Here is a 288,358-nt window from a genome sequence, read left to right as displayed (position 1 = left end):
GGCATCCAATCCAATCTAAACAAATCCAGTCCAATCCAATCCAAGTAAAGGCATCCAATCCAATCCAATCCAATCCAATCCAATGAACGGCATCCAATCCAATCTAATCCGATCCAATCCAATCCAAGTAACGGCATCCAATCCAATCCAATGCAATCCAATCAAATCCAATCCAAGTAACTGCATCCAATCCAATCCAATCCAATCCAAGTCACGGCATCCAATCCAAACGAATCCAATCCAAGTAGCGGCATCCAATCCAATCCAATCCACTCCAATCCAAGAAACGGCATCCAATCTAATGCAATCCAAGTAACGGCATCCAATCCAATCCAATCCAAGAAACCGCATCCAAACCAATCCAATACAATCCATTCCAATCGAAATAACTGCATCCAATCCAATCCAATCCAATCCAATCCAAGTAAAGGCATCCAATCCAATCCAATCCAAGTAACTGCATCCAATCCAATCCAATTCAATCAATTCCGATCCAATCAAATCCAATCCAATCCAAGTAACGGCATCCAATCCAATCCAATCGAATCCAATCCAATCCAAGTACCGGCATCCAATCACATCCAATCCAAACCAATCAAAGTAACGGCATCCAATCCAATCCAATTCAATCCAATCCAACCCAAGTAACGGCATCCAATCGAATCCAATGCAATCCAATCCAAGTAACGGCATCCAACCCAATCCAATCCAATTCAATCCAAGTTACGGCGTCCAATCCAATCCAATCCAATCCAATCCAATCCAATCCAATCCAATCCAAGTGACGGCATCCAATCCAATCCAATCCAAGTAACGGCATCCAATCCAATCCAATCAAATCCAATCCAATCCAAGTAACCAATCCAATCCAATCCAATCCAATCCAAGTAACGGCATCCAATCCAATCCAATCCAATCCAATCCAATCGAAGTAACGGCATCCAATCTAATCCAAGTAACGGCATCCAATCCAATCCAATCCAATTCCAGTAACTGCATCCAATCAAATCCAATCCAATCCAATCCAATCCAAGAAACGGCATTCAATCCAATCAAAACAAATCCATTCCAATCCATTTCAAGTAACGGCATCCAATCCAATCCAATCCAATCCAATAAACGGCATCCACTCCAATCTAATGCGATCCAATCCAATCCAAGTAACGGCATCCAATCCAATCCAATGCAATCCAATCAAATCCAATCCAAGTAACTGCATCCAATCCAATCCAATCCAATCCACTCCAATCGTAGAAACGGCATCCTATCTAATCCAATCCAAGTAACGGCATCCTATCCAATCCAATCCAAATCAAGTAACCGCCTCCAAACCAATCCAATTCAATCAAAGTAACGGCATCCAATCCAATCCAATCCTATCCAATCCAAGTAACGGCATCCAATCTAATCCAATCGAATCCAATCCAATTCAAGTAACTGCATCCAATCCAATCCAATCCAAGTAACGGCATCAAATCCAATCCAATCAAATCCAGTCCAATCCAATCCAAGTAAAGGCATCCATTCCACTCCAATCCAATCCCATCCAAGTAACGGCATCCAATCCAATCCAATCCAATCCAATCCAATCCGATCCAATGCAATCCAAGTAACGGCATCCAATACAATGCAATCCAATCCAATTCCAATCCATTCCAATCCAATTACCGGCATCCAATCCAATCCAATCGAATCCAAATAACGGCATCCAATCCAAGTAACGGCATCCAATCCAATCCAATCCAAGTGACCGCATCCAATCCAATCCAATCCAATCCAATCCAAGTAACGGCATTCAATCCAATCCAATGCAATCCAATCCAATCCAAGTAACGGCATCCAATGCAAATAAAAGGAAACCAATCCAATCCAATCCAATCCAAGTAACTGCATCCAATCCAATCCAATCCAATCCAAGTAACGGCATCCAATACAATCCAATACAATCCAATCCAAGCAACGGCATCCAATCCAATCCAATCGCATCCAATCCAATCCAACCCAAGTAACGGCATCCAATCCAATCCAATCCAAGTAACGGCATCCAATCCAATCCAATCCAATCCAATCCAATTCAAGTAACTGCATCCAATCCAATCCAATCCAATCCAATCCAAGAAACGGCATCCAATCCAATCCAATCCAGTCCAATTCAATCAAAGTAACGGCAACCAATCCATTCCAAACAAATCCAGTCCAATCCAATCCACGTAGCGGCATCCAATCCAATCCAATCCAATCCAATCGAATCCAATCCAAGTAGCGGCATCCAATCCAATCCAATCCAATCCACACCAATCCACGAAACGGCATCCAATCTAATGCAATCGAAGTAACGGCATCCAATCCAATCCAATCCAAGAAACCGCATCCAATCCAATCCAATCCAATCGAAATAACTGCATCCAATCCAATCCAATCCGATCCAATCCAAGTAACGGCATCCAATCCAATCCAATCCAATCCAAGTAATCGCATCCAATCCAATCCAATTCAATCAAATCCGATCCAATCCAATCCAATCCAATCCACGTAACGGCATCCAATCCAATCCAATCGAATCCAATCCAATCCAAGTACCGGCATCCAATCCCATCCAATCCAAACCAATCAAAGTAACGGCATCCAATCCAATCCAATTCAATCCAATCCAATCCAAGTAACGGCATCCAATCGAATCCAATGCAATCCAATCCAAGTAACGGCATCGAACGCAATCCAATCCAAGCCAATCCAAGTAACGGCGTCCAATCCAATCCAATCCAATCCAATCCAAGTAACGGCATCCAGTCCAATCCAATCCAATCCTATCCAAGTAACCAATCCAATCCAATCCAATCCAATCTATCCAAGTAACTGATTCAATCCAATCCAATCCAATCCAGTCCAATCCAATCCAATCCAAGTAACCGCATCCAATCCAATCCAATCCAATGCTAGTAACGGCATCCAATCCAATCTAATCCAATCCAAGTAACATCATCCAATCCAATCCAATGCAATCCATTCCAATCCAATCCAATCAAATCCAGTCCAATCCAATCCAAGTAAAGGCATCCATTCCAATCCAATCCAATCCCATCCAAGTAACGGCATCCAATCCAATCCAATCCAATCCAATCCGATCCAATGCAATCTAAGTAACGGCATCCAATACAATGCAATCCAATCCAATTCCAATCCATTCCAATCCAATTACCGGCATCCAATCCAATCCAATTCAATCAAATCCGATCCAATCCAATCCAATCCAATCCAATCCACGTAACGGCATCCAATCCAATCCAATCGAATCCAATCCAATCCAAGTACCGGCATCCAATCCCATCCAATCCAAACCAATCAAAGTAACGGCATCCAATCCAATCCAATTCAATCCAATCCAATCCAAGTAACGGCATCCAATCGAATCCAATGCAATCCAATCCAAGTAACGGCATCGAACGCAATCCAATCCAAGCCAATCCAAGTAACGGCGTCCAATCCAATCCAATCCAATCCAGGTAACGGCATCCAATCCAATCCAATCCAATCCTATCTAAGTAACGGCATCCAATCCAATCCAATCAAATCCAATCCAATCCAAGTAACCAATCCAATCCAATCCAATCCAATCTATCCAAGTAACTGATTCAATCCAATCCAATCCAATCCAGTCCAATCCAATCCAATCCAAGTAACCGCATCCAATCCAATCCAATCCAATGCTAGTAACGGCATCGAATCCAATCTAATCCAATCCAAGTAACATCATCCAATCCAATCCAATGCAATCCATTCCAATCCAATCCAATCAAATCCAGTCCAATCCAATCCAAGTAAAGGCATCCATTCCAATCCAATCCAATCCCATCCATGTAACGGCATCCAATCCAATCCAATCCAATCCAATCCGATCCAATGCAATCTAAGTAACGGCATCCAATACAATGCAATCCAATCCAATTCCAATCCATTCCAATCCAATTACCGGCATCCAATCCAATCCAATCGAATCCAAATAACGGCATCCAATCCAAACCAATCCAAGTAACGGCATCCAATCCAACCCAATCCAAGTGACCGCATCCAATCCAATCCAATGCAATCCAATCCAAGTAACGGCATCCAATCCAATTAAATGCAAACCAATCCAATCCAATCCAATCCAAGTAACAGCATCCAATCCAATCCAATCCAAGTAACGGCATCCAATACAATCCAATACAATCCAATCCAAGTAACGGCATCCAATCCAATCCAATCGCATCCAATACAATCCAACCCAAGTAACGGCATCCAATGCAATCCAATCCAAGTAACGGCATCCAATCCAATCCAATCCAATCCAATTCAAGTAACTGCATCCAATCCAATCCAATCCAATTCAATCCAATCCAAGTAACGGCATCCAATCCAATCCAATCCAATCCAATGCAATCCAATCCAAGTAACGGCATCCATTCCAATCCAATCCAGTCCAATTCAATCAAAGTAACGGCATCCAATCCATTCCAAACAAATTCAGTCCAATCCAATCCAAGTAACGGCATCCAATCCAATCCAATCCAATTAACGGCATCCAATCCAATCTAATCCGATCCAATCCAATCCAAGTAACGGCATCCAATCCAATCCAATGCAATCCAATCCAATCGAATCCAAGTAGCGGCATGCAATCCAATCCAATCCAATCCACTCCAATCGAAGAAACGGCATCCAATCTAATGCAATCCAAGTAACGGCATCCAATCCAATCCAATCCAATCCAAGAAACCGCATCCAATTCAATCCAATCCAATCCAATCGAAATAACTGCATCCAATCCAATCCAATCCAAGTAACGGCATCCAATGCAATCCAATCCAAGTAACCGCACCCAATCCAATCCAATTCAATCAAATCCGATCCAATCCAATCCAATCCACGTAACGGCATCCAATCCAATCCAATCGAATCCAATCCAATCCAAGTATCGGCATCCAATCCCATCCAATCCAAACCAATCAAAGTAACGGCATCCAATCCAATCCAATTCAATCCAATCCAATCCAAGTAACGGCATCCAATCGAATCCAATGCAATTCAATCCAAGTAACGGCATCCAACGCAATTCAATCCAATCCAATCCACGTAACGGCGTCCAATCCAATCCAATCCAAGTAACGGCATCCAATCCAATGTAATCCAATCCAAGTAACATCATCCAATGCAATCCAATGCAATCCATTCCAATCCAATCCAATCCAATCCAAGTAACGGCATCCAATCCAATCCAATCCAATCCAAGGATCGGCATCCAATCCAATCCAAGGATCGGCATCCAATCCAATCCAATCCCATCCAATCCACTTCAATCCAATTCAATCCAATCCAATCCAATCCAATGCAGTCCAGTCCAATCCAAGGAACGGGATCGAAAGCAAACTCATACAATGCAATCCGAACCAATCCAATCCATTCCAATCAATTCCAATCCAAGGAAAGGCATCCAATCCAATCCAATCCAATCCAATCGAAATAACTGCATCCAATCCAATCCAATCCAATCCAAGTAATGGCATCCAATCCAATCCAATCCAAGTAACCGCATCCAATCCAATCCAATTCAATCAAATCCGATCCAATCCAATCCAATCCAATCCACGTAACGGCATCCAATCCAATCCAATCCAATCCAATCCAATCCAAGTAACGGCATCCAATCGAATCCAATGCAATCCAATCCAAGTAACGGCATCCAACGCAATTCAATCCAATCCAATCCAAGTAACGGCGTCCAATCCAATCCAATCCAATCCAAGTAACGGCATCCAATCCAATCCAATACAATCCAATACAAGTAACGGCATCCAATCCAATCCAATCAAATCCAATCCAATCCAAGTAACCAATCCAATCCAATCCAATCTATCCAAGTAACGGCATTCAATCCAATCCAATCCAATCCAATCCAGTCCAATCCAATCCAAGTAATCGCATCCAATCCAATCCAATCCAATGCTAGTAACGGCATCCAATCCAATCTAATCCAATCCAAGTAACATCATCCACTCCAATCCAATGCAATCCATTCCAATCCAATCCAATCCAAGTATCGGCATCCAATCCAATACAATCCAATCCAATCCAAGGATCGGCATCCAATCCAATCCAATCCAATCCAATCCAATCCACTTCAATCCAATTCAATCCAATCCAATCCAATCCAATGCAGTCCAGTCCAATACAAGGAACGGGATCGAATCCAAACTCATACAATGCAATCCGAACCAATCCAATCCATTCCAATCAATTCCAATCCAAGGAAAGGCATCCAATCCAATCCAATCCAATCCAAGTAAATCCATCCAATCTAAGGAAAGGCATCCAATCCAATCCAATCCAAGTAACGGCATCCAATCCAATCCAATCCTATCCAAGTAACGGCATCCAATCCAATCCAAGCCAATCCAATCCAACCCAAGGAACAGCATCCAATCCAATCCAATCCAAGTAACGGCATCCAATCCAATCCAATCCAATCCAATTCAAGTAACTGCAGCCAATCCAATCCAATCCAATTCAATCCAATCCAAGTAACGGCATCCAATCCAATCCAATCCAATCCAATCCAAGTAACGGCATCCAATCCAATCCAATCCAGTCCAATTCAATCAACGTAACGGCATCCAATCCATTCCAAACAAATCCAGTCCAATCCAATCCAAGTAACGGCATCCAATCCAATCCAATCCAATTAACGGCATCCAATCCAATCTAATCCGATCCAATCCAATCCAAGTAACGGCATCCAATCCAATCCAATGCAATCCAATCCAATCGAATCCAAGTAGCGGCATCCAATCCAATCCAATACAATTCACTCCAATCGAAGAAACGGCATCCAATCTAATGCAATCCAAGTAACGGCATCCAATCCAATCCAATCCAATCCAAGAAACCGCATCCAATTCAATCCAATCCAATCCAATCCAATCGAAATAACTGCATCCAATCCAATCCAATCCAATCCAAGTAACGGCATCCAATCCAATCCAATCCACGTAACGGCATCCAATCCAATCCAATCGAATCCAATCCAATCCAAGTATCGGCATCCAATCCCATCCAATCCAAACCAATCAAAGTAACAGCATCCAATCCAATCCAATCCAATTCAATCCAATCCAATCCAAGTAACGGCATCCAATCGAATCCAGTGCAATCCAATCCAAGTAACGGCATCCAACGCAATTCAATCCAATCCAATCCAAGTAACGGCGTCCAATCCAATCCAATCCAAGTAACGGCATCCAATCCAATGTAATCCAATCCAAGTAACATCATCCAATCCAATCCAATGCAATCCATTCCAATACAATGCAATCCAATCCAATCCAAGTAACGGCATCCAATCCAATCCAATCCAATCCAAGGATCGGCATCCAATCCAATCCAATCGAATCCAATCCAATCCAAGTATCGGCATCCAATCCCATCCAACCCAAACCAATCAAACTAACGGCATCCAATCCAATCCAATTCAATCCAATCCAATCCAAGTAACGGCATCCAATCGAATCCAGTGCAATCCAATCCAAGTAACGGCATCCAACGCAATTCAATCCAATCCAATCCAAGTAACGGCGTCCAATCTATTCCAATCCAAGTAACGGCATCCAATCCAATGTAATCCAATCCAAGTAACATCATCCAATCCAATCCAATGCAATCCATTCCAATCCAATCCAATCCAATCCAATCCAAGTAACGGCATCCAATCCAATACAATCCAATCCAAGGATCGGCATCCAATCCAATTCAATCCCATCCAATCCACTTCAATCCAATCCAATCCAATCCAATGCAGTCCAGTCCAATCCAAGGAACGGGATCGAATCCAAACTCATAAAATGCAATCCGAACCAATCCAATCCATTCCAATCAATTCCAATCCAAGGAAAGGCATCCAATCCAATCCAATCCAATCGAAATATCTGCATCCAATCCAATCCAATCCAATCCAAGTAACGGCATCCAATCCAATCCAATCCAAGTAACCGCATCCAATCCAATCCAATTCAATCAAATCCGATCCAATCCAATCCACGTAACGGCATCCAATCCAATCCAATCGAATCCAATCCAATCCAAGTCCCGGCATCCAATCCCATCCAATCCAAACCAATCAAAGTAACGGCATCCAATCCAATCCAATTCAATCCAATCCAATCCAAGTAACGGCATCCAATCGAATCCAGTGCAATCCAATCCAAGTAACGGCATCCAACGCAATTCAATCCAATCCAATCCAAGTAACGGCGTCCAATCCAATCCAATCCAAGTAACGGCATCCAATCCAATGTAATCCAATCCAAGTAACATCATCCAATCCAATCCAATGCAATCCATTCCAATCCAATCCAATCCAATCCAATCCAAGTAACGGCATCCAATCCAATCCAATCCAATCCAAGGATCGGCATCCAATCCAATCCAATCGAATCCAATCCAATCCAAGTATCGGCATCCAATCCCATCCAATCCAAACCAATCAAAGTAACGGCATCCAATCCAATCCAATTCAATCCAATCCAATCCAAGTAACGGCATCCAATCGAATCCAGTGCAATCCAATCCAAGTAACGGCATCCAACGCAATTCAATCCAATACAATCCAGGTAACGGCGTCCAATCTATTCCAATCCAAGTAACGGCATCTAATCCAATGTAATCCAATCCAAGTAACATCATCCAATCCAATCCAATGCAATCCATTCCAATCCAATCCAATCCAATCCAATCCAAGTTACGGCATCCAATCCAATACAATCCAATCCAAGGATCGGCATCCAATCCAATCCAATCCCATCCAATCCACTTCAATCCAATCCAATCCAATCCAATGCAGTCCAGTCCAATCCAAGGAACGGGATCGAATCCAAACTAATACAATGCAATCCGAACCAATCCAATCCATTCCAATCAATTCCAATCCAAGGAAAGGCATCCAATCCAATCCAATCCAATCCAAGCAAACCCATCCAATCTAAGGATAGGCATCCAATCCAATCCAATCCAATCCAATCCATGGAACGGCATTCAATCCAATCCAATCCAACCCAATCCTATCTAATCCAAGCCAATCTATTCCAAACCAAGGAGCGGTATCAACTCCAATCCAATCCAATCCAATCCAATACAACGCAATCAAACCCAAGGAACGGCATCCAATCCAATCCAATCCAATGCAATCCATTCCAATCCAATCCAATCCAATCCAATCTAAGGACCGGCATCCAATCGCATCCAATCCAATACAATCAAATCCAATCCAATGAACGGCATCCAATCCAATCCAATCCAATCCAATTACCGGCATCCAACCCAATCTAATCCAATCCAATCCAAGGAACGGCAATCAATCCAATCCAATCCAATCCAAGTAACGGCATCCTATCCAATCCAATCCAATCCAATTCAAGTAACCGCATCCAATCCAATCCAATTCAATCTAAGTAACGGCATCCAATCTAATCCAATCCAATCCAATCCAAATAACCGCATCCAATCCAATCCAATCCAATCCAATGCAATCCAAGTAACGGCATCCAATACAATGCAATACAATCCAATTCCAATCCATTCCAATCCAATTACCGGCATGCAATCCAATCCAATCGAATCCAAGTAACGGCATCCAATCCAATCCAATCCAATCCAAGTAACGGCATCCAATCCAATCCAAGTAACGGCATCCAATCCAATCCAATGCAATCCTATCCAATCCAAGTAACGGCATCCATTCCAATCCAATCCAATCCCATCCAAGTAACGGCATCTAATCCAATCGAATCCAATCCAATCCGATCCAATGCAATCCAAGTAACGGCATCCAATACAATGCAATCAAATCCAATTCCAATCCCTTCCAATCCAATTACCGGCATCCAATCCAATCCAATCGAATCCAAGTAACGGCATCCAATACAATCCAAGTAACGGCATCCAATCCAATCCAAGTAACGGCATCCAATCGAATCCAATCCAACCCAAGTAATGGCATCCAATCCAATCCAATCCAATCCAATTGACCGCATCCAATCCAATCCAATCCAAGTAACGGCATTCAATCCAATCCAATGCAATCCAATCCAATCCAAGTAACGGCATCCAATCCAATCCAATGCAAACCAATCCAATCCAAGTAACTGCATCCAATCCAATCCAATCCAATCCAAGTAACGGCATCCAATACAATCCAATACAATCCAATCCAAGTAACGGCATCCAATCCAATCCAATCGCATCCAATCCAATTCAACCCAAGTAACGGCATCCAATCCAATCCAATCCAATCCAAGTAACGGCATCCAATCCAATCCAATCCAATCCAAGTAACGGCATCCAATCCAATCCAATCCAATACAATACAATCCAATCCAAGTAACGGCATCCAATCCAATCCAATCCAGTCCAATTCAATCAAAGTAACGGCATCCAATCCAATCTAAACAAATCCAGTCCAATCCAATCCAAGTAACGGCATCCAATCCAAACCAATCCAATCCAATTAACGGCATCCAATCCAATCTAATCCGATCCAATCCAATCCAAGTAACGGCATCCAATCCAATCCAATGCAATCCAATCAAATCCAATCCAAGTAACTGCATCCAATCCAATCCAATCCAAGTAACGGCATCCAATCCAAACGAATCCAATCCAAGTAGCGGCATCCAATCCAATCCAATCCAATCCACTCCAATCCAAGAAACGGCATCCAATCTAATGCAATCCAAGTAACGGCATCCAATCCAATCCAATCCAAGAAACCGCATCCAAACCAATCCAATACAATCCAATCCAATCGAAATAACTGCATTCAGTCCAATCCAATCCAATCCAATCCAAGTAAAGGCATCCAATCCAATCCAATTCAATCAAATCCGATCCAATCCAATCCAATCCAAGTAACGGCATCCAATCCAATCCAATCGAATCCAATCCAATCCAAGTACCGGCATCCAATCCCATCCAATCCAAACCAATCAAAGTAACGGCATCCAATCCAATCCAATTCAATCCAATCCAACCCAAGTAACGGCATCCAACCGAATCCAATGCAATCCAATCCAAGTAACGGCATCCAACCCAATCCAATCCAATCCAATCCAAGTAACGGCGTCCAATCCAATCCAATCCAATCCAATCCAATCCAAGTAACGGCATCCAATCCAATCCAATCCAATCCAAGTTACGGCATCCAATCCAATCCAATCAAATCCAATCCAATCCAAGTAACCAATCCAATCCAATCCAATCCAATCCATCCAAGTAACGGCATTCAATCCAATCCAATCCAATCCAATCCAGTCCAATCCAATCCAATCCAAGTAACCGCATCCAATCCAATCCAATCCAATGCTAGGAACGGCATCCAGTCCAATCTAATCCAATCAAAGTAACATCATCCAATCCAATCCAATGCAATCCATTCCAATCCAATCCAATCCAATCCAAGTAACGGCATCCAATCCAATCCAATCCAATCCAATCCAATGCACTTCAATCCAATTCAATCCAATCCAATCCAATCCAATGCAGTCCTGTCCAATCCAAGGAACGGGATCGAATCCAAACTAATACAATGCAATCCGAACCAATCCAATCCATTCCAATCAATTCCAATCCAAGGAAAGGCATCCAATCCAATCCAATCCAATCCAAGTAAATCCATCCAATCTAAGGAAAGGCATCCAATCCAATCCAATCCATGGAACGGCATCCAATCCAATCCAATCCAACCCAATCCTATCCAATCCAAGCCAATCTATTCCAAACCAAGGAGCGGTATCAACTTCAATCCAATCCAATCCAATCGAATACAACGCAATCCAACCCAAGGAACGGCATCCAATCCAGTCCAATCCAATGCAATCCATTCCAATCCAATCCATTCCAATCCAATGTAAGGAACGGCATCCAATAGCATCCAATCCAATCCAATCAAATCCAATCCAATGAACGGCATCCAATCGAATCCAATCCAATACAATTACCGGCATCCAACCCAATCCAATCCAATCCAATCCAAGTAACGGCATCCAATCCAATCCAATCAAATCCAATCCAAGTAACGGCATCCTATCCAATCCAATCCAATACAATTCAAGTAACCGCATCCAATCCAATCCAATTCAATCCAAGTAACGGCATCCAATCCAATCCAATCCTATCCTATCCAAGTAACGGCATCCTATCCAATCCAATCCAATACAATTCAAGTAACCGCATCCAATCCAATCCAATTCAATCCAAGTAACGGCATCCAATCCAATCCAATCCTATCCTATCCAAGTAACGGCATCCAATCTAATCCAATCCAATCCAATCCAATCCAAATAACCGCATCCAATCCAATCCAATCCAATCCAAGTAAGGGCATCCAATCCAATGCAATACAATCCAATCCAAGTAACGGCATCCAATCCAATCCAATGCAAACCAATCCAATCCAATCAAATCCAAGTAACTGCATCCAATCCAATCCAATCCAATCCAAGTAACAGCATCCAATACAATCCAATACAATCCAATCCAAGTAACGGCATCCAATCCAATCCAATCGCATCCAATCCAATCCAACCCAAGGAACGGCATTCAATCGAATCCAATCCAATACAATCCAAATCCCGGCATCCAACCCAATCCAATCAATCCAATCAAAGTAACGGCATCCAATCCAATCCAATCCAATCCAAACCAGACCAATCCAATCAAATCCAAGTAACGGCATCCAATCCAATCCAATCCAATCGAATTAAATCCAATCAACTCCACGTAATGGCATCCAATCCAATCCAATCCAAGTCACGGCATCCAACCCAATCCAACCCAATCCAATCCAATCCAATCCATGTAACGGCATCCAATCCAATCCAATCCAATTCCAATCCATTCCAATCCAATTACCGGCATCCAATCCAATCCAATCGAATCCAAATAACGGCATCCAATCCAATCCAATCAAAGTAACGGCATCCAATCCAATCCAATCCAATCCAAGTAACGGCATTCAATCCAATCCAATGCAATCCAATCCAATCCAAGGAACGGCATCCAATCCAACTAAATGCAAACCAATCCAATCCAATCCAATCCAAGTAACTGCATCCAATCCAATCCAATCCAATCCAATCCAAGTAACGGCATCCAATACAATCCAATACAAACCAATCCAAGTAACGGCATCCAATTCAATCCAATCGCATCCAATCCAATCCAACCCAAGTAACGGCATCCAATCCAATCCAATTCAAGTAACGGCATCCAATCCTATCCAATCCAATCCAATTCAAGGAACTGCATCCAATCCTATCCAATCCAATCCAATCCAAGTAACGGCATCCAATCCAATCCAATCCAGTCCAATTCAATCAAAGTAACGGCATCCAATCCATTCCAAACAAATCCAGTCCAATCCAATCCAATCCAAGTAACGGCATCCAATCCAATCCAATCCAATCGAATTAATTCCAATCAACTCCACGTAATGGCATCCAATCCAATCCAATCCAATCCAATCCAAGTAACGGCATCCTATCCAATCCAATCCAATTCAAGTAACCGCATCCAATCCAATCCAATTCAATCCAAGTAACGGCATCCAATCTAATCCAATCCAATCCAATCCAAATAACCGCATCCAATCCAATCCAATCCAATCCAATGCAATCCAAGTAACGGCATCCAATACAATGCAATACAATCCAATTCCAATCCATTCCAATCCAATTACCGGCATGCAATCCAATCCAATCGAATCCAAGTAACGGCATCCAATCCAATCCAATCCAATCCAATCCAAGTAACGGCGTCCAATCCAATCCAAGTAACGGAATCCAATCCAATCCAATGCAATCCTATCCAATCCAAGTAACGGCATCCATTCCAATCCAATCCAATCCCATCCAAGTAACGGCATCCAATCCAATCGAATCCAATCCAATCCGATCCAATGCAATCCAAGTAACGGCATCCAATACAATGCAATCAAATCCAATTCCAATCCCTTCCAATCCAATTACCGGCATCCAATCCAATCCAATCGAATCCAAGTAACGGCATCCAATACAATCCAAGTAACGGCATCCAATCCAATCCAAGTAACGGCATCCAATCGAATCCAATCCAATCCAAGTAATGGCATCCAATCCAATCCAATCCAATCCAAGTGACCGCATCCAATCCAATCCAATCCAATCCAAGTAACGGCATTCAATCCAATCCAATGCAATCCAATCCAATCCAATCCAAGTAACGGCATCCAATCCAATCCAATGCAAACCAATCCAATCCAAGTAACTGCATCCAATCCAATCCAATCCAATCCAAGTAACGGCATCCAATACAATCCAATACAATCCAATCCAAGTAACGGCATCCAATCCAATCCAATCGCATCCAATCCAATTCAACCCAAGTAACGGCCTCCAATCCAATCCAATCCAATCCAAGTAACGGCATCCAATCCAATCCAATCCAATTCAAGTAACTGCATCCAATCCAATCCAAGTAACGGCATCCAATCCAATCCAATCCAATCCAATACAATCCAATCCAAGTAACGGCATCCAATCCAATCCAATCCAGTCCAATTCAATCAAAGTAACGGCATCCAATCCAATCTAAACAAATCCAGTCCAATCCAATCCAAGTAACGGCATCCAATCCAATCCAATCCAATACAATTAACGGCATCCAATCCAATCTAATCCGATCCAATCCAATCCAAGTAACGGCATCCAATCCAATCCAATGCAATCCAATCAAATCCAATCCAAGTAACTGCATCTAATCCAATCCAATCCAAGTAACGGCATCCAATCCAAACGAATCCAATCCAAGTAGCGGCATCCAATCCAATCCAATCCAATCCACTCCAATCCAAGAAACGGCATCAAGTCTAATGCAATCCAAGTAACGGCATCCAATCCAATCCAATCCAAGAAACCGCATCCAAACCAATCCAATACAATCCAATCCAATCGAAATAACTGCATTCAGTCCAATCCAATCCAATCCAATCCAAGTAAAGGCATCCAATCCAATCCAATTCAATCAAATCCGATCCAATCCAATCCAATCCAATCCAAGTAACGGCATCCAATCCAATCCAATCGAATCCAATCCAATCCAAGTACCGGCATGCAATCCCATCCAATCCAAACCAATCAAAGTAACGGCATCCAATCCATTCCAATTCAATCCAATCCAACCCAAGTAACGGCATCCAATCGAATCCAATGCAATCCAATCCAAGTAACGGCATCCAACCCAATCCAATCCAATCCAATCCAAGTAACGGCGTCCAATCCAATCCAATCCAATCCAATCCAAGTAACGGCATCCAATCCAATCAAATCCAATCCAATCCAAGTAACCAATCCAATCCAATCCAATCCATCCAAGTAACGGCATTCAATCCAATCCAATCCAATCCAATCCATTCCAATCCAATCCAATCCAAGTAACCGCATCCAATCCAATCCAATCCAATGCTAGGAACGGCATCCAATCCAATCTAATCCAATCAAAGTAACATCATCCAATCCAATCCAATGCAATCCATTCCAATCCAATCCAATCCAAGTAACGGCATCCAATCCAATCCAATCCAATCCAATCCAATCCAATCCAATCCAATCCACTTCAATCCAATTCAATCCAATCCAATCCAATGCAGTCCAGTCCAATCCAAGGAACGGGATCGAATCCAAACTAATACAATGCAATCCGAACCAATCCAATCCATTCCAATCAATTCCAATCCAAGGAAAGGCATCCAATCCAATCCAATCCAATCCAAGTAAATCCATCCAATCTAAGGAAAGGCATCCAATCCAATCCAATCCATGGAACGGCATCCAATCCAATCCAATCCAACCCAATCCTATCCAATCCAAGCCAATCTATTCCAAACCAAGGAGCGGTATCAACTTCAATCCAATCCAATCCAATCGAATACAACGCAATCCAACCCAAGGAACGGCATCCAATCCAGTCCAATCCAATGCAATCCATTCCAATCCAATCCAATCCAATCCAATCGAAATAACTGCATTCAGTCCAATCCAATCCAATCCAATCCAAGTAAAGGCATCCAATCCAATCCAATTCAATCAAATCCGATCCAATCCAATCCAATCCAATCCAAGTAACGGCATCCAATCCAATCCAATCGAATCCAATCCAATCCAAGTACCGGCATGCAATCCCATCCAATCCAAACCAATCAAAGTAACGGCATCCAATCCATTCCAATTCAATCCAATCCAACCCAAGTAACGGCATCCAATCGAATCCAATGCAATCCAATCCAAGTAACGGCATCCAACCCAATCCAATCCAATCCAATCCAAGTAACGGCGTCCAATCCAATCCAATCCAATCCAATCCAAGTAACGGCATCCAATCCAATCAAATCCAATCCAATCCAAGTAACCAATCCAATCCAATCCAATCCATCCAAGTAACGGCATTCAATCCAATCCAATCCAATCCAATCCATTCCAATCCAATCCAATCCAAGTAACCGCATCCAATCCAATCCAATCCAATGCTAGGAACGGCATCCAATCCAATCTAATCCAATCAAAGTAACATCATCCAATCCAATCCAATGCAATCCATTCCAATCCAATCCAATCCAAGTAACGGCATCCAATCCAATCCAATCCAATCCAATCCAATCCAATCCAATCCACTTCAATCCAATTCAATCCAATCCAATCCAATCCAATGCAGTCCAGTCCAATCCAAGGAACGGGATCGAATCCAAACTAATACAATGCAATCCGAACCAATCCAATCCATTCCAATCAATTCCAATCCAAGGAAAGGCATCCAATCCAATCCAATACAATCCAAGTAAATCCATCCAATCTAAGGAAAGGCATCCAATCCAATCCAATCCATGGAACGGCATCCAATCCAATCCAATCCAACCCAATCCTATCCAATCCAAGCCAATCTATTCCAAACCAAGGAGCGGTATCAACTTCAATCCAATCCAATCCAATCGAATACAACGCAATCCAACCCAAGGAACGGCATCCAATCCAGTCCAATCCAATGCAATCCATTCCAATCCAATCCAATCCAATCCAATCTAAGGAACGGCATCCAATAGCATCCAATCCAATCCAATCAAATCCAATCCAATGAACGGCATCCAATCGAATCCAATCCAATACAATTACCGGCATCCAACCCAATCCAATCCAATCCAATCCAAGTAACGGCATCCAATCCAATCCAATCAAATCCAATCCAAGTAACGGCATCCTATCCAATCCAATCCAATACAATTCAAGTAACCGCATCCAATCCAATCCAATTCAATCCAAGTAACGGCATCCAATCCAATCCAATCCTATCCTATCCAAGTAACGGCATCCTATCCAATCCAATCCAATACAATTCAAGTAACCGCATCCAATCCAATCCAATTCAATCCAAGTAACGGCATCCAATCCAATCCAATCCAATCCTATCCTATCCAAGTAACGGCATCCAATCTAATCCAATCCAATCCAATCCAATCCAAATAACCGCATCCAATCCAATCCAATCCAATCCAAGTAAGGGCATCCAATCCAATGCAATACAATCCAATCCAAGTAACGGCATCCAATCCAATCCAATGCAAACCAATCCAATCCAATCAAATCCAAGTAACTGCATCCAATCCAATCCAATCCAATCCAAGTAACAGCATCCAATACAATCCAATACAATCCAATCCAAGTAACGGCATCCAATCCAATCCAATCGCATCCAATCCAATCCAACCCAAGGAACGGCATTCAATCGAATCCAATCCAATACAATCCAAATCCCGGCATCCAACCCAATCCAATCAATCCAATCAAAGTAACGGCATCCAATCCAATCCAATCCAATCCAATCCAAACCAGACCAATCCAATCAAATCCAAGTAACGGCATCCAATCCAATCCAATCCAATCGAATTAAATCCAATCAACTCCACGTAATGGCATCCAATCCAATCCAATCCAAGTCACGGCATCCAACCCAATCCAACCCAATCCAATCCAATCCAATCCATGTAACGGCATCCAATCCAATCCAATCCAATTCCAATCCATTCCAATCCAATTACCGGCATCCAATCCAATCCAATCGAATCCAAATAACGGCATCCAATCCAATCCAATCAAAGTAACGGCATCCAATCCAATCCAATCCAATCCAAGTAACGGCATTCAATCCAATCCAATGCAATCCAATCCAATCCAAGGAACGGCATCCAATCCAACTAAATGCAAACCAATCCAATCCAATCCAATCCAAGTAACTGCATCCAATCCAATCCAATCCAATCCAATCCAATCCAAGTAACGGCATCCAATACAATCCAATACAAACCAATCCAAGTAACGGCATCCAATTCAATCCAATCGCATCCAATCCAATCCAACCCAAGTAACGGCATCCAATCCAATCCAATTCAAGTAACGGCATCCAATCCTATCCAATCCAATCCAATTCAAGGAACTGCATCCAATCCTATCCAATCCAATCCAATCCAAGTAACGGCATCCAATCCAATCCAATCCAGTCCAATTCAATCAAAGTAACGGCATCCAATCCATTCCAAACAAATCCAGTCCAATCCAATCTAATCCAAGTAACGGCATCCAATCCAATCCAATCCAATCGAATTAATTCCAATCAACTCCACGTAATGGCATCCAATCCAATCCAATCCAATCCAATCCAAGTAACGGCATCCTATCCAATCCAATCCAATTCAAGTAACCGCATCCAATCCAATCCAATTCAATCCAAGTAACGGCATCCAATCTAATCCAATCCAATCCAATCCAAATAACCGCATCCAATCCAATCCAATCCAATCCAATGCAATCCAAGTAACGGCATCCAATACAATGCAATACAATCCAATTCCAATCCATTCCAATCCAATTACCGGCATGCAATCCAATCCAATCGAATCCAAGTAACGGCATCCAATCCAATCCAATCCAATCCAATCCAAGTAACGGCATCCAATCCAATCCAAGTAACGGAATCCAATCCAATCCAATGCAATCCTATCCAATCCAAGTAACGGCATCCATTCCAATCCAATCCAATCCCATCCAAGTAACGGCATCCAATCCAATCGAATCCAATCCAATCCGATCCAATGCAATCCAAGTAACGGCATCCAATACAATGCAATCAAATCCAATTCCAATCCCTTCCAATCCAATTACCGGCATCCAATCCAATCCAATCGAATCCAAGTAACGGCATCCAATACAATCCAAGTAACGGCATCCAATCCAATCCAAGTAACGGCATCCAATCGAATCCAATCCAATCCAAGTAATGGCATCCAATCCAATCCAATCCAATCCAAGTGACCGCATCCAATCCAATCCAATCCAATCCAAGTAACGGCATTCAATCCAATCCAATGCAATCCAATCCAATCCAATCCAAGTAACGGCATCCAATCCAATCCAATGCAAACCAATCCAATCCAAGTAACTGCATCCAATCCAATCCAATCCAATCCAAGTAACGGCATCCAATACAATCCAATACAATCCAATCCAAGTAACGGCATCCAATCCAATCCAATCGCATCCAATCCAATTCAACCCAAGTAACGGCCTCCAATCCAATCCAATCCAATTCAAGTAACTGCATCCAATCCAATCCAAGTAACGGCATCCAATCCAATCCAATCCAATCCAATACAATCCAATCCAAGTAACGGCATCCAATCCAATCCAATCCAGTCCAATTCAATCAAAGTAACGGCATCCAATCCAATCTAAACAAATCCAGTCCAATCCAATCCAAGTAACGGCATCCAATCCAATCCAATCCAATCCAATTAACGGCATCCAATCCAATCTAATCCGATCCAATCCAATCCAAGTAACGGCATCCAATCCAATCCAATGCAATCCAATCAAATCCAATCCAAGTAACTGCATCTAATCCAATCCAATCCAAGTAACGGCATCCAATCCAAACGAATCCAATCCAAGTAGCGGCATCCAATCCAATCCAATCCAATCCACTCCAATCCAAGAAACGGCATCCAGTCTAATGCAATCCAAGTAACGGCATCCAATCCAATCCAATCCAAGAAACCGCATCCAAACCAATCCAATACAATCCAATCCAATCGAAATAACTGCATTCAGTCCAATCCAATCCAATCCAATCCAAGTAAAGGCATCCAATCCAATCCAATTCAATCAAATCCGATCCAATCCAATCCAATCCAATCCAAGTAACGGCATCCAATCCAATCCAATCGAATCCAATCCAATCCAAGTACCGGCATGCAATCTCATCCAATCCAAACCAATCAAAGTAACGGCATCCAATCCATTCCAATTCAATCCAATCCAACCCAAGTAACGGCATCCAATCGAATCCAATGCAATCCAATCCAAGTAACGGCATCCAACCCAATCCAATCCAATCCAATCCAAGTAACGGCGTCCAATCCAATCCAATCCAATCCAATCCAAGTAACGGCATCCAATCCAATCAAATCCAATCCAATCCAAGTAACCAATCCAATCCAATCCAATCCATCCAAGTAACGGCATTCAATCCAATCCAATCCAATCCAATCCAGTCCAATCCAATCCAATCCAAGTACCCGCATCCAATCCAATCCAATCCAATGCTAGGAACGGCATCCAGTCCAATCTAATCCAATCAAAGTAACATCATCCAATCCAATCCAATGCAATCCATTCCAATCCAATCCAATTCAAGTAACGGCATCCAATCCAATCCAATCCAATCCAATCCAATCCAATCCAATCCACTTCAATCCAATTCAATCCAATCCAATCCAATCCAATGCAGTCCAGTCCAATCCAAGGAACGGGATCGAATCCAAACTAATACAATGCAATCCGAACCAATCCAATCCATTCCAATCAATTCCAATCCAAGGAAAGGCATCCAATCCAATCCAATCCAATCCAAGTAAATCCATCCAATCTAAGGAAAGGCATCCAATCCAATCCAATCCATGGAACGGCATCCAATCCAATCCAATCCAACCCAATCCTATCCAATCCAAGCCAATCTAAGGAGCGGTATCAACTTCAATCCAATCCAATCCAATCCAATACAACGCAATCCAACCCAAGGAACGGCATCCAATGCAGTCCAATCCAATGCAATCCATTCCAATCCAATCCAATCCAATCCAATCTAAGGAACGGCATCCAATAGCATCCAATCCAATCCAATCAAATCCAATCCAATGAACGGCATCCAATCGAATCCAATCCAATACAATTACCGGCATCCAACCCAATCCAATCCAATCCAAGTAACGGCATCCAATCCAATCCAATCAAATCCAATCCAAGTAACGGCATCCTATCCAATCCAATCCAATACAATTCAAGTAACCGCATCCAATCCAATCCAATTCAATCCAAGTAACGGCATCCAATCCATTCCAATCCTATCCTAACCAAGTAACGGCATCCAATCTAATCCAATCCAATCCAATCCAATCCAAATAACCGCATCCAATCCAATCCAATCGAATCCAAGTAACGGCATCCAATCCAATCCAATCCAATCCAAGTAACGGCATCCAATCGAATCCAATCCAATCCAAGTAACGGCATCCAATCCAATCCAATGCAATCCAATCCAATCCAAGTAACGGCATCCAATCCAATCCAATGCAAACCAATCCAATCCAATCAAATCCAAGTAACTGCATCCAATCGCATCCAATCCAATCCAATCAAATCCAATCCAATGAACGGCATCCAATCGAATCCAATCCAATACAATTACCGGCATCCAACCCAATCCAATCCAATCCAATCCAAGTAACGGCATCCAATCCAATCCAATCCAATCCAAGTAACGGCATCCTATCCAATCCAATCCAATCCAATTCAATTAACCGCATCCAATCCAATCCAATTCAATCCAAGTAACGGCATCCAATCCAATCCAATCCTATCCTATCCAAGTAACGGCATCCAATCTAATCCAATCCAATCCAATCCAATCCAAATAACCGCATCCAATCCAATCCAATCGAATCCAAGTAACGGCATCCAATCCAATCCAATCCAATCCAAGTAACGGCATCCAATCGAATCCAATCCAATCCAAGTAACGGCATCCAATCCAATCCAATGCAATCCAATCCAATCCAAGTAACGGCATCCAATCCAATCCAATGCAAACCAATCCAATCCAATCAAATCCAAGTAACTGCATCCAATCCAATCCAATCCAATCCAAGTAACAGCATCCAATACAATCCAATACAATCCAATCCAAGTAACGGCATCCAATCCAATCCAATCGCATCCAATCCAATCCAACCCAAGGAACGGCATTCAATCGAATCCAATCCAATACAATCCAAATCCCGGCATCCAACCCAATCCAATTAATCCAATCAAAGTAACGGCATCCAATCGAATCCAATCCAATCCAAACCAGTCCAATCCAATCAAATCCAAGTAACGGCATCCAATCCAATCCAATCCAATCGAATTAAATCCAATCAACTCCACGTAATGGCATCCAATCCAATCCAATCCAATCCAAGTCACGGCATCCAACCCAATCCAACCCAATCCAATCCAATCCAATCCATGTAACGGCATCCAATCCAATCCAATTCCAATCCATTCCAATCCAATTACCGGCATCCAATCCAATCCAATCGAATCCAAATAACGGCATCCAATCCAATCCAATCAAAGTAACGGCATCCAATCCAATCCAATCCAATCCAAGTAACGGCATTCAATCCAATCCAATGCAATCCAATCCAATCCAAGGAACGGCATCCAATCCAATTAAATGCAAACCAATCCAATCCAATCCAATCCAAGTAACTGCATCCAATCCAATCCAATCCAATCCAATCCAAGTAACGGCATCCAATACAATCCAATACAATCCAATCCAAGTAACGGCATCCAATCCAATCCAATCGCATCCAATCCAATCCAATTCAAGTAACGGCATCCAATCCTATCCAATCCAATCCAATTCAAGTAACTGCATCCAATCCAATCCAATCCAATCCAATCCAAGTAACGGCATCCAATCCAATCCAATCCAGTCCAATTCAATCAAAGTAACGGCATCCAATCCATTCCAAACAAATCCAGTCCAATCCAATCCAATCCAAGTAACGGCATCCAATCCAATCCAATCCAATCGAATTAAATCCAATCAACTCCACGTAATGGCATCCAATCCAATCCAATCCAATCCAATCCAAGTCACGGCATCCAACCCAATCCAATCCAATCCAAGTAACGGCATCCAATCCAATCCAATCCAATCGAAGTAACGGCATCCAATCTAATCCAAGTAACGCCATCCAATCCAATCCAATCCAAGTAACTGCATCCAATCAAATCCAATCCAATCCAATCCAATCCAAGTAACGGCATTCAATCCAATCAAAACAAATCCAGTCCAATCCATTTCAAGTAACGGCATCCAATCCAATCCAATCCAATCCAATTAACGGCATCCAGTCCAATCTAATCCGATCCAATCCAATCCAAGTAACGGCATCCAATCCAATCCAATGCAATCCAATCAAATCCAATCCAAGTAACTGCATCCAATCCAATCCAATCCAAGTAACGGCATCCAATCCAATCGACTCCAATCCAAGTAGCGGCATCCAATCCAATCCAATCCAATCCACTCCAATCATAGAAACGGCATCCTATCTAATCCAATCCAAGTAACGGCATCCTATCCAATCCAATCCAATCCAAATCAAGTAACCGCATCAAATCGAATCCAATTCAATCCAAGTAACGGCATCCAATACAATCCAGTCCTATCCTATCCAAGTGACGGCATCCAATCTAATCCAATCCAAGTATCGGCATCAAATCCAATCCAATCAAATCCAGTCCAATCCCATCCAAGTAAAGGCATCCATTCCAATCCAATCCAATCCCATCCAAGTAACGGCATCCAATCCAATCCAATCCAATACAATCCAGTCCAATTCAATCAAAGTAACGGCATCCAATCCATTCCAAACAAATCCAGTCCAATCCAATCCAAGTAACGGCATCCAATCGAATCCAATCCAATCCAATCCAAGTAACGGTATCCAATCCAATCCAATGCAATCCAATCGAATCCAATCCAAGTAGCGGCATCCAATCCAATCCAATCCAATCCACTCCAATCCAAGAACCGGCATCCAATCTAATGCAATGCAAGTAGCGGCATCCAATCCAAACCAATCCAATCCAAGAAACCGCATCCAATCCAATCCAATCCAATCCAATCCAATCCAATCGAATTAACTGCATCCAATCCAATCCAATCCAATCCAAGTAACCGCATCCAATCCAATCCAATTCAATCAAATCCGATCCAATCCAATCCAATCCACGTAATGGCATGCAATCCAATCCAATCCAATCCAATCCAAGTACCGGCATCCAATCCCATCCAATCCAAGCCAATCAAAATAACGGCATCCAATCCAATCCAATTCAATCCAATCCAATCCAAGTAACGGCATCCAATCGAATCCAATGCAATCCAATCCAAGTAACGGCATCCAACGCAATCCAATCCAATCCAATCCAAGTAACGGCGTCCAATCCAATCCAATCCAATCCAATCCAAGTAACGGCATCCAATCCAATCCAATCCAATCCAATCCAAGTAACGGCATCCAATCCAATCCAATCAAATCCAATCCAATCCAAGTAACCAATCCTATCCAATCCAATCCAATCTATCCAAGTAACGGCATTCAATCCAATCCAATTCAATCCATTCCAGTCCAATCCAATCCAATCCAAGTAACCGCATCCAATCCAATCCAATCCAATGCTAGTAACGGCATCCAATCCAATCTAATCCAATCCAAGTAACATCATCCAATCCAATCCAATGCAATCCATTCCAATCCAATCCAATCCAATCCAAGTAACGGCATCCAATTCAATCCAATCCAATCCAATCCAAGGATCGGCATCCAACCCAATCCAATCCAATCCAATCCACTTCAATCCAATTCAATCCAATCCCATCCAATCCAATGCAGTCCAGTCCAATCCAAGGGACGGGATCGAATCCAAACTAATACAATGCAATCCGAACCAATCCAATCCATTCCAATCAATTCCAATCCAAGGAAAGGCATCCAATCCAATCCAATCCAATCCAAGCAAATCCATCCAATCTAAGGAAAGGCATCCAATCCAATCCAATCCATGGAACGGCATCCCATCCAATCCAATCCAACCCAATCCTATCCAATCCAAGCAAATCTATTCCAAACCAAGGAGCGGTATCAACTCCAATCCAATCCAATACAACGCAATCCAACCCAAGGAACGGCATCCAATCAAATCCAATCCAATGCAATCCATTCCAATCCAATCCAATCCAATCCAATCCAATCTAAGGACCGGCATCCAATCGCATCCAATCTAATCCAATCAAATCCAATCCAATGAACGGCATCCAATCGAAATCCAATCCAATCCAATTACCGGCATCCAACCCAATCCAATCCAATCCAATCCAAGTAACGGCATCCAATCCAATCCAATCCAATCCAATCCAAGTAACGGCATCCTATCCAATCCAATCCAATCCAATCCAATTCAAGTAACCGCATCCAATCAAATCCAATTCAATCCAAGTAACGGCATCCAATCTAATCCAATCCAATCCAATCCAAATAACCGCATCCAATCCAATCCAATTCCAATCCATTCCAATCCAATTACCGGCATGCAATCCAATCCAATCGAATCCAAGTAACGGCATCCAATCCAATCCAATCCAATCCAAGTAACGGCATCCAATCGAATCCAATCCAATCCAAGTAACGGCATCCAATCCAATCCAATGCAATCCAATCCAATCCAAGTAACGGCATCAAATCCAATCCAATGCAAACCAATCCAATCCAATCAAATCCAAGTAACTGCATCCAATCCAATCCAATCCAATCCAAGTAAGAGCATCCACAATCGCATCCAATCCAATCCAATCCAATCCAAGTAACCGCATCCAATCCAATCCAATCCAATGCTAGGAACGGCATCCAATCCAATCTAATCCAATCAAAGTAACATCATCCAATCCAATCCAATGCAATCCATTCCAATCCAATCCAATCCAAGTAACGGCATCCAATCCAATCCAATCCAATCCAATCCAATCCACTTCAATCCAATTCAATCCAATCCAATCCAATCCAATGCAGTCCAGTCCAATCCAAGGAACGGGATCGAATCCAAACTAATACAATGCAATCCGAACCAATCCAATCCATTCCAATCAATTCCAATCCAAGGAAAGGCATCCAATCCAATCCAATCCAATCCAAGTAAATCCATCCAATCTAAGGAAAGGCATCCAATCCAATCCAATCCATGGAACGGCATCCAATCCAATCCACCCCAATCCTATCCAATCCAAGCCAATCTATTCCAAACCAAGGAGCGGTATCAACTTCAATCCAATCCAATCCAATCCAATACAACGCAATCCAACCCAAGGAACGGCATCCAATGCAGTCCAATCCAATGCAATCCATTCCAATCCAATCCAATCCAATCTAAGGAACGGCATCCAATAGCATCCAATCCAATCCAATCAAATCCAATCCAATGAACGGCATCCAATCGAATCCAATCCAATACAATTACCGGCATCCAACCCAATCCAATCCAATCCAATCCAAGTAACGGCATCCAATCCAATCCAATCAAATCCAATCCAAGTAACGGCATCCTATCCAATCCAATCCAATACAATTCAAGTAACCGCATCCAATCCAATCCAATTCAATCCAAGTAACGGCATCCAATCCATTCCAATCCTATCCTATCCAAGTAACGGCATCCAATCTAATCCAATCCAATCCAATCCAATCCAAATAACCGCATCCAATCCAATCCAATCCAATCCAAGTAACGGCATCCAATCCAATCCAATCCAATCCAAGTAACGGCATCCAATCGAATCCAATCCAATCCAAGTAACGGCATCCAATCCAATCCAATGCAATCCAATCCAATCCAAGTAACGGCATCCAATCCAATCCAATGCAAACCAATCCAATCCAATCAAATCCAAGTAACTGCATCCAATCGCATCCAATCCAATCCAATCAAATCCAATCCAATGAACGGCATCCAATCGAATCCAATCCAATACAATTACCGGCATCCAACCCAATCCAATCCAATCCAATCCAAGTAACGGCATCCAATCCAATCCAATCCAATCCAAGTAACGGCATCCTATCCAATCCAATCCAATTCAAGTAACCGCATCCAATCCAATCCAATTCAATCCAAGTAACGGCATCCAATCCAATCCAATCCTATCCTATCCAAGTAACGGCATTCAATCTAATCCAATCCAATCCAATCCAATCCAAATAACCGCATCCAATCCAATCCAATCCAATCCAAGTAACGGCATCCAATCCAATCCAATCCAATCCAAGTAACGGCATCCAATCGAATCCAATCCAATCCAAGTAACGGCATCCAATCCAATCCAATGCAATCCAATCCAATCCAAGTAACGGCATCCAATCCAATCCAATGCAAACCAATCCAATCCAATCAAATCCAAGTAACTGCATCCAATCCAATCCAATCCAATCCAAGTAACAGCATCCAATACAATACAATACAATCCAATCCAAGTAACGGCATCCAATCCAATCCAATCGCATCCAATCCAATCCAACCCAAGGAACGGCATTCAATCGAATCCAATCCAATACAATCCAATCCAAGTAACGGCATCCAATCCAATCCAATGCAATCCAATCCAATCCAAGTAACGGCATCAAATCCAATCCAATGCAAACCAATCCAATCCAATCAAATCCAAGTGACTGCATCCAATCCAATCCAATCCAATCCAAGTAAGAGCATCCACAATCGCATCCAATCCAATCCAATCCAATCCAAGTAACCGCATCCAATCCAATCCAATCCAATGCTAGGAACGGCATCCAATCCAATCTAATCCAATCAAAGTAACATCATCCAATCCAATCCAATGCAATCCATTCCAATCCAATCCAATCCAAGTAACGGCATCCAATCCAATCCAATCCAATCCACTTCAATCCAATTCAATCCAATCCAATCCAATCCAATGCAGTCCAGTCCAATCCAAGGAACGGGATCGAATCCAAACTAATACAATGCAATCCGAACCAATCCAATCCATTCCAATCAATTCCAATCCAAGGAAAGGCATCCAATCCAATCCAATCCAATCCAAGTAAATCCATCCAATCTAAGGAAAGGCATCCAATCCAATCCAATCCATGGAACGGCATCCAATCCAATCCACCCCAATCCTATCCAATCCAAGCCAATCTATTCCAAACCAAGGAGCGGTATCAACTTCAATCCAATCCAATCCAATCCAATACAACGCAATCCAACCCAAGGAACGGCATCCAATGCAGTCCAATCCAATGCAATCCATTCCAATCCAATCCAATCCAATCTAAGGAACGGCATCCAATAGCATCCAATCCAATCCAATCAAATCCAATCCAATGAACGGCATCCAATCGAATCCAATCCAATACAATTACCGGCATCCAACCCAATCCAATCCAATCCAATCCAAGTAACGGCATCCAATCCAATCCAATCAAATCCAATCCAAGTAACGGCATCCTATCCAATCCAATCCAATACAATTCAAGTAACCGCATCCAATCCAATCCAATTCAATCCAAGTAACGGCATCCAATCCATTCCAATCCTATCCTATCCAAGTAACGGCATCCAATCTAATCCAATCCAATCCAATCCAATCCAAATAACCGCATCCAATCCAATCCAATCGAATCCAAGTAACGGCATCCAATCCAATCCAATCCAATCCAAGTAACGGCATCCAATCGAATCCAATCCAATCCAAGTAACGGCATCCAATCCAATCCAATGCAATCCAATCCAATCCAAGTAACGGCATCCAATCCAATCCAATGCAAACCAATCCAATCCAATCAAATCCAAGTAACTGCATCCAATCGCATCCAATCCAATCCAATCAAATCCAATCCAATGAACGGCATCCAATCGAATCCAATCCAATACAATTACCGGCATCCAACCCAATCCAATCCAATCCAATCCAAGTAACGGCATCCAATCCAATCCAATCCAATCCAAGTAACGGCATCCTATCCAATCCAATCCAATTCAAGTAACCGCATCCAATCCAATCCAATTCAATCCAAGTAACGGCATCCAATCCAATCCAATCCTATCCTATCCAAGTAACGGCATTCAATCTAATCCAATCCAATCCAATCCAATCCAAATAACCGCATCCAATCCAATCCAATCGAATCCAAGTAACGGCATCCAATCCAATCCAATCCAATCCAAGTAACGGCATCCAATCGAATCCAATCCAATCCAAGTAACGGCATCCAATCCAATCCAATGCAATCCAATCCAATCCAAGTAACGGCATCCAATCCAATCCAATGCAAACCAATCCAATCCAATCAAATCCAAGTAACTGCATCCAATCCAATCCAATCCAATCCAAGTAACAGCATCCAATACAATCCAATACAATCCAATCCAAGTAACGGCATCCAATCCAATCCAATCGCATCCAATCCAATCCAACCCAAGGAACGGCATTCAATCGAATCCAATCCAATACAATCCAAATCCCGGCATCCAACCCAATCCAATTAATCCAATCAAAGTAACGGCATCCAATCGAATCCAATCCAATCCAAACCAGTCCAATCCAATCAAATCCAAGTAACGGCATCCAATCCAATCCAATCCAATCGAATTAAATCCAATCAACTCCACGTAATGGCATCCAATCCAATCCAATCCAATCCAAGTCACGGCATCCAACCCAATCCAACCCAATCCAATCCAATCCAATCCATGTAACGGCATCCAATCCAATCCAATCCAATTCCAATCCATTCCAATCCAATTACCGGCATCCAATCCAATCCAATCGAATCCAAATAACGGCATCCAATCCAATCCAATCAAAGTAACGGCATCCAATCCAATCCAATCCAATCCAAGTAACGGCATTCAATCCAATCCAATGCAATCCAATCCAATCCAAGGAACGGCATCCAATCCAATTAAATGCAAACCAATCCAATCCAATCCAATCCAAGTAACTGCATCCAATCCAATCCAATCCAATCCAATCCAAGTAACGGCATCCAATACAATCCAATACAATCCAATCCAAGTAACGGCATCCAATCCAATCCAATCGCATCCAATCCAATCCAATTCAAGTAACGGCATCCAATCCTATCCAATCCAATCCAATTCAAGTAACTGCATCCAATCCAATCCAATCCAATCCAATCCAAGTAACGGCATCCAATCCAATCCAATCCAGTCCAATTCAATCAAAGTAACGGCATCCAATCCATTCCAAACAAATCCAGTCCAATCCAATCCAATCCAAGTAACGGCATCCAATCCAATCCAATCCAATCGAATTAAATCCAATCAACTCCACGTAATGGCATCCAATCCAATCCAATCCAATCCAATCCAAGTCACGGCATCCAACCCAATCCAATCCAATCCAAGTAACGGCATCCAATCCAATCCAATCCAATCGAAGTAACGGCATCCAATCTAATCCAAGTAACGCCATCCAATCCAATCCAATCCAAGTAACTGCATCCAATCAAATCCAATCCAATCCAATACAAGTAACGGCATTCAATCCAATCAAAACAAATCCAGTCCAATCCATTTCAAGTAACGGCATCCAATACAATCCAATCCAATCCAATTAACGGCATCCAGTCCAATCTAATCCGATCCAATCCAATCCAAGTAACGGCATCCAATCCAATCCAATGCAATCCAATCAAATCCAATCCAAGTAACTGCATCCAATCCAATCCAATCCAAGTAACGGCATCCAATCCAATCGACTCCAATCCAAGTAGCGGCATCCAATCCAATCCAATCCAATCCACTCCAATCATAGAAACGGCATCCTATCTAATCCAATCCAAGTAACGGCATCCTATCCAATCCAATCCAATCCAAATCAAGTAACCGCATCAAATCGAATCCAATTCAATCCAAGTAACGTCATCCAATACAATCCAGTCCTATCCTATCCAAGTGACGGCATCCAATCTAATCCAATCCAATCCAATCCAATCCAAGTATCGGCATCAAATCCAATCCAATCAAATCCAGTCCAATCCCATCCAAGTAAAGGCATCCATTCCAATCCAATCCAATCCCATCCAAGTAACGGCATCCAATCCAATCCAATCCAATCGAATTAAATCCAATCAACTCCACGTAATGGCATCCAATCCAATCCAATCCAATCCAAGTCACGGCATCCAACCCAATCCAACCCAATCCAATCCAATCCAATCCATGTAACGGCATCCAATCCAATCCAATCCAATTCCAATCCATTCCAATCCAATTACCGGCATCCAATCCAATCCAATCGAATCCAAATAACGGCATCCAATCCAATCCAATCAAAGTAACGGCATCCAATCCAATCCAATCCAATCCAAGTAACGGCATTCAATCCAATCCAATGCAATCCAATCCAATCCAAGGAACGGCATCCAATCCAATTAAATGCAAACCAATCCAATCCAATCCAATCCAAGTAACTGCATCCAATCCAATCCAATCCAATCCAAGTAACGGCATCCAATACAATCCAATACAATCCAATCCAAGTAACGGCATCCAATCCAATCCAATCGCATCCAATCCAATCCAATTCAAGTAACGGCATCCAATCCTATCCAATCCAATCCAATTCAAGTAACTGCATCCAATCCAATCCAATCCAATCCAATCCAAGTAACGGCATCCAATCCAATCCAATCCAGTCCAATTCAATCAAAGTAACGGCATCCAATCCATTCCAAACAAATCCAGTCCAGTCCAATCCAATCCAAGTAACGGCATCCAATCCAATCCAATCCAATCGAATTAAATCCAATCAACTCCACGTAATGGCATCCAATCCAATCCAATCCAATCCAATCCAAGTCACGGCATCCAACCCAATCCAATCCAATCCAAGTAACGGCATCCAATCCAATCCAATCCAATCGAAGTAACGGCATCCAATCTAATCCAAGTAACGCCATCCAATCCAATCCAATCCAAGTAACTGCATCCAATCAAATCCAATCCAATCCAATCCAATCCAAGTAACGGCATTCAATCCAATCAAAACAAATCCAGTCCAATCCATTTCAAGTAACGGCATCCAATCCAATCCAATCCAATCCAATTAACGGCATCCAGTCCAATCTAATCCGATCCAATCCAATCCAAGTAACGGCATCCAATCCATTCCAATGCAATCCAATCAAATCCAATCCAAGGAACTGCATCCAATCCAATCCAATCCAAGGAACGGCATCCAATCCAATCGACTCCAATCCAAGTAGCGGCATTCAATCCAATCCAATCCAATCCACTCCAATCATAGAAACGGCATCCTATCTAATCCAATCCAAGTAACGGCATCCTATCCAATCCAATCCAATCCAAATCAAGTAACCGCATCAAATCGAATCCAATTCAATCCAAGTAACGGCATCCAATACAATCCAGTCCTATCCTATCCAAGTGACGGCATCCAATCTAATCCAATCCAATCCAATCCAATCCAAGTATCGGCATCAAATCCAATCCAATCAAATCCAGTCCAATCCCATCCAAGTAAAGGCATCCATTCCAATCCAATCCAATCCCATCCAAGTAACGGCATCCAATCCAATCCAATCCAATACAATCCAGTCCAATTCAATCAAAGTAACGGCATCCAATCCATTCCAAACAAATCCAGTCCAATCCAATCCAAGTAACGGCATCCAATCGAATCCAATCCAATCCAATCCAAGTAACGGTATCCAATCCAATCCAATGCAATCCAATCGAATCCAATCCAAGTAGCGGCATCCAATCCAATCCAATCCAATCCACTCCAATCCAAGAACCGGCATCCAATCTAATGCAATCCAAGTAGCGGCATCCAATCCAATCCAATCCAATCCAAGAAACCGCATCCAATCCAATCCAATCCAATCCAATCCAATCCAATCGAATTAACTGCATCCAATCCAATCCAATCCAATCCAAGTAACCGCATCCAATCCAATCCAATTCAATCAAATCCGATCCAATCCAATCCAATCCACGTAATGGCATGCAATCCAAACCAATCCAATCCAATCCAAGTACCGGCATCCAATCCCATCCAATCCAAGCCAATCAAAATAACGGCATCCAATCCAATCCAATTCAATCCAATCCAATCCAAGTAACGGCATCCAATCGAATCCAATGCAATCCAATCCAAGTAACGGCATCCAACGCAATCCAATCCAATCCAATCCAAGTAACGGCGTCCAATCCAATCCAATCCAATCCAATCCAAGTAACGGCATCCAATCCAATCCAATCCAATCCAATCCAAGTAACGGCATCCAATCCAATCCAATCAAATCCAATCCAATCCAAGTAACCAATCCTATCCAATCCAATCCAATCTATCCAAGTAACGGCATTCAATCCAATCCAATTCAATCCATTCCAGTCCAATCCAATCCAATCCAAGTAACCGCATCCAATCCAATCCAATCCAATGCTAGTAACGGCATCCAATCCAATCTAATCCAATCCAAGTAACATCATCCAATCCAATCCAATGCAATCCATTCCAATCCAATCCAATCCAATCCAAGTAACGGCATCCAATTCAATCCAATCCAATCCAATCCAAGGATCGGCATCCAACCCAATCCAATCCAATCCAATCCACTTCAATCCAATTCAATCCAATCCCATCCAATCCAATGCAGTCCAGTCCAATCCAAGGGACGGGATCGAATCCAAACTAATACAATGCAATCCGAACCAATCCAATCCATTCCAATCAATTCCAATCCAAGGAAAGGCATCCAATCCAATCCAATCCAATCCAAGCAAATCCATCCAATCTAAGGAAAGGCATCCAATCCAATCCAATCCATGGAACGGCATCCCATCCAATCCAATCCAACCCAATCCTATCCAATCCAAGCCAATCTATTCCAAACCAAGGAGCGGTATCAACTCCAATCCAATCCAATCCAATCCAATACAACGCAATCCAACCCAAGGAACGGCATCCAATCAAATCCAATCCAATGCAATCCATTCCAATCCAATCCAATCCAATCCAATCCAATCCAATCTAAGGACCGGCATCCAATCGCATCCAATCTAATCCAATCAAATCCAATCCAATGAACGGCATCCAATCGAAATCCAATCCAATCCAATTACCGGCATCCAACCCAATCCAATCAAATCCAATCCAAGTAACGGCATCCAATCCAATCCAATCCAATCCAATCCAAGTAACGGCATCCTATCCAATCCAATCCAATCCAATCCAATTCAAGTAACCGCATCCAATCAAATCCAATTCAATCCAAGTAACGGCATCCAATCTAATCCAATCCAATCCAATCCAAATAACCGCATCCAATCCAATCCAATTCCAATCCATTCCAATCCAATTACCGGCATGCAATCCAATCCAATCGAATCCAAGTAACGGCATCCAATCCAATCCAATCCAATCCAAGTAACGGCATCCAATCGAATCCAATCCAATCCAAGTAACGGCATCCAATCCAATCCAATGCAATCCAATCCAATCCAAGTAACGGCATCAAATCCAATCCAATGCAAACCAATCCAATCCAATCAAATCCAAGTAACTGCATCCAATCCAATCCAATCCAATCCAAGTAAGAGCATCCATAATCGCATCCAATCCAATCCAATCCAATCAAATCCAATCCAATGAACGGCATCCAATCGAATGCAATTCAATCCAATTACCGGCATCCAACCCAATCCAGTCCAATCCAATCCAAGTAACGGCATCCAATCGAATCCAATCCAATCCAATCCAATTAACGGCATCCAATCCAATCTAATCCGATCCAATCCAATCCAAGTAACGGCATCCAATCCAATCCAATGCAATCCAATCGAATCCAATCCAAGTAGCGGCATCCAATCCAATCCAATCCAATCCACTCCAATCCAAGAAACGGCATCCAATCTAATGCAATCCAAGTAGCGGCATCCAATCCAATCCAATCAAATCCAAGAAACCGCATCCAATCCAATCCAATCCAATCCAATCGAATTAACTGCATCCAATCCAATCCAATCCAATCCAAGTAACGGCATCCAATCCAATCCAATCCAAGTAACCGCATCCAATCCAATCCAATTCAATCAAATCCGATCCAATCCAATCCAATCCAATCCACGTAACGGCATGCAATCCAATCCAATCCAATCCAAGTACCGGCATCCAATCCCATCCAATCCAAACCAATCAAAATAACGGCATCCAAACCAATCCAATTCAATCCAATCCAATCCAAGTAGCGGCATCCAATCGAATCCAATGCAATCCAATCCAAGTAACGGCATCCAACGCAATCCAATCCAATCCAATCCAAGTAACGGCGTCCAATCCAATCCAATCCAATCCAAGTAACGGCATCCAATCCAATCCAATCCAATCCAAGTAACGGCATCCAATCCAATCCAATCAAATCCAATCCAATCCAAGTAACCAATCCTATCCAATCCAATCCAATCTATCCAAGTAACGGCATTCAATCCAATCCAATCCAATCCAATCCAATCCAGTCCAATCCAATCCAATCCAAGTAACCGCATCCAATCCAATCCAATCCAATGCTAGTAACGGCATCCAATCCAATCTAATCCAATCCAAGTAACATCATCCAATCCAATCCAATGCAATCCATTCCAATCCAATCCAATCCAATCCAATCCAAGTCACGGCATCCAATCCAATCCAATACAAGGATCGGCATCCAATCCAATCCAATACAATCCAATCCACTTCAATCCAATTCAATCCAATCCAATCCAATCCAATGCAGTCCAGTCCAATCCAAGGAACGGGATCGAATCCAAACTAATACAATGCAATCCGAACCAATCCAATCCATTCCAATCAATTCCAATCCAAGGAAAGGCATCCAATCCAATCCAATCCAATCCAAGCAAATCCATCCAATCTAAGGAAAGGCATCCAATCCAATCCAATCCAATCCAATCCATGGAACGGCATCCAATCCAATCCAATCCAATCCATGGAACGGCATCCAATCCAATCCAACCCAAACCTATCCAATCCAAGCCAATCTATTCCAAAACAAGGAGCGGTATCAACTCCAATCCAATCCAATCCAATCCAATCCAATACAACGCAATCCAACCCAAGGAACGGCATCCAATCCAATCCAATCCAATGCAATCCATCCCAATCCAATCCAATCCAATCCAATCTAAGGACCGGCATCCAATCGCATCCAATCTAATCCAATCAAATCCAATCCAATGAACGGCATCCAATCGAAATCCAATCCAATCCAATTACCGGCATCCAACCCAATCCAATCCAATCCAATCCAAGTAACGGCATCCAATCCAATCCAATCCAATCCAATCCAAGTAACGGCATCCTATCCAATCCAATCCAATCCAATTCAAGTAACCGCATCCAATCAAATCCAATTCAATCCAATCCAAATAACCGCATCCAATCCAATCCAATCCAAGTTACGGCATCCAATACAATGCAATCCAATCCAATTCCAATCCATTCCAATCCAATTACCGACATGCAATCCAATCCAATCGAATCCAAGTAACGGCATCCAATCCAATCCAATCCAATCCAAGTAACGGCATCCAATCGAATCCAATCCAATCCAAGTAACGGCATCCAATCCAATCCAATGCAATCCAATCCAATCCAAGTAACGGCATCCAATCCAATCCAATGCAAACCAATCCAATCCAATCAAATCCAAGTAACTGCATCCAATCCAATCCAATCCAATCCAATTCAAGTAACAGCGTCCACAATCGCATCCAATCCAATCCAATCCAATCAAATCCAATCCAATGAACGGCATCCAATCGAATGCAATTCAATCCAATTACCGGCATCCAACCCAATCCAATCCAATCCAATCCAAGTAAAGGCATCCAATCCAATCCAATCCAATACAATCCAATCCAATCCAATCCAATCCAAGTAACGGCATCCAATCCAATCCATTCCAATCCAAGTAACGGCATCCTATCCAATCCAATACAATCCAATCCAAGTAACGGCATCCAATCCAATCCAATCGCATCCAATCCAATCCAACCCAAGTAACGGCACTCAATCGAATCCAATCCAATACAATCCAAATACCGGCATCCAACCCAATCCAATCCAACCCAATCAAAGTAACGGCATCCAATCCAATCCAATCCAATCGAATTCAATCCAAACAACTCCACGTAACGGCATCCAATCGAATCCAATCAAATCCAATCCAATCCAATCCAGGTCAAGGCATCCAACCCAATCCAATCCAATCCAATCCAATCCAATCCAAGTAACGGCATCCAATCCAATCCAATCCAATCCAATCGAAGTAACGGCATCCAATCCAATCCAATCCAATTCAAGTAACGGCATCCAATCCAATCCAATCCAACTCAACTAACTGCATCCAATCAAATCCAATCCAATCCAATCCAATCCAAGTAACGGCATCCAATCCAATCCAAACAAATCCAGTCCAATCCAATTCAAGTAACGGCATCCATTCCAATCCAATCCAATCCAATCCAATTGACGGCATCCAATCCAATCTAATCCCATCCAATCCAATCCAAGTAACGGCATTCAATCGAATCCAATGCAATCCAATCAAATCCAATCCAAGTAACTGCATCCAATCCAATCGAACCCAATCCAAGTAACGGCATCCAATCCAATCGAATCCAATCCAGGTAGCGGCATCCAATCCAATCCAATCCAATCCACTCCAATCCAAGAAACGGCATCCTATCTAATCCAATTCAAGTAACGGCATCCAATCCATTCCAATCCAATCCAAGTAACCGCATCCAATCCAATCCAATCCAATCGAAATAACTGTATCCAATCCAATCCAATCCAATCCAAGTTACGGCATCCAATCAAATCCAATCCAAGTAACCGCATCCAATCCATTCCAATCCAATCAAATCCGATCCAATCCAATCCAATCCAATCCAAGTAACGGCATCCAATCCAATCCAATCCAAGTACCGGCATCTAATCCAATCCAATCCAAACCAATCAAAGTAACGGCATCCAATCCAATCCAATCCAAATCATGTAACGGCATCCAATCCAATCCAATCCAATCCAAGTAACGGCATCCAATCGAATCCAATGCAATCCAATCCAAGTAACGGCATCCAACCCAATCCAATCCTATCCAATCCAAGTAACGGCGCCCAATGCAATCCAATGCAACCCAATCCAAGTAACGGCATCCAATCCAATCCAATCCAATCCAATCCAAGTAACGGCATCCAATCCAATCCAATCAAATCCAATCCAATCCAAGTAACCGCATCCAATCCAATCCAATCCATCAAAGTAACGGCATTCAATCCAATCCAATCCAATCCAATCCAATCCAGTCCAATCCAATCCAATCCAAGTGACCGCAACCAATCCAATCCAATCCAATCCAATGCTAGTAACGGCATCCAATCCAATCTAATCCAATCCAAGTAACTTCATCCAATCCAATCCAATTCAATCAAATACAATCCAATCCAAGAAACGTCATCCAATCCAATCCAATCCAATCCAACCCAATCCAATCCAATCCTATCCAATCCAATCCAATACAACGCAATCCAACCCAAGGAACGGCATCCAAATCAATCCAATCCAATGCAATCCATTCCAATCCAATCCAATCCAATCCAATCTAAGGACCGGCATCCAATCGCATCCAATCCAATCCAATCAAATCCAATCCAATGAACGGCATCCAATCGAATCCAATCCAATCCAATTACCGGCATCCAACCCAATGCAATCCAATCGAAGTAATGGCATCCAATCCAATCCAATCCAATCCAATCAAATCCAAGTAACGGCATCCAATCCAATCCATTCGAATCCAAGTAACGGCATCCTATCCAATCCAATCCAATCCAATCCAATTCAAGTAACCGCAACCAATCCAATCCAATTCAATCCAAGTAACGGCATCCAATCCAATCCAATCCAGTCCAATCCTATCCTATCCAAGTAACGGCATTCAATCTAATCCAATCCAATCCAATCAAATCCAATCAAAATAACCGCATCCAATCCAATCCAATCCAATCCAAGTAACGGCATTCAATACAATGCAATCCAATCCAATTCCAATCCATTCCAATCCAATTACCGGCATGCAATCCAATCCAATCGAATCCAAGTAACGGCATCCAATCCAATCCAATCCAATCCAAGTAACGGCATCCAATCGAATCCAATCCAATCCACGTAACGGCATCCAATCCAATCCAATGCAATCCAATCCAATCCAAGTAACGGCATCCAATCCAATCCAATGCAAACCTATCCACTCCAATCCAATCCAATCCAAGTAACTGCATCCAATCCAATCCAATCCAATCCAAGTAACAGCATCCAATACAATCCAATACAATCCAATCCAAGTAACGGCACCCAATCCAATCCAATCGCATCCAATCCAATGCAACCCAAGGAACGGCATCCAATCGAATCCAATCCAATACAATCCAACTCCCGGCATCCAACCCAATCCAATCCAATCCAATCAAAGTAACGGCATCCAATCCAATCCAATCCAAGTAACGGCATCCAATCCAATCCAATACAATCCAATCCAAGTAACGGCATCCAATCCAATCCAATCGCATCCAATCCAATCCAACCCAAGTAACGGCATCCAATCCAATCCAATCCAAGTAACGGCATCCAATCCAATCCAATCCAATTCAAGTAACTGCATCCAATCCAATCCAATCCAATCCAAGTAACGGCATCCAATCCAATCCAATAAAATCCAATGCAATCCAATCCAAGTAACGGCATACAATCCAATCCAATCCAGTCCAATTCAATCAAAGTAACGGCATCCAATCCATTCCAAACAAATCCATTCCAATCCAATCCAAGTAACGGCATCCAATCCAATCCAATCCAATTAACGGCATCCAATCCAATCTAATCCGATCCAATCCAATCGAAGTAACGGCATCCAATCCAATCCAATGCAATCCAATCGAATCCAATCCAAGTAGCGGCATCCAATCCCATCCAATCCAATCCACTCCAATCCACGAAACGGCATCCAATCTAATGCAATCCAAGTAGCGGCATCCAATCCAATCCAATCCAATCCAAGAAACCGCATCCAATCCAATCCAATCCAATCCAATCGAAATAACTGCATCCAATCCAATCCAATCCAATCCAAGTAACGGCATCCAATCCAATCCAATCCAAGTAACCGCATCCAATCCAATCCAATTCAATCAAATCCGATCCAATCCAATCCAATCCAATCCACGTAACGGCATGCAATCCAATCCAATCCAATCCAATACAAGTACCGGCATCCAATCCCATCCAATCCAAACCAATCAAAGTAACGGCACCCTATCCAATCCAATTCATTCCAATCCAATCCAAGTAACGGCATCCAACGCAATCCAATCCAATCCAATCCAAGTAACGGCGTCCAATCCAATCCAATCCAATCCAATCCAAGTAACGTCATCCAATCCAATCCAATCCAATCCAAGTAACGGCATCCAATCCAATCCAATCAACTCCAATACAATCCAAGTAACCAATCCTATCCAATCCAATCCAATCAATCCAAGTAACGGCATTCAATCCAATCCAATCCAATCCAATCCAGTCCAATCCAATCCAATCCAATCCAAGTAACCGCATCCAATCCAATCCAATCCAATGCTAGTAACGGCATCCAATCCAATCTAATCCAATCCAAGTAACATCATCCAATCCAATCCAATGCAATCCATTCCAATCGAATCCAATCCACGTAACGGCATCCAATCCAAACCAATCCAATCGAAGGATCGGCATCCAATCCAATCCAATCCAATCCAATCCACTTCAATCCAATTCAATCCAATCCAATCCAATCCAATGCAGTCCAGTCCAATCCAAGGAACGGGATCGAATCCAAACTAATACAATGCAATCCGAACCAATCCAATCCATTCCAATCAATTCCAATCCAAGGAAAGGCATCCAATCCAATCCAATCCAATCCAAGCAAATCCATCCAATCTAAGGAAAGGCATCCAATCCAATCCAATCCAATCCAATCCATGGAACGGCATCCAATCCAATCCAATCCAAGCCAATCCTATCCAATCCAAGCCAATCTTTTCCAAACCAAGGAGCGGTATCAACTCCAATCCAATCCAATACAATACACCGCAATCCAACCCAAGGAACGGCATCCAATCCAATCCAATCCAATGCAATCCATTCCAATTCAATCCAATCCAATCTAAGGACCGGCATCCAATCGCATCCAATCCAATACAATCAAATCCAATCCAATGAACGGCGTCCAATCGAAATCCAATCCAATCCAATTACCGGCATCCAACCCAATCCAATCCAATCCAATCCAGGTAACGGCATCCAATCCAATCCAATCCAATCCAATCCAAGTAACGGCATCCTATCCAATCCAATCCAATCCAATTCAAGTAACCGCATCCAATCCAATCCAATTCAATCCAAGTAACGGCATCCAATCTAATCCAATCCAATCCAATCCAAATATCCGCATCCAATCCAATCCAATCCAATCCAATCCAAGTAACGGCATCCAATACAATGCAATCCAATCCAATCCAAATATCCGCATCCAATCCAATCCAATCCAATCCAAGTAACGGCATCCAATACAATGCAATCCAATCCAATTCCAATCCATTCCAATCCAATTACCGGCATGCAATCCAATCCAATCGAATCCTAGTAACGGCATCCAATCCAATCCAATCCAAGTAACGGCATCCAATCGAATCCAATCCAATCCAAGGAACGGCATCCAATCCAATCCAATGCAATCCAATCCAATCCAAGTAACGGCATCCAATCCAATCCAATGCAAACCAATCCAATCCAATCAAATCCAAGTAACTGCATCCAATCCAATCCAATCCAATCCAATCCAAGTAACAGCATCCACAATCGCATCCAATCCAATCCAATCAAGTCCAATCCAATGAACGGCATCCTATCGAATCCAATTCAATCCAATTACCGGCATCCAATCCAATCCAATCCAATCCAAGTAACGGCGTCCAATCCAATCCAATCCAATCCAATCCAAGTAACGGCATCCAATCCAATCCAATCCAATCCAATCCAAGTAACGGCATCGAATTCAATCCAATCAAATCCAACCCAATCCAAGTAACCAATCCAATCCAATCCAATCCAATCCATCCAAGTAACGGCATTCAATCCAATCCAATCCAATCCAGTCCAGTCCAATCCAATCCAATACAAGTAACCGCATCCAATCCAATCCAATCCAATGCTAGTAACGGCATCCAATCCAATCTAATCCAATCCAAGTAACATCATCCAATCCAATCCAATGCAATCCATTCCAATCGAATCCAATCCAATCCACGTAACGGCATCCAATCCAAACCAATCCAATCGAAGGATCGGCATCCAATCCAATCCAATCCAATCCAATCCACTTCAATCCAATTCAATCCAATCCAATCCAATCCAATGCAGTCCAGTCCAATCCAAGGAACGGGATCGAATCCAAACTAATACAATGCAATCCGAACCAATCCAATCCATTCCAATCAATTCCAATCCAAGGAAAGGCATCCAATCCAATCCAATCCAATCCAAGCAAATCCATCCAATCTAAGGAAAGGCATCCAATCCAATCCAATCCAATCCAATCCATGGAACGGCATCCAATGCAATCCAATCCAAGCCAATCCTATCCAATCCAAGCCAATCTTTTCCAAACCAAGGAGCGGTATCAACTCCAATCCAATCCAATACAATACAACGCAATCCAACCCAAGGAACGGCATCCAATCCAATCCAATCCAATGCAATCCATTCCAATCCAATCCAATCCAATCCAATCTAAGGACCGGCATCCAATCGCATCCAATCCAATACAATCAAATCCAATCGAATGAACGGCGTCCAATCGAAATACAATCCAATCCAATTACCGGCATCCAAGCCAATCCAATCCAATCCAATCTAGGTAACGGCATCCAATCCAATCCAATCCAATCCAATCCAATCCAATCCAATCCAATCCAATCCAAGTAACGGCATCCTATCCAATCCAATCCAATCCAATTCAAGTAACCGCATCCAATCCAATCCAATTCAATCCAAGTAACGGCATCCAATCTAATCCAATCCAATCCAATCCAAATATCCGCATCCAATCCAATCCAATCCAATCCAATCCAATCCAAGTAACGGCATCCAATACAATGCAATCCAATCCAATCCAAATATCCGCATCCAATCCAATCCAATCCAATCCAAGTAACGGCATCCAATACAATGCAATCCAATCCAATTCCAATCCATTCCAATCCAATTACCGGCATGCAATCCAATCCAATCGAATCCAAGTAACGGCATCCAATCCAATCCAATCCAAGTAACGGCATCCAATCGAATCCAATCCAATCCAAGTAACGGCATCCAATCCAATCCAATGCAATCCAATCCAATCCAAGTAACGGCATCCAATCCAATCCAATGCAAACCAATCCAATCCAATCAAATCCAAGAAACTGCATCCAATCCAATCCAATCCAATCCAATCCAAGTAACAGCATCCACAATCGAATCCAATCCAATCCAATCAAGTCCAATCCAATGAACGGCATCCTATCGAATCCAATTCAATCCAATTACCGGCATCCAACCCAATCCAATCCAATCCAATCCAAGTAAAGGCATCCAAACCAATCCAATCCAATACAATCCAATCCAATCCAATCCAATCCAAGTTACGGCATCCAATCCAATCCATTCCAATCCAAGTAACGGCATCCTATCCAATCCAATCCAATACAATCCGATCCACGTAACGGCATCCAATCCAATCCAATCGCATCCAATCCAATCCAACCCAGGTAACGGCATTCAATCGAATCCAATCCAATACAATCCAAATACCGGCATCCAACCCAATCCAATCCAACCCAATCAAAGTAACGGCATCCAATCCAATCCAATCCAATCCAATCCAGTCCAATCCAATCAAATCCAAGTAACGGCATCCAATCCAATCCAAGCCAATCGAATTCAATCCAATCAACTCCACGTAACGGCATCCAATCTAATCCAATCAAATCCAATCCAATCCAATCCAAGTCAAGGCATCCAACACAATCCAATCCAATCCAATCCAATCCAAGTAACGGCATCCAATCCAATCCAATCCAATCCAATCGAAGTAACGGCATCCAATCCAACCCAATCCAATCCAAGTAACGGCATCCAATCCAATCCAATCCAATTCAACTAACTGCATCCAATCAAATCCAATCCAATCCAATCCAATCCAAGTAACGGCATTCAATCCAATCCAAACAAATCCAGTCCAATCCAATTCAAGTAACGGCATCCATTCCAATCCAATCCAATCCAATCCAATTGACGGCATCCAATCCAATCTAATCCGATCCAATCCAATCCAAGTAACGGCATCCAATCGAATCCAATGCAATCCAATCAAATCCAATCCAAGTAACTGCATCCAATCCAATCCAATCCAAGTAACGGCATCCAATCCAATCGAATCCAAGTAACGGCATCCAATCCAATCCAATCCAATCCAAGTAACGGCATCCAATCGAATCCAATCCAATCCACGTAACGGCATCCAATCCAATCCAATGCAATCCAATCCAATCCAAGTAACGGCATCCAATCCAATCCAATGCAAACCTATCCACTCCAATCCAATCCAATCCAAGTAACTGCATCCAATCCAATCCAATCCAATCCAAGTAACAGCATCCAATACAATGCAATACAATCCAATCCAAGTAACGGCATCCAATCCAATCCAATCGCATCCAATCCAATGCAACCCAAGGAACGGCATCCAATCGAATCCAATCCAATACAATCCAACTCCCGGCATCCAACCCAATCCAATCCAATCCAATCAAAGTAACGGCATCCAATCCAATCCAATCCAATCCAATCCAAGTAACGGCATCCAATCCAATCCAATACAATCCAATCCAAGTAACGGCATCCAATCCAATCCAATCGCATCCAATCCAATCCAACCCAAGTAACGGCATCCAATCCAATCCAATCCAAGTAACGGCATCCAATCCAATCCAATCCAATTCAAGTAACTGCATCCAATCCAATCCAATCCAATCCAAGTAACGGCATCCAATCCAATCCAATAAAATCCAATGCAATCCAATCCAAGTAACGGCATACAATCCAATCCAATCCAGTCCAATTCAATCAAAGTAACGGCATCCAATCCATTCCAAACAAATCCATTCCAATCCAATCCAAGTAACGGCATCCAATCCAATCCAATCCAATTAACGGCATCCAATCCAATCTAATCCGATCCAATCCAATCGAAGTAACGGCATCCAATCCAATCCAATGCAATCCAATCGAATCCAATCCAAGTAGCGGCATCCAATCCCATCCAATCCAATCCACTCCAATCCACGAAACGGCATCCAATCTAATGCAATCCAAGTAGCGGCATCCAATCCAATCCAATCCAATCCAAGAAACCGCATCCAATCCAATCCAATCCAATCGAAATAACTGCATCCAATCCAATCCAATCCAATCCAAGTAACGGCATCCAATCCAATCCAATCCAAGTAACCGCATCCAATCCAATCCAATTCAATCAAATCCGATCCAATCCAATCCAATCCAATCCACGTAACGGCATGCAATCCAATCCAATCCAATCCAATACAAGTACCGGCATCCAATCCCATCCAATCCAAACCAATCAAAGTAACGGCACCCAATCCAATCCAATTCATTCCAATCCAATCCAAGTAACGGCATCCAACGCAATCCAATCCAATCCAATCCAATCCAAGTAACGGCGTCCAATCCAATCCAATCCAATCCAATCCAAGTAACGTCATCCAATCCAATCCAATCCAATCCAAGTAACGGCATCCAATCCAATCCAATCAACTCCAATCCAATCCAAGTAACCAATCCTATCCAATCCAATCCAATCAATCCAAGTAACGGCATTCAATCCAATCCAATCCAATCCAATCCAGTCCAATCCAATCCAATCCAATCCAAGTAACCGCATCCAATCCAATCCAATCCAATGCTAGTAACGGCATCCAATCCAATCTAATCCAATCCAAGTAACATCATCCAATCCAATCCAATGCAATCCATTCCAATCGAATCCAATCCAATCCACGTAACGGCATCCAATCCAAACCAATCCAATCGAAGGATCGGCATCCAATCCAATCCAATCCAATCCAATCCACTTCAATCCAATTCAATCCAATCCAATCCAATCCAATGCAGTCCAGTCCAATCCAAGGAACGGGATCGAATCCAAACTAATACAATGCAATCCGAACCAATCCAATCCATTCCAATCAATTCCAATCCAAGGAAAGGCATCCAATCCAATCCAATCCAATCCAAGCAAATCCATCCAATCTAAGGAAAGGCATCCAATCCAATCCAATCCAATCCAATCCATGGAACGGCATCCAATCCAATCCAATCCAAGCCAATCCTATCCAATCCAAGCCAATCTTTTCCAAACCAAGGAGCGGTATCAACTCCAATCCAATCCAATACAATACAACGCAATCCAACCCAAGGAACGGCATCCAATCCAATCCAATCCAATGCAATCCATTCCAATCCAATCCAATCCAATCTAAGGACCGGCATCCAATCGCATACAATCCAATACAATCAAATCCAATCCAATGAACGGCGTCCAATCGAAATCCAATCCAATCCAATTACCGGCATCCAACCCAATCCAATCCAATCCAATCCAGGTAACGGCATCCAATCCAATCCAATCCAATCCAATCCAATCCAAGTAACGGCATCCTATCCAATCCAATCCAATCCAATTCAAGTAACCGCATCCAATCCAATCCAATTCAATCCAAGTAACGGCATCCAATCTAATCCAATCCAATCCAATCCAAATATCCGCATCCAATCCAATCCAATCCAATCCAATCCAAGTAACGGCATCCAATACAATGCAATCCAATCCAATCCAAATATCCGCATCCAATCCAATCCAATCCAATCCAAGTAACGGCATCCAATACAATGCAATCCAATCCAATTCCAATCCATTCCAATCCAATTACCGGCATGCAATCCAATCCAATCGAATCCAAGTAACGGCATCCAATCCAATCCAATCCAAGTAACGGCATCCAATCGAATCCAATCCAATCCAAGTAACGGCATCCAATCCAATCCAATGCAATCCAATCCAATCCAAGTAACGGCATCCAATCCAATCCAATGCAAACCAATCCAATCCAATCAAATCCAAGTAACTGCATCCAATCCAATCCAATCCAATCCAATCCAATCCAAGTAACAGCATCCACAATCGCATCCAATCCAATCCAATCAAGTCCAATCCAATGAACGGCATCCTATCGAATCCAATTCAATCCAATTACCGGCATCCAATCCAATCCAATCCAATCCAATCCAAGTAACGGCGTCCAATCCAATCCAATCCAATCCAATCCAATCCAAGTAACGGCATCCAATCCAATCCAATCCAATCCAAGTAACGGCATCGAATTCAATCCAATCAAATCCAACCCAATCCAAGTAACCAATCCAATCCAATCCAATCCAATCCATCCAAGTAACGGCATTCAATCCAATCCAATCCAATCCAGTCCAGTCCAATCCAATCCAATCCAAGTAACCGCATCCAATCCAATCCAATCCAATGCTAGTAACGGCATCCAATCCAATCTAATCCAATCCAAGTAACATCATCCAATCCAATCCAATGCAATCCATTCCAATCGAATCCAATCCAATCCACGTAACGGCATCCAATCCAATCCAATCCAATCCAATCCACTTCAATCCAATTCAATCCAATCCAATCCAATCCAATGCAGTCCAGTCCAATCCAAGGAACGGGATCGAATCCAAACTAATACAATGCAATCCGAACCAATCCAATCCATTCCAATCAATTCCAATCCAAGGAAAGGCATCCAATCCAATCCAATCCAATCCACGCAAATCCATCCAATCTAAGGAAAGGCATCCAATCCAATCCAATCCAATCCAATCCATGGAACGGCATCCAATCCAATCCAATCCAAGCCAATCCTATCCAATCCAAGCCAATCTTTTCCAAACCAAGGAGCGGTATCAACTCCAATCCAATCCAATACAATACAACGCAATCCAACCCAAGGAACGGCATCCAATCCAATCCAATCCAATGCAATCCATTCCAATCCAATCCAATCCAATCCAATCTAAGGACCGGCATCCAATCGCATCCAATCCAATACAATCAAATCCAATCCAATGAACGGCGTCCAATCGAAATCCAATCCAATCCAATTACCGGCATCCAAGCCAATCCAATCCAATCCAATCCAGGTAACGGCATCCAATCCAATCCAATCCAATCCAATCCAATCCAATCCAATCCAAGTAACGGCATCCTATCCAATCCAATCCAATCCAATTCAAGTAACCGCATCCAATCCAATCCAATTCAATCCAAGTAACGGCATCCAATCTAATCCAATCCAATCCAATCCAAATATCCGCATCCAATCCAATCCAATCCAATCCAAGTAACGGCATCCAATACAATGCAATCCAATCCAATTCCAATCCATTCCAATCCAATTACCGGCATGCAATCCAATCCAATCGAATCCAAGTAACGGCATCCAATCCAATCCAATCCAAGTAACGGCATCCAATCGAATCCAATCCAATCCAAGTAACGGCATCCAATCCAATCCAATGCAATCCAATCCAATCCAAGTAACGGCATCCAATCCAATCCAATGCAAACCAATCCAATCCAATCAAATCCAAGTAACTGCATCCAATCCAATCCAATCCAATCCAATCCAAGTAACAGCATCCACAATCGCATCCAATCCAATCCAATCAAGTCCAATCCAATGAACGGCATCCTATCGAATTCAATTCAATCCAATTACCGGCATCCAACCCAATCCAATCCAATCCAATCCAAGTAAAGGCATCCAAACCAATCCAATCCAATACAATCCAATCCAATCCAATCCAATCCAAGTTACGGCATCCAATCCAATCCATTCCAATCCAAGTAACGGCATCCTATCCAATCCAATCCAATACAATCCGATCCACGTAACGGCATCCAATCCAATCCAATCGCATCCAATCCAATCCAACCCAGGTAACGGCATTCAATCGAATCCAATCCAATACAATCCAAATACCGGCATCCAACCCAATCCAATCCAACCCAATCAAAGTAACGGCATCCAATCCAATCCAATCCAATCCAATCCAGTCCAATCCAATCAAATCCAAGTAACGGCATCCAATCCAATCCAAGCCAATCGAATTCAATCCAATCAACTCCACGTAACGGCATCCAATCTAATCCAATCAAATCCAATCCAATCCAATCCAAGTCAAGGCATCCAACACAATCCAATCCAATCCAATCCAATCCAAGTAACGGCATCCAATCCAATCCAGTCCAATCCAATCCAATCCAATCGAAGTAACGGCATCCAATCCAACCCAATCCAATCCAAGTAACGGCATCCAATCCAATCCAATCCAATTCAACTAACTGCATCCAATCAAATCCAATCCAATCCAATCCAATCCAAGTAACGGCATCCAATCCAATCCAAACAAATCCAGTCCAATCCAATTCAAGTAACGGCATCCATTCCAATCCAATCCAATCCAATCCAATTGACGGCATCCAGTCCAATCTAATCCGATCCAATCCAATCCAAGTAACGGCATCCAATCGAATCCAATGCAATCCAATCAAATCCAATCCAAGTAACTGCATCCAATCCAATCCAATCCAAGTAACGGCATCCAATCCAATCGAATCCAATACAGGTAGCGGCATCCAATCCAATCCAATCCAATCCACTCCAATCCAAGAAACGGCATCCTATCTAATCCAATCCAAGTAACGGCATCCAATCCATTCCAATCCAATCCAAGTAACCGCATCCAATCCAATCCAATCCAATCCAATCGAAATAACTGCATCCAATACAATCCAATCCAATCCAATCCAAGTAACGGCATCCAATCCAATCCAATCCAAGTAAACGCATCCAATCCAATCCAATCCAATCAAATCCGATCCAATCCAATCCAATCCAATCCAATCCAAGTAACGGCATCCAATCCAATCCAATCCAATCCAAGTACCGGCATCTAATCCAATCCAATACAAACCAATCAAAGTAACGGCATCCAATCCAATCCAATCCAATCCAAATCATGTAACGGCATCCAATCCAATCCAAGTAACGGCATCCAATCGAATCCAATGCAATCCAATCCAAGTAACGGCATCCAACCCAATCCAATCCTATCCAATCCAAGTAACGGCGCCCAATGCAATCCAATGCAATCCAATCCAAGTAACGGCATCCAATCCAATCCAATCCAAGTAACGGCATCCAATCCAATCCAATCAAATCCAATCCAATCCAAGTAACCGCATCCAATCCAATCCAATCCAATCCATCAAAGTAACGGCATTCAATCCAATCCAATCCAATCCAGTCCAATCCAATCCAATCCAAGTGACCGCAACCAATCCAATCCAATCCAATCCAATGCTAGTAACGGCATCCAATCCAATCTAATCCAATCCAAGTAACTTCATCCAATCCAATCCAATCCAATCCAAGTAACAGCATCCAATCCAATCCAATCCAATCCAAGTAACGGCATCCAATCCAATCGAATCCAATCCAGGTAGCGGCATCCAATCCAATCCAATCCAATCCACTCCAATCCAAGAAACGGCATCCTATCTAATCCAATCCAAGTAACGGCATCCAATTCTTTCCAATCCAATCCAAGTAACCGCATCCAATCCAATCCAATCCAATCCATCAAAGTAACGGCATTCAATCCAATCCAATCCAATCCAATCCAAGTCAAGGCATCCAACACAATCCAATCCAATCCAATCCAATCCAAGTAACGGCATCCAATCCAATCCAATCCCATCCAATCCAATCGAAGTAACGGCATCCAATCCAATCCAATCCAATCCAAGTAACGGCATTCAATCCAATCCAATCCAATTCAACTAACTGCATCCAATCAAATCCAATCCAATCCAATCCAATCCAAGTAACGGCATCCAATCCAATCCAAACAAATCCAGTCCAATCCAATTCAAGTAACGGCATCCATTCCAATCCAATCCAATCCAATCCAATTGACGGCATCCAATCCAATCTAATCCGATCCAATTCAATCCAAGTAACGGCATCCAATCGAATCCAATGCAATCCAATCAAATCCAATCCAAGTAACTGCATCCAATCCAATCCAATCCAAGTAACGGCATCCAATCCAATCGAATCCAATACAGGTAGCGGCATTCAATCCAATCCAATCCAATCCACTCCAATCCAAGAAACGGCATCCTATCTAATCCAATCCAAGTAACGGCATCCAATCCATTCCAATCCAATCCAAGTAACCGCATCCAATCCAATCCAATCCAATCCAATCGAAATAACTGCATCCAATCCAATCCAATCCAATCCAATCCAAGTAACGGCATCCAATCCAATCCAATCCAAGTAACCGCATCCAATCCAATCCAATCCAATCAAATCCGATCCAATCCAATCCTATCCAAGTAACGGCATCCAATCCAATCCAATCCAATCCAATCCAAGTACCGGCATCTAATCCAATCCAATACAAACCAATCAAAGTAACGGCATCCAATCCAATCCAATCCAAATCATGTAACGGCATCCAATCCAATCCAAGTAACGGCATCCAATCGAATCCAATGCAATCCAATCCAAGTAACGGCATCCAACCCAATCCAATCCTATCCAATCCAAGTAACGGCGCCCAATGCAATCCAATGCAATCCAATCCAAGTAACGGCATCCAATCCAATCCAATCCAAGTAACGGCATCCAATCCAATCCAATCAAATCCAATCCAATCCAAGTAACCGCATCCAATCCAATCCAATCCAATCCATCAAAGTAACGGCATTCAATCCAATCCAGTCCAATCCAATCTAGTCCAATCCAATCCAATCCAAGTGACCGCAACCAATCCAATCCAATCCAATCCAATGCTAGTAACGGCATCCAATCCAATCTAATCCAAGTAACTTCATCCAATCCAATCCAATCCAATCCAAGTAACAGCATCCAATCCAAATTAATCCAATCCAAGTAACGGCATCCAATCCAATCGAATCCAATCCAGGTAGCGGCATCCAATCCAATCCAATCCAATCCACTCCAATCCAAGAAACGGCATCCTATCTAATCCAATCCAAGTAACGGCATCCAATTCTTTCCAATCCAATCCAAGTAACCGCATCCAATCCAATCCAATCCAATCCATCAAAGTAACGGCATTCAATCCAATCCAATCCAATCCAATCCAGTCCAATCCAATCCAATCCAAGTGACCGCAACCAATTCAATCCAATCCAATCCAATGCTAGTAACGGCATCCAATCCAATCTAATCCAATCCAAGTAACTTCATCCAATCCAATCCAATCCAATCCAAGTAACAGCATCCAATCCAATCCAATCCAATCCAAGTAACGGCATCCAATCCAATCGAATCCAATCCAGGTAGCGGCATCCAATCCAATCCAATCCAATCCACTCCAATCCAAGAAACGGCATCCTATCTAATCCAATCCAAGTAACGGCATCCAATTCTTTCCAATCCAATCCAAGTAACCGCATCCAATCCAATCCAATCCAATCCAATCCAATCGAAATAACTGCATCCAATCCAATCCAATCCAATGCTAGTAACGGCATCCAATCCAATCTCATCCAATCCAAGTAACAACATCCAATCCAATCCAATGCAATCCATTCCAATCCAATCCAATCCAATCCAAGTAACGGCATCCAATCCAATCCAATCCAATCCAATCCAAGGATCGGCATCCAATCCAATCCAATCCAATCCACTTCAATCCAATTCAATCCAATCCAATACAATCCAATGCAGTCCAATCCAATCCAAGTAACGGCATCCAATCGAATCCAATGCAATCCAATCCAAGGAGCGGCATCCAACGCAATTCAATCCAATCCAATCCAAGTAACGGCGTCCAGTCCAATCCAATCCAATCCAATCCAATCCAAGTAACGGCATCCAATCCAATCGAATCCAATCCTATCCAAGTAACGGCATCCAATCCAATCCAATCAAATCCAATCCAATCCAAGTAACCAATCCAATCCAATCCAATCCAATCTATCCAAGTAACGGCATTCAATCCAATCCAATCCAATCCTATCCAGTCCAATCCAATCCAATCCAAGTAATCGCATCCAATCCAATCCAATCCAATGCTAGTAACGGCATCCAATCCAATCTAATCCAATCCAAGTAACATCATCCACTCCAATCCAATGCAATCCATTCCAATCCAATCCAATCCAAGTAACGGCATCCAATCCAATCCAATCCAAGGATCGGCATCCAATCCAATCCAATCCAATCCACTTCAATCTAATTCAATCCAATCCAATCCAATCCAATGCAGTCCAGTCCAATCCAGGGAACGGGATCGAATCCACACTCATACAATGCAATCCGAACCAATCCAATCCATTCCAATCAATTCCAATCCAAGGAATGGCATCCAATCCAATCCAATCCAAGCAAACCCATCCAATCTAAGGATAGGCATCCAATCCAATCCAATCCAATCCAATCCATGGAACGGCATTCAATCCAATCCAATCCAACCCAATCCTATCTAATCCAAGCCAATCTATTCCAAACCAAGGAGCGGTATCAACTCCAATCCAATCCAATCCAATCCAATCCAATACAACGCAATCCATCCCAAGGAACGGCATCCAATCCAATCCAATCCAATGCAATCCATTCCAATCCAATCCAATCCAATCCAATCTAAGGACCGGCATCCAATCGCATCCAATCCAATACAATCAAATCCAATCCAATGAACGGCATCCAATCCAATCCAATCCAATCCAATTACCGGCATCCAACCCAATCCAATCCAATCCAATCCAGGTAACGGCATCCAATCCAATCCAATCCAATGCAATCCAAGTAACGGCATCCAATACAATGCAATACAATTCAATTCCAATCCATTCCAATCCAATTACCGGCATGCAATCCAATCGAATCCAAGTAACGGCATCCAATCCAATCCAATCCAATCCAAGTAACGGCATCCAATCCAATCCAAGTAACGGCATCCAATCCAATCCAATGCAATCCAATCCAATCCAATCCAAGTAACGGCATCCATTCCAATCCAATCCAATCCCATCCAAGTAACGGCATCCAATCCAATCGAATCCAATCCAATCCGATCCAATGCAATCCAAGTAACGGCATCCAATACAATGCAATCAAATCCAATTCCAATCCCTTCCAATCCAATTACCGGCATCCAATCCAATCCAATCGAATCCAAGTAACGGCATCCAATACAATCCAAGTAACGGCATCCAATCCAATCCAAGTAACGGCATCCAATCGAATCCAATCCAATCCAAGTAATGGCATCCAATCCAATCCAATCCAATCCAAGTGACCGCATCCAATCCAATCCAATCCAATCCAAGTAACGGCATTCAATCCAATCCAATGCAATCCAATCCAATCCAAGTAACGGCATCCAATCCAATCCAATGCAAACCAATCCAATCCAAGTAACTGCATCCAATCCAATCCAATCCAATCCAAGTAACGGCATCCAATACAATCCAATACAATCCAATCCAAGTAACGGCATCCAATCCAATCCAATACAATCGCATCCAATCCAATCCAACCCAAGTAACGGCATCCAATCCAATCCAATCCAATCCAAGTAACGGCATCCAATCCAATCCAATCCAATTCAAGTAACTGCATCCAATCCAATCCAATCCAATCCAATCCAAGTAACGGCATCCAATCCAATCCAATCCAATCCAATACAATCCAATACAAGTAACGGCATCCAATCCAATCCAATCCAGTCCAATTCAATCAAAGTAACGGCATCCAATCCAATCTAAACAAATCCAGTCCAATCCAATCCAAGTAACGGCATCCAATCCAATCCAATCCAATCCAATCCAATTAACGGCATCCAATCCAATCTAATCCGATCCAATCCAATCCAAGTAACGGCATCCAATCCAATCCAATGCAATCCAATCAAATCCAATCCAAGTAACTGCATCCAATCCAATCCAATCCAAGTAACGACATCCAATCCAAACGAATCCAATCCAAGTAGCGGCATCCAATCCAATCCAATCCAATCCACTCCAATCCAAGAAACGGCATCCAGTCTAATGCAATCCAAGTAACGGCATCCAATCCAATCCAATCCAAGAAACCGCATCCAAACCAATCCAATACAATCCAATCCAATCGAAATAACTGCATCCTGTCCAATCCAATCCAATCCAAGTAAAGGCATCCAATCCAATCCAATCCAAGTAACCGCATCCAATCCAATCCAATTCAATCAAATCCGATCCAATCCAATCCAATCCAATCCAATCCAAGTAACGGCATCCAATCCAATCCAATCAAATCCAATCCAATCCAAGTAACCGCATCCAATCCAATCCAATCCAATCCATCAAAGTAACGGCATTCAATCCAATCCAGTCCAATCCAATCCAGTCCAATCCAATCCAATCCAAGTGACCGCAACCAATCCAATCCAATCCAATCCAATCCAATCCAAGTAACGGCATCCATTCCAATCCAATCCAATCCCATCCAAGTAACGGCATCCAATCCAATCGAATCCAATCCAATCCGATCCAATGCAATCCAAGTAACGGCATCCAATACAATGCAATCAAATCCAATTCCAATCCCTTCCAATCCAATTACCGGCATCCAATCCAATCCAATCGAATCCAAGTAACGGCATCCAATACAATCCAAGTAACGGCATCCAATCCAATCCAAGTAACGGCATCCAATCGAATCCAATCCAATCCAAGTAATGGCATCCAATCCAATCCAATCCAATCCAAGTGACCGCATCCAATCCAATCCAATCCAATCCAAGTAACGGCATTCAATCCAATCCAATGCAATCCAATCCAATCCAAGTAACGGCATCCAATCCAATCCAATGCAAACCAATCCAATCCAAGTAACTGCATCCAATCCAATCCAATCCAATCCAAGTAACGGCATCCAATACAATCCAATACAATCCAATCCAAGTAACGGCATCCAATCCAATCCAATACAATCGCATCCAATCCAATCCAACCCAAGTAACGGCATCCAATCCAATCCAATCCAATCCAAGTAACGGCATCCAATCCAATCCAATCCAATTCAAGTAACTGCATCCAATCCAATCCAATCCAATCCAATCCAAGTAACGGCATCCAATCCAATCCAATCCAATCCAATACAATCCAATACAAGTAACGGCATCCAATCCAATCCAATCCAGTCCAATTCAATCAAAGTAACGGCATCCAATCCAATCTAAACAAATCCAGTCCAATCCAATCCAAGTAACGGCATCCAATCCAATCCAATCCAATCCAATCCAATTAACGGCATCCAATCCAATCTAATCCGATCCAATCCAATCCAAGTAACGGCATCCAATCCAATCCAATGCAATCCAATCAAATCCAATCCAAGTAACTGCATCCAATCCAATCCAATCCAAGTAACGACATCCAATCCAAACGAATCCAATCCAAGTAGCGGCATCCAATCCAATCCAATCCAATCCACTCCAATCCAAGAAACGGCATCCAGTCTAATGCAATCCAAGTAACGGCATCCAATCCAATCCAATCCAAGAAACCGCATCCAAACCAATCCAATACAATCCAATCCAATCGAAATAACTGCATCCTGTCCAATCCAATCCAATCCAAGTAAAGGCATCCAATCCAATCCAATCCAAGTAACCGCATCCAATCCAATCCAATTCAATCAAATCCGATCCAATCCAATCCAATCCAATCCAATCCAAGTAACGGCATCCAATCCAATCCAATCAAATCCAATCCAATCCAAGTAACCGCATCCAATCCAATCCAATCCAATCCATCAAAGTAACGGCATTCAATCCAATCCAGTCCAATCCAATCCAGTCCAATCCAATCCAATCCAAGTGACCGCAACCAATCCAATCCAATCCAATCCAATCCAATCCAAGTAACGGCATCCATTCCAATCCAATCCAATCCCATCCAAGTAACGGCATCCAATCCAATCGAATCCAATCCAATCCGATCCAATGCAATCCAAGTAACGGCATCCAATACAATGCAATCAAATCCAATTCCAATCCCTTCCAATCCAATTACCGGCATCCAATCCAATCCAATCGAATCCAAGTAACGGCATCCAATACAATCCAAGTAACGGCATCCAATCCAATCCAAGTAACGGCATCCAATCGAATCCAATCCAATCCAAGTAATGGCATCCAATCCAATCCAATCCAATCCAAGTGACCGCATCCAATCCAATCCAATCCAATCCAAGTAACGGCATTCAATCCAATCCAATGCAATCCAATCCAATCCAAGTAACGGCATCCAATCCAATCCAATGCAAACCAATCCAATCCAAGTAACTGCATCCAATCCAATCCAATCCAATCCAATCCAAGTAACGGCATCCAATACAATCCAATACAATCCAATCCAAGTAACGGCATCCAATCCAATCCAATCCAATCGCATCCAATCCAATCCAACCCAAGTAACGGCATCCAATCCAATCCAATCCAATCCAAGTAACGGCATCCAATCCAATCCAATCCAATTCAAGTAACTGCATCCAATCCAATCCAATCCAATCCAAGTAACGGCATCCAATCCAATCCAATCCAATCCAATACAATCCAATCCAAGTAACGGCATCCAATCCAATCCAATCCAGTCCAATTCAATCAAAGTAACGGCATCCAATCCAATCTAAACAAATCCAGTCCAATCCAATCCAAGTAACGGCATCCAATCCAATCCAATCCAATCCAATCCAATTAACGGCATCCAATCCAATCTAATCCGATCCAATCCAATCCAAGTAACGGCATCCAATCCAATCCAATGCAATCCAATCAAATCCAATCCAAGTAACTGCATCCAATCCAATCCAATCCAAGTAACGACATCCAATCCAAACGAATCCAATCCAAGTAGCGGCATCCAATCCAATCCAATCCAATCCACTCCAATCCAAGAAACGGCATCCAGTCTAATGCAATCCAAGTAACGGCATCCAATCCAATCCAATCCAAGAAACCGCATCCAAACCAATCCAATACAATCCAATCCAATCGAAATAACTGCATCCTGTCCAATCCAATCCAATCCAAGTAAAGGCATCCAATCCAATCCAATCCAAGTAACCGCATCCAATCCAATCCAATTCAATCAAATCCGATCCAATCCAATCCAATCCAATCCAATCCAAGTAACGGCATCCAATCCAATCCAATCAAATCCAATCCAATCCAAGTAACCGCATCCAATCCAATCCAATCCAATCCATCAAAGTAACGGCATTCAATCCAATCCAGTCCAATCCAATCCAGTCCAATCCAATCCAATCCAAGTGACCGCAACCAATCCAATCCAATCCAATCCAATCCAATCCAAGTAACGGCATCCATTCCAATCCAATCCAATCCCATCCAAGTAACGGCATCCAATCCAATCGAATCCAATCCAATCCGATCCAATGCAATCCAAGTAACGGCATCCAATACAATGCAATCAAATCCAATTCCAATCCCTTCCAATCCAATTACCGGCATCCAATCCAATCCAATCGAATCCAAGTAACGGCATCCAATACAATCCAGGTAACGGCATCCAATCCAATCCAAGTAACGGCATCCAATCGAATCCAATCCAATCCAAGTAATGGCATCCAATCCAATCCAATCCAATCCAAGTGACCGCATCCAATCCAATCCAATCCAATCCAAGTAACGGCATTCAATCCAATCCAATGCAATCCAATCCAATCCAAGTAACGGCATCCAATCCAATCCAATGCAAACCAATCCAATCCAAGTAACTGCATCCAATCCAATCCAATCCAATCCAATCCAAGTAACGGCATCCAATACAATCCAATACAATCCAATCCAAGTAACGGCATCCAATCCAATCCAATCCAATCGCATCCAATCCAATCCAACCCAAGTAACGGCATCCAATCCAATCCAATCCAATCCAAGTAACGGCATCCAATCCAATCCAATCCAATTCAAGTAACTGCATCCAATCCAATCCAATCCAATCCAATCCAAGTAACGGCATCCAATCCAATCCAATCCAATCCAATACAATCCAATCCAAGTAACGGCATCCAATCCAATCCAATCCAGTCCAATTCAATCAAAGTAACGGCATCCAATCCAATCTAAACAAATCCAGTCCAATCCAATCCAAGTAACGGCATCCAATCCAATCCAATCCAATCCAATCCAATTAACGGCATCCAATCCAATCTAATCCGATCCAATCCAATCCAAGTAACGGCATCCAATCCAATCCAATGCAATCCAATCAAATCCAATCCAAGTAACTGCATCCAATCCAATCCAATCCAAGTAACGACATCCAATCCAAACGAATCCAATCCAAGTAGCGGCATCCAATCCAATCCAATCCAATCCACTCCAATCCAAGAAACGGCATCCAGTCTAATGCAATCCAAGTAACGGCATCCAATCCAATCCAATCCAAGAAACCGCATCCAAACCAATCCAATACAATCCAATCCAATCGAAATAACTGCATCCTGTCCAATCCAATCCAATCCAAGTAAAGGCATCCAATCCAATCCAATCCAAGTAACCGCATCCAATCCAATCCAATTCAATCAAATCCGATCCAATCCAATCCAATCCAATCCAAGTAACGGCATCCAATCCAATCCAATCAAATCCAATCCAATCCAAGTAACCGCATCCAATCCAATCCAATCCAATCCATCAAAGTAACGGCATTCAATCCAATCCAGTCCAATCCAATCCAGTCCAATCCAATCCAATCCAAGTGACCGCAACCAATCCAATCCAATCCAATGCTAGTAACGGCATCCAATCCAATCTAATCCAAGTAACTTCATCCAATCCAATCCAATCCAATCCAAGTAACAGCATCCAATCCAAATTAATCCAATCCAAGTAACGGCATCCAATCCAATCGAATCCAATCCAGGTAGCGGCATCCAATCCAATCCAATCCAATCCACTCCAATCCAAGAAACGGCATCCTATCTAATCCAATCCAAGTAACGGCATCCAATTCTTTCCAATCCAATCCAAGTAACCGCATCCAATCCAATCCAATCCAATCCATCAAAGTAACGGCATTCAATCCAATCCAATCCAATCCAATCCAGTCCAATCCAATCCAATCCAAGTGACCGCAACCAATTCAATCCAATCCAATCCAATGCTAGTAACGGCATCCAATCCAATCTAATCCAATCCAAGTAACTTCATCCAGTCCAATCCAATCCAATCCAAGTAACAGCATCCAATCCAATCCAATCCAATCCAAGTAACGGCATCCAATCCAATCGAATCCAATCCAGGTAGCGGCATCCAATCCAATCCAATCCAATCCACTCCAATCCAAGAAACGGCATCCTATCTAATCCAATCCAAGTAACGGCATCCATTTCTTTCCAATCCAATCCAAGTAACCGCATCCAATCCAATCCAATCCAATCCAATCCAATCGAAATAACTGCATCCAATCCAATCCAATCCAATGCTAGTAACGGCATCCAATCCAATCTCATCCAATCCAAGTAACATCATCCAATCCAATCCAATGCAATCCATTCCAATCCAATCCAATCCAATCCAAGTAAAGGCATCCAATCCAATCCAATCCAATCCAATCCAAGGATCGGCATCCAATCCAATCCAATCCAATCCACTTCAATCCAATTCAATCCAATCCAATACAATCCAATGCAGTCCAATCCAATCCAAGTAACGGCATCCAATCGAATCCAATGCAATCCAATCCAAGTAGCGGCATCCAACGCAATTCAATCCAATCCAATCCAAGTAACGGCGTCCAGTCCAATCCAATCCAATCCAATCCAATCCAAGTAACGGCATCCAATCCAATCGAATCCAATCCTATCCAAGTAACGGCATCCAATCCAATCCAATCAAATCCAATCCAATCCAAGTAACCAATCCAATCCAATCCAATCCAATCTATCCAAGTAACGGCATTCAATCCAATCCAATCCAATCCAATCCAGTCCAATCCAATCCAATCCAAGTAATCGCATCCAATCCAATCCAATCCAATGCTAGTAACGGCATCCAATCCAATCTAATCCAATCCAAGTAACATCATCCACTCCAATCCAATGCAATCCATTCCAATCCAATCCAATCCAAGTAACGGCATCCAATCCAATCCAATCCAAGGATCGGCATCCAATCCAATCCAATCCAATCCACTTCAATCCAATTCAATCCAATCCAATCCAATCCAATGCAGTCCAGTCCAATCCAAGGAACGGGATCGAATCCAAACTCATACAATGCAATCCGAACCAATCCAATCCATTCCATTCAATTCCAATCCAAGGAATGGCATCCAATCCAATCCAATCCAATCCAAGCAAACCCATCCAATCTAAGGATAGGCATCCAATCCAATCCAATCCAATCCATGGAACGGCATTCAATCCAATCCAATCCAACCCAATCCTATCTAATCCAAGCCAATCTATTCCAAACCAAGGAGCGGTATCAACTCCAATCCAATCCAATCCAATCCAATACAACGCAATCCATCCCAAGGAACGGCATCCAATCCAATCCAATCCAATGCAATCCATTCCAATCCAATCCAATCCAATCCAATCTAAGGACCGGCATCCAATCGCATCCAATCCAATACAATCAAATCCAATCCAATGAACGGCATCCAATCCAATCCAATCCAATCCAATTACCGGCATCCAACCCAATCCAATCCAATCCAATCCAAGTAACGGCATCCAATCCAATCCAATCCAATCCAATCCAAGTAACGGCATCCTTTCCAATCCAATCCAATCCAATTCAAGTAACCGCATCCAATCCAATTCAATCCAAGTAACGGCATCCAATCTAATCCAATCCAATCCAATCCAAATAACCGCATCCAATCCAATCCAATCCAATCCAATGCAATCCAAGTAACGGCATCCAATACAATGCAATACAATTCAATTCCAATCCATTCTAATCCAATTACCGGCATGCAATCCAATCCAATCGAATCCAAGGAACGGCATCCAATCCAATCCAATCCAATCCAAGTAACGGCATCCAATCCAATCCAAGTAACGGCATCCAATCCAATCCAATGCAATCCAATCCAATCCAAGTAACGGCATCCATTCCAATCCAACCCAATCCCATCCAAGTAACGGCATCCAATCCAATCGAATCCAATCCAATCCGATCCAATGCAATCCAAGTAACGGCATCCAATACAATGCAATCAAATCCAATTCCAATCCCTTCCAATCCAATTACCGGCATCCAATCCAATCCAATCGAATCCAAGTAACGGCATCCAATACAATCCAAGTAACGGCATCCAATCCAATCCAAGTAACGGCATCCAATCGAGTCCAATCCAATCCAAGTAATGGCATCCAATCCAATCCAATCCAATCCAAGTGACCGCATCCAATCCAATCCAATCCAATCCAAGTAACGGCATTCAATCCAATCCAATGCAATCCAATCCAATCCAAGTAACGGCATCCAATCCAATCCAATGCAAACCAATCCAATCCAAGTAACTGCATCCAATCCAATCCAATCCAATCCAAGTAACGGCATCCAATACAATCCAATACAATCCAATCCAAGTAACGGCATCCAATCCAATCCAATCCAATCGCATCCAATCCAATCCAACCCAAGTAACGGCATCCAATTCAATCCAATCCAATCCAAGTAACGGCATCCAATCCAATCCAATCCAATTCAAGTAACTGCATCCAATCCAATCCAATCCAATCCAATCCAAGTAACGGCATCCAATCCAATCCAATCCAATCCAATACAATCCAATCCAAGTAACGGCATCCAATCCAATCCAATCCAGTCCAATTCAATCAAAGTAACGGCATCCAATCCAATCTAAACAAATCCAGTCCAATCCAATCCAAGGAACGGCATCCAATCCAATGCAATCCAATCCAATTAACGGCATCCAATCCAATCTAATCCGATCCAATCCAATCCAAGTAACGGCATCCAATCCAATCCAATGCAATCCAATCAAATCCAATCCAAGTAACTGCATCCAATCCAATCCAATCCAAGTAACGACATCCAATCCAAACGAATCCAATCCAAGTAGCGGCATCCAATCCAATCCAATCCAATCCACTCCAATCCAAGAAACGGCATCCAGTCTAATGCAATCCAAGTAACGGCATCCAATCCAATCCAATCCAAGAAACCGCATCCAAACCAATCCAATACAATCCAATCCAATCGAAATAACTGCATCCTGTCCAATCCAATCCAATCCAAGTAATGGCATCCAATCCAATCCAATCCAAGTAACCGCATCCAATCCAATCCAATTCAATCAAATCCGATCCAATCCAATCCAATCCAATCCAATCCAAGTAACGGCATCCAATCCAATACAATCGAATCCAATCCAATCCAAGTACCGGCATCCAATCCCATCCAATCCAAACCAATCCAAGTAACGGCATCCAATCCAATTCAATCCAATCCAATCCAAGTAACCGCATCCAATCCAATCCAATCCAATCCATCAAAGTAACGGCATTCAATCCAATCCAATCCAATCCAATCCAGTCCAATCCAATCCAATCCAAGTGACCGCAACCAATTCAATCCAATCCAATCCAATGCTAGTAACGGCATCCAATCCAATCTAATCCAATCCAAGTAACTTCATCCAGTCCAATCCAATCCAATCCAAGTAACAGCATCCAATCCAATCCAATCCAATCCAAGTAACGGCATCCAATCCAATCGAATCCAATCCAGGTAGCGGCATCCAATCCAATCCAATCCAATCCACTCCAATCCAAGAAACGGCATCCTATCTAATCCAATCCAAGTAACGGCATCCATTTCTTTCCAATCCAATCCAAGTAACCGCATCCAATCCAATCCAATCCAATCCAATCCAATCGAAATAACTGCATCCAATCCAATCCAATCCAATGCTAGTAACGGCATCCAATCCAATCTCATCCAATCCAAGTAACATCATCCAATCCAATCCAATGCAATCCATTCCAATCCAATCCAATCCAATCCAAGTAAAGGCATCCAATCCAATCCAATCCAATCCAATCCAAGGATCGGCATCCAATCCAATCCAATCCAATCCACTTCAATCCAATTCAATCCAATCCAATACAATCCAATGCAGTCCAATCCAATCCAAGTAACGGCATCCAATCGAATCCAATGCAATCCAATCCAAGTAGCGGCATCCAACGCAATTCAATCCAATCCAATCCAAGTAACGGCGTCCAGTCCAATCCAATCCAATCCAATCCAATCCAAGTAACGGCATCCAATCCAATCGAATCCAATCCTATCCAAGTAACGGCATCCAATCCAATCCAATCAAATCCAATCCAATCCAAGTAACCAATCCAATCCAATCCAATCCAATCTATCCAAGTAACGGCATTCAATCCAATCCAATCCAATCCAATCCAGTCCAATCCAATCCAATCCAAGTAATCGCATCCAATCCAATCCAATCCAATGCTAGTAACGGCATCCAATCCAATCTAATCCAATCCAAGTAACATCATCCACTCCAATCCAATGCAATCCATTCCAATCCAATCCAATCCAAGTAACGGCATCCAATCCAATCCAATCCAAGGATCGGCATCCAATCCAATCCAATCCAATCCACTTCAATCCAATTCAATCCAATCCAATCCAATCCAATGCAGTCCAGTCCAATCCAAGGAACGGGATCGAATCCAAACTCATACAATGCAATCCGAACCAATCCAATCCATTCCATTCAATTCCAATCCAAGGAATGGCATCCAATCCAATCCAATCCAATCCAAGCAAACCCATCCAATCTAAGGATAGGCATCCAATCCAATCCAATCCAATCCATGGAACGGCATTCAATCCAATCCAATCCAACCCAATCCTATCTAATCCAAGCCAATCTATTCCAAACCAAGGAGCGGTATCAACTCCAATCCAATCCAATCCAATCCAATCCAATACAACGCAATCCATCCCAAGTAATGGCATCCAATCCAATCCAATCCAATCCAAGTGACCGCATCCAGTCCAATCCAATCCAATCCAAGTACCGGCATCCAATCCCATCCAATCCAAACCAATCCAAGTAACGGCATCCAATCCAATCCAATCCAATGCAATCCATTCCAATCCAATCCAATCCAATCCAATCTAAGGACCGGCATCCAATCGCATCCAATCCAATACAATCAAATCCAATCCAATGAACGGCATCCAATCCAATCCAATCCAATCCAATTACCGGCATCCAACCCAATCCAATCCAATCCAATCCAAGTAACGGCATCCAATCCAATCCAATCCAATCCAATCCAAGTAACGGCATCCTTTCCAATCCAATCCAATCCAATTCAAGTAACCGCATCCAATCCAATTCAATCCAAGTAACGGCATCCAATCTAATCCAATCCAATCCAATCCAAATAACCGCATCCAATCCAATCCAATCCAATCCAATGCAATCCAAGTAACGGCATCCAATACAATGCAATACAATTCAATTCCAATCCATTCTAATCCAATTACCGGCATGCAATCCAATCCAATCGAATCCAAGGAACGGCATCCAATCCAATCCAATCCAATCCAAGTAACGGCATCCAATCCAATCCAAGTAACGGCATCCAATCCAATCCAATGCAATCCAATCCAATCCAAGTAACGGCATCCATTCCAATCCAACCCAATCCCATCCAAGTAACGGCATCCAATCCAATCGAATCCAATCCAATCCGATCCAATGCAATCCAAGTAACGGCATCCAATACAATGCAATCAAATCCAATTCCAATCCCTTCCAATCCAATTACCGGCATCCAATCCAATCCAATCGAATCCAAGTAACGGCATCCAATACAATCCAAGTAACGGCATCCAATCCAATCCAAGTAACGGCATCCAATCGAGTCCAATCCAATCCAAGTAATGGCATCCAATCCAATCCAATCCAATCCAAGTGACCGCATCCAGTCCAATCCAATCCAATCCAAGTAACGGCATTCAATCCAATCCAATGCAATCCAATCCAATCCAAGTAACGGCATCCAATCCAATCCAATGCAAACCAATCCAATCCAAGTAACTGCATCCAATCCAATCCAATCCAATCCAAGTAACGGCATCCAATACAATCCAATACAATCCAATCCAAGTAACGGCATCCAATCCAATCCAATCCAATCGCATCCAATCCAATCCAACCCAAGTAACGGCATCCAATCCAATCCAATCCAATCCAAGTAACGGCATCCAATCCAATCCAATCCAATTCAAGTAACTGCATCCAATCCAATCCAATCCAATCCAATCCAAGTAACGGCATCCAATCCAATCCAATCCAATCCAATACAATCCAATCCAAGTAACGGCATCCAATCCAATCCAATCCAGTCCAATTCAATCAAAGTAACGGCATCCAATCCAATCTAAACAAATCCAGTCCAATCCAATCCAAGGAACGGCATCCAATCCAATGCAATCCAATCCAATTAACGGCATCCAATCCAATCTAATCCGATCCAATCCAATCCAAGTAACGGCATCCAATCCAATCCAATGCAATCCAATCAAATCCAATCCAAGTAACTGCATCCAATCCAATCCAATCCAAGTAACGACATCCAATCCAAACGAATCCAATCCAAGTAGCGGCATCCAATCCAATCCAATCCAATCCACTCCAATCCAAGAAACGGCATCCAGTCTAATGCAATCCAAGTAACGGCATCCAATCCAATCCAATCCAAGAAACCGCATCCAAACCAATCCAATACAATCCAATCCAATCGAAATAACTGCATCCTGTCCAATCCAATCCAATCCAAGTAATGGCATCCAATCCAATCCAAGTAACCGCATCCAATCCAATCCAATTCAATCAAATCCGATCCAATCCAATCCAATCCAATCCAATCCAAGTAACGGCATCCAATCCAATACAATCGAATCCAATCCAATCCAAGTACCGGCATCCAATCCCATCCAATCCAAACCAATCCAAGTAACGGCATCCAATCCAATTCAATCCAATCCAAACCAAGTAACGGCATCCAATCGAATCCAATGCAATCCAATCCAAGTAACGGCATCCAACCCAATCCAATCCAATCCAATCCAAGTAACGGCGTCCAATCCAATCCAATCCAATCCAATCCAATCCACGTAACGGCATCCAATCCAATCCAATCCAATCCAATCCAAGTAACGGCATCGAATTCAATCCAATAAAATCCAACCCAATCCAAGTAACCAATCCAATCCAATCCAATCCAATCCATCCAAGTAACGGCATTCAATCCAATCCAATCCAATCCAATCCAGTCCAATCCAATCCAATCCAAGGAACCGCATCCAATCCAATCCAATCCAATGCTAGTAACGGCATCCAATCCAATCTAATCCAATCAAAGTAACATCATCCAATCCAATCCAATGCAATCCATTCCAATACAATCCAATGCAATCCAAGTACCGGCATCCAATCCAATCCAATCCAATCCAATCCAATCCACTTCAATCCAATTCAATCCAATCCAATCCAATCCAATGCAGTCCAGTCCAATCCAAGGAACGGGATCGAATCCAAACTAATACAATGCAATCCGAACCAATCCAATCCATTCCAATCAATTCCAATCCAAGGAAAGGCATCCTATCCAATCCAATCCAATCCAAGTAAATCCATCCAATCTAAGGAAAGGCATCCAATCCAATCAAATCCATGGAACGGCATCCAATCCCATCCAATCCAACCCAATGCTATCCAATCCAAGCCAATCTATTCCAAACCAAGGAGCGGTATCAACTCCAATCCAATCCAATCCAATCCAATACAACGCAATCCAACCCAAGGAACGGCATCCAATCCAGTCCAATCCAATGCAATCCAAGTAACGGCATCCAATCCAATCCAATCCAATCCAAGTAACGGCGTCCAATCCAATCCAATCCAATCCAAGTAACGGCATCCAATCCAATCCAATCCAATCCAAGTAACGGCATCCAATCCAATCCAATCAAATCCAATCCAATCCAAATAACCAATCCTATCCAATCCAATCCAATCTATCCAAGTAACGGCATTCAATCCAATCCAATCCAATCCAATCCAATCCAGTCCAATCCAATCCAATCCAAGTAACCGCATCCAATCCAATCCAATCCAATGCTAGTAACGGCATCCAATCCAATCTAATCCAATCCAAGTAACATCATCCAATCCAATCCAATGCAATCCATTCCAATCCAATCCAATCCAATCCAAGTAACGGCATCCGATCCAATCCAATCCAATCCAATCCAAGGATCGGCATCCAATCCAATCCAATCCAATCCAATCCACTTCAATCCAATTCAATCCAATCCAATCCAATCCAATGCAGTCCAGTCCAATCCAAGGAACGGGATCGAATCCAAACTAATACAATGCAATCCGAACCAATCCAATCCATTCCAATCAATTCCAATCCAAGGAAAGGCATCCAATCCAATCCAATCCAATCCAAGCAAATCCATCCAATCTAAGGAAAGGCATCCAATCCAATCCAATCCAATCCATGGAACGGCATCCAATCCAATCCAACCCAAACCTATCCAATCCAAGCCAATCTATTCCAAACCAAGGAGCGGTATCAACTCCAATCCAATCCAATCCAATCCAATCCAATACAACGCAATCCAACCCAAGGAACGGCATCCAATCGAGTCCAATCCAATGCAATCCATTCCAATCCAATCCAATCCAATCCAATCTAAGGAACGGCATGCAATCGCATCCAATCCAATCAAATCCAATCCAATGAACGGCATCCAATCGAATCCAATCCAATACAATTACCGGCATCCAACCCAATCCAATCCAATCCAAGTAACGGCATCCAATCCAATCCAATCGAAATAACTGCATCCAATCCAATCCAATCCAATCCAAGTAACGGCATCCAATCCAATCCAATCCAAGTAACCGCATCCATTCCAATCCAATCCAATCAAATCCGATCCAATCCAATCCAATCCAATCCAATCCAAGTAACGGCATCCAATCCAATCCAATCCAATCCAATCCAAGTACCGGCATCTAATCCAATCCAATACAAACCAATCAAAGTAACGGCATCCAATCCAATCCAATCCAAATCATGTAACGGCATCCAATCCAATCCAAGTAACGGCATCCAATCCAATCCAATGCAATCCAATCCAAGTAACGGCATCCAACCCAATCCAATCCTATCCAATCCAAGTAACGGCGCCCAATGCAATCCAATGCAATCCAATCCAAGTAACGGCATCCAATCCAATCCAATCCAAGTAACGGCATCCAATCCAATCCAATCAAATCCAATCCAATCCAAGTAACCGCATCCAATCCAATCCAATCCAATCCATCAAAGTAACGGCATTCAATCCAATCCAGTCCAATCCAATCCAGTCCAATCCAATCCAATCCAAGTGACCGCAACCAATCCAATCCAATCCAATCCAATGCTAGTAACGGCATCCAATCCAATCTAATCCAATCCAAGTAACTTCATCAATTCCAATCCAATCCAATCCAAGTAACAGCATCCAATCCAATCCAATCCAATCCAAGTAACGGCATCCAATCCAATCGAATCCAATCCAGGTAGCGGCATCCAATCCAATCCAATCCAATCCACTCCAATACAAGAAACAGCATCCTATCTAATCCAATCCAAGTAACGGCATCCAATTCTTTCCAATCCAATCCAAGTAACCGCATCCAATCCAATCCAATCCAATCCATCAAAGTAACGGCATTCAATCCAATCCAATCCAATCCAATCCAGTCCAATCCAATCCAATCCAAGTGACCGCAACCAATCCAATCCAATCCAATCCAATGCTAGTAACGGCATCCAATCCAATCTAATCCAATCCAAGTAACTTCATCCAATCCAATCCAATCCAATCCAAGTAACAGCATCCAATCCAATCCAATCCAATCCAAGTAACGGCATCCAATCCAATCGAATCCAATCCAGGTAGCGGCTTCCAATCCAATCCAATCCAATCCACTCCAATCCAAGAAACGGCATCCTATCTAATCCAATCCAAGTAACGGCATCCAATTCTTTCCAATCCAATCCAAGTAACCGCATCCAATCCAATCCAATCCAATCCAATCCAATCGAAATAACTGCATCCAATCCAATCCAATCCAATGCTAGTAACGGCATCCAATCCAATCTCATCCAATCCAAGTAACATCATCCAATCCAATCCAATGCAATCCATTCCAATCCAATCCAATCCAATCCAAGTAACGGCATCCAATCCAATCCAATCCAAGGATCGGCATCCAATCCAATCCAATCCAATCCACTTCAATCCAATTCAATCCAATCCAATCCAATCCAATGCAGTCCAATCCAATCCAAGTAACGGCATCCAATCGAATCCAATGCAATCCAATCCAAGTAGCGGCATCCAACGCAATTCAATCCAATCCAATCCAAGTAACGGCGTCCAGTCCAATCCAATCCAATCCAATCCAATCCAAGTAACGGCATCCAATCCAATCGAATCCAATCCTATCCAAGTAACGGCATCCAATCCAATCCAATCAAATCCAATCCAATCCAAGTAACCAATCCAATCCAATCCAATCCAATCTATCCAAGTAACGGCATTCAATCCAATCCAATCCAATCCAGTCCAATCCAATCCAATCCAATCCAAGTAATCGCATCCAATCCAATCCAATCCAATGCTAGTAACGGCATCCAATCCAATCTAATCCAATCCAAGTAACATCATCCACTCCAATCCAATGCAATCCATTCCAATCCAATCCAATCCAATCCAAGTAACGGCATCCAATCCAATCCAATCCAAGGATCGGCATCCAATCCAATCCAATCCAATCCACTTCAATCCAATTCAATCCAATCCAATCCAATCCAATGCAGTCCAGTCCAATCCAAGGAACGGGATCGAATCCAAACTCATACAATGCAATCCGAACCAATCCAATCCATTCCAATCAATTCCAATCCAAGGAAAGGCATCCAATCCAATCCAATCCAATCCAAGCAAACCCATCCAATCTAAGGATAGGCATCCAATCCAATCCAATCCAATCCAATCCATGGAACGGCATTCAATCCAATCCAATCCAACCCAATCCTATCTAATCCAAGCCAATCTATTCCAAACCAAGGAGCGGTATCAACTCCAATCCAATCCAATCCAATCCAATCCAATACAACGCAATCCATCCCAAGGAACGGCATCCAATCCAATCCAATCCAATGCAATCCATTCCAATCCAATCCAATCTAAGGACCGGCATCCAATCGCATCCAATCCAATACAATCAAATCCAATCCAATGAACGGCATCCAATCCAATCCAATCCAATTACCGGCATCCAACCCAATCCAATCCAATCCAAGTAACGGCATCCAATCCAATCCAATCCAATCCAATCCAAGTAACGGCATCCTATCCAATCCAATCCAATCCAATTCAAGTAACCGCATCCAATCCAATCCAATCCAATCCAAATAACCGCATCCAATCCAATCCAATCCAATCCAATGCAATCCAAGTAACGGCATCCAATACAATGCAATACAATCCAATTCCAATCCATTCCAATCCAATTACCGGCATGCAATCCAATCCAATCGAATCCAAGTAACGGCATCCAATCCAATCCAATCCAATCCAAGTAACGGCATCCAATCCAATCCAAGTAACGGCATCCAATCCAATCCAATGCAATCCAATCCAATCCAAGTAACGGCATCCATTCCAATCCAATCCAATCCCATCCAAGTAACGGCATCCAATCCAATCGAATCCAATCCAATCCGATCCAATGCAATCCAAGTAACGGCATCCAATACAATGCAATCAAATCCAATTCCAATCCCTTCCAATCCAATTACCGGCATCCAATCCAATCCAATCGAATCCAAGTAACGGCATCCAATACAATCCAAGTAACGGCATCCAATCGACTTCCAAGTAACGGCATCCAATCGAATCCAATCCAATCCAAGTAATGGCATCCAATCCAATCCAATCCAATCCAAGTGACCGCATCCAATCCAATCCAATCCAATCCAAGTAACGGCATTCAATCCAATCCAATGCAATCCAATCCAATCCAAGTAACGGCATCCAATCCAATCCAATGCAAACCAATCCAATCCAAGTAACTGCATCCAATCCAATCCAATCCAATCCAAGTAACGGCATCCAATACAATCCAATACAATCCAATCCAAGTAACGGCATCCAATCCAATCCAATCCAATCGCATCCAATCCAATCCAACCCAAGTAACGGCATCCAATCCAATCCAATCCAAGTAACGGCATCCAATCCAATCCAATCCAATTCAAGTAACTGCATCCAATCCAATCCAATCCAATCCAATCCAAGTAACGGCATCCAATCCAATCCAATCCAATCCAATACAATCCAATCCAAGTAACGGCATCCAATCCAATCCAATCCAGTCCAATTCAATCAAAGTAACGGCATCCAATCCAATCTAAACAAATCCAGTCCAATCCAATCCAAGTAACGGCATCCAATCCAATCCAATCCAATCCAATTAACGGCATCCAATCCAATCTAATCCGATCCAATCCAATCCAAGTAACGGCATCCAATCCAATCCAATGCAATCCAATCAAATCCAATCCAAGTAACTGCATCCAATCCAATCCAATCCAAGTAACGACATCCAATCCAAACGAATCCAATCCAAGTAGCGGCATCCAATCCAATCCAATCCAATCCACTCCAATCCAAGAAACGGCATCCAGTCTAATGCAATCCAAGTAACGGCATCCAATCCAATCCAATCCAAGAAACCGCATCCAAACCAATCCAATACAATCCAATCCAATCGAAATAACTGCATCCTGTCCAATCCAATCCAATCCAAGTAAAGGCATCCAATCCAATCCAATCCAAGTAACCGCATCCAATCCAATCCAATTCAATCAAATCCGATCCAATCCAATCCAATCCAATCCAATCCAAGTAACGGCATCCAATCCAATACAATCGAATCCAATCCAATCCAAGTACCGGCATCCAATCCCATCCAATCCAAACCAATCAAAGTAACGGCATCCAATCCAATTCAATCCAATCCAACCCAAGTAACGGCATCCAATCGAATCCAATGCAATCCAATCCAAGTAACGGCATCCAACCCAATCCAATCCAATCCAATCCAAGTAACGGCGTCCAATCCAATCCAATCCAATCCAATCCAATCCAATCCAAGTAACGGCATCCAATCCAATCCAATCCAATCCAATCCAATCCAAGTAACGGCATCGAATTCAATCCAATCAAATCCAACCCAATCCAAGTAACCAATCCAATCCAATCCAATCCAATCCATCCAAGTAACGGCATTCAATCCAATCCAATCCAATCCAATCCAGTCCAATCCAATCCAATCCAAGTAACCGCATCCAATCCAATCCAATCCAATGCTAGTAACGGCATCCAATCCAATCTAATCCAATCAAAGTAACATCATCCAATCCAATCCAATGCAATCCATTCCAATACAATCCAATGCAATCCAAATACCGGCATCCAATCCAATCCAATCCAATCCACTTCAATCCAATTCAATCCAATCCAATCCAATCCAATGCAGTCCAGTCCAATCCAAGGAACGGGATCGAATCCAAACTAATACAATGCAATCCGAACCAATCCAATCCATTCCAACCAATTCCAATCCAAGGAAAGGCATCCAATCCAATCCAATCCAATCCAAGTAAATCCATCCAATCTAAGGAAAGGCATCCAATCCAATCAAATCCATGGAACGGCATCCAATCCCATCCAATCCAACCCAATCCTATCCAATCCAAGCCAATCTATTCCAAACCAAGGAGCGGTATCAACTCCAATCCAATCCAATCCAATCCAATCCAATACAACGCAATCCAACCCAAGGAACGGCATCCAATCCAGTCCAATCCAATGCAATCCAAGTAACGGCATCCAATCCAATCCAATCCAATCCAATCCAAGTAACGGCGTCCAATCCAATCCAATCCAATCCAAGTAACGGCATCCAATCCAATCCAATCCAATCCAAGTAACGGCATCCAATCCAATCCAATCAAATCCAATCCAATCCAAATAACCAATCCTATCCAATCCAATCCAATCTATCCAAGTAACGGCATTCAATCCAATCCAATCCAATCCAATCCAATCCAGTCCAATCCAATCCAATCCAATCCAAGTAACCGCATCCAATCCAATCCAATCCAATGCTAGTAACGGCATCCAATCCAATCTAATCCAATCCAAGTAACATCATCCAATCCAATCCAATGCAATCCATTCCAATCCAATCCAATCCAATCCAAGTAACGGCATCCGATCCAATACAATCCAATCCAATCCAAGGATCGGCATCCAATCCAATCCAATCCAATCCAATCCACTTCAATCCAATTCAATCCAATCCAATCCAATCCAATGCAGTCCAGTCCAATCCAAGGAACGGGATCGAATCCAAACTAATACAATGCAATCCGAACCAATCCAATCCAATCCATGGAACGGCATCCAATCCAATCCAACCCAAACCTATCCAATCCAAGCCAATCTATTCCAAACCAAGGAGCGGTATCAACTCCAATCCAATCCAATCCAATCCAATCCAATACAACGCAATCCAACCAAAGGAACGGCATCCAATCGAGTCCAATCCAATGCAATCCATTCCAATCCAATCCAATCCAATCCAATCCAATCTAAGGAACGGCATGCAATCGCATCCAATCCAATGCAATCAAATCCAATCCAATGAACGGCATCCAATCGAATCCAATCCAATACAATTACCGGCATCCAACCCAATCCAATCCAATCCAATCCAAGTAACGGCATCCAATCCAATCCAGTCCAATCCAAGTAACGGCATCCTATCCAATCCAATCCAATCCAATTCAAGTAACCGCATCGAATCCAATCCAATTCAATCCAAGTAACGGCATCCAATCCAATCCAATCCTATCCTATCCAAGTAACGGCATCCAATCTAATCCAATCCAATCCAATCCAAATAACCGCATCCAATCCAATCCAATCCAATCCAAGTAACGGCATCCAATCCAATCCAATCCAATCCAATCCAAGTAACGGCATCCAATCGAATCCAATCCAATCCAGGTAACGGCATCCAATCCAATCCAATGCAATCCAATCCAATCCAAGTAACGGCATCCAATCCAATCCAATGCAAACCAATCCAATCCAATCAAATCCAAGTAACTGCATCCAATCGCATCCAATCCAATCCAATCAAATCCAATCTAAGGACCGGCATCCAATCGCATTCAATCCAATACAATCAAATCCAATCCAATGAACGGCATCCAATCCAATCCAATCCAATCCAATTACCGGCATCCAACCCAATCCAATCCAATCCAATCCAAGTAACGGCATCCAATTCAATGCAATCCAATCCAAGTAACGGCATCCTATCCAATCCAATCCAATCCATTCCAATTCAAGTAACCGCATCCAATCCAATCCAATTCAATCCAAGTAACGGCATCCAATCCAATCCAATCCTATCCTATCCAAGTAACGGCATCCAATCCAATCCAAGTAACGGCATCCAATCGAATCCAATCCAATCCAAGTAACGGCATCCAATCCAATCCAATGCAATCCAATCAAATCCAAGTAACTGCATCCAATCCAATCCAATCCAACCAAGTAACAGCATCCAATCCAATCCAATCCAATCCAAGTCACGGCATCCAACCCAATCCAACCCAATCCAATCCAATCCAATCCATATAACGGCATCCAATCCAATCCAATCCAATCAAATCCAGTCCAATCCAATCCAAGTAAAGGCATCCATTCCAATCCAATCCAATCCCATCCAAGTAACGGCATCCAATCCAATCCAATCCAATCCGATCCAATGCAATCCAAGTAACGGCATCCAATACAATGCAATCGAATCCAATTCCAATCCAATTACCGGTATCCAATCCAATCCAATCGAATCCAAATAACGGCATCCAATCCAATCCAATCAAAGTAACGGCATCCAATCCAATCCAATCCAATCCAATCCAAGTGACCGCATCGAATCCAATCCAATCCAATCCAAGTAACGGCATTCAATCCAATCCAATGCAATCCAATCCAATCCAAGTAACGGCATCCAATCCAATTAAATGCAAACCAATCCAATTCCATCCAATCCAAGTAACTGCATCCAATCCAATCCAATCCAATCCAATCCAAGTAACGGCATCCAATACAATCCAATACAATCCAATCCAAGTAACGGCATCCAATCCAATCCAATCGCATCCAATCCAATCCAACCCAAGTAACGGCATCCAATCCAATCCAATTCAAGTAACGGCATCCAATCCTATCCAATCCAATCCAATTCAAGTAACTGCATCCAATCCAATCCAATCCAATCCAAGTAACTGCATCCAATCCAATCCAATCCAGTCCAATTCAATCAAAGTAACGGCATCCAATCCATTCCAAACAAATCCAGTCCAATCCAATCCAATCCAAGTAACGGCATCCAATCCAATCCAATACAATCGAATTAAATCCAATCAACTCCACGTAATGGCATCCAATCCAATCCAATCCAATCCAAGTCACGGCATCCAACCCAATCCAATCCAATCCAATCCAATCCAAGTAACGGCATCCAATCCAATCCAATCCAATCGAAGTAACGGCATCCAATCTAATCCAAGTAACGCCATCCAATCCAATCCAATCCAAGTAACTGCATCCAATCAAATCCAATCCAATCCAATCCAATCCAATCCAAGTAACGGCATTCAATCCAATCAAAACAAATCCAGTCCAATCCATTTCAAGTAACGGCATCCAATCCAATCCAATCCAATCCAATTAACGGCATCCAGTCCAATCTAATCCGATCCTATCCAATCCAAGTAACGGCATCCAATCCAATCCAATGCAATCAAATCAAATCCAATCCAAGTAACTGCATCCAATCCAATCCAATCCAATCCAATCCAAGTAACGGCATCAAATCCAATCCAATCAAATCCAGTCCAATCCCATCCAAGTAAAGGCATCCATTCCAATCCAATCCAATCCCATCCAAGTAACGGCATCCAATCCAATCCAATCCAATCCAATCCAGTCCAATTCAATCAAAGTAACGGCATCCAATCCATTCCAAACAAATCCAGTCCAATCCAATCCAAGTAACGGCATCCAATCGAATCCAATCCAATTAACGGCATCCAATCCAATGTAATCCGATCCAATCCAATCCAAGTAACGGCATCCAATCCAATCCAATGCAATCCAATCGAATCCAATCCACGTAGCGGCATCCAATCCAATCCAATCCAATCCACTCCAATCCAAGAAACGGCATCCAATCTAATGCAATACAAGTAGCGGCATCCAATCCAATCAAATCCAATCCAAGAAACCGCATCCAATCCAATCCAATCCAATCCAATCGAATTAACTGCATCCAATCCAATCCAATCCAAGTAACGGCATCCAATCCAATCCAAGTAACCGCATCCAATCCAATCCAATTCAATCAAATCCGATCCAATCCAATCCAATCCAATCCACGTAACGGCATGCAATCCAATCCAATCCAATCCAATCCAAGTACCGGCATCCAATCCCATCCAATCCAAACCAATCAAAATAACGGCATGCAATCCAATCCAATTCAATCCAATCCAATCCAAGTAACGGCATCCAATCGAATCCAATGCAATCCAATCCAAGTAACGGCATCCAACGCAATCCAATCCAATCCAATCCAAGTAACGGCGTCCAATCCAATCCAATCCAATCCAAGTAACGGCATCCAATCCAATCCAATCCAATCCAAGTAACGGCATCCAATCCAATCCAATCAAATCCAATCCAATCCAAGTAACCAATCCTATCCAATCGAATCCAATCTATCCAAGTAACGGCATTCAATCCAATCCAATCCAATCCAATCCAGTCCAATCCAATCCAATCCAAGTAACCGCATCCAATCCAATCCAATCCAATGCTAGTAACGGCATCCAATCCAATCTAATCCAATCCAAGTAACATCATCCAATCCAATCCAATGCAATCCATTCCAATCCAATCCAATCCAATCCAAGTAACGGCATCCAATCCAATCCAATCCAATCCAATCCAAGGATCGGCATCCAATCCAATCCAATCCAATCCAATCCACTTCAATCCAATTCAATCCAATCCAATCCAATCCAATGCAGTCCAGTCCAATACAAGGAACGGGATCGAATCCAAACTAATACAATGCAATCCGAACCAATCCAATCCATTCCAATCAATTCCAATCCAAGGAAGGCATCCAATCCAATCCAATCCAATCCAAGCAAATCCATCCAATCTAAGGAAAGGCATCCAATCCAATCCAATCCAATCCAATCCATGGAACGGCATCCAATCCAATCCAATCCAACCCAATCCTATCCAATCCAAGCCAATCTATTCCAAAACAAGGAGCGGTATCAACTCCAATCCAATCCAATCCAATCCAATCCAATACAACGCAATCCAACCCCAGGAACGGCATCCAATCAAATCCAATCCAATGCAATCCATTCCAATCCAATCCAATCCAATCCAATCTAAGGACCGGCATCCAATCGCATCCAATCGAATCCAATCAAATCCAATCCAATGAACGGCATCCAATCGAAATCCAATCCAATCCAATTACCGGCATCCAACCCAATCCAATCCAATCCAATCCAAGTAACGGCATCCAATCCAATCCAATCCAATCCAATCCAAGTAACGGCATCCTATCGAATCCAATCCAATCCAATTCAAGTAACCGCATCCAATCAAATCCAATTCAATCCAAGTAACGGCATCCAATCTAATCCAATCCAATCCAATCCAAATAACCGCATCCAATACAATCCAATCCAAGTTACGGCATCCAATACAATGCAATCCAATCCAATTCCAATCCATTCCAATCCAATTACCGGCATGCAATCCAATCCAATCGAATCCAAGTAACGGCATCCAATCCAATCCAATCCAATCCAAGTAACGGCATCCAATCGAATCCAATCCAATCCAAGTAACGGCATCCAATCCAATCCAATGCAATCCAATCCAATCCAAGTAACGGCATCCAATCCAATCCAATGCAAACCAATCCAATCCAATCAAATCCAAGTAACTGCAACCAATCCAATCCAATCCAATCCAAGTAACAGCATCCACAATCGCATCCAATCCAATCCAATCCAATCAAATCCAATCCAATGAACGGCATCCAATCGAATGCAATTCAATCCAATTACCGGCATCCAACCCAATCCAATCCAATCCAATCCAAGTAAAGGCATCCAATCCAATCCAATCCAATCCAATACAATCCAATCCAATCCAATCCAAGTAACGGCATCCAATCCAATCCATTCCAATCCAAGTAACGGCATCCTATCCAATCCAATCCAATACAATCCAATCCAAGTAACGGCGTCCAATCCAATCCAATCGCATCCAATCCAATCCAACCCAAGTAACGGCATTCAATCGAATCCAATCCAATACAATCCAAATACCGGCATCCAAGCCAATCCAATCCAACCCAATCAAAGTAACGGCATCCAATCCAATCCAATCCAATCGAATTCAATCCAATCAACTCCACGTAACGGCATCCAATCGAATCCAATCAAATCCAATCCAATCCAATCCAGGTCAAGGCATCCAACCCAATCCAATCCAATCCAATCCAATCCAATCCAAGTAACGGCATCCAATCCAATCCAATCCAATCCAATCGAAGTAACGGCATCCAATCCAATCCAATCCAATTCAAGTAACTGCATCCAATCCAATCCAATCCAACTCAACTAACTGCATCCAATCAAATCCAATCCAATCCAATCCAATCCAAGTAACGGCATCCAATCCAATCCAAACAAATCCAGTCCAATCCAATTCAAGTAACGGCATCCATTCCAATCCAATCCAATCCAATCCAATTGACGGCATCCAATCCAATCTAATCCGATCCAATCCAATCCAAGTAACGGCATCCAATCGAATCCAATGCAATCCAATCAAATCCAATCCAAGTAACTGCATCCAATCCAATCGAATCCAATCCAAGGAACGGCATCCAATCCAATCGAATCCAATCCAGGTAGCGGCATCCAATCCAATCCAATCCAATCCACTCCAATCCAAGAAACGGCATCCTATCTAATCCAATTCAAGTAACGGCATCCAATCCATTCCAATCCAATCCAAGTAACCGCATCCAATCCAATCCAATCCAATCGAAATAACTGCATCCAATCCAATCCAATCCAATCCAAGTTACGGCATCCAATCCAATCCAATCCAAGTAACCGCATCCAATCCATTCCAATCCAATCAAATCCGATCCAATCCAATCCAATCCAATCCAATCCAAGTAACGGCATCCAATCCAATCCAATCCAAGTACCGGCATCAAATCCAATCCAATCCAAACCAATCAAAGTAACGGCATCCAATCCAATCCAATCCAATCCAAATCATGTAACGGCATCCAATCCAATCCAAGTAACGGCATCCAATCGAATACAATGCAATCCAATCCAAGTAACGGCATCCAACCCAATCCAATCCTATCCAATCCAAGTAACGGCGCCATATGCAATCCAATGCAACCCAATCCAAGTAACGGCATCCAATCCAATCCAATCCAATCCAATCCAAGTAACGGCATCCAATCCAATCCAATCAAATCCAATCCAATCCAAGTAACCGCATCCAATCCAATCCAATCCAATCCATCAAAGTAACGGCATTCAATCCAATCCAATCCAATCCAGTCCAATCCAACCCAATCCAAGTGACCGCAACCAATCCAATCCAATCCAATCCAATGCTAGTAACGGCATCCAATCCAATCTAATCCAATCCAAGTAACTTCATCCAATCCAATCCAATTCAATCAAATACAATCCAATCCAAGAAGCGGCATCCAGTCCAATCCAATCCAATCCAACCCAATCCACTCCTATCCAATCCAAGTAACGGCATCCAATCCAATCCAATCCAATCCAATCCAATCCAATCCAATACAACGCAATCCAACCCAAGGAACGGCATCCAAATCAATCCAATCCAATGCAATCCATTCCAATCCAATCCAATCCAATCCAATCCAATCTAAGGAACGGCATCCAATCGCATCCAATCCAATCCAATCAAATCCAATCCAATGAACGGCATCCAATCGAATCCAATCGAATCCAATTACCGGCATCCAACCCAATCCAATCCAATCGAAGTAATGGCATCCAATACAATCCAATCCAATCCAATCCAATCAAATCCAAGTAACGGCATCCAATCCAATCCATTCGAATCCAAGTAACGGCATCCTATCCAATCCAATCCAATCCAATCCAATTCAAGTAACCGCATCCAATTCAATCCAATTCAATCCAAGTAACGGCATCCAATCCAATCCAATCCAGTCCAATACTATCCTATCCAAGTAACGGCATTCAATCTAATCCAATCCAATCCAATCCAAATAACCGCATCCAATCCAATCCAATCCAATCCAAGTAACGGCATTCAATACAATGCAATCCAATCCAATTCCAATCTATTCCAATCCAATTACCGGCATGCAATCCAATCCAATCGAATCCAAGTAACGGCATCCAATCCAATCCAATCCAATCCAAGTAACGGCATCCAATCGAATCCAATCCAATCCACGTAACGGCATCCAATCCAATCCAATGCAATCCAATCCAATCCAAGTAACGGCATCCAATCCAATCCAATGCAAACCTATCCAATCCAATCCAATCCAATCCAGGTTTCTGCATCCAATCCAATCCAATCCAATCCAATCCAAGTAACAGCATCCAATACAATCCAATACAATCCAATCCAAGTAACGGCATCCAATCCAATCCAATCGCATCCAATCCAATGCAACCCAAGGAACGGCATCCAATCGAATCCAATCCAATACAATCCAAATACCGGCATCCAACCCAATCCAATCGAATCCAATCAAAGTAACGGCATCCAATCCAATCCAATCCAATCCAATCCAAGTAACGGCATCCAATACAATCCAATACAATCCAATACAAGTAACGGCATCCAATCCAATCCAATCGCATCCAATCCAATCCAACCCAAGTAACGGCATCCAATCCAATCCAATCCAAGTAACGGCATCCAATCCAATCCAATCCAATCCAATTCAAGTAACTGCAGCCAATCCAATCCAATCCAAGTAACGGCATCCAATCCAATCCAATAAAATCCAATGCAATCCAATCCAAGTAACGGCATCCAATCCAATCCAATCCAGTCCAATTCAATCAAAGTAACGGCATCCAATCCATTCCAAACAAATCCAGTCCAATCCAATCCAAGTAACGGCATCCAATACAATCCAATCCAATTAACGGCATCCAATACAATCTAATCCGATCCAATCCAATCCAAGTAGCGGCATCCAATCCCATCCAATCCAATCCACTCCAATCCACGAAACGGCATCCAATCTAATGCAATCCAAGTAGCGGCATCCAATCCAATCCAATCCAATCCAAGAAACCGCATCCAATCCAATCCAATCCAATCCAATCGAAATAACTGCATCCAATCCAATCCAATCCAATCCAAGTAACGGCATCCAATCCAATCCAATCCAAGTAACCGCATCCAATCCAATCCAATTCAATCAAATCCGATCCAATCCAATCCAATCCAATCCACGTAACGGCATGCAATCCAATCCAATCCAATCCAATACAAGTACCGGCATCCAATCCCATCCAATCCAAACCAATCAAAGTAACGGCACCCAATCCAATCCAATTCATTCCAATCCAATCCAAGTAACGGCATCCAACGCAATCCAATCCAATCCAATCCAAGTAACGGCGTCCAATCCAATCCAATCCAATCCAATCCAAGTAACGACATCCAATCCAATCCAATCCAAGTAACGGCATCCAATCCAATCCAATCAACTCCAATCCAATCCAAGTAACCAATCCTATCCAATCCAATCCAATCAATCCAAGTAACGGCATTCAATCCAATCCAATCCAATACAATTCAGTCCAATCCAATCCAATCCAAGTAACCGCATCCAATCCAATCCAATCCAATGCTAGTAACGGCATCCAATCCAATCTAATCCAATCCAAGTAACATCATCCAATCCAATCCAATGCAATCCATTCCAATCCAATCCAATCCAATCCAATCCACGTAACGGCATCCAATCCAAACCAATCCAATCCAAGGATCGGCATCCAATCCAATCCAATTCAATCCAATCCACTTCAATCCAATTCAATCCAATCCAATCCAATCCAATGCAGTCCAGTCCAATCCAAGGAACGGGATCGAATCCAAACTAATACAATGCAATCCGAACGAATCCAATCCATTCCAATCAATTCCAATCCAAGGAAAGGCATCCAATCCAATCCAATCCAATCCAAGCAAATCCATCCAATCTAAGGAAAGGCATCCAATCCAATCCAATACAATCCAATCCATGGAACGGCATCCAATCCAATCCAATCCAACCCAATCCTATCCAATCCAAGCCAATCTTTTCCAAACCAAGGAGCGGTATCAACTCCAATCCAATCCAATCCAATACAACGCAATCCAACCCAAGGAACGGCATCCAATCCAATCCAATCCAATGCAATCCATTCCAATCCAATCCAATCCAATCCAATCTAAGGACCGGCATCCAATCGCATCCAATCCAATACAATCAAATCCAATCCAATGAACGGCGTCCAATCGAAATCCAATCCAATCCAATTACCGGCATCCAACCCAATCCAATCCAATCCAATCCAAGTAACGGCATCCAATCCAATCCAATCCAATCCAAGTAACGGCATCCTATCCAATCCAATCCAATCCAATTCAAGTAACCGCATCCAATCCAATCCAATTCAATCCAAGTAACTGCATCCAATCTAGTCCAATCCAATCCAATCCAAATAACCGCATCCAATCCAATCCAATCCAATCCAATCCAATCCAAGTAACGGCATCCAATACAATGCAATCCAATCCAATTCCAATCCATTCCAATCCAATTACCGGCATGCAATCCAATCCAATCGAATCCAAGTAACGGCATCCAATCCAATCCAAGTAACGGCATCCAATCGAATCCAATCCAATCCAAGTAACGGCATCCAATCCAATCCAATGCAATCCAATCCAATCCAAGTAACGGCATCCAATCCAATCCAATGCAAACCAATCCAATCCAATCAAATCCAAGTAACTGCATCCAATCCATTCCAATCCAATCAAATCCGATCCAATCCAATCCAATCCAATCCAATCCAAGTAACGGCATCCAATCCAATCCAATCCAAGTACCGGCATCAAATCCAATCCAATCCAAACCAATCAAAGTAACGGCATCCAATCCAATCCAATCCAATCCAAATCATGTAACGGCATCCAATCCAATCCAAGTAACGGCATCCAATCGAATACAATGCAATCCAATCCAAGTAACGGCATCCAACCCAATCCAATCCTATCCAATCCAAGTAACGGCGTCCAATGCAATCCAATGCAACCCAATCCAAGTAACGGCATCCAATCCAATCCAATCCAATCCAATCCAAGTAACGGCATCCAATCCAATCCAATCAAATCCAATCCAATCCAAGTAACCGCATCCAATCCAATCCAATCCAATCCATCAAAGTAACGGCATTCAATCCAATCCAATCCAATCCAGTCCAATCCAACCCAATCCAAGTGACCGCAACCAATCCAATCCAATCCAATCCAATGCTAGTAACGGCATCCAATCCAATCTAATCCAATCCAAGTAACTTCATCCAATCCAATCCAATTCAATCAAATACAATCCAATCCAAGAAGCGGCATCCAGTCCAATCCAATCCAATCCAACCCAATCCACTCCTATCCAATCCAAGTAACGGCATCCAATCCAATCCAATCCAATCCAATCCAATCCAATCCAATACAACGCAATCCAACCCAAGGAACGGCATCCAAATCAATCCAATCCAATGCAATCCATTCCAATCCAATCCAATCCAATCCAATCCAATCTAAGGAACGGCATCCAATCGCATCCAATCCAATCCAATCAAATCCAATCCAATGAACGGCATCCAATCGAATCCAATCCAATCCAATTACCGGCATCCAACCCAATCCAATCCAATCGAAGTAATGGCATCCAATACAATCCAATCCAATCCAATCCAATCAAATCCAAGTAACGGCATCCAATCCAATCCATTCGAATCCAAGTAACGGCATCCTATCCAATCCAATCCAATCCAATCCAATTCAAGTAACCGCATCCAATTCAATCCAATTCAATCCAAGTAACGGCATCCAATCCAATCCAATCCAGTCCAATACTATCCTATCCAAGTAACGGCATTCAATCTAATCCAATCCAATCCAATCCAAATAACCGCATCCAATCCAATCCAATCCAATCCAAGTAACGGCATTCAATACAATGCAATCCAATCCAATTCCAATCTATTCCAATCCAATTACCGGCATGCAATCCAATCCAATCGAATCCAAGTAACGGCATCCAATCCAATCCAATCCAATCCAAGTAACGGCATCCAATCGAATCCAATCCAATCCACGTAACGGCATCCAATCCAATCCAATGCAATCCAATCCAATCCAAGTAACGGCATCCAATCCAATCTAATGCAAACCTATCCAATCCAATCCAATCCAATCCAGGTTTCTGCATCCAATCCAATCCAATCCAATCCAATCCAAGTAACAGCATCCAATACAATCCAATACAATCCAATCCAAGTAACGGCATCCAATCCAATCCAATCGCATCCAATCCAATGCAACCCAAGGAACGGCATCCAATCGAATCCAATCCAATACAATCCAAATACCGGCATCCAACCCAATCCAATCGAATCCAATCAAAGTAACGGCATCCAATCCAATCCAATCCAATCCAATCCAAGTAACGGCATCCAATACAATCCAATACAATCCAATACAAGTAACGGCATCCAATCCAATCCAATCGCATCCAATCCAATCCAACCCAAGTAACGGCATCCAATCCAATCCAATCCAAGTAACGGCATCCAATCCAATCCAATCCAATCCAATTCAAGTAACTGCAGCCAATCCAATCCAATCCAAGTAACGGCATCCAATCCAATCCAATAAAATCCAATGCAATCCAATCCAAGTAACGGCATCCAATCCAATCCAATCCAGTCCAATTCAATCAAAGTAACGGCATCCAATCCATTCCAAACAAATCCAGTCCAATCCAATCCAAGTAACGGCATCCAATACAATCCAATCCAATTAACGGCATCCAATACAATCTAATCCGATCCAATCCAATCCAAGTAGCGGCATCCAATCCCATCCAATCCAATCCACTCCAATCCACGAAACGGCATCCAATCTAATGCAATCCAAGTAGCGGCATCCAATCCAATCCAATCCAATCCAAGAAACCGCATCCAATCCAATCCAATCCAATCCAATCGAAATAACTGCATCCAATCCAATCCAATCCAATCCAATCCAAGTAACGGCATCCAATCCAATCCAATCCAAGTAACCGCATCCAATCCAATCCAATTCAATCAAATCCGATCCAATCCAATCCAATCCAATCCACGTAACGGCATGCAATCCAATCCAATCCAATCCAATACAAGTACCGGCATCCAATCCCATCCAATCCAAACCAATCAAAGTAACGGCACCCAATCCAATCCAATTCATTCCAATCCAATCCAAGTAACGGCATCCAACGCAATCCAATCCAATCCAATCCAAGTAACGGCGTCCAATCCAATCCAATCCAATCCAATCCAAGTAACGACATCCAATCCAATCCAATCCAAGTAACGGCATCCAATCCAATCCAATCAACTCCAATCCAATCCAAGTAACCAATCCTATCCAATCCAATCCAATCAATCCAAGTAACGGCATTCAATCCAATCCAATCCAATACAATTCAGTCCAATCCAATCCAATCCAAGTAACCGCATCCAATCCAATCCAATCCAATGCTAGTAACGGCATCCAATCCAATCTAATCCAATCCAAGTAACATCATCCAATCCAATCCAATGCAATCCATTCCAATCCAATCCAATCCAATCCAATCCACGTAACGGCATCCAATCCAAACCAATCCAATCCAAGGATCGGCATCCAATCCAATCCAATTCAATCCAATCCACTTCAATCCAATTCAATCCAATCCAATCCAATCCAATGCAGTCCAGTCCAATCCAAGGAACGGGATCGAATCCAAACTAATACAATGCAATCCGAACGAATCCAATCCATTCCAATCAATTCCAATCCAAGGAAAGGCATCCAATCCAATCCAATCCAATCCAAGCAAATCCATCCAATCTAAGGAAAGGCATCCAATCCAATCCAATACAATCCAATCCATGGAACGGCATCCAATCCAATCCAATCCAACCCAATCCTATCCAATCCAAGCCAATCTTTTCCAAACCAAGGAGCGGTATCAACTCCAATCCAATCCAATCCAATACAACGCAATCCAACCCAAGGAACGGCATCCAATCCAATCCAATCCAATGCAATCCATTCCAATCCAATCCAATCCAATCCAATCTAAGGACCGGCATCCAATCGCATCCAATCCAATACAATCAAATCCAATCCAATGAACGGCGTCCAATCGAAATCCAATCCAATCCAATTACCGGCATCCAACCCAATCCAATCCAATCCAATCCAAGTAACGGCATCCAATCCAATCCAATCCAATCCAAGTAACGGCATCCTATCCAATCCAATCCAATCCAATTCAAGTAACCGCATCCAATCCAATCCAATTCAATCCAAGTAACTGCATCCAATCTAGTCCAATCCAATCCAATCCAAATAACCGCATCCAATCCAATCCAATCCAATCCAATCCAATCCAAGTAACGGCATCCAATACAATGCAATCCAATCCAATTCCAATCCATTCCAATCCAATTACCGGCATGCAATCCAATCCAATCGAATCCAAGTAACGGCATCCAATCCAATCCAAGTAACGGCATCCAATCGAATCCAATCCAATCCAAGTAACGGCATCCAATCCAATCCAATGCAATCCAATCCAATCCAAGTAACGGCATCCAATCCAATCCAATGCAAACCAATCCAATCCAATCAAATCCAAGTAACTGCATCCAATCCAATCCAATCCAATCCAATCCAAGTAACAGCATCCACAATCGCATCCAATCCAATCCAATCAAATCCAATCCAATGAACGGCATCCTATCGAATCCAATTCAATCCAATTACCGGCATCCAACCCAATCCAATCCAATCCAATCCAAGTAAAGGCATCCAATCCAATCCAATCCAATACAATCCAATACAATCCAATCCAATCCAATCCAAGTAACGGCATCCAATCCAATCCATTCCAATCCAAGTAACGGCATCCTATCCAATCCAATCCAATACAATCCAATCCACGTAACGGCATCCAATCCAATCCAATCGCATCCAATCCAATCCAACCCAAGTAACGGCATTCAATCGAATCCAATCCAATACAATCCAAATACCGGCATCCAACCCAATCCAATCCAACCCAATCAAAGTAACGGCATCCAATCCAATCCAATCCAATCCAGTCCAATCCAATCAAATCCAAGTAACGGCATCCAATCCAATCCAATCCAATCGAATTCAATCCAATCAACTCCACGTAACGGCATCCAATCTAATCCAATCAAATCCAATCCAATCCAATCCAAGTCAAGGCATCCAACACAATCCAATCCAATCCAATCCAATCCAATCCAATCCAAGTAACGGCATCCAATCCAATCCAATCCAATCCAATCGAAGTAACGGCATCCAATCCAATCCAATCCAATCCAAGTAACGGCATCCAATCCAATCCAATCCAATTAAACTAACTGCATCCAATCGATTCCAATCCAATCCAATCCAATCCAAGTAACGGCATCCAATCCAATCCAAACAAATCCAGTCCAATCCAATTCAAGTAACGGCATCCATTCCAATCCAATCCAATCCAATTGACGGCATCCAATCCAATCTAATCCGATCCAATCCAATCCACGTAACGGCATCCAATCGAATCCAATGCAATACAATCAAATCCAATCCAAGTAACTGCATCCAATCCAATCCAATCCAAGTAACGGCATCCAATCCAGACGAATCCAATCCAGGTAGCGGCATCCAATCCAATCCAATCCAATCCACTCCAATCCAAGAAACGGCATCCTATCTAATCCAATCCAAGTAACGGCATCCAATCCATTCCAATCCAATCCAAGTAACCGCATCCAATCCAATCCAATCCAATCCAATCGAAATAACTGCATCCAATCCAATCCAATCCAATCCAAGTAACGGCATCCAATCCAATCCAATCCAAGTAACCGCATCCAATCCAATCCAATCCGATCAAATCCGATCCAATCCAATCCAATCCAATCCAATCCAATCCAAGTAACGGCATCCAGTCCAATCCAATCCAATCCAATCCAAATACCGGCATCTAATCCAATCCAATCCAAACCAATCAAAGTAACGGCATCCAATCCAATCCAATCCAATCCAAATCATGTAACGGCATCCAATCCAATCCAATCCAAGTAACGGCATCCAATCGAATCCAATGCAATCCAATCCAAATAACGGCATCCAACCCAATCCAATCCTATCCAATCCAAGTAACGGCGCCCGTTGCAATCCAATGCAATCCAATCCAAGTAACGGCATCCAATCCAATCCAAGGAACGGCATCCAATCCAATCCAATCAAATCCAATCCAATCCAAGTAACCGCATCCAATCCAATCCAATCCAATCCATCAAAGTAACGGCATTCAATCCAATCCAATCCAATCCAATCCAGTCCAATCCAATCCAATCCAATGCTAGTAACGGCATCCAATCCAATCTAATCCAATCCAAGTAACTTCATCCAATCCAATCCAATCCAAGTAACTGCATCCAATCCAATCCAATCCAATCCAATCCAAGTAACGGCATCCAATCCAATCGAATCCAATCCAGGTAGCGGCATCCAATCCAATCCAATCCAATCCACTCCAATCCAAGAAACGGCATCCTATCTAATCCAATCCAAGTAACGGCATCCAATCCATTCCAATCCAATCCAAGTAACCGCATCCAATCCAATCCAATCCAATCCAATCGAAATAACTGCATCCAATCCAATCCAATCCAATCCAATCCAAGTAACGGCATCCAATCCAATCCAATCCAAGTAACCGCATCCAATCCAATCCAATCCAATCAAATCCGATCCAATCCAAAGAACAAAGAACAAAGAACAAAGAACAGTACAGCACAGGAAACAGGCCCTTCGGCCCTCCAAGCCTGTGCCGCTCCTTGGTCCAACTAGACCAATCGTTTGTATCCCTCCATTCCCAGGCTGCTCATGTGACTATCCAGGTAAGTCTTAAACGATGTCAGCGTGCCTCCCTCCACCACCCTACTTGGCAGCGCATTCCAGGCCCCCACCACCCTCTGTGTAAAAAACGTCCCTCTGATGTCTGAGTTATACTTCGCCCCTCTCAGCTTGAGCCCGTGACCCCTCGTGATCGTCACCTCCGACCTGGGAAAAAGCTTCCCACTGTTCACCCTATCTATACCCTTCATAATCTTGTATACCTCTATTAGATCTCCCCTCATTCTCCGTCTTTCCAAGGAGAACAACCCCAGTCTACCCAATCTCTCCTCATAGCTAAGACCCTCCATACCAGGCAACATCCTGGTAAACCTTCTCTGCACTCTCTCCAATGCCTCCACGTCCTTCTGGTAGTGCGGCGACCAGAACTGGACGCAGTACTCCAAATGCGGCCTAACCAGCGTTCTATACAGCTGCATCATCAGACTCCAGCTTTTATACTCTATACCCCGTCCTATAAAGGCAAGCATACCATATGCCTTCTTCACCACCTTCTCCACCTGTGTTGCCACCTTCAAGGATTTGTGGACTTGCACACCTAGGTCCCTCTGTGTTTCTATACTCCTGATGACTCTGCCATTTATTGCATAACTCCTCCCTACATTATTTCTTCCAAAATGCATCACTTCGCATTTATCCGGATTAAATTCCATCTGCCACCTCTCCGCCCAATTTTCCAGCCTATCTATATCCTGCTGTATTGCCCGACAATGCTCTTCGCTATCCGCAATTCCAGCCATCTTTGTGTCATCCGCAAACTTGCTGATTACACCAGTTACACCTTCTTCCAAATCATTTATATATATCACAAATAGCAGAGGTCCCAGTACAGAGCCCTGCGGAACAGCACTGGTCACAGACCTCCAGGCGGAAAAAGACCCTTCGACCACTACCCTCTGTCTCCTATGGCCAAGCCAGTTCTCCACCCATCGAGCCACTTCTCCTTGTATCCCATGAGCCTGAACCTTCTTGACCAACCTGCCATGTGGGACTTTGTCAAATGCCTTACTGAAATCCATATAGACGACATCCACGGCCCTTCCTTCATCAACCGTTTTTGTCACTTCCTCAAAAAACTCCACCAAATTTGTAAGGCACGACCTCCCTCTTACAAAACCATGCTGTCTGTCACTAATGAGATTGTTCCGTTCTAAATGCACATACATCCTGTCTCTAAGAATCCTCTCCAACAACATCCCTACCACGGACGTCAAGCTCACCGGCCTATAATTTCCTGGGTTATCCCTGCTACCCTTCTTAAACAACGGGACCACATTCGCTATCCTCCAATCCTCAGGGACCTCACCCGTGTCCAAAGAAGCGACAAAGATTTCCGTCAGAGGCCCAGCAATTTCCTCTCTCGTCTCCCTGAGCAGTCGAGGATAGATGCCATCAGGCCCTGGGGCTTTGTCAGTTTTAATGTTCCCTAAAAAACCTAACACTTCCTCTCTCGTAATGGAGATTTTCTCTAACGGGTCAACACCTCCCTCCGAGACACTCCCGGTTAACACGCCCCTCTCCTTCGTGAATACCGATGCAAAGTATTCATTTAGGATCTCCCCTATTCCCTTGGGTTCTAAGCATAATTCCCCTCCTTTGTCCCTGAGAGGTCCGATTTTCTCCCTGACAACTCTTTTGTTCCTAACGTATGAATAGAATGCCTTAGGATTCTCCTTAATCCTGCCTGCCAAGAACATCTCGTGACCTCTTTTTGCCCTTCTAACTCCCCGTTTGAGATCTTTCCTACTCTCTCTGTATTCCTCCAGAGCTCCATCTGTTTTCAGCTGCCTGGACTTAACGTACGCCTCCCTTTTCATTTTAATCAGATCCTCAATTTCCCTGGTTATCCACGGCTCTCGAATCCTACCTTTCCTATCTTTCCTTTTTACAGGCACATGCCTATCCTGCAGCCTTATCAATAGTTCCTTAAAAGACTCCCACATGCCAGACGCGGACTTACCCTCGAACATCCTCTCCCAATCAACATCCACCAATTCCTGCCTAATCCGGCTATAGTCAGCCTTCCCCCAATTTAGCACCCTGCCCGTAGGACAGCACTCATCCTTGTCCATTACTATCCTAAAGTTAACAGAGTTGTGGTCACTATTTGCCACATGTTCCCCTACCGATACTTTGACGACCTGACCGGGCTCATTTCCCAGAACTAGGTCCAGTATAGCCCCCTCTCTAGTCGGGCCATCTACATACTGTTCCAAAGAACCTTCCAGTACGCATTTTACAAATTCCTCCCCGTCCGGTCCCCCAGCTCTAAGCACTTTCCAATCTGTGCCAGGGAAATTAAAGTCCCCCACTACAACAACCCTATTTTTTCTGCACCTATCCAGAATCTCCTGACATATCCTTTCCTCCACTTCCCGTGGGCTGTTGGGTGGTCTGTAGTACACCCCCAGCATAGTGACTGCACCCTTCCTGTTTCTGAGTTCCACCCACAGCGACTCAGTACATGACCCCTCTAAGTTGTCTACCCTCTGCACCGCGGTAATATGCTCCTTAACTAATAACGCTACTCCCCCACCTTTTATAGCCCCTCCTCTGTCTCGCCTAAAACACTGATACCCCGGAATATTCAGCTGCCAGTCCTGTCCTTCTTTTAACCAAGTTTCCGTCACCGCAACCACATCCAAATTCCGCACAAGCATTAAGGCCCTCAGTTCATCTGTTTTACCCGTTACACTCCTCGCATTGAAGCAGATGCACTCCAGACCTCCAGGCCCAGTCAGGTCCTCCTCCTCCAGAGTGCTCCTCTTCTTAGCTAGCCTTGCCCTGGCCCCCAGCTCGACCCCAGCCTCAGTATTTACTGACCTCCTGTTTTGTTCCCCACCCCCCTGCCACACTAGTTTAAATCCTGCCGAAACACTCTAGCAAAACTCCCAGCCAGGATATTTGCTCCCTTCCAGTTAAGGTGTAACCCATCCTTTCTGTACAGTTGCCATCCTGACTTGAAGATTTCCCAGTTATCTATGAATTTAAAACCCTCCCTCTTGCACCAGTCCTTTAGCCACGCGTTCAACTGTAGAATCTCCCTGTTCCGAGCCTCACTTGCACTAGGCACCGGGAGCAGTCCAGAGATTGCTACACTGGAGGTCTTACTTTTTAGCCTAGCACCCAACTCCTTGAATTTCTCTCGTATGACCCCCCTGCTCTTCCTACCTACATCATTTCCCCCAATGTGTACAATCACATCCGTTTGACTACCTTCCTTTTTAAATATGCTTCCTACCCTCTCGGAGACATCCAGTACCCCGGCACCAGGGAGGCAGACTACCATCCTGGATTCTCGTTCAGTCCCACAGAAGCGCCTGTCCGTGCCTCTAACTATTGCGTCCCCCACAACTATCGCTCTCCTAAACCCCTTCTTTCCCTTCCGGACCCCTGAGCCTGTCTCCGTGGAGGCTTACCCCTGGAGGGTCATCCCTCTCCACAGAATCCAAAACAATATACCTATTGTGGAGGGGGACAACCACAGGGCATCCCTCCACAGACTGCTCACTCCCTTCCCTTCTCCCATCTGTTGCCCATCCCTTTCTCTTATGGGAGACTGCCACTGGGGTGCTTTGTGGCACATCACCCTTCAGACTATTACCCCTCCTAACCGTGACCCACGTGTCTTCCTTCCGAGACCCTGGTGTCACTACCTGACTATAACTTTTATCTATGACTCTCTCATTTTCCCTAACTAAACTGAGTTCATCGAGCCTCAGCTCCAGCTCCCTTACACGATCCTTCAGGAGATGCAGTTCCACACATCTGGCACAGATATGGACTTCCGGGAGGCAAGTTGTCTCCAGGAACTCCCACATCCCACACCGAATGCAGTATACTGGCCTCCCACTCATACCAGCCATGTCCTTTTTCGTTTTGGGGATAAAACAAAAAGGGGGTGTAACCAAAGAAAAACAAAAACAACCTTCCTCGCCGAAGCCCTGTGAGCCAAAGCCCTTTTTGCTCTCACTCTGTACCCTGCTCACTCCACTGCCCGCTAACGACGCTGCCCGCTCAAAGGTGCGGCCTACTTTTAAACCCTCCAAAATCTTCCCAGGCTGCTGCTGGGCCTATTTCCCTCAGCCTGCTCCTGTGGAACAATGAGGCTGAAACCTGCAAGTTAAGCACTTTTAAACCCTCCAAAATCTTCCCAGGCTGCTGCTGGGCCTATTTCCCTCAGCCTGCTCCTGTGGAACAATAAATCCAATCCAATCCAATCCAAGTATCGGCATCCAATCCAATCCAATCCAATCCAAGTACCGGCATCTTATCCAATCCAATCCAAACCAATCAAAGTAACGGCATCCAATCCAATCCAATCCAATCCAAATCATGCAACGGCATCCAATCCAATCCAATCCTATCCAATCCAAGTAACGGCGCCCAATGCAATCCAATGCAATCCAATCCAAGTAACGGCATCCAATCCAATCCAATCCAATCCAAGTAACGGCATCCAATCCAATCAAATCCAATCCAATGCAAGTAACCGCATCCAATCCAATCCAATCCAATCCATCAAAGTAACGGCATTCAATCCAATCCAATCCAATCCAATCCAGTCCAATCCAAGTAACGGCATCCAATCCAATCCAATCAAATCCAATCCAATACAAGTAACCGCATCCAATCCAATCCAATCCAATCCATCAAAGGAACGGCATTCAATCCAATCCAATCCAATCCAATCCAGTCCAATCCAACCCAATCCAAGTGATCGCAACCAATCCAATCCAATCCAATCCAATGCTAGTAACGGCATCCAATCCAATCTAATCCAATCCAAGTAACTTCATCCAATCCAATCCAATTCAATCCAATACAATCCAATCCAAGAAACGGCATCCAATCCAATCCAATCCAATCCAACCCAATCCAATCCTATCCAATCCAAGTAACGGCATCCAATCCAATCCAATCCAATCCAATCCAATACAACGCAATCCAACCCAAGGAACGGCATCCAAATCAATCCAATCCAATGCAATCCATTCCAATCCAATCCAATCCAATCCAATCTAAGGAACGGCATCCAATCGCATCCAATCCAATCCAATCAAATCCAATCCAATGAACGGCACTCAATCGAATCCAATCCAATCCAATTACCGGCATCCAACCCAATCCAATCCAATCGAAGTAACGGCATCCAATCCAATCCAATCCAATCCAATCAAATCCAAGTAACGGCATCCAATCCAATCCATTCGAATCCAAGTAACGGCATCCTATCCAATCCAATCCAATCCAATTCAAGTAACCGCATTCAATCCAATTCAATCCAAGTAACGGCATCCAATCCAATCCAATCCAGTCCAATCCTATCCTATCCAAGTAACGGCATCCAATCTAATCCAATCCAATCCAATCCAATCCAAATAACCGCATCCAATCTAATCCAATCCAATCCAAGTAACGGCATTCAATACAATGCAATCCAATCCAATTCCAATCCATTCCAATCCAATTACCGGCATGCAATCCAATCCAATCGAATCCAAGTAACGGCATCCAATCCAATCCAATCCAATCCAAGTAACGGCATCCAATCGAATCCAATCCAATCCAAGTAACGGCATCCAATCCAATCCAATGCAATCCAATCCAATCCAAGTAACGGCATCCAATCCAATCCAATGCAAACCAATCCAATCCAATCAAATCCAAGTAACTGCATCCAATCCAATCCAATCCAATCCAAGTAACAGCATCCACAATCGCATCCAATCCAATCCAATCCAATCAAATCCAATCCAATGAACGGCATCCAATCGAATGCAATTCAATCCAATTACCGGCATCCAACCCAATCCAATCCAATCCAATCCAAGTAAAGGCATCCAATCCAATCCAATCCAATCCAATACAATCCAATCCAATCCAATCCAAGTAACGGCATCCAATCCAATCCATTCCAATCCAAGTAACGGCATCCTATCCAATCCAATCCAATACAATCCAATCCAAGTAACGGCATCCAATCCAATCCAATCGCATCCAATCCAATCCAACCCAAGTAACGGCATTCAATCGAATCCAATCCAATACAATCCAAATACCGGCATCCAACCCAATCCAATCCAACCCAATCAAAGTAACGGCATCCAATCCAATCCAATCCAATCGAATTCAATCCAATCAACTCCACGTAACGGCTTCCAATCGAATCCAATCAAATCCAATCCAATCCAATCCAGGTCAAGGCATCCAACCCAATCCAATCCAATCCAATCCAAGTAACGGCATCCAATCCAATCCAATCCAATCCAATCCAATCGAAGTAACGGCATCCAATCCAATCCAATCCAATTCAAGTAACGGCATCCAATCCAATCCAATCCAACTCAACTAACTGCATCCAATCAAATCCAATCCAATCCAATCCAATCCAAGTAACGGCATCCAATCCAATCCAAACAAATCCAGTCCACTCCAATTCAAGTAACGGCATCCATTCCAATCCAATCCAATCCAATCCAATTGACGGCATCCAATCCAATCTAATCCGATCCAATCCAATCCAAGTAACGGCATCCAATCGAATCCAATGCAATCCAATCAAATCCAATCCAAGTAACTGCATCCAATCCAATCGAATCCAATCCAAGGAACGGCATCCAATCCAATCGAATCCAATCCACTCCAATCCAAGAAACGGCATCCTATCTAATCCAATTCAAGTAACGGCATCCAATCCATTCCAATCCAATCCAAGTAACCGCATCCAATCCAATCCAATCCAATCGAAATAACTGCATCCAATCCAATCCAATCCAATCCAAGTTACGGCATCCAATCCAATCCAATCCAAGTAACCGCATCCAATCCATTCCAATCCAATCAAATCCGATCCAATCCAATCCAATCCAAGTAACGGCATCCAATCCAATCCAATCCAAGTACCGGCATCTAATCCAATCCAATCCAATCCAAGTAACGGCATCCAATCCAATCCATTCCAATCCAAGTAACGGCATCCTATCCAATCCAATCCAATACAATCCAATCCAAGTAACGGCATCCAATACAATCCAATCGCATCCAATCCAATCCAACCCAAGTAACGGCATTCAATCGAATCCAATCCAATAAAATCCAAATACCGGCATCCAACCCAATCCAATCCAACCCAATCCAAGTAACGGCATCCAATCCAATCCAATCCAAGTAACCGCATCCAATCCAATCCAATCCAATCAAATCCGATCCAATCCAAAGAACAAAGAACAAAGAACAAAGAACAGTACAGCACAGGAAACAGGCCCTTCGGCCCTCCAAGCCTGTGCCGCTCCTTGGTCCAACTAGACCAATCGTTTGTATCCCTCCATTCCCAGGCTGCTCATGTGACTATCCAGGTAAGTCTTAAACGATGTCAGCGTGCCTCCCTCCACCACCCTACTTGGCAGCGCATTCCAGGCCCCCACCACCCTCTGTGTAAAAAACGTCCCTCTGATGTCTGAGTTATACTTCGCCCCTCTCAGCCTGAGCCCGTGACCCCTCGTGATCGTCACCTCCGACCTGGGAAAAAGCTTCCCACTGTTCACCCTATCTATACCCTTCATAATCTTGTATACCTCTATTAGATCTCCCCTCATTCTCCGTCTTTCCAAGGAGAACAACCCCAGTCTACCCAATCTCTCCTCATAGCTAAGACCCTCCATACCAGGCAACATCCTGGTAAACCTTCTCTGCACTCTCTCCAATGCCTCCACGTCCTTCTGGTAGTGCGGCGACCAGAACTGGACGCAGTACTCCAAATGCGGCCTAACCAGCGTTCTATACAGCTGCATCATCAGACTCCAGCTTTTATACTCTATACCCCGTCCTATAAAGGCAAGCATACCATATGCCTTCTTCACCACCTTCTCCACCTGTGTTGCCACCTTCAAGGATTTGTGGACTTGCACACCTAGGTCCCTCTGTGTTTCTATACTCCTGATGACTCTGCCATTTATTGCATAACTCCTCCCTACATTATTTCTTCCAAAATGCATCACTTCGCATTTATCCGGATTAAATTCCATCTGCCACCTCTCCGCCCAATTTTCCAGCCTATCTATATCCTGCTGTATTGCCCGACAATGCTCTTCGCTATCCGCAATTCCAGCCATCTTTGTGTCATCCGCAAACTTGCTGATTACACCAGTTACACCTTCTTCCAAATCATTTATATATATCACAAATAGCAGAGGTCCCAGTACAGAGCCCTGCGGAACAGCACTGGTCACAGACCTCCAGGCGGAAAAAGACCCTTCGACCACTACCCTCTGTCTCCTATGGCCAAGCCAGTTCTCCACCCATCGAGCCACTTCTCCTTGTATCCCATGAGCCTTAACCTTCTTAACCAACCTGCCATGTGGGACTTTGTCAAATGCCTTACTGAAATCCATATAGACGACATCCACGGCCCTTCCTTCATCAACCGTTTTTGTCACTTCCTCAAAAAACTCCACCAAATTTGTAAGGCACGACCTCCCTCTTACAAAACCATGCTGTCTGTCACTAATGAGATTGTTCCGTTCTAAATGCACATACATCCTGTCTCTAAGAATCCTCTCCAACAACTTCCCTACCACGGACGTCAAGCTCACCGGCCTATAATTTCCTGGGTTATCCCTGCTACCCTTCTTAAACAACGGGACCACATTCGCTACCCTCCAATCCTCAGGGACCTCACCCGTGTCCAAAGAAGCGACAAAGATTTCCGTCAGAGGCCCAGCAATTTCCTCTCTCGTCTCCCTGAGCAGTCGAGGATAGATGCCATCAGGCCCTGGGGCTTTGTCAGTTTTAATGTTCCCTAAAAAACCTAACACTTCCTCTCTCGTAATGGAGATTTTCTCTAACGGGTCAACACCTCCCTCCGAGACACTCCCGGTTAACACGCCCCTCTCCTTCGTGAATACCGATGCAAAGTATTCATTTAGGATCTCCCCTATTCCCTTGGGTTCTAAGCATAATTCCCCTCCTTTGTCCCTGAGAGGTCCGATTTTCTCCCTGACAACTCTTTTGTTCCTAACGTATGAATAGAATGCCTTAGGATTCTCCTTAATCCTGCCTGCCAAGAACATCTCGTGACCTCTTTTTGCCCTTCTAACTCCCCGTTTGAGATCTTTCCTACTCTCTCTGTATTCCTCCAGAGCTCCATTTGTTTTCAGCTGCCTGGACTTAACGTACGCCTCCCTTTTCATTTTAATCAGATCCTCAATTTCCCTGGTTATCCACGGCTCTCGAATCCTACCTTTCCTATCTTTCCTTTTTACAGGCACATGCCTATCCTGCAGCCTTACCAATAGTTCCTTAAAAGACTCCCACATGCCAGACGCGGACTTACCCTCGAACATCCTCTCCCAATCAACATCCACCAATTCCTGCCTAATCCGGCTATAGTCAACCTTCCCCCAATTTAGCACCCTGCCCGTAGGACAGCACTCATCCTTGTCCATTACTATCCTAAAGTTAACAGAGTTGTGGTCACTATTTGCCACATGTTCCCCTACCGAAACTTTGACGACCTGACCGGGCTCATTTCCCAGAACGAGGTCCAGTATAGCCCCCTCTCTAGTCGGGCCATCTACATACTGTTCCAAAGAACCTTCCAGTACGCATTTTACAAATTCCTCCCCGTCCGGTCCCCCAGCTCTAAGCACTTTCCAGTCTGTGCCAGGGAAATTAAAGTCCCCCACTACAACAACCCTATTTTTTCTGCACCTATCCAGAATCTCCTGACATATCCTTTCCTCCACTTCCCGTGGGCTGTTGGGTGGTCTGTAGTACACCCCCAGCATAGTGACTGCACCCTTCCTGTTTCTGAGTTCCACCCACAGCGACTCAGTACATGACCCCTCTAAGTTGTCTACCCTCTGCACCGCGGTAATATGCTCCTTAACTAATAACGCTACTCCCCCACCTTTTTTAGCCCCTCCTCTGTCTCGCCTAAAACACTGATACCCCGGAATATTCAGCTGCCAGTCCTGTCCTTCTTTTAACCAAGTTTCCGTCACCGCAACCACATCCAAATTCCGCACAAGCATTAAGGCCCTCAGTTCATCTGTTTTACCCGTTACACTCCTCGCATTGAAGCAGATGCACTCCAGACCTCCAGGCCCAGTCAGGTCCTCCTCCTCCAGAGTGCTCCTCTTCTTAGCTAGCCTTGCCCTGGCCCCCACCTCGACCCCAGCCTCAGTATTTACTGACCTCCTGTTTTGTTCCCCACCCCCCTGCCACACTAGTTTAAATCCTGCCGAAACACTCGAGCAAAACTCCCAGCCAGGATATTTGCTCCCTTCCAGTTAAGGTGTAACCCATCCTTTCTGTACAGTTGCCATCCTGACTTGAAGATTTCCCAGTTATCTATGAATTTAAAACCCTCCCTCTTGCACCAGTCCTTTAGCCACGCGTTCAACTGTAGAATCTCCCTGTTCCGAGCCTCACTTGCACTAGGCACCGGGAGCAGTCCAGAGATTGCTACACTGGAGGTCTTACTTTTTAGCCTAGCACCCAACTCCTTGAATTTCTCTCGTATGACCCCCCTGCTCTTCCTACCTACATCATTTCCCCCAATGTGTACAATCACATCCGTTTGACTACCTTCCTTTTTAAATATGCTTCCTACCCTCTCGGAGACATCCAGTACCCCGGCACCAGGGAGGCAGACTACCATCCTGGATTCTCGTTCAGTCCCACAGAAGCGCCTGTCCGTGCCTCTAACTATTGCGTCCCCCACAACTATCGCTCTCCTAAACCCCTTCTTTCCCTTCCGGACCCCTGAGCCTGTCTCCGTGGAGGCTTACCCCTGGAGGGTCATCCCTCTCCACAGAATCCAAAACAATATACCTATTGTGGAGGGGGACAACCACAGGGGATCCCTCCACAGACTGCTCACTCCCTTCCCTTCTCCCATCTGTTGCCCATCCCTTTCTCTTATGGGAGACTGCCACTGGGGTGCTTTGTGGCACATCACCCTTCAGACTATTACCCCTCCTAACCGTGACCCACGTGTCTTCCTTCCGAGACCCTGGTGTCACTACCTGACTATAACTTTTATCTATGACTCTCTCATTTTCCCTAACTAAACTGAGTTCATCGAGCCTCAGCTCCAGCTCCCTTACACGATCCTTCAGGAGATGCAGTTCCACACATCTGGCACAGATATGGACTTCCGGGAGGCAAGTTGTCTCCAGGAACTCCCACATCCCACACCGAATGCAGTATACTGGCCTCCCACTCATACCAGCCATGTCCTTTTTCGTTTTGGGGATAAAACAAAAAGGGGGTGTAACCAAAGAAAAACAAAAACAACCTTCCTCGCCGAAGCCCTTTGAGCCAAAGCCCTTTTTGCTCTCACTCTGTACCCTGCTCACTCCACTGCCCGCTAACGACGCTGCCCGCTCAAAGGTGCGGCCTACTTTTAAACCCTCCAAAATCTTCCCAGGCTGCTGCTGGGCCTATTTCCCTCAGCCTGCTCCTGTGGAACAATGAGGCTGAAACCTGCAAGTTAAGCACTTTTAAACCCTCCAAAATCTTCCCAGGCTGCTGCTGGGCCTATTTCCCTCAGCCTGCTCCTGTGGAACAATAAATCCAATCCAATCCAATCCAAGTATCGGCATCCAATCCAATCCAATCCAATCCAAGTACCGGCATCTAATCCAATCCAATCCAAACCAATCAAAGTAACGGCATCCAATCCAATCCAATCCAATCCAAATCATGTAACGGCATCCAATCCAATCCAATCCAAGTAACGGCATCCAACCCAATCCAATCCTATCCAATCCAAGTAACGGCGCCCAATGCAATCCAATGCAATCCAATCCAAGTAACGGCATCCAATCCAATCCAATCCAATCCAAGTAACGGCATCCAATCCAATCAAATCCAATCCAATGCAAGTAACCGCATCCAATCCAATCCAATCCAATCCATCAAAGTAACGGCATTCAATCCAATCCAATCCAATCCAATCCAGTCCAATCCAAGTAACGGCATCCAATCCAATCCAATCAAATCCAATCCAATCCAAGTAACCGCATCCAATCCAATCCAATCCAATCCATCAAAGGAACGGCATTCAATCCAATCCAATCCAATCCAATCCAGTGCAATCCAACCCAATCCAAGTGATCGCAACCAATCCAATCCAATCCCATCCAATGCTAGTAACGGCATCCAATCCAATCTAATCCCATCCAAGTAACTTCATCCAATCCAATCCAATTCAATCAAATACAATCCAATCCAAGAAACGGCATCCAATCCAATCCAATCCAATCCAACCCAATCCAATCCAATCCTATCCAATCCAAGTAACGGCATCCAATCCAATCCAATCCAATCCAATCCAATACAACGCAATCCAACCCAAGGAACGGCATCCAAATCAATCCAATCCAATGCAATCCATTCCAATCCAATCCAATCCAATCCAATCTAAGGAACGGCATCCAATCGCATCCAATCCAATCCAATCAAATCCAATCCAATGAACGGCACTCAATCGAATCCAATCCAATCCAATTACCGGCATCCAACCCAATCCAATCCAATCGAAGTAACGGCATCCAATCCAATCCAATCCAATCCAATCCAATCAAATCCAAGTAACGGCATCCAATCCAATCCATTCGAATCCAAGTAACGGCATCCTATCCAATCCAATCCAATCCAATTCAAGTAACCGCATCCAATCCAATTCAATCCAAGTAACGGCATCCAATCCAATCCAATCCAGTCCAATCCTATCCTATCCAAGTAACGGCATCCAATCTAATCCAATCCAATCCAATCCAAATAACCGCATCCAATCTAATCCAATCCAATCCAAGTAACGGCATTCAATACAATGCAATCCAATCCAATTCCAATCCATTCCAATCCAATTACCGGCTTGCAATCCAATCCAATCGAATCCAAGTAACGGCATCCAATCCAATCCAATCCAAGTAACGGCATCCAATCGAATACAATCCAATCCAAGTAACGGCATCCAATCCAATCCAATGCAATCCAATCCAATCCAAGTAACGGCATCCGTCTCTGTGGCTCGGGAGGGAAAGGGGGAGAGCGGGAGGGCGATAGTTATTGGGGACTCGTTAGTTAGAGGGATAGATAGGAGGTTCTGTGGCAGCAAAAGAGACTCACGGATGGTATGTTGCCTACCGGATGCCAAGGTCCGTGATGTCTCAGACCGTGTTTTCCAGATTCTGAAGGGGTAGGGGAAACAGTCACAAGTCGTGGTGCACATTGGTACCAATGACATAGGTAAGAGAAGGGACGGGGATTTCAAGCAGGAATTTCTGGAGCTGGGCTGGAAGCTGAGAGCCAAGACGAAACATGTGGTCATCGTTGCCGGTACCACGTGATAGCGATTTGAGGAACAGGGAGAGAGTGCAGTTAAATATGTGGTTGCAGGGATGGTGTAGGAGGGAGGGTTTCAGATACGTGGATAATTGGAACACGTTCTGGGGAAGGTGGGACCTGTACAAACAGGACGGGGTGCACCTGAACCAGAGGGGCACCAATATCCTCGGAGGGAAATTTGTTACGGCTCTTCAGGGGGGTTTAAACTAATTTGTCAAGGGAGTGGGAAAGGGAGTTGTAGTCCAGAAGTCAGTGAGGGTGGTGAGGCATTGGGGAAGGTATCAGGGTCAAGGGTGGGTACTGGTAGACAGGAAGGTGGGTTGAAGTGTGTCTACTTCAATGCAAGGAGCATCCGGAACAAGGTAGATGAACTTGGGGCGTGGATTGGTACTTGGGACTACGATGTTGTGGCCATTACGGAGACGTGGGTAGAACAAGGACAGGAATGGTTGTTGGACGTTCCGGGGTACAGATGTTTCACTAAGTGTAGGGAAGCTGGTAAAAGAGGTGGAGGAGTGGCATTGTTAATCAAGGATAGTTTAACGGCTGCGGAAAGGCACTTCGTGGGGGATCTGCACACTGAGGTAATATGGGCTGAAGTTAGAAATAGGAAAGGAGCGGTCACGTTGCTAGGAGTTTACTATAGGCCCCCAAATAGTAATAGAGATGTGGAGGAAGAAATTGCTAAGCAGATTATGGATATGTGTGGGGGTCACAGGGTAGTTGTCATGGGGGACTTTAACTTTCCAAATATTGATTGGAACCTTTGTAGGTCAAATAGTTTGGATGGGGCAGTTTTTGTGCAGTGTGTGCGGGAGGGTTTCCTGACACAATATGTGGATGGGCCGACTAGAGATGAGGCCACATTGGATTTGGTACTGGGAAATGAACCGGGCCAAGTGTTAGATTTGGTTGTGGGAGAGCAATTTGGAGATAGTGACCACAATTCGGCGTCTTTTGTTATTGCAATGGAGAGGGATAGGGCCGTACGGCAGGGCAAGGTTTACAATTGGGGGAGGGGTAATTATGATGCGATTAGGCAAGAATTAGGGGGCATAAGTTGGGAACAGAAACTGTCAGAGAAAGGAACTAATGAAAAGTGGAATTTTTTCAAGGAACAAATACTGGATGTCCTTGATAGGTATGTTCCTGTCAGGCAGGGAGGAAATGGCCGAGTGAGGGAACCATGGTTCACAAAAGAGGTGGAATGTCTTGTGAAAAGGAAGAGGGAAGCTTATGTAGGGATGAGGAAACAAGGTTCAGATGGCTCGATTGAGGGTTACAAGTTAGCAAGGAATGAGCTGAAAAAGGGGCTTAGGAGAGCTAGGAGGGGACATGAGAAGTCCTTGGCGGGTCGGATCAAGGAAAACCCCAAGGCTTTTTACTCTTATGTGAGGAATAAAAGAATGACCAGGGTGAGGTTAGGGCCGGTCAAGGACAGTAGTGGGAACTTGTGTATGGAGTCAGTAGAGATAGGCGAGGTGATGAATGAATACTTTTCTTCAGTGTTCACCAAGGAGAGGGGCCATGTTTTTGAGGAAGAGAAGGTGTTACAGGCTAATAGGCTGGAGGAAATAGATGTTCGGAGGGAGGATGTCTTGGCAGTTTTGAATAAACTGAAGGTCGATAAGTCCCCTGGGCCTGATGAAATGTATCCTAGGATTCTTTGGGAGGCAAGGGATGAGATTGCAGAGCCTTTGGCGTTGATCTTTGGGTCCTCGCTGTCCACGGGGATGGTGCCAGAGGACTGGAGAATGGCGAATGTTGTTCCTCTGTTTAAGAAAGGGAATAGAAATGACCCTGGTAATTATAGACCGGTTAGTCTTACTTCGGTGGTTGGTAAATTGATGGAAAGGGTCCTTAGGGATGGGATTTACGACCATTTAGAAAGATGCGGATTAATCAGAGATAGTCAGCACGGATTCGTGAAGGGCAAGTCGTGCCTCACAAATTTGATAGAATTTTTTGAGGAGGTAACTAAGTGTGTTGATGAAGGTAGGGCAGTTGATGTCATATACATGGATTTTAGTAAGGCGTTTGATAAGGTCCCCCATGGTCGGCTTATGATGAAAGTGAGGAGGTGTGGGATAAAGGGCAAGTTGGCCAATTGGATAGGTAACTGGCTATCTGACCGAAGACAGAGGGTGGTGGTCGATGGAAAATTTTCGGATTGGAGGCAGGTTGCTAGCGGTGTGACGCAGGGATCAGTGCTTGGTCCTCTGCTCTTTGTGATTTTTATTAATGACTTAGAGGAGGGGGCTGAAGGGTGGATCAGTAAATTTGCTGATGACACCAAGATTGGTGGAGTAGTGGATGAGGTGGAGGGCTGTTGTAGGCTGCAAAGAGACATAGATAGGATGCAAAGCTGGGCTGAAAAATGGCAAATGGAGTTTAACCCTGATAAATGTGAGGTGATTCATTTTGGTAGGACAAATTTAAATGTGGATTACAGGGTCAAAGGTAGGGTTCTGAAGACTGTGGAGGAACAGAGAGATCTTGGGGTCCATATCCACAGATCTCTAAAGGTTGCCACTCAAGTGGATAGAGCTGTGAAGAAGGCCTATAGTGTGTTAGCTTTTATTAACAGGGGGTTGGAGTTTAAGAGCCGTGGGGTTATGCTGCAACTGTACAGGACCTTGGTGAGACCACATTTGGAATATTGTGTGCAGTTCTGGTCACCTCACTTTCGGAAGGATGTGGAAGCGCTGGAAGGAGTGCAGAGGAGATTTACCAGGATGCTGCCTGGTTTGGAGGGTAGGTCATATGAGGAAAGGTTGAGGGAGCTCGGGCTATTCTCTCTGGAGCGGAGGAGGCTGAGGGGAGACTTAATAGAGGTGTATAAAATGATGAAGGGGATAGATAGAGTGAACGTTCAAAGACTATTTCCTCGGGTGGATGGAGCTATTACAAGGGGGCATATCTATAGGGTTCGTGCTGGGAGATGCAGGACGGATATCAGAGGTAGGTTCTTGACGCAGAGAGTGGTTGGGGTGTGGAATGGACTGCCTGCAGTGATAGTGGAGTCAGACACTTTAGAAACATTTAAGCGGTTATTGGATAGGCACATGGAGCACACCAGGATGATAGGGAGTGGGATAGCTTGATCTTGGTTTCAGATAAAGCTCGGCACAACATCGTGGGCCGAAGGGCCTGTTCTGTGCTGTACTGTTCTATGTTCAATCCAATCCAATGCAAACCTATCCAATCCAATCCAATCCAATCCAAGTAACTGCATCCAATCCAATCCAATCCAATCCAATCCAAGTAACAGCATCCAATACAATCCAATACAATCCAATCCAAGTAACGGCATCCAATCCAATCCAATCGTATCCAATCCAATCCAACCCAAGTAACGGCATCCAATCGAATACAATCCAATACAATCCAAATACCGGCATCCAACCCAATCCAATCCAATACAATCAAAGTAACGGCATCCAATCCAATCCAATCCAATCCAGTCCAGTCCAATCAAATCCAAGTAACGGCATCCAATCCAATCCAATCCAATCGAATTAAATCCAATCAACTCCACGTAACGGCATCCAATCAAATCCAATCGAATCGAATCCAATCCAATCCAAGTCACGGCATCCAACCCAATCCAATCCAATCCAATCCAATCCAAGTAACGGCATCCAATCCAATCCAATCCAATCCAATCCGATCCAATTAACGGCATCCAATCCAATGTACTCCGATCCAATCCAATCCAAGTAACGGCATCCAATCCAATCCAATGCAATCCAATCAAATCCAATCCAAGTAACTGCATCCAATCCAATCCAATCCAATCCAAGTAACGGCATCCAATCCAATCGAATCCAATCCAAGTAGCGGCATTCAATCCAATCCAATCCAATCCACTCCAATCCAAGAAACGGCATCCTATCTAATCCAATCCAAGTAACGGCATCCAATCCATTCCAATCCAATCCAAGTAACGGCATCCAATCCAATCCAATCCAATCCAATCCAAGTAACGGCATCCAATCGAATCCAATCCAATCCAAGTAACGGCATCCAGTCCAATCGAATGCAATCCAATCCAATCCAAGTAGCGGCATCCAATCCAATCCAATGCAAACCAATCCAATCCAATCCAAGTAACTGCATCCAATCCAATCCAATCTAATCCAAGTAACAGCGTCCAATACAATCCAGTACAATCCAATCCAAGTAACGGCATCCAATCCAATCCAATCGCATCCAATCCAATCCAACCCAAGTAACGGCATCCAATCGAATCCAATCCAAAACAATCCAAATACCGGCATCCAACCCAATCCATTCCAATCCAATCAAAGTAACGGCATCCAATCCAATCCAATCCAATCCAATCCAGTCCAATCCAATCAAATCCAGGTAACGGCATCCAATCCAATCCAATCCAATCCAATCCAAGTCACGGCATCCAACCCAATCCAATCCAATCCAATCCAAGTAACGGCATCCAATCCAATCCAATCCAATCCAATCGAAGTAACGGCATCCAATCGACTCCAATCCAATCCAAGTAACGACATCCAATCCAATCCAATCCAATCCAATTCAAGTAACTGCATCCAATCAAATCCAATCCATTCCAATCCAATCCTAGTAACGGCATCCAATCCAATCCAATCAAATGCAATCCAATCCAAGTAACGGCATCCAATCCAATCCAATCTTATCCAATTCAATCAAAGTAATGGCATCCAATCCAATCCAAACAAATCCAGTCCAATCCAATCCAAGTAACGGCATCCAATCCAATCCAATCCAATCCAATCCAATTAACGGCATCCAATCCAATCAAATCCGATCCACTCCAATCCAAGTAACGGCATCCAATCCAATCCAATGCAATCCAATCAAATCCAATCCAAGTAACTGCATCCAATCCAATCCAATCCAAGTAACGGCATCCAATCCAATCGAATCCAATCCAAGTAGCGGCATCCAATCCTATCCAATCCACTCCAATCCAAGAAACGTCATCCTATCTAATCCAATCCAAGTAACGGCATCCAATCCATTCCAATCCAATCCAAGTAACCGCATCCAATCCAATCCAATCCAATCCAATCCAATCGAAATAACTGCATCCAATCCAATCCAATCCAATCCAAGTAACGGCATCCAATCCAATCCAAGTAACCGCATCCAATGCAATCCAATCCAATCAAATCCGATCCAATCCAATCCAATCCAATCCAAATCAAGTAACGGCATCCAATCCAATCCAAGTAACGGCATCCAATCGAATCCAATGCAATACAATCCAAGTAACGGCATCCAACCCAATCCAATCCAATCCAATCCAAGTAACGGCATCCAGTCCAATCCAATCAAATCCAATCCAAGTAACCGCATCCAATCCAATCCAATCCAATCCATCCAAGTAACGGCATTCGATCCAATCCAATCCAATCCAAACTAGTCCAATCCAATCCAATCCAAGTAACCGCAACCCATCCAATCCAATCCAATCCAGTGCAAGTAACGGCATCCAATCCAATCTAATCCAATCCAAGTAACTTCATTCAATCCAATCCAATTCAATCAAATCCAATCCAATCCAAGAAACGGCATCCAATCCAATCCAATCCAACCCAATCCAATGCAATCCTATCCAATCCAAGTAACGGCATCCAATCCAATCCAATACAATACAACGCAATCGAACCCAAGGAACGGCATCCAATCCAATCCAATCCAATGCAATCCATTCCAATCCAATCCAATCCAATCTAAGGAACGGCATCCAATCGCATCCAATCCAATCCAATCAAATCCAATCCAATGAACGGCAACCAATCGAATCCAATCCAATCCAATCAACGGCATCCAACCCAATCCAATCCAATCCAATCCAGGTAACGGCATCCAATCCAATCCAATCCAATCCAAGTAACGGCATCCAATCCAATACATTCCAATCCAAGTAACGGCATTATATCCAATCCAATCCAATCCAATCCAATTCAAGTAACCGCATCCAATCCAATCAAATTCAATCCACGTAACGGCATCCAATCCAATCCAATCCAATCCAATCCTATCCTATCCAAGTAACGGCATCCAATCTAATCCAATCCAATCCAATCCAATCCAAATAACCGCAACCAATCCAATCCAATCCAATCCAAGTAACGGCATCCAATACAATGCAATCCAATCCAATTCCAATCCATTCCAATCCAATTACCGGCATGCAATCCAATCCAACCGAATCCAAGTAACGGCATCCAATCCAATCCAATCCACGTAACGGCATCCAATCGAATCCAATCCAATCCAAGTAACGGCATCCAATCCAATCCAATGCAATCCAATCATATCCAAGTAACGGCATCCAATCCAATCCAATGCAAACCAATCCAATCCAATCCAAGTAACTGCATCCAATCCAATCCAATCCAATCCAATCCAAGTAACAGCATCCAATACAATCCAATACAATCCAATACAAGTAACGGTATCCAATCCAATCCAATCGCATCCAATCCAATCCAACCCAAGTAACGGCATCCAATCGAATACAATCCAATACAATCCAAATACCGGCATTCAACCCAATCCAATCCAATCCAATCAAAGTAACGGCATCCAATCCAATCCAGTCCAATCAAATCAAATTCAAGTAACGGCATCCAATCCAATCCAATCCAATCGAATTAAATCCAATCAACTCCACGTAACGGCATCCAATCGAATCCAATCCAAGTAACGGCATCCAATCCAATCCAATCCAATCCAATCGAAGTAACGGCATCGAATCCAATCCAATCCAATTCAAGTAACGGCATCCAATCCAATCCAATCCAATCCAATTCAAGTAACTACATTCAATCAAATCCAATCCAATCCAAGTAACGGCATCCAATCCAATCCAATCCAATCCAATGCAATCCAATCCAAGTTAAGGCATCAAATCCAATCCAATCCAATCCAATTCAATCAAAGTAACGGCATCCAATCCAATCCAAACAAATCCAGTCCCATCCAATCCAGGTAACGGCATCCAATACAATCCAATCCAATCCAATCCGATCCAATTAACGGCATCCAATCCAATGTACTCCGATCCAATCCAATCCAAGTAACGGCATCCAATCCAATCCAATGCAATCCAATCAAATCCAATCCAAGTAACTGCATCCAATCCAATCCAATCCAATCCAAGTAACGGCATCCAATCCAATCGAATCCAATCCAAGTAGCGGCATTCAATCCAATCCAATCCAATCCACTCCAATCCAAGAAACGGCATCCTATCTAATCCAGTCCAAGTAACGGCATCCAATCCATTCCAATCCAATCCAAGTAACGGCATCCAATCCAATCCAATCCAATCCAATCCAATCCAATCCAAGTAACGGCATCCAATCGAATCCAATCCAATCCAAGTCACGGCATCCAACCCAATCCAATCCAATCCAATCCAAGTAACGGCATCCAATCCAATCCAATCCAATCCAATCGAAGTAACGGCATCCAATCGACTCCAATCCAATCCAAGTAACGACATCCAATCCAATCCAATCCAATCCAATTCAAGTAACTGCATCCAATCAAATCCAATCCATTCCAATCCAATCCTAGTAACGGCATCCAATCAAATCCAATCAAATGCAATCCAATCCAAGTAACGGCATCCAATCCAATCCAATCTTATCCAATTCAATCAAAGTAATGGCATCCAATCCAATCCAAACAAATCCAGTCCAATCCAATCCAAGTAACGGCATCCAATCCAATCCAATCCAATCCAATCCAATTAACGGCATCCAATCCAATCTAATCCGATCCACTCCAATCCAAGTAACGGCATCCAATCCAATCCAATGCAATCCAATCAAATCCAATCCAAGTAACTGCATCCAATCCAATCCAATCCAAGTAACGGCATCCAATCCAATCGAATCCAATCCAAGTAGCGGCATCCAATCCAATCCAATCCACTCCAATCCAAGAAACGTCATCCTATCTAATCCAATCCAAGTAACGGCATCCAATCCATTCCAATCCAATCCAAGTAACCGCATCCAATCCAATCCAATCCAATCCAATCGAAATAACTGCATCCAATCCAATCCAATCCAATCCAAGTAACGGCATCCAATCCAATCCAAGTAACCGCATCCAATGCAATCCAATCCAATCAAATCCGATCCAATCCAATCCAATCCAATCCAAATCAAGTAACGGCATCCAATCCAATCCAAGTAACGGCATCCAATCGAATCCAATGCAATACAATCCAAGTAACGGCATCCAACCCAATCCAATCCAATCCAATCCAAGTAACGGCATCCAGTCCAATCCAATCAAATCCAATCCAAGTAACCGCATCCAATCCAATCCAATCCAATCCATCCAAGTAACGGCATTCGATCCAATCCAATCCAATCCAAACTAGTCCAATCCAATCCAATCCAAGTAACCGCAACCCATCCAATCCAATCCAATCCAGTGCAAGTAACGGCATCCAATCCAATCTAATCCAATCCAAGTAACTTCATTCAATCCAATCCAATTCAATCAAATCCAATCCAATCCAAGAAACAGCATCCAATCCAATCCAATCCAACCCAATCCAATGCAATCCTATCCAATCCAAGTAACGGCATCCAATCCAATCCAATACAATACAGTACAACGCAATCGAACCCAAGGAACGGCATCCAATCCAATCCAATCCAATGCAATCCATTCCAATCCAATCCAATCCAATCTAAGGAACGGCATCCAATCGCATCCAATCCAATCCAATCAAATCCAATCCAATGAACGGCAACCAATCGAATCCAATCCAATCCAATCAACGGCATCCAACCCAATCCAATCCAATCCAATCCAGGTAACGGCATCCAATCCAATCCAATCCAATCCAAGTAACGGCATCCAATCCAATACATTCCAATCCAAGTAACGGCATTATATCCAATCCAATCCAATCCAATCCAATTCAAGTAACCGCATCCAATCCAATCAAATTCAATCCAAGTAACGGCATCCAATCCAATCCAATCCAATCCAATCCTATCCTATCCAAGTAACGGCATCCAATCTAATCCAATCCAATCCAATCCAATCCAATCCAAATAACCGCAACCAATCCAATCCAATCCAATCCAAGTAACGGCATCCAATACAATGCAATCCAATCCAATTCCAATCCATTCCAATCCAATTACCGGCATGCAATCCAATCCAACCGAATCCAAGTAACGGCATCCAATCCAATCCAATCCACGTAACGGCATCCAATCGAATCCAATCCAATCCAAGTAACGGCATCCAATCCAATCCAATGCAATCCAATCATATCCAAGTAACGGCATCCAATCCAATCCAATGCAAACCAATCCAATCCAATCCAAGTAACTGCATCCAATCCAATCCAATCCAATCCAAGTAACAGCATCCAATACAATCCAATACAATCCAATCCAAGTAACGGTATCCAATCCAATCCAATCGCATCCAATCCAATCCAACCCAAGTAACGGCATCCAATCGAATACAATCCAATACAATCCAAATACCGGCATTCAACCCAATCCAATCCAGTCCAATTCAATCAAAGTAACGGCATTCAATCCATTCCAAACAAATCCAGTCCAATCCAATCCAATCCAAGTAACGGCATCCAATCCAATCCAATACAATCGAATTAAATCCAATCAACTCCACGTAATGGCATCCAATCCAATCCAATCCAATCCAATCCAAGTCACGGCATCCAACCCAATCCAATCCAATCCAATCCAATCCAATCCAAGTAACGGCATCCAATCCAATCCAATCCAATCGAAGTAACGGCATCCAATCTAATCCAAGTAACGCCATCCAATCCAATCCAATCCAAGTAACTGCATCCAATCAAATCCAATCCAATCCAATCCAATCCAATCCAAGTAACGGCATTCAATCCAATCAAAACAAATCCAGTCCAATCCATTTCAAGTAACGGCATCCAATCCAATCCAATCCAATCCAATTAACGGCATCCAGTCCAATCTAATCCGATCCTATCCAATCCAAGTAACGGCATCCAATCCAATCCAATGCAATCCAATCAAATCCAATCCAAGTAACTGCATCCAATCCAATCCAATCCAATCCAATCCAAGTAACGGCATCAAATCCAATCCAATCAAATCCAGTCCAATCCCATCCAAGTAAAGGCATCCATTCCAATCCAATCCAATCCCATCCAGGTAACGGCATCCAATCCAATCCAATCCAATCCAATCCAATCCAGTCCAATTCAATCAAAGTAACGGCATCCAATCCATTCCAAACAAATCCAGTCCAATCCAATCCAAGTAACGGCATCCAATCGAATCCAATCCAATCCAATCCAATTAACGGCATCCAATCCAATGTAATCCGATCCAATCCAATCCAAGTAACGGCATCCAATCCAATCCAATGCAATCCAATCGAATCCAATCCAAGTAGCGGCATCCAATCCAATCCAATCCAATCCACTTCAATCCAAGAAACGGCATCCAATCTAATGCAATCCAAGTAGCGGCATCCAATCCAATCAAATCCAATCCAAGAAACCGCATCCAATCCAATCCAATCCAATCCAATCGAATTAACTGCATCCAATCCAATCCAATCCAATCCAAGTAACGGCATCCAATCCAATCCAAGTAACCGCATCCAATCCAATCCAATTCAATCAAATCCGATCCAATCCAATCCAATCCAATCCAATCCACGTAACGGCATGCAATCCAATCCAATCCAATCCAATCCAAGTACCGGCATCCAATCCCATCCAATCCAAACCAATCAAAATAACGGCATGCAATCCAATCCAATTCAATCCAATCCAATCCAAGTAACGGCATCCAATCGAATCCAATGCAATCCAATCCAAGTAACGGCATCCAACGCAATCCAATCCAATCCAATCCAAGTAACGGCGTCCAATCCAATCCAATCCAATCCAAGTAACGGCATCCAATCCAATCCAATCCAATCCAAGTAACGGCATCCAATCCAATCCAATCAAATCCAATCCAATCCAAGTAACCAATCCTATCCAATCCAATCCAATCTATCCAAGTAACGGCATTCAATCCAATCCAATCCAATCCAGTCCAATCCAATCCAATCCAATCCAAGTAACCGCATCCAATACAATCCAATCCAATTCTAGTAACGGCATCCAATCCAATCTAATCCAATCCAAGTAACATCATCCAATCCAATCCAATGCAATCCATTCCAATCCAATCCAATCCAATCCAAGTAACGGCATCCAATCCAATCCAATCCAATCCAATCCAAGGATCGGCATCCAATCCAATCCAATCCAATCCACTTCAATCCAATTCAATCCAATCCAATCCAATCCAATGCAGTCCAGTCCAATACAAGGAACGGGATCGAATCCAAACTAATACAATGCAATCCGAACCAATCCAATCCATTCCAATCAATTCCAATCCAAGGAAAGGCATCCAATCCAATCCAATCCAATCCAAGCAAATCCATCCAATCTAAGGAAAGGCATCCAATCCAATCCAATCCAATCCAATCCATGGAACGGCATCCAATCCAATCCAATCCAACCCAATCCTATCCAATCCAAGCCAATCTATTCCAAAACAAGGAGCGGTATCAACTCCAATCCAATCCAATCCAATCCAATCCAATACAACGCAATCCAACCCCAGGAACGGCATCCAATCAAATCCAATCCAATGCAATCCATTCCAATCCAATCCAATCCAATCCAATCTAAGGACCGGCATCCAATCGCATCCAATCGAATCCAATCAAATCCAATCCAATGAACGGCATCCAATCGAAATCCAATCCAATCCAATTACCGGCATCCAACCCAATCCAATCCAATCCAATCCAAGTAACGGCATCCAATCCAATCCAATCCAATCCAATCCAAGTAACGGCATCCTATCGAATCCAATCCAATCCAATTCAAGTAACCGCATCCAATCAAATCCAATTCAATCCAAGTAACGGCATCCAATCTAATCCAATCCAATCCAATCCAAATAACCGCATCCAATACAATCCAATCCAAGTTACGGCATCCAATACAATGCAATCCAATCCAATTCCAATCCATTCCAATCCAATTACCGGCATGCAATCCAATCCAATCGAATCCAAGTAACGGCATCCAATCCAATCCAATCCAATCCAAGTAACGGCATCCAATCGAATCCAATCCAATCCAAGTAACGGCATCCAATCCAATCCAATGCAATCCAATCCAATCCAAGTAACGGCATCCAATCCAATCCAATGCAAACCAATCCAATCCAATCAAATCCAAGTAACTGCATCCAATCCAATCCAATCCAATCCAAGTAACAGCATCCACAATCGCATCCAATCCAATCCAATCCAATCAAATCCAATCCAATGAACGGCATCCAATCGAATGCAATTCAATCCAATTACCGGCATCCAACCCAATCCAATCCAATCCAATCCAAGTAAAGGCATCCAATCCAATCCAATCCAATCCAATACAATCCAATCCAATCCAATCCAAGTAACGGCATCCAATCCAATCCATTCCAATCCAAGTAACGGCATCCTATCCAATCCAATCCAATACAATCCAATCCAAGTAACGGCGTCCAATCCAATCCAATCGCATCCAATCCAATCCAACCCAAGTAACGGCATTCAATCGAATCCAATCCAATACAATCCAAATACCGGCATCCAACCCAATCCAATCCAACCCAATCAAAGTAACGGCATCCAATCCAATCCAATCCAATCGAATTCAATCCAATCAACTCCACGTAACGGCATCCAATCGAATCCAATCAAATCCAATCCAATCCAATCCAGGTCAAGGCATCCAACCCAATCCAATCCAATCCAATCCAATCCAAGTAACGGCATCCAATCCAATCCAATCCAATCCAATCGAAGTAACGGCATCCAATCCAATCCAATCCAATTCAAGTAACGGCATCCAATCCAATCCAATCCAACTCAACTAACTGCATCCAATCAAATCCAATCCAATCCAATCCAATCCAAGTAACGGCATCCAATCCAATCCAAACAAATCCAGTCCAATCCAATTCAAGTAACGGCATCCATTCCAATCCAATCCAATCCAATCCAATTGACGGCATCCAATCCAATCTAATCCGATCCAATCCAATCCAAGTAACGGCATCCAATCGAATCCAATGCAATCCAATCAAATCCAATCCAAGTAACTGCATCCAATCCAATCGAATCCAATCCAAGGAACGGCATCCAATCCAATCGAATCCAATCCAGGTAGCGGCATCCAATCCAATCCAATCCAATCCACTCCAATCCAAGAAACGGCATCCTATCTAATCCAATTCAAGTAACGGCATCCAATCCATTCCAATCCAATCCAAGTAACCGCATCCAATCCAATCCAATCCAATCGAAATAACTGCATCCAATCCAATCCAATCCAATCCAAGTTACGGCATCCAATCCAATCCAATCCAAGTAACCGCATCCAATCCATTCCAATCCAATCAAATCCGATCCAATCCAATCCAATCCAAGTAACGGCATCCAATCCAATCCAATCCAAGTACCGGCATCTAATCCAATCCAATCCAATCCAAGTAACGGCATCCAATCCAATCCATTCCAATCCAAGTAACGGCATCCTATCCAATCCAATCCAATACAATCCAATCCAAGTAACGGCATCCAATACAATCCAATCGCATCCAATCCAATCCAACCCAAGTAACGGCATTCAATCGAATCCAATCCAATAAAATCCAAATACCGGCATCCAACCCAATCCAATCCAACCCAATCAAAGTAACGGCATCCAATCCAATCCAATCCAATCGAATTCAATCCAATCAACTCCACGTAACGGCATCCAATCGAATCCAATCAAATCCAATCCAATCCAATCCAGGTCAAGGCATCCAACCCAATCCAATCCAATCCAATCCAATCCAAGTAACGGCATCCAATCCAATCCAATCCAATCGAAGTAACGGCATCCAATCCAATCCAATCCAATTCAAGTAACGACATCCAATCCAATCCAATCCAACTCAACTAACTGCATCCAATCAAATCCAATCCAATCCAATCCAATCCAAGTAACGGCATCCAATCCAATCCAAACAAATCCAGTCCAATCCAATTCAAGTAACGGCATCCATTCCAATCCAATCCAATCCAATCCAATTGACGGCATCCAATCCAATCTAATCCGAACCAATCCAATCCAAGTAACGGCATCCAATCGAATCCAATGCAATCCAATCAAATCCAATCCAAGTAACTGCATCCAATCCAATCGAATCCAATCCAAGTAACGGCATCCAATCCAATCGAATCCAATCCAGGTAGCGGCATCCAATCCAATCCAATCCAATCCACTCCAATCCAAGAAACGGCATCCTATCTAATCCAATTCAAGTAACGGCATCCAATCCATTCCAATCCAATCCAAGTAACCGCATCCAATCCAATCCAATCCAATCGAAATAACTGCATCCAATCCAATCCAATCCAATCCAAGTTACGGCATCCAATCCAATCCAATCCAAGTAACCGCATCCAATCCATTCCAATCCAATCAAATCCGATCCAATCCAATCCAATCCAATCCAATCCAAGTAACGGCATCCAATCCAATCCAATCCAAGTACCGGCATCAAATCCAATCCAATCCAAACCAATCAAAGTAACGGCATCCAATCCAATCCAATCCAATCCAAATCATGTAACGGCATCCAATCCAATCCAAGTAACGGCATCCAATCGAATACAATGCAATCCAATCCAAGTAACGGCATCCAACCCAATCCAATCCTATCCAATCCAAGTAACGGCGTCCAATGCAATCCAATGCAACCCAATCCAAGTAACGGCATCCAATCCAATCCAATCAAAGTAACGGCATCCAATCCAATCCAATCAAATCCAATCCAATCCAAGTAACCGCATCCAATCCAATCCAATCCAATCCATCAAAGTAACGGCATTCAATCCAATCCAATCCAATCCAGTCCAATCCAACCCAATCCAAGTGACCGCAACCAATCCAATCCAATCCAATCCAATGCTAGTAACGGCATCCAATCCAATCTAATCCAATCCAAGTAACTTCATCCAATCCAATCCAATTCAATCAAATACAATCCAATCCAAGAAGCGGCATCCAGTCCAATCCAATCCAATCCAACCCAATCCACTCCTATCCAATCCAAGTAACGGCATCCAATCCAATCCAATCCAATCCAATCCAATCCAATCCAATACAACGCAATCCAACCCAAGGAACGGCATCCAAATCAATCCAATCCAATGCAATCCATTCCAATCCAATCCAATCCAATCCAATCCAATCTAAGGAACGGCATCCAATCGCATCCAATCCAATCCAATCAAATCCAATCCAATGAACGGCATCCAATCGAATCCAATCCAATCCAATTACCGGCATCCAACCCAATCCAATCCAATCGAAGTAATGGCATCCAATACAATCCAATCCAATCCAATCCAATCAAATCCAAGTAACGGCATCCAATCCAATCCATTCGAATCCAAGTAACGGCATCCTATCCAATCCAATCCAATCCAATCCAATTCAAGTAACCGCATCCAATTCAATCCAATTCAATCCAAGTAACGGCATCCAATCCAATCCAATCCAGTCCAATACTATCCTATCCAAGTAACGGCATTCAATCTAATCCAATCCAATCCAATCCAAATAACCGCATCCAATCCAATCCAATCCAATCCAAGTAACGGCATTCAATACAATGCAATCCAATCCAATTCCAATCTATTCCAATCCAATTACCGGCATGCAATCCAATCCAATCGAATCCAAGTAACGGCATCCAATCCAATCCAATCCAATCCAAGTAACGGCATCCAATCGAATCCAATCCAATCCACGTAACGGCATCCAATCCAATCCAATGCAATCCAATCCAATCCAAGTAACGGCATCCAATCCAATCCAATGCAAACCTATCCAATCCAATCCAATCCAATCCAGGTTTCTGCATCCAATCCAATCCAATCCAATCCAATCCAAGTAACAGCATCCAATACAATCCAATACAATCCAATCCAAGTAACGGCATCCAATCCAATCCAATCGCATCCAATCCAATGCAACCCAAGGAACGGCATCCAATCGAATCCAATCCAATACAATCCAAATACCGGCATCCAACCCAATCCAATCCAATCCAATCAAAGTAACGGCATCCAATCCAATCCAATCCAATCCAATCCAAGTAACGGCATCCAATACAATCCAATACAATCCAATACAAGTAACGGCATCCAATCCAATCCAATCGCATCCAATCCAATCCAACCCAAGTAACGGCATCCAATCCAATCCAATCCAAGTAACGGCATCCAATCCAATCCAATCCAATCCAATTCAAGTAACTGCAGCCAATCCAATCCAATCCAAGTAACGGCATCCAATCCAATCCAATAAAATCCAATGCAATCCAATCCAAGTAACGGCATCCAATCCAATCCAATCCAGTCCAATTCAATCAAAGTAACGGCATCCAATCCATTCCAAACAAATCCAGTCCAATCCAATCCAAGTAACGGCATCCAATACAATCCAATCCAATTAACGGCATCCAATACAATCTAATCCGATCCAATCCAATCCAAGTAGCGGCATCCAATCCCATCCAATCCAATCCACTCCAATCCACGAAACGGCATCCAATCTAATGCAATCCAAGTAGCGGCATCCAATCCAATCCAATCCAATCCAAGAAACCGCATCCAATCCAATCCAATCCAATCCAATCGAAATAACTGCATCCAATCCAATCCAATCCAATCCAATCCAAGTAACGGCATCCAATCCAATCCAATCCAAGTAACCGCATCCAATCCAATCCAATTCAATCAAATCCGATCCAATCCAATCCAATCCAATCCACGTAACGGCATGCAATCCAATCCAATCCAATCCAATACAAGTACCGGCATCCAATCCCATCCAATCCAAACCAATCAAAGTAACGGCACCCAATCCAATCCAATTCATTCCAATCCAATCCAAGTAACGGCATCCAACGCAATCCAATCCAATCCAATCCAAGTAACGGCGTCCAATCCAATCCAATCCAATCCAATCCAAGTAACGACATCCAATCCAATCCAATCCAAGTAACGGCATCCAATCCAATCCAATCAACTCCAATCCAATCCAAGTAACCAATCCTATCCAATCCAATCCAATCAATCCAAGTAACGGCATTCAATCCAATCCAATCCAATACAATTCAGTCCAATCCAATCCAATCCAAGTAACCGCATCCAATCCAATCCAATCCAATGCTAGTAACGGCATCCAATCCAATCTAATCCAATCCAAGTAACATCATCCAATCCAATCCAATGCAATCCATTCCAATCCAATCCAATCCAATCCAATCCACGTAACGGCATCCAATCCAAACCAATCCAATCCAAGGATCGGCATCCAATCCAATCCAATTCAATCCAATCCACTTCAATCCAATTCAATCCAATCCAATCCAATCCAATGCAGTCCAGTCCAATCCAAGGAACGGGATCGAATCCAAACTAATACAATGCAATCCGAACGAATCCAATCCATTCCAATCAATTCCAATCCAAGGAAAGGCATCCAATCCAATCCAACCCAATCCAAGCAAATCCATCCAATCTAAGGAAAGGCATCCAATCCAATCCAATACAATCCAATCCATGGAACGGCATCCAATCCAATCCAATCCAACCCAATCCTATCCAATCCAAGCCAATCTTTTCCAAACCAAGGAGCGGTATCAACTCCAATCCAATCCAATCCAATACAACGCAATCCAACCCAAGGAACGGCATCCAATCCAATCCAATCCAATGCAATCCATTCCAATCCAATCCAATCCAATCCAATCTAAGGACCGGCATCCAATCGCATCCAATCCAATACAATCAAATCCAATCCAATGAACGGCGTCCAATCGAAATCCAATCCAATCCAATTACCGGCATCCAACCCAATCCAATCCAATCCAATCCAAGTAACGGCATCCAATCCAATCCAATCCAATCCAAGTAACGGCATCCTATCCAATCCAATCCAATCCAATTCAAGTAACCGCATCCAATCCAATCCAATTCAATCCAAGTAACTGCATCCAATCTAGTCCAATCCAATCCAATCCAAATAACCGCATCCAATCCAATCCAATCCAATCCAATCCAATCCAAGTAACGGCATCCAATACAATGCAATCCAATCCAATTCCAATCCATTCCAATCCAATTACCGGCATGCAATCCAATCCAATCGAATCCAAGTAACGGCATCCAATCCAATCCAAGTAACGGCATCCAATCGAATCCAATCCAATCCAAGTAACGGCATCCAATCCAATCCAATGCAATCCAATCCAATCCAAGTAACGGCATCCAATCCAATCCAATGCAAACCAATCCAATCCAATCAAATCCAAGTAACTGCATCCAATCCAATCCAATCCAATCCAATCCAAGTAACAGCATCCACAATCGCATCCAATCCAATCCAATCAAATCCAATCCAATGAACGGCATCCTATCGAATCCAATTCAATCCAATTACCGGCATCCAACCCAATCCAATCCAATCCAATCCAAGTAAAGGCATCCAATCCAATCCAATCCAATACAATCCAATACAATCCAATCCAATCCAATCCAAGTAACGGCATCCAATCCAATCCATTCCAATCCAAGTAACGGCATCCTATCCAATCCAATCCAATACAATCCAATCCACGTAACGGCATCCAATCCAATCCAATCGCATCCAATCCAATCCAACCCAAGTAACGGCATTCAATCGAATCCAATCCAATACAATCCAAATACCGGCATCCAACCCAATCCAATCCAACCCAATCAAAGTAACGGCATCCAATCCAATCCAATCCAATCCAATCCAGTCCAATCCAATCAAATCCAAGTAACGGCATCCAATCCAATCCAATCCAATCGAATTCAATCCAATCAACTCCACGTAACGGCATCCAATCTAATCCAATCAAATCCAATCCAATCCAATCCAAGTCAAGGCATCCAACACAATCCAATCCAATCCAATCCAATCCAATCCAATCCAAGTAACGGCATCCAATCCAATCCAATCCAATCCAATCGAAGTAACGGCATCCAATCCAATCCAATCCAATCCAAGTAACGGCATCCAATCCAATCCAATCCAATTAAACTAACTGCATCCAATCAAATCCAATCCAATCCAATCCAATCCAAGTAACGGCATCCAATCCAATCCAAACAAATCCAGTCCAATCCAATTCAAGTAACGGCATCCATTCCAATCCAATCCAATCCAATTGACGGCATCCAATCCAATCTAATCCGATCCAATCCAATCCAAGTAACGGCATCCAATCGAATCCAATGCAATCCAATCAAATCCAATCCAAGTAACTGCATCCAATCCAATCCAATCCAAGTAACGGCATCCAATCCAGACGAATCCAATCCAGGTAGCGGCATCCAATCCAATCCAATCCAATCCACTCCAATCCAAGAAACGGCATCCTATCTAATCCAATCCAAGTAACGGCATCCAATCCATTCCAATCCAATCCAAGTAACCGCATCCAATCCAATCCAATCCAATCCAATCGAAATAACTGCATCCAATCCAATCCAATCCAATCCAAGTAACGGCATCCAATCCAATCCAATCCAAGTAACCGCATCCAATCCAATCCAATCCGATCAAATCCGATCCAATCCAATCCAATCCAATCCAATCCAATCCAAGTAACGGCATCCAGTCCAATCCAATCCAATCCAATCCAAATACCGGCATCTAATCCAATCCAATCCAAACCAATCAAAGTAACGGCATCCAATCCAATCCAATCCAATCCAAATCATGTAACGGCATCCAATCCAATCCAATCCAAGTAACGGCATCCAATCGAATCCAATGCAATCCAATCCAAATAACGGCATCCAACCCAATCCAATCCTATCCAATCCAAGTAACGGCGCCCGTTGCAATCCAATGCAATCCAATCCAAGTAACGGCATCCAATCCAATCCAATCCAATCCAAGGAACGGCATCCAATCCAATCCAATCAAATCCAATCCAATCCAAGTAACCGCATCCAATCCAATCCAATCCAATCCAATCCATCAAAGTAACGGCATTCAATCCAATCCAATCCAATCCAATCCAGTCCAATCCAATCCAATCCAATCCAAGTGACCGCAACCAATCCAATCCAATCCAATCCAATGCTAGTAACGGCATCCAATCCAATCTAATCCAATCCAAGTAACTTCATCCAATCCAATCCAATCCAAGTAACTGCATCCAATCCAATCCAATCCAATCCAATCCAAGTAACGGCATCCAATCCAATCGAATCCAATCCAGGTAGCGGCATCCAATCCAATCCAATCCAATCCACTCCAATCCAAGAAACGGCATCCTATCTAATCCAATCCAAGTAACGGCATCCAATCCATTCCAATCCAATCCAAGTAACCGCATCCAATCCAATCCAATCCAATCCAATCGAAATAACTGCATCCAATCCAATCCAATCCAATCCAATCCAAGTAACGGCATCCAATCCAATCCAATCCAAGTAACCGCATCCAATCCAATCCAATCCAATCAAATCCGATCCAATCCAAAGAACAAAGAACAAAGAACAAAGAACAGTACAGCACAGGAAACAGGCCCTTCGGCCCTCCAAGCCTGTGCCGCTCCTTGGTCCAACTAGACCAATCGTTTGTATCCCTCCATTCCCAGGCTGCTCATGTGACTATCCAGGTAAGTCTTAAACGATGTCAGCGTGCCTCCCTCCACCACCCTACTTGGCAGCGCATTCCAGGCCCCCACCACCCTCTGTGTAAAAAACGTCCCTCTGATGTCTGAGTTATACTTCGCCCCTCTCAGCTTGAGCCCGTGACCCCTCGTGATCGTCACCTCCGACCTGGGAAAAAGCTTCCCACTGTTCACCCTATCTATACCCTTCATAATCTTGTATACCTCTATTAGATCTCCCCTCATTCTCCGTCTTTCCAAGGAGAACAACCCCAGTCTACCCAATCTCTCCTCATAGCTAAGACCCTCCATACCAGGCAACATCCTGGTAAACCTTCTCTGCACTCTCTCCAATGCCTCCACGTCCTTCTGGTAGTGCGGCGACCAGAACTGGACGCAGTACTCCAAATGCGGCCTAACCAGCGTTCTATACAGCTGCATCATCAGACTCCAGCTTTTATACTCTATACCCCGTCCTATAAAGGCAAGCATACCATATGCCTTCTTCACCACCTTCTCCGCCTGTGTTGCCACCTTCAAGGATTTGTGGACTTGCACACCTAGGTCCCTCTGTGTTTCTATACTCCTGATGACTCTGCCATTTATTGCATAACTCCTCCCTACATTATTTCTTCCAAAATGCATCACTTCGCATTTATCCGGATTAAATTCCATCTGCCACCTCTCCGCCCAATTTTCCAGCCTATCTATATCCTGCTGTATTGCCCGACAATGCTCTTCGCTATCCGCAATTCCAGCCATCTTTGTGTCATCCGCAAACTTGCTGATTACACCAGTTACACCTTCTTCCAAATCATTTATATATATCACAAATAGCAGAGGTCCCAGTACAGAGCCCTGCGGAACAGCACTGGTCACAGACCTCCAGGCGGAAAAAGACCCTTCGACCACTACCCTCTGTCTCCTATGGCCAAGCCAGTTCTCCACCCATCGAGCCACTTCTCCTTGTATCCCATGAGCCTGAACCTTCTTAACCAACCTGCCATGTGGGACTTTGTCAAATGCCTTACTGAAATCCATATAGACGACATCCACGGCCCTCCCTTCATCAATCGTTTTTGTCACTTCCTCAAAAAACTCCACCAAATTTGTAAGGCACGACCTCCCTCTTACAAAACCATGCTGTCTGTCACTAATGAGATTGTTCCGTTCTAAATGCACATACATCCTGTCTCTAAGAATCCTCTCCAACAACATCCCTACCACGGACGTCAAGCTCACCGGCCTATAATTTCCTGGGTTATCCCTGCTACCCTTCTTAAACAACGGGACCACATTCGCTATCCTCCAATCCTCAGGGACCTCACCCGTGTCCAAAGAAGCGACAAAGATTTCCGTCAGAGGCCCAGCAATTTCCTCTCTCGTCTCCCTGAGCAGTCGAGGATAGATGCCATCAGGCCCTGGGGCTTTGTCAGTTTTAATGTTCCCTAAAAAACCTAACACTTCCTCTCTCGTAATGGAGATTTTCTCTAACGGGTCAACACCTCCCTCCGAGACACTCCCGGTTAACACGCCCCTCTCCTTCGTGAATACCGATGCAAAGTATTCATTTAGGATCTCCCCTATTCCCTTGGGTTCTAAGCATAATTCCCCTCCTTTGTCCCTGAGAGGTCCGATTTTCTCCCTGACAACTCTTTTGTTCCTAACGTATGAATAGAATGCCTTAGGATTCTCCTTAATCCTGCCTGCCAAGAACATCTCGTGACCTCTTTTTGCCCTTCTAACTCCCCGTTTGAGATCTTTCCTACTCTCTCTGTATTCCTCCAGAGCTCCATCTGTTTTCAGCTGCCTGGACGTAACGTACGCCTCCCTTTTCATTTTAATCAGATCCTCAATTTCCCTGGTTATCCACGGCTCTCGAATCCTACCTTTCCTATCTTTCCTTTTTACAGGCACATGCCTATCCTGCAGCCTTATCAATAGTTCCTTAAAAGACTCCCACATGCCAGACGCGGACTTACCCTCGAACATCCTCTCCCAATCAACATCCACCAATTCCTGCCTAATCCGGCTATAGTCAGCCTTCCCCCAATTTAGCACCCTGCCCGTAGGACAGCACTCATCCTTGTCCATTACTATCCTAAAGTTAACAGAGTTGTGGTCACTATTTGCCACATGTTCCCCTACCGAAACTTTGACGACCTGACCGGGCTCATTTCCCAGACCTAGGTCCAGTATAGCCCCCTCTCTAGTCGGGCCATCTACATACTGTTCCAAAGAACCTTCCAGTACGCATTTTACAAATTCCTCCCCGTCCGGTCCCCCAGCTCTAAGCACTTTCCAATCTGTGCCAGGGAAATTAAAGTCCCCCACTACAACAACCCTATTTTTTCTGCACCTATCCAGAATCTCCTGACATATCCTTTCCTCCACTTCCCGTGGGCTGTTGGGTGGTCTGTAGTACACCCCCAGCATAGTGACTGCACCCTTCCTGTTTCTGAGTTCCACCCACAGCGACTCAGTACATGACCCCTCTAAGTTGTCTACCCTCTGCACCGCGGTAATATGCTCCTTAACTAATAACGCTACTCCCCCACCTTTTATAGCCCCTCCTCTGTCTCGCCTAAAACACTGATACCCCGGAATATTCAGCTGCCAGTCCTGTCCTTCTTTTAACCAAGTTTCCGTCACCGCAACCACATCCAAATTCCGCACAAGCATTAAGGCCCTCAGTTCATCTGTTTTACCCGTTACACTCCTCGCATTGAAGCAGATGCACTCCAGACCTCCAGGCCCAGTCAGGTCCTCCTCCTCCAGAGTGCTCCTCTTCTTAGCTAGCCTTGCCCTGGCCCCCAGCTCGACCCCAGCCTCAGTATTTACTGACCTCCTGTTTTGTTCCCCACCCCCCTGCCACACTAGTTTAAATCCTGCCGAAACACTCTAGCAAAACTCCCAGCCAGGATATTTGCTCCCTTCCAGTTAAGGTGTAACCCATCCTTTCTGTACAGTTGCCATCCTGACTTGAAGATTTCCCAGTTATCTATGAATTTAAAACCCTCCCTCTTGCACCAGTCCTTTAGCCACGCGTTCAACTGTAGAATCTCCCTGTTCCGAGCCTCACTTGCACTAGGCACCGGGAGCAGTCCAGAGATTGCTACACTGGAGGTCTTACTTTTTAGCCTAGCACCCAACTCCTTGAATTTCTCTCGTATGACCCCCCTGCTCTTCCTACCTACATCATTTCCCCCAATGTGTACAATCACATCCGTTTGACTACCTTCCTTTTTAAATATGCTTCCTACCCTCTCGGAGACATCCAGTACCCCGGCACCAGGGAGGCAGACTACCATCCTGGATTCTCGTTCAGTCCCACAGAAGCGCCTGTCCGTGCCTCTAACTATTGCGTCCCCCACAACTATCGCTCTCCTAAACCCCTTCTTTCCCTTCCGGACCCCTGAGCCTGTCTCCGTGGAGGCTTACCCCTGGAGGGTCATCCCTCTCCACAGAATCCAAAACAATATACCTATTGTGGAGGGGGACAACCACAGGGCATCCCTCCACAGACTGCTCACTCCCTTCCCTTCTCCCATCTGTTGCCCATCCCTTTCTCTTATGGGAGACTGCCACTGGGGTGCTTTGTGGCACATCACCCTTCAGACTATTACCCCTCCTAACCGTGACCCACGTGTCTTCCTTCCGAGACCCTGGTGTCACTACCTGACTATAACTTTTATCTATGACTCTCTCATTTTCCCTAACTAAACTGAGTTCATCGAGCCTCAGCTCCAGCTCCCTTACACGATCCTTCAGGAGATGCAGTTCCACACATCTGGCACAGATATGGACTTCCGGGAGGCAAGTTGTCTCCAGGAACTCCCACATCCCACACCGAATGCAGTATACTGGCCTCCCACTCATACCAGCCATGTCCTTTTTCGTTTTGGGGATAAAACAAAAAGGGGGTGTAACCAAAGAAAAACAAAAACAACCTTCCTCGCCGAAGCCCTGTGAGCCAAAGCCCTTTTTGCTCTCACTCTGTACCCTGCTCACTCCACTGCCCGTTAACGACGCTGCCCGCTCAACGGTGCGGCCTACTTTTAAACCCTCCAAAATCTTCCCAGGCTGCTGCTGGGCCTATTTCCCTCAGCCTGCTCCTGTGGAACAATGAGGCTGAAACCTGCAAGTTAAGCACTTTTAAACCCTCCAAAATCTTCCCAGGCTGCTGCTGGGCCTATTTCCCTCAGCCTGCTCCTGTGGAACAATAAATCCAATCCAATCCAATCCAAGTATCGGCATCCAATCCAATCCAATCCAATCCAAGTACCGGCATCTTATCCAATCCAATCCAAACCAATCAAAGTAACGGCATCCAATCCAATCCAATCCAATCCAAATCATGTAACGGCATCCAATCCAATCCAATCCAAGTAACGGCATCCAACCCAATCCAATCCTATCCAATCCAAGTAACGGCGCCCAATGCAATCCAATGCAATCCAATCCAAGTAACGGCATCCAATCCAATCCAATCCAATCCAAGTAACGGCATCCAATCCAATCAAATCCAATCCAATGCAAGTAACCGCATCCAATCCAATCCAATCCAATCCATCATAGTAACGGCATTCAATCCAATCCAATCCAATCCAATCCAGTCCAATCCAAGTAACGGCATCCAATCCAATCCAATCAAATCCAATCCAATACAAGTAACCGCATCCAATCCAATCCAATCCAATCCATCAAAGGAACGGCATTCAATCCAATCCAATCCAATCCAATCCAGTCCAATCCAACCCAATCCAAGTGATCGCAACCAATCCAATCCAATCCAATCCAATGCTAGTAACGGCATCCAATACAATCTAATCCAATCCAAGTAACTTCATCCAATCCAATCCAATTCAATCAAATACAATCCAATCCAAGAAACGGCATCCAATCCAATCCAATCCAATCCAACCCAATCCAATCCTATCCAATCCAAGTAACGGCATCCCATCCAATCCAATCCAATCCAATCCAATACAAAGCAATCCAACCCAAGGAACGGCATCCAAATCAATCCAATCCAATGCAATCCATTCCAATCCAATCCAATCCAATCTAAGGAACGGTATCCAATCGCATCCAATCCAATCCAATCAAATCCAATCCAATGAACGGCACTCAATCGAATCCAATCCAATCCAATTACCGGCATCCAACCCAATCCAATCCAATCCAATCGAAGTAACGGCATCCAATCCAATCCAATCCAATCCAATCAAATCCAAGTAACGGCATCCAATCCAATCCATTCGAATCCAAGTAACGGCATCCTATCCAATCCAATCCAATCCAATTCAAGTAACCGCATCCAATCCAATTCAATCCAAGTAACGGCATCCAATCCAATCCAATCCAGTCCAATCCTATCCTATCCAAGTAACGGCATCCAATCTAATCCAATCCAATCCAATCCAAATAACCGCATCCAATCTAATCCAATCCAATCCAAGTAACGGCATTCAATACAATGCAATCCAATCCAATTCCAATCCATTCCAATCCAATTACCGGCATGCAATCCAATCCAATCGAATCCAAGTAACGGCATCCAATCCAATCCAATCCAACCCAAGTAACGGCATCCAATCGAATCCAATCCAATCCAAGTAACGGCATCCAATCCAATCCAATGCAATCCAATCCAATCCAAGTAACGGCATCCAATCCAATCCAATGCAAACCAATCCAATCCAATCAAATCCAAGTAACTGCATCCAATCCAATCCAATCCAATCCAAGTAACAGCATCCACAATCGCATCCAATCCAATCCAATCCAATCAAATCCAATCCAATGAACGGCATCCAATCGAATGCAATTCAATCCAATTACCGGCATCCAACTCAATCCAATCCAATCCAATCCAAGTAAAGGCATCCAATCCAATCCAATCCAATCCAATACAATCCAATCCAATCCAATCCAAGTAACGGCATCCAATCCAATCCATTCCAATCCAAGTAACGGCATCCTATCCAATCCAATCCAATACAATCCAATCCAAGTAACGGCATCCAATCCAATCCAATCGCATCCAATCCAATCCAACCCAAGTAACGGCATTCAATCGAATCCAATCCATTACAATCCAAATACCGGCATCCAACCCAATCCAATCCAACCCAATCAAAGTAACGGCATCCAATCCAATCCAATCCAATCGAATTCAATCCAATCAACTCCACGTAACGGCATCCAATCGAATCCAATCAAATCCAATCCAATCCAATCCAGGTCAAGGCATCCAACCCAATCCAATCCAATCCAATCCAATCCAAGTAACGGCATCCAATCCAATCCAATCCAATCCAATCCAATCGAAGTAACGGCATCCAATCCAATCCAATCCAATTCAAGTAACGGCATCCAATCCAATCCAATCCAACTCAACTAACTGCATCCAATCAAATCCAATCCAATCCAATCCAATCCAAGTAACGGCATCCAATCCAATCCAAACAAATCCAGTCCACTCCAATTCAAGTAACGGCATCCATTCCAATCCAATCCAATCCAATCCAATTGACGGCATCCAATCCAATCTAATCCGATCCAATCCAATCCAAGTAACGGCATCCAATCGAATCCAATGCAATCCAATCAAATCCAATCCAAGTAACTGCATCCAATCCAATCGAATCCAATCCAAGGAACGGCATCCAATCCAATCGAATCCAATCCACTCCAATCCAAGAAACGGCATCCTATCTAATCCAATTCAAGTAACGGCATCCAATCCATTCCAATCCAATCCAAGTAACCGCATCCAATCCAATCCAATCCAATCGAAATAACTGCATCCAATCCAATCCAATCCAATCCAAGTTACGGCATCCAATCCAATCCAATCCAAGTAACCGCATCCAATCCATTCCAATCCAATCAAATCCGATCCAATCCAATCCAATCCAAGTAACGGCATCCAATCCAATCCAATCCAAGTACCGGCATCTAATCCAATCCAATCCAATCCAAGTAACGGCATCCAATCCAATCCATTCCAATCCAAGTAACGGCATCCTATCCAATCCAATCCAATACACTCCAATCCAAGTAACGGCATCCAATACAATCCAATCGCATCCAATCCAATCCAACCCAAGTAACGGCATTCAATCGAATCCAATCCAATAAAATCCAAATACCGGCATCCAACCCAATCCAATCCAACCCAATCCAAGTAACGGCATCCAATCCAATCCAATCCAAGTAACCGCATCCAATCCAATCCAATCCAATCAAATCCGATCCAATCCAAAGAACAAAGAACAAAGAACAAAGAACAGTACAGCACAGGAAACAGGCCCTTCGGCCCTCCAAGCCTGTGCCGCTCCTTGGTCCAACTAGACCAATCGTTTGTATCCCTCCATTCCCAGGCTGCTCATGTGACTATCCAGGTAAGTCTTAAACGATGTCAGCGTGCCTCCCTCCACCACCCTACTTGGCAGCGCATTCCAGGCCCCCACCACCCTCTGTGTAAAAAACGTCCCTCTGATGTCTGAGTTATACTTCGCCCCTCTCAGCCTGAGCCCGTGACCCCTCGTGATCGTCACCTCCGACCTGGGAAAAAGCTTCCCACTGTTCACCCTATCTATACCCTTCATAATCTTGTATACCTCTATTAGATCTCCCCTCATTCTCCGTCTTTCCAAGGAGAACAACCCCAGTCTACCCAATCTCTCCTCATAGCTAAGACCCTCCATACCAGGCAACATCCTGGTAAACCTTCTCTGCACTCTCTCCAATGCCTCCACGTCCTTCTGGTAGTGCGGCGACCAGAACTGGACGCAGTACTCCAAATGCGGCCTAACCAGCGTTCTATACAGCTGCATCATCAGACTCCAGCTTTTATACTCTATACCCCGTCCTATAAAGGCAAGCATACCATATGCCTTCTTCACCACCTTCTCCACCTGTGTTGCCACCTTCAAGGATTTGTGGACTTGCACACCTAGGTCCCTCTGTGTTTCTATACTCCTGATGACTCTGCCATTTATTGCATAACTCCTCCCTACATTATTTCTTCCAAAATGCATCACTTCGCATTTATCCGGATTAAATTCCATCTGCCACCTCTCCGCCCAATTTTCCAGCCTATCTATATCCTGCTGTATTGCCCGACAATGCTCTTCGCTATCCGCAATTCCAGCCATCTTTGTGTCATCCGCAAACTTGCTGATTACACCAGTTACACCTTCTTCCAAATCATTTATATATATCACAAATAGCAGAGGTCCCAGTACAGAGCCCTGCGGAACAGCACTGGTCACAGACCTCCAGGCGGAAAAAGACCCTTCGACCACTACCCTCTGTCTCCTATGGCCAAGCCAGTTCTCCACCCATCGAGCCACTTCTCCTTGTATCCCATGAGCCTTAACCTTCTTAACCAACCTGCCATGTGGGACTTTGTCAAATGCCTTACTGAAATCCATATAGACGACATCCACGGCCCTTCCTTCATCAACCGTTTTTGTCACTTCCTCAAAAAACTCCACCAAATTTGTAAGGCACGACCTCCCTCTTACAAAACCATGCTGTCTGTCACTAATGAGATTGTTCCGTTCTAAATGCACATACATCCTGTCTCTAAGAATCCTCTCCAACAACTTCCCTACCACGGACGTCAAGCTCACCGGCCTATAATTTCCTGGGTTATCCCTGCTACCCTTCTTAAACAACGGGACCACATTCGCTACCCTCCAATCCTCAGGGACCTCACCCGTGTCCAAAGAAGCGACAAAGATTTCCGTCAGAGGCCCAGCAATTTCCTCTCTCGTCTCCCTGAGCAGTCGAGGATAGATGCCATCAGGCCCTGGGGCTTTGTCAGTTTTAATGTTCCCTAAAAAACCTAACACTTCCTCTCTCGTAATGGAGATTTTCTCTAACGGGTCAACACCTCCCTCCGAGACACTCCCGGTTAACACGCCCCTCTCCTTCGTGAATACCGATGCAAAGTATTCATTTAGGATCTCCCCTATTCCCTTGGGTTCTAAGCATAATTCCCCTCCTTTGTCCCTGAGAGGTCCGATTTTCTCCCTGACAACTCTTTTGTTCCTAACGTATGAATAGAATGCCTTAGGATTCTCCTTAATCCTGCCTGCCAAGAACATCTCGTGACCTCTTTTTGCCCTTCTAACTCCCCGTTTGAGATCTTTCCTACTCTCTCTGTATTCCTCCAGAGCTCCATTTGTTTTCAGCTGCCTGGACTTAACGTACGCCTCCCTTTTCATTTTAATCAGATCCTCAATTTCCCTGGTTATCCACGGCTCTCGAATCCTACCTTTCCTATCTTTCCTTTTTACAGGCACATGCCTATCCTGCAGCCTTACCAATAGTTCCTTAAAAGACTCCCACATGCCAGACGCGGACTTACCCTCGAACATCCTCTCCCAATCAACATCCACCAATTCCTGCCTAATCCGGCTATAGTCAACCTTCCCCCAATTTAGCACCCTGCCCGTAGGACAGCACTCATCCTTGTCCATTACTATCCTAAAGTTAACAGAGTTGTGGTCACTATTTGCCACATGTTCCCCTACCGAAACTTTGACGACCTGACCGGGCTCATTTCCCAGAACGAGGTCCAGTATAGCCCCCTCTCTAGTCGGGCCATCTACATACTGTTCCAAAGAACCTTCCAGTACGCATTTTACAAATTCCTCCCCGTCCGGTCCCCCAGCTCTAAGCACTTTCCAGTCTGTGCCAGGGAAATTAAAGTCCCCCACTACAACAACCCTATTTTTTCTGCACCTATCCAGAATCTCCTGACATATCCTTTCCTCCACTTCCCGTGGGCTGTTGGGTGGTCTGTAGTACACCCCCAGCATAGTGACTGCACCCTTCCTGTTTCTGAGTTCCACCCACAGCGACTCAGTACATGACCCCTCTAAGTTGTCTACCCTCTGCACCGCGGTAATATGCTCCTTAACTAATAACGCTACTCCCCCACCTTTTATAGCCCCTCCTCTGTCTCGCCTAAAACAGTGATACCCCGGAATATTCAGCTGCCAGTCCTGTCCTTCTTTTAACCAAGTTTCCGTCACCGCAACCACATCCAAATTCCGCACAAGCATTAAGGCCCTCAGTTCATCTGTTTTACCCGTTACACTCCTCGCATTGAAGCAGATGCACTCCAGACCTCCAGGCCCAGTCAGGTCCTCCTCCTCCAGAGTGCTCCTCTTCTTAGCTAGCCTTGCCCTGGCCCCCAGCTCGACCCCAGCCTCAGTATTTACTGACCTCCTGTTTTGTTCCCCACCCCCCTGCCACACTAGTTTAAATCCTGCCGAAACACTCGAGCAAAACTCCCAGCCAGGATATTTGCTCCCTTCCAGTTAAGGTGTAACCCATCCTTTCTGTACAGTTGCCATCCTGACTTGAAGATTTCCCAGTTATCTATGAATTTAAAACCCTCCCTCTTGCACCAGTCCTTTAGCCACGCGTTCAACTGTAGAATCTCCCTGTTCCGAGCCTCACTTGCACTAGGCACCGGGAGCAGTCCAGAGATTGCTACACTGGAGGTCTTACTTTTTAGCCTAGCACCCAACTCCTTGAATTTCTCTCGTATGACCCCCCTGCTCTTCCTACCTACATCATTTCCCCCAATGTGTACAATCACATCCGTTTGACTACCTTCCTTTTTAAATATGCTTCCTACCCTCTCGGAGACATCCAGTACCCCGGCACCAGGGAGGCAGACTACCATCCTGGATTCTCGTTCAGTCCCACAGAAGCGCCTGTCCGTGCCTCTAACTATTGCGTCCCCCACAACTATCGCTCTCCTAAACCCCTTCTTTCCCTTCCGGACCCCTGAGCCTGTCTCCGTGGAGGCTTACCCCTGGAGGGTCATCCCTCTCCACAGAATCCAAAACAATATACCTATTGTGGAGGGGGACAACCACAGGGGATCCCTCCACAGACTGCTCACTCCCTTCCCTTCTCCCATCTGTTGCCCATCCCTTTCTCTTATGGGAGACTGCCACTGGGGTGCTTTGTGGCACATCACCCTTCAGACTATTACCCCTCCTAACCGTGACCCACGTGTCTTCCTTCCGAGACCCTGGTGTCACTACCTGACTATAACTTTTATCTATGACTCTCTCATTTTCCCTAACTAAACTGAGTTCATCGAGCCTCAGCTCCAGCTCCCTTACACGATCCTTCAGGAGATGCAGTTCCACACATCTGGCACAGATATGGACTTCCGGGAGGCAAGTTGTCTCCAGGAACTCCCACATCCCACACCGAATGCAGTATACTGGCCTCCCACTCATACCAGCCATGTCCTTTTTCGTTTTGGGGATAAAACAAAAAGGGGGTGTAACCAAAGAAAAACAAAAACAACCTTCCTCGCCGAAGCCCTGTGAGCCAAAGCCCTTTTTGCTCTCACTCTGTACCCTGCTCACTCCACTGCCCGCTAACGACGCTGCCCGCTCAAAGGTGCGGCCTACTTTTAAACCCTCCAAAATCTTCCCAGGCTGCTGCTGGGCCTATTTCCCTCAGCCTGCTCCTGTGGAACAATGAGGCTGAAACCTGCAAGTTAAGCACTTTTAAACCCTCCAAAATCTTCCCAGGCTGCTGCTGGGCCTATTTCCCTCAGCCTGCTCCTGTGGAACAATAAATCCAATCCAATCCAATCCAAGTATCGGCATCCAATCCAATCCAATCCAATCCAAGTACCGGCATCTAATCCAATCCAATCCAAACCAATCAAAGTAACGGCATCCAATCCAATCCAATCCAATCCAAATCATGTAACGGCATCCAATCCAATCCAATCCAAGTAACGGCATCCAACCCAATCCAATCCTATCCAATCCAAGTAACGGCGCCCAATGCAATCCAATGCAATCCAATCCAAGTAACGGCATCCAATCCAATCCAATCCAATCCAAGTAACGGCATCCAATCCAATCAAATCCAATCCAATGCAAGTAACCGCATCCAATCCAATCCAATCCAATCCATCAAAGTAACGGCATTCAATCCAATCCAATCCAATCCAATCCAGTCCAATCCAAGTAACGGCATCCAATCCAATCCAATCAAATCCAATCCAATCCAAGTAACCGCATCCAATCCAATCCAATCCAATCCATCAAAGGAACGGCATTCAATCCAATCCAATCCAATCCAATCCAGTCCAATCCAACCCAATCCAAGTGATCGCAACCAATCCAATCCAATCCCATCCAATGCTAGTAACGGCATCCAATCCAATCTAATCCCATCCAAGTAACTTCATCCAATCCAATCCAATTCAATCAAATACAATCCAATCCAAGAAACGGCATCCAATCCAATCCAATCCAATCCAACCCAATCCAATCCAATCCTATCCAATCCAAGTAACGGCATCCAATCCAATCCAATCCAATCCAATCCAATACAACGCAATCCAACCCAAGGAACGGCATCCAAATCAATCCAATCCAATGCAATCCATTCCAATCCAATCCAATCCAATCCAATCTAAGGAACGGCATCCAATCGCATCCAATCCAATCCAATCAAATCCAATCCAATGAACGGCACTCAATCGAATCCAATCCAATCCAATTACCGGCATCCAACCCAATCCAATCCAATCGAAGTAACGGCATCCAATCCAATCCAATCCAATCCAATCCAATCCAATCAAATCCAAGTAACGGCATCCAATCCAATCCATTCGAATCCAAGTAACGGCATCCTATCCAATCCAATCCAATCCAATTCAAGTAACCGCATCCAATCCAATTCAATCCAAGTAACGGCATCCAATCCAATCCAATCCAGTCCAATCCTATCCTATCCAAGTAACGGCATCCAATCTAATCCAATCCAATCCAATCCAATCCAAATAACCGCATCCAATCTAATCCAATCCAATCCAAGTAACGGCATTCAATACAATGCAATCCAATCCAATTCCAATCCATTCCAATCCAATTACCGGCTTGCAATCCAATCCAATCGAATCCAAGTAACGGCATCCAATCCAATCCAATCCAAGTAACGGCATCCAATCGAATACAATCCAATCCAAGTAACGGCATCCAATCCAATCCAATGCAATCCAATCCAATCCAAGTAACGGCATCCGTCTCTGTGGCTCGGGAGGGAAAGGGGGAGAGCGGGAGGGCGATAGTTATTGGGGACTCGTTAGTTAGAGGGATAGATAGGAGGTTCTGTGGCAGCAAAAGAGACTCACGGATGGTATGTTGCCTACCGGATGCCAAGGTCCGTGATGTCTCAGACCGTGTTTTCCAGATTCTGAAGGGGTAGGGGAAACAGTCACAAGTCGTGGTGCACATTGGTACCAATGACATAGGTAAGAGAAGGGACGGGGATTTCAAGCAGGAATTTCTGGAGCTGGGCTGGAAGCTGAGAGCCAAGACGAAACATGTGGTCATCGTTGCCGGTACCACGTGATAGCGATTTGAGGAACAGGGAGAGAGTGCAGTTAAATATGTGGTTGCAGGGATGGTGTAGGAGGGAGGGTTTCAGATACGTGGATAATTGGAACACGTTCTGGGGAAGGTGGGACCTGTACAAACAGGACGGGGTGCACCTGAACCAGAGGGGCACCAATATCCTCGGAGGGAAATTTGTTACGGCTCTTCAGGGGGGTTTAAACTAATTTGTCAAGGGAGTGGGAAAGGGAGTTGTAGTCCAGAAGTCAGTGAGGGTGGTGAGGCATTGGGGAAGGTATCAGGGTCAAGGGTGGGTACTGGTAGACAGGAAGGTGGGTTGAAGTGTGTCTACTTCAATGCAAGGAGCATCCGGAACAAGGTAGATGAACTTGGGGCGTGGATTGGTACTTGGGACTACGATGTTGTGGCCATTACGGAGACGTGGGTAGAACAAGGACAGGAATGGTTGTTGGACGTTCCGGGGTATAGATGTTTCACTAAGTGTAGGGAAGCTGGTAAAAGAGGTGGAGGAGTGGCATTGTTAATCAAGGATAGTTTAACGGCTGCGGAAAGGCACTTCGTGGGGGATCTGCACACTGAGGTAATATGGGCTGAAGTTAGAAATAGGAAAGGAGCGGTCACGTTGCTAGGAGTTTACTATAGGCCCCCAAATAGTAATAGAGATGTGGAGGAAGAAATTGCTAAGCAGATTATGGATATGTGTGGGGGTCACAGGGTAGTTGTCATGGGGGACTTTAACTTTCCAAATATTGATTGGAACCTTTGTAGGTCAAATAGTTTGGATGGGGCAGTTTTTGTGCAGTGTGTGCGGGAGGGTTTCCTGACACAATATGTGGATGGGCCGACTAGAGATGAGGCCACATTGGATTTGGTACTGGGAAATGAACCGGGCCAAGTGTTAGATTTGGTTGTGGGAGAGCAATTTGGAGATAGTGACCACAATTCGGCGTCTTTTGTTATTGCAATGGAGAGGGATAGGGCCGTACGGCAGGGCAAGGTTTACAATTGGGGGAGGGGTAATTATGATGCGATTAGGCAAGAATTAGGGGGCATAAGTTGGGAACAGAAACTGTCAGAGAAAGGAACTAATGAAAAGTGGAATTTTTTCAAGGAACAAATACTGGATGTCCTTGATAGGTATGTTCCTGTCAGGCAGGGAGGAAATGGCCGAGTGAGGGAACCATGGTTCACAAAAGAGGTGGAATGTCTTGTGAAAAGGAAGAGGGAAGCTTATGTAGGGATGAGGAAACAAGGTTCAGATGGCTCGATTGAGGGTTACAAGTTAGCAAGGAATGAGCTGAAAAAGGGGCTTAGGAGAGCTAGGAGGGGACATGAGAAGTCCTTGGCGGGTCGGATCAAGGAAAACCCCAAGGCTTTTTACTCTTATGTGAGGAATAAAAGAATGACCAGGGTGAGGTTAGGGCCGGTCAAGGACAGTAGTGGGAACTTGTGTATGGAGTCAGTAGAGATAGGCGAGGTGATGAATGAATACTTTTCTTCAGTGTTCACCAAGGAGAGGGGCCATGTTTTTGAGGAAGAGAAGGTGTTACAGGCTAATAGGCTGGAGGAAATAGATGTTCGGAGGGAGGATGTCTTGGCAGTTTTGAATAAACTGAAGGTCGATAAGTCCCCTGGGCCTGATGAAATGTATCCTAGGATTCTTTGGGAGGCAAGGGATGAGATTGCAGAGCCTTTGGCGTTGATCTTTGGGTCCTCGCTGTCCACGGGGATGGTGCCAGAGGACTGGAGAATGGCGAATGTTGTTCCTCTGTTTAAGAAAGGGAATAGAAATGACCCTGGTAATTATAGACCGGTTAGTCTTACTTCGGTGGTTGGTAAATTGATGGAAAGGGTCCTTAGGGATGGGATTTACGACCATTTAGAAAGATGCGGATTAATCAGAGATAGTCAGCACGGATTCGTGAAGGGCAAGTCGTGCCTCACAAATTTGATAGAATTTTTTGAGGAGGTAACTAAGTGTGTTGATGAAGGTAGGGCAGTTGATGTCATATACATGGATTTTAGTAAGGCGTTTGATAAGGTCCCCCATGGTCGGCTTATGATGAAAGTGAGGAGGTGTGGGATAAAGGGAAAGTTGGCCAATTGGATAGGTAACTGGCTATCTGACCGAAGACAGAGGGTGGTGGTCGATGGAAAATTTTCGGATTGGAGGCAGGTTGCTAGCGGTGTGCCGCAGGGATCAGTGCTTGGTCCTCTGCTCTTTGTGATTTTTATTAATGACTTAGAGGAGGGGGCTGAAGGGTGGATCAGTAAATTTGCTGATGACACCAAGATTGGTGGAGTAGTGGATGAGGTGGAGGGCTGTTGTAGGCTGCAAAGAGACATAGATAGGATGCAAAGCTGGGCTGAAAAATGGCAAATGGAGTTTAACCCTGATAAATGTGAGGTGATTCATTTTGGTAGGACAAATTTAAATGTGGATTACAGGGTCAAAGGTAGGGTTCTGAAGACTGTGGAGGAACAGAGAGATCTTGGGGTCCATATCCACAGATCTCTAAAGGTTGCCACTCAAGTGGATAGAGCTGTGAAGAAGGCCTTTTATTAACAGGGGGTTGGAGTTTAAGAGCCGTGGGGTTATGCTGCAACTGTACAGGACCTTGGTGAGACCACATTTGGAATATTGTGTGCAGTTCTGGTCACCTCACTTTCGGAATGATGTGGAAGCGCTGGAAGGAGTGCAGAGGAGATTTACCAGGATGCTGCCTGGTTTGGAGGGTAGGTCATATGAGGAAAGGTTGAGGGAGCTCGGGCTATTCTCTCTGGAGCGGAGGAGGCTGAGGGGAGACTTAATAGAGGTGTATAAAATGATGAAGGGGATAGATAGAGTGAACGTTCAAAGACTATTTCCTCGGGTGGATGGAGCTATTACAAGGGGGCATATCTATAGGGTTCGTGCTGGGAGATACAGGACGGATATCAGAGGTAGGTTCTTGACGCAGAGAGTGGTTGGGGTGTGGAATGGACTGCCTGCAGTGATAGTGGAGTCAGACACTTTAGAAACATTTAAGCGGTTATTGGATAGGCACATGGAGCACACCAGGATGATAGGGAGTGGGATAGCTTGATCTTGGTTTCAGATAAAGCTCGGCACAACATCGTGGGCCGAAGGGCCTGTTCTGTGCTGTACTGTTCTATGTTCAATCCAATCCAATGCAAACCTATCCAATCCAATCCAATCCAATCCAAGTAACTGCATCCAATCCAATCCAATCCAATCCAATCCAAGTAACAGCATCCAATACAATCCAATACAATCCAATCCAAGTAACGGCATCCAATCCAATCCAATCGTATCCAATCCAATCCAACCCAAGTAACGGCATCCAATCGAATACAATCCAATACAATCCAAATACCGGCATCCAACCCAATCCAATCCAATACAATCAAAGTAACGGCATCCAATCCAATCCAATCCAATCCAGTCCAGTCCAATCAAATCCAAGTAACGGCATCCAATCCAATCCAATCCAATCGAATTAAATCCAATCAACTCCACGTAACGGCATCCAATCAAATCCAATCGAATCGAATCCAATCCAATCCAAGTCACGGCATCCAACCCAATCCAATCCAATCCAATCCAATCCAAGTAACGGCATCCAATCCAATCCAATCCAATCCAATCCGATCCAATTAACGGCATCCAATCCAATGTACTCCGATCCAATCCAATCCAAGTAACGGCATCCAATCCAATCCAATGCAATCCAATCAAATCCAATCCAAGTAACTGCATCCAATCCAATCCAATCCAATCCAAGTAACGGCATCCAATCCAATCGAATCCAATCCAAGTAGCGGCATTCAATCCAATCCAATCCAATCCACTCCAACCCAAGAAACGGCATCCTATCTAATCCAATCCAAGTAACGGCATCCAATCCATTCCAATCCAATCCAAGTAACGGCATCCAATCCAAGCCAATCCAATCCAATCCAATCCAAGTAACGGCATCCAATCGAATCCAATCCAATCCAAGTAACGGCATCCAGTCCAATCGAATGCAATCCAATCCAATCCAAGTAGCGGCATCCAATCCAATCCAATGCAAACCAATCCAATCCAATCCAAGTAACTGCATCCAATCCAATCCAATCTAATCCAAGTAACAGCGTCCAATACAATCCAGTACAATCCAATCCAAGTAACGGCATCCAATCCAATCCAATCGCATCCAATCCAATCCAACCCAAGTAACGGCATCCAATCGAATCCAATCCAAAACAATCCAAATACCGGCATCCAACCCAATCCATTCCAATCCAATCAAAGTAACGGCATCCAATCCAATCCAATCCAATCCAATCCAGTCCAATCCAATCAAATCCAGGTAACGGCATCCAATCCAATCCAATCCAATCCAATCCAAGTCACGGCATCCAACCCAATCCAATCCAATCCAATCCAAGTAACGGCATCCAATCCAATCCAATCCAATCCAATCGAAGTAACGGCATCCAATCGACTCCAATCCAATCCAAGTAACGACATCCAATCCAATCCAATCCAATCCAATTCAAGTAACTGCATCCAATCAAATCCAATCCATTCCAATCCAATCCTAGTAACGGCATCCAATCCAATCCAATCAAATGCAATCCAATCCAAGTAACGGCATCCAATCCAATCCAATCTTATCCAATTCAATCAAAGTAATGGCATCCAATCCAATCCAAACAAATCCAGTCCAATCCAATCCAAGTAACGGCATCCAATCCAATCCAATCCAATCCAATCCAATTAACGGCATCCAATCCAATCTAATCCGATCCACTCCAATCCAAGTAACGGCATCCAATCCAATCCAATGCAATCCAATCAAATCCAATCCAAGTAACTGCATCCAATCCAATCCAATCCAAGTAACGGCATCCAATCCAATCGAATCCAATCCAAGTAGCGGCATCCAATCCTATCCAATCCACTCCAATCCAAGAAACGTCATCCTATCTAATCCAATCCAAGTAACGGCATCCAATCCATTCCAATCCAATCCAAGTAACCGCATCCAATCCAATCCAATCCAATCCAATCCAATCGAAATAACTGCATCCAATCCAATCCAATCCAAGTAACGGCATCCAATCCAATCCAAGTAACCGCATCCAATGCAATCCAATCCAATCAAATCCGATCCAATCCAATCCAATCCAATCCAAATCAAGTAACGGCATCCAATCCAATCCAAGTAACGGCATCCAATCGAATCCAATGCAATACAATCCAAGTAACGGCATCCAACCCAATCCAATCCAATCCAATCCAAGTAACGGCATCCAGTCCAATCCAATCAAATCCAATCCAAGTAACCGCATCCAATCCAATCCAATCCAATCCATCCAAGTAACGGCATTCGATCCAATCCAATCCAATCCAAACTAGTCCAATCCAATCCAATCCAAGTAACCGCAACCCATCCAATCCAATCCAATCCAGTGCAAGTAACGGCATCCAATCCAATCTAATCCAATCCAAGTAACTTCATTCAATCCAATCCAATTCAATCAAATCCAATCCAATCCAAGAAACGGCATCCAATCCAATCCAATCCAACCCAATCCAATGCAATCCTATCCAATCGAAGTAACGGCATCCAATCCAATCCAATACAATACAACGCAATCGAACCCAAGGAACGGCATCCAATCCAATCCAATCCAATGCAATCCATTCCAATCCAATCCAATCCAATCTAAGGAACGGCATCCAATCGCATCCAATCCAATCCAATCAAATCCAATCCAATGAACGGCAACCAATCGAATCCAATCCAATCCAATCAACGGCATCCAACCCAATCCAATCCAATCCAATCCAGGTAACGGCATCCAATCCAATCCAATCCAATCCAAGTAACGGCATCCAATCCAATACATTCCAATCCAAGTAACGGCATTATATCCAATCCAATCCAATCCAATCCAATTCAAGTAACCGCATCCAATCCAATCAAATTCAATCCAAGTAACGGCATCCAATCCAATCCAATCCAATCCAATCCTATCCTATCCAAGTAACGGCATCCAATCTAATCCAATCCAATCCAATCCAAATAACCGCAACCAATCCAATCCAATCCAATCCAAGTAACGGCATCCAATACAATGCAATCCAATCCAATTCCAATCCATTCCAATCCAATTACCGGCATGCAATCCAATCCAACCGAATCCAAGTAACGGCATCCAATCCAATCCAATCCACGTAACGGCATCCAATCGAATCCAATCCAATCCAAGTAACGGCATCCAATCCAATCCAATGCAATCCAATCATATCCAAGTAACGGCATCCAATCCAATCCAATGCAAACCAATCCAATCCAATCCAAGTAACTGCATCCAATCCAATCCAATCCAATTCAATCCAAGTAACAGCATCCAATACAATCCAATACAATCCAATACAAGTAACGGTATCCAATCCAATCCAATCGCATCCAATCCAATCCAACCCAAGTAACGGCATCCAATCGAATACAATCCAATACAATCCAAATACCGGCATTCAACCCAATCCAATCCAATCCAATCAAAGTAACGGCATCCAATCCAATCCAGTCCAATCAAATCAAATTCAAGTAACGGCATCCAATCCAATCCAATCGAATTAAATCCAATCAACTCCACGTAACGGCATCCAATCGAATCCAATCCAAGTAACGGCATCCAATCCAATCCAATCCAATCCAATCGAAGTAACGGCATCGAATCCAATCCAATCCAATTCAAGTAACGGCATCCAATCCAATCCAATCCAATCCAATCCAATTCAAGTAACTACATTCAATCAAATCCAATCCAATCCAAGTAACGGCATCCAATCCAATCCAATCCAATCCAATGCAATCCAATCCAAGTTAAGGCATCAAATCCAATCCAATCCAATCCAATTCAATCAAAGTAACGGCATCCAATCCAATCCAAACAAATCCAGTCCCATCCAATCCAGGTAACGGCATCCAATACAATCCAATCCAATCCAATCCGATCCAATTAACGGCATCCAATCCAATGTACTCCGATCCAATCCAATCCAAGTAACGGCATCCAATCCAATCGAATCCAATCCAAGTAGCGGCATTCAATCCAATCCAATCCAATCCACTCCAATCCAAGAAACGGCATCCTATCTAATCCAGTCCAAGTAACGGCATCCAATCCATTCCAATCCAATCCAAGTAACGGCATCCAATCCAATCCAATCCAATCCAATCCAAGTAACGGCATCCAATCGAATCCAATCCAATCCAAGTAACGGCATCCAGTCCAATCGAATGCAATCCAATCCAATCCAAGTAGCGGCATCCAATCCAATCCAATGCAAACCAATCCAATCCAATCCAAGTAACTGCATCCAATCCAATCCAATCTAATCCAAGTAACAGCGTCCAATACAATCCAGTACAATCCAATCCAAGTAACGGCATCCAATCCAATCCAATCGCATCCAATCCAATCCAACCCAAGTAACGGCATCCAATCGAATCCAATCCAAAACAATCCAAATACCGGCATCCAACCCAATCCAGTCCAATCCAATCAAAGTAACGGCATCCAATCCAATCCAATCCAATCCAATCCAGTCCAATCCAATCAAATCCAGGTAACGGCATCCAATCCAATCCAATCCAATCCAATCCAATCCAAGTCACGGCATCCAACCCAATCCAATCCAATCCAATCCAAGTAACGGCATCCAATCCAATCCAATCCAATCCAATCGAAGTAACGGCATCCAATCGACTCCAATCCAATCCAAGTAACGACATCCAATCCAATCCAATCCAATCCAATTCAAGTAACTGCATCCAATCAAATCCAATCCAATCCTAGTAACGGCATCCAATCCAATCCAATCAAATGCAATCCAATCCAAGTAACGGCATCCAATCCAATCCAATCTTATCCAATTCAATCAAAGTAATGGCATCCAATCCAATCCAAACAAATCCAGTCCAATCCAATCCAAGTAACGGCATCCAATCCAATCCAATCCAATCCAATCCAATTAACGGCATCCAATCCAATCTAATCCGATCCACTCCAATCCAAGTAACGGCATCCAATCCAATCCAATGCAATCCAATCAAATCCAATCCAAGTAACTGCATCCAATCCAATCCAATCCAAGTAACGGCATCCAATCCAATCGAATCCAATCCAAGTAGCGGCATCCAATCCAATCCAATCCACTCCAATCCAAGAAACGTCATCCTATCTAATCCAATCCAAGTAACGGCATCCAATCCATTCCAATCCAATCCAAGTAACCGCATCCAATCCAATCCAATCCAATCCAATCGAAATAACTGCATCCAATCCAATCCAATCCAATCCAAGTAACGGCATCCAATCCAATCCAAGTAACCGCATCCAATGCAATCCAATCCAATCAAATCCGATCCAATCCAATCCAATCCAATCCAATCCAAATCAAGTAACGGCATCCAATCCAATCCAAGTAACGGCATCCAATCGAATCCAATGCAATACAATCCAAGTAACGGCATCCAACCCAATCCAATCCAATCCAATCCAAGTAACGGCATCCAGTCCAATCCAATCAAATCCAATCCAAGTAACCGCATCCAATCCAATCCAATCCAATCCATCCAAGTAACGGCATTCGATCCAATCCAATCCAATCCAAACTAGTCCAATCCAATCCAAGTAACCGCAACCCATCCAATCCAATCCAATCCAGTGCAAGTAACGGCATCCAATCCAATCTAATCCAATCCAAGTAACTTCATTCAATCCAATCCAATTCAATCAAATCCAATCCAATCCAAGAAACGGCATCCAATCCAATCCAATCCAACCCAATCCAATGCAATCCTATCCAATCCAAGTAACGGCATCCAATCCAATCCAATACAATACAACGCAATCGAACCCAAGGAACGGCATCCAATCCAATCCAATCCAATGCAATCCATTCCAATCCAATCCAATCCAATCTAAGGAACGGCATCCAATCGCATCCAATCCAATCCAATCAAATCCAATCCAATGAACGGCAACCAATCGAATCCAATCCAATCCAATCAACGGCATCCAACCCAATCCAATCCAATCCAATCCAGGTAACGGCATCCAATCCAATCCAATCCAATCCAAGTAACGGCATCCAATCCAATACATTCCAATCCAAGTAACGGCATTATATCCAATCCAATCCAATCCAATCCAATTCAAGTAACCGCATCCAATCCAATCAAATTCAATCCAAGTAACGGCATCCAATCCAATCCAATCCAATCCAATCCTATCCTATCCAAGTAACGGCATCCAATCTAATCCAATCCAATCCAATCCAATCCAAATAACCGCAACCAATCCAATCCAATCCAATCCAAGTAACGGCATCCAATACAATGCAATCCAATCCAATTCCAATCCATTCCAATCCAATTACCGGCATGCAATCCAATCCAACCGAATCCAAGTAACGGCATCCAATCCAATCCAATCCACGTAACGGCATCCAATCGAATCCAATCCAATCCAAGTAACGGCATCCAATCCAATCCAATGCAATCCAATCATATCCAAGTAACGGCATCCAATCCAATCCAATGCAAACCAATCCAATCCAATCCAAGTAACTGCATCCAATCCAATCCAATCCAATCCAAGTAACAGCATCCAATACAATCCAATACAATCCAATCCAAGTAACGGTATCCAATCCAATCCAATCGCATCCAATCCAATCCAACCCAAGTAACGGCATCCAATCGAATACAATCCAATACAATCCAAATACCGGCATTCAAACCAATCCAATCCAATCCAATCAAAGTAACGGCATCCAATCCAATCCAGTCCAATCAAATCAAATTCAAGTAACGGCATCCAATCCAATCCAATCCAATCGAATTAAATCCAATCAACTCCACGTAACGGCATCCAATCGAATCCAATCCAAGTAACGGCATCCAATCCAATCCAATCCAATCGAAGTAACGGCATCGAATCCAATCCAATCCAATTCAAGTAACGGCATCCAATCCAATCCAATCCAATCCAATCCAATCCAATCCAATTCAAGTAACTACATTCAATCAAATCCAATCCAATCCAAGTAACGGCATCCAATCCAATCCAATCCAATCCAATGCAATCCAATCCAAGTTAAGGCATCAAATCCAATCCAATCCAATCCAATTCAATCAAAGTAACGGCATCCAATCCAATCCAAACAAATCCAGTCCCATCCAATCCAGGTAACGGCATCCAATACAATCCAATCCAATCCAATCCGATCCAATTAACGGCATCCAATCCAATGTACTCCGATCCAATCCAATCCAAGTAACGGCATCCAATCCAATCCAATGCAATCCAATCAAATCCAATCCAAGTAACTGCATCCAATCCAATCCAATCCAATCCAAGTAACGGCATCCAATCCAATCGAATCCAATACAAGTAGCGGCATTCAATCCAATCCAATCCACTCCAATCCAAGAAACGGCATCCTATCTAATCCAGTCCAAGTAACGGCATCCAATCCATTCCAATCCAATCCAAGTAACGGCATCCAATCCAATCCAATCCAATCCAAGTAACGGCATCCAATCGAATCCAATCCAATCCAAGTAACGGCATCCAGTCCAATCGAATGCAATCCAATCCAATCCAAGTAGCGGCATCCAATCCAATCCAATGCAAACCAATCCAATCCAATCCAAGTAACTGCATCCAATCCAATCCAATCTAATCCAAGTAACAGCGTCCAATACAATCCAGTACAATCCAATCCAAGTAACGGCATCCAATCCAATCCAATCGCATCCAATCCAATCCAAACCAAGTAACGGCATCCAATCGAATCCAATCCAAAACAATCCAAATACCGGCATCCAACCCAATCCAGTCCAATCCAATCAAAGTAACGGCATGCAATCCAATCCAATCCAATCCAATCCAGTCCAATCCAATCAAATCCAGGTAACGGCATCCAATCCAATCCAATCCAATCCAATCCAATCCAATCCAAGTCACGGCATCCAACCCAATCCAATCCAATCCAATCCAAGTAACGGCATCCAATCCAATCCAATCCAATCCAATCGAAGTAACGGCATCCAATCGACTCCAATCCAATCCAAGTAACGACATCCAATCCAATCCAATCCAATTCAAGTAACTGCATCCAATCAAATCCAATCCATTCCAATCCAATCCTAGTAACGGCATCCAATCCAATCCAATCAAATGCAATCCAATCCAAGTAACGGCATCCAATCCAATCCAATCTTATCCAATTCAATCAAAGTAATGGCATCCAATCCAATCCAAACAAATCCAGTCCAATCCAATCCAAGTAACGGCATCCAATCCAATCCAATCCAATCCAATCCAATTAACGGCATCCAATCCAATCTAATCCGATCCACTCCAATCCAAGTAACGGCATCCAATCCAATCCAATGCAATCCAATCAAATCCAATCCAAGTAACTGCATCCAATCCAATCCAATCCAAGTAACGGCATCCAATCCAATCGAATCCAATCCAAGTAGCGGCATCCAATCCAATCCAATCCACTCCAATCCAAGAAACGTCATCCTATCTAATCCAATCCAAGTAACGGCATCCAATCCATTCCAATCCAATCCAAGTAACCGCATCCAATCCAATCCAATCCAATCCAATCCAATCGAAATAACTGCATCCAATCCAATCCAATCCAATCCAAGTAACGGCATCCAATCCAATCCAAGTAACCGCATCCAATGCAATCCAATCCAATCAAATCCGATCCAATCCAATCCAATCCAATCCAAATCAAGTAACGGCATCCAATCCAATCCAAGTAACGGCATCCAATCGAATCCAATGCAATACAATCCAAGTAACGGCATCCAACCCAATCCAATCCAATCCAATCCAAGTAACGGCATCCAGTCCAATCCAATCAAATCCAATCCAAGTAACCGCATCCAATCCAATCCAATCCAATCCATCCAAGTAACGGCATTCGATCCAATCCAATCCAATCCAAACTAGTCCAATCCAATCCAATCCAAGTAACCGCAACCCATCCAATCCAATCCAATCCAGTGCAAGTAACGGCATCCAATCCAATCTAATCCAATCCAAGTAACTTCATTCAATCCAATCCAATTCAATCAAATCCAATCCAATCCAAGAAACGGCATCCAATCCAATCCAATCCAACCCAATCCAATGCAATCCTATCCAATCCAAGTAACGGCATCCAATCCAATCCAATACAATACAACGCAATCGAACCCAAGGAACGGCATCCAATCCAATCCAATCCAATGCAATCCATTCCAATCCAATCCAATCCAATCTAAGGAACGGCATCCAATCGCATCCAATCCAATCCAATCAAATCCAATCCAATGAACGGCAACCAATCGAATCCAATCCAATCCAATCAACGGCATCCAACCCAATCCAATCCAATCCAATCCAGGTAACGGCATCCAATCCAATCCAATCCAAGTAACGGCATCCAATCCAATCCAATCCACTCCAATCCAAGTAACGGCATCCAATCCAATCCAATGCAATCCAATCAAATCCAATCCAAGTAACAGCATCCAATCCAATCCAATCCATCCAAGTAACGGCATTCGATCCAATCCAATCCAATCCAAACTAGTCCAATCCAATCCAATCCAAGTAACCGCAACCCATCCAATCCAATCCAATCCAGTGCAAGTAACGGCATCCAATCCAATCTAATCCAATACAAGTAACTTCATTCAATCCAATCCAATTCAATCAAATCCAATCCAATCCAAGAAACGGCATCCAATCCAATCCAATCCAACCCAATCCAATGCGATCCTATCCAATCCAAGTAACGGCATCCAATCCAATCCAATACAATACAACGCAATCGAACCCAAGGAACGGCATCCAATCCAATCCAATCCAATGCAATCCATTCCAATCCAATCCAATCCAATCTAAGGAACGGCATCCAATCGCATCCAATCCAATCCAATCAAATCCAATCCAATGAACGGCAACCAATCGAATCCAATCCAATCCAATCAACGGCATCCAACCCAATCCAATCCAATCCAATCCAGGTAACGGCATCCAATCCAATCCAATCCAATCCAAGTAACGGCATCCAATCCAATACATTCCAATCCAAGTAACGGCATTATATCCAATCCAATCCAATCCAATCCAATTCAAGTAACCGCATCCAATCCAATCAAATTCAATCCAAGTAACGGCATCCAATCCAATCCAATCCAATCCAATCCTATCCTATCCAAGTAACGGCATCCAATCTAATCCAATCCAATCCAATCCAATCCAAATAACCGCAACCAATCCAATCCAATCCAATCCAAGTAACGGCATCCAATACAATGCAATCCAATCCAATTCCAATCCATTCCAATCCAATTACCGGCATGCAATCCAATCCAACCGAATCCAAGTAACGGCATCCAATCCAATCCAATCCACGTAACGGCATCCAATCGAATCCAATCCAATCCAAGTAACGGCATCCAATCCAATCCAATGCAATCCAATCATATCCAAGTAACGGCATCCAATCCAATCCAATGCAAACCAATCCAATCCAATCAAATCCAAGTAACTGCATCCAATCCAATCCAATCCAATCCAATCCAAGTAACAGCATCCAATACAATCCAATACAATCCAATCCAAGTAACGGTATCCAATCCAATCCAATCGCATCCAATCCAATCCAACCCAAGTAACGGCATCCAATCGAATACAATCCAATACAATCCAAATACCGGCATTCAACCCAATCCAATCCAATCCAATCAAAGTAACGGCATCCAATCCAATCCAGTCCAATCAAATCAAATTCAATAACGGCATCCAATCCAATCCAATCCAATCGAATTAAATCCAATCAACTCCACGTAACGGCATCCAATCGAATCCAATCCAAGTAACGGCATCCAATCCAATCCAATCCAATCCAATCCAATCCAATCGAAGTAACGGCATCGAATCCAATCCAATCCAATTCAAGTAACGGCATCCAATCCAATCCAATCCAATCCAATCCAATTCAAGTAACTGCATTCAATCAAATCCAATCCAATCCAAGTAACGCATCCAATCCAATCCAATCCAATCCAATGCAATCCAATCCAAGTTAAGGCATCAAATCCAATCCAATCCAATCCAATTCAATCAAAGTAACGGCATCCAATCCAATCCAAACAAATCCAGTCCCATCCAATCCAGGTAACGGCATCCAATACAATCCAATCCAATCCAATCCGATCCAATTAACGGCATCCAATCCTATGTACTCCGATCCAATCCAATCCAAGTAACGGCATCCAATCCAATCCAATGCAATCCAATCAAATCCAATCCAAGTAACTGCATCCAATCCAATCCAATCCAATCCAAGTAACGGCATCCAATCCAATCGAATCCAATCCAAGTAGCGGCATTCAATCCAATCCAATCCAATCCACTCCAATCCAAGAAACGGCATCTTATCTAATCCAATCCAAGTAACGGCATCCAATCCATTCCAATCCAATCCAAGTAACGGCATCCAATCCAATCCAATCCAATCCAATCCTAGTAACGGCATCCAATCCAATCCAATCAAATCCAATCCAATCCAAGTAACGGCATCCAATCCAATCCAATCTTATCCAATTCAATCAAAGTAACGGCATCCAATCCAATCCAAACAAATCCAGTCCAATCCAATCCAAGTAACGGCATCCAATCCAATCCAATCCACTCCAATCCAAGTAACGGCATCCAATCCAATCCAATGCAATCCAATCAAATCCAATCCAAGTAACTGCATCCAATCCAATCCAATCCAATCCAAGTAACGGCATCCAATCCAATCGAATCCAAACTAGTCCAATCCAATCCAATCCAAGTAACCGCAACCCATCCAATCCAATCCAATCCAGTGCAAGTAACGGCATCCAATCCAATCTAATCCAATCCAAGTAACTTCATTCAATCCAATCCAATTCAATCAAATCCAATCCAATCCAAGAAACGGCATCCAATCCAATCCAATCCAACCCAATCCAATGCAATCCTATCCAATCCAAGTAACGGCATCCAATCCAATCCAATACAATACAACGCAATCGAACCCAAGGAACGGCATCCAATCCAATCCAATCCAATGCAATCCATTCCAATCCAATCCAATCCAATCTAAGGAACGGCATCCAATCGCATCCAATCCAATCCAATCAAATCCAATCCAATGAACGGCAACCAATCGAATCCAATCCAATCCAATCAACGGCATCCAACCCAATCCAATCCAATCCAATCCAGGTAACGGCATCCAATCCAATCCAATCCAATCCAAGTAACGGCATCCAATCCAATACATTCCAATCCAAGTAACGGCATTATATCCAATCCAATCCAATCCAATCCAATTCAAGTAACCGCATCCAATCCAATCAAATTCAATCCAAGTAACGGCATCCAATCCAATCCAATCCAATCCAATCCTATCCTATCCAAGTAACGGCATCCAATCTAATCCAATCCAATCCAATCCAATCCAAATAACCGCAACCAATCCAATCCAATCCAATCCAAGTAACGGCATCCAATACAATGCAATCCAATCCAATTCCAATCCATTCCAATCCAATTACCGGCATGCAATCCAATCCAACCGAATCCAAGTAACGGCATCCAATCCAATCCAATCCACGTAACGGCATCCAATCGAATCCAATCCAATCCAAGTAACGGCATCCAATCCAATCCAATGCAATCCAATCATATCCAAGTAACGGCATCCAGTCCAATCCAATCAAATCCAATCCAAGTAACCGCAACCAATCCAATCCAATCCAATCCAGTGCTAGTAACGGCATCCAATCCAATCTAATCCAATCCAAGTAACTTCATTCAATCCAATCCAATTCAATCAAATCCAATCCAATCCAAGAAACGGCATCCAATCCAATCCAATCCAACCCAATCCAATCCAATCCTATCCAATCCAAGTAACGGCATCCAATCAAATCCAATCCAATACAACGCAATCGAACCCAAGGAACGGCATCCAATCCAATCCAATCCAATGCAATCCATTCCAATCCAATCCAATCCAATCCAATTCAAGCCAATCCAAGAAACGGCATCCAATCCAATCCAATCGCATCCAATCCAATCCAACCCAAGTAACGGCATCGAATCGAATACAATCCAATACAATCCAAATACCGGCATTCAACCCAATCCAATCCAATCCAATCAAAGTAACGGCATCCAATCCAATCCAATCCAATCCAGTCCAATCTAATCAAATTCAAGTAACGGCATCCAATCCAATCCAATCCATTCGAATTAAATCCAATCAACTCCACGTAACGGCATCCAATCGAATCCAATCCAAGTAACGGCATCCAATCCAATCCAATCCAATCCAATCCAATCGAAGTAACGGCATCGAATCCAATCCAATCCAATTCAAGTAACGGCATCCAATCCAATCCAATCCAATTCAAGTAACTGCATTCAATCAAATCCAATCCAATCCAATCCAAGTAACGGCATCCAATCCAATGCAATCCAATCCAATGCAATCCAATCCAAGTTAAGGCATCCAATCCAATCCAATCCAATCCAATCCAATCCAATCCAATTCAATCAAAGTAACGGCATCCAATCCAATCCAAACAAATCCAGTCCAATCCAATCCAAGTAACGGCATCCAATCCAATCCAATCCAATCCGATCCAATTAACGGCATCCAATCCAATGTACTCCGATCCAATCCAATCCAAGTAACGGCATCCAATCCAATCCAATGCAGTCCAATCAAATCCAATCCAAGTAACTGCATCCAATCCAATCCAATCCAATCCAAGTAACGGCATCCAATCCAATCGAATCCAATCCAAAGATCGGCATCCAATCCAATTCAATCCAATCCAATCCTATCCAATCCAATCCACTCCAATCCAATCCTTTCCAATCCAATCCAATCCAAAGCAATCCATGGAACGGCATCCAATCCAATCCATTCCAATGCAATTCTAGCCAAGCCAATCAATTCCAATCCAAAGGAACGGCATCAATCCAATCCAATCCAATGCAAAGAACGGCATCCAATCCAATCCAATCCATTCCAATCCAATCCAAGCCAAGCCAATCCAATCCAATCCAATCAAAGGAACGGCGTCCAATCCAATCCATTCCGATCCAATCCATTCCAATCCAATCCAGTCCAAGCCAATCCAACCCAATCGAAGGAACGGAATCCAATCCAATGCAATCCAATCCAAGTAACGGCATCCAATCCAATCCAATCCAATCCAAGGAACGGCATGAAATCCAACCCAATCCAATCCAATCCATTCCAACAACCGGCATCCAGCCCAATCCAATGCAATCCAATCCAATCTAATCCTATCCAATCCAATACAATCCAAGGGACGCCATCCAATCCAATCCAATCCGATGCAAACCAATCCAATCCACTCCAATCCAAGGAACGGCATCCAATCCAATCCAAAAATCGGCATCCAATCCAATTCAATCCAATCCAATCCTATCCAATCCAATCCACTCCACTCCAATCCAATCCAATCCAATCCAATCCAATCCAATCCAAGCCAATCCAATCCAATCCAATCCAATTCAATACAATCCAAGGAACGGCATGCAATCCAATCCAATCCAATGCAATCCATTCCAATCCAATCCAGTCCAATCCAATCCAATCCAATGAACGGCACCAATCTAAGCAACGGCATCCAATCGCATCCAAATCAATCCAATCAAATCCAATCCAATGAACGGCACCAAATCGAATCCAATCCAATCTAATCCAATCCTATCAAATCCAATGCAATCCAATCCAACGAACGGCAACCAACCCAATCCAATCCAATCCAAACCAATCCTATCCAATCCAATCCAATCAATTCCAATCCAAGGAAAGGCATCCAATCCAATCGAATCCAATCCAAGCAAATCCATCCAATCTCAGGAAAGGCATCCAATCCAATCCAATCCAATCCAATCCATGGAACGGCATCCAATCCAAACCAATCCAACCCAATCTTATCCAATCCAAGCCAATCTATTCCAAACCAAGGAACGGAATCAACTCCAATCCAATACAATCCAATCCAATCCTATCCAATCCAATCCAATGAACGGCACCCAGTCCAATCCAATCCAATCTAATCCAATCCTATGCAATCCAATCCATTCCAATCAAAGTAACGGCATCCAGCCCAATCCAATGCAATCCAATCCAATCCAATCTAATCCTATCCAATCCAATCCAAGGAACGCCATCCAATCCAATTCAATCCAATCCGATGCAAACCAATCCAATCCACTCCAATCCAAGGAACGGCATCCAATCCAATCCAATCCAATCCAAAGATCGGCATCCAATCCAATTCAATCCAATCCAATCCTATCCAATCCAATCCACTCCAATCCAATACTTTCCAATCCAATCCAATCCAATCCAATGCAATCCATGGAACGGCATCCAATCCAATCCATTCCAATGCAATTCTAGCCAAGCCAATCAATTCCAATCAAAAGGAACGGCATCAATCCAATCCAATCCAATCCAAGGAACGGCATCCAATCCAATCCAATCCATTCCAATCCAATCCAAGCCAAGCCAATCCAATCCAAACTAAGGAACGGCATCCAATCCATTCCAATCCAATCCAGTCCGGTCCAATCCATTCCAATCCAATCCAGTCCAATCCAATCCAACCCAATCTAAGGAACGGAATCCAATCCAATCCAAACCAATGCAATCCAATCCAAGTAACGGCATCCAATCCAATCCAATCCAATCCGAGGAACGGCATGAAATCCAACCCAATCCAATCCAATCCATTCCAACAACCGGCATCCAGCCCAATCCAATGCAATCCAATCCAATCTAATACTATCCAATCCAATCCAATCCAAGGAACGCCATCCAATCCAATCCAATCCGATGCAAACCAATCCAATCCACTCCAATCCAAGGAACGGCATCCAATCCAATCCAAAAATCGGCATCCAATCCAATTCAATCCAATCCAATCCTATCCAATCCAATCCACTCCACTCCAATCCAATCCAATCCAATCCAATCCAATCCAATCCAATCCAATCCAATCCAATCCAATCCAATCCAATCCAATCCAATCCAATCCAATCCAATCCAATCCAATCCAATCCAATTCAATACAATCCAAGGAACGGCATGCAATCCAATCCAATCCAATCCAATCCATTCCAATCCAATCCAGTCCAATCCAATCCAATCCAATCTAAGGAACGGAATCCAATCCAATCCAAACCAATGCAATCCAATCCAAGTAACGGCATCCAATCCAATCCAATGCAGTCCAATCAAATCCAATCCAAGTAACTGCATCCAATCCAATCCAATCCAATCCAAGTAACGGCATCCAATCCAATCGAATCCAATCCAAAGATCGGCATCCAATCCAATTCAATCCAATCCAATCCTATCCAATCCAATCCACTCCAATCCAATCCTTTCCAATCCAATCCAATCCAATCCAAAGCAATCCATGGAACGGCATCCAATCCAATCCATTCCAATGCAATTCTAGCCAAGCCAATCAATTCCAATCAAAAGGAACGGCATCAATCCAATCCAATCCAATGCAAAGAACGGCATCCAATCCAATCCAATCCATTCCAATCCAATCCAAGCCAAGCCAATCCAATCCAATCCAATCAAAGGAACGGCGTCCAATCCAATCCATTCCGATCCAATCCATTCCAATCCAATCCAGTCCAAGCCAATCCAACCCAATCGAAGGAACGGAATCCAATCCAATGCAATCCAATCCAAGTAACGGCATCCAATCCAATCCAATCCAATCCAAGGAACGGCATGAAATCCAACCCAATCCAATCCAATCCATTCCAACAACCGGCATCCAGCCCAATCCAATGCAATCCAATCCAATCTAATCCTATCCAATCCAATACAATCCAAGGGACGCCATCCAATCCAATCCAATCCGATGCAAACCAATCCAATCCACTCCAATCCAAGGAACGGCATCCAATCCAATCCAAAAATCGGCATCCAATCCAATTCAATCCAATCCAATCCTATCCAATCCAATCCACTCCACTCCAATCCAATCCAATCCAATCCAATCCAATCCAATCCAATCCAAGCCAATCCAATCCAATCCAATCCAATTCAATACAATCCAAGGAACGGCATGCAATCCAATCCAATCCAATGCAATCCATTCCAATCCAATCCAGTCCAATCCAATCCAATCCAATGAACGGCACCAATCTAAGCAACGGCATCCAATCGCATCCAAATCAATCCAATCAAATCCAATCCAATGAACGGCACCAAATCGAATCCAATCCAATCTAATCCAATCCTATCAAATCCAATGCAATCCAATCCAACGAACGGCAACCAACCCAATCCAATCCAATCCAAACCAATCCTATCCAATCCAATCCAAACAATTCCAATCCAAGGAAAGGCATCCAATCCAATCGAATCCAATCCAAGCAAATCCATCCAATCTCAGGAAAGGCATCCAATCCAATCCAATCCAATCCAATCCATGGAACGGCATCCAATCCAAACCAATCCAACCCAATCTTATCCAATCCAAGCCAATCTATTCCAAACCAAGGAACGGAATCAACTCCAATCCAATACAATCCAATCCAATCCTATCCAATCCAATCCAATGAACGGCACCCAGTCCAATCCAATCCAATCTAATCCAATCCTATGCAATCCAATCCATTCCAATCAAAGTAACGGCATCCAGCCCAATCCAATGCAATCCAATCCAATCCAATCTAATCCTATCCAATCCAATCCAAGGAACGCCATCCAATCCAATTCAATCCAATCCGATGCAAACCAATCCAATCCACTCCAATCCAAGGAACGGCATCCAATCCAATCCAATCCAATCCAAAGATCGGCATCCAATCCAATTCAATCCAATCCAATCCTATCCAATCCAATCCACTCCAATCCAATACTTTCCAATCCAATCCAATCCAATCCAATGCAATCCATGGAACGGCATCCAATCCAATCCATTCCAATGCAATTCTAGCCAAGCCAATCAATTCCAATCAAAAGGAACGGCATCAATCCAATCCAATTCAATCCAAGGAACGGCATCCAATCCAATCCAATCCATTCCAATCCAATCCAAGCCAAGCCAATCCAATCCAAACTAAGGAACGGCATCCAATCCATTCCAATCCAATCCAGTCCGGTCCAATCCATTCCAATCCAATCCAGTCCAATCCAATCCAACCCAATCTAAGGAACGGAATCCAATCCAATCCAAACCAATGCAATCCAATCCAAGTAACGGCATCCAATCCAATCCAATCCAATCCGAGGAACGGCATGAAATCCAACCCAATCCAATCCAATCCATTCCAACAACCGGCATCCAGCCCAATCCAATGCAATCCAATCCAATCTAATACTATCCAATCCAATCCAATCCAAGGAACGCCATCCAATCCAATCCAATCCGATGCAAACCAATCCAATCCACTCCAATCCAAGGAACGGCATCCAATCCAATCCAAAAATCGGCATCCAATCCAATTCAATCCAATCCAATCCTATCCAATCCAATCCACTCCACTCCAATCCAATCCAATCCAATCCAATCCAATCCAATCCAATCCAATCCAATCCAATCCAATCCAATCCAATCCAATCCAATCCAATCCAATTCAATACAATCCAAGGAACGGCATGCAATCCAATCCAATCCAATCCAATCCATTCCAATCCAATCCAGTCCAATCCAATCCAATCCAATCTAAGGAACGGAATCCAATCCAATCCAAACCAATGCAATCCAATCCAAGTAACGGCATCCAATCCAATCCAATCCAATCCGAGGAACGGCATGAAATCCAAGCCAATCCAATCCAATCCATTCCAACAACCGGCATCCAGCCCAATCCAATGCAATCCAATCCAATCCAATCTAATCCTATCCAATCCAATCCAAGGGACGCCATCCAATCCGGTGCAAACCAATCCAATCCACTCCAATCCAAGGAACGGCATCCAATCCAATCCAAAAATCGGCATCCAATCAAATTCAATCCAATCCAATCCTGTCCAATCCAATCCAATCCACTCCACTCCAATCCAATCCAATCCAATCCAAGCCAATCCAATCCAATCCAATCCAATCCAATTCAATACAATCCAAGGAACGGCATGCAATCCAATCCAATCCAATCTAATCCTATCCAATCCAATCCAATCCAAGGCACGCCATCCAATCCAATCCAATCCGATGCAAACCAATCCAATCCACTCCAATCCAAGGAACGGCATCCAATCCAATCCAAAAATCGGCATCCAATCCAATTCAATCCAATCCAATCCTATCCAATCCACTCCACTCCAATCCAATCCAATCCAATCCAATCCAAGCCAATCCAATCCAATCCAATCCAATCCAATTCAAGACAATCCAAGGAACGGCATGCAATCCAATCCAATCCAATCCAATCCATTCCAATCCAATCCAGTCCAATCCAATCCAATCCAATCTAAGGAACGGAATCCAATCCAATCCAAACCAATGCAATCCAATCCAAGTAACGGCATCCAATCCAATCCAATCCAATCCGAGGAACGGCTTGAAATCCAACCCAATCCAATCCAATCCATTCCAACAACCGGCATCCAGCCCAATCCAATGCTCTCCAATCCAATCCAATCTAATCCTATCCAATCCAATCCAATCCAAGGGACGCCATCCAATCCGGTGCAAACCAATCCAATGCACTCCAATCCAAGGAACGGCATCCAATCCAATCCAAAAATCGGCAGCCAATCCAATTCAATCCAATCCAATCCTATCCAATCCAATCCAATCCACTCCACTCCAATCCAATCCAATCCAATCCAATCCAATCCAATCCAATCCAATCCAATCCAATCCTATCCAATCCAATCCATTCCAATGCTATCCAATCCAATACAATCCAATACAATCCAATGCAATCCCAGGAACGGCATCCAATCCAATCCAATCCAAAAATCGGCATCCAATCCAATTCAGTCCAATCCAATCCTATCCAATCCAATCCACTCCACTCCAATCCAATCCAATCCAATCCTATCCAATCAAATCCATTCCAATGCAATCCAATCCAATACAATCCAATCCAATCCAATGCAATCCAAGGAACGGCATCCAATCCAATCCAATCCATTCCAAACCAATTCTAGCTAAGCCAATCCAATCCAATCCAATCAAAGGAACGGCATCCAATCCAATCCAATCCAATCCAAGGAACGGCATCCATTCCAATCCAATCCATTCCAATCCAATCCAAGCCAAGCCAATCCAATCCAATCAAAGGAACGGCATCCAATCCAATCCAAACCAATACAAGGAACGGCATCCATTCCAATCCAATCCATTCCAATCCAATCCAAGCCAAGCCAAGCCAAGCCAATCCAATTCAATCAAAGGAACGGCATCCAATCCAATCCAATCCAATCCAATCCAATCGATGGAACGGCATCCAATCCAATCCAATTCAATTCAAGCCAATCCAATCCAATCCAATACACGGAACTGCATCAAATCCAATCCAATCCAATCCAATCCAATCCAATCCAATCCAATCCATGTAACGGCATCCATACCATTCCAATCAAATCCAATCTAAGTAACGGCAACCAAGCCAATCCAATCGAATCCAATACAAGTAACGACATCTAATTCAATCCAATGCAATCCAAGAAACGGCATCATATCCAATCCAATCCAATCCAACGAACGGGATCCAGCCCAATCCAATCCAATCCAAACTAATCCTATCCAATCCAAACTAAGGAACGCCATCCAATCCATTCCAATCCAATCCAATCAATTACAATCCAACCAACGGCATCCAATCCAATCCAATCCAAGCAAATCCATCCAATCTAAGGAACGGCATCCAATCCAATCCAATCGAATCCAATCCACTCCAATCCATGGAACGGCATCCAATCCAATCCAATCCAAACCGATCCAATCCAATCCAATCCAACCCAATCCAATCCAATCCAATCCAATCCATTCCAATCTAAGGAACGGCATCCAATCCAATCCAATCCAAGCCAAGCCAAGCCAAGCCAAGCCACGCCATTCCAATCCTATCTAAGGAACGGCTTCCAATCCAATCCAATCCAAGCCAATCAAATCCAATACAATCCAATCCAAGGAACGGCATTAAATCCAATCCAATCCAATCCCATCCAATTTAATTCAAGACAATAAAATACCATACAATTCAATACAATCCAAGGAACGCCATGCAATCCAATCCAATTCAATGCAATCCATTCCAATCCAAACCAGTCCAATCCAATCCAATCCAAGGAACGGCATCAAATCCAACCCAATCCAATCCAATCCAATCCAACGAACGGCATCCAGCCCAATCGAATCCAATACAATCTAATCCTATCCTATCCAATCCAAGGAACACCATCCAATCCAATCCAATCCAATCCGATCCAAATCATTCCAATCCCATCCAATCCAAGGAACGGCATCCAATCCAATCCAATCCAATCCAAGGATCGGCATCCAACCCAGTCCAATGCTATCCTATCCAATACAATCCAAGCCATGTAATGGCATCCATTCCATTCCAATACAAACCAATCCAATCCAATCCAATCTAAGGAACGGCAACCAAGCCAATCCAATCCAATCCAATTCAAGTAACGGCATCCAATTCAATCCAAGCAAATCCAATCCAAGGAACGGCATCAAATCCAATCCAATCGAATCCAACGAACGGCATCCAGCCCAATCCAATCCAATCCAATCTACTCCTATCCAATCCAAACAAAGGAACGCCGTCCAATCCATTCCAATCCAATCCAATCCAATCCAATCCACTCCAATCCAATCTAAGGAACGGCAACCAAGCCAATCCAATCCAATCCAGTTCAAGTAACGGCATCCAATTCAATCCAATCCAATCGAAGGAACGGCATCAAATCCATTCCAATCCAATCCAACGAACGGCATCCAGCTCAATACAATCCAATCCAATCATATCCTATCCAATCCAATACAAACTAAGGAACGCCATCCAATCCATTCCAATCCAATCCAATCCAATACGATCCAATCCAATCCAATCAATTCCAATCCAACCAACGGCATCCAATCCAATCCAATCCAATCCAAGCAAATCAATCCAATCTAAGGAACGGCATCCAATCCAATCCAATCCAATACAATCCATGGAACGGCATCCAATCCAATCCAATCCAAGTAACGGCATCCAATCCATTCCAATCCAATCTAAGGAACGGCATCCAATCCAATCCAATCCAATCCACTCCAATCCATGGAAGGGCATGCAATCCAATCCAATCCAAGGAACGCCAACAAATCCAATCCAATCCAATCCGATCCAATCCAATCCAATTCAAGCCAATCCAATCTAATCCAATCCAATCCAATCCAATCCAAGGAACGGCATCAAATCCAATCCAATCCAATCCAATCCGATCCAATCCAATTCAAGACTATAAAATACCATACAATTCAATACAATCTAAGTAACGCCATGCAATCCAATCCAATCCAATGCAATCCATTCCAATCCAATCCAGTCCAATGCAATCCATTCCAATCCAAGGAACGGCATCAAATCCAACCCAATCCAATCCAATCCAACGAACGGCATCCAGCCCAATCGAATCCAATCCAATCCACTCCTATCCTATCCAATCCAAGGAACGCCATCCAATCCAATCCAATCCAATCCGATCCAAACCAAACCAATCCAATCCAATCCAAGGAACGGCATCCAATCCAATCCAAGGATCGGCATCCAACCCAGTCCAATCCTATCCTATCCAATCCAATTCACTCCAATCCAATACAATCCAATACAATCCAATACAAGGAACGGCATCCAATCCAATCCAATCCAATCCAATCCATGTAACGGCATTCAATCCATTCCAATCCAATCCAATCGAAGGAACGGCAACCAAGCCAATCCAATCGAATCCAATTAAAGTAACGGCATCCAATTCAATCCAAAGCAATCCAAGGAACGGCATCAAATCCAATCCAATCCAATCCAACGAACGGCATCCAGCCCAATCCAATCCAATCCAATCAAATCCTATCCAATCCAAACAAAGGAACGCCATCCAATCCATTCCATTCCAATCCAATCCGATCCAATCCATTCCAATCCAATCAATACCAATCCAACCAACGGCATCCAATCCAATCCAATCCAATCCAAGCAAATCCATCCAATCGAAGGAACGGCATCCAATCCCATCCAATCCAATCCACTCCAATCCATGGAAGGGCATCCAATCCAATCCAAGGAACGCCATCCAATCCAATCCAATCCAATCCGATCCAATCCAATCCAATCCAACCCAATCCAAGCCAATCCAATCTAATCCAATCCAATCCAATCCAAGGAACGGCATCAAATCCAATCCAATCCAATCCAATCCGATCCAATCCAGTTCAAGACAATTAAATACCATACAATTCAATACAATCTAAGTAACGCCATGCAATCCAATCCAATCCAATGCAATCCATTCCAATCCAATCCAGTCCAATGCAATCCATTCCAATCCAAGGAACGGCATCAAATCCAACCCAATCCAATCCAATCCAATCCAACCAACGGCATCCAGCCCAATCGAATCCAATCCAATCTAATCCTATCCTATCCTATCCAATCCAATCCATGTAACGGCATCCATACCATTCCAATCCAATCCAATCTAAATAACGGCAACCAAGCCAATCCAATCGCATCCAATACAAGTAACGGCATCGAATTCAATCCAATGCAATCCAAGAAACGGCATCATATCCAATCCAATCCAATCCAACGAACGGGATCCAGCCCAATCCAATCCAATCCAAACTAATTCTATCCAATCCAAACTAAGGACCGCCATCCAATCCATTCCAATCCAATCCAATCCAATCCAATCAATTACAATCCAACCAACGGCATCCAATCCAATCCAATCCAAGCAAATCCATCTAATCTAAGGAACGGCATCCAATCCAATCCAATCCAATCCACTCCAATCCATGGAACGGCATCCAATCCAATCCAATCCAATCCTATCCAATCCAATCCATTCCAATGTGTTAGCGCGAGTGAACAGATACCACACCACTCGCACCCAGAGCCAAGATTGATAGCAGCACAGTTTATTATAGTGTTTTACGTCGACGGAGGTACAATCAGGACACAGACAAGACAGTCCCGAAAAGTACTCTGCTTGCCTGCCAAAACGGAGTACAGTTATAGTAACGATCTGTTTTGATATGTAAATGGTTTGTGAGTGGTTTCCTGATATAATCATCCTGTTTCAATAGGTTTGTGGGTGTGGAGTTTGATGTGTAAATGGTTTTCTTTTATAGTTATCCCGTTAATGGGTTTTCTGGTCTAGAGTTTTAATATGTAAAGTTTGGTTTAAGAGTGTGATAATTGCTTTATGTCTCTGAATTCCTTTGGACAATGGGTGTTTGATGGGATGTCAGGAAGTTTTCCAGGTCTCATGGTATTTTCTGAATAGCGTATTGATGCGAGTTCCTGAGTCTTTGTCAACCTGGTTTCTGTGTTTAAAAGATGCCTGCTTGCCTTACTCACACCTTTCTGGCTGAATGCTGTCCTGTTTTGCTTCATTTATCGAGTTATAGTTTAAGAAATATTCTAATCCTAATACCCACAAAATTTATGCCCGCCTACAGTCCCCCCTGTCGGTCAAAAGTGAATTTTTGTTGTTTATTTCCTTTTCACTTTTCTAACCGATCTTTCTCCCCTTTATTATATTTTGTGTCCGGTGCTTCCTGCCTCCGTACGCTGCAGTCGTACAGTTTAGGGAAGTCCCGGAGTTTGTCAAATCATGTGTAGGCGGGAGTAATCATCCCGCTTGGTTACCTGCCCCATCATACCAATTGTTCTAACTAAGTTCTTATGTGCTTTCATTCTCTTCCGCTGGCGGTAGGTGTAACATGTAGCCAATCCCCAGGAAAGGGCTAAGATGAGTTGGATGACCACCAGTGTGTGCGATGTAATTCGGACCCAGGGGTGGATGTTTACATTTAGACCCCAGTCCCACACCTTCTGTACCCATGTTTGACTTCGTAACGCCGTCTCGGTATCTTGTTCCAAGGTTTTGATGTGTGACTGTAACCGGTGGTATAATCGGACGGAGTGTCCTACTTTAAGTCGGAGCTCCCTTAGGACTTCGGTCAGGTGTGGGATGGGGGCTTGCTCGGGTTCTTGGTAGTCTCTTAGGTTGTCTTTTAGGGGGTCTGTGGCATTAAAGGCTATGGTCTGCCTATTTCGGATATTGGTGATGTGAGCTTGACCTATAGTGACTGGCTTGCGAGGGGTAAAACAGAAGTTAGGGTCGGGGATTGGGCATGTTAATCCGTTATATGTGAATGATGTACGTGTGGTAGCTACACAGTATCTACCCCGCCCCCCGTATCCTGCCCGGGCGAAATGTGGGTCTACGGGTATAATCTCTAAGGTGCAGTCCTGTGTTCGGTTAAACCCACATTCTGCTGCCTCTCCTTGTCTCAGTGGGTGAGGACAGATGGTGACCTCTCCCCTCTGCTTGCACCCTGCGAGAGAAACACTGGACATTATGCCATGTTTGGAGATGGCCATGTTTTCGGTTATGTGGTAGCGGAGGGAAGCATTGCCCCTAACAACACCAATATTTTCAATTCGGAAGATGGGGAATGGTCCAGCGTCCTGTGTGACCGTTGGAATTAGCAGAACCATTCCTATCCCGGTGCCCTCACTAACCTCGCAGTCGGGGATTACTGGATATACTCGTGTCATCCCCTTCAGGGTCCGGTCATCCAGCACCCCCTTCTGATCTGCGAGTTGCGCTAGTTGGGCGCTGTCGATCCAATCGGGCACTTCCCCCCTGTGTACCTGGTCCAAATTGTGTCGTATTTGTGCCACCATCCACTGACCATATGCATGGCATAACTGTCCCTGTTGTACCCGGGCAGTGTCTTCCCTTTCCCTGTCTATGAGGCGATTGATAGTTCGGGCATGTGCTTCTAACACTGCAATCCCATCTAGTTGGATATGGGCGCCCGCTTCCCCTAAGAATGCTTGTTCCGCCTGCTGGTCTAATGACCGCTGTAATATGTTTTTCATTACCCCTTTCAGCTGTTCAATTTTACTGTTGAGGCCCTGGATGTCAATGGAGTTAATCATTGTGTCTCCTGTATTCAGCCCTGTGAGCATATCATTGATAATACCCCGTTTGCTTCGGTATGTGTTGGTGTTTATGTTTCCCCTGTAGTGTGTGGCCCCCATTGCGTCAATGGCCCGTTTTATGGTCTCTCTCTCTAACATCTGATACAAGTTCTGTACCCGTTCTGAGCAATGCCTGGGTACCTGGATTCCTGAAATGTCGATCAGGACAGGTACCACCTCATGTTTTACGTTGTCGTACACAATTTCCCCCTCGTTCCACAACACCAGTCCTCCCTCCGGTCCCCTGCTTTGCAAGGGACAGGGTAAGATTTCGGGCCTTGTGGTCGTGGGGGCCCGCGTTGGAAGCGGTGCAAAACATACATACAATGAGACTGCGGGAGCCTCAACAGGTCCGTAATAGCCGCAAATGTCCATGTTTGAATTCAAAGTGTCCTGTGGTCGGGCCTCTTGTGGGTTGTCGGGGAGGGCGCAGAGAGTCCCAAAAACGCACTGGTCTCTGTTCTGGAGGTCCCGCTGTTGAATGCATGTTCGGAGTCCTTCTAAAGTGCAAGTGAAGCAGATCTCGTTGATACCCGGGTAAACTTGTAGCCATGCGTTAAGCTAAGTTCTACTGTTCATAGGGTCCGGTCCAGCTGGCACACAGAGTGCCTCGGATGTGTTGAAGGCTACCCCGTGGAATCGCGGGTAGATGGGGTGTTCTTCGGGTGCCACACTCGTCAGGAAGGTCGCCGCGAGGATCATCCTCCAAGTGGTCCACATGGTTCTGGAGAGGGGTTGGGGGAGGATATATAAAACCTGGTGGCCGCCAGTCGTTAGGTTCATATTAGGTGATGAACTTGTCTTACTTATCTTATTCTTATTTCTATCTACATATATACATTCATGCCTCGGTTGGCATATAGTTCCTTTAGTGTTGGAAAATAAAGGTTGTTATTTCGATTTCCGCTGTAAGGACAAAGATGGTTAAGGGCCAATACGTGGAGTGGACGGAGCATCCTCTGTCCTTTCAGTCAGTCTGCTCTGTCCTCTTTCCCCGTGGTGATAGGATTTTAATTGCGACCAATGTTTCCATCGGCCTTTTCCTTTCACATCGACACACGCACATGTATCGCTGGTAAGGATAACCTCGTGGGGTCCCATCCATTTCGGTGCAAACCCGGGTCGGTCTGGGGCAATCCGAATCAAAACCCTATCCCCTACTCGAGGGAGGGTGGGGGTATGACTGACATTTTCCTTTTTAGCCTGGTCTCTAATGGCTTGCTGGTCCCTGGCTGTGTGGTGCAGGTCTCGGAGTTGTGAATCTAAGTGTTGCACATATCGTTTGAGCTTGTCCCGGAGGGGTGTCATTTCTTCCCCTCCCACGGCGATGTTTTCGGGGAGTCGCATTGCTCTCCCGGTCATTAGTTCGAACGGGGTGAGCCCTATGGTTCGACCTGGGGTGGCCCGTAGGCGCATCAGGATACAGGGAAGGACATCTACCCACCCCTGACCTGTTTCTGCGATAGTTTTTGCTATCGTGTTCTTGAGGGTGCGATTCATTCTCTCTACCATTCCAGCACTCTGGGGGTGGTATGGTATATGGAACCGCTGTCGGATCCCTAAGGTTTTACATGCGTGTTTCATTACCTTGCCTGTGAAGTGTGTCCCCCCGCTGCGGTAATGAATCCGCGCCTATTCCATGCTATCATATAGTCGTGAACCACCCCGAACGCATATTGACTGTCCGTGTATATGTTTACCCTTTTGTCCCTTCCTGCGCTAAGGGCCTTTGTTAATGCTATAAGCTCGGCCACTTGAGCAGAGGTCTCCCCCCTTTTACCAATCGCTGGATAGGTTCTGCTATGGATGCAAACTGATCGATGAAATTCCGACAGTAATTAAAGAGTCCCATTACCCTACGCACCCCCCTAACTGTGTTCGGACGGGTCATGTTGGCAATTGCTGTTTTTCGGTCCGTGGGAAGGGTTTTCTTTCTCTGACTTATGTAATGCCCCAGATATCGGACCTCTGGTTTTGCGAGTTGTGCTTTGGTTGGGTTAACCTTAAATCCTGCTGTTTGTAAGCCCCGCAGGATTACTGACAGGGCTCCCAAATGCCCCGTCGGGTTAGTGGAGGCGATCAAGATGTCATCCACATATTGGAGAAAAGCGCTCTCATAGGGGGATAAGTTACAATTTTCGAGGGCTTTGCTCATAACCCGGTGGAATATGTCGGGGCTATTGTGGAATCCCTGGGGGAGACGGGTCCAGGTGTACTGTCTACCTCCACAGGTGAAGGCAAACTTCTCCTGGGAGTCTGGGTGGAGTGGAATTGACCAGAATCCGTTTGCTATGTCTAGCACGGAGAAGATACAATATTCAGGTCGCAGTCCGTTAAATATAGTGGCCGGGCTCGCAACGATAGGGTGTTCCTTTGGGGTGACCTTATTCAGGGCGGTATAGTCGATGGTTAGTCGGTAGTTCCCGTCTGGCTTACGGACGGGCCACATCGGGGAATTTGTGTGGGACACGGTGGGTCTCAGGATGCCCCGTTTAACCAAAGCCTGGACGATTGTTTCGGTTGCCTGTAACGCCTCGGGTTTTATGGGATATTGTTTATGAGGGGCATGGGCTGGTCCTTGTATTTGTAAAGGAAGGATTGTGACGAGACCGCAGTCTTGCTTGCCTGTAGCCCAGACCCGGGGTAGTGCTTGACATAAGAGTCCCACTAGTCCCTCCTTCTTCCAGTCTCGGGCCGTCGGAGCCGGAGCCCCCATGCCTATGGCTGCTACGTTCTTATTAGGGACCCAGTATCCTTGGATCCCGCTCTTGTGTTCTTTCCTTGCCGTCCACAGCAGGCGCTTATTGAAAGCGTCCACCACTGCTCCTAACTCTCCCAGGAGGTCTATTCCCAAAATTGTCCCTTCTTCATTTGGGCCCACCCAGAAGTGTACGGGGAGTATGATCCCCTCTACCTCAAATAACACTGCTTCGCTCTGATATGCTATAGTCCTATCCCCCCCTATTCCTACTACTACTATGGAACGGTGGGTGGTGGGTAGTGCCATGTTGGTGAGGGATATCGAAGCCCCCGTATCTATTAATATTTTGCATCGCCGGCCCCCTAACGATGCATTCACCCAGATACGGGGGTCCGTTCCCGGGGCGGGGGCCGATGCCACTCATGCAAATTTTTGTGCCGCCAAGGTTTGTATAATGTCCAGCAGCTGCTGGTGGCTGAGGTGCGCTGGGTCCGAAACCACCTCATTCTCCCTTATATCTGGGGCGCTTGCCGGGGTTTTCTCCAGTCTCTTCGGGGGCGCTCTCTCTCTCCTTGGGATCCTTCTGTCTTTGCAGGTAGATTCGGTGTGTCCGATTCTGCCGCACTTATTACATGTATTAGGAGGGTGCGGGATCATAGCTCGGCATTCCCTTTTGAAATGGCCTAATTCCCCGCACCTGTAGCAATTTCCTCCTTCAGTTCCTACCGCTGATATCCCTACTCTGGCGCCCTGTGTTTTCCTTTGCTGGTTGTCTACAGTGACAGCCCAGTTTTCGAATTCATTGAAGGTGTTAAAGTTTACCAATCCTGTCTTTAGGATAGCTTGGTGTGCTGGGCTCAGCCCATCCCTATATAACCGGAGGAATGCCGGGTTCTGTCTATCTGCATCTGGCATTCCTCCGTGGGCTACAAAGGCATCGAATTTTCGTCGCCCGTATTCCTGAGCCCCTTCCTCCTTTTTCTGCGTTACTCCTACTATTACACTCCAACTCACGGGGACCTCCCCCATAGTCAGGATGATATCGTTTTTAAAGCCTGTCAGAGCCTGTTCCTGCTCCCGGCGGCTCCCGTCTAGGTCTGCACACCAAGTCCCATTCTGGTGTTCTGCCCGGAGCCGAGCCCAGTGATTCTCGGGCATCTTGGCTCTTACTAACCCTGCTATATCTCGGTTGTGTAAGTTGTGGCACAGTTGCATCCCTTTCATCTTTTGCCAAAAAATTACGTTACTGTGCCTGGGCTGCAGGGTTGGGAGCTTTTCTAGTAATTTCATAGTGTCCCCTGGCGAGAGTGACACATAAGTCATTTTAATTTGGGCCTGCCTTCCTCGCCCGTCTCTCCCTTGTCCCCCTGGGATACATTCGATCTTAAGAGGTGCTGCTTTGGCGTTTGGGGGATCGGTGGTTACCGGAGGACTCCCCCCTGTTTTAATCATGCTTTTAATTAGGTTCTTGTTTTTATCTGCTAGATAGCGGGTGAGGGACCCTTCCGGCCCCCATTCAAAAATGGTGTCAATGCTATCCATGTCGAATCTCTTAGCTAAGATCAGTGGTGTACTAATCCTGGTTTGGTGCTTCCCACAGATACTTGTGTAGGTATCCCTGGGGTTCCTGGTTTGGTGTTTCCACTGTCAGTACCTTTAAACCTTCAGCAGTAACACGCAGAGCCCGTCCTGCATGTAACGGGGAGATCACCGCTCACAGAGACAGGGGGGGCTCTGACCACGACTGCAGGGGCCGGGGGCCACTCTTTCCTGACCAAATCCTACCGCTAAATCAATCCACAGAGGCTCGCCGTTTCCCTATCTCCCCGGGAATCACCCTGACCTGGGTGCGGACAAGCGTGGGATTGACCGCAGGTAGGAGTTCCCCCGGCGTGTAGCCGTTCTTTCGCGCTACCAGAGGTCTCCTGCTTGTAGTGCCCGAAGCACTCACAGAGGCTCCAGACTTAGTAGCGCCCGGACATGTAGCAGACTCCTCGCGGATCTGTTTCCAGTGGCCCAGACTTTCGCGCCTGCAGAGGTCCTACCCGACTTGCAGCGCCCGGACTTAAACCGAACTTCGTGAGTCCGCGTTCATTGGCCCTAACCCTGGACGTCCTCCCGGCCTCCCGGCCACTTAACCCTTGTCTTCCTTAGGTACCTTTTGGGTCAGCTAATGTCTGGTCGGGTCCGCTGTCAGGGATACACGGAATGCAACAGTACACAATCAATTACAATTCGCGACCCCGCTCACCCGCCCAAAGAAGAACCTACCCCGCTGTGCAGCTCTCGATCGGGCTCTGTTCACAAGTTCAGATCGCGGCAGCCGTGGAACACCGCTGGCACTGGGAATTCCCGCGGACTTTAAATGAGTAAAGATACTCACCCAGTGTTTGAGAGGCGATGTTCCAGCGGCGGTCACGATCCCGGACGAGCCCCCAATTGTTAGCGCGAGTGAACAGATACCACACCACTCGCACCCAGAGCCAAGATTGATAGCAGCACAGTTTATTATAGTGTTTTACGTCGACGGAGGTACAATCAGGACACAGACAAGACAGTCCCGAAAAGTACTCTGCTTGCCTGCCAAAACGGAGTACAGTTATAGTAACGATCTGTTTTGATATGTAAATGGTTTGTGAGTGGTTTCCTGATATAATCATCCTGTTTCAATAGGTTTGTGGGTGTGGAGTTTGATGTGTAAATGGTTTTCTTTTATAGTTATCCCGTTAATGGGTTTTCTGGTCTAGAGTTTTAATATGTAAAGTTTGGTTTAAGAGTGTGATAATTGCTTTATGTCTCTGAATTCCTTTGGACAATGGGTGTTTGATGGGATGTCAGGAAGTTTTCCAGGTCTCATGGTATTTTCTGAATAGCGTATTGATGCGAGTTCCTGAGTCTTTGTCAACCTGGTTTCTGTGTTTAAAAGATGCCTGCTTGCCTTACTCACACCTTTCTGGCTGAATGCTGTCCTGTTTTGCTTCATTTATCGAGTTATAGTTTAAGAAATATTCTAATCCTAATACCCACAAAATTTATGCCCGCCTACAGTCCCCCCTGTCGGTCAAAAGTGAATTTTTGTTGTTTATTTCCTTTTCACTTTTCTAACCGATCTTTCTCCCCTTTATTATATTTTGTGTCCGGTGCTTCCTCCCTCCGTACGCTGCAGTCGTACAGTTTAGGGAAGTCCCGGAGTTTGTCAAATCATGTGTAGGCGGGAGTAATCATCCCGCTTGGTTACCTGCCCCATCATACCAATTGTTCTAACTAAGTTCTTATGTGCTTTCATTCTCTTCCGCTGGCGGTAGGTGTAACATGTAGCCAATCCCCAGGAAAGGGCTAAGATGAGTTGGATGACCACCAGTGTGTGCGATGTAATTCGGACCCAGGGGTGGATGTTTACATTTAGACCCCAGTCCCACACCTTCTGTACCCATGTTTGACTTCGTAACGCCGTCTCGGTATCTTGTTCCAAGGTTTTGATGTGTGACTGTAACCGGTGGTATAATCGGACGGAGTGTCCTACTTTAAGTCGGAGCTCCCTTAGGACTTCGGTCAGGTGTGGGATGGGGGCTTGCTCGGGTTCTTGGTAGTCTCTTAGGTTGTCTTTTAGGGGGTCTGTGGCATTAAAGGCTATGGTCTGCCTATTTCGGATATTGGTGATGTGAGCTTGACCTATAGTGACTGGCTTGCGAGGGGTAAAACAGAAGTTAGGGTCGGGGATTGGGCATGTTAATCCGTTATATGTGAATGATGTACGTGTGGTAGCTACACAGTATCTACCCCGCCCCCCGTATCCTGCCCGGGCGAAATGTGGGTCTACGGGTATAATCTCTAAGGTGCAGTCCTGTGTTCGGTTAAACCCACATTCTGCTGCCTCTCCTTGTCTCAGTGGGTGAGGACAGATGGTGACCTCTCCCCTCTGCTTGCACCCTGCGAGAGAAACACTGGACATTATGCCATGTTTGGAGATGGCCATGTTTTCGGTTATGTGGTAGCGGAGGGAAGCATTGCCCCTAACAACACCAATATTTTCAATTCGGAAGATGGGGAATGGTCCAGCGTCCTGTGTGACCGTTGGAATTAGCAGAACCATTCCTATCCCGGTGCCCTCACTAACCTCGCAGTCGGGGATTACTGGATATACTCGTGTCATCCCCTTCAGGGTCCGGTCATCCAGCACCCCCTTCTGATCTGCGAGTTGCGCTAGTTGGGCGCTGTCGATCCAATCGGGCACTTCCCCCCTGTGTACCTGGTCCAAATTGTGTCGTATTTGTGCCACCATCCACTGACCATATGCATGGCATAACTGTCCCTGTTGTACCCGGGCAGTGTCTTCCCTTTCCCTGTCTATGAGGCGATTGATAGTTCGGGCATGTGCTTCTAACACTGCAATCCCATCTAGTTGGATATGGGCGCCCGCTTCCCCTAAGAATGCTTGTTCCGCCTGCTGGTCTAATGACCGCTGTAATATGTTTTTCATTACCCCTTTCAGCTGTTCAATTTTACTGTTGAGGCCCTGGATGTCAATGGAGTTAATCATTGTGTCTCCTGTATTCAGCCCTGTGAGCATATCATTGATAATACCCCGTTTGCTTCGGTATGTGTTGGTGTTTATGTTTCCCCTGTAGTGTGTGGCCCCCATTGCGTCAATGGCCCGTTTTATGGTCTCTCTCTCTAACATCTGATACAAGTTCTGTACCCGTTCTGAGCAATGCCTGGGTACCTGGATTCCTGAAATGTCGATCAGGACAGGTACCACCTCATGTTTTACGTTGTCGTACACAATTTCCCCCTCGTTCCACAACACCAGTCCTCCCTCCGGTCCCCTGCTTTGCAAGGGACAGGGTAAGATTTCGGGCCTTGTGGTCGTGGGGGCCCGCGTTGGAAGCGGTGCAAAACATACATACAATGAGACTGCGGGAGCCTCAACAGGTCCGTAATAGCCGCAAATGTCCATGTTTGAATTCAAAGTGTCCTGTGGTCGGGCCTCTTGTGGGTTGTCGGGGAGGGCGCAGAGAGTCCCAAAAACGCACTGGTCTCTGTTCTGGAGGTCCCGCTGTTGAATGCATGTTCGGAGTCCTTCTAAAGTGCAAGTGAAGCAGATCTCGTTGATACCCGGGTAAACTTGTAGCCATGCGTTAAGCTAAGTTCTACTGTTCATAGGGTCCGGTCCAGCTGGCACACAGAGTGCCTCGGATGTGTTGAAGGCTACCCCGTGGAATCGCGGGTAGATGGGGTGTTCTTCGGGTGCCACACTCGTCAGGAAGGTCGCCGCGAGGATCATCCTCCAAGTGGTCCACATGGTTCTGGAGAGGGGTTGGGGGAGGATATATAAAACCTGGTGGCCGCCAGTCGTTAGGTTCATATTAGGTGATGAACTTGTCTTACTTATCTTATTCTTATTTCTATCTACATATATACATTCATGCCTCGGTTGGCATATAGTTCCTTTAGTGTTGGAAAATAAAGGTTGTTATTTCGATTTCCGCTGTAAGGACAAAGATGGTTAAGGGCCAATACGTGGAGTGGACGGAGCATCCTCTGTCCTTTCAGTCAGTCTGCTCTGTCCTCTTTCCCCGTGGTGATAGGATTTTAATTGCGACCAATGTTTCCATCGGCCTTTTCCTTTCACATCGACACACGCACATGTATCGCTGGTAAGGATAACCTCGTGGGGTCCCATCCATTTCGGTGCAAACCCGGGTCGGTCTGGGGCAATCCGAATCAAAACCCTATCCCCTACTCGAGGGAGGGTGGGGGTATGACTGACATTTTCCTTTTTAGCCTGGTCTCTAATGGCTTGCTGGTCCCTGGCTGTGTGGTGCAGGTCTCGGAGTTGTGAATCTAAGTGTTGCACATATCGTTTGAGCTTGTCCCGGAGGGGTGTCATTTCTTCCCCTCCCACGGCGATGTTTTCGGGGAGTCACATTGCTCTCCCGGTCATTAGTTCGAACGGGGTGAGCCCTATGGTTCGACCTGGGGTGGCCCGTAGGCGCATCAGGATACAGGGAAGGACATCTACCCACCCCTGACCTGTTTCTGCGATAGTTTTTGCTATCGTGTTCTTGAGGGTGCGATTCATTCTCTCTACCATTCCAGCACTCTGGGGGTGGTATGGTATATGGAACCGCTGTCGGATCCCTAAGGTTTTACATGCGTGTTTCATTACCTTGCCTGTGAAGTGTGTCCCCCCGCTGCGGTAATGAATCCGCGCCTATTCCATGCTATCATATAGTCGTGAACCACCCCGAACGCATATTGACTGTCCGTGTATATGTTTACCCTTTTGTCCCTTCCTGCGCTAAGGGCCTTTGTTAATGCTATAAGCTCGGCCACTTGAGCAGAGGTCTCCCCCCTTTTACCAATCGCTGGATAGGTTCTGCTATGGATGCAAACTGATCGATGAAATTCCGACAGTAATTAAAGAGTCCCATTACCCTACGCACCCCCCTAACTGTGTTCGGACGGGTCATGTTGGCAATTGCTGTTTTTCGGTCCGTGGGAAGGGTTTTCTTTCTCTGACTTATGTAATGCCCCAGATATCGGACCTCTGGTTTTGCGAGTTGTGCTTTGGTTGGGTTAACCTTAAATCCTGCTGTTTGTAAGCCCCGCAGGATTACTGACAGGGCTCCCAAATGCCCCGTCGGGTTAGTGGAGGCGATCAAGATGTCATCCACATATTGGAGAAAAGCGCTCTCATAGGGGGATAAGTTACAATTTTCGAGGGCTTTGCTCATAACCCGGTGGAATATGTCGGGGCTATTGTGGAATCCCTGGGGGAGACGGGTCCAGGTGTACTGTCTACCTCCACAGGTGAAGGCAAACTTCTCCTGGGAGTCTGGGTGGAGTGGAATTGACCAGAATCCGTTTGCTATGTCTAGCACGGAGAAGATACAATATTCAGGTCGCAGTCCGTTAAATATAGTGGCCGGGCTCGCAACGATAGGGTGTTCCTTTGGGGTGACCTTATTCAGGGCGGTATAGTCGATGGTTAGTCGGTAGTTCCCGTCTGGCTTACGGACGGGCCACATCGGGGAATTTGTGTGGGACACGGTGGGTCTCAGGATGCCCCGTTTAACCAAAGCCTGGACGATTGTTTCGGTTGCCTGTAACGCCTCGGGTTTTATGGGATATTGTTTATGAGGGGCATGGGCTGGTCCTTGTATTTGTAAAGGAAGGATTGTGACGAGACCGCAGTCTTGCTTGCCTGTAGCCCAGACCCGGGGTAGTGCTTGACATAAGAGTCCCACTAGTCCCTCCTTCTTCCAGTCTCGGGCCGTCGGAGCCGGAGCCCCCATGCCTATGGCTGCTACGTTCTTATTAGGGACCCAGTATCCTTGGATCCCGCTCTTGTGTTCTTTCCTTGCCGTCCACAGCAGGCGCTTATTGAAAGCGTCCACCACTGCTCCTAACTCTCCCAGGAGGTCTATTCCCAAAATTGTCCCTTCTTCATTTGGGCCCACCCAGAAGTGTACGGGGAGTATGATCCCCTCTACCTCAAATAACACTGCTTCGCTCTGATATGCTATAGTCCTATCCCCCCCTATTCCTACTACTACTATGGAACGGTGGGTGGTGGGTAGTGCCATGTTGGTGAGGGATATCGAAGCCCCCGTATCTATTAATATTTTGCATCGCCGGCCCCCTAACGATGCATTCACCCAGATACGGGGGTCCGTTCCCGGGGCGGGGGCCGATGCCACTCATGCAAATTTTTGTGCCGCCAAGGTTTGTATAATGTCCAGCAGCTGCTGGTGGCTGAGGTGCGCTGGGTCCGAAACCACCTCATTCTCCCTTATATCTGGGGCGCTTGCCGGGGTTTTCTCCAGTCTCTTCGGGGGCGCTCTCTCTCTCCTTGGGATCCTTCTGTCTTTGCAGGTAGATTCGGTGTGTCCGATTCTGCCGCACTTATTACATGTATTAGGAGGGTGCGGGATCATAGCTCGGCATTCCCTTTTGAAATGGCCTAATTCCCCGCACCTGTAGCAATTTCCTCCTTCAGTTCCTACCGCTGATATCCCTACTCTGGCGCCCTGTGTTTTCCTTTGCTGGTTGTCTACAGTGACAGCCCAGTTTTCGAATTCATTGAAGGTGTTAAAGTTTACCAATCCTGTCTTTAGGATAGCTTGGTGTGCTGGGCTCAGCCCATCCCTATATAACCGGAGGAATGCCGGGTTCTGTCTATCTGCATCTGGCATTCCTCCGTGGGCTACAAAGGCATCGAATTTTCGTCGCCCGTATTCCTGAGCCCCTTCCTCCTTTTTCTGCGTTACTCCTACTATTACACTCCAACTCACGGGGACCTCCCCCATGGTCAGGATGATATCGTTTTTAAAGCCTGTCAGAGCCTGTTCCTGCTCCCGGCGGCTCCCGTCTAGGTCTGCACACCAAGTCCCATTCTGGTGTTCTGCCCGGAGCCGAGCCCAGTGATTCTCGGGCATCTTGGCTCTTACTAACCCTGCTATATCTCGGTTGTGTAAGTTGTGGCACAGTTGCATCCCTTTCATCTTTTGCCAAAAAATTACGTTACTGTGCCTGGGCTGCAGGGTTGGGAGCTTTTCTAGTAATTTCATAGTGTCCCCTGGCGAGAGTGACACATAAGTCATTTTAATTTGGGCCTGCCTTCCTCGCCCGTCTCTCCCTTGTCCCCCTGGGATACATTCGATCTTAAGAGGTGCTGCTTTGGCGTTTGGGGGATCGGTGGTTACCGGGGGACTCCCCCCTGTTTTAATCATGCTTTTAATTAGGTTCTTGTTTTTATCTGCTAGATAGCGGGTGAGGGACCCTTCCGGCCCCCATTCAAAAATGGTGTCAATGCTATCCATGTCGAATCTCTTAGCTAAGATCAGTGGTGTACTAATCCTGGTTTGGTGCTTCCCACAGATACTTGTGTAGGTATCCCTGGGGTTCCTGGTTTGGTGTTTCCACTGTCAGTACCTTTAAACCTTCAGCAGTAACACGCAGAGCCCGTCCTGCATGTAACGGGGAGATCACCGCTCACAGAGACAGGGGGGGCTCTGACCACGACTGCAGGGGCCGGGGGCCACTCTTTCCTGACCAAATCCTACCGCTAAATCAATCCACAGAGGCTCGCCGTTTCCCTATCTCCCCGGGAATCACCCTGACCTGGGTGCGGACAAGCGTGGGATTGACCGCAGGTAGGAGTTCCCCCGGCGTGTAGCCGTTCTTTCGCGCTACCAGAGGTCTCCTGCTTGTAGTGCCCGAAGCACTCACAGAGGCTCCAGACTTAGTAGCGCCCGGACATGTAGCAGACTCCTCGCGGATCTGTTTCCAGTGGCCCAGACTTTCGCGCCTGCAGAGGTCCTACCCGACTTGCAGCGCCCGGACTTAAACCGAACTTCGTGAGTCCGCGTTCATTGGCCCTAACCCTGGACGTCCTCCCGGCCTCCCGGCCACTTAACCCTTGTCTTCCTTAGGTACCTTTTGGGTCAGCTAATGTCTGGTCGGGTCCGCTGTCAGGGATACACGGAATGCAACAGTACACAATCAATTACAATTCGCGACCCCGCTCACCCGCCCAAAGAAGAACCTACCCCGCTGTGCAGCTCTCGATCGGGCTCTGTTCACAAGTTCAGATCGCGGCAGCCGTGGAACACCGCTGGCACTGGGAATTCCCGCGGACTTTAAATGAGTAAAGATACTCACCCAGTGTTTGAGAGGCGATGTTCCAGCGGCGGTCACGATCCCGGACGAGCCCCCAATTGTTAGCGCGAGTGAACAGATACCACACCACTCGCACCCAGAGCCAAGATTGATAGCAGCACAGTTTATTATAGTGTTTTACGTCGACGGAGGTACAATCAGGACACAGACAAGACAGTCCCGAAAAGTACTCTGCTTGCCTGCCAAAACGGAGTACAGTTATAGTAACGATCTGTTTTGATATGTAAATGGTTTGTGAGTGGTTTCCTGATATAATCATCCTGTTTCAATAGGTTTGTGGGTGTGGAGTTTGATGTGTAAATGGTTTTCTTTTATAGTTATCCCGTTAATGGGTTTTCTGGTCTAGAGTTTTAATATGTAAAGTTTGGTTTAAGAGTGTGATAATTGCTTTATGTCTCTGAATTCCTTTGGACAATGGGTGTTTGATGGGATGTCAGGAAGTTTTCCAGGTCTCATGGTATTTTCTGAATAGCGTATTGATGCGAGTTCCTGAGTCTTTGTCAACCTGGTTTCTGTATTTAAAAGATGCCTGCTTGCCTTACTCACACCTTTCTGGCTGAATGCTGTCCTGTTTTGCTTCATTTATCGAGTTATAGTTTAAGAAATATTCTAATCCTAATACCCACAAAATTTATGCCCGCCTACAAATGCAATCCAATCCAATACAATCCAATACAATCCAATGCAATCCCAGGAACGGCATCCAATCCAATCCAATCCAATCCAAAAATCGGCATCCAATCCAATTCAGTCCAATCCAATCCTATCCAATCCAATCCACTCCACTCCAATCCAATCCAATCCAATCCTATCCAATCAAATCCATTCCAATGCAATCCAATCCAATACAATCCAATCCAATCCAATGCAATCCAAGGAACGGCATCCAATCCAATCGAATCCATTCCAAACCAATTCTAGCTAAGCCAATCCAATCCAATCCAATCAAAGGAACGGCATCCAATCCAATCCAATCCAATCCAAGGAACGGCATCCATTCCAATCCAATCCATTCCAATCCAATCCAAGCCAAGCCAATCCAATCCAATCAAAGGAACGGCATCCAATCCAATCCAATCCAATCCAAACCAATACAAGGAACGGCATCCATTCCAATCCAATCCATTCCAATACAATCCAAGCCAAGCCAAGCCAATCCAATTCAATCAAAGGAACGGCATCCAATCCAATCCAATCCAATCCAATCCAATCCAATCCAATCGATGGAACGGCATCCAATCCAATCCAATTCAATTCAAGCCAATCCAATCCAATCCAATACACGGAACTGCATCAAATCCAATCCAATCCAATCCAATCCAATCCAATCCATGTAACGGCATCCATACCATTCCAATCAAATCCAATCTAAGTAACGGCAACCAAGCCAATCCAATCGAATCCAATACAAGTAACGACATCTAATTCAATCCAATGCAATCCAAGAAACGGCATCATATCCAATCCAATCCAATCCAACGAACGGGATCCAGCCCAATCCAATCCAATCCAAACTAATCCTATCCAATCCAAACTAAGGAACGCCATCCAATCCATTCCAATCCAATCCAATCCAATCCAATCAATTACAATCCAACTAACGGCATCCAATCCAATCCAATCCAAGCAAATCCATCCAATCTAAGGAACGGCATCCAATCCAATCCAATCCAATCCACTCCAATCCATGGAACGGCATCCAATCCAATCCAATCCAAACCGATCCAATCCAATCCAACCCAATCCAATCCAATCCAATCCAATCCATTCCCATGTAAGGAACGGCATCCAATCCAATCCAATCCAATCCAATCCAAGCCAGGCCAAGCCAAGCCAAGCCACGCCATTCCAATCCTATCTAAGGAACGGCTTCCAATCCAATCCAATCCAAGCCAATCAAATCCAATACAATCCAATCCAAGGAACGGCATTAAATCCAATCCAATCCAATCCCATCCAATTTAATTCAAGACAATAAAATACCATACAATTCAATACAATCCAAGGAACGCCATGCAATCCAATTCAATCCAATGCAATCCATTCCAATCCAAACCAGTCCAATCCAATCCAATCCAATCCAATCCAAGGAACGGCATCAAATCCAACCCAATCCAATCCAATCCAATCCAACGAACGGCATCCAGCCCAATCGAATCCAATCCAATCTAATCCTATCCTATCCAATCCAAGGAACGCCATCCAATCCAATCCAATCCAATGGACTGGGTGCCGTTCATTGGATTGGATTGGATAGGATTGGATTGGATTGGATTGGATAAGATTGGGTTGGATTGGTTTGGATTGGATGCCGTTCCATGGATTGGATTGGATTGGATTGGATTGGATGCCTTTCCTTAGATTGGATGTATTTGCTTGGATTGGATTCGATTGGATTGGAGGCCTTTACTTGGATTGGAATTGATTGGATTGGATTGGATAGGATTGGTTTGGATTGGATTGGATTGGATTGGGTTGGATGCCGTTCGTTGGATTGGATTGCATTGGATTTGATAGGATTGGATTAGATTGGATTGGATTCGATTTGGTGCCGTTCATTGGATTGGATTTGATTGGATTGGTTTGGATGCGATTGGATGCCGTTGCTTAGATTGGATTGGATTGGATTGGATTGGATTGGATTGGATTGGATTGGATTGGATTGGATTGGAATGGATTGCATTGGATTGTATTGGATTGGATGCCGTTCCTTGGTTTGGATTGCGTTGTTTTGGATTGGATTGGATTGAATTGGTTTGGATGGGAGTTGATACCGCTTCTTAGTTTGGAATAGATTGGCCTGGATTGGATTGGATTCGGTTGAATTGGATTGGATTGGATGCCGTTCCATGGTTGGATTGGATTGGATTGGATGCCTTTCCTTAGATTGGATGGATTTTCTTGGTTTGGATTGGATTGGATTGGATTGGATGCCTTTCCTTGGATTGGAATTGATTGGATTGGATTGGATTGGATTGGTTCGGATTGCATTGTATTAGTTTGGATTCGGTCCCGTTCCTTGGATTGGACTGGACTGGACTGTATTGGATTGGATTGGATTGGATTGAATTGGATTGAAGTGGATTGGATTGGATTGGATTGGATTGGATTGGATTGGATTCGATGCCGATCCTTGGATTGGATTCGATTGGATTGGAGTGGATTGGATTGGATGCCGTTACTTGGATTGGTTTGTATTGTATGGTACTTTAATGTATGGATTTCATTTTTGATGAGACATTGTAGAAATGGAATTGTTATTTTTGTATTGTATTGGATTGTATTGGATTGGATTGGATTGGATTGGATTGGAGTTGATTCCGTTCCTTGGTTTGGAATAGATTGGCTTCGATTGGATAGCATTGGGTTGGATTGGATTGGATTGGATGCCGTTCCATGGATTGGATTGGATTGGATTGGAATGGATGCCTTTCCGTGGATTGGATGGATTTGCTTGGATTGGATTGGTTTGGTTTGGATGCCTTTCCTTGGATTGGAATTGATTGGATTGGATTGGATAGGATTGGTTTGGATTGGATTGGATTGGGTTGGATGCCGTTCCGTCGATTGGATTGGATTGGATTGGACTGGATTGGATTGGAATGGATTGCACTGGATTGGATTGGATTGAATGCCGTTCCTTGGATTGTATTGTATTGTATGGTACTTGAATGAATGGATTTCATTTTTGATGAGACTTTGTAGAAATTGAATTGTTATTTTTGTATTGGATTGGATTGGATTGGATTGGAGTTGATTCCGTTCCTTGGTTTGGAATAGATTGGCTTGGATTGGATAGCATTGGGTTGGATTGGATTGGATGCCGTTCCATGGATTGGATTGGATTGGATTGGAATGGATGCCTTTCCGTGGATTGGATGGATTTGCTTGGATTGGATTGGATTGGTTTGGATGCCTTTCCTTGGATTGGAATTGATTGGATTGGATTGGATAGCATTGGTTTGGATTGGATTGGATTGGGTTGGATGCCGTTCGTTGGATTGGATTGCATTGGATTGGATAGGATTGGATTAGATTGGATTGGAATCAATTGGGTGCCGTTCATTCGATTGGATTTGATTGGATTGGATTCGATGCGATTGGATGCCGTTCCTTAGATTGGATTGGATTGGAATGGTTTGCATTGGATTGGATTGGATTGGATGCCGTTCCGTCGGTTGGATTGCGTTGTATTGGATTGGATTGGATTGGATTGGTTTGGATGGGATTTGATACCGCCCCTTGGTTTGGAATAGATTGGCTTGGATTGGATTGGATTGTGTTGGATTGAATTGGATTGGATGCCATTCCATGGTTGGTTTGGATTGGATTGGATTGGATGCCTTTCCTTAGATTGGATGGATTTGCTTGGATTGGATTGGATTGGATTGGATGCCTTTCCTTGGATTGGAATTGATTGGATTGTATTGGATTGTTTCGGATTGCATTGTATTAGTTTGGATTCGATCCCATTCCTTGGATTGGACTGGACTGGTGTGTATTGGATTGGATTGGATTGGATTGGAATGAATTGGATTGAAGTGGATTGGATTGGATTGGATTGGATTCGATGCCGATCCTTGGATTGGATTGGATTGGATGCCGTTCCTTGGACTGGATTGGATTGGATTGGATTGTATTTGATTGGATTGGATTGGATGCCGTTCCTTCGATTGGATTGGATTGGATTGGACTGGATTGGATTGGAATGGATTGCATTGGATTGGATTGGATTGAATGCCGTTCCTTGGATTGTATTGTATTGTATGGTACTTTATTGTATGGATTTCATTTTTGATGAGACGTTGTAGAAATTGAATTGTTATCTTTGTATTGGATTGGATTGGATTGGATTGGATTTGATGCCGTTCCGTGTATTGGATTGGATTGGATTGGCTTCGATTGGATTGGATTGAATGCCGTTCCATGGATTGGATTGGATTGGATCGGATTGGATTGAATTGGATGCCGCTCCTTTGATTGGATTGGATTGGCTTGGCTTGGATTGGATTGGAATGGATTGGATTGGATTGGATGCCGTTCCTTGGATTGGATTGGATTGGATTGATGCCGTTCCTTTTGTTTGGAATTGATTGGCTTGGCTAGAATTGCATTGGAATGGATTGGATTGGATGCCGTTCCTTGGATTGCATTGGATTGGATTGGATTGGATTGGATTGGAAAGGATTGGATTGGAGTGGATTGGATTGGATAGGATTGGATTGGATTGAATTGGATTGGATGCCGATCTTTGGATTGGATTGGATTGGATTGGATGCCGTTCCTTGGTTTGGAGTGGATTGGATTGGTTTGCATCGGATTGGATTGGATTGGATTGGATGGCGTTCCTTGGATTGGATTGGATAGGATTAGATTGGATTGGATTGGATTGCATTGGATTGGGGTGGATGCCGTTACTTTGATTGGAATGGATTGGATTGCATAGGATTGGATTAGATTGGATTGGATTGGACTGGGTGCCGTTCATTGGATTGGATTGGATAGGATTGGATTGGATTGGATTGGATTGGATTGGAGTTGATTCCGTTCCTTGGTTTGGAATAGATTGGCTTGGATTGGATTGGATTGGGTTGGATTGGTTTGGATTGGATGCCGTTCCATGGATTGGATTGGATTGGATTGGATTGGATGCCTTTCCTTAGATTGGATGGATTTGCTTGGATTGGATTGGATTGGATTGGATGCCTTTCCTTGGATTGGAATTGATTGTATTGGATTGGATCGGATTGGGTTGGATTGGATGGATTGGGTTGGATGCCGTTCGTTGGATTGGATTGCATTGGATTTGATAGGATTGGATTAGATTGGATTGGATTCGATTTGGTGCCGTTCATTGGATTGGATTTGATTGGATTGGTTTGGATGCGATTGGATGCCGTTGCTTAGATTGGATTGGATTGGATTGGATTGGAATGGATTGCATTGGATTGGATTGGATTGGATGCCGTTCCTTGGTTTGGATTGCGTTGTTTTGGATTGGATTGGATTGAATTGGTTTGGATGGGAGTTGATACCGCTTCTTCGTTTGGAACAGATTGGCCTGGATTGGATTGGATTGGATGCCGTTTCATGGTTGGATTGGATTGGATTGGATGCCTTTCCTTAGAGTGGATGGATTTTCTTGGTTTGGATTGGATTGGATTGGATTGGATGCCTTTCCTTGGATTGGAATTGATTGGATTGGATTGGATTGGTTCGGATTGCATTGTATTAGTTTGGATTCGGTCCCCTTCCTTGGATTGGACTGGACTGGACTGTATTGGATTGGATTGGATTGGATTGAATTGGATTGAAGTGGATTGGATTGGATTGGATTGGATTGGATTCGATGCCGATCCTTGGATTGGATTGGTTTGGATTGGATTGGATGCCGTTACTTGGATTGGATTGGATTGGATTGGATTGGATGCCGTTCCTTCGATTGGATTGGATTGGATTGGACTGGATTGGATTGGAATGGATTGCATTGGATTGGATTGGATTGAATGCCGTTCCTTGGATTGTATTGTATTGTATGGTACTTTAATGTATGGATTTCATTTTTGATGAGACTTTGTAGAAATGGAATTCTTATTTTTGTATTGTATTGGATTGGATTGGATTGGATTGGATTGGAGTTGATTCCGTTCCTTGGTTTGGAATATATTGGCTTGGATTGGATAGCATTGGGTTGGATTGGATTGGATTGGATGCCGTTCCATGGATTGGATTGGATTGGATTGGATTGGATGCCTTTCCGTTGATTGGATGGATTTGCTTGGATTGGATTAGATTGGTTTGGATGCCTTTCCTTGGATTGGAATTGATTGGATTGGATTGGATAGGATTGGTTTGGATTGGATTGGATTGGGTTGGATGCCGTTCGTTGGATTGGATTGCATTGGATTGGATAGGATTGGATTAGATTGGATTGGAATCAATTGGGTGCCGTTCATTCGATTGGATTTGATTGGATTGGATTCGATGCGATTGGATGCCGTTCCTTAGATTGGATTGGATTGGAATGGTTTGCATTGGATTGGATTGGATTGGATGCCGTTCCGTCGGTTGGATTGCGTTGTATTGGATTGGATTGGATTGGATTGGTTTGGATGGGATTTGATACCGCTCCTTGGTTTGGAATAGATTGGCTTGGATTGGATTGGATTGTGTTGAATTGGATTGGATGCCGTTGCATGGTTGGTTTGGATTGGATTGGATTGGATTGGATGCCTTTCCTTAGATTGGATGGATTTGCTTGGATTGGATTGGATTGGATGCCTTTCCTTGGATTGGAATTGATTGGATTGAATAGTTTCGGATTGCATTGTATTAGTTTGGATTCGATCCCATTCCTTGGATTGGACTGGACTCGTCTGTATTGGATTGGATTGGATTGGATTGGAATGAATTGGATTAAAGTGGATAGGATTGGATTGGATTGGATTGGATTCGATGCCGATCCTTGGATTGCATTGGATTGGATTGGATGCCGTTACTTGGACTGGATTGGATTGGATTGGATTGTATTTGATTGGATTGGATTGGATGCCGTTCCTTCGATTGGATTCGATTGGATTGGACTGGATTGGTTTGGAATGGATTGCATTGGATTGGATTGGATTGGATTGAATGCCGTTACTTGGATTGTATTGTATTGTATGGTACTTTATTGTATGGATTTCATTTTTGATGAGACGTTGTAGAACTTGAATTGTTATCTTTGTATTGGATTGGATTGGATTTGATGCCGTTCCGTGTATTGGATTGGATTGGATTGGCTTCGATTGGATTGCATTGGATTGGATGCCGTTCCATGAATTGGATTGGATTGGATCGGATTGGATTGGAGTGGATGCCGTTCCTTTGATTGGATTGGATTGGCTTGGCTTGGATTGGATTGGAATGTATTGGATTGGATTGGATGCCGTTCCTTGGATTGGATTGGATTGGATTGATGCCGTTCCTTTTGATTGGAATTGATTGGCTTGGCTAGAATTGCATTGGAATGGATTGGATTGGATGCCGTTCCTTGGATTGCATTGGATTGGATTGGAGTGGATTGGATTGGAAAGGATTGGATTGGAGTGGATTGGATTGGATAGGATTGGATTGGATTGAATTGGATTGGATGCCGATCTTTGGATTGGATTGGATTGGATTGGATGCCGTTCCTTGGATTGGAGTGGATTGGATTGGATGGCATCGGATTGGATTGGATTGGATTGGATGGCGTTCCTTGGATTGGATTGGATAGGATTAGATTGGATTGGATTGGATTGCATTGGATTGGGGTGGATGCCGTTACTTTGATTGGAATGGATTGGATTGCATAGGATTGGATTAGATTGGATTGGATTGGACTGGGTGCCGTTCATTGGATAGGATTGGATTGGATTGGATTGGATTGGATTGGATTGGAGTTGATTCCGTTCCTTGGTTTGGAATAGATTGGCTTGGATTGGATAAGATTAGGTTGGATTGGTTTGGATTGGATGCCGTTCCATGGATTGGATTGGATTGGATTGGATGCCTTTCCTTAGATTGGATGGATTTGCTTGGATTGGATTCGATTGGATTGGATGCCTTTCCTTGGATTGGAATTTATTGTATTGGATTGGATGGTATTGGTTTGGATTGGATTGGATTGGGTTGGATGCCGTTCGTTGGATTGGATTGCATTGGATTTGATAGGATTGGATTAGATTGGATTGGATTCGATTTGGTGACGTTCATTGGATTGGATTTGATTGGATTGGATTGGATGCGATTGGATGCCGTTCCTTGGGTTGGGTTGCGTTGTTTTGGATTGGATTGGTTTGGATGGGAGTTGATACCGCTCCTTGGTTTGGAATAGATTGGCTTGGATTGGATTGGATTGGGTTGGATTGGATTGGATTGGATGCCTTTCCTTAGATTGGATGGATTTGCTTGGATTGGATTGGATTGGATCCCTTTCCTTGGATTGGAATTGATTGGATTGGATTGGATTGGTTCGGATTGCATTGTATTAGTTTGGATTCGGTCCCGTTCCTTGGATTGGACTGGACTGCATTGGATTGGATTGGATTGAATTGGATTGAAGTGGAATGGATTGGTTTGGATTGGATTCGATGCCGATCCTTGGATTGGATTGGATTGGATGCCGTTACTTGGATTGGATTGGATTGGATTGGATGCCGTTCATTCGATTGGATTGGATTGGATTGGATTGGACTGGATTGGATTGGAATGGATTGCATTGGATTGGATTTGATGCCGTTCCGTGTATTGGATTGGATTGGATTGGCTTGAATTGAAATGGATTGGATTGGATGCCGTTCCATCGATTGGATTGGATTGGATTGGATTGGATGCCGTTCCTTTGATTGGATTGGATTGGATTGGCTTGGCTTGGATTGGATTGGAATGGATTGGATTGGAATGGATGCCGTTCCTTCGATTGGATTGGATTGGATTGGATTCCGTTCCTTTGATTGGATTGGATTGGCTTGGCTTGGATTGGATTGGAATGATTGGATTGGAGTGGATGTTGTTCCTTGGATTGGATTGGATTGGATTGGATGCCGTTCCTTTGATTGGATTGGATTGGATTGGATTGGCTTAGCTAGAATTGGTTTGGAATGGATTGGATTGGATTGGATGCCGTTCCTTGGATTGCATTGGATTGGATTGTATTGGATTGGATTGCATTGGAATGGATTTGATTGGATAGGATTGGATTGGATTGGATTGGAGTGGAGTCGATTGGATTGGATTGGATAGGATTGCACTGAATTGGATTGGTTGCCGATTTTTGGATTGGATTGGATTGGATTGGATGCCGTTCCTGGGATTGCATTGGATTGTATTGGATTGTATTGCATTGGATTGCATTGGAATGGATTGGATTGGATAGGATAGGATTGGATTGGATTGGATTGGATTGGATTGGAGTGGAGTGGATTGGATTGGATAGGATTGGATTGGACTGAATTGGATTGAACCGATTTTTGGATTGGATTGGATGCCGTTCCTTGGATTGGAGTGGATTGGATTGGTTTGCATCGGATTGGATTGGATTGGATGGCGTCCCTTGGGTTGGATTGGATTGGATTGCATAGGATTAGATTGGACTGGATTGGATTGCATTGGATTGGGCTGGATCCCGGTTGTTGGAATGGATTGGATTGTATTGGGTTGGATTTCATGCCGTTCCTCGAATTGGATTGAATTGGATTGGATGCCGTTACTTGGATTGGATTGCATTGGTTTGGATTGGATTGGATTCCGTTCCTTAGATTGGATTGGATTGGATTGGACTGGATTGGATTGGAATGGATTGGATTGGATTGGATTGGATTGCATGCCGTTCCTTGGATTGTATTGAATTGGATTGGATTGGATTGGATTGGCTTGGATTGGATTGGATTGGATTGGATGCCGTTCCGTGGATTGGATTGGATTGGATTGGATTGGATTGGAAGCCGTTCCTTCGATAGGATTGGAATGGCGTGGCTTGGCTTGGCTTGGCTTGGCATGGCTTGGCTTGGCTTGGCTTGGATTGGATTGGATTGGATTGGATGCCGTTCCTTAGATTGGAATGGATTGGATTGGATTGGATTGGATTGGATTGGGTTGGATTGGATTGGATTGGATCGGTTTGGATTGGATTGGATTGGATGGCGTTCATTGGATTGGATTGGATTGGATGCCGTTGCATGGATTGGAGTGGATTGGATTCGATTGGATTGGATTGGATGCCGTTCCTTAGATTGGATGGATTTGCTTAGATTGGATTGGATTGGATTGGATGCCGTTGGTTGGATTGATATTGATTGGTTTGGAATGGATTGGATCGGACTGGATTGGATTGGAATGGATTGGATGCCGTTCCTTAGTTTGGATTGGATAGGATTAGATTGGATTGGATTGGATTCGATTGGGTGCCGTTCATTGGATTGGATTAGTTTGGGTTGAATTGGATGCGATTGGCTGCCGTACCCTAGATTGGATTGGATTGGATTGGAATGAAATGGATTGCATTGGATTGGATTGGATTGGATGCCGTTCCTTGGGTTGGATTGCGTTGTATTGGATTGGATTGGATTGGATTGGTTTGGATGGGAGTTGATACCGCTCCTTGGTTTGGAATAGATTGGCTTGGATTGGATTGGATTGGGTTGGATTGGATAGGATTGGATGCCGTTCCATGGTTGGATTGGATTGGATTGGATGCCTTTCCTTAGATTGGATGGATTTGCTTAGATTGGATTGGATGCCGTTCCTTGGATTGCATTGGATTGTATTGGATTGTATTGGATTGGATTGCATTGGATAGGATTGGATGGGATACGATTGGATTGGATTGGAGTGGAGTGGATTGGATTGGATAGGATTGGATTGGATTGAATTGGATTGGATGCCGATTTTTGGATTGGATTGGATTGTATTGGATGCCGTTCCTTGGATTGGAGTGGATTGGATTGGTTTGCATCGGATTGGTTTGGATTGGAATGGATGGCGTTCCTTGGATTGGATTGGATTGGATATGATTAGATTGGATTGGATTGGATTGCATTGGATTGGGCTGGATGCCTTTCGTTGGAATGGATTGGATTGGATTGGGTTGGATTTCATGCCGTTCCTCGGATTGGATTGGATTGGATGCCGTTGGTTGGATTGGAATTGATTGGATTGGATTGGATCGGACTGGATTGGATTTGAATGGATTGGATGGCGTTCCTTAGTTTGGATTGGATAGGAGTAGATTGGATTGGATTGGAATGGGCTGGATGCCGTTCGTTGGATTGGATTGGATTGGATTTGATGCCGTTACTTGAATTCGATTGGATTGGATTGGCTTTGTTGCCGTTCCTTAGATTGGAATGGCTTGGATTGGATTGGATCGGAATGGATTGGATGCTGTTACATGGATTGGATTGGATTGGATTGGATTGGATGCCGTTGCTTGTATTGGATTGTATTGGATTGTATTCGATTGGAGTGAATTGGATTGGATAGGATAGGATTGGACTGGGTTGGATGCCGATCCATGAATTGGATTCGATTGGATTGGATTGGATGCCGTTCCTTGGATTGGATTGGATTGGTTTGGATCGGATTGGATTGGATTGGATTGGATGGCGATCCTTGGATTGGATAGGATCGGATTAGATTGGATTGGATTCGATTGGGCTGGATGCCGTTCGTTGGATTGGATTGGATTGGGTTGGATTTGATGCCGTTCCTTGGATTGGAATGGATTGCATTGGACTGGATTGGATTGGAATGGATTGCATTGGATTGGATTGGATTGCATGGCGTTACTTAGATTGTATTGAATTGTATGGTATTTTATTGTCTTGAATTGGATTGGATCGGATTGGATTGGATTGGATTGGATTTGATTGGATTGGATTGGATCGGATTGGATTGGATTGGATGGCGTTCCTTTGATTGGATTGGATTGGATGCCCTTCCATGGATTGGAGTGGATTAGATTGGATTGGATTGGATGCCGTTCCTTAGATTGGATGGATCTGCTTGGATTGAATTGGATTGGATTGGATGCCGTTGGTTGGATTGGTATTGATTGGATTTGAATGGATTGTATCGGATTGGATTGTAATGGAATGGATTGGATGGCGTTCCTTAGTTTGGACTGGATAGGATTAGATTGGATTGGATTGGATTGGGCTGGATGCCGTTCGTTGGATTGGATTGGATTGGATTTGATGCCGTTCCTTGGATTGCATTGGATTGAATTGGATGCGGTTACTTGAATTGGATTCGATTGGATTGGCTTGGTTGCCGTTCCTTAGATTGGATTGGATTGGAATGGATTGAATGCCGTTACATGGATTGGATTGGATTGGATTGGATTGGATGCCGTTCCTTGTATTGGATTGTATTGGATTGGAGTGAATTGGATTGGATCGGATAGGATTGGACTGGGTTGGATGCCGATCCTTGGATTGGATTGGATTGGATGCCGTTTCTTAGCTTGTATTGGATTGGATTGGTCTGGATCGGATTGGATTGGATTGGATTGGATGGCGTTCCTTGGATTGGAAAGGATAGGAGTGGATTGGATTGGATTCGATTGGGCTGGATGCCGTTCGTTGGATTGGATTGGATTGGATTGGGTTGGATTTGATACCGTTCCTTGGATTGGAATGGATTGCATTGGACTGGATTGGATTGGAATGGATTGGATTGGATTGGATTGGATTGCATGGCGTTACTTAGATTGTATTGAATTGTATGGTATTTTATAGTCTTGAATTGGATTGGATCGGATTGGATTGGATTGGATTGGATTTGATGCCGTTCCTTGGATTGGATTGGATTGGATGCCCTTCCATTGATTGGAGTGGATTGGATTGGATTGGATTGGATGCCGTTCCTTAGATTGGATTCGATTGGAATGGATTGGATGCCGTTACATGGATTGGATTGGATTGGATGCCGTTCCTGGGATTGGATTGGATTGAATTGGATTGGATTGTATTGGATTGGAGTGGATTGGATTGGATAGAATTGGGTTGGATGCCGATCCTTGGATTGGATTGGATTGGATTGGATTGGATTGGAAGCCGTTACGTAGATAGGATTGGAATGGCGTGTCTTGGCTTGGCTTGGCTTGGCTTGGCTTGGATTGGATTGGATTGGGTTGGATTGGATTGGATTGGATCGGTTTGGATTGGATTGGATGGCGTTACTTGGATTGGATTGGATGCCGTTCCATGGATTGGAGTGGATTGGATTGGATTGGATGCCGTTCCTTAGATTGGATGGATTTGCTTGGATTGGATTGGATTGGATTGGATTGGATCGTATTAGATTGGATTGGATTGGAATGGATTGGATGGCGTTCCTTAGTTTGGATTGGATAGGATTTGATTGGATTGGATTGTATTGAGCTGGATGCCGTTCGTTGGATTGGATTGGAATGGATTTGATGCCGTTCCTTCGATTGGATTGGATGCCGTTACTTGAACTGGATTGGATTGGATTGGGTTGGTTGCCGTTCCTTAGATTGGATTGGAGTGGATTGGATTGGATTGGATTGGATGCCGTTCCTTAGATTGGATGGTATTGCTTGGATTGGATGGGATTGGATTGGATGCCGTTGGTTGGATTGGATTTGATTGGATTGGTTTGGATCGGATTGTATTGGATTGGAATGGATTGGACGGCGTTCCTTAGTTTGGATTGGATAGGAGTAGATTGGATTGGATTGGATTGGGCTGGATGCCGTTCGTTGGATTCGATTGGATTGGATTTGATGCCGTTCCTTGGATTGGATTGGATTGGATTGGATGCCGTTCCTTAGATTGGATGGATCTGCTTGGATTGGATTGGATTGGATTGGATGCCGTTGGTTGGATTGGTATTGATTGGATTGGAATGGATTGGATCGGATTGGATTGGAATGGAATGGATTGGATGGCGTTCCTTTGTTTGGATTGGATAGGGTTAGATTGGATTGGATTGGATTGGGCTGGATGCCGTTCGTTGGATTGGATTGGATTGGATTTGATGCCGTTCCTTGGATTGCATTGGATTGAATTGGATGCCGTTACTTGAATTGGATTCGATTGGATTGGCTTGGTTGCCGTTCCTTTGATTGGACTGGATTGGAATGGATTGAATGCCGTTACATGGATTGGATTGGATTGGATTGGATGCCGTTCCTTGTATTGGATTGTATTGGATTGGAGTGAATTGGATTGGATCGGATAGGATTGGACTGGGTTGGATGCCGATCCTTGGATTGGATTGGATTGGATGCCGTTTCTTAGCTTGTATTGGATTGGATTGGTCTGGATCGGATTGGATTGGATTGGATTGGATGGCGTTCCTTGGATTGGAAAGGATAGGAGTGGATTGGATTGGATTCGATTGGGCTGGATGCCGTTCGTTGGATTGGATTGGATTGGATTGGGTTGGATTTGATACCGTTCCTTGGATTGGAATGGATTGCATTGGACTGGATTGGATTGGAATGGATTGGATTGGATTGGATTGGATTGCATGGCGTTACTTAGATTGTATTGAATTGTATGGTATTTTATAGTCTTGAATTGGATTGGATCGGATTGGATTGGATTGGATTGGATTTGATGCCGTTCCTTGGATTGGATTGGATTGGATGCCCTTCCATTGATTGGAGTGGATTGGATTGGATTGGATTGGATGCCGTTCCTTAGATTGGATTCGATTGGAATGGATTGGATGCCGTTACATGGATTGGATTGGATTGGATGCCGTTCCTGGGATTGGATTGGATTGAATTGGATTGGATTGTATTGGATTGGAGTGGATTGGATTGGATAGAATTGGGTTGGATGCCGATCCTTGGATTGGATTGGATTGGATTGGATTGGATTGGAAGCCGTTACGTAGATAGGATTGGAATGGCGTGTCTTGGCTTGGCTTGGCTTGGCTTGGCTTGGATTGGATTGGATTGGGTTGGATTGGATTGGATTGGATCGGTTTGGATTGGATTGGATGGCGTTACTTGGATTGGATTGGATGCCGTTCCATGGATTGGAGTGGATTGGATTGGATTGGATGCCGTTCCTTAGATTGGATGGATTTGCTTGGATTGGATTGGATTGGATTGGATTGGATCGTATTAGATTGGATTGGATTGGAATGGATTGGATGGCGTTCCTTAGTTTGGATTGGATAGGATTTGATTGGATTGGATTGTATTGAGCTGGATGCCGTTCGTTGGATTGGATTGGAATGGATTTGATGCCGTTCCTTCGATTGGATTGGATGCCGTTACTTGAACTGGATTGGATTGGATTGGGTTGGTTGCCGTTCCTTAGATTGGATTGGAGTGGATTGGATTGGATTGGATTGGATGCCGTTCCTTAGATTGGATGGTATTGCTTGGATTGGATGGGATTGGATTGGATGCCGTTGGTTGGATTGGATTTGATTGGATTGGTTTGGATCGGATTGTATTGGATTGGAATGGATTGGACGGCGTTCCTTAGTTTGGATTGGATAGGAGTAGATTGGATTGGATTGGATTGGGCTGGATGCCGTTCGTTGGATTCGATTGGATTGGATTTGATGCCGTTCCTTGGATTGGATTGGATTGGATTGGATGCCGTTCCTTAGATTGGATGGATCTGCTTGGATTGGATTGGATTGGATTGGATGCCGTTGGTTGGATTGGTATTGATTGGATTGGAATGGATTGGATCGGATTGGATTGGAATGGAATGGATTGGATGGCGTTCCTTTGTTTGGATTGGATAGGGTTAGATTGGATTGGATTGGATTGGGCTGGATGCCGTTCGTTGGATTGGATTGGATTGGATTTGATGCCGTTCCTTGGATTGCATTGGATTGAATTGGATGCCGTTACTTGAATTGGATTCGATTGGATTGGCTTGGTTGCCGTTCCTTTGATTGGACTGGATTGGAATGGATTGAATGCCGTTACATGGATTGGATTGGATTGGATTGGATGCCGTTCCTTGTATTGGATTGTATTGGATTGTATTGGATTGGAGTGAATTGGATTGGATAGGATAGGATTGGACTGGGTTGGATGCCGATCCTTGGATTGGATTTTATGCCGTTCCTTGGATTGGATTGGATTGGTTTGGATCGGATTGGATTGGATGGCGTTCCTTGGATTGGATAGGATAGGAGTGGATTGGATTGGATTCGATTGGGCTGGATGCCGTTCGTTGGATTGGATTGGATTGGATTGGGTTGGATTTGATGCCGTTCCTTGGATTGGAATGGATTGCATTGGACTGGATTGGATTGGAATGGATTGCATTGGATTGGATTGGATTGCATGGCGTTACTTAGATTGTAGTGAATTGTATGGTATTTTATAGTCTTGAATTGGATTGGATCGGAGTGGATTGGATTGGATTGGATTTGATGCCGTTCCTTGGATTGGATTGGATTAGATTGGATTGGCCTGGATTGGATTGGATTGGATCGGATTAGATTGGATTGGATTGGTTGGCGTTCCTTGGATTGGATTGGATGCCCTTCCATGAATTGGAGTGGATTGGATTGGATTGGATTGGATGCCGTTCCTTAGATTGGATTGGATTGGAATGGATTGGATGCCGTTACATGCATTGGATTGGATTGGATGCCGTTCCTGGGATTGGATTGGATTGTATTGGATTGGATTGTATTGGATTGGAGTGGATTGGATTGGATAGAATTGGGTTGGATGCCGATCCTTGGATTGGATTGGATTGGATTGGATTGGAAGCCGTTACTTTGATAGGATTGGAATGGCGTGTCTTGGCTTGGCTTGGCTTGGCTTGGATTGGATTGGATTGGGTTGGATTGGATTGGATTGGATCGGTTTGGATTGGATTGGATTGGATGGCGTTACTTGGATTGGATTGGATTGGATGCCGTTCCATGGATTGGAGTGGATTGGATTGGATTGGATGCCGTTCCTTAGATTGGATGGATTTGCTTGGATTGGATTGGATTGGATTGGATTGGATTGGATGCCGTTGGTTGGATTGGAATTGATTGGATTGGATTGGATCGTATTGGATTGGATTGGATTGGAATGGATTGGATGGCGTTCCTTAGTTTGGATTGGATAGGATTTGATTGGATTGGATTGTATTGAGCTGGATGCCGTTCGTTGGATTGGATTGGAATGGATTTGATGCCGTTCCTTCGATTGGATTGGATTGAATTGGATGCCGTTACTTCAACTGGATTGGATTGGATTGGCTTGGCTGCCGTTCCTTAGATTGGATTGGAGTGGATTGGATTGGATTGGATTGGATGCCGTTCCTTAGATTGGATGGTATTGCTTGGATTGGATGGGATTGGATTGGATGCCGTTGGTTGGATTGGAATTGATTGGATTGGTTTGGATCGGATTGGATTGGATTGGAATGGATTGGACGGCGTTCCTTAGTTTGGATTGGATAGGAGTAGATTGGATTGGATTGGATTGGGCTGGATGCCGTTCGTTGGATTCGATTGGATTGGATTTGATGCCGTTCCTAGGATTGGATTGGCTTGGATTGAATTGGATGCCGTTACTTGAATTGGATTGTATTGGATTGGCTTGGTTGCCGTTCCTTAGATTGATTTGGATTGGATTGGATTGGATTGGAATGGATTGGATGCCGTTACATGGATTGGATTGGATTGAATAGGATAGGATTGGATTGGGTTGGATGCCGATGATTGGATTGGATTGGATTGGATGCCGTTCCTTAGATTGGTTGGTATTGCTTGGATTGGATGGGATTGGATTGGATGCCGTTGGTTGGATTGGAATTGATTGGATTGGTTTGGATCGGATTGGATTGGATTGGAATGGATTGGACGGCGTTCCTTAGTTTGGATTGGATAGGAGTAGATTGGATTGGATTGGATTGGGCTGGATGCCGTTCGTTGGATTCGATTGGATTGGATTTGATGCCGTTCCTTGGATTGCATTTGCTTGGATTGAATTGGATGCCGTTACTTGAATTGGATTGGATTGGATTGGCTTGGTTGCCGTTCCTTAGATTGGATTGGATTGGATTGGATTGGATGCCGTTCCTTAGATTGGATGGATCTGTTTGGATTGGATTGGATTGGATTGGATGCCGTTGGTTGGATTGGTATTGATTGGATTGGAATGGATTGGTTCGGATTGGAGTGGATTGGAATGGATTGGACGGCGTTCCTTAGTTTGGATTGGATAGGATTAGATTGGATTGGATTGGATTGGGCTGGATGCCGTTCGTTGGATTGGATTGGATTGGATTTGATGCCGTTCCTTGGATTGCATTGGATTGAATTGGATGCCGTTACTTGAATTGGATTCGATTGGATTGGCTTGGTTGCCGTTCCTTAGATTGGATTGGATTGGAATGGATTGAATGCCGTTACATGGATTGGATTGGATTGGATTGGATTGGATGCCGTTCCTTGTATTGGATTGTATTGGATTGTATTGGATTGGAGTGAATTGGATTGGATAAGATAGGATTGGACAGGGTTGGATGCCGATCCTTGGATTGGATTGGATTGGATTGGATGCCGTTCCTTACCTTGGATTGGATTGGATTGGTCTGGATCGGATTGGATTGGATGGCGTTCCTTGGATTGGAAAGGATAGGAGTGGATTGGATTGGATTCGATTGGGCTGGATGCCGTTCGTTGGATTGGATTGGATTGGATTGGGTTGGATTTGATGCCGTTCCTTGGATTGGAATGGATTGCATTGGACTGGATTGGATTGGAATGGATTGGATTGGATTGGATTGGATTGCATGGCGTTACTTAGATTGTATTGAATTGTATGGTATTTTATAGTCTTGAATTGGATTGGATCGGATTGGATTGGATTGGATTGGATTTGATGCCGTTCCTTGGATTGGATTGGATTGGATTAGATTGGATTGGCCTGGATTGGATTGGATTGGATTGGATCGGATTGGATTGGATTGGATTGGATTGGTTGGCGTTCCTTGGATTGGAATGGATTGGATGCCCTTCCATTGATTGGAGTGGATTGGATTGGATTGGATTGGATGCCGTTCCTTAGATTGGATTCGATTGGAATGGATTGGATGCCGTTACATGGATTGGATTGGATTGGATGCCGTTCCTGGGATTGGATTGGATTGTACTGGATTGGGTTGTATTGGATTGGAGTGGATTGGATTGGATAGAATTGGGTTGGATGCCGATCCTTGGATTGGATTGGATTGGATTGGATTGGAAGCCGTTACTTAGATAGGATTGGAATGGCGTGGCTTGGCTTGGCTTGGCTTGGCTTGGATTGGATTGGATTGGATTGGGTTGGATTGGATTGGATTGGATCGGTTTGGATTGGATTGGATTGGATGGCGTTACTTGGATTGGATTGGATTGGATGCCGTTCCTTGGATTGGAGTGGATTGGATTGGATTGGATGCCGTTCCTTAGATTGGATGGATTTGCTTGGATTGGATTGGATTGGATTGGATGCCGTTGGTTGGATTGGAATTGATTGGATTGAATTGGATCGTATTGGATTGGATTGGATTGGAATGGATTGGATGGCGTTCCTGAGTTTGCATTGGATAGGATTTGATTGGATTGGATTGTATTGAGCTGGAAGCCGTTCGTTGGATTGGATTGGAATGGATTTGATGCCGTTCCTTCGATTGGATTGGATTGAATTGGATGCCGTTACTTCAACTGGATTGGATTGGATTGGCTTGGTTGCCGTTCCTTAGATTGGATTGGAGTGGATTGGATTGGATTGGATTGGATGCCGTTCCTTAGATTGGATGGTATTGCTTGGATTGGATGGGATTGGATTGGATGCCGTTGGTTGGATTGGAATTGATTGGATTGGTTTGGATCGGATTGGATTGGATTGGAATGGATTGGACGGCGTTCCTTAGTTTGGATTGGATAGGAGTAGATTGGATTGGATTGGATTGGATTGGGCTGGATGCCGTTCGTTGGATTCGATTGGATTGGATTTGATGTCGTTCCTTGGATTGGATTTGCTGGGATTGAATTGGATGCCGTTACTTGAATTGGATTGGATTGGATTGGCTTGGTTGCCGTTCCTTAGATTGGATTGGATTGGATTGGATTGGAATGGATTGGATGCCGTTACATGGATTGGATTGGATTGGATTGGATAGGATAGGATTGGACTGGATGCCGTTCCTTGGATGGGATTGGACTGATTTGGATCGGATTGGATTGGATTGGATTGGATGGCGTTCCTTGGATTGGATAGGATAGGATTAGATTGGATTGGATTCGATTGGGCTGGATGCCGTTCGTTGGATTGGATTCGATTGGATTGGGTTGGATTTGATGCCGTTCCTTGGATTGGATTGGATTGGATTAGATTGGATTGGCTTGGTTTGGATTGGATTGGATCGGATCGGATCGGATTGGATTGGATTGGATTGGATTGGTTGGCGTTCCTTGGATTGGATTTGATTGCATGCTCTTCCATGGATTGGAGTGGATTGGATTGGATTGGATGCCGTTCCTTAGATTGGATTGGATTGGAATGCATTGGATGCCGTTACATGGATTGGATTGGATTGGATGCCGTTCCTGGGATTGGATTGGATTGTATTGGATTGGATTGTATTGGATTGGAGTGGATTGGATTGGATAGAATTGGGTTGGATGCCGATCCTTGGATTGGATTGGATTGGATTGGATTGGAAGCCGTTACTTAGATAGGATTGGAATGGCGTGTCTTGGCTTGGCTTGGCTTGGCTTGGATTGGATTGTATTGGGTTGGATTGGATTGGATTGGATCGGTTTGGATTGGATTGGATTGGATGGCGTTACTTGGATTGGATTGGATTGGATGCCGTTCCATGGATTGGAGTGGATTGGATTGGATTGGATGCCGTTCCTTAGAATGGATGGATTTGCTTGGATTGGATTGGATTGGATTGGATTGGATGCCGTTGGTTGGATTGGAATTGATTGGATTGGATTGGATCGTATTGGATTGGATTGGATTGGAATGGATTGGATGGCGTTCCTTAGTTTGGATTGGATAGGATTTGATTGGATTGGATTGTATTGAGCTGGATGCCGTTCGTTGGATTGGATTGGAATGGATTTGATGCCGTTCCTTCGATTGGATTGGATTGAATTGGATGCCGTTACTTGAACTGGATTGGATTGGATTGGCTTGGCTGCCGTTCCTTAGATTGGATTGGAGTGGAATGGATTGGATTGGATTGGATGCCGTTCCTTAGATTGGATGGTATTGCTTGGATTGGATGGGATTGGATTGGATGCCGTTGGTTGGATTGGAATTGATTGGATTGGTTTGGATCGGATTGGATTGGATTGGAATGGATTGGACGGGGTTCCTGAGTTTGGATTGGATAGGAGTCGATTGGATTGGATTGGATTGGGCTGGATGCCGTTCGTTGGATTCGATTGGATTGGATTTGATGCCGTTCCTTGGATTGGATTGGCTTGGATTGAATTGGATGCCGTTACTTGAATTGGATTGGATTGGATTGGCTTGGTTGCCGTTCCTTAGATTGGATTGGATTGGATTGGATTGGATTGGAATGGATTGGATGCCGTTACATGGATTGGATTGGATTGAATAGGATAGTATTGGACTGGGTTGGATGCCGATGATTGGATTGGATTGGATTGGATGCCGTTCCTTAGATTGGATGGTATTGCTTGGATTGGATGGGATTGGATTGGATGCCGTTGGTTGGATTGGAATTGATTGGATTGGTTTGGATCGGATTGGATTGGATTGGAATGGATTGGACGGCGTTCCTTAGTTTGGATTGGATAGGAGTAGATTGGATTGGATTGGATTGGGCTGGATGCCGTTCGTTGGATTCGATTGGATTGGATTTGATGCCGTTCCTTGGAGTGCATTTGCTTGGATTGAATTGGATGCCGTTACTTGAATTGGATTGGATTGGATTGGCTTGGTTGCCGTTCCTTAGATTGGATTGGATTGGATTGGATTGGATGCCGTTCCTTAGATTGGATGGATCTGCTTGGATTGGATTGGATTGGATTGGATGCCGTTGGTTGGATTGGTATTGATTGGATTGGAATGGATTGGATCGGATTGGATTGGATTGGAATGGATTGGACGGCGTTCCATAGTTTGGATTGGATAGGATTAGATTGGATTGGATTGGATTGGGCTGGATGCCGTTCGTTGGATTGGATTGGATTGGATTTGATGCCGTTCCTTGGATTGCATTGGATTGAATTGGATGCCGTTACTTGAATTGGATTCGATTGGATTGGCTTGGTTGCCGTTCCTTAGATTGGATTGGATTGGAATGGATTGAATGCCGTTACATGGATTGGATTGGATTGGATTGGATTGGATGCCGTTCCTTGTATTGGATTGTATTGGATTGTATTGGATTGGAGTGAATTGGATTGGATAGGATAGGATTGGACAGGGTTGGATGCCGATCCTTGGATTGGATTGGATTGGATGCCGTTCCTTAGCTTGGATTGGATTGGATTGGTCTGGATCGGATTGGATTGGATGGCGTTCCTTGGATTGGAAAGGATAGGAGTGGATTGCATTGGATTCGATTGGGCTGGATGCCGTTCGTTGGATTGGATTGGATTGGATTGGGTTGGATTTGATGCCGTTCCTTGGATTGGAATGGATTGCATTGGACTGGATTGGATTGGAATGGATTGGATTGGATTGGATTGGATTGCATGGCGTTACTTAGATTGTATTGAATTGTATGGTATTTTATAGTCTTGAATTGGATTGGATCGGATTGGATTGGATTGGATTGCATTTGATGCCGTTCCTTGGATTGGATTGGATTGGATTGGATTAGATTGGATTGGCCTGGATTGGATTGGATTGGATTGGATCGGATTGGATTGGATTGGATTGGTTGGCGTTCCTTGGATTGGATTGGATTGGATGCCCTTCCATTGATTGGAGTGGATTGGATTGGATTGGATTGGATGCCGTTCCTTAGATTGGATTCGATTGGAATGGATTGGATGCCGTTACATGGATTGGATTGGATTGGATGCCGTTCCTGGGATTGGATTGGATTGTACTGGATTGGATTGTATTGGATTGGAGTGGATTGGATTGGATAGAATTGGGTTGGATGCCGATCCTTGGATTGGATTGGATTGGATTGGATTGGATTGGAAGCCGTTACTTAGATAGGATTGGAATGGCGTGGCTTGGCTTGGCTTGGCTTGGATTGGATTGGATTGGATTGGGTTGGATTGGATTGGTTTGGATCGGTTTGGATTGGATTGGATTGGATGGCGTTACTTGGATTGGATTGGATTGGATGCCGTTCCTTGGATTGGAGTGGATTGGATTGGATTGGATGCCGTTCCTTAGATTGGTTGGATTTGCTTGGATTGGATTGGATTGGATTGGATGCCGTTGGTTGGATTGGAATTGATTGGATTGGATTGGATCGTATTGGATTGGATTGGATTGGAATGGATTGGATGGCGTTCCTGAGTTTGCATTGGATAGGATTTGATTGGATTGGATTGTATTGAGCTGGATGCCGTTCGTTGGATTGGATTGGAATGGATTTGATGCCGTTCCTTCGATTGGATTGGATTGAATTGGATGCCGTTACTTCAACTGGATTGGATTGGATTGGCTTGGTTGCCGTTCCTTAGATTGGATTGGAGTGGATTGGATTGGATTGGATTGGATGCCGTTCCTTAGATTGGATGGTATTGCTTGGATTGGATGGGATTGGATTGGATGCCGTTGGTTGGATTGGAATTGATTGGATTGGTTTGGATCGGATTGGATTGGATTGGAATGGATTGGACGGCGTTCCTTAGTTTGGATTGGATAGGAGTAGATTGGATTGGATTGATTGGGCTTGGTGCCGTTCGTTGGATTCGATTGGATTGGATTTGATGCCGTTCCTTGGATTGTATTGGCTTGGATTGAATTGGATGCCGTTACTTGAATTGGATTGGATTGGATTGGCTTGGTTGCCGTTCCTTAGATTGGATTGGATTGGATTGGATTGGATTGGAATGGATTGGATGCCGTTACATGGATTGGATTGGATTGGATAGGATAGGATTGGACTGGATGCCGTTCCTTGGATTGGATGGGATTGGACTGATTTGGATCGGATTGGATTGGATTGGATTGGATGGCGTTCCTTGGATTGGATAGGATAGGATTAGATTGGATTGGATTCGATTGGGCTGGATGCCGTTCGTTGGATTGGATTGGATTGGATTGGGTTGGATTTGATGCCGTTCCTTGGATTGGATTGGATTGGATTGGACTGGTTTGGATTGGAATGGATTGCATTGGATTGGATTGGATTGCATGGCGTTCCTTGGATTGTATTGAATTGTATGGTATTTTATTGTCTTGAATTAAATTGGATGGGATTGGATTGGATTGGATTTAATGCCGTTCCTTGGATTGGATTGTATTGGATTTGATTGGCTTGGATTGGATTGGATTGGATTGGATGCCGTTCGATGGATTGGATTGGATTGGATTGGATTGGATTGGATTGGATTGGAATCCGTTCCTTAGATAGGATTGGAATGGCGTGGCTTGGCTTGGCTTGGCTTGGCTTGGCTTGGATTGGATTGGATTGGATGCCGTTCCTTAGATTGGAATGGATTGGATTGGATTGGATTGGAGTGGGTTGGATTGGATTGGATTGGATCGGTTTGGATTGGATTGGATTGGATGCCGTTCCATGGATTGGAGTGGATTGGATTGGATTGGATTGGATGCCGTTCCTTAGATTGGATGGATTTGCTTGGATTGGATTGGATTGGATTGGATGCCGTTGGTTGGATTGTAATTGATTGGATTGGATTGGATTGGATTGGATTGGAATGGATTGGATGGCGTTCCTTAGTTTGGATTGGATAGGATTAGTTTGGATTGGATTGGATTGGGCTGGATCCCGTTCGTTGCATTGGATTGGATTGGATATGATGCCGTTTCTTGGATTGCATTGGATTGAATTAGATGCCGTTACTTGTATTGGATTCGATTGGATTGGCTTGGTTGCCGTTACTTAGATTGGATTGGATTGGAATGGTATGGATGCCGTTACATGGATTGGATTGGATTGGATTGGATGCCGTTCCTTAGATTGGATTGAATTGGCTTGGATTGGCTTGGCTTGGCTTGGATTGGATTGGATTGGATTGGATTGGATTGGATGCCGTTCCTTGGATTGGATTGAATTGGAATGGATTGTATTGGATTGTATTGGATTGCAGTGGATTGGATTGGATAGGATAGGATTGGGTTGGATGCCGATCCTTGGATTGGATTGGATTGGATTGGAAGCCGTTCCTTAGATAGGATTGGAATGGCGTGGCTTGGTTGGGCTTGGCTTGGCTTGGATTGGATTGGATTGGATTGGATGCCGTTCCTTAGATTGGATTGGATTGGATTGGGCTGGATTGGATTGGATTGGATGGCGTTCCTTGGATTGGATTGGATTGGCTGCCGTTCCTTCGATTGGACGGATTTGCTTGAAATGGATTGGATTGGATTGGATGCCGTTGGTTGGATTGGAATTGGTTGGATTGGATTGGATCGTATTGAATTAGGTTCGATTGGAATGGATTGGATGGCGTTCCTTAGCTTGGATTGGATAGGATTTGATTGGATTGGAGTGGATTGGGCTGGATGCCGTTCGTTGGATTGGATTGGAATGGATTTGATGCCGTTCCTTAGATTGGATTGAATTGGCTTGCATTGGCTTGGCTTGGCTTGGATTGGATTGGATTGGATTGGATTGGATTGGATTGGATTGGATTGGATTGGATTGGATGCCGTTCCTTGGATTGGATTGGATTGGATTGGATTGGATTGGATTGGATTGGATTGGATAGGATAGGATTGGATTGGGGTGGCTGCCGATCCTTGGATTGGATTGGATTGGGTTGGATTGGATTGGATTGGATTGGATGCCGTTCCTTAGATTGGATTGAATTGGCTTGGATTGGCTTGGCTTGGCTTGGATTGGATTGGATTGGATGCAGTTCCTTGGATGGGATTGGATTGGATTGGATTGGATTGGATTGGATTGGATTGGATTGGATTGGATAGGATAGGATAGGATTGGATTGGGGTGGATGCCGATCCTTGGATTGGATTGGATTGGATGCCTTTCATTGGATTGGATTGGATTGGATTGGATTGGATTGGTTTGGATCGGATTGGATTGGATTGGATGGCGTTCCTTGGATTGGATAGGATATGATTAGATTGAATTGGATTGGATTGGGCTGGATGCCGTTCGTTGGATTGGATTGGATTGGATTGGATTGGATTGGCTTGGATTTGATGCCGTTCCTTGTATTTGATTGGATGCAGTTAATAGGATTGGATTGCATTGGATTGGATTGGATGCCTTTCCTTAGATTGGATGGATTTGCTTGGATTGGATTGGATTGGATGCCTTTCCTTGGATTGGAATTGATTGGAATAGATTGGATTGGATGGGATTGGTTTGGATTGGATTGGATTGGTTTGGATGCCGTTCGTTGGATTGGATTGGATACGATTGGATTAGATTCGATTTGGTGCCGTTCATTGGATTGGATTTGATTGGATTGGTTTGTATGCGATTGGATGCCGTTCCTTAGATTGGATTGGATTGGATTGGATTGGAATGGATTGCATTGGATTGGATTGGATTGGATGCCGTTCCTTGGGTTGGAATGCGTTGTTTTGGATTGGATTGGTTTGGATGGGAGTTGATACCGCTCCTTGGTTTGGAATAGATTGGCTTGGATTGGATTGGATTGGGTTGGATTGGATTGGATTGGATGCCGTTCCATGGTTGGATTGGATTGGATTGGATGCCTTTCCTTAGATTGGATGTATTTGCTTGGATTGGATTGGATTGGATCCCTTTCCTTGGAATCGAATTGATTGGATTGGATTGGATTGGTTCGGATTGCATTGTATTAGTTTGGATTCGGTCCCGTTCCTTGGATTGGACTGGACTGCATTGGATTGGATTGGATTGGATTGAATTGGACTGAGGTGGATTGGATTGGATTGGATTGAATTCGATGCCGATCCTTGGATTGAATTGGATTGTATTGGATGCCGTTACCTGGATTGGATTGGATTGGATTGGATTGGATTGGGTTGGATTGGATTGGATTGGATACCGTTAATTCGATTGGATAGGATTGGATTGGACTGGATTGGATTGGAATGGATTGCATTGGATTGGATTGAATTGAATGCCGTTCCTTGGACGGTATTGTATTGCATGGTACTTTATTGTATTGTATTGTATTGGATTGGATTGGATTTGATGCCGTTCCGTGTATTGGATTGGATTGGATTGGATTGGCTTGAATTGAATTGGATTGGATCGGATCCCGTTCCATCGATTGTATTGGATTGGATTGGATTGGATTGGATTGGATTGGATTGGATGCCGTTCCTTGGATTGGATTGGATTGGAATGGATTGGATTGGATTGGATGCCGTTCCTTTGATTGGATTGGATTGGCTTGGCTTGGCTTGGCTTGGATTGGATTGGAATGGATTGGATTGGAATGGATGCCGTTCCTTGGATTGGATTGGATTGGATTGGATGCCGTTCCTTTGATTGGATTGGATTGGATTGGCTTAGCTAGAATTGGTTTGGAATGGATTGGATTGGATTGGATGCCGTTCCTTGGATTGCATTGGATTGGATTGGATTGTATTGGATTGGTTTGCATTGGAATGGATTAGATTGGATAGGATTGGATTGGATTGGATTGGAGTGGAGTGGATTGGATTGGATAGGATTGGATTGGACTGAATTGGATTGGATTGGATTGGATGCCGTTCCTGGGATTGCATTGGATTGTATTGGATTGTATTGGTTTGGATTGCATTGGAACGGATTGGATTGGATAGGATTGGATCGGATTGGATTGGATTGGATTGGATTGGATTGGATTGGATTGGATTGGATTGGAGTGGAGTGGAGTGGATTGGATTGGATAGGATTCGATTGTACTGAATTGGATTGGATGCCGATTTTTGGATTGGATTGGATGCCGTTCCTTGGATTGGAGTGGATTGGATTGGTTTGCATCGGATTGGATTGGATTGGATGGCGTCCCTTGGATTGGATTGGATTGGATAGGATTAGATTGGATTGGAATGGATTGCATTGGATTGGGCTGGATGCCGGTTGTTGGAATGGATTGGATTGGATTGGGTTGGATTTCATGCCGTTCCTCGGATTGGATTGGATTGGATTGGATGCCGTTACTTGGATTGGATTGCATTGGTTTGGATTGGATTGTATTAGTTTGGATTCGGTCCCGTTCCTTGGATTGGACTGGACTGCATTGGATTGGATTGGATTGGATTGAATTGGACTGAGGTGGATTGGATTGGATTGGATTGAATTCGATGCCGATCCTTGGATTGAATTGGATTGTATTGGATGCCGTTACCTGGATTGGATTGGATTGGATTGGATTGGATTGGGTTGGATTGGATTGGATTGGATACCGTTAATTCGATTGGATAGGATTGGATTGGACTGGATTGGATTGGAATGGATTGCATTGGATTGGATTGAATTGAATGCCGTTCCTTGGACGGTATTGTATTGCATGGTACTTTATTGTATTGTATTGTATTGGATTGGATTGGATTTGATGCCGTTCCGTGTATTGGATTGGATTGGATTGGATTGGCTTGAATTGAATTGGATTGGATCGGATCCCGTTCCATCGATTGTATTGGATTGGATTGGATTGGATTGGATTGGATTGGATTGGATGCCGTTCCTTGGATTGGATTGGATTGGAATGGATTGGATTGGATTGGATGCCGTTCCTTTGATTGGATTGGATTGGCTTGGCTTGGCTTGGATTGGATTGGAATGGATTGGATTGGAATGGATGCCGTTCCTTGGATTGGATTGGATTGGATTGGATGCCGTTCCTTTGATTGGATTGGATTGGATTGGCTTAGCTAGAATTGGTTTGGAATGGATTGGATTGGATTGGATGCCGTTCCTTGGATTGCATTGGATTGGATTGGATTGTATTGGATTGGTTTGCATTGGAATGGATTAGATTGGATAGGATTGGATTGGATTGGATTGGAGTGGAGTGGATTGGATTGGATAGGATTGGATTGGACAGAATTGGATTGGATTGGATTGGATGCCGTTCCTGGGATTGCATTGGATTGTATTGGATTGTATTGGTTTGGATTGCATTGGAACGGATTGGATTGGATAGGATTGGATCGGATTGGATTGGATTGGATTGGATTGGATTGGATTGGATTGGATTGGATTGGAGTGGAGTGGAGTGGATTGGATTGGATAGGATTCGATTGTACTGAATTGGATTGGATGCCGATTTTTGGATTGGATTGGATGCCGTTCCTTGGATTGGAGTGGATTGGATTGGTTTGCATCGGATTGGATTGGATTGGATGGCGTCCCTTGGATTGGATTGGATTGGATAGGATTAGATTGGATTGGAATGGATTGCATTGGATTGGGCTGGATGCCGGTTGTTGGAATGGATTGGATTGGATTGGGTTGGATTTCATGCCGTTCCTCGGATTGGATTGGATTGGATTGGATGCCGTTACTTGGATTGGATTGCATTGGTTTGGATTGGATTGTATTAGTTTGGATTCGGTCCCGTTCCTTGGATTGGACTGGACTGCATTGGATTGGATTGGATTGGATTGAATTGGACTGAGGTGGATTGCATTGGATTGGATTGGATGCCTTTCCTTAGATTGGATGGATTTGCTTGGATTGGATTGGATTGGATGCCTTTCCTTGGATTGGAATTGATTGGAATAGATTGGATTGGATGGGATTGGTTTGGATTGGATTGGATTGGTTTGGATGCCGTTCGTTGGATTGGATTGGATACGATTGGATTAGATTCGATTTGGTGCCGTTCATTGGATTGGATTTGATTGGATTGGTTTGTATGCGATTGGATGCCGTTCCTTAGATTGGATTGGATTGGATTGGATTGGAATGGATTGCATTGGATTGGATTGGATTGGATGCCGTTCCTTGGGTTGGAATGCGTTGTTTTGGATTGGATTGGTTTGGATGGGAGTTGATACCGCTCCTTGGTTTGGAATAGATTGGCTTGGATTGGATTGGATTGGGTTGGATTGGATTGGATTGGATGCCGTTCCATGGTTGGATTGGATTGGATTGGATGCCTTTCCTTAGATTGGATGTATTTGCTTGGATTGGATTGGATTGGATCCCTTTCCTTGGAATCGAATTGATTGGATTGGATTGGATTGGTTCGGATTGCATTGTATTAGTTTGGATTCGGTCCCGTTCCTTGGATTGGACTGGACTGCATTGGATTGGATTGGATTGGATTGAATTGGACTGAGGTGGATTGGATTGGATTGGATTGAATTCGATGCCGATCCTTGGATTGAATTGGATTGTATTGGATGCCGTTACCTGGATTGGATTGGATTGGATTGGATTGGATTGGGTTGGATTGGATTGGATTGGATACCGTTAATTCGATTGGATAGGATTGGATTGGACTGGATTGGATTGGAATGGATTGCATTGGATTGGATTGAATTGAATGCCGTTCCTTGGACGGTATTGTATTGCATGGTACTTTATTGTATTGTATTGTATTGGATTGGATTGGATTTGATGCCGTTCCGTGTATTGGATTGGATTGGATTGGATTGGCTTGAATTGAATTGGATTGGATCGGATCCCGTTCCATCGATTGTATTGGATTGGATTGGATTGGATTGGATTGGATTGGATTGGATGCCGTTCCTTGGATTGGATTGGATTGGAATGGATTGGATTGGATTGGATGCCGTTCCTTTGATTGGATTGGATTGGCTTGGCTTGGCTTGGCTTGGATTGGATTGGAATGGATTGGATTGGAATGGATGCCGTTCCTTGGATTGGATTGGATTGGATTGGATGCCGTTCCTTTGATTGGATTGGATTGGATTGGCTTAGCTAGAATTGGTTTGGAATGGATTGGATTGGATTGGATGCCGTTCCTTGGATTGCATTGGATTGGATTGGATTGTATTGGATTGGTTTGCATTGGAATGGATTAGATTGGATAGGATTGGATTGGATTGGATTGGAGTGGAGTGGATTGGATTGGATAGGATTGGATTGGACTGAATTGGATTGGATTGGATTGGATGCCGTTCCTGGGATTGCATTGGATTGTATTGGATTGTATTGGTTTGGATTGCATTGGAACGGATTGGATTGGATAGGATTGGATCGGATTGGATTGGATTGGATTGGATTGGATTGGATTGGATTGGATTGGATTGGAGTGGAGTGGAGTGGATTGGATTGGATAGGATTCGATTGTACTGAATTGGATTGGATGCCGATTTTTGGATTGGATTGGATGCCGTTCCTTGGATTGGAGTGGATTGGATTGGTTTGCATCGGATTGGATTGGATTGGATGGCGTCCCTTGGATTGGATTGGATTGGATAGGATTAGATTGGATTGGAATGGATTGCATTGGATTGGGCTGGATGCCGGTTGTTGGAATGGATTGGATTGGATTGGGTTGGATTTCATGCCGTTCCTCGGATTGGATTGGATTGGATTGGATGCCGTTACTTGGATTGGATTGCATTGGTTTGGATTGGATTGTATTAGTTTGGATTCGGTCCCGTTCCTTGGATTGGACTGGACTGCATTGGATTGGATTGGATTGGATTGAATTGGACTGAGGTGGATTGGATTGGATTGGATTGAATTCGATGCCGATCCTTGGATTGAATTGGATTGTATTGGATGCCGTTACCTGGATTGGATTGGATTGGATTGGATTGGATTGGGTTGGATTGGATTGGATTGGATACCGTTAATTCGATTGGATAGGATTGGATTGGACTGGATTGGATTGGAATGGATTGCATTGGATTGGATTGAATTGAATGCCGTTCCTTGGACGGTATTGTATTGCATGGTACTTTATTGTATTGTATTGTATTGGATTGGATTGGATTTGATGCCGTTCCGTGTATTGGATTGGATTGGATTGGATTGGATTGGCTTGAATTGAATTGGATTGGATCGGATCCCGTTCCATCGATTGTATTGGATTGGATTGGATTGGATTGGATTGGATTGGATTGGATGCCGTTCCTTGGATTGGATTGGATTGGAATGGATTGGATTGGATTGGATGCCGTTCCTTTGATTGGATTGGATTGGCTTGGCTTGGCTTGGATTGGATTGGAATGGATTGGATTGGAATGGATGCCGTTCCTTGGATTGGATTGGATTGGATTGGATGCCGTTCCTTTGATTGGATTGGATTGGATTGGCTTAGCTAGAATTGGTTTGGAATGGATTGGATTGGATTGGATGCCGTTCCTTGGATTGCAATGGATTGGATTGGATTGGATTGGATTGGATGGCGTCCCTTGGATTGGATTGGATTGGATAGGATTAGATTGGATTGGAATGGATTGCATTGGATTGGGCTGGATGCCGGTTGTTGGAATGGATTGGATTGGATTGGGTTGGATTTCATGCCGTTCCTCGGATTGGATTGGATTGGATTGGATGCCGTTACTTGGATTGGATTGCATTGGTTTGGATTGGATTGGATTCCGTTCCTTAGATTGGATTGGATTGGATTGGACTGGATTGGATTGGAATGGATTGGATTGGATTGGATTGGATTGCATGCCGTTCCTTGGATTGTATTGAATTGGATTGGATTGGATTGGATTGGATTGGATTGGATTGGATTGGATTGGATTGGATGCCGTTCCGTGGATTGGATTGGATTGGATTGGATTGGATTGGATTGGATTGGATTGGATTGGAAGCCGTTCCTTAGATAGGATTGGAATGGCGTGGCTTGGCTTGGCTTGGCTTGGATTGGATTGGATTGGATTGGATTGGATGCCGTTCCTTAGATTGCAATGGATTGGATTGGATTGGATTGGATTGGGTTGGATTGGATTGGATTGGATCGGTTTGGATTGGATTGGATTGGATGGCGTTCCTTGGATTGGATTGGATTGGATGCCGTTGCATGGATTGGAGTGGATTGGATTCGATTGGATTGGATTGGATGCCGTTCCTTAGATTGGATGGATTTGCTTATATTGGATTGGATTGGATTGGATGCCGTTGGTTGGATTGATATTGATTGGATTGGAATGGATTGGATCCAACTGGATTGGATTGGAATGGATTGGATTCCGTTCCTTAGATTGGATTGGATTGGATTGGACTGGATTGGATTGGAATGGATTGGATTGGATTGGATTGCATGCCGTTCCTTGGATTGTATTGAATTGGATTGGATTGGATTGGATTGGGTTGGATTGGATTGGATTGGATTGGATTGGATGCCGTTCCGTGGATTGGATTGGATTGGATTGGATGCCGTTCCTTTGATTGGATTGGATTGGATAGGCTTAGCTAGAATTGGTTTGGAATGGATTGGATTGGATTGGATGCCGTTCCTTGGATTGCAATGGATTGGATTGGATTGGATTGGATTGGATGGCGTCCCTTGGATTGGATTGGATTGGATAGGATTAGATTGGATTGGAATGGATTGCATTGGATTGGGCTGGATGCCGGTTGTTGGAATGGATTGGATTGGATTGGGTTGGATTTCATGCCGTTCCTCGGATTGGATTGGATTGGATTGGATGCCGTTACTTGGATTGGATTGCATTGGTTTGGATTGGATTGGATTCCGTTCCTTAGATTGGATTGGATTGGATTGGACTGGATTGGATTGGAATGGATTGGATTGGATTGGATTGGATTGCATGCCGTTCCTTGGATTGTATTGAATTGGATTGGATTGGATTGGATTGGATTGGATTGGATTGGATTGGATTGGATTGGATGCCGTTCCGTGGATTGGATTGGATTGGATTGGATTGGATTGGATTGGATTGGATTGGATTGGAAGCCGTTCCTTAGATAGGATTGGAATGGCGTGGCTTGGCTTGGCTTGGCTTGGATTGGATTGGATTGGATTGGATTGGATGCCGTTCCTTAGATTGCAATGGATTGGATTGGATTGGATTGGATTGGGTTGGATTGGATTGGATTGGATCGGTTTGGATTGGATTGGATTGGATGGCGTTCCTTGGATTGGATTGGATTGGATGCCGTTGCATGGATTGGAGTGGATTGGATTCGATTGGATTGGATTGGATGCCGTTCCTTAGATTGGATGGATTTGCTTATATTGGATTGGATTGGATTGGATGCCGTTGGTTGGATTGATATTGATTGGATTGGAATGGATTGGATCCAACTGGATTGGATTGGAATGGATTGGATTCCGTTCCTTAGATTGGATTGGATTGGATTGGACTGGATTGGATTGGAATGGATTGGATTGGATTGGATTGCATGCCGTTCCTTGGATTGTATTGAATTGGATTGGATTGGATTGGATTGGGTTGGATTGGATTGGATTGGATTGGATTGGATGCCGTTCCGTGGATTGGATTGGATTGGATTGGATTGGATTGGATTGGAAGCCGTTCCTTAGATAGGATTGGAATGGCGTGGCTTGGCTTGGTTTGGCTTGGATTGGATTGGATTGGATTGGATGCCGTTCCTTAGATTGCAATGGATTGGATTGGATTGGATTGGATTGGATTGGGTTGGATTGGATTGGATTGGATCGGTTTGGATTGGATTGGATTGGATGGCGTTCCTTGGATTGGATTGGATTGGATGCCATTGCATGGATTGGAGTGGATTGGATTCGATTGGATTGGATTGGATGCCGTTCCTTAGGTTGGATGGATTTGCTTATATTGGATTGGATTGGATTGGATGCCGTTGGTTGGATTGATATTGATTGGATTGGAATGGATTGGATCCAACTGGATTGGATTGGAATGGATTGGATGCCGTTCCTTAGTTTGGATTGGATAGGATTAGATTGGATTGGATTCGATTCGATTGGGTTCCGTTCATTGGATTGAATTAGTTTGGATTGGATTGGATGCGATTGGATGCCGTTCCTTAGATTGGATTGGATTGGAGTGGATTGGAATGAAATGGATTGCATTGGATTGGATTGGATTGGATGCCGTTCCTTGGGTTGGATTGCGTTGTATTGGATTGGATTGGATTGGATTGGTTTGGATGGGAGTTGATACCGCACCTTGGTTTGGAATAGATTGGCTTGGATTGGATTGGATTGGGTTGGATTGGATAGGATTGGATGCCGTTCCATGGTTGGATTGGATTGGATTGGATGCGTTTCCTGAGATTGGATGGATTTGCTTAGATTGGATTGGATTGGATTGGATTGGATGCCGTTCCTTCGATTGCATTGGATTGTATTGGATTGGATTGCATTGGATAGGATTGGATGGGATAGGATTGGATTGGATTGGAGTGGAGTGGATTGGATTGGATAGGATTGGATTGGATTGGATTGTATTGAGCTGGATGCCGTTCGTTGGATTGGATTGGAATGGATTTGATGCCGTTCCTTCGATTGGATTGGATTGAATTGGATGCCGTTACTTGAACTGGATTGGATTGGATTGGCTTGGTTGCCGTTCCTTAGATTGGATTGGAGTGGATTGGATTGGATTGGATTGGATGCCGTTCCTTAGATTGGATGGTATTGCTTGGATTGGATGGGATTGGATTGGATGCCGTTGGTTGGATTGGAATTGATTGGATTGGTTTGGATCGGATTGGATTGGATTGGAATGGATTGGACGGCGTTCCTTAGTTTGGATTGGATAGGAGTAGATTGGATTGGATTGGATTGGGCTGGGAGCCGTTCGTTGGATTCGATTGGATTGGATTTGATGCCGTTCCTTGGATTGGATTTGCTTGGATTGAATTGGATGCCGTTACTTGAATTGGATTGGATTGGATTGGCTTGGTTGCCGTTCCTTAGATTGGATTGGATTGGATTGGATTGGATTGGAATGGAATGGATGCCGTTACATAGATTGGATTGGATTGGATAGGATAGGATTGGACTGGGTTGGATGCCGATCCTTGGATTGGATTGGATTGGATTGGATGCCGTTCCTTGGATTGGATGGGATTGGAATGATTTGGATCGGATTGGATTGGATTGGATTGGATGGCGTTCCTTGGATTGGATAGGATAGGATTAGATTGGATTGGATTCTATTGGGCTGGATGCCGTTCGTTGGATTGGAATTGATTGGATTGGGTTGGATTTGATGCCGTTCCTTGGATTGGATTGGATTGGACTGGTTTGGATTGGAATGGATTGCATTGGATTGGATTGGATTGCATGGCGTTCCTTGGATTGTATTGAATTGTATGGTATTTTATTGTCTTGAATTAAATTGGATGGGATTGGATTGGATTGGATTTCATGCCGTTCCTTGGATTGGATTGTATTGGATTGTATTGGATTGGAGTGAATTGGATTGGATAGGATAGGATTGGACTGGGTTGGATGCCGATCCTTGGATTGGATTGGATGCCGTTCCTTAGATTGGATTGGAGTGGATTGGATTGGATTGGATTGGATGCCGTTCCTTAGATTGGATGGTATTGCTTGGATTGGATGGGATTGGATTGGATGCCGTTGGTTGGATTGGAATTGATTGGATTGGTTTGGATCGGATTGGATTGGATTCGAATGGATTGGACGGCGTTCCTTAGTTTGGATTGGATAGGAGGAGATTGGATTGGATTGGATTGGGCTGGGAGCCGTTCGTTGGATTCGATTGGATTGGATTTGATGCCGTTCCTTGGATTGGATTTGCTTGGATTGAATTGGATGCCGTTACTTGAATTGGATTGGATTGGATTGGCTTGGTTGCCGTTCCTTAGATTGGATTGGATTGGATTGGATTGGATTGGCATGGAATGGATGCCGTTACATGGATTGGATTGGATTGGATTGGATTGGATAGGATAGGATTGGACTGGGTTGGATGCCGATCCTTGCATTGGATTGGATTGGATTGGATGCCGTTCCTTGGATTGGATGGGATTGGAATGATTTGGATCGGATTGGATTGGATTGGATTGGATGGCGTTCCTTGGATTGGATAGGATAGGATTAGATTGGATTGGATTCGATTGGGCTGGATGCCGTTCGTTGGATTGGAATTGATTGGATTGGGTTGGATTTGATGCCGTTCCTTGGATTGGATTGGATTGGATTGGACTGGTTTGGATTGGAATGGATTGCATTGGATTGGATTGGATTGCATGGCGTTCCTTGGATTGTATTGAATTGTATGGTATTTTATTGTCTTGAATTAAATTGGATGGGATTGGATTGGATTGGATTTAATGCCGTTCCTTGGATTGGATTGTATTGGATTGTATTGGATTGGAGTGAATTGGATTGGATAGGATAGGATTGGACTGGGTTGGATGCCGATCCTTGGATTGGATTGGATGCCGTTCCTTGGATTGGATTGGATTGGTTTGGATCGGATTGGATTGGATTGGTTTGGATGGGAGTTGATACCGCTCCTTGGTTTGGAATAGATTGGCTTGGATTGGATTGGATTGGGTTGGATTGGATAGGATTGGATGCCGTTCCATGGTTGGATTGGATTGGATTGGATGCCTTTCCTGAGATTGGATGGATTTGCTTAGATTGGATTGGATTGGATTGGATTGGATGCCGTTCCTTGGATTGCATTGGATTGTATTGCATTGGATAGGATTGGATGGGATAGGATTGGATTGGATTGGAGTGGAGTGGATTGGATTGGATAGGATTGGATTGGATTGGATGCCGATTTTCGGATTGGATTGGATTGTATTGGATGCCGTTCCTTGGATTGGAGTGGATTGGATTGGTTTGCATCGGATTGGATTGGATTGGAATGGATGGCGTTCCTTGAATTGGATTGGATTGGATATGATTAGATTGGATTGGATTGGATTGCATTGGATTGGGCTGGATGCCGTTCGTTGGAATGGATTGGATTGGATTGGGTTGGATTTCATGCCGTTCCTCGGATTGGATTGGATTGGATGCCGTTGGTTGGATTGGAATTGATTGGATTGGATTGGATCGGATTGGGTTGGATTTGAATGGATTGGATGGCGTTCCTTAGTTTGGATTGGATCGGAGTAGATTGGATTGGATTGGAATGGGCTGGATGCCGTTCGTTGGATTGGATTGGATTTGATGCCGTTCCTTGGATTGAATTGGATTGGATTGAATTGGATGCCGTTACTTGAATTCGATTGGATTGGATTGGCTTTGTTGCCGTTCCTTAGATTGGAATGGATTGGATTGCATTGCATCGGAATGGATTGGATGCCGTTACATGGATTGGATTGGATTGGATTGGATTGGATGCCGTTCCTTGTATTGGATTGTATTGGATTGTATTCGATTGGAGTGAATTGGATTGGATAGGATAGGATTGGACTGGGTTGGATGCCGATCCTTGAATTGGATTGCATTGGATTGGATGCCGTTCCTTGGATTGGATTGGATTGGATTGGATTGGTTTGGATCGGATTGGATTGGATTGGATTGGATGGCGATCCTTGGATTGGATAGGATAGGATTAGATTGGATTGGATTCGATTGGGCTTGATGCCGTTCGTTGGATTGGATTGGATTGGATTGGGTTGGATTTGATGCCGTTCCTTGGATTGGAATGGATTGCATTGGACTGGATTGGATTGGAATGGATTGCATTGGATTGGATTGGATTGCATGGCGTTACTTAGATTGTATTGAATTGTATGGTATTTTATTGTCTTGAATTGGATTGGATCGGATTGGATTGGATTGGATTGGATTTGATGCCGTTCCTTGGATTGGATTGGATTAGATTGGTTTGGCTTGGATTGGATTGGATTGGATTGGATTGGATCGGATTGGATTGGATTGGATTGGATGGCGTTCCTTGGATTGGATTGGATGCCCTTCCAAGGATTGGAGTGGATTGGATTGGATTGGATTGGATGCCGTTCCTTAGATGGGATGGATTTGCTTGGATTGGATTGGATGCCGTTGGTTGGATTGGTATTGATTGGATTGGAATGGATTGGATCGGATTGGATTGGAATGGAATGGATTGGATCGCGTTCCTTTGTTTGGATTGGATAGGATTAGATTGCATTGGATTGGATTGGGCTGGATGCCGTTCGTTGGATTGGATTGGATTGGATTTGATGCCGTTCCTTGGATTGCATTGGATTGAATTGGATGCCGTTACTTGACTTGGATTCGATTGGATTGGCTTGGTTCCCGTTCCTTAGATTGGATTGGATTGGAATGGATTGAATGCCGTTACATGGATTGGATTGGATTGAATTAGATGCCGTTACTTGACTTGGATTCGATTGGATTGGCTTGGTTCCCGTTCCTTAGATTGGATTGGATTGGAATGGATTGAATGCCGTTACATGGATTGGATTGGATTGGATTGGATTGGATTGGATGCCGTTCCTTGTATTGGATTGGATTGGATTGTAATGGATTGGAGTGAATTGGATTGGATAGGATAGCATTGGACTGGGTTGGATGCCGATCCTTGGATTGGATTGGATGCCGTTCCTTGGATTGGATTGGATTGGATTGGATTGGTTTGGATCGGATTGGATTGGATTGGATTGGATGGCGTTCCTTGGATTGGAAAAGATAGGAGTGGATTGGATTGGATTCGATTGGGCTGGATGCCGTTCGTTGGATTGGATTGGATTGGATTGGGTTGGATTTGATGCCGTTCCTTGGATTGGATTGGATTGGATTGGATTAGATTGGATTGGCTTGGTTTGGATTGGATTGGATCGGATTGGATTCGATTGGATTGGATTGGTTGGCGTTCCTTGGATTGGATTTGATTGCATGCTCTTCCATGGATTGGAGTGGATTGGATTGGATTGGATGCCGTTCCTTAGATTGGATTGGATTGGAATGGATTGGATGCCGTTACATGGATTGGATTGGATTGGATGCCGTTCCTGGGATTGGATTGGATTGTATTGGATTGGATTGGATTGAATTGGAGTGGATTGGATTGGAAAGGATAGAATTGGGTTGGATGCCGATCCTTGGATTGGATTGGATTGGAAGCCGTTACTTAGATAGGATTGGAATGGCGTGGCTTGGCTTGGCTTGGCTTGGCTTGGCTTGGCTTGGATTGGATTGGATTGGATTGGGTTGGATTGGATTGGATTGGATCGGTTTGGATTGGATTGGATTGGATGGCGTTACTTGGATTGGATTGGATTGGTTGCCGTTCCATGGATTGGAGTGGATTGGATTGGATTGGATGCCGTTCCTTAGATTGGATGGATTTGCTTGGATTGGATTGGATTGGATTGGATGCCGTTGGTTGGTTTGGAATTGATTGGATTGGATTGGATCGTATTGGATTGGATTGGATTGGAATGGATTGGATGGCGTTCCTTAGTTTGGATTGGATAGGATTTGATTGGATTGGATTGTATTGAGCTGGATGCCGTTCGTTGGATTGGATTGGAATGGATTTGATGCCGTTCCTTCGATTGGATTGGATTGAATTGGATGCCGTTACTTGAACTGGATTGGATTGGATTGGCTTGGTTGCCGTTCCTTAGATTGGATTGGAGTGGATTGGATTGGATTGGATGCCGTTCCTTAGATTGGATGGTATTGCTTGGATTGGATGGGATTGGATTGGATGCCGTTGGTTGGATTGGAATTGATTGGATTGGTTTGGATCGGATTGGATTGGATTGGAATGGATTGGACGGCGTTCCTTAGTTTGGATTGGATAGGAGTAGATTGGATTGGATTGGATTGGGCTGGGAGCCGTTCGTTGGATTCGATTGGATTGGATTTGATGCCGTTCCTTGGATTGGATTTGCTTGGATTGAATTGGATGCCGTTACTTGAATTGGATTGGATTGGATTGGCTTGGTTGCCGTTCCTTAGATTGGATTGGATTGGATTGGATTGGATTGGAATGGAATGGATGCCGTTACATAGATTGGATTGGATTGGATAGGATAGGATTGGACTGGGTTGGATGCCGATCCTTGGATTGGATTGGATTGGATTGGATGCCGTTCCTTGGATTGGATGGGATTGGAATGATTTGGATCGGATTGGATTGGATTGGATTGGATGGCGTTCCTTGGATTGGATAGGATAGGATTAGATTGGATTGGATTCTATTGGGCTGGATGCCGTTCGTTGGATTGGAATTGATTGGATTGGGTTGGATTTGATGCCGTTCCTTGGATTGGATTGGATTGGACTGGTTTGGATTGGAATGGATTGCATTGGATTGGATTGGATTGCATGGCGTTCCTTGGATTGTATTGAATTGTATGGTATTTTATTGTCTTGAATTAAATTGGATGGGATTGGATTGGATTGGATTTCATGCCGTTCCTTGGATTGGATTGTATTGGATTGTATTGGATTGGAGTGAATTGGATTGGATAGGATAGGATTGGACTGGGTTGGATGCCGATCCTTGGATTGGATTGGATGCCGTTCCTTAGATTGGATTGGAGTGGATTGGATTGGATTGGATTGGATGCCGTTCCTTAGATTGGATGGTATTGCTTGGATTGGATGGGATTGGATTGGATGCCGTTGGTTGGATTGGAATTGATTGGATTGGTTTGGATCGGATTGGATTGGATTCGAATGGATTGGACGGCGTTCCTTAGTTTGGATTGGATAGGAGGAGATTGGATTGGATTGGATTGGGCTGGGAGCCGTTCGTTGGATTCGATTGGATTGGATTTGATGCCGTTCCTTGGATTGGATTTGCTTGGATTGAATTGGATGCCGTTACTTGAATTGGATTGGATTGGATTGGCTTGGTTGCCGTTCCTTAGATTGGATTGGATTGGATTGGATTGGATTGGCATGGAATGGATGCCGTTACATGGATTGGATTGGATTGGATTGGATTGGATAGGATAGGATTGGACTGGGCTGGATGCCGATCCTTGCATTGGATTGGATTGGATTGGATGCCGTTCCTTGGATTGGATGGGATTGGAATGATTTGGATCGGATTGGATTGGATTGGATTGGATGGCGTTCCTTGGATTGGATAGGATAGGATTAGATTGGATTGGATTCGATTGGGCTGGATGCCGTTCGTTGGATTGGAATTGATTGGATTGGGTTGGATTTGATGCCGTTCCTTGGATTGGATTGGATTGGATTGGACTGGTTTGGATTGGAATGGATTGCATTGGATTGGATTGGATTGCATGGCGTTCCTTGGATTGTATTGAATTGTATGGTATTTTATTGTCTTGAATTAAATTGGATGGGATTGGATTGGATTGGATTTAATGCCGTTCCTTGGATTGGATTGTATTGGATTGTATTGGATTGGAGTGAATTGGATTGGATAGGATAGGATTGGACTGGGTTGGATGCCGATCCTTGGATTGGATTGGATGCCGTTCCTTGGATTGGATTGGATTGGTTTGGATCGGATTGGATTGGATTGGTTTGGATGGGAGTTGATACCGCTCCTTGGTTTGGAATAGATTGGCTTGGATTGGATTGGATTGGGTTGGATTGGATAGGATTGGATGCCGTTCCATGGTTGGATTGGATTGGATTGGATGCCTTTCCTGAGATTGGATGGATTTGCTTAGATTGGATTGGATTGGATTGGATTGGATGCCGTTCCTTGGATTGCATTGGATTGTATTGCATTGGATAGGATTGGATGGGATAGGATTGGATTGGATTGGAGTGGAGTGGATTGGATTGGATAGGATAGGATTGGATTGGATTGGATGCCGATTTTCGGATTGGATTGGATTGTATTGGATGCCGTTCCTTGGATTGGAGTGGATTGGATTGGTTTGCATCGGATTGGATTGGATTGGAATGGATGGCGTTCCTTGAATTGGATTGGATTGGATATGATTAGATTGGATTGGATTGGATTGCATTGGATTGGGCTGGATGCCGTTCGTTGGAATGGATTGGATTGGATTGGGTTGGATTTCATGCCGTTCCTCGGATTGGATTGGATTGGATGCCGTTGGTTGGATTGGAATTGATTGGATTGGATTGGATCGGATTGGGTTGGATTTGAATGGATTGGATGGCGTTCCTTAGTTTGGATTGGATCGGAGTAGATTGGATTGGATTGGAATGGGCTGGATGCCGTTCGTTGGATTGGATTGGATTTGATGCCGTTCCTTGGATTGAATTGGATTGGATTGAATTGGATGCCGTTACTTGAATTCGATTGGATTGGATTGGCTTTGTTGCCGTTCCTTAGATTGGAATGGATTGGATTGCATTGCATCGGAATGGATTGGATGCCGTTACATGGATTGGATTGGATTGGATTGGATTGGATGCCGTTCCTTGTATTGGATTGTATTGGATTGTATTCGATTGGAGTGAATTGGATTGGATAGGATAGGATTGGACTGGGTTGGATGCCGATCCTTGAATTGGATTGCATTGGATTGGATGCCGTTCCTTGGATTGGATTGGATTGGATTGGATTGGTTTGGATCGGATTGGATTGGATTGGATTGGATGGCGATCCTTGGATTGGATAGGATAGGATTAGATTGGATTGGATTCGATTGGGCTTGATGCCGTTCGTTGGATTGGATTGGATTGGATTGGGTTGGATTTGATGCCGTTCCTTGGATTGGAATGGATTGCATTGGACTGGATTGGATTGGAATGGATTGCATTGGATTGGATTGGATTGCATGGCGTTACTTAGATTGTATTGAATTGTATGGTATTTTATTGTCTTGAATTGGATTGGATCGGATTGGATTGGATTGGATTGGATTTGATGCCGTTCCTTGGATTGGATTGGATTAGATTGGTTTGGCTTGGATTGGATTGGATTGGATTGGATTGGATCGGATTGGATTGGATTGGATTGGATGGCGTTCCTTGGATTGGATTGGATGCCCTTCCAAGGATTGGAGTGGATTGGATTGGATTGGATTGGATGCCGTTCCTTAGATGGGATGGATTTGCTTGGATTGGATTGGATGCCGTTGGTTGGATTGGTATTGATTGGATTGGAATGGATTGGATCGGATTGGATTGGAATGGAATGGATTGGATCGCGTTCCTTTGTTTGGATTGGATAGGATTAGATTGCATTGGATTGGATTGGGCTGGATGCCGTTCGTTGGATTGGATTGGATTGGATTTGATGCCGTTCCTTGGATTGCATTGGATTGAATTGGATGCCGTTACTTGACTTGGATTCGATTGGATTGGCTTGGTTCCCGTTCCTTAGATTGGATTGGATTGGAATGGATTGAATGCCGTTACATGGATTGGATTGGATTGGATTGGATTGGATTGGATGCCGTTCCTTGTATTGGATTGGATTGGATTGTAATGGATTGGAGTGAATTGGATTGGATAGGATAGCATTGGACTGGGTTGGATGCCGATCCTTGGATTGGATTGGATGCCGTTCCTTGGATTGGATTGGATTGGATTGGATTGGTTTGGATCGGATTGGATTGGATTGGATTGGATGGCGTTCCTTGGATTGGAAAAGATAGGAGTGGATTGGATTGGATTCGATTGGGCTGGATGCCGTTCGTTGGATTGGATTGGATTGGATTGGGTTGGATTGGATGCCGTTCCTTGGATTGGAATGGATTGCATTGGACTGGATTGGATTGGAATGGATTGCATTGGATTGGATAGGATTGCATGGCGTTACTTAGATTGTATTGAATTGTATGGTATTTTATAGTCTTGAATTGGATTGGATCGGATTGGATTGGATTGGATTGGATTTGATGCCGTTCCTTGGATTGGATTGGATTGGATTAGATTGGATTGGCTTGGTTTGGATTGGATTGGATCGGATTGGATTCGATTGGATTTGATTGGTTGGCGTTCCTTGGATTGGATTTGATTGCATGCTCTTCCATGGATTGGAGTGGATTGGATTGGATTGGATGCCGTTCCTTAGGTTGGATTGGATTGGAATGGATTGGATGCCGTTACATGGATTGGATTGGATTGGATGCCGTTCCTGGGATTGGATTGGATTGTATTGGATTGGATTGGATTGGATTGGAGTGGATTGGATTGGAAAGGATAGAATTGGGTTGGATGCCGATCCTTGGATTGGATTGGATTGGATTGGAAGCCGTTACTTAGATAGGATTGGAATGGCGTGGCTTGGCTTGGCTTGGCTTGGCTTGGCTTGGATTGGATTGGATTGGATTGGATTGGTTTGGATTGGATTGGATTGGATCGGTTTGGATTGGATTGGATTGGATGGCGTTACTTGGATTGGATTGGATTGGTTGCCGTTCCATGGATTGGAGTGGATTGGATTGGATTGGATGCCGTTCCTTAGATTGGATGGATTTGCTTGGATTGGATTGGATTGGATTGGATGCCGTTGGTTGGTTTGGAATTGATTGGATTGGATTGGATCGTATTGGATTGGATTGGATTGGAATGGATTGGATGGCGTTCCTTAGTTTGGATTGGATAGGATTTGATTGGATTGGATTGTATTGAGCTGGATGCCGTTCGTTGGATTGGATTGGAATGGATTTGATGCCGTTCCTTCGATTGGATTGGATTGAATTGGATGCCGTTACTTGAACTGGATTGGATTGGATTGGCTTGGTTGCCGTTCCTTAGATTGGATTGGAGTGGATTGGATTGGATTGGATTGGATGCCGTTCCTTAGATTGGATGGTATTGCTTGGATTGGATGGGATTGGATTGGATGCCGTTGGTTGGATTGGAATTGATTGGATTGGTTTGGATCGGATTGGATTGGATTGGAATGGATTGGACGGCGTTCCTTAGTTTGGATTGGATAGGAGTAGATTGGATTGGATTGGATTGGGCTGGGAGCCGTTCGTTGGATTCGATTGGATTGGATTTGATGCCGTTCCTTGGATTGGATTTGCTTGGATTAAATTGGATGCCGTTACTTGAATTGGATTGGATTGGATTGGCTTGGTTGCCGTTCCTTAGATTGGATTGGATTGGATTGGATTGGATTGGAATGGAATGGATGCCGTTACATGGATTGGATTGGATTGGATAGGATAGGATTGGACTGGGTTGGATGCCGATCCTTGGATTGGATTGGATTGGATTGGATGCCGTTCCTTGGATTGGATGGGATTGGAATGATTTGGATCGGATTGGATTGGATTGGATTGGATGGCGTTCCTTGGATTGGATAGGATAGGATTAGATTGGATTGGATTCTATTGGGCTGGATGCCGTTCGTTGGATTGGAATTGATTGGATTGGGTTGGATTTGATGCCGTTCCTTGGATTGGATTGGATTGGACTGGTTTGGATTGGAATGGATTGCATTGGATTGGATTGGATTGCATGGCGTTCCTTGTATTGTATTGAATTGTATGGTATTTTATTGTCTTGAATTAAATTGGATGGGATTGGATTGGATTGGATTTCATGCCGTTCCTTGGATTGGATTGTATTGGATTGTATTGGATTGGAGTGAATTGGATTGGATAGGATAGGATTGGACTGGGTTGGATGCCGATCCTTGGATTGGATTGGATGCCGTTCCTTAGATTGGATTGGAGTGGATTGGATTGGATGGGATTGGATTGGATGCCGTTCCTTAGATTGGATGGTATTGCTTGGATTGGATGGGATTGGATTGGATGCCGTTGGTTGGATTGGAATTGATTGGATTGGTTTGGATCGGATTGGATTGGATTGGAATGGATTGGACGGCGTTCCTTAGTTTGGATTGGATAGGAGTAGATTGGATTGGATTGGATTGGGCTGGGAGCCGTTCGTTGGATTCGATTGGATTGGATTTGATGCCGTTCCTTGGATTGGATTTGCTTGGATTGAATTGGATGCCGTTACTTGAATTGGATTGGATTGGATTGGCTTGGTTGCCGTTCCTTAGATTGGATTGGATTGGATTGGATTGGATTGGCATGGAATGGATGCCGTTACATGGATTGGATTGGATTGGATAGGATAGGATTGGACTGGGTTGGATGCCGATCCTTGCATTGGATTGGATTGGATTGGATGCCGTTCCTTGGATTGGATGGGATTGGAATGATTTGGATCGGATTGGATTGGATTGGATTGGATGGCGTTCCTTGGATTGGATAGGATAGGATTAGATTGGATTGGAATCGATTGGGCTGGATGCCGTTCGTTGGATTGGAATTGATTGGATTGGGTTGGATTTGATGCCGTTCCTTGGATTGGATTGGATTGGATTGGACTGGTTTGGATTGGAATGGATTGCATTGGATTGGATTGGATTGCATGGCGTTCCTTGGATTGTATTGAATTGTATGGTATTTTATTGTCTTGAATTAAATTGGATGGGATTGGATTGGATTGGATTTAATGCCGTTCCTTGGATTGGATTGTATTGGATTGTATTGGATTGGAGTGAATTGGATTGGATAGGATAGGATTGGACTGGGTTGGATGCCGATCCTTGGATTGGATTGGATGCCGTTCCTTGGATTGGATTGGATTGGTTTGGATCGGATTGGATTGGATTGGATTGGATGGCGTTCCATGGATTGGATAGGATAGGAGTGGATTGGATTGGATTCGATTGGGCTGGATGCCGTTCGTTGGATTGGATTGGATTGGATTGGGTTGGATTTAATGCCGTTCCTTGGATTGGAATGGTTTGCATTGGACTGGATAGGATTGGAATGGATTGCATTGGATTGGATTGGATTGCATGGCGTTACTTAGATTGTATTGAATTGTATGGTATTTGATAGTCTTGAATGGGATTGGATCGGATTGGATTGGATTGGATTGGATTTGATGCCGTTCCTTGGATTGGATTGGATTGGATTGGATTAGATTGGATTGGCTTGGATTGGATTGGATTGGATCGGATTGGATTGGATTGGATTGGTTGGCGTTCCTTGGATTGGATTGGATTGCATGCCCTTCCATGGATTGAAGTGGATTGGATTGGATTGGATTGGATTGGATGCCGTTCCTTAGATTGGATTGGAATGGATTGGGTGCCGTTACTTGGATTGGATTGGATTGGATGCCGTTCCTGTGATTGGATTGGATTGGATTGTATTGGATTGGAGTGGATTGGATTGGATAGGATAGAATTGGGTTGGATACCGATCCTTGGATTGGATTGGATTGGATTGAATTGGAAGCCGTTACTCAGATAGGATTGGAATGGCGTGGCTTGGCTTGGCTTGGCTTGGCTTGGCTTGGATTGGATTGGATTGGTTTGGATTGGTTTGGATTGGATTGGATTGGATTGGATCGGTTTGCATTGGATTGGATTGGATGGCGTTACTTGGATTGGATTGGATTGGATGCCGTTCCATGGATTGGAGTGGATTGGATTGGATTGGATGCCGTTCCTTAGATTGGATGGTATTGCTTGGATTGGATGGGATTGGATTGGATGCCGTTGGTTGGATTGGAATTGATTGGATTGGTTTGGATCGGATTGGATTGGATTGGAATGGATTGGACGGCGTTCCTTAGTTTGGATTGGATAGGAGTAGATTGGATTGGATTGGATTGGATGCCGTTGGTTGGATTGATATTGATTGGATTGGAATGGATTGGATCCAACTGGATTGGATTGGAATGGATTGGATGCCGTTCCTTAGTTTGGATTGGATAGGATTAGATTGGATTGGATTCGATTCGATTGGGTTCCGTTCATTGGATTGAATTAGTTTGGATTGGATTGGATGCGATTGGATGCCGTTCCTTAGATTGGATTGGATTGGAGTGGATTGGAATGAAATGGATTGCATTGGATTGGATTGGATTGGATGCCGTTCCTTGGGTTGGATGGCGTTGTATTGGATTGGATTGGATTGGATTGGTTTGGATGGGAGTTGATACCGCTCCTTGGTTTGGAATAGATTGGCTTGGATTGGATTGGATTGGGTTGGATTGGATAGGATTGGATGCCGTTCCATGGTTGGATTGGATTGGATTGGATGCCTTTCCTGAGATTGGATGGATTTGCTTAGATTGGATTGGATTGGATTGGATTGGATGCCGTTCCTTGGATTGCATTGGATTGGATTGGATTGGATTGCATTGGATAGGATTGGATGGGATAGGATTGGATTGGATTGGATTGGAGTGGAGTGGATTGGATTGGATAGGATTGGATTGGATTGGATGCCGATTTTCGGATTGGATTGGATTGTATTGGATGCCGTTCCTTGGATTGGAGTGGATTGGATTGGTTTGCATCGGATTGGATTGGATTGGAATGGATGGCGTTCCTTGAATTGGATTGGATTGGATATGATTAGATTGGATTGGATTGCATTGCATTGGATTGGGCTGGATGCCGTTCGTTGGAATGGATTGGATTGGATTGGGTTGGATTTCATGCCGTTCCTCGGATTGGATTGGATTGGATGCCGTTGGTTGGATTGGAATTGATTGGATTGGATTGGATCGGATTGGGTTGGATTTGAATGGATTGGATGGCGTTCCTTAGTTTGGATTGGATCGGAGTAGATTGGATTGGATTGGAATGGGCTGGATGCCGTTCGTTGGATTGGATTGGATTTGATGCCGTTCCTTGGATTGAATTGGATTGGATTGAATTGGATGCCGTTACTTGAATTCGATTGGATTGGATTGGCTTTGTTGCCGTTCCTTAGATTGGAATGGATTGGATTGCATTGGATCGGAATGGATTGGATGCCGTTACATGGATTGGATTGGATTGGATTGGATTGGATGCCGTTCCTTGTATTGGATTGTATTGGATTGTATTCGATTGGAGTGAATTGGATTGGATAGGATAGGATTGGACTGGGTTGGATGCCGATCCTTGAATTGGATTGCATTGGATTGGATGCCGTTCCTTGGATTGGATTGGATTGGATTGGATTGGTTTGGATCGGATTGGATTGGATTGGATTGGATGGCGATCCTTGGATTGGATAGGATAGGATTAGATTGGATTGGATTCGATTGGGCTTGATGCCGTTCGTTGGATTGGATTGGATTGGATTGGGTTGGATTTGATGCCGTTCCTTGGATTGGAATGGATTGCATTGGACTGGATTGGATTGGAATGGATTGCATTGGATTGGATTGGATTGCATGGCGTTACTTAGATTGTATTGAATTGTATGGTATTTTATTGTCTTGAATTGGATTGGATCGGATTGGATTGGATTGGATTGGATTTGATGCCGTTCCTTGGATTGGATTGGATTGGATTGGATTAGATTGGATTGGCTTGGATTGGATTGGATTGGATTGGATTGGATTGGATTGGATCGGATTGGATTGGATTGGATTGGATGGCGTTCCTTGGATTGGATTGGATGCCCTTCCAAGGATTGGAGTGGATTGGATTGGATTGGATTGGATGCCGTTCCTTAGATGGGATGGATTTGCTTGGATTGGATTGGATTGGATTGGATGCCGTTGGTTGGATTGGTATTGATTGGATTGGAATGGATTGGATCGGATTGGATTGGAATGGAATGGATTGGATCGCGTTCCTTTGTTTGGATTGGATAGGATTAGATTGCATTGGATTGTATTGGGCTGGATGCCGTTCGTTGGATTGGATTGGATTGGATTTGATGCCGTTCCTTGGATTGCATTGGATTGAATTGGATGCCGTTACTTGACTTGGATTCGATTGGATTGGCTTGGTTCCCGTTCCTTAGATTGGATTGGATTGGAATGGATTGAATGCCGTTACATGGATTGGATTGGATTGGATTGGATTGGATGCCGTTCCTTGTATTGGATTGTATTGGATTGTAATGGATTGGAGTGAATTGGATTGGATAGGATAGCATTGGACTGGGTTGGATGCCGATCCTTGGATTGGATTGGATGCCGTTCCTTGGATTGGATTGGATTGGATTGGATTGGTTTGGATCGGATTGGATTGGATTGGATTGGATGGCGTTCCTTGGATTGGATAGGATAGGAGTGGATTGGATTGGATTCGATTGGGCTGGATGCCGTTCGTTGGATTGGATTGGATTGGATTGGGTTGGATTTGATGCCGTTCCTTGGATTGGAATGGATTGCATTGGACTGGATTGGATTGGAATGGATTGCATTGGATTGGATAGGATTGCATGGCGTTACTTAGATTGTATTGAATTGTATGGTATTTTATAGTCTTGAATTGGATTGGATCGGATTGGATTGGATTGGATTGGATTTGATGCCGTTCCTTGGATTGGATTGGATTGGATTAGATTGGATTGGCTTGGTTTGGATTGGATTGGATCGGATTGGATTCGATTGGATTGGATTGGTTGGCGTTCCTTGGATTGGATTTGATTGCATGCTCTTCCATGGATTGGAGTGGATTGGATTGGATTGGATGCCGTTCCTTAGATTGGATTGGATTGGAATGGATTGGATGCCGTTACATGGATTGGATTGGATTGGATGCCGTTCCTGGGATTGGATTGGATTGTATTGGATTGGATTGGATTGGATTGGAGTGGATTGGATTGGAAAGGATAGAATTGGGTTGGATGCCGATCCTTGGATTGGATTGGATTGGATTGGAAGCCGTTACTTAGATAGGATTGGAATGGCGTGGCTTGGCTTGGCTTGGCTTGGCTTGGCTTGGATTGGATTGGATTGGATTGGGTTGGATTGGATTGGATTGGATCGGTTTGGATTGGATTGGATTGGATGGCGTTACTTGGATTGGATTGGAGTGGTTGCCGTTCCATGGATTGGAGTGGATTGGATTGGATTGGATGCCGTTCCTTAGATTGGATGGATTTGCTTGGATTGGATTGGATTGGATTGGATGCCGTTGGTTGGTTTGGAATTGATTGGATTGGATTGGATCGTATTGGATTGGATTGGATTGGAATGGATTGGATGGCGTTCCTTAGTTTGGATTGGATAGGATTTGATTGGATTGGATTGTATTGAGCTGGATGCCGTTCGTTGGATTGGATTGGAATGGATTTGATGCCGTTCCTTCGATTGGATTGGATTGAATTGGATGCCGTTACTTGAACTGGATTGGATTGGATTGGCTTGGTTGCCGTTCCTTAGATTGGATTGGAGTGGATTGGATTGGATTGGTTTGGATGCCGTTCCTTAGATTGGATGGTATTGCTTGGATTGGATGGGATTGGATTGGATGCCGTTGGTTGGATTGGAATTGTTTGGATTGGTTTGGATCGGATTGGATTGGATTGGAATGGATTGGACGGCGTTCCTTAGTTTGGATTGGATAGGAGTAGATTGGATTGGATTGGATTGGGCTGGGAGCCGTTCGTTGGATTCGTTTGGATTGGATTTGATGCCGTTCCTTGGATTGGATTTGCTTGGATTGAATTGGATGCCGTTACTTGAATTGGATTGGATTGGATTGGCTTGGTTGCCGTTCCTTAGATTGGATTGGATTGGATTGGATTGGAATGGAATGGATGCCGTTACATGGATTGGATTGGATTGGATAGGATAGGATTGGACTGGGTTGGATGCCGATCCTTGGATTGGATTGGATTGGATTGGATGCCGTTCCTTGGATTGGATGGGATTGGAATGATTTGGATCGGATTGGATTGGATTGGATTGGATGGCGTTCCTTGGATTGGATAGGATAGGATTAGATTGGATTGGATTCTATTGGGCTGGATGCCGTTCGTTGGATTGGAATTGATTGGATTGGGTTGGATTTGATGCCGTTCCTTGGATTGGATTGGATTGGACTGGTTTGGATTGGAATGGATTGCATTGGATTGGATTGGTTTGCATGGCGTTCCTTGGATTGTATTGAATTGTATGGTATTTTATTGTCTTGAATTAAATTGGATGGGATTGGATTGGATTGGATTTCATGCCGTTCCTTGGATTGGATTGTATTGGATTGTATTGGATTGGAGTGAATTGGATTGGATAGGATAGGATTGGACTGGGTTGGATGCCGATCCTTGGATTGGATTGGATGCCGTTCCTTAGATTGGATTGGAGTGGATTGGATTGGATTGGATTGGATGCCGTTCCTTAGATTGGATGGTATTGCTTGGATTGGATGGGATTGGATTGGATGCCGTTGGTTGGATTGGAATTGATTGGATTGGTTTGGATCGGATTGGATTGGATTGGAATGGATTGGACGGCGTTCCTTAGTTTGGATTGGATAGGAGTAGATTGGATTGGATTGGATTGGGCTGGGAGCCGTTCGTTGGATTCGATTGGATTGGATTTGATGCCGTTCCTTGGATTGGATTTGCTTGGATTGAATTGGATGCCGTTACTTGAATTGGATTGGATTGGATTGGCTTGGTTGCCGTTCCTTAGATTGGATTGGATTGGATTGGATTGGATTGGATTGGAATGGATGCCGTTACATGGATTGGATTGGATTGGATAGGATAGGATTGGACTGGGTTGGATGCCGATCCTTGCATTGGATTGGATTGGATTGGATGCCGTTCCTTGGATTGGATGGGATTGGAATGATTTGGATCGGATTGGATTGGATTGGATTGGATGGCGTTCCTTGGATTGGATAGGATAGGATTAGATTGGATTGGATTCGATTGGGCTGGATGCCGTTCGTTGGATTGGAATTGATTGGATTGTGTTGGATTTGATGCCGTTCCTTGGATTGGATTGGATTGGATTGGACTGGTTTGGATTGGAATGGATTGCATTGGATTGGATTGGATTGCATGGCGTTCCTTGGATTGTATTGAATTGTATGGTATTTTATTGTCTTGAATTAAATTGGATGGGATTGGATTGGATTGGATTTAATGCCGTTCCTTGGATTGGATTGTATTGGATTGGAGTGAATTGGATTGGATAGGATAGGATTGGACTGGGTTGGATGCCGATCCTTGGATTGGATTGGATGCCGTTCCTTGGATTGGATTGGATTGGTTTGGATCGGATTGGATTGGATTGGATTGGATGGCGTTCCATGGATTGGATAGGATAGGAGTGGATTGGATTGGATTCGATTGGGCTGGATGCCGTTCGTTGGATTGGATTGGATTGGATTGGGTTGGATTTAATGCCGTTCCTTGGATTGGAATGGATTGCATTGGACTGGATTGGATTGGAATGGATTGCATTTGATTGGATTGGATTGCATGGCGTTACTTAGATTGTATTGAATTGTATGGTATTTTATAGTCTTGAATTGGATTGGATCGGATTGGATTGGATTGGATTGGATTTGATGCCGTTCCTTGGATTGGATTGGATTGGATTGGATTCGATTGGATTGGCTTGGATTGGATTGGATTGGATCGGATTGGATTGGATTGGATTGGATGGCGTTCCTTGGATTGGATTGGATTGCATGCCCTTCCATGGATTGGAGTGGATTGGATTGGATTGGATTGGATTGGATGCCGTTCCTTAGATTGGATTGGAATGGATTGGGTGCCGTTACTTGGATTGGATTGGATTGGATGCCGTTCCTGTGATTGGATTGGATAGAATTGGATTGGATTGGATTGGAGTGGATTGGATTGGATTGGATAGGATAGAATTGGGTTGGATACCGATCCTTGGATTGGATTGGATTGGATTGGATTGGAAGCCGTTACTCAGATAGGATTGGAATGGCGTGGCTTGGCTTGGCTTGGCTTGGCTTGGCTTGGATTGGATTGGATTGGATTGGATTGGATTGGGTTGGATTGGATTGGATTGGATCGGTTTGGATTGGATTGGATTGGATGCCGTTACTTGGATTGGATTGGATTGGATGCCGTTCCATGGATTGGAGTGGATTGGATTGGATTGGATGCCGTTCCTTAGATTGGATGGTATTGCTTGGATTGGATGGGATTGGATTGGATGCCGTTGGTTGGATTGGAATTGATTGGATTGGTTTGGATCGGATTGGATTGGATTGGAATGGATTGGACGGCGTTCCTTAGTTTGGATTGGATAGGAGTAGATTGGATTGGATTGGATTGGATGCCGTTGGTTGGATTGATATTGATTGGATTGGAATGGATTGGATCCAACTGGATTGGATTGGAATGGATTGGATGCCGTTCCTTAGTTTGGATTGGATAGGATTAGATTGGATTGGATTCGATTCGATTGGGTTCCGTTCATTGGATTGAATTAGTTTGGATTGGATTGGATGCGATTGGATGCCGTTCCTTAGATTGGATTGGATTGGAGTGGATTGGAATGAAATGGATTGCATTGGATTGGATTGGATTGGATGCCGTTCCTTGGGTTGGATTGCGTTGTATTGGATTGGATTGGATTGGATTGGTTTGGATGGGAGTTGATACCGCTCCTTGGTTTGGAATAGATTGGCTTGGATTGGATTGGATTGGGTTGGATTGGATAGGATTGGATGCCGTTCCATGGTTGGATTGGATTGGATTGGATGCCTTTCCTGAGATTGGATGGATTGGCTTAGATTGGATTGGATTGGATTGGATTGGATGCCGTTCCTTGGATTGCATTGGATTGTATTGGATTGGATTGCATTGGATAGGATTGGATGGGATAGGATTGGATTGGATTGGAGTGGAGTGGATTGGATTGGATAGGATTGGATTGGATTGGATTGGATGCCGATTTTTGGATTGGATTGGATTGTATTGGATGCCGTTCCTTGGATTGGAGTGGATTGGATTGGTGTGCATCGGATTGGATTGGATTGGAATGGATGGCGTTCCTTGAATTGGATTGGATTGGATATGATTAGATTGGATTGGATTGGATTGCATTGGATTGGGCTGGATGCCGTTCGTTGGAATGGATTGGATTGGATTGGGTTGGATTTCATGCCGTTCCTCGGATTGGATTGGATTGGATGCCGTTGGTTGGATTGGAATTGATTGGATTGGATTGGATCGGATTGGGTTGGATTTGAATGGATTGGATGGCGTTCCTTAGTTTGGATTGGATCGGTGTAGATTGGATTGGATTGGAATGGGCTGGATGCCGTTCGTTGGATTGGATTGGATTTGATGCCGTTCCTTGGATTGAATTGGATTGGATTGAATTGGATGCCGTTACTTGAATTCGATTGGATTGGATTGGCTTTGTTGCCGTTCCTTAGATTGGAATGGATTGGATTGCATTGGATCGGAATGGATTGGATGCCGTTACATGGATTGGATTGGATTGGATTGGATTGGATTGGATGCCGTTCCTTGTATTGGATTGTATTGGATTGTATTCGATTGGAGTGAATTGGATTGGATAGGATAGGATTGGACTGGGTTGGATGCCGATCCTTGAATTGGATTGCATTGGATTGGATGCCGTTCCTTGGATTGGATTGGATTGGATTGGATTGGATTGGTTTGGTTCGGATTGGATTGGATTGGATGGCGATCCTTGGATTGGATAGGATAGGATTAGATTGGATTGGATTCGATTGGGCTTGATGCCGTTCGTTGGATTGGATTGGATTGGATTGGGTTGGATTTGATGCCGTTCCTTGGATTGGAATGGATTGCATTGGACTGGATTGGATTGGAATGGATTGCATTGGATTGGATTGGATTGCATGGCGTTACTTAGATTGTATTGAATTGTATGGTATTTTATTGTCTTGAATTGGATTGGATCGAATTGGATTGGATTGGATTGGATTTGATGCCGTTCCTTGGATTGGATTGGATTGGATTAGATTGGATTGGCTTGGATTGGATTGGATTGGATTGGATTGGATCGGATTGGATTGGATTGGATTGGATGGCGTTCCTTGGATTGGATTGGATGCCCTTCCAAGGATTGGAGTGGATTGGATTGGATTGGATTGGATGCCGTTCCTTAGATGGGATGGATTTGCTTGGATTGGATTGGATTGGATTGGATGCCGTTGGTTGGATTGGTATTGATTGGATTGGAATGGATTGGATCGGATTGGATTGGAATGGAATGGATTGGATCGCGTTCCTTTGTTTGGATTGGATAGGATTAGATTGCATTGGATTGGATTGGGCTGGATGCCGTTCGTTGGATTGGATTGGATTGGATTTGATGCCGTTCCTTGGATTGCATTGGATTGAATTGGATGCCGTTACTTGACTTGGATTCGATTGGATTGGCTTGGTTCCCGTTCCTTAGATTGGATTGGATTGGAATGGATTGAATGCCGTTACATGGATTGGATTGGATTGGATTGGATTGGATGCCGTTCCTTGTATTGGATTGTATTGGATTGTAATGGATTGGAGTGAATTGGATTGGATAGGATAGCATTGGACTGGGTTGGATGCCGATCCTTGGATTGGATTGGATGCCGTTCCTTGGATTGGATTGGATTGGATTGGATTGGATTGGATTGGTTTGGATCGGATTGGATTGGATTGGATTGGACGGCGTTCCTTGGATTGGATAGGATAGGAGTGGATTGGATTGGATTCGATTGGGCTGGATGCCGTTCGTTGGATTGAAATGGATTGGATTGGGTTGGATTTGATGCCGTTCCTTGGATTGGAATGGATTGCATTGGACTGGATTGGATTGGAATGGATTGCATTGGATTGGATAGGATTGCATGGCGTTACTTAGATTGTATTGAATTGTATGGTATTTTATAGTCTTGAATTGGATTGGATCGGATTGGATTGGATTGGATTGGATTTGATGCCGTTCCTTGGATTGGATTGGATTGGATTAGATTGGATTGGCTTGGTTTGGATTGGATTGGATCGGATTGGATTCGATTGGATTGGATTGGTTGGCGTTCCTTGGATTGGATTTGATTGCATGCTCTTCCATGGATTGGAGTGGATTGGATGCCGTTACATGGATTGGATTGGATTGTATGCCGTTCCTGGGATTGGATTGGATTGTATTGGATTGGATTGGATTGGATTGGAGTGGATTGGATTGGAAAGGATAGAATTGGGTTGGATGCCGATCCTTGGATTGGATTGGATTGGATTGGAAGCCGTTACTTAGATAGGATTGGAATGGCGTGGCTTGGCTTGGCTTGGCTTGGCTTGGCTTGGATTGGATTGGATTGGATTGGGTTGGATTGGATTGGATTGGATCGGTTTGGATTGGATTGGATTGGATGGCGTTACTTGGATTGGATTGGATTGGTTGCCGTTCCATGGATTGGAGTGGATTGGATTTGATTGGATGCCGTTCCTTAGATTGGATGGATTTGCTTGGATTGGATTGGATTGAATTGGATGCCGTTGGTTGGTTTGGAATTGATTGGATTGGATTAGATCGTATTGGATTGGATTGGATTGGAATGGATTGGATGGCGTTCCTTAGTTTGGATTGGATAGGATTTGATTGGATTGGATTGTATTGAGCTGGATGCCGTTCGTTGGATTGGATTGGAATGGATTTGATGCCGTTCCTTCGATTGGATTGGATTGAATTGGATGCCGTTACTTGAACTGGATTGGATTGGATTGGCTTGGTTGCCGTTCCTTAGATTGGATTGGAGTGGATTGGATTGGATTGGATTGGATGCCGTTCCTTAGATTGGATGGTATTGCTTGGATTGGATGGGATTGGATTGGATGCCGTTGGTTGGATTGGAATTGATTGGATTGGTTTGGATCGGATTGGATTGGATTGGAATGGATTGGACGGCGTTCCTTAGTTTGGATTGGATAGGAGTAGATTGGATTGGATTGGATTGGGCTGGGAGCCGTTCGTTGGATTCGATTGGATTGGATTTGATGCCGTTCCTTGGATTGGATTTGCTTGGATTGAATTGGATGCCGTTACTTGAATTGGATTGGATTGGATTGGCTTGGTTGCCGTTCCTTAGATTGGATTGGATTGGATTGGATTGGATTGGAATGGAATGGATGCCGTTACATGGATTGGATTGGATTGGATAGGATAGGATTGGACTGTGTTGGATGCCGATCCTTGGATTGGATTGGATTGGATTGGATGCCGTTCCTTGGATTGGATGTGATTGGAATGATTTGGATCGGATTGGATTGGATTGGATTGGATTGGATGGCGTTCCTTGGATTGGATAGGATAGGATTAGATTGGATTGGATTCTATTGGGCTGGATGCCGTTCGTTGGATTGGAATTGATTGGATTGGGTTGGATTTGATGCCGTTCCTTGGACTGGATTGGATTGGACTGGTTTGGATTGGAATGGATTGCATTGGATTGGATTGGATTGCATGGCGTTCCTTGGATTGTATTGAATTGTATGGTATTTTATTGTCTTGAATTAAATTGGATGGGATTGGATTGGATTGGATTTCATGCCGTTCCTTGGATTGGATTGTATTGGATTGTATTGGATTGGAGTGAATTGGATTGGATAGGATAGGATTGGACTGGGTTGGATGCCGATCCTTGGATTGGATTGGATGCCGTTCCTTAGATTGGATTGGAGTGGATTGGATTGGATTGGATTGGATGCCGTTCCTTAGATTGGATGGTATTGCTTGGATTGGATGGGATTGGATTGGATGCCGTTGGTTGGATTGGAATTGATTGGATTGGTTTGGATCGGATTGGATTGGATTGGAATGGATTGGACGGCGTTCCTTCGTTTGGATTGGATTGGAGTAGATTGGATTGGATTGGATTGGGCTGGGAGCCGTTCGTTGGATTCGATTGGATTGGATTTGATGCCGTTCCTTGGATTGGATTTGCTTGGATTGAATTGGATGCCGTTACTTGAATTGGATTGGATTGGATTGGCTTGGTTGCCGTTCCTTAGATTGGATTGGATTGGATTGGATTGGATTGGCATGGAATGGATGCCGTTACATGTTTTGGATTGGATTGGATAGGATAGGATTGGACTGGGTTGGATGCCGATCCTTGCATTGGATTGGATTGGATTGGATGCCGTTCCTTGGATTGGATGGGATTGGAATGATTTGGATCGGATTGGATTGGATTGGATTGGATGGCGTTCCTTGGATTGGATAGGATAGGATTAGATTGGATTGGATTCGATTGGGCTGGATGCCGTTCGTTGGATTGGAATTGATTGGATTGTGTTGGATTTGATGCCGTTCCTTGGATTGGATTGGATTGGATTGGACTGGTTTGGATTGGAATGGATTGCATTGGATTGGATTGGATTGCATGGCGTTCCTTGGATTGTATTGAATTGTATGGTATTTTATTGTCTTGAATTAAATTGGATGGGATTGGATTGGATTGGATTTAATGCCGTTCCTTGGATTGGATTGTATTGGATTGTATTGGATTGGAGTGAATTGGATTGGATAGGATAGGATTGGACTGGGTTGGATGCCGATCCTTGGATTGGATTGGATGCCGTTCCTTGGATTGGATTGGATTGGTTTGGATCGGATTGGATTGGATTGGAATAGATGGCGTTCCATGGATTGGAAAGGATAGGAGTGGATTGGATTGGATTCGACTGGGCTGGATGCCGTTCCTTGGATTGGAATGGATTGCATTGGACTGGATTGGATTGGAATGGATTGCATTGGATTGGATTGGATTGCATGGCGTTACTTAGATTGTATTGAATTGTATGGTATTTTATAGTCTTGAATTGGATTGGATCGGATTGGATTGGATTGGATCGGATTTGATGCCGTTCCTTGGATTGGATTGGATTGGATTGGATTAGATTGGATTGGCTTGGATTGGATTGGATCGGATTGGATTGGATTGGATTGGTTGGCGTTCCTTGGATTGGATTGGATTGCATGCCCTTCCATGGATTGGAGTGGATTGGATTGGATTGGATTGGATTGGATGCCGTTCCTTCGATTGGATTGGAATGGATTGGGTGCCGTTACTTGGATTGGATTGGATTGGATGCCGTTCCTGTGATTGGATTGGATTGGATTGTATTGGATTGGAGTGGATTGGATTGGATAGGATAGAATTGGGTTGGATACCGATCCTTGGATTGGATTGGATTGGATTGGATTGGAAGCCGTTACTCAGATAGGATTGGAATGGCGTGGCTTGGCTTGGCTTGGCTTGGCTTGGATTGGATTGGATTGGATTGGATTGGATTGGATTGGGTTGGATTGGATTGGATTGGATCGGTTTGGATTGGATTGGATTGGGTGGCGTTACTTGGATTGGATTGGATTGGATGCCGTTCCATGGATTGGAGTGGATTGGATTGGATTGGATGCCGTTCCTTAGATTGGATGGTATTGCTTGGATTGGATGGGATTGGATTGGATGCCGTTGGTTGGATTGGAATTGATTGGATTGGTTTGGATCGGATTGGATTGGATTGGAATGGATTGGACGGCGTTCCTTAGTTTGGATTGGATAGGAGTAGATTGGATTGGATTGGATTGGGCTGGAGGCCGTTCGTTGGATTCGATTGGATTGGATTTGACGCCGTTCCTTGGATAGGATTTGCTTGGATTGAATTGGATGCCGTTACTTGAATTGGATTGGATTGGATTGGCTTGGTTGACGTTCCTTAGATTGGATTGGATTGGATTGGTTTGGATTGGAATGGAATGGATGCCGTTACATGGATTGGATTGGATTGGATAGGATAGGATTGGACTGGGTTGGATGCCGATCCTTGGATTGGATTGGATTGGATTGGATGCCGTTCCTTTGATTGGATGTATTTGCTTGGATTGGATTGGATTGGATGCCGTTGGTTGGATTGTAATTGATTGGATTGGATTGGATTGGATTGGAATGGATTGGATGGCGTTCCTTTGTTTGGATTGGATAGGATTAGTTTGGATTGGATTGTATTGGGCTGGATCCCGTTCGTTGGATTGGATTGGATTGGATATGATGCCGTTTCTTGGATTGCATTGGATTGAATTAGATGCCGTTACTTGTATTGGATTCGATTGGATTGGCTTGGTTGCCGTTCCTTAGATTGGATTGGATTGGATTGGATTGGATTGGCATGGAATGGATGCCGTTACATGTTTTGGATTGGATTGGATAGGATAGGATTGGACTGGGTTGGATGCCGATCCTTGCATTGGATTGGATTGGATTGGATGCCGTTCCTTGGATTGGATGGGATTGGAATGATTTGGATCGGATTGGATTGGATTGGATGGCGTTCCTTGGATTGGATAGGATAGGATTAGATTGGATTGGATTCGATTGGGCTGGATGCCGTTCGTTGGATTGGAATTGATTGGATTGTGTTGGATTTGATGCCGTTCCTTGGATTGGATTGGATTGGATTGGACTGGTTTGGATTGGAATGGATTGCATTGGATTGGATTGGATTGCATGGCGTTCCTTGGATTGTATTGAATTGTATGGTATTTTATTGTCTTGAATTAAATTGGATGGGATTGGATTGGATTGGATTTAATGCCGTTCCTTGGATTGGATTGTATTGGATTGTATTGGATTGGAGTGAATTGGATTGGATAGGATAGGATTGGACTGGGTTGGATGCCGATCCTTGGATTGGATTGGATGCCGTTCCTTGGATTGGATTGGATTGGTTTGGATCGGATTGGATTGGATTGGAATAGATGGCGTTCCATGGATTGGATAGGATAGGAGTGGATTGGATTGGATTCGATTGGGCTGGATGCCGTTCCTTGGATTGGAATGGATTGCATTGGACTGGATTGGATTGGAATGGATTGCATTGGATTGGATTGGATTGCATGGCGTTACTTAGATTGTATTGAATTGTATGGTATTTTATAGTCTTGAATTGGATTGGATCGGATTGGATTGGATTGGATCGGATTTGATGCCGTTCCTTGGATTGGATTGGATTGGATTGGATTGGATTGGATTAGATTGGATTGGCTTGGATTGGATTGGATCGGATTGGATTGGATTGGATTGGTTGGCGTTCCTTGGATTGGATTGGATTGCATGCCCTTCCATGGATTGGAGTGGATTGGATTGGATTGGATTGGATTGGATGCCGTTCCTTCGATTGGATTGGAATGGATTGGGTGCCGTTACTTGGATTGGATTGGATTGGATGCCGTTCCTGTGATTGGATTGGATTGGATTGTATTGGATTGGAGTGGATTGGATTGGATAGGATAGAATTGGGTTGGATACCGATCCTTGGATTGGATTGGATTGGATTGGATTGGAAGCCGTTACTCAGATAGGATTGGAATGGCGTGGCTTGGCTTGGCTTGGCTTGGCTTGGATTGGATTGGATTGGATTGGATTGGGTTGGATTGGATTGGATTGGATCGGTTTGGATTGGATTGGATTGGGTGGCGTTACTTGGATTGGATTGGATTGGATGCCGTTCCATGGATTGGAGTGGATTGGATTGGATTGGATGCCGTTCCTTAGATTGGATGGTATTGCTTGGATTGGATGGGATTGGATTGGATGCCGTTGGTTGGATTGGAATTGATTGGATTGGTTTGGATCGGATTGGATTGGATTGGAATGGATTGGACGGCGTTCCTTAGTTTGGATTGGATAGGAGTAGATTGGATTGGATTGGATTGGGCTGGATGCCGTTCGTTGGATTCGATTGGATTGGATTTGATGCCGTTCCTTGGATTGGATTTGCTTGGATTGAATTGGATGCCGTTACTTGAATTGGATTGGATTGGATTGGCTTGGTTGCCGTTCCTTAGATTGGATTGGATTGGATTGGTTTGGATTGGAATGGAATGGATGCCGTTACATGGATTGGATTGGATTGGATAGGATAGGATTGGACTGGGTTGGATGCCGATCCTTGGATTGGATTGGATTGGATGCCGTTCCTTTGATTGGATGTATTTGCTTGGATTGGATTGGATTGGATGCCGTTGGTTGGATTGTAATTGATTGGATTGGATTGGATTGGATTGGAATGGATTGGATGGCGTTCCTTTGTTTGGATTGGATAGGATTAGTTTGGATTGGATTGGATTGGGCTGGATCCCGTTCGTTGGATTGGATTGGATTGGATATGATGCCGTTTCTTGGATTGCATTGGATTGAATTAGATGCCGTTACTTGTATTGGATTCCATTGGATTGGCTTGGTTGCCGTTACTTAGATTGGATTTGATTGGAATGGTATGGATGCCGTTACATGGATTGGATTGGATTGGATTGGATTTGATGCAGTTCCGTGTATTGGATTGGATTGGATTGGCTTGAATTGAATTGGATTGGATTGGATGCCGTTCCATCGATTGGATTGGATTGGATTGGATGCCGTTCCTTTGATTGAATTGGATTGGCTTGGCTTGGATTGGATTGGAATGGATTGGATTGGAATAGAACATAGAACATAGAACATTACAGCATTTTGAGTACATCCAGACTGATTTCCAAAGATTCCATTAGCGCCATTGTAAACTTGCCAAGGCAAAGTGCACATCTCGATGGAGTATGCATCTTGAATACATCCATAGAACATAGAACATAGAACATTACAGCGCAGAACAGGCCCTTCGGCCCACGATGTTGCACCGACCAGTTAAAAAAAAAACTGTGACCCTCCAACCTAAACCAATTTCTTTTCGTCCATGAACCTATCTACGGATCTCTTAAACGCCCCCAAACTCGGCGCATTTACTACTGATGCTGGCAGGGCATTCCAATCCCTCACCACCCTCTGGGTAAAGAACCGTTCCTTGGATTGGATTGGATTGGATTGGATTGGATTGGATTGGATGCCGTTCCTTTGATTGGATTGGATTGGATTGGATTGGCTTAGCTTGGATTGGATTGGAATGGATTGGATTGGAATGGATGCCGTTCCTTGGATTGGATTGGATTGGATTGGATTGGATGCCGTTCCTTTGATTGGATTGGATTGGATTGGCTTAGCTAGAATTGGTTTGGAATGGATTGGATTGGATTGGATGCCGTTCCTTGGATTGCATTGGATTGCATTGGATTGTATTGGATTGGATTGCATTGGAATGGATTTGATTGGATAGGATTGGATTGGATTGGATTGGATTGGATTGGATTGGATTGGATTGGATTGGAGTGGAGTGGATTGGATTGGATAGGATTGGATTGGACTGAATTGGATTGGATGCCGATTTTTGGATTGGATTGGATTGGATGCCGTTCCTGGGATTGCATTGGATTGTATTGGATTGTATTGGATTGGATTGCATTGGAATGGATTGGATTGGATTGGATAGGATTGGATTGGATTGGATTGGATTGGATTGGATTGGAGTGGAGTGGATTGGATTGGATAGGATTGGATTGGATTGAATTGGATTGGATGCCGATTTTTGGATTGGATTGGATGCCGTTCCTTGGATTGGAGTGGATTGGATTGGTTTGCATCGGATTGGATTGGATTGGATGGCGTCTCTTGGATTAGATTGGATTGGATCGGATTAGATTGGATTGGATTGGATTGCATTGGATTGGGCTGGATGCCGGTTGTTGGAATGGATTGGATTGGATTGGGTTGGATTTCATGCCGTTCCTCGGATTGGATTGGATTGGACTGGATGCCGTTACTTGGATTGGATTGCATTGGTTTGGATTGGATTGGATTCCGTTCCTTAGATTGGATTGGATTGGATTGGACTGGATTGGATTGGAATGGATTGGATTGGATTGGATTGGATTGCATGCCGTTCCTTGGATTGTATTGAATTGGATTGGATTGGATTGGATTGGCTTGGATTGGATTGGATTGGATTGGATTGGAGTGGAGTGGAGTGGATTGGATTGGATAGGATTGGATTGGATTGAATTGAATTGGATGCCGATTTTTGGATTGGATTGGATGCCGTTCCTTGGATTGGAGTGTATTGGATTGGTTTGCATCGGATTGGATTGGATTGGATGGCGTCCCTTGGATTAGATTGGATTGGATAGGATTAGATTGGATTGGATTGGATTGCATTGGATTGGGCTGGATGCCGGTTGTTGGAATGGATTGGATTGGATTGGGTTGGATTTCATGCCGTTCCTCGGATTGGATTGGATTGGATTGGATGCCGTTACTTGTATTGGATTGCATTGGTTTGGATTGGATTGGATTCCGTTCCTTAGATTGGATTGGATTTGATTGGACTGGATTGGATTGGAATGGATTGGATTGGATTGGATTGGATTGCATGCCGTTCCTTGGATTGTATTGAATTGGATTGGATTGGATTGGATTGGCTTGGTTTGGATTGGATTGGATTGGATTGGATGCCGTTCCGTGGATTGGATTGGATTGGAATGGATTGGATTGGATTGGAAGCCGTTCCTTAGATAGGATTGGAATGGCGTGGCTTGGCTTGGCTTGGCTTGGCTTGGATTGGATTGGATTGGATTGGATGCCGTTCCTTAGATTGGAATGGATTGGATTGGATTGGATTGGATTGGATTGGATTGGATTGGGTTGGATTGGATTGGATTGGATCGGTTTGGATTGGATTGGATTGGATGGCGTTCCTTGGATTGGATTGGATTGGATGCCGTTGCATGGATTGGAGTGGATTGGATTCGATTGGATTGGATTGGATGCCGTTCCAAAGATTGGATGGATTTGCTGAGATTGGATTGGATTGAATTGGATGCCGTTGGTTGGATTGATATTGATTGGATTGGAATGGATTGGATCGAACTGGATTGGATTGGAATGGATTGGATGCCGTTCCTTAGTTTGGACTGGATAGGATTAGATTGGATTGGATTCGATTGGGTGCCGTTCATTGGATTGGATTAGTTTGGATTGGATTGGATTCGATTGGGTGCCGTTCATTGGATTGGATTAGTTTGGATTGGATTGGATGCGATTGGATGCCGTTCCTTAAATTGGATTGGATTGGATTGGAATGAAATGGATTGCATTGGATTGGATTGGATTGGATGCCGTTCCTTGGGTTGGATTGCGTTGTATTGGATTGGATTGGATTGGATTGGTTTGGATGGGAGTTGATACCGCTCCTTGGTTTGGAATAGATTGGCTTGGATTGGATTGGATTGGGTTGGATTGGATAGGATTGGATGCCGTTCCATGGTTGGATTGGATTGGATTGCATGCCTTTCCTTAGATTGGATGGATTTGCTTAGATTGGATTGGATTGGATTGGATGCCGTTCCTTGGATTGCATTTGATTGTATTGGATTGTATTGGATTGGATTGCATTGGATAGGATTGGATGGGATAGGATTGGATTGGATTGGAGTGGAGTGGATTGGATTGGATTGGATTTAATTGGATTGGATGCCGATTTTTGGATTGGATTGGATTGTATTGGATGCCGTTCCTGAGATTGGAGTGGATTGGATTGGTTTGCATCGGATTGGATTGGATTGGAATGGATGGCGTTCCTGGAATTGGATTGGATTGGATATGATTAGATTGGATTGGATTGGATTGCATTGGATTGGGCTGGATGCCGTTCGTTGGAATGGATTGGATTGGATTGGGTTGGATTTCATGCCGTTCCTCGGATTGGATTGGATTGGATGCCGTTGGTTGGATTGGAATTGATTGGATTGGATTGGATCGGATTGGATTGGATTTGAATGGATTGGATGGCGTTGCTTAGTTTGGATTGGATAGGAGTAGATTGGATTGGATTGGAATGGGCTGGATGCCGTTCGTTGGATTGGATTGGATTGGATTGGATTTGATGCCGTTCCTTGGATTTAATTGGATTGGATTGAATTGGATGCCGTTACTTGAATTCGATTGGATTGGATTGGCTTTGTTGCCGTTCCTTAGATTGGAATGGATTGGATTGCATTGGATCGGAATGGATTGGATGCCGTTACATGGATTGGATTGGACTGGATTGGATTGGATGCCGTTCCTTGTATTGGATTGTCTTGGATTGTATTCGATTGGAGTGAATTCGATTGGATAGGATAGGATTGGACTGGGTTGGATGCCGATCCTTGAATTGGGTTGGATTGGATTGGATGCCGTTCCTTGGATTGGATTGGATTGGATTGGATTGGATTGGATTGGATTGGATTGGTTTGGATCGGATCGGATTGGATTGGATTGGATGGCGATCCCTGGATTGGATAGGATAGGATTAGATTGGATTGGATTCGATTGGGCTTGATGCCGTTCGTTGGATTGGATTGGATTGGATTGGGTTGGATTTGATGCCGTTCCTTGGATTGGAATGGATTGCATTGGACTGGATTGGATTGGAATGGATTGCATTGGATTGGATTGGATTGCATGGCGTTACTCAGATTGTATTGAATTGTATGGTATTTAATTGTTTGGAATGGAATGGATCGGATTGGATTGGATTGGATTGGATTTGATGCCGTTCCTTGGATTGGATTGGATTGGATTAGATTGGATTGGCTTGGATTGGATTGGATTGGATTGGATTGGATCGGATTGGATTGGATTGGATGGCGTTCCTTGGATTGGATTGGATTGGATTGGATGCCCTTCCATGGATTGGAGTGGACTGGATTGGATTGGATTGGATGCCGTTCCTTAGATTGGATGGATTTGCTTGGATTGGATTGGATTGGATTGGATGCCGTTGGTTGGATTGGTATTGATTGGATTGGAATGTATTGGATCGGATTGGATTGGAATGGAACGGATTGGATGGCGTTCCTTTGTTTGGATTGGGTTGGATTGGATTGGGCTGGATGTCGTTCGTTGGATTGGATTGGATTGGATTTGATGCCGTTCCTTGGATTGCATTGGATTGAATTGGATGCCGTTACTTGAATTGGATTCGATTGGATTGGCTTGGTTGCCGTTCCTTAGATTGGATTGGATTGGAATGGATTGAATGCCGTTACATGGATTGGATTGGATTGGATTGGATGCCGTTCCTTGTATTGGATGCCGTTCCTTGGATTGGATTGGATTGGATTGGTTTGGATCGGATTGGATTGGATTGGATTGGATGGCGTTCCTTGGATTGGATATGATAGGAGTGGATTGGATTGGATTGGATTGGGCTGGATGCCGTTCGTTGGATTGGATTGGATTGGATTGTGTTGGATTTGATGCCGTTCCTTGGATTGGAATGGATTGCATTGGACTGGATTGGATTGGAATGGATTGCATTGGATTGGATTGGATTGCATGGCGTTACTTAGATTGTATTGAATTGTATGGTATTTTATAGTCTTGAATTGGATTGGATCGGATTGGATTGGATTGGATTGGATTTGATGCCGTTCCTTGGATTGGATTGGATTGGATTGAATTAGATTGGATTGGCTTGCATTGGATTGGGTTGGATCGGATTGGATTGGATTGGATTGGTTGGCGTTCCTTGGATTGGATTGGATTGCATGCCCTTCCATGGATTGGAGTGGATTGGATTGGATTGAATTGGATGCCGTTCCTTAGATAGGATTGGATTGGAATGGATTGGATGCCGTTACATGGATTGGATTGGATTGGATGCCGTTCCTGGGATTGGATTGGATTGTATTGGATTGGATTGTATTGGACTGGAGTGGATTGGATTGGATAGGATAGAATTGGGTTGGATGCCGATCCTTGTATTGGATTGGATTGGATTGGATTGGAAGCCGTTACTTAGATAGGATTGGAATGGCGTGGCTTGGCTTGGCTTGGCTTGGCTTGGATTGGATTGGATTGGATTGGGTTGGATTGGATTTGATTGGATCGGTTTGGATTGGATTGGATTGGATGGCGTTACTTGGATTGGATTGGATTGGATGCCGTTCCATGGATTGGAGTGGATTGGATTGTATTGGATGCCGTTCCTTAGATTGGATGGATTTGCTTGGATTGGATTGGATTGGATGCCGTTGGTTGGTTTGGAATTGATTGGATTGGATTGGATCGTATTGGATTGGATTGGATTGGAATGGATTGGATGGCGTTCCTTCGATTGGGTTGGATTGAATTGGATGCCGTTACTTCAACTGGATTGGATTGGATTGGCTTGGTTGCCGTTCCTTAGATTGGATTGGAGTGGATTGGATTGGATTGGATTGGATGCCGTTCCTTCGATTGGATGGTCTTGCTTGGATTGGATGGGATTGGATTGGATGCCGTTGGTTGGATTGGAATTGATTGGATTGGTTTGGATCGGATTGGATTGGATTGGAATGGATTGGGCGGCGTTCCTTAGTTTGGATTGGATAGGAGTAGATTGGATTGGATTGGATTGGGCTGGATGCCGTTCGTTGGATTCGATTGGAATGGATTTGATGCCGTTCCTTGGATTGGATTTGCTTGGAATGAATTGGATGCCGTTACTTGAATTGGATTGGATTGGATTGGCTTGGTTGCCGTTCCTTAGATTGGATTGGATTGGAATGGAATGGATGCCGTTACATGGATTGGATTGGATTGGATTGGATAGGATAGGATTGGACTGGGTTGGATGCCGATCCTTGGATTGGATTGGATTGGATTGGATGCCGTTCCTTGGATTGGATGGGATTGGAATGATTTGGATCGGATTGGATTGGATTGGATTGGATGGCGTTCCTTGGATTGGATAGGATGGGATTAGATTGGATTGGATTCGATTGGGCTGGATGCCGTTCGTTGGATTGGAATTGATTGGATTGGGTTGGATTTGATGCCGTTCCTTGGATTGGATTGGATTGGATTGGATTGGACTGGTTTGGATTGGAATGGATTGCATTGGATTGGATTGGATTGCATGGCGTTCCTTGGATTGTATTGAATTGTATGGTATTTTATTGTCTTGAATTAAATTGGATGGGATTGGATTGGATTGGATTTAATGCCGTTCCTTGGATTGGATTGAATTGGATTTGATTGGCTTGGATTGGATTGGATTGGATTGGATGCCGTTCCATGGATTGGATTGGATTGGATTGGATTCGATTGGATTGGGTTGGATTGGATTGGATTGGATCGGTTTGGATTGGATTGGATGCCGTTCCATGGATTGGATTGGATTGGATTGGATTGGATTGGATTGGAAGCCGTTCCTTAGATAGGATTGGAATGGCGTGGCTTGGCTTGGCTTGGCTTGGCGTGGCTTGGCTTGGCTTGGATTGGATTTAATTGGATTGGATGCCGTTCCTTCGATTGGAATGGATTGGATTGGATTGGATTCGATTGGATTGGGTTGGATTAGATTGGATTGGATCGGTTTGGATTGGATTGGATTGGATGCCGTTCCATGGATTGGAGTGGATTGGATTGGATTGGATGCCGTTCCTTAGATTGGATGGATTTGCTTGGATTGGATTGGATGCCGTTGGTTGGATTGTAATTGATTGGATTGGATTGGATTGGATTGGAATGGATTGGATGGCGTTCCTTAGTTTGGATTGGATCGGATTAGTTTGGATTGGATTGGATTGGGCTGGATCCCGTTCGTTGGATTGGATTGGATATGATGCCGTTTCTTGGATTGCATTGGATTGAATTAGATGCCGTTACTTGTATTGGATTCGATTGGATTGGCTTGGTTGCCGTTACTTAGATTGGATTGGATTGGAATGGTATGGATGCCGTTACATGGATTGGATTGGATAGGACAGGATCAGATTGGATTGGATTCGATTGGGCTGGATGCCGTTCGTTGGATTGGATTGGATTGGATTGGGTTGGATTTGATCCCGTTCCTTGGATTGGAATGGATTGCATTGGACTGGATTGGATTGGAATGGATTGCATTGGATTGGATTGGATTGCATGGCGTTACTTAGATTGTATTGAATTGTATGGTATTTTATTGTCTTGAATTGGATTGGATCGGATTGGATTGGATTGGATTGGATTTGATGCCGTTCCTTGGATTGGATTGGATTGGATTAGATTGGATTGGCTTGGATTGGATTGGATTGGATTGGATTGGATCGGATTGGATTGGATTGGATTGGATGGCGTTCCTTGGATTCCATTGGATGCCCTTCCATGGATTGGAGTGGATTGGATTGGATTGGATGCCGTTCCTTAGATTGGATGGATTTGCTTGGATTGGATTGAATTGGATTGGATGCCGTTGGTTGGATTGGTATTGATTGGATTGGAATGGATTGGATCGGATTGGATTGGAATGGAATGGATTGGATCGCGTTCCTTTGTTTGGATTGGATAGGATTAGATTGGATTGGATTGGATTGGGCTGGATGCCGTTCGTTGGATTGGATTGGATTGGATTTGATGCCGTTCCTTAGATTGGATTGGATTGGAATGGATTGAATGCCGTTACATGGATTGGATTGGATTGGATTGGATTGGATGCCGTTCCTTGTATTGGATTGTATTGGATTGTATTGGATTGGAGTGAGTTGGATTGGATAGGATAGGATTGGACTGGGTTGGATGCCGATCCTTGGGATTGGATTGGATGCCGTTCCTTGGATCGGATTGGATTGGATTGGATTGGATGACGTTCCTTGGATTGGATAGGATAGGAGTGGATTGGATTGGATTCGATTGGGCTGGATGTCGATAGGACAGAAAGGATCGAGCATGTGGACATAAAGAAAGAGGATGTGTTGGAACTATTGAATGGCATCAAGGTTGGTAAGTCGCCGGGACCGGATGGGATGTACCCCAGGTTACTGTGGGAGGCGAGGGAGGAGATTGCGGAGCCTTTGGCGATGATCTTTGCATCGTCGATGGAGACGGGAGAGGTTCCGGAGGATTGGAGGATTGCGGATGTGGTCCCTATATTCAAGAAAGGGAACAGGGACAGCCCGGGAAATTACCGACCGGTGAGTCTAACCTCAGTGGTTGGTAAGTTGATGGAGAGGATCCTGAGAGACAGGATTTATGATCATCTAGAGAAGTTTAGTATGATCAAAAGTAGTCAGCACGGCTTTGTCAGGGGCAGGTCGTGCCTTACGAGCCTGGTTGAGTTCTTTGAAAATGTGACCAAGCACATTGACGAAGGAAGAGCGGTGGATGTGGTCTATATGGACTTCAGCAAAGCGTTCGATAAGGTCCCCCATGCAAGACTTCTTGAGAAAGTGAGAGGGCATGGGATCCAAGGGGCTGTTGCCTTGTGGATCCAGAACTGGCTTGCCTGCAGAAGGCAGAGAGTGGCTGTGGAGGGGTCTTTCTCTGCATGGAGGTCAGTGACCAGTGGAGTGCCCCAGGGATCTGTTCTGGGACCCTTGCTGTTTGTCATTTTCATAAATGACCTGGATGAGGAAGTGGAGGGATGGGTTGGTAAGTTTGCTGACGACACCAAGGTAGGTGGTGTTGTGGATAGTTTGGAGGGATGTCAGAAGTTGCAGCGAGACATAGATAGAATGCAAGACTGGGCGGAGAAGTGGCAGATGGACTTCAACCCGGATAAGTGTGTAGTGATCCATTTTGGCAGATCCAATGGGATGGAGCAGCAGTATAAAATGAAGGGTACCATTCTTAGCAGTGTAGAGGATCAGAAGGACCTTGGGGTCCGGGTCCATAGGACTCTTAAATCGGCCTCGCAGGTGGAGGATGCGGTCAAGAAGGCGTATGGCGTACTAGCCTTCATTAATCGAGGGATTGAGTTTAGGAGTCGGGAGATAATGCTGCAGCTTTATAGGACCCTGGTTAGACCCCACTTGGAGTACTGCGCGCAGTTCTGGTCACCTCATTACAGGAAAGATGTTGAAGCCATTGAAAGGGTGCAGAGGAGATTTACAAGGATGTTGCCTGGATTGGGGGGCATGCCTTATGAGGATAGGTTGAGGGAGCTTGGTCTCTTCTCCCTGGAGAGACGAAGGATGAGAGGTGACCTGATAGAGGTTTACAAGATGTTGAGGGGTCTGGATAGGGTGGACTCTCAGAGGCTATTTCCAAGAGCTGAAATGGTTGCTACGAGAGGACACAGGTTTAAGGTGCTGGGGGGTAGGTACAGGGGGGATGTCAGGGGTAAGTTTTTCACTCAGAGGGTGGTGGGTGAGTGGAATCGGCTGACGTCGGTGGTGGTGGAGGCAAACTCGTTGGGGTCTTTTAAGAGACTTCTGGATGAGTACATGGGATTTAATGGGATTGAGGGCTATAGATAGGCCTAGAGGTGGGGATGTGATCGGCGCAACTTGTGGGCCGAAGGGCCTGTTTGTGCTGTGGCTTTCTATGTTCTATGTTCTATGCCGTTCGTTGGATTGGATTGGATTGGATTGGGTTGGATTTGATGCCGTTCCTTGGATTGCAATGGATTGCATTGGACTGGATTGGATTCGAATGGATTGCATTGGATTGGATTGGATTGCATGGCGTTACTTAGATTGTATTGAATTGTATGGTATTTTATAGTCTTGAATTGGATTGGATCGGATTGGATTGGATTGGATTTGATGCCGTTCCTTGGATTGGATTGGATTGGATTAGATTGGATTGACTTGGATTGGATTGGGTTGGATCGGATTGGATGGGATTGGATTGGTTGGCGTTCCTTGGATTGGATTGGATTGCATGCCCTTCCATGGATTGGAGTGGATTGGATTGGATTGGATTGGATGCCGTTACATGGATTGGATTGGATTGGATGCCGTTCCTGTGATTGGATTGGATTGTATTGGATTGGATTGTATTGGATTGGAGTGGATTGGATTGGATAGGATAGAATTGGGTTGGATGCCGATCCTTGGATTGGATTGGATTGGATTGGATTGGAAGCCGTTACTTAGATAGGATTGGAATGGCGTGGCTTGGCTTGGCTTGGCTTGGATTGGATTGGATTGGATTGGGTTGGATTGGATTGGATTGGATTGGATTGGATTGGATTGGATTGGATGGCGTTACCTGGATTGGAGTGGATTGGATTGGATTGGATGCCGTTCCTTAGATTGGATGGATTTGCTTGGATTGGATTGGATTGGATTGGATGCCGTTGGTTGGATTGGAATTGATTGGATTGGATTGGATCGTATGGGATTGGATTGGATTGGAATGGATTGGATGGCGTTCCTCAGTTTGGATTGGATAGGATTTGATTGGATGGATTGTATTGAGCTGGATGCCGTTCGTTGGATTGGATTGGAATGGATTTGATGCCGTTCCTTCGATTGGATTGGATTGAATTGGATGCCGTTACTTGTATTGGATTCGATTGGATTGGCTTGGTTGCCGTTACTTAGATTGGATTGGATTGGAATGGTATGGATGCCGTTACATGGATTGGATTGGATTGGATTGGATTGTATTGGATTTGATGCCGTTCCGTGTATTGGATTGGATTGGATTGGCTTGAATTGAATTGGATTGGATTGGATGCCGTTCCATCGATTGGATTGGATTGGATTGGATTGGATTGGATGCCGTTCCTTTGATTGGATTGGATTGGCTTGGCTTGGCTTGGATTGGATTGGAATGGATTGGATTGGAATGGATGCCGTTCCTTGGATTGGAACGGATTGGATTGGATTGGATTCGATTGGATGCCGTTCCTTTGATTGGATTGGCTTGGCTTGGATTGCATTGGAATGGATTGGATTGGAATGGATGCCGTTCCTTGGATTGGATTGGATTGGATTGGAGTGGAGTTGATTGGATTGGATGCCGACTTTTGGATTGGATTGGATTGGATGCCGTTCCTGGGATTGCATTGGATTGTATTGGATTGGATTGGATTGCATTGCATTGGAATGGATTTGATTGGATAGGATTGGATTGGATTGGATTGGATTGGATTGGAGTGGAGTGGATTGGATTGGATAGGATTGGATTGGATTGAATTGGATTGGATGCCGATTTTTGGATTGGATTGGATGCCGTTCCTTGGATTGGAGTGGATTGGATTGGTTTGCATCGGATTGGATTGGATTGGATGGCGTCCCTTGGATTGGATTGGATTGGATTCGATAGGATAAGATTGGATTGGATTTGATTGCATTGTCTTGGGCTGGATGCCGGTTGTTGGAATGGATTGGATTGGATTGGGTTGGATTTCATGCCGATCCTCGGATTGGATTCGATTGGATTGGATGCCGTTACTTGGATTGGATTGCATTGGTTTGGATTGGATTGGATTCCGTTCCTTAGATTGGATTGGATTGGATTGGACTGGATTGGATTGGAATGGATGGATTGAATTGGATTGGATTGCATGCCGTTCCTTGGATTGTATTGAATTGGATTGGATTGGATTGGATTGGATTGGCTTGAATTGGATTGGTTTGGATGCCGTTCCGTGGATTGGATTGGATTGGATTGGATTGGATTGGATGCCGTTCCTGAGATAGGATTGGAATGGCGTGGCTTGGCTTGGCTTGGCTTGGCTTGGATTGGATTGGATTGGATTGGATGCCGTTCCTTAGATTGGAATGGATTGGATTGGATTGGATTGCATTGGATTGGGTTGGATTGGATTGGATTGGATCGGTTTTGATTGGATTGGATTGGATGGCGTTCCTTGGATTGGATGCCGTTGCATGGATTGGAGTGGATTGGATTCGATTGGATTGGATTGGATGCCGTTCCTTAGATTGGATGGATTTGCTTAGATTGGATTGGATTGGATTGGCTGCCGTTGGTTGGATTGGTATTGATTGGATTGGAATGGATTGGATCGGATTGGATTGGAATGGAATGGATTGGACGGCGTTCCTTTGTTTGGATTGGATAGGATTAGATTGGATTGGATTGGGCTGGATGCCGTTCGTTGGATTGGATTGGATTGGATTGGGCTGGATGCCGTTCGTTGGATTGGATTGGATTGGATTTGATGCCGTTCCTTGGATTGCATTGGATTGAATTGGATGCCTTTACTTGAATTGGATTCGACTGGATTGGCTTGGTTGCCGTTCCTTAGATTGGATTGGATTGGAATGGATTGGATGCCGTTACATGGATTGGATTGGATTGGATTGGATTGGATGCCGTTCCTTGTATTGGATTGTATTGGATTGTATTGGATTGGAGTGAATTGGATTGGATAGGATAGGATTGGACTGGGTTGGATGCCGATCCTTGGATTGGATTGGATGCCGTTCCTTGGATCGGATTGGATTGGATTGGATTGGATGGCGTTCCTTGGATTGGATAGGATAGGAGTGGATTGGATTGGATTCGATTGGGCTGGATGCCGTTCGTTGGATTGGATTGGATTGGATTGGGTTGGATTTGATGCCGTTCCTTGGATTGGAATGGATTGCATTGGACTGGATTGGATTGGAATGGATTGCATTGGATTGGATTGGATTGCATGGCGTTACTTCGATTGTATTGAATTGTATGGCATTTTATAGTCTTGAATTGGATCGGATTGGATTGGATTGGATTGGATTGGATTTGATGCCGTTCCTTGGATTGGATTGGATTGGATTGGATTGGATTAGATTGGATTGGCTTGGATTGGATTGGGTTGGATCGGATTGGATTGGATTGGATTGGTTGGCGTTCCTTGGATTGGATTGGATTGCATGCCCTTCCATGGATTGGAGTGGATTGGACTGGATTGGATTGGATGCCGTTCCTTAGATTGGATTGGATTGGAATGGATTGGATGCCGTTACATGGATTGGATTGGATTGGATGCCGTTCCTGTGATTGGATTGGATTGAATTGGATTGGATTGGATTGTATTGGATTGGAGTGGATTGGATTGGATAGGATAGAATTGGGTTGGATGCCGATCCTTGGATTGGATTGGATTGGATTGGAAGCCGTTACTCAGATAGGATTGGAATGGCGTGGCTTGGCTTGGCTTGGCTTGGCTTGGCTTGGATTGGATTGGATTCGATTGGGTTGGATTGAATTGGATTGGATCCGTTTGGATTGGATTGGATTGGATGGCGTTACTTGGATTGGATTGGATTGGATGCCGTTCCATGGATTGGAGTGGATTGGATTGGATTGGATGCCGTTCCTTAGATTGGATGGATTTGCTTGGATTGGATTGGATTGAATGCCGTTGGTTGGAATGGAATTGATTGGATTGGATTGGATCGTATTGGATTGGATTGGATTGGAATGGATTGGATGGCGTTCCTTTGTTTGGATTGGATAGGATTTGATTGGATGGATTGTATTGAGCTGGATGCCGTTCGTTGGATTGGATTGGAATGGATTTGATGCCGTTCCTTCGATTGGATTGGATTGAATTGGATGCCGTTACTTGTATTGGATACGATTGGATTGGCTTGGTTGCCGTGACTTAGATTGGATTGGATTTGAATGGTATGGATGCCGTTACATGGATTGGATTGGATTGGATTGAATTGAATTGGATTGGATTGGATGCCGTTCCATCGATTGGATTGGATTGGATTGGATTGGATTGGATGCCGTTCCTTTGATTGGATTGGATTGGCTTGGTTTGGATTGGATTGGAATGGATTGGATTGGAATGGATGCCGTTCCTTGGATTGGATTGGATTGGATTGGATTGGATTGGATGCCGTTCCTTTGATTGGATTGGATTGGCTTGGCTTGGATTGGATTGGAATGGATTGGATTGGAATGGATGCCGTTCCTTGGATTGGATTGCATTGGATTGGATGCCGTTCCTTTGATTGGATTGGATTGGATTGGATTGGCTTTGCTAGAATTGGTTTGGAATGGATTCGATTGGATTGGATGCCGTTCCTTGGATTGCATTGGATTGGATTGGATTGTATTGGATTGGATTGCATTGGAATGGATTTGATTGGATAGGATTGGATTGGATTGGATTGGAGTGGAGTGGATTGGATTGGATTGGATAGGATTGGATTGGACTGAATTGGATTGGATGCCGATTTTTGGATTGGATTGCATTGGATTGAATGCCGTTCCTGGGATTGCATTGGATTGGATTGCATTGGAATGGATTGGATTGGATAGGATTGGATTGGATTGGATTGGATTGGATTGGATTGGAGTGGAGTGGATTGGATTGGATTGGATAGGATTGGATTGGATTGAATTGGATTGGATGCCGATTTTTGGATTGGATTGGATGCCGTTCCTTGGATTGGAGTGGATTGGATTGGTTTGCATCGGATTGTATTGGATTGGATGGCGTCCCTTGGATTGGATTGGATTGGATAGGATTAGATTGGATTGGATTGGATTGCATTGGATTGGGCTGGATGCCGGTTGTTGGAATGGATTGGATTGGATTGGGTTGGATTTCATGCCGTTCCTCGGATTGGATTCGATTGGATTGGATGCCGTTACTTGGTTTGGATTGCATTGGTTTGGATTGGATTGGTTTCCGTTCCTTAGATTGGATTGGATTGGATTGGACTGGATTGGATTGGAATGGATTGGATTGGCTTGGATTGGATTGCATGCCGTTCTTTGGATTGTATTGAATTGGATTGGATTGGATTGGATTGGCTTGGATTGGATTGGATTGGATTGGATTGGATGCCGTTCCGAGGATTGGATTGGATTGGATTGGATTGGAAGCCGTTCCTTCGATAGGATTGGAATGGCGTGGCTTGGCTTGGCTTGGCTTGGATTGGATTGGATTGGATTGGATGCCGTTCCTTAGATTGGAATGGATTGGATTGGATAGGATTGGATTGGATTGGATTGGATTGGATTGGGTTGGATTGGATTGGATTGGATCGGTTTGGATTGGATTGGATTGGATGGCGTTCCTTGGATTGGATTGGATTGGATGCCGTTGCATGGATTGGAGTGGATTGGATTCGATTGGATTGGATTGGATGCCGTTCCTTAGATTGGATGGATTTGCTTAGATTGGATTGGATTGGTTTGGATGCCGTTGGTTGGATTGATATTGATTGGATTGGAATGGATTGGATCGGACTGGATTGGATTGGAATGGATTGGATGCCGTTCCTTAGTTTGGATTGGATAGGATTAGATTTGATTGGATTCGATTGGGTGCCGTTCATTGGATTGGATTGGATTGGAATGAAATGGATTGCATTGGATTGGATTGGATTGGATGCCGTTCCTTGGGTTGGGTTGCGTTGTATTGGATTGGATTGGATTGGATTGGTTTGGATGGGAGTTGATACCGCTCCTTGGTTTGGAATAGATTGGCTTGGATTGGATTAGATTGGGTTGGATTGGATAGGATTGGATGCCGTTCCATGGTTGGATTGGATTGGATTGGATGCCTTTCCTTAGATTGGATGGATTTTCTTAGATTGGATTGGATTGGGTGCCGTTCCTTGGATTGCATTGGATTGTATTGGATTGTATTGGATTGGATTGCATTGGATAGGATTGGATGGGATAGGATTGGATTGGATTGGATTGGAGTGGAGTGGAGTGGATTGGATTGGATAGGATTGGATTGGATTGAATTGGATTGGATGCCGATTTTTGGATTGGATTGGATTGTATTGGATGCCGTTCCATGGTTGGATTGGATTGGATTGGATGCCTTTCCTTAGATTGGATGGATTTTCTTAGATTGGATTGGATTGGGTGCCGTTCCTTGGATTGCATTGGATTGTATTGGATTGTATTGGATTGGATTGCATTGGATAGGATTGGATGGGATAGGATTGGATTGGATTGGAGTGGAGTGGAGTGGATTGGATTGGATAGGATTGGATTGGATTGAATTGGATTGGATGCCGATTTTTGGATTGGATTGGATTGTATTGGATGCCGTTCATTGGATTGGAGTGGATTGGATTGGTTTGCATCGGATTGGATTGGATTGGAATGGATGGCGTTCCTTGGATTGGATTGGATTGGATATGATTAGATTGGATTGGATTGCATTGGATTGGGCTGGATGCCGTTCGTTAGAATGGATTGGATTGGATTGGGTTGGATTTCATGCCGTTCCTCGGATTGGATTGGATTGGATGCCGTTGGTTGGATTGGAATTGATTGGATTGGATTGGATCGGATTGGATTGGATTTGAATGGATTGGATGGCGTTCCTTAGTTTGGATTGGATAGGAGTAGATTGGATTGGATTGGAATTGGCTGGATGCCGTTCGTTGGATTGGATTGGATTGGATTTGATGCCGTTCCTTGGATTGAATGGGATTGGATTGAATTGAATGCCGTTACTTGAATTCGATTGGATTGGATTGGCTTTGTTGCCGTTCCTGAGATTGGAATGGATTGGATTGGATTGGATCGGAATGGATTGGATGCCGTTACATGGATTGGATTGGATTGGATTGGATTGGATTGGATGCCGTTCCTTGTATTGGATTTTATTGGATTGTATTCGATTGGAGTGAATTGGATTGGATAGGATAGGATTGGACTGGGTTGGATGCCGATCCTTGAATTGGATTGGATTGGATTGGATGCCGTTCCTTGGATTGGATTGGATTGGTTTGGATCGGATTGGATTGGATTGGATTGGATGTCGATCCTTGGATTGGATAGGATAGGATTAGATTGGATTGGATTCGATTGGGCTGGATGCCGTTCGTTGGATTGAATTGGATTGGGTTGGATTTGATGCAGTTCCTTAGTTTGGATTGGATAGGATTAGATTGGATTGGATTGGATGCGATTGCATGCCGTTCCTTAGATTGGATTGGATTGGATTGGAATGAAATGGATTGCATTGGATTGGATTGGATGCCGTTCCTTGGGTTGGATTGCGTTGTATTGGATTGGATTGGTTTGGATGTGAGTTGATACCGCTCCTTGGTTTGGAATAGATTGGCTTGGACTGGATTGGATTGGGTTGGATTGGATAGGATTGGATGCCGTTCCATGGTTGGATTGGATTGGATTGGATGCCTTTCCTCAGATTGGATGGATTTTCTTAGATTGGATTGGATTGGATGCCGTTCCTTGGATTGCATAGGATTGTATTGGATTGTATTTGATTGGATTGCGTTGGATAGAATTGGATGGGATAGGATTGGATTGGATTGGATTGGAGTGGAGTGGAGTGGAGTGGAGTGGATTGGATTGGATAGGATTGGATTGGATTGAATTGGATTGGATGCCGATTTTTGGATTGGATTGGATTGTATTGGATGCCGTTCATTGGATTGGAGTGGATTGGATTGGTTTGCATCGGATTGGTTTGGATTGGAATGGATGGCGTTTCTTGGATTGGATTGGATTGGATATGATTAGATTGGATTGGATTGGATTGCATTGGATTGGGCTGGATGCCGTTCGTTGGAATGGATTGGATTGGATTGGGTTGGATTTCATGCCGTTCCTCGGATTGGATTGGATTGGATGCCGTTGGTTGGATTGGAATTGATTGGATTGGATTGGATCGGATTGGATTGGATTTGAATGGATTGGATGGCGTTCCTTATTTTGGATTGGATAGGAGTAGATTGGATTGGATTGGAATTGGCTGGATGCCGTTCGTTGGATTGGATTGGATTGGAATTGATGCCGTTCCTTGGATTGAATTGGATTGGATTGAATTGGATGCCGTTACTTGAATTCGATTGGATTGGATTGGCTTTGTTGCGGTTCCTTAGATTGGAATGGATTAGATTGGATTTGATTGGCTTGGATTGGATTGGATTGGATTGGATGCCGTTCCATGGATTGGATTGGATTGGATTGGATTGGATTGGAAGCCGTTCCTTAGATAGGATTGGAATGGCGTGGCTTGGCTTGGCTTGGCTTGGCGTGGCTTGGCTTGGCTTGGATTGGATTGGATTGGATTGGATGCCGTTCCATGGATTTGCTTGGATTGGATTGGATTGAATGCCGTTGGTTGGATTGTAATTGACTGGATTGGATTGGATTGGATTGGATTGGATTGGATTGGATTGGATTGGATTGGATGGCGTTCCTTAGTTTGGATTGGATAGGATTAGTTTGGATTGGATTGGATTGGGCTGGATCCCGTTCGTTGGATTGGATTGGTTTGGATATGATGCCGTTTCTTGGATTGCATTGGATTGAATTAGATGCTGTTACTTGTATTGGATTCGATTGGATTGGCTTGGTTGCCGTTACTTAGATTGGATTGGAATGGAATGGTATGGGTGCCGTTACTTGGATTGGATTGGATAGGACAGGATTAGATTGGATTGGATTCGATTGGGCTGGATGCCGTTCGTTGGATTGGATTGGATTGGATTGGGTTGGATTTGATGCCGTTCCTTGGATTGGAATGGATTGCATTGGACTGGATTGGATTGGAATGGATTGCATAGGATTGGATTGGATTGCATGGCGGTACTTAGATTGTATTGAATTGTATGGTATTTTATTGTCTTGAATTGGATTGGATCGGATTGGATTGGATTGGATTTGTTGCCGTTCCTTGCATTGGATTGGATTGGATTAGATTGGATTGGCTTGGATTGGATTGGATTGGATTGGATTGGACTGCATCGGATTGGATTGGATTGGATTGGATGGCGTTCCTTGGATTGGATTGGATGCCCTTCCATGGATTGGAGTGGATTGGATTGGATTGGATTGGATGCCGTTCCTTTGATTGGATTGGAATGGATTTGATGCCGTTCCTTCGATTGGATTGGATTGAATTGGATGCCGTTACTTGTATTGGATTCGATTGGATTGGCTTGGTTGCCGTGACTTAGATTGGATTGGATTTGAATGGTATGGATGCCGTTACATGGATTGGATTGGATTGGATTGGATTGAATTGAATTGGATTGGGTTGGATGCCGTTCCATCGATTGGATTGGATTGGATTGGATGCCGTACCTTTGATTGGATTGGATTGGCTTGGTTTGGATTGGATTGGAATGGATTGGATTGGAATGGATGCCGTTCCTTGGATTGGATTGGATTGGATTGGATTGGATTGGATTGGATTGGATGCCGTTCCTTTGATTGGATTGGATTGGCTTGGCTTGGATTGGATTGGAATGGATTGGATTGGAATGGATGCCGTTCCTTGGATTGGATTGCATTGGATTGGATGCCGTTCCTTTGATTGGATTGGATTGGATTGGATTGGCTTAGCTAGAATTGGTTTGGAATGGATTCGATTGGATTGGATGCCGTTCCTTGGATTGCATTGGATTGGATTGGATTGTATTGGATTGGATTGCATTGGAATGGATTTGATTGGATAGGATTGGATTGGATTGGATTGGAGTGGAGTGGATTGGATTGGATAGGATTGGATTGGACTGAATTGGATTGGATGCCGATTTTTGGATTGGATTGCATTGGATTGGATGCCGTTCCTGGGATTGCATTGGATTGGATTGCATTGGAATGGATTGGATTGGATTGGATAGGATTGGATTGGATTGGATTGGATTGGAGTGGAGTGGATTGGATTGGATAGGATTGGATTGGATTGAATTGGATTGGATGCCGATTTTTGGATTGGATTGGATGCCGTTCCTTGGATTGGAGTGGATTGGATTGGTTTGCATCGGATTGTATTGGATTGGATGGCGCCCCTTGGATTGGATTGGATTGGATTGGATAGGATTAGATTGGATTGGATTGGATTGCATTGGATTGGGCTGGATGCCGGTTGTTGGAATGGATTGGATTGGATTGGGTTGGATTTCATGCCGTTCCTCGGATTGGATTCGATTGGATTGGATGCCGTTACTTGGTTTGGATTGCATTGGTTTGGATTGGATTGGTTTCCGTTCCTTAGATTGGATTGGATTGGATTGGACTGGATTGGATTGGAATGGATTGGATTGGCTTGGATTGGATTGCATGCCGTTCTTTGGATTGTATTGAATTGGATTGGATTGGATTGGATTGGCTTGGATTGGATTGGATTGGATTGGATGCCGTTCCTTAGATTGGAATGGATTGGATTGGATTGGATTGGATTGGATTGGATTGGGTTGGATTGGATTGGATTGGATCGGTTTGGATTGGATTGCATTGGATGGCGTTCCTTGGATTGGATTGGATTGGATGCCGTTGCATGGATTGGAGTGGATTGGATTCGATTAGATTGGATTGGATGCCGTTCTTTAGATTGGATGGATTTGCTTAGATTGGATTGGATTGGTTTGGATGCCGTTGGTTGGATTGATATTGATTGGATTGGAATGGATTGGATCGGACTGGATTGGATTGGAATGGATTGGATGCCGTTCCTTAGTTTGGATTGGATAGGATTAGATTGGATTGGGTTCGATTGGGTGCCGTTCATTGGATTGGATTGGATTGGAATGAAATGGATTGCATTGGATTGGATTGGATTGAATGCCGTTCCTTGGGTTGGGTTGCGTTGTATTGGATTGGATTAGATTGGATTGGTTTGGATGGGAGTTGATACCGCTCCTTGGTTTGGAATAGATTGGCTTGGATTGGATGAGATTGGGTTGGATTGGATAGGATTGGATGCCGTTCCATGGTTGGATTGGATTGGATTGGATGCCTTTCCTTAGATTGGATGGATTTTCTTAGATTGGATTGGATTGGGTGCCGTTCCTTGGATTGCATTGGATTGTATTGGATTGTATTGGATTGGATTGCATTGGATAGGATTGGATGGGATAGGATTGGATTGGATTGGATTGGAGTGGAGTGGAGTGGATTGGATTGGATAGGATTGGATTGGATTGAATTGGATTGGATGCCGATTTTTGGATTGGATTGGATTGTATTGGATGCCGTTCATTGGATTGGAGTGGATTGGATTGGTTTGCATCGGATTGGATTGGATTGGAATGGATGGCGTTCCTTGGATTGGATTGGATTGGATATGATTAGATTGGATTGGATTGGATTGCATTGGATTGGGCTGGATGCCGTTCGTTGGAATGGATTGGATTGGATTGGGTTGGATTTCATGCCGTTCCTCGGATTGGATTGGATTGGATGCCGTTGGTTGGATTGGAATTGATTGGATTGGATTGGATCGGATTGGATTGGATTTGAATGGATTGGATGGCGTTCCTTAGTTTGGATTGGATAGGAGTAGATTGGATTGGATTGGAATTGGCTGGATGCCGTTCGTTGGATTGGATTGGATTGGATTTGATGCCGTTCCTTGGATTGAATGGGATTGGATTGAATTGGATGCCGTTACTTGAATTCGATTGGATTGGATTGGCTTTGTTGCCGTTCCTTAGATTGGAATGGATTGGATTGGATTGGATCGGAATGGATTGGATGCCGTTACATGGATTGGATTGGATTGGATTGGATTGGATGCCGTTCCTTGTATTGGATTTTATTGGATTGTATTCGATTGGAGTGAATTGGATTGGATAGGATAGGATTGGACTGGGTTGGATGCCGATCCTTGAATTGGATTGGATTGGATTGGATGCCGTTCCTTGGATTGGATTGGATTGGTTTGGATCGGATTGGATTGGATTGGATTGGATGGCGATCCTTGGATTGGATAGGAAAGGATTAGATTGGATTGGATTCGATTGGGCTGGATGCCGTTCGTTGGATTGAATTTGATTGGGTTGGATTTGATGCCGTTCCTTAGTTTGGATTGGATAGGATTAGATTGGATTGGATTGGATGCGATTGCATGCCGTTCCTTAGATTGGATTGGATTGGATTGGAATGAAATGGATTGCATTGGATTGGATTGGATGCCGTTCCTTGGGTTGGATTGCGTTGTATTGGATTGGATTGGATTGGATTGGTTTGGATGGGAGTTGATACCGCTCCTTGGTTTGGAATAGATTGGCTTGGATTGGATTGGATTGGGTTGGATTGGATAGGATTGGATGCCGTTCCATGGTTGGATTGGATTGGATTGGATGCCTTTCCTCAGATTGGATGGATTTTCTTAGATTGGATTGGATTGGATGCCGTTCCTTGGATTGCATTGGATTGTATTGGATTGTATTTGATTGGATTGCGTTGGATAGGATTGGATGGGATAGAACATAGAACATAGAACATTACAGCGCAGAACAGGCCCTTCGGCCCACGATGTTGCACCGACCAGTTAAAAAAAAAAACTGTGACCCTCCAACCTAAACCAATTTCTTTTCGTCCATGAACCTATCTACGGATCTCTTAAACGCCCCCAAACTAGGCGCATTTACTACTGATGCTGGCAGGGCATTCCAATCCCTCACCACCCTCTGGGTAAAGAACCTACCCCTGACATCGGTTCTATAACTACCCCCCCTCAACTTAAAGCCATGCCCCCTCGTGCTGGATTTCTCCATCAGAGGAAAAAGGCTATCACTATCCACCCTATCGAAACCTCTAATCATCTTATATGTTTCAATAAGATCCCCTCTTAGCCGCCGCCTTTCCAGCGAAAACAATCCCAAATCCCTCAGCCTCTCCTCATAGGATCTCCCCTCCATACCAGGCAACATGCTGGTAAACCTCCTCTGCACCCTCTCCAAAGCCTCCACATCCTTCCTGTAATGTGGGGACCAGAACTGCACACAGTACTCCAAGTGCGGCCGCACCAGAGTTGTGTACAGTTGCAACATAACGCTACGACTCCTAAATTCAATCCCCCTACCAATAAACGCCAAGACACCATATGCCTTCTTAACAACCTTATCTACTTGATTCCCAACTTTCAGGGATCTATGCACACATACACCTAGATCCCTCTGCTCCTCCACACTATTCAAAGTCCTCCCGTTAGCCCTATACTCAACACATCTGTTATTCCTACCAAAGTGAATTACCTCACACTTCTCCGCATTAAACTCCATCCGCCACCTCTCGGCCCAACTTTGCAACCTGTCTAAGTCTTCCTGCAAACTACGACACCCTTCCTCACTGTCTACCACACCACCGACTTTGGTGTCATCAGCAAATTTGCTAATCCACCCAACTATACCCTCATCCAGATCATTAATAAATATTACAAACAGCAGTGGCCCCAAAACAGATCCCTGAGGTACACCACTTGTAACCGCACTCCATGATGAATATTTACTATCAACCACCACCCTCTGTTTCCTATCCGCTAGCCAATTCCTGATCCAATTTCCTAGATCACCCCCAATCCCATACATCTGCATTTTCTGCAGAAGCCTACCATGGTGAACCTTATCAAACGCCTTACTAAAATCCATATATACCACGTCCACTGCCTTGCCCCCATCCACCTCCTTGGTCACTTTCTCAAAAAACTCAATAAGGTTAGTAAGGCACGACCTACCTGCCACAAAACCATGCTGACTATCACCTATCAATTCATTACTCTCCAAATAACTATAAATCCTATCCCTTATAATTTTTTCCAACATCTTGCCGACAACAGAAGTGAGACTCACCGGTCTATAATTCCCGGGGAAGTCTCTGTTCCCCTTCTTAAACAATGGGACAACATTCGCTAACCTCCAATCTTCTGGTACTATACCAGAGGCCAACGACGACCTGAAGATCAGAGCCAGAGGCTCTGCAATCACTTCTCTTGCCTCCCAGAGAATCCTTGGATAAATCCCATCCGGACCAGGGGATTTATCTATTTGCAGACCCTCCAGAATATCCTGCACATCCTCCTTATCAACTGTAATACTGTCTATTCTACTCCCTTGCAACCCAGTGTCCTCCTCAGCTATATTCATGTCCCCTTGCGTGAACACCGAAGAGAAATATTGGTTCAATGCTTCACCAATCTCCTCCGGTTCCACACATAACTTCCCTCTGCCATCTATAACTGGCCCCAAACTTGCCCTAACCAACCTTCTGTTCTTGACATACCTATAGAACGCCTTAGGATTCTCTTTAACCCTATCCGCCAAAGTCTTCTCATGTCCCCTTTTAGCCCTTCTAAGCTCGCTCTTCAACTCCCTCTTAGCCAATCTAAAGCTTTCTAGTGCACTACCCGAGTGCTCACGTCTCATCCGAACATAAGCCTCCTTTTTCTTTTTAACCAACAAAGAAACTTTTTTGGTGCACCACGGTTCCCTAGCCCTACCAATTCCTCCTTGCCTGACAGGGACATACCTCTCACAGACTCGCAGTAGCTGCTCCTTGAACAAACTCCACATGTCGGACGTTCCCAGTCCCTGTAATCTCCTAGTCCAACCTATGTTTCCTAATTCTCTCCTAATAGCCTCATAATTACCCTTCCCCCAGCTAAAACCATTGGCCCGAGGTTCATGCCTATCCCTTTCCATCACTAAGGTGAACGTAACGGAATTGTGGTCACTATCACCAAAATGCACACCAACTTCCAAGTCTAGCACCTGGTCTGGCTCATTTCCCAGCACCAGATCCAATATAGCCTCACCTCTAGTTGGCCTGTCTACATACTGAGTCAAAAAACCTTCCTGCACGCTTTGAACAAAAACTGACCCCTCTAACGAGCTAGAGCTATAACAATTCCAGTCAATATTAGTCAAGTTAAAATCCCCCATAACAATTGCCCTATTACTTTCACTCCTAAGCAGGATTGACTCCGCAATCCTTTCCTCAACCTCTCTAGAACTTTTAGGAGGACTATAAAAGACTCCCAACAGGGTGACCTCTCCTCTCCTATTTCTAATCTCCGCCCATACTACCTCAACAGATAAGTCCTCATCAAACCTCCTCTCTGACACTGTGATACAATCTCTGACCAATAATGCTACCCCTCCCCCTCTTCTACCTCCTTCCCTACTTCGACTAAAACATTTGAACCCCGGGACCTGCAGCATCCATTCCTGCCCCTGCTCTATCCATGTCTCTGAAATAGCCACAACATCGAAGTCCCAGGTACTGATCCACGCTGCAAGTTCACCCACTTTATTGCGAATACTCCTGGCATTGAAGTATACACATTTCAAACCCTGCTCCACCCCACCTCTGCAATGCCGTGCATTGCAGTCCCCATCCATCCATCCCTCACTTTCAGCCCCACTACTCAGGATCCCTCCCCCCCCCCCGAATCAGTTTAAACCTCCCTGCATGGCCTTAGCAAATTTACCCCCCAGGATATTGGTCCCCTTCTGATTAAGGTGTAGACCATCCTTCTCATAGAGGTCACACCTTCCCCAGTACGAGCCCCAATTGCTTAAGTACCTGAACCCCTCCCTCCTGCACCATCCCCTCAGCCATGAATTCAAACCTTCCCTCTCCCTATTCCTCTCTAAACTATCCCGTGGTACAGGCAAGAGTCCAGAGATAACCACTCTGTCAGTCTTGACCTTTAGTTTCCACCCCAACTCCATAAATCCCTGCCTAATATCCCCTTCCCCTATCCTCCCTATGTCGTGTGTCCCCACATGTACAATAACTTGTGGTTTATCTCCCTCCCCCCTAAGAGTCCTGAATACCCTGTCAGACACATCCCGGACCCCAGCCCCTGGTAGGCAACACACCAACCCTGAGTCCCTACCTTTAGTTCCGACCCTCCTATCTGTCCCCTTAATTGTGGAGTCCCCAATCACAAGGCCCAGTCTTTTACAGCCCCTAACCACCTGAGCTTTCTCACTCGGCTCACCCCCAGAGATCTGCTCTCTATGCTCAGTTGATTCCTCCTCAACTGTAGCCTCCAGCACCGAAAACCTATTATGGAGGGGAACCGCCCCAGGGGATTGTCTTCCCGATTGCTTCTTACCCCTCCTCCTGGCATTGACCCAAGCCTCATTTCTAGGAGTTACTATTTCTCTATAACTCCTATCAACTTCCACCTCCGCCTCCCGAATTATGCGGAGTTCCTCTACCTCCCCCTCCAGCTCCTTTACACGCTCCTCCAGAAGCTGCAATCTAATGCACTTCTTACAACTAAAATCTCCTGAAACACTACTGGATTTCCTCACCACATACATCCCACAGGAGATGCAGCATACTGCCTCAACTGCCATCCCTGAAGCCATTACCAGCAAGAAAAAAAGAAAACAAAAAACAAAACCCCACACTTATAATTAGGTTAGAGGAGGATGGAAGGGTGGGATCCTCTACCAGTGTAGAGGATCGGGTATCTCCTCTGCACCAATTTATAGGGTTAGGGGCCCGAGAGAAAAAAAAAACTACTACTGAGGGGGAACCACCCAGGTAACTGACTTTTAAAGTTAAAATAAAAACCCTTCCCAGACTCCTTTGCTGCCCACTTCTAGTTTTCACTTTAAACTTGAAAAACTGCTGTTAAAGTAAAGGCCAAAAAAATACACACACTAGCTGACTAATTAAATAAATAAACAATTCAATTAATCCAATTAATCTCTTACCAGCACTGCTGCTTTTCAATCACCCCTCTCAGCTTGCTCCAGTGGATCAATGAGGGGGAACCTCCCAGGTAACTGACTTTTAAAGTTAAAATAAAAACCCTTCCCAGACTCCTTTGCTGCCCACTTCTAGTTTTCACTTTAAACTTGAAAAACTGCTGTAAAAGTAAAGGCCAAAAAAATACACACACTAGCTGACTAATTAAATAAATAAACAATTCAATTAATCCAATTAATCTCTTACCAGCACTGCTGCTTTTCAATCACCCCTCTCAGCTTGCTCCAGTGGATCAATAGGATTGGATTGGATTGGATTGGATTGGAGTGGAGTGGAGTGGATTGGATTGGATAGGATTGGATTGGATTGAATTGGATTGGATGCCGATTTTTGGATTGGATTGGATTGTATTGGATGCCGTTCATTGGATTGGAGTGGATTGGATTGGTTTGCATCGGATTGGTTTGGATTGGAATGGATGGCGTTTCTTGGATTGGATTGGATTGGATATGATTAGATTGGATTGGATTGGATTGCATTGGATTGGGCTGGATGCCGTTCGTTGGAATGGATTGGATTGGATTGGGTTGGATTTCATGCCGTTCCTCGGATTGGATTGGATTGGATGCCGTTGGTTGGATTGGAATTGATTGGATTGGATTGGATCGGATTGGATTGGATTTGAATGGATTGGATGGCGTTCCTTATTTTGGATTGGATAGGAGTAGATTGGATTGGATTGGAATTGGCTGGATGCCGTTCGTTGGATTGGATTGGATTGGATTTGATGCCGTTCCTTGGATTGAATTGGATTGGATTGAATTGGATGCCGTTACTTGAATTCGATTGGATTGGATTGGCTTTGTTGCGGTTCCTTAGATTGGAATGGATTGGATTGGATTTGATTGGCTTGGATTGGATTGGATTGGATTGGATGCCGTTCCATGGATTGGATTGGATTGGATTGGAATCGATTGGAAGCCGTTCCTTAGATAGGATTGGAATGGCGTGGCTTGGCTTGGCTTGGCTTGGCTTGGCGTGGCTTGGCTTGGCTTGGATTGGATTGGATTGGATTGGATGCCGTTCCATGGATTGGAGTGGATTGGATTGGATTGGATGCCGTTCCTTAGATTACATGGATTTGCTTGGATTGGATTGGATTGGATGCCGTTGGTTGGATTGTAATTGACTGGATTGGATTGGATTGGATTGGATTGGATTGGATTGGATTGGATTGGATTGGATTGGATTGGATTGGATTGGATGGCGTTCCTTAGTTTGGATTGGATAGGATGAGTTTGGATTGGATTGGATTGGGCTGGATCCCGTTCGTTGGATTGGATTGGTTTGGATATGATGCCGTTTCTTGGATTGCATTGGATTGAATTAGATGCTGTTACTTGTATTGGATTCGATTGGATTGGCTTGGTTGCCGTTACTTAGATTGGATTGGAATGGAATGGTATGGGTGCCGTTACATGGATTGGATTGGATAGGACAGGATTAGATTGGATTGGATTCGATTGGGCTGGTGCCGTTCGTTGGATTGGATTGGATTGGATTGGGTTGGATTTGATGCCGTTCCTTGGATTGGAATGGATTGCATTGGACTGGATTGGATTGGAATGGATTGCATTGGATTGGATTGGATTGCATGGCGGTACTTAGATTGTATTGAATTGTATGGTATTTTATTGTCTTGAATTGGATTGGATCGGATTGGATTGGATTGGATTGGATTTGTTGCCGTTCCTTGCATTGGATTGGATTGGATTAGATTGGATTGGCTTGGAATGGATTGGATTGGATTGGATTGGACTGGATCGGATTGGATTGGATTGGATTGGATGGCGTTCCTTGGATTGGATTGGATGCCCTTCCAAGGATTGGAGTGGATTGGATTGGATTGGATTGGATGCCGCTCCTTAGATTGGATGGATTTGCTTGGATTGGATTGGATTGGATTGGATGCCGTTGGTTGGATAGGTATTGATTGGATTGGAATGGATTGGATCGGATTGGATTGGAATGGAATGGATTGGATGGCGTTCCTTTGTTTGGATTGGATAGTGATAGATTGTATTGTATTGGATTGGGCTGGATGCCGTTCGTTGGATTGGATTGGATTGGATTTGATGCCGTTCCTTGGATTGCATTGGATTGAATTGGATGCCGTTACTTGAATTGGATTCGATTCGATTGGCTTGGTTGCCGTTCCTTAGATTGGAATGGATTGGAATGGATTGAATGCCGTTACATGGATTGGATTGGATTGGATTGGATGCCGTTCCTTGTATTGGATTGTATTGGATTGTATTGGATTGGAGTGAATTGGATTGGATACGATAGGATTGGACTGGGTTGGATGCCGATCCTTGGATTGGATTGGATGCCGTTCCTTGGATTGGATAGGATAGGAGTGGATTGGATTGGATTCGATTGGGCTGCATGCCGTTCGTTGGATTGGATTGGATTGCATTGGGTTGGATTTGATGCCGTTCCTTGGATTGGAATGGATTGCATTGGACTGGATTGGATTGGAATGGATTGCATTGGATTGGATTGGATTGCATGGCGTTTCTTAGATTGTATTGAATTGTATGGTATTTTATAGTCTTGAATTGGATTGGATCGGATTGGATTGGATTGGATTGGATTTGATGCCGTTCCTTGGATTGGATTGGATTGGATTAGATTGGATTGGCTTGGATTGGATTGAGTTGGATCGGATTGGATTGGATTGGATTGGTTGGCGTTCCTTGGATTGGATTGGATTGCATGCCCTTCCATGGATTGGAGTGGATTGGATTGGATTGGATTGGATGCCGTTCCTTAGATTGGATTGGATTGGAATGGATTGGATGCCGTTACATGGATTGGATTGGATTGGATGCCGTTCCTGTGATTGGATTGGATTGTATTGGATTGGATTGGATTGGATTGGAGTGGATTGGATTGGATAGGATAGAATTGGGTTGGATGCCGATCCTTGGATTGGATTGGATTGGATTGGATTGGAAGCCGTTACTTAGATAGAATTGGAATGGCGTGGCTTGGCTTGGCTTGGCTTGGCTTGGATTGGATTGGATTGGATTCGGTTGGATTGAATTGGATTGGATCCGTTTGGATTGGATTGGATTAGATGGCGTTACTTGGATTGGATTGGATTGGATGCCGTTCCATGGATTGGAGTGGATTGGATTGGATTGGATGCCGTTCCTTAGATTGGATGGATTTGCTTGGATTGAATTGGATTGGATTGGATGCCGTTGGTTGGATTGGAATTGATTGGATTGGATTGGATCGTATTGGATTGTATTGGATTGGAATGGATTGGATGGCGTTCCTTAGTTTGGATTGGATAGGATTTGATTGGATTGGATTGTATTGAGCTGGATGCCGTTCGTTGGATTGGATTGGAATGGATTTGATGCCGTTCCTTCGATTGGATTGGATTGAATTGGATGCCGTTACTTGAACTGGATTGGATTGGATTGGCTTGGTTGCCGTTCCTTAGATTGGATTGGAGTGGATTGGATTGGATTGGATTGGATGCCGTTCCTTAGATTGGATGGTCTTGCTTGGATTGGATGGGATTGGATTGGATGCCGTTGGTTGGATTGGAATTGATTGGATTGGTTTGGATCGGATTGGATTGGATTGGAATGGATTGGACGGCGTTCCTTAGTTTGGATTGGATAGGAGTAGATTGGATTGGATTGGATTGGGCTGGATGCCCTTCGTTGGATTCGATTGGATTGGATTTGATGCCGTTCCTTGGATTGGATTTGCTTGGATTGAATTGGATGCCGTTACTTGAATTGGATTGGATTGGATTGGCTTGGTTGCCGTTCCTTAGATTGGATTGGATTGGATTGGAATGGAATGGATGCCGTTACATGGATTGGATTGGCTTGGATAGGATAGGATTGGACTGGGTTGGATGCCGATCCTTGGATTGGATTGGATGCCGTTCCTTGGATTGGATGGGATTGGAATGATTTGGATCGGATTGGATTGGATTGGATTGGATGGCGTTCCTTGGATTGGATTGGATAGGATTAGATTGGATTGGATTCGATTGGGCTGGATGCCGTTCGTTGGATTGGATTGGATTGGATTGGATTGGATTCGATTGGGCTGGATGCCGTTCGTTGGATTGGATTGGATTGGATTGGGTTGGATTTGATGCCGTTCCTTGGATTGGATTGGATTGGATTGGACTGGTTTGGATTGGAATGGATTGCATTGGATTGGATTGGATTGCATGGCGTTCCTTGGATTGTATTGAATTGTATGGTATTTTATTGTCTTGAATTAAATTGGATGGGATTGGATTGGATTGGATTTAATGCCGTTCCTTGGATTGGATTGGATTGGATTTGATTGGCTTGGATTGGATTGGATTGGATTGGATGCCGTTCCATGGATTGGATTGGATTGGATTGGATTGGAAGCCGTTCCTTCGATAGGATTGGAATGTCGTGGCTTGGCTTGGCTTGGCTTGGCTTGGCGTGGCTTGGCTTGGCTTGGATTGGATTGGATTGGATGCCGTTCCTTAGATTGGAATGGATTGGATTGGATTCGATTGGATTGCGTTGGATTGGATTGGATTGGATCGGTTTGGATTGGATTGGATTGGATGCCGTTCCATGGATTGGAGTGGATTGGATTGGATTGGATTGGATGCCGTTCCTTAGATTGGATGGATTTGCTTGGATTGGATTGGATTGGATGCCGTTGGTTGGATTGTAATTGATTGGATTGGATTGGATTGGATTGGAATGGATTGGATGGCGTTCCTTAGTTTGGATTGGATAGGATTAGTTTGGATTGGATTGGATTGGATATGATGCCGTTTCTTGGATTGCATTGGATTGAATTAGATGCCGTTACTTGTATTGGATTCGATTGGTTTGTCTTGCTTGCCGTTACTTAGATTGGATTGGATTGCAATGGTATGGATGCCGTGACATGTATTGGATTGGATAGGACAGGATTAGATTGGATTGGATTCGATTGGGCTGGATGCCGTTCGTTGGACTGGATTGGATTGGATTGGGTTGGATTTGATGCCGTTCCTTGGATTGGAATGGATTGCATTGGACTGGATTGGATTGGAATGGATTGCATTGGATTGGATTGGATTGCATGGCGTTACTTAGATTGTATTGAATTGTATGGTATTTTATTGTCTTGAATTGGATTGGATCGGATTGGATTGGATTGGATTGGATTTGATGCCGTTCCTTGGATTGGATTGGATTGGATTAGATTGGATTGGCTTGGATTGGATTGGATTGGATTGGATTGGATCGGATTGGATTGGATTGGATTGGATGGCGTTCCTTGGATTGGATTGGATGCCCTTCCATGGATTGGAGTGGATTGGATTGGATTGGATGCCGTTCCTTAGATCGGATGGATTTGCTTGGATTGGATTGGATTGGATTGGCTGCCGTTGGTTGGATTGGTATTGATTGGATTGGAATGGATTGGATCGGATTGGATTGGAATAGAATGGATTGGATGGCGTTCCTTTGTTTGGATTGGATAGGATTAGATTGGATTGGATTGGATTGGGCTGGATGCCGTTCGTTGGATTGGATTGGATTGGATTTGATGCCGTTACTTGCATTGGATTCTATTGGATTGGCTTGGTTGCCGTTCCTTGGATTGGATTGGATTGGAATGGATTTAATGCCGTTACATGGATTGGATTGGATTGGATTGGATGCCGTTCCTTGTATTGGATTGTATTGGATTGGAGTGAATTTTATTGGATAGGATAGGATTGGACTGGGTTGGATGCCGATCCATGGATTGGATTGGATGCCGTTCCTTGGATCGGATTGGATTGGATTGGATTGGATGGCGTTCCTTGGATTGGATAGGATAGGAGTGGATTGGATTGGATTCGATTGGGCTGGATGCCGTTCGTTGGATTGGATTGGATTGGATTGGGTTGGATTTGATGCCGTTCCTTGGATTGCAATGGATTGCATTGGACTGGATTGGATTGGAATGGATTGCATTGGATTGGATTGGATTGCATGGCGTTACTTAGATTGTATTGAATTGTATGGTATTTTATAGTCTTGAATTGGATTGGATCGGATTGGATTGGATTGGATTTGATGCCGTTCCTTGGATTGGATTGGATTAGATTGGATTGGCTTGGATTGGATTGGGTTGGATCGGATTGGATTGGATTGGATTGGTTGGCGTTCCTTGGATTGGATTGGATTGCATGCCCTTCCATGGATTGGAGTGGATTGGACTGGATTGGATTGGATGCCGTTCCTTAGATTGGATTGGATTGGAATGGATTGGATGCCGTTACATGGATTGGATTGGATTGGATGCCGTTCCTGTGATTGGATTGGATTGTATTGGATTGGATTGTATGGATTGGAGTGGATTGGATTGGATAGGATAGAATTGGGTTGGATGCCGATCCTTGGATTGGATTGGATTGGAAGCCGTTACTTAGATAGGATTGGAATGGCGTGGCTTGGCTTGGCTTGGCTTGGCTTGGTTTGGATTGGATTGGATTGGATTGGATTGGATTGGATTGGGTTGGATAGGATTGGATTGGATCGGTTTGGATTGGATTGGATTGGATGGCGTTACTTGGATTGGATTGGATTGGATTGGATGCCGTTCCATGGATTGGAGTGGATTGGATTGGATTGGATGCCGTTGGTTGGATTGGAATTGATTGGATTGGATTGGATCGTATTGGATTGGATTGGATTGGAATGGATTGGATGGCGTTCCTTAGTTTGGATTGGATAGGATTTGATTGGATGGATTGTATTGAGCTGGATGCCGTTCGTTGGATTGGATTGGAATGGATTTGATGCCGTTCCTTCGATTGGATTGGATTGAATTGGATGCCGTTACTTGTATTGGATTCGATTGGATTGGCTTGGTTGCCGTTACTGAGATTGGATTGGATTGGAATGGTATGGATGCCGATACATGGATTGGATTGGATTGGATTGGATTGGATTTGATGCCGTTCCGTGTCTTGGATTGGATTGGATTGGCTTGAATTGAATTGGATTGGATTGGATGCCGTTCCATCGATTGGATTGGATTGGATTGGATTGGATTGGATGCCGTTCCTTTGATTGGATTGGATTGGCTTGGCTTGGATTGGATTGGAATGGATTGGATTGGAATGGATGCCGTTCCTTGGATTGGATTGGATTGGATTGGATTGGATGCCGTTTCTTTGATTGGATTGGATTGGCTTGGCTTGGATTGGATTGGAATGGATTGGATTGGAATGGATGCCGATCCTTGAATTGGATTGTATTGTATTGGATTGGATGCCGTTCCTTTGATTGGATTGGATTGGATTGGCTTAGCTAGAATTGGTTTGGAATGGATTGGATTGGATTGGATGCCGTTCCTTGGATTGCATTGGATTGCATTGGATTGTATTGGATTGGATTGCATTGGAATGGATTTGATTGAATAGGATTGGATTGGATTGGATTGGAGTGGAGTGGATTGGATTGGATAGGATTGGATTGGAGTGAATTGGATTGGATGCCGATTTTTGGATTGGATTGGATTGGATTGGATGCCGTTCCTTGGATTGCATTGGATTGCATTGGATTGTATTGGATTGGATTGCATTGGAATGGATTGGATTGGATAGGATTGGATTGGATTGGATTGTATTGGAGTGGAGTGGATTGGATTGGATAGGATTGGATTTGAGTGAATTGGATTGGATGCCGATTTTTGGATTGGATTGGATTGGATTGGATGCCGTTCCTGGGATTGCATTGGATTGTATTGGATTGTATTGGATTGGATTGCATTGGAATGGATTGGATTGGATAGGATTGGATTGGATTGGATTGGATTGGATTGGATTGGATTGGAGTGGAGTGGAGTGGATTGGATTGGATAGGATTGGATTGGATTGAATTGGATTGGATGCCGATTTTTGGATTGGATTGGATGCCGTTCCTTGGATTGGAGTGGATTGGATTGGTTTGCATCGGATTGGATTGGATTGGATGGCGTCCCTTGGATTGGATTGGAATGGATTGGATTGGATTGGATTGGATAGGATTAGATTGGATTGGATTGGATTGCATTGGATTGGGCTGGATGCCGGTTGTTGGAATGGATTGGATTGGATTGGGTTGGATTTCATGCCGTTCCTCGGATTGGATTCGATTGGATTGGATGCCGTTACTTGGATTGGATTGCATTGGTTTGGATTGGATTGGATTCCGTTCCTTAGATTGGATTGGATTGGATTGGACTGGATTGGATTGGAATGGATTGGATTGAATTGGATTGGATTGCATGCCGTTCCTTGGATTGTATTGAATTGGATTGGATTGGATTGGATTGGATTGGATTGGCTTGGATTGGATTGGAGTGGAGTGGAGTGGATTGGATTGGATAGGATTGGATTGGATTGAATTGGATTGGATGCCGATTTTTGGATTGGATTGGATGCCGTTCCTTGGATTGGAGTGGATTGGATTGGTTTGCATCGGATTGGATTGGATTGGATGGCGTCCCTTGGATTGGATTGGAATGGATTGGATTGGATTGGATTGGATAGGATTAGATTGGATTGGATTGGATTGCATTGGATTGGGCTGGATGCCGGTTGTTGGAATGGATTGGATTGGATTGGGTTGGATTTCATGCCGTTCCTCGGATTGGATTCGATTGGATTGGATGCCGGTACTTGGATTGGATTGCATTGGTTTGGATTGGATTGGATTCCGTTCCTTAGATTGGGTTGGATTGGATTGGACTGGATTGGATTGGAATGGATTGGATTGGATTGGATTGGATTGCATGCCGTTCCTTGGATTGTATTGAATTGGATTGGATTGGATTGGATTGGATTGGATTGGCTTGGATTGGATTGGATTGGATTGGATGCCGTTCCGTGGATTGGATTGGATTGGATTGGATTGGATTGGATTGGATTGGAAGCCGTTCCTTAGATAGGATTGGAATGGCGTGGCTTGGCTTGGCTTGGCTTGGCTTGGCTTGGCTTGGATTGGATTGGATTGGATTGGATGCCGTTCCTTAGATTGGAATGGATTGGATTGGATTGGATTGGATTGCATTGGATTGGGTTGGATTGGATTGGATTGGATCGGTTTGGATTGGATTGGATTGGATGGCGTTCCTTGGATTGGATTGGATTGGATGCCGTTGCATGGATTGGAGTGGAATGGATTCGATTGGATTGGATTGGATGCCGTTCCTTAGATTGGATGGATTTGCTTAGATTGGATTGGATTGGATTGGCTGCCGTTGGTTGGATTGGTATTGATTGGATTGGAATGGATTGGATCGGATTGGATTGGAATGGAATGGATTGGATGGCGTTCCTTTGTTTGGATTGGATAGGATGAGATTGGATTGGATTGGATTGGGCTGGATGCCGTTCGTTGGATTGGATTGGTTTGGATTTGATGCCGTTCCTTGGATTGCATTCGATTGAATTGCATGCCGTTACTTGAATTGGATTCGATTGGATTGGCTTGGTTGCCGTTCCTTAGATTGGATTGGATTGGAATGGATTGAATGCCGTTACATGGATTGGATTGGAATGGATTGGATTGGATTCCGTTCCTTGTATTCGATTGTATTGCATTGTATTGGATTGGAGTGAATTGGATTGGATAGGATAGGATTGGAATGGGTTGGATGCCGGTCCTTGGATTGGATTGGATGCCGTTCCTTGGATCGGATTGGATTGGATTGGATTGGATGGCGTTCCTTGGATTGGATAGGATAGGAGTGGATTGGATTGGATTCGATTGGGCTGGATGCCGTTCGTTGGATTGGATTGGATTGGATTGGGTTGGATTTGATGCCGTTCCTTGGATTGGAATGGATTGCATTGGACTGGATTGGATTGGAATGGATTGCATTGGATTGGATTGGATTGCATGGCGTTACTTAGATTGTATTGAATTGTATGGTATTTTATAGTCTTGAATTTGATCGGATTGGATTGGATTGGATTGGATTTGATGCCGTTCCGTGGATTGGATTGGATTGGATTGGATTGGATTGGATTAGATTGGATTGGCTTGGATTGGATTGGGTTGGGTCGGTTTGTATTGGATTGGATTGGTTGGCGTTCCTTGGATTGGATTGGATTGCATGCCCTTCCATGGATTGGAGTGGATTGGATTGGATTGGATTGGATGCCGTTCCTTAGATTGGATTGGATTGCAATGGATTGGATGCCGTTACATGGATTGGATTGGATTGGATGTTCCTGTGATTGGATTGGATTGTATTGGATTGGATTGTATTGGATTGGAGTGGATTGGATTGGATAGGATAGAATTGGGTTCGATGCCGATCCTTGGATTGGATTGGATTGGATTGGATTGGAAGCCGTTACTTAGATAGAATTGGAATGGCGTGGCTTGGCTTGGCTTGGCTTGGCTTGGCTTGGCTTGGCTTGGATTGGATTGGATTGGATTGGGTTGGATTGGATTGGATTGGATCGGTTTGGATTGGATTGGATTGGATGGCGTTACTTGGATTGGATTGGATTGGATGCCGTTCCATGGATTGGAGTGGATTGGATTGGATTGGATGCCGTTCCTTAGATTGGATGGATTTGCTTGGATTGGATTGGATTGGATTGGATGCCGTTGGTTGGATTGGAATTGATTGGATTGGATTGGTTCGTATTGGATTGGATTGGATTGGAATGGATTGGATGGCGTTCCTTAGTTTGGATTGTATAGGATTTGATTGGATGGATTGTATTGAGCTGGATGCCGTTCGTTGGATTGGATTGGAATGGATTTGATGCCGTTCCTTCGATTGGATTGGATTGAATTGGATGCCGTTACTTGTATTGGATTCGATTGGATTGGCTTGGTTGCCGTTACTTAGATTGGATTGGATTGGAATGGTATGGATGCCGTTACATGGATTGGATTGGATTGGATTTGATGCCGTTCCGTGTATTGGATTGGATTGGATTGGCTTGAATTGAATTGGATTGGATTGGATGCCGTTCCATCGATTGGATTGGATTGGATTGGATTGGATTGGATTGGATGCCGTTCCTTTGATTGGATTGGATTGGCTTGGTTTGGATTGGATTGGAATGGATTGGATTGGAATGGATGCCGTTCCTTGGATTGGATTGGATTAGATTGGATTGGATTGGATGCCGTTCCTTTGATTGGATTGGATTGGCTTGGCTTGGATTGGATTGGAATGGATTGGATTGGAATGGATGCCGTTCCTTGGATTGGATTGGATTGGATTGGATGCCGTTCCTTTGATTGGATTGGATTGGATTGGCTTAGCTAGAATTGGTTTGGAATGGATTGGATTGGATTGGATGCCGTTCCTTGGAGTGCATTGGATTGCATTGGATTGTATTGGATTGGATTGCATTGGAATGGATTTGATTGGATAGGATTGGATTGGATTGGATTGGATTGGATTGGATTGGAGTGGATTGGATTGGATAGGATTGGATTGGACTGAATTGGATTGGATGCCGATTTTTGGATTGGATTGGATTGGATTGGATGCCGTTCCTGGGATTGCATTTGATTGTATTGGATTGTATTGGATTGGATTGCATTGGAATGGATTGGATTGGATTGGATAGGATTGGATTGGATTGGAATGGATTGGAGTGGAGTGGATTGGATTGGATAGGATTGGATTGGATTGAATTGGATTGGATGCCGATTTTTGGATTGGATTGGATGCCGTTCCTTGGATTGGAGTGGATTGGATTGGTTTGCATCGGATTGGATTGGATTGGATGGCGTCCCTTGGATCGGATTGGATTGGATTGGATTGGATAGGATTGGATTGGATTGGATTGGATTGCATTGGATTGGGCTGGATGCCGGTTGTTGGAATGGATTGGATTGGATTGGGTTGGATTTCATGCCGTTCCTCGGATTGGATTCGATTGGATTGGATGCCGTTACTTGGATTGGATTGCATTGGTTTGGATTGGATTGGATTCCGTTCCTTAGATTGGATAGGATTGGATTGGACTGGATTGGATTGGAATGGATTGGATTGGCTTGGATTGTATTGCATGCCGTTCCTTGGATTGTATTGAATTGGATTGGATTGGATTGGCTTGGATTGGATTGGATTGGATGCCGTTCCGTGGATTGGATTGGATTGGATTGGATTGGATTGGAAGCCGTTCCTTCGATAGGATTGGAATGGCGTGGCTTGGCTTGGCTTGGCTTGGATTGGATTGGATTGGATTGGATTGGATGCCGTTCCTTAGATTGGAATGGATTGGATTGGATTGGATTGGATTGCATTGGATTGGGTTGGATTGGATTGGATGGCGTTCCTTGGATTGGATTGGATTGGATTGGATGCCGTTGCATGGATTGGAGTGGATTGGATTCGATTGGATTGGATTGGATGCCGTTCCTTAGATTGGATGGATTTGCTTAGATTGGATTGGATTGGTTTGGATGCCGTTGGGTGGATTGATATTGATTGGATTGGAATGGATTGGATCGGACTGGAATGGATTGGAATGGATTGGATGCTGTTCCTTAGTTTGGATTCGAGAGGATTAGATTGGATTGGATTGGATTCGATTGGGTGCCGTTCATTGGATTGGATTAGTTTGGATTAGATTGGATGCGATTGCATGCCGTTCCTTAGATTGGATTGGATTGGATTGGAATGAAATGGATTGCATTCGATTGGATTGGATTGGATGCCGTTCCTTGGGTTGGATTGCGTTGTATTGGATTGGATTGGATTGGATTGGTTTGGATGGGAGTTGATACCGCTCCTTGGTTTGGAATAGATTGGCTTGGATTGGATTGGGTTGGATTGGATAGGATTGGATGCCGTTCCATGGTTGGATTGGATTGGATTGGATGCCTTTCCTTAGATTGGATGGATTTTCTTAGATTGGATTGGATTGGATGCCGTTCCTTGGATTGCATTGGATTGTATTGGATTGTATTGGATTGGATTGCACTGGATAGGATTGGATGGGATAGGATTGGATTGGATTGGGGTGGAGTGGAGTGGATTGGATTGGATAGGATTGGATTGGATTGAATTGGATTGGATGCCGATTTTTGGATTGGATTGGATTGTATTGGATGCCGTTCATTGGATTGGAGTGGATTGGATTGGTTTGCATCGGATTGGATTGGATTGGAATGGATGGCGTTCCTTGGATTGGATTGGATTGGATATGATTAGATTGGATTGGATTGGATTGCATTGGATTGGGCTGGATGCCGTTCGTTGGAATGGATTGGATTGGATTGGGTTGGATTTCATGCCGTTCCTCGGGTTGGATTGGATTGGATGCCGTTGGTTGGATTGGAATTGATTGGATTGGATTGGATCGGATTGGATTGGATTTGAATGGATTGTAGGCGTTCCTTTGTTTGGATTGGATAGGAGTAGATTGGATAGGATTGGAATGGGCTGGATGCCGTTCGTTGGATTGGATTGGATTGGATTTGATGCCGTTCCTTGGATTGAATGGGATTGGATTGAATTGGATGCCGTTACTTGAATTCGATTGGATTGGATTGGCTTTGTTGCCGTTCCTTAGATTGGAATGGATTGGATTGGATCGGAATGGATTGGATGCCGTTACATGGATTGGATTGGATTGGATTGGATGCCGTTCCTTGTATTGGATTGTATTGGATTGTATTCGGTCGGAGTGAATTGGATTGGATAGGATAGGTTTGGACTGGGTTGGATTGGATGGCGATCCTTGGATTGGATAGGATAGGATTTGATTGGATTGGATTCGATTGGGCTGGATGCCGTTCGTTGGATTGAATTGGATTGGGTTGGATTTGATGCCGTTCCTTGGATTGGATTGGATTGGACTGGTTTGGATTGGAATGGATTGCATTGGATTGGATTGGATTGCATGGCGTTCCTTGGATTGTATTGAATTGTATGGTATTTTATTGTCTTGAATTAAATTGGATGGGATTGGATTGGATTGGATTTCATGCCGTTCCTTGGATTGGATTGTATTGGATTGTATTGGATTGGAGTGAATTGGATTGGATAGGATAGGATTGGACTGGGTTGGATGCCGATCCTTGGATTGGATTGGATGCCGTTCCTTAGATTGGATTGGAGTGGATTGGATTGGATTGGATTGGATGCCGTTCCTTAGATTGGATGGTCTTGCTTGGATTGGATGGGATTGGATTGGATGCCGTTGGTTGGATTGGAATTGATTGGATTGGTTTGGATCGGATTGGATTGGATTGGAATGGATTGGACGGCGTTCCTTAGTTTGGATTGGATAGGAGTAGATTGGATTGGATTGGATTGGGCTGGGAGCCGTTCGTTGGATTCGATTGGATTGGATTTGATGCCGTTCCTTGGATTGGATTTGCTTGGATTGAATTGGATGCCGTTACTTGAATTGGATTGGATTGGATTGGGTTGGTTGCCGTTCCTTAGATTGGATTGGATTGGATTGGATTGGCATGGAATGGATGCCGTTACATGGATTGGATTGGATTGGATAGGATAGGATTGGACTGGGTTGGATGCCGATCCTTGCATTGGATTGGATTGGAATGGATGCCGTTCCTTGGATTGGATGGGATTGGAATGATTTGGATCGGATTGGATTGGATTGGATTGGATGGCGTTCCTTGGATTGGATAGGATAGGATTAGATTGGATTGGATTCGATTGGGCTGGATGCCGTTCGTTGGATTGGCATTGATTGGATTGGGTTGGATTTGATGCCGTTCCTTGGATTGGATTGGATTGGATTGGACTGGTTTGGATTGGAATGGATTGCATTGGATTGGATTGGATTGCATGGCGTTCCTTGGATTGTATTGAATTGTATGGTATTTTATTGTCTTGAATTAAATTGGATGGGATTGGATTGGATTGGATTTAATGCCGTTCCTTGGATTGGATTGTATTGGATTGTATTGGATTGGAGTGAATTGGATTGGATAGGATAGGATTGGACTGGGTTGGATGCCGATCCTTGGATTGGATTGGATGCCGTTCCTTGGATTGGATTGGATTGGTTTGGATCGGATTGGATTGGATTGGATTGGATGGCGTTCCATGGATTGGATAGGATAGGAGTGGATTGGATTGGATTCGATTGGGCTGGATGCCGTTCGTTGGATTGGATTGGATTGGATTGGGTTGGATTTAATGCCGTTCCTTGGATTGGAATGGATTGCATTGGACTGGATTGGATTGGAATGGATTGCATTGGATTGGATTGGATTGCATGGCGTTACTTAGATTGTATTGAATGGTATGGTATTTTATAGTCTTGAATTGGATTGGATCGGATTGGATTGGATTGTATTTGCTGCCGTTCCTTGGATTGGATTGGATTGGATTAGATTGGATTGGCTTGGATTGGATTGGATTGGATCGGATTGGATTGGATTGGATTGGTTGGCGTTCCTTGGATTGGATTGGATTGCATGCCCTTCCATGGATTGGAGTGGATTGGATTGGATTGGATTGGATTGGATGCCGTTCCTTAGATTGGATTGGAATGGATTGGGTGCCGTTACTTGGATTGGATTGGATTGGATGCCGTTCCTGTGATTGGATTGGATTGGATTGTATTGGATTGGAGTGGATTGGATTGGATAGGATAGAATTGGGTTGGATACCGATCCTTGGATTGGATTGGATTGGATTGGATTGGAAGCCGTTACTCAGATAGGATTGGAATGGCGTGGCTTGGCTTGGCTTGGCTTGGCTTGGCTTGGATTGGATTGGATTGGATTGGATTGGGTTGGATTGGATTGGATTGGATCGGTTTGGATTGGATTGGATTGGATGGCGTTACTTGGATTGGATTGGATTGGATGCCGTTCCATGGATTGGAGTGGATTGGATTGGATTGGATGCCGTTCCTTAGATTGGATGGTATTGCTTGGATTGGATGGGATTGGATTGGATGCCGTTGGTTGGATTGGAATTGATTGGATTGGTTTGGATCGGATTGGATTGGATTGGAATGGATTGGACGGCGTTCCTTAGTTTGGATTGGATAGGAGTAGATTGGATTGGATTGGATTGGGCTGGATGCCGTTCGTTGGATTCGATTGGATTGGATTTGATGCCGTTCCTTGGATTGGATTTGCTTGGATTGAATTGGATGCCGTTCCTTGAATTGGATTGGATTGGATTGGCTTGGTTGCCGTTCCTTTGATTGGATTGGATTGGATTGGTTTGGATTGGAATGGATGCCGTTACATGGATTGGATTGGATTGGATAGGATAGGATTGGACTGGGTTGGATGCCGATCCTTGGATTGGATTGGATTGGGCTGGATGCCGTTCCTTTGATTGGATGTATTTGCTTGGATTGGATTGGATTGGATGCCGTTGGTTGGATTGTAATTGATTGGATTGGATTGGATTGGATTGGAATGGATTGGATGGCGTTCCTTTGTTTGGATTGGATAGGATTAGTTTGGATTGGATTGGATTGGGCTGGATCCCGTTCGTTGGATTGGATTGGATTGGATATGATGCCGTTTCTTGGATTGCATTGGATTGAATTAGATGCCGTTACTTGTATTGGATTCGA

Source organism: Mustelus asterias, chromosome 22 (assembly GCF_964213995.1).
Source record: "Mustelus asterias chromosome 22, sMusAst1.hap1.1, whole genome shotgun sequence".
Lineage (NCBI taxonomy): Eukaryota > Metazoa > Chordata > Chondrichthyes > Carcharhiniformes > Triakidae > Mustelus > Mustelus asterias.
The sequence above is the reverse complement of the archived record's forward strand: the minus strand, read 5'-3'. Positions refer to the sequence as shown.